The 243,793-nt window shown below is 46.4% G+C and overlaps 5 protein-coding genes, 1 long non-coding RNA gene, 2 other non-coding genes and 1 pseudogene across 13 annotated transcripts; 3 read left to right on the top strand and 6 right to left on the bottom strand.

The window, feature by feature from the left end:
* Positions 1-6,355: 6,355 nt before the first annotated feature.
* Positions 6,356-128,092, bottom strand: DOP1B (DOP1 leucine zipper like protein B). Of its 3 annotated transcripts, XM_064380135.1 has the most exons (37): positions 128,032-128,088; positions 121,943-122,106; positions 92,049-92,230; positions 91,163-91,333; positions 82,374-82,563; positions 79,361-79,459; positions 78,916-79,039; positions 76,242-76,351; positions 75,875-75,989; positions 70,311-70,431; positions 68,446-68,565; positions 65,714-65,816; positions 64,153-64,344; positions 59,056-59,740; positions 57,510-57,781; positions 52,913-53,065; positions 51,620-51,720; positions 50,054-50,244; positions 43,459-45,088; positions 42,416-42,527; positions 41,502-41,690; positions 37,660-37,782; positions 36,117-36,254; positions 29,324-29,379; positions 27,996-28,100; positions 27,832-27,898; positions 22,803-22,947; positions 20,820-20,899; positions 19,859-19,968; positions 19,588-19,734; positions 17,640-17,701; positions 16,682-16,810; positions 11,922-12,058; positions 10,944-10,999; positions 10,548-10,709; positions 8,226-8,355; positions 6,356-7,205 (listed from the first exon to the last, which is right to left on the bottom strand). In XM_064380135.1, the coding sequence occupies exons 2-37, from the start codon at positions 122,078-122,080 to the stop codon at positions 6,954-6,956; spliced, it is 6,897 nt and encodes a 2,298-aa protein (XP_064236205.1). In that variant the 5' UTR covers positions 122,081-122,106; positions 128,032-128,088; the 3' UTR covers positions 6,356-6,953. The 3 variants fall into 3 exon arrangements, 2 of the variants coding, with proteins under 2 accessions (XP_064236205.1, XP_064236206.1); XM_064380136.1 differs by lacking the exon at positions 128,032-128,088 and having other exon boundaries at positions 121,943-122,117; XR_010343932.1 differs by lacking the exons at positions 6,356-7,205; positions 8,226-8,355; positions 10,548-10,709 and having other exon boundaries at positions 11,922-11,988; positions 128,032-128,092.
* Positions 31,256-31,360, top strand: LOC135276434 (small nucleolar RNA U13). Its single transcript, XR_010343976.1, has one exon. It is a non-coding gene; the product is annotated as a small nucleolar RNA U13 (small nucleolar RNA).
* Positions 101,918-109,482, top strand: LOC135276366 (uncharacterized). The gene is made up of 3 exons (XR_010343906.1): positions 101,918-102,187; positions 105,531-105,723; positions 108,885-109,482. It is a non-coding gene; the product is annotated as an uncharacterized LOC135276366 (long non-coding RNA).
* Positions 128,093-137,278: 9,186 nt separating the features above from the next.
* On the bottom strand, positions 137,279-149,298 carry CBR3 (carbonyl reductase 3). The gene is made up of 3 exons (XM_012445782.3): positions 149,010-149,298; positions 146,464-146,571; positions 137,279-137,794 (listed from the first exon to the last, which is right to left on the bottom strand). The coding sequence occupies exons 1-3, from the start codon at positions 149,296-149,298 to the stop codon at positions 137,358-137,360; spliced, it is 834 nt and encodes a 277-aa protein (XP_012301205.1). The 3' UTR covers positions 137,279-137,357.
* Positions 149,299-150,170: 872 nt separating this feature from the next.
* Positions 150,171-150,766, bottom strand: LOC105712636 (small ribosomal subunit protein uS4-like; annotated as a pseudogene).
* A 35,331-nt stretch (positions 150,767-186,097) lies between these two features.
* On the bottom strand, positions 186,098-187,112 carry LOC135276365 (cytochrome c oxidase subunit 7A2, mitochondrial-like). The gene is made up of 2 exons (XM_064379981.1): positions 186,952-187,112; positions 186,098-186,209 (listed from the first exon to the last, which is right to left on the bottom strand). Exons 1-2 carry the CDS (start codon positions 187,110-187,112, stop codon positions 186,098-186,100), a joined length of 273 nt encoding a protein of 90 aa, XP_064236051.1.
* Positions 187,113-197,778: 10,666 nt separating this feature from the next.
* On the bottom strand, positions 197,779-200,907 carry LOC105712625 (carbonyl reductase [NADPH] 1). The gene is made up of 3 exons (XM_012445768.2): positions 200,529-200,907; positions 199,855-199,962; positions 197,779-198,489 (listed from the first exon to the last, which is right to left on the bottom strand). Exons 1-3 carry the CDS (start codon positions 200,815-200,817, stop codon positions 198,053-198,055), a joined length of 834 nt encoding a protein of 277 aa, XP_012301191.2. The 5' UTR covers positions 200,818-200,907; the 3' UTR covers positions 197,779-198,052.
* Positions 200,908-205,310: 4,403 nt separating this feature from the next.
* Positions 205,311-205,415, bottom strand: LOC135276410 (U6 spliceosomal RNA). Its single transcript, XR_010343954.1, has one exon. It is a non-coding gene; the product is annotated as a U6 spliceosomal RNA (small nuclear RNA).
* Positions 205,416-211,744: 6,329 nt separating this feature from the next.
* SETD4 (SET domain containing 4) lies at positions 211,745-235,111 on the top strand. 4 transcript variants are annotated; one of them, XM_064380133.1, is made up of 13 exons: positions 211,745-211,989; positions 213,278-213,435; positions 215,547-215,642; positions 218,731-218,768; positions 222,003-222,091; positions 223,960-224,389; positions 226,016-226,190; positions 228,156-228,237; positions 229,064-229,144; positions 231,784-231,907; positions 233,432-233,598; positions 233,722-234,021; positions 234,816-235,111. In XM_064380133.1, exons 2-11 carry the CDS (start codon positions 213,363-213,365, stop codon positions 233,564-233,566), a joined length of 1,323 nt encoding a protein of 440 aa, XP_064236203.1. In that variant the 5' UTR covers positions 211,745-211,989; positions 213,278-213,362; the 3' UTR covers positions 233,567-233,598; positions 233,722-234,021; positions 234,816-235,111. The 4 variants fall into 4 exon arrangements, with proteins under 4 accessions (XP_064236203.1, XP_064236202.1, XP_064236204.1 ...); XM_064380132.1 differs by having other exon boundaries at positions 211,759-211,924; XM_064380134.1 differs by lacking the exon at positions 233,432-233,598 and having other exon boundaries at positions 211,759-211,924.
* Positions 235,112-243,793: the final 8,682 nt, after the last annotated feature.

The following is a 243,793-nucleotide window of genomic DNA, read 5'->3' as shown; positions in this document are numbered from 1 at the left end:
GAGAAAATCATGCACGTGAAGTCCTGAGCACCGCCCTGGCTGGTGAGATAGGGTTCGTTTCATGCCCACGTACACACAGTCTACACTCCCACCAGGACTCCCTGAAGCTCCATGTGTTCAACTCTCTGCTCTGTTAGAACTCCCAGTCTGGGCTGGGCACTGTGGCTCACACCTGAAATCCCAGCACTTTGGGAGGCTGAAGCGGGTGGATCACCTGAGGTCAGGAGTTCAAGATAAGCCTGGCCAACATGGTGAAACTTCGTGTCTACTAAAAATACAAAAGTCAGCCAGGCGTGGTGGCGCATGCCTGTAATCCCAGCTACTTAGGAAGCTGAGGCGGGAGAATTGCTTGAACCTGGGAAACAGAGGTTGCAGTGAGCCGAGATTGCGCCACGGCACTCCAACCTGGGTGACAGAGCAAGACTCCATCTCAAAAAAAAAGAACTCCCCAGTCTGTTCTCATTGTTTGTCACAGCCACCCATGGCAAGCACCACCCCTTCCAAAACACTGCCTGCCCTCAGTGTAGTGACCCTTTGGTCCTAGGGTCACATATGGCCAACTTCTGGGACAAACTGAGTGTGGGAAGTAAAGAAATTCCTTTTTAAAGTTTCATTTCCTTAAAAAATAAATCGTAAGTGTGCTAATAACTTTGTTAAGCCCTATCCTATGTAGCTGTTAGACATGCCAGGCTTACAGGCACATAGTACATTCTGTGTCTTTGTACTTTAACCAAGATATCTGTGCTGGACGTGCTCACAGGCATACCCCAGCTCTCCATTGCTTTTACCTGTTTAGAAAAGTTCTAAGTTGTTAGCCAATCGGGTTTTAGTTTAGATTGTGAGGTCTGGCTCCAGCCAACGGAGATCAGACATAGCAGTAAGGACAACCCCAAATGCGTAAGGGATAAATTTGTGTGTATTCCTTTGTTCTTTGTACTCTCGTGGCACAATGGCTACTGGGAGTACCCTTCCTGCAGTCCAGGAAGTAAAAATTGCATTGCTAAAAAATTGTCTCGGTGCTAATTTTTCTTTGCAGCACCGAGCATCTATTTCTAACATCTATTTCCAACACTGAGTTAGAGTAGTTGTCTCCAAAGAGGGGTGCAGAAGCTCACTGTTGGGGGCTAAGAAAAAAATATCAGGCCATGTGTGGTAACCTCAACACTTTGGGAAGCGAAGGCAGGAGGATCACTTGAGCCCGGGAGGCTGACCTGGACAACATAGTGAGACCCCTGTGATATGGTTTGGCTGTGTCCCCATCCAAATCTCATACAGAATTGTAATCCACATGTGTCATGGGAGGGACCTGGTGGGAAGTGATTGGATCATGGGGGTGGTCTCCCCCATGCTGTTTTCATGATAGTGAGTTCTCATGAGATCTGGTGGTTTAAAGTGTGAGACAGTTTTCCCCTTCACTCTCTCTCCTGCCACCATGTACGACGCGCCTTACTTCCTCTTTGCTTTCTGCCATAACGGTAAGTTTCCTGTGGCTTCCCCAGCCATGGAGAGCTGTGAGTCATTCAACCTCTTTTCTTCTTTTTTTTTTTTGAGATGGAGTCTTGCTCTTTCACCAGGCTGGAGTGCAGTGGCATGATCTCGGCTCACTGCAACCTCCATCTACCATATTCAAGCAATTCCCCTGCCTCAGCCTCCTGAGTAGCTGGGACTACAGGTGTGCACCACCACACCTGGGTAATTTTTTTGTATTTTAGTAGAAACAGGGTTTCACCATGGCCAGGATGGTCTCGATATCCTGATCTCATGATCCACCTGCCTCAGCCTCCCAAAGTGCTGGGATTACAGGTGTAAGCCACCACACTTGGCCAATCTCTTTATAAATTACCCATGCCCAGGTAGTTAGTGCAAAAGTGAACTAATACATCTCATCTCTACAATCAAAAAGTTGGCTGGGCATGGTAGTGTGTACCTATAGTTTCAGCTACTCAGGAGGCTGAGGCAGGAGGATCGCTTTCAGCCCAGGAGTTTGAGGCTGTAGTGAGCTATGATCATGCCACTGCACTCCAGCCTGGGCGACAGAGCAAGACTCTGTCTCTAAAAAGAATGAACTGTTGGCCGGGCGCGGTGGCTCACGCCTGTAATCCCAGCACTTTGGGAGGCCGAGGCGGGTGGATCACGAGGTCAAGAGATCGAAACCATCCTGGTCAACATGGTGAAACCCCGTCTCTACTAAAAATACAAAAATTAGCTGGGCATGATGGCGCACGCCTGTAGTCCCAGCTACTCGGGAGGCTGAGGCAGGAGAATTGCTTGAACCCAGGAGGCGGAGGTTGCGGTGAGCCGAGATTGAGCCATTGCACTCCAGCCTGGGTAACAAGAGCGAACTCTGTCTCTAAATAAATAAATAAATAAATAAAATAAACTTAAAAAAAAAAAAAAGAATGAACCGTTAAATTTGTTTGTCCGCATTTTTTTTTTGAGACCAAGCCTTGCTCTGTCACCCAGACTGGAGTGCAGTGGGGTGATCACAGCTCACAGCGATGTCTGCCTTCCGGGCTCAATCAATCTGCCTGCCTCAGCTTCCCAAGTGGTTGAGACTACAGGCATGCCCCACCACACCTGGTTATTTTTTTTGGTATTTTTTTGTAGAGACAGGGTTTTGCCCTGTTGCCCATGCTGGTCTCAAACTCTTGGACGCCAGTAATCCTCCCGCCTCGGCCTCCCAAAGCTGGGATTACAGGCATGAGCCACCATGGCTGGCCTGTAATCTGCATACTTTTTAAATCCTGTTTTATAGATTACACATGTTGGAACCCAAGTAAATTAATGTAACATATAGCTTATAGACATTGGGGCTGGAGATATACTTAATTTTTACTGCTGGAAGTATGATCAAAACCTCTTAGAGATCACAGGAGTGGCAGAGCTGGTTAGCTGCTACCACTGTAAGAGGTAGTTACCATTGATATTCCTACCTCGTAGATGAGGAAAGTGAGGCACAAAGCATGCCCAGGCCAGTACATGGGGAAACTGAGTCAAACGCAGGCACACTTACTGCAGAAACTATATCCTTAACAACTGTGCTGTATCCTGTGACAAAAGGAAAGATTTATACATGTTTTATGTAGGTGTAGGACTGTTTTTTTTTTTTTTTGAGACGGAGTTTCGCTCTTGATACCCAGGCTGGAGTGCAATGGCGTGATCTCGGCTCACCGCAACCTCCGCCTCCTGGATTCAGGCAATTCTCCTGCCTCAGCCTCCTGAGTAGCTGGGATTACAGGCACGCGCCACCATGCCCAGCTAATTTTTTGTATTAGTAGAGACGGGGTTTCACCATGTTGACCAGGATGGTCTCGATCTCCTGACCTCGTGATCCACCCGCCTCGGCCTCCCAAAGTGAGGACTTACTGTTTTATCACAAACATAAAGATGTGAGTGCTGTTAAATCCCGATCTTTACAATTTTTCAATTAATAAATAAGGATTAAGTTATATATGGTATCCGCGGAAAACAGTAAGTTGTTTTAGACACTGGAGAGAAAAAATGAAAAGGTAGATCCGTAAATCTATGTACAGATACAAGAACCACCTTTCCTGGCATAATAGCACATCATATATACTGATGATATAAATGAGCATGCACACCTACCTAGATGTTAGCTACTAGTCAGAGGATGATATCTCCTTACAACTTGAACTGCAGGTAACTCATAGATGAGCAGTTGTGATACACAGAATCTATAATTCTATACTTTCTTTCTTGAGATGGGATCCTTTTCTGTCTACCAGGCTGGAAATACAGTGGTGCCATCAAGGGTCACTGCAGCCTCAGCTTCCTGAGCTCAAGTGATCCTTGCAGCTTAGCCTCCCAAGCACCTGGGACTATAGGCACACACCACCATGCCTGGCTACTTTTATAGAGAGTTTATGTTGCCCTGGCTGGTCTCAAACTCCTAGGCTTAAGCGATCCTCCTGCTTTGGCCTCCCAAAGTGCTGGGATTACAGGTGTGAGCCCCCATGCCTGGCCCACTTTGATATTTTAAATTTTAGTAACCAAAACTTGCACATTTTTACTTTAAGGATACTTCCTTGAACACAAAAGATGTAACTTCCATGTAATTTCCAACAAATGTTTGTGTGATTACCCACATATCTAGTGGTGCTTTTGAGATGGAATCTCACTCGTTGCCCAGGCTGGAGTCCAGTGGTGCAATTTTGGCTCACTGCAACCTCCGCCTCCTGATTTAAGTGGTTCTTCCACCTCAGGCTCCCGAGTAGCTGGGATTGCAGGCACCTACCACCATGCCTGGCTAATTTTTGTATTTTTACTGGAGACAGGGTTTCACCATGTTGGTCAGGCTGGTCTCGAACTCCTGACCTCAGGTGATCTGCCCACCTCGGACTCCCTAAGTGCTGGGATTATAGGTGTGAGCCACTGTGTCTGGCCTAGTGGTGCTTTGTAATTCCTACTTTTAGCCCTTATTTAGGAAGTCAGGGATTTCTGTGATATCCAAATGCTGTGTTGGGCCTAATGACACAATTGCTTTTGCACTGCACAAAAACTTCTAAGTAGTAGGATATTAGGAGGAGAAACTTAGCCAAGAATGCTGGTTAAATCTCCAAAGCAGCTATTGTGCTCCGGAGGAGTAATACAAGAGCACTCATTTGGGCAGTTTGCATCATCTGGCCTGGAGGGTGAACTGTGCAGTGCTCTGGTGGCTGAATGGGGGACATGACACGAGACCAGCAGGTCTGGAAGGCACTATGCTCAGCGGCAGAGTTAAAGTGCCCACAGCCAAGAAGATGCTCCAGGCCATGGTGCTAAACAGGGTAGGTGGCTGGCAAGAAAAGATTCTTGAAAAACAGCAGAATGAGATGCTGCCAAGCCAGAGAATTCTGTGCCTAGGAAAGGATCATTTTAATGTACAGTGATGTCTGCAAAGTGGTAAAATCTCTTTACCAAAGGGAACAGAAGGCCAGACAGGGAGAGTTCCTGACAGTTTCAGGCCTTCAAGTTTCTGAAACTATGTTGATTTTTTTTTTTTGAGATGGAGTCTCACTCTGTTGCCAAGGCTGGAGGGTAGTGGTGCGATCCTCTGCCACCCAGGTTCAAGCGATTCTCCTGCCTCAGCCTCCAAGTAGCTGGGATTACAGGCACACGCCCCCATGCCCAGCTAATTTTCTGTGTTTTTAGTAGAGACGCGGTTTCACCATGTTGGCCAGGCTGCCCAGGACTCCTACCTCAAGTGATCCGTCCGCCAAAGTGCTGGGATTACAGGCGTGAGCCATGGAGTCCAGCCTTAATTTTTGTAGTTTTAGTCGAGATGGAGTTTCACCATGTTGGCCAGGCTGGTCTTGATCTCCTGAGCTCAAGTGTTCTGCCTGCCTTGGCCTCCCGAAGTGTTGGGATTACAGGGGTGAGCGACCATGTCTGGCCCCAAGCACTATCTAATATAAATCAACATAGTCAAGGCCAGACATGGTGGCTCACGCCTGTAATCCCAGCACTTTGGGAGGCCAAGGCAGGCGAATCACCTGAGGTCAGGAGTTTGAGACCACCCTGGTCAGCATGGCAAAACCCTGTCTCTACTAATAACACAAAAAAATTAGCTGGGTGTGGTGGTGCACCTGTAATCCCAGCTACTTGGGAGGCTGAGGCAGGAGAATCGCTTGAACCCAGGGGGTGGAGGTTGCAGTGAGCTAAGACGGCGCCACTGCACTCCAGCCTGGGTGACAGAGAGAGACCCTGTAAAAAAAAAAAAAAAGAAAAAGAAAAAAGAAAGTGCGGTCAGAAATTTAAAACCCTGTACTTCTTATGTTATTAAACTGTGCAAATGTGACTTTTTTTTTTGAGACAGAGTTTTGTTCTTGTTGCCCAGGCTAGAGTGCAATGACACGATATCAGCTCACCACAACCTCCACCTCCCGGGTTCAAGCGATTCTCCTGCTTAGCCTCCTAAGTAGCTGGGATTACAGGCATGCGCCACCACGCCTGGCTAATTTTGTATTTTTACTAGAGACAGGGTTTCTCCATGTTGGTCAGGCTGGTCTCAAACTCCCAACTTCAGGTGATCTGCCAGCCTTGGCCTCCCAAAGTGCTGGGATTACAGGCATGAGCCACTGCACCCGGCAAATGTGATTTTTAATGTGCAAGGGTTGAATACATTGAGGTTATCTTTGAATACACTGAGGTTACCTTACCTCTGCTGAATAGGTTAAGGGCAATTGTCGTCCTCAGAAAACAATGTATTTTAGTTTTAAAATGTAGTACCAAAATAAGCACTTTAAAAAACATTTGTGTGAAAGGTTAAAAATAACATTCTTTTAATAAGTTTAAACTTTTAGAGAAATATACTGAGACCCATATATCTGCTTCAACAAAGAAAACAACTTCTTCATTCTCTTCATACTTTACTTCATATTACAAATTTTGTGCTACTCTTAGATGATATATTAATTTTATTTTCATTACATAAATTGAGGAAGAAATGCAGAATCAGATTCAAATATATTACAAGGCATTTAGGGGGTGTGTCCTGCTGCTGAGCAGAAAATTATCTGAAATCTACTTTTTTTTTTTTTTGAAACAGGGTCTCATTCTGTCACCCAGGTTGGAGTGCAGTGGTGTGACCTCAGCTCACTGAGCCTCCGCCTCCTGGGTTCAGGTGATTCTCGTGCCTTAGCCTCCTGAGTAGCTGGGATTACAGGCACCACCACCACGCTCGGCTAATTTTTGTATTTTTAGTAGAGACAGGGTCTCACCATGTTGGCCAGGCTGGTCTCGAACTCCTGATCTCAAGTGATCTGCCTGCCTTGCTTGGCCTCCCAAAGTGCTGGGATTACAGGCATGAGCCACCGTACCCACCCTGAAATCTATTTTCAAAATGGAAATAGCCTTGTTTAAAAATGCTATCTTGTCTTCTTTCTTCTTTAGAATATAACCTGGTTTTCATTAAAGTACCAATACATGGATTAAACACATTCTTTCTCACACAGTTAACATTCTGGATGTTCCAGAAAATCATATTCGATGCATTCTTCCAGTTGTTTTAAGACCTTCGGGCTATCTGTGACAGGAAACTCCAAGAATGGAGCTCCTGGGGTCTCAGCAGGCAGCTGTCTTTGGGTTTTAAATGCACAGTTTAGGGTCCTGAAGAATGGCATCAACTGCCTGATGCTGGAAACAGAATGTTGGCCCAGAAGTGGGAATTCATCCTTCATGGTGATCTCATCAGAGCTGCTGACCTCCTGCAGAAAAAACAAACCCATAACAATGCTATGGCTTCAGTGTTTATTGTTGGCCAGGGTGGTCTCAAACTCTGACCTCAGGTGATCCACCCGCCTCGATCTCCCAAAGTGCAGGCACCCATCACCAGGCCAACTAATTTTTATAGAGATAGGGTTTCACCATGTTGGCCATGCTGGCCATGCCGGTCTCAAACTCCTGACCTCAGGTGATCTGCCTGCCTCGGCCTCCCAAAGTGCTGGGATTACTGGCCTCATGAATATAATTTTTTTTGCCTCCTCCTCCTTCTCCATGAATATAATTTTTAAAAAGAAAAGCAGGCTAGGTGTGGTGGCTGGCCTGCTTTTTGAATCTAGCTTTGAAAAAAGCAGTCAGACATTTATAAAAGACTTCGAAACAGGCTGGGCATGGTGGCTCATGCCTGTAATCCCAGCACTTAGGGAGGCCAAGGTGGGCGGATCACTTGAGGTCAGGAGTTCAAGACCAACGTGGCCCACATGGTGAAACCTTGTCTTTACTAACAATACAAAAATTGGCCGAGCGTGGTGGCACATGCCTATAGTCCCAGCTGCTCGGGAGGCTGAGGCATGAGAATTGCTTGAACCTGGTAGGCGGAGGATGCAGTGAGCCAAGATCCTACCACTGCACTCCAGTCTAGGCAACAGAGTGAGACTCTCTCAAAACAAAAAACAAAAAACCACCAAGAATTTGACAAGAATGGTGGCATGTGCCTGTAATCCCAACACTTTGCGAGGCCAAGGCAGGTGGATCACGAGGTCAGGAGTTTGAGAACAGCCTGGCCAACATGGTGAAACCCCATCTCTACTAAAAATACCAAAAATTAGCCGGGCGTAGTGGCAGGTGCCTGTACTATCAGCTACTTAGGAGGCTGAAGCAGGAGAATCGCTTGAACCCAGGAGGTGGAGGTTGCAGTGAGCCAAGACTGTGCTGCTGCTCTCCAGCCTGGATGACAGAGTGAGACTCCATCTCAAAAAAAAAAAAAAGAAAAGAAAAGCACTTACCCCAAATTTTAATTTTAGAAGTTCTAGAATCCTCACAGTGTGGGGTTTGCATTCTTGGCGATTCTCCTCTACATCCAACAGGAAGGCAGGGCCCTCTGTGTCTACTTCTGGAACAAATGCCCACCTATAACTGCAGGGAACAAACCCAAGGTCAGGCCTGCTGATAAGGGCCCTTCAATGTCGTTAACATTAGTTGTATTAAGATATAATTCACATACTATATCTATTTAGTATGGACAACTCAACGCCTTTTATTATATTCATAGAGTTGCATGTCTATTATCACAATTATTTTTAGAGTATTTCATTACCCCAAAAAGAAATACCATTCCCCTCATCCATCACCACCCCAACCCCTATACCGTTGAGACTTAGGCACCCGCAAATCCACACTGTCTCATCCTGGACATATCCACTGTATGGATATGTAATGTTATCTATCTGTTCATCAGCTGACGGCCATTTGGGTTGTCTCTGCTTTTTGCCTATTATAAGTAATGTTGCTATGCACATTCGCATACATCAGAACCCATTTTTTTTTTTTTTTTTTTTTGTTGAGACGGAGTTTCGCTCGTTACCCAGGCTGGAGTGCAATGGCGCGATCTCGGCTCACCGCAACCTCCGCCTCCTGGGTTCAGGCAATTCTCCTGCCTCAGCCTCCTGAGTAGCTGGGATTACAGGCACGCGCCACCATGCCCAGCTAATTTTTTTGTATTTTTTTTAGTAGAGATGGGGTTTCACCATGTTGACCAGGATGGTCTCGATCTCTTGACCTCGTGATCCACCCGCCTCGGCCTCCCAAAGTGCTGGGATTACAGGCTTGAGCCACCGCGCCCGGCCCATTTTTTTTTTTTTTGAGACAGTTTCGCTCTATCACCGAGGCTGGGGTGCAGTGGTGCGATCTCAGCTCACTGCAACCTCTGCCTCTCAGGTTCAAGTGATTCTCCTGCCTCAGCTTCCTGAGTAGCTGGAATTACAGGTGCCCACCACCACACCTGGCTAATTTTTGTATTTTTAGTAGAGACAGTGTTTTACCATGTTGGCCAGGCTGGCCTTGAACTCCTGACCTCAAGTGATCTGCCCACCTCAGCCTCCCAAAGTGCTGGGATTACAGGCATGAGCCCCCACACATAGCCTAACTTTTGTCTTTTTAGTAGAGACAGGGTTTTGCCATACTGGCCAGGCTGGTCTCGAACTCCCAACCTCAGGTGATCAACCCGCCTCAGCCTCCTGAAGCGCTGGTATTACAGGCCTGAGACATCATGCCCAACCCAAACCCACTTTTTAAAAACTGAAAGACTTTCTTTTGTGGAACAGCTTTAGGTTCACAGCAAAATGGAGCAGAAAGTACCATTCCCCTATACCCCATCCTTACACACGTACAAGCCTGCCCTATTATCGACATCCTGCACCAGAGCAGTACATTTGTTAAAACTGAAGAACCTCTACTGACTCACCGTTATCCCTCCTAAGTCCAGAGTTTACATCAGGGTTCACTCTTGGTGGTGTACATTGTATGGGTTTGGAGAAATGGACAATGACAGGGATCTACCATTACAGTTCCGTATGCAACAATTTCACTGCCCTAAAAATCCTCTGTGCTTCACCCATTCATCCCTCTCTCCCTCTCCCCAACTCCTGGCAACCACTGATCTTTTTACTGTCTCCATAGTTTTGCCTTTTCCAGAATGTCACATGGTTGGAATCATACAGTGTGTAGCCTTTTCAGACTGGCTTCTTTCACTTAGCAATGTGCATTTATGAGAACCCACTTTTTAAAACAAAACATTTCTACATGATTACTCTCTTTGTGGGAGTAGGAGAGAGAGAAATGGCCTCTGGGGCTGGGCATGAAATTAAACAAACGAGCAGCTGTGTGGAGCCTATAGGAAACATGAGCCTAAGGGGCAAAGTGAATTGGAGATGGCAGGCTCCAAAGAAAGGCATTTGCATCTAACTAAACACAGACAAAAAGGTCTACACAGAGGCGGTGGGGACCACCAGTGGGTAAGCCATTTTATAAGCATTCAGTAGCAAAAACCACACACACACACACACACACACACACACACACACAGACACAGACACACACACACTCCCCCCTATAGAAACACATTCATAAACACTCCTGTGAGTCAAATTCACAGAGCCACAGATGTTGCAAGTAATCTGAAACTTGGTATTCTGAGCTGGCTCAGCTGTCACTAGAAACCCAGATGGTGGTTTCCCGTAGACTGTACATGAAAAAAACAAGTGAAAGTGCTTAGAAGGGAAAAAGAAATCTCCTACTTCAAGAAGGACACACGATTGGATCTGACTTACATTTGAAATAATGGCATCTTGTCAGGTGGAAAAGAAAGCGCCGTGTCCAGGAATTTGCAAGCAGATAAATACAAGATGAGTTCACTCTGGGGAATCTCCCCCACTGAGGGTCCATTTCCATCCGGGACTGAAACTTTTGTTCTGTTTACTTTGTTGCTGCCTCTATAAATGTGCGAAGATATGCTTGTTATAAATTCATTCAGCTCTGTGAATAGTCCATTCACCTATGATATATCCCTAAGAAGAATTTTCCTTTTAAGAAATTTTTGGAATAGTTGGTCCTTTCACAAGTCCTTTAAGAAAACAGCATTTAGCGTTAGATAACCCTGCATCTCAAGTGATGTCCTTTAATCTTGACCATCTTTTCCTCCCGTGCACAGATCTTGTACTGCTTACCTCAATGACTCATCTTCATCTTTTAGATCATCTTCAAGCTGTGTGAATGTCTGAATCTGAAAAAAAAAAAAGCATTCAAGTTACTGAGAGAGATTAAACCTATCCAAGTGTTTATATTTTTACTTATTTTAAAAAATCGATTAATTTATGAATGAATGAATAAGATGGAGTCTTACTCTGTTACCCAGGCTGGAACGAAATAGTACAATCATGGCTCACTGCAGCCTCAGCCTCCTGCAGATACATCCTCCCACCACGCCCAGCTAATTTTCGTATTTTTTTTGTAGAAAGAGAGTTTTACCATGTTGCCCAGCCTAGTCTTGAACTCCTGGGCTCAAGTGATCCATCCGCCTTGGCCTCCCAAAGTGCTGGGATTACAGGCATGAGCTACCACCCCTGGCTCAAATTTATATGTATATACAAAGCTAGTAAATATTATCAAATGGTACCATTTGATAATCAAAAAAGTGAGTCAGAATAACTGACAGGTGAGAGATCAAATATGATTATAGGGTAAAATATTCTCTATTTAACCAAGAGTAAACCATGTGCTACCAACCTGATTAAAAATAACTTTTAGGCCAGGTGCGATGGCTCACGCCAGTAATCCTAACACTTTGGGAGGCCAAGACAGGTGGATCACGAGGTCAGGAGATCGAGACCATCCTGGCCAACATGGTGAAACTCCGTCTCTACTAAAAATACAAAAATTAGCTGGGCATGGTGGCGCGTGCCTGTAGTCCCAGCTACTTGGGAGGCTGAGGCAGAACAATTGCTTGAACCTGGGAAGCGGAGGTTGCGGTGAGCCGAGATCGCACCACTGCACTCCAGCCTGGCGACAAAGCTAGACTCTGTCTCAAAAAAAAAAAAAAAAAAACTTTTCGATAAAATGGGATACACATGAAGTAGTATATGTTACTGAAAAAGCATTTTAAAAAGCTCCAACCTTTCTTTCAAACTGACAATACTTGTACTCACCAATTCAGAGACCATTATTGGCCACAATGAAGTCAGATGTTGAGGAGATATTCTTAGCAGCAAAACTCTGAAAAAAAGAAACATCTGAGCAGCAACTATGGATGTCTGTCCAACTCTGAGATTGTCTGTCAGGCGTTCTAAGGAAAGAAGATTTTAAAGATGTCACGCAAATATGCAGTCTGGGGTTTCTTATCAGACAAAGAAAAATAAAACTGACTGTTTTGACATTCTGGTAACACCCCAGGGCAAGGAATGAGTGATACAGGCCAGGCTCGGTGGCTCGCGCCTGGAATCCAGCACTTTGGGAGGCCGAGGTAGGTGGATTGCTTAAGCCCAAGAGTTCGAGACCAGGCCTGACAACATGGTGAGACCTCATTTCTACAAAAAATATATTATTTTTATTTATTTTTATTTTTTATTTTATTTTATTTTTTTTAAGCCTACGGCACCTGGTATTCCCAGACAGTCTCCCATCCAAGTACTAACCAGGCCCAACCCTGCTTTGCTTCCGAGATCTGACGAGATTGGGAAAAAATATTTTTTAAGAAATTAGCCAGGTGTGGTGGCACACGCCTGTAGGGTCATCTACTTGAGAGGATCACTTAAGCCCAGGAGGTAGAGGCTGCAGTGAGCCACAATCACGCCACTGCATTCCAGCCTGGGCAACAGAGCAAGAACCCATCTCAAAAAAAAAAAAAAGGAGATGTTTTTGTGCAACTTGTCTACCCCAGCCCTCTTCTTGTGAAATACAGCAGTTCATAGCTCTTGCCAAACCTCAAAGAAAACGATTCCCATGGGCTGTCCCCCCGCCACAGCTGAGTAGGAAGACACTCAGAAATCCACTGGCTGACCAATGGCCACTTAAATGTTCTTCTAAGAATATGAATTAGGAGGCGCAGAAGCCAAGCAGCCGTGGTGAGGGATGGACTGGCTGGGAGACAACACCATATTTTGGGGGTGGCAGGCAGAAAGCGGAGCAAGTAAACATAACAGCTTTATTCAGTGAGGTTTAAACTTGATGGTCACGACAAAACTTAACTCCTATGGAGGGAAAAGTGCTTCAAGTCACGCTCTCTAGCCCCTCACACTCTTCCCTGCTTCTCCTCAGAAATGGTCGTTTATAGAATGAGACTTTTTTTTTTTCTTATAGCTTAAGGTTTCCTAGGAATGTAACAAATTGCTATAGCAAACAGATGAACCGTAGTCATGCTAGCTAAGACCTGCTGTAGTACGTTAGTATATAAGTAATAAACTTTTTTTTTTTTTTGAGATAGAGTCTCACTCTGTTGCCCGGTCTGGAGTGCAGTGGCACAGTCTCCACTCACTACAACCTCCACCTCCCGGGTTCAAGCGATCTTCCTGCCTCAGCCTCCAGAGTAGTTGGGATTACAGGTGCCCGCCACCACACCCAGCTAATTTTTTGTATTTTTCATAGAGATGGGGTTTTGCCATGTTGGCCAGGCTGGTCTTGAACTCTTGACCTCAGATGATCTACCTGCCTCAGCTTCCCAAAGTGCTGGGATTACAAGAGTGAGCTGTCATGCCCAGTCATTTTTTTTTTTGAGACAGAGTCTTGCTCTGTCACCCAGGCTGGAGTGCAGTGGTGTGATCTCAGCTCTCTGTAGCCTCTGCCTCCTGGATTCAAGGCTGTTCCTTTGTACCTCAAAGGACACAAATGTTTTGTTAATGACCACAGCCAAAGGGCTCAGATTTCAGGCCCCGTTTGCCAGTTAGTGGCAATAAAACTTTAGGCAGGTGCTAATCTCTCCCAATATCAGTATCCTGATGTAAAAATAGAACTAAAACATTCATGGCCGGTGTGGTGGCTCACGCCTGTGATCTCAGCACTTTTGGAGGCCAAGGCCGGCAAATCACGAGGTCAGGAGTTTCAGACCAGCCTGGCCAGCATGGTGAAACTCCATCACTACTAAAAATACAAAAATTAGCCAGGTGTGGTGATGCGTGCCTGTAGTCCCAGCTCCTCGGGAGGCTGAGGCATGAGACTTACTTGAATCTGGGAGGTGGAGGTTGTAGTGAGCTGAGATTGTGCCACTGCACTCCAGTCTGGGCTACAGAGTGAGACTCTGTCTCAAAAAACAAAAAACAAAAAAGTTCATGACAATGAGGAAAACTGGAGATGGGAGATGCTGCGACAGACAGGGACGAGTCAGCTTCATCCCGCTAACCAGAAGGCAGCGTTTCCTCTACATCTTTCTCATCCTCTAGGCAGAAGCCTTTGTGAAGCACAATGCCTGTTCTCATCTCATTTTAGAGAAGTAGCATTTTGCCCTTGTTTTCTTTTTTGAAATAAATACTTGCTTTATGCTTATTATAGTTTATTTTGTGATCATTGTGAAAATTTTAAGCACATTTTATTGTACATATTTAAGGTGTACAATATGATATGTACATATACTTATCTCGCGATTCATATACACAGGGAAGTGATTACTACAGTCAGGCATTCACCATCAAATCATCATCTCATGTAATGACCTTTCTTTTTCTTTCTTTTTTTTTTTTGAGAGGGAATCTTGCTCTGTCACCAGGCTGGAGTCCACTGGTGCGGTCTCAGCTCACTGCAACCTCCGCCTCCCAGGTGCCAGCGATTCTCCTGCCTCATCCCTGCGGGTAGCTGGGATTACAGGCATGCACCACCACACCTGGCTAATTTTTGTATTTTTAATAGGGATGGGATTTCACCATGTTGGCCAGGTTGGTCTTGAACTCCTGACCTCAAGTGATCCACCACCTTGGCCTCCAAAATTCCTAGGATTACAGGCATAAGCCACCGCACCCAGCCTCATGACCTTTCTTTTTTGTGGTCAGAGCACCTAAAATCTATTCTCTTGGCAAATTACCAGTACATATGCAGTATTGTTAACTACAGTCCTCATGTTATACATGCCATCTCTAGACTTACTCATGCTACATAATTGCACTTTCATATTTTCACCTACACCTTTGCAGCCCCCCAAGATGTACGACTGATGTTGCTCTGAGCCAAGACGTACAGAGCTGCTCAGCTCCCCACCTGTGCCCCCATCTCCTTCTCTGCTACTTGATGGTGTGACAGCATCCGGGGAAAAGGACCCCAAATGGTATCCCAGGAGAGAAACATTAGAAATTCTCCACTCCTGCCTCTTTTTTTTTTTTTTTTTTTTGAGATGGAGTCTCACTCACTCCGTCACTCAGGCTGGAGTGCAGCGGCATGATCTTGGCTTATTGCAATCTCTGCCTCCAGGTTCAAGTGATTCTCCTGCCTTAGCCTCCCCAGTAGCTGGGATTACAGGTGCCCGCCACGATGCCTGGCTAATTTTTGTATATTTAATAGAGACGGGGTTTCATCATGTTGTCTTGAACTCCTGACCTAAAGTAATCTGTCCACCTCAGCCTCCCAATGGAGTCTCTCTGTCGCCCAGGCTGAAGTGCAGTGGCGCAATCCAGTGGTTGCTCAATGTAACCTCTGCCTACAGGGTTTAAGTGATTCTCCTGACTCAGCCTCCCCAGTAGCTGGGATTACAGGCATGAGCCACTACACCGGCTAATTTTAGTAAAGATGGAGTTTCACCAATTGGCCAGGCTGATGTCAAACTCCTGACCTCAAGTGATCCACTCGCCTTGGCCTGTGAAAGTGCTGGGATTACAGGCGTGAGCCACTGCACCTAGCTGGCAATAATTATTTTTATACAGTCAAAGAATATAGCAGGGATGAAGAAAAAAAATTGTTAAGGAAAAATCAGGTCTTTCTCCAAAATCTTGCCCCTTCCCTGGTCTCAGCTGAAGGTGCTGATTAAGGGAGTATTGCAAACACCAAGTATCTTGACTGCAGGAGGAATCCAGCAAGAGACAGTGCTGAGGAAGTATTATTCCTATACTGTACTGTCAGACTTTTAAAACTACCTAATAAAAAATTAATAACACTGTAATTGATTGTATTATTTATTTATTTAGAGACAGAGTTTCACTCTTGTTGCCCAGGCTGGAGTGCAGTGGCACAATCTCGATTCACTGCAAACTTGGCCTCCCAGGTTCAATTGATTCTCCTGCCTCGGCCCCCCGAGTAGCAGCAATTACAGGTGTGTGCCACCATGCCTGGCTAATTTTGTATTTTTAGTAGAGACGTGGTTTCACCATGTTAATCAGGCTGGTCTTAAACCCCTGACCTCAAGTTATCCGCCCACTTGGGCCTCCCAAAGTGCAGGGATTAGAGGCATGAGCCCCTGTACCTGGCCTATAATTGATTTCAAAATAAAGTTTCAGATTTACCAATATATTTCTGAAGTTCTATAACTCTTCAGAATACTTGTTTTAGCATGTGACAGTCATGCCAAAGCATGCAGTAGGCCCCTCTGGTAACTAATCATCTCAGCCCCTCATGGGTCTATCTGTGGTGGGGGGTGAGGGCAGGTCAGCTGTTGCTGTGGTTTGAATGTTTGTCCCGTCCAAAATGCATGCTGAAATTTTATTGTCACTATAATGTTACTGGGAAGTGAGGCCTTTAAGAGGTAATTAGGCCACATCATGGATGGGATTGGTACTGTAATAAAAGGGCACATTCAGCCCCCTCTTGCTCTCTTGCCCTTCCGCCTTCTGCCATAGGATGTCGTCGCAAGAAGGCCCTTGCCAGATGCCAGCCCCGGGATATAGGACTTCTCAGCCTCCAGAACTGTGATGCAATCAATTTCTGTTTTCATAAATTCCCCAGTCTCAGGTATTCTGTCATAGCAGCATAAAACAGACTAAGACAGTTGTCTTACCTTGTATCAGTGGAAGGTAAAGGTGGTATTGATCAAGTTCTCCACTGAAGACAGCAAATGCCTGGCGCTTTAACAGCATGGCTTTCTGTTCAAAACTTGAGAATAGTTTCAAAGAACTGCTCTGCATGTCTAGAATAAATAAGCAAATATGTTTCACTTACTGAGAAAACCACAATTGGAGGTAAGTGATAGAAAATTCACACTAGTGTAATTCTATATTCCCTGGTGAAAAATCTGATCTTTATTAAGGGCATCAGATTATTGTTACCATCTATAGTTACAAAATATTTATTTATCTTTTTATTTCTTATTTGAGATAGGATCTTATTCTACCACCCACGCTGGAGTACAGTGGTGGGATCACAGCTCACTGTAGCCTCAACTTCTTGGGTTCAATTGATCCTCCTGCCTCAGTCTCCCAAGTAGCTGGGACTACAGCTGTGTGCCACCATGCCTGGCTAATTTTTTGTACAGATGGGGTTTCGCTATGTTGCCCTGGCTCGTCTTGAACCCCTGGGTTCAAATGATCGGCCCACGTCAGCCACTCAAAGTGCTGGGATTACAGGTGTGAGCCACTGTGCCCAGCCAATATTTATTTCTTTAATGATACTTAGTGCATTAGAAGGGATCTGAGGTGTAGAAAAGTACTCCTAGTAAATTATGGAAAACTTATTATTTTCAGCACAAATCAAATGTCAAGATGTGAAGCTAGATGCTTTCAGCAGTATTTCTTCACTATAAAACTATGAAAAGGGTTGTCAACGTGTTCTTGTCCATAGACTTCAACTGGAAAGACTCGTTCATTTAGTCCTGCCATATTATGCATATCACATTAGTCTTTGTGGCTTAGACAGCATCGTAAAAGTTTGAGTAGGGTTCAGAAATACATGATAAAAGCTGGTTATATTGGCATTGATCCTATAAAGTGTGAGTTATGCACAAGTAACATAGAACTTACTCATTAAATCCTTAAACATTGTTTTCTCATGAGTCAAAAGATGGTCAATAATGGACTTCCAACTGGATATTAAAGAAAGCAAAATCAATTAAATTTGCGATGAATGATAGTTTGATTCAAAGCATTAAGAAAATAACATATCCCCTTAACATCTATTAAAAACTGCTTTCTGGGCCAGGCACGGTGGCTCACACCTGTAATCCTAGCACTTTGGGAGGCCAAGGAGGGTGGATCACCTGAGATCGGGAGTTCGAGACCAGCTGACCAACATGGAGAAACCCCGTCTCTACTAGAAATACAAAATTAGCCAGATGGTGGCGCATCCCTGTAATCCCAGCTACTTGGGAGGCTGAAGCAGAAGAACTGCTTGAACCCAGAAGGCGAAGATTGTGGTGAGACGAGCTCACACCATTGCACTTTAGCCTGGGCAACAAGAGTGAAACTCCGTCTCAAAAAAACAGAAAACAAAAAATTACTTTCTGAAAAGATGTCAGTAATAGAAATAAATGGTTTACGTATAAAAGAAAGCTACACTAAAGCTTTTCATTTATAAACCTAATATAGGGAATGGATAATGACTTTTTCCAGTTCATCATAAAGAAAACAAATTGACAAGGCACTCTGGCTTTTTCAAGGGTTACTCTTAAATATATTCATACAGGATGATATTCACACAGTTGTGTTGATGAAAAAAGTGGGGTAGTGAAGACAAATACCACCCTTAGCTCTTCCTTCCAAATGGGCTACTGCAGCAGAGCAACAAGATTGCATTGGGGGGTGCCACAGGGCCGCCAGCAGCCCTCTGGGGATGGCCACACTTTCATGCTACACGAAAAGCGTTCCCAATCTCTACCCTCTGTCGCTGAGCCTTCCTGTCATTAATAAAGGAGTGGCTTTCTTTCTGGTTATTTTGAGACAGGGCCTAGGGCTTTGTGCTGTCACCCAGGCTGGAGTGCAGTTGCACAATCACATTTCACTGCAGCCTCAACCTCCCGGGCTCCAGCAATCCTCCTGCCTCAGCCTTCCATGTGGTTGGAACCACAGGCTAATTTTTTTGATTTTTTGTAGAGATGGGGTCTTACATTGTTGCCCAGGCTGGTCTCTAACTTCTGGGTTCAAGCAATCCTCCTGCCTAAGCCTCCCAAACTGTTGGATTACAGGCGTGAGCCACTGCACTCAGCCCTGAGTGATTTTCTTGATCTCAGGAAAAGGCCCAGGAGCACATCTTGCATCTGAGTCTCAGTGGATCTCTGCCTCGCTGCTGCAAGATCTCAGTAAGAACTTGTGGAGTATCAGCCGAGAAGTGGGGTAAAGACATCACCAGGATCACCCAGTGGGCTCTGTCATCTTAACGCTGGCCAATTATTTTGTGATTACAAGACAAAGTAGTATTAGAACAAGTATCACTGGAACCCCATGTTACGCTATTTATTTATTTGAGGTGGAGTTTCACTTTGTTGCCTAGGCTGGAGCAGTGGTGGGATCTTGGCTCACTGCAACCTCCATCTCCCGGGTTCAAGCGATTCTCATGCCTCAGCCTCCCAAGTAGCTGGGACTATAGGTGTACACTGCCATAACCAGCTAATTTTTGTATTTTTTAGTAGAGACAGGGTTTCGTTATGTTGGCCAGGCTGGTCTCGAACTCCTAGGCTCAGGTGATCCACCTGCCTCAGCATCCCAAAATGCTGGGATTACAGGTGTGAGCCACCGTGCCCAGACAAGAAATAACATGCTCTCCGAATTAGTGAAATTCCTCCTCATACTTTAAAAGACTTAATCCCTCTCCCATGAACACTCTGTCAACATGCGAGCATGTGACAGGAACGTCCTGTTACTTGGGTTGATGCTATGGCTCTGCTTTCATTTCAGGAATGAGAATTATGTAAACCAAAACACTGTTTCCGCCTTAAGATTCAGAACACACTGTTATCAGGACAGCATCTCTTACTGAACACAAGAAGTATCCATCTGAAAGAAGGCGGGGTCGAGAAACAGTTCCAGGACTTCCTTCCTCCAGGCTCGTTTTGTGTAGGCATAGCCACTTAGGGAGCTCAGCAGCTGAGCGCCAGCCCGGAAGCTGGGAGCATTGTAGGCACTGAGTGGGAGTGGGAAGAGAGAAGGGTCAAGGTCAAGGACTGCCCAAGGAAAACCACTTGCTTCATTTCTCAAAACATATTTTTCTGCAGACGGGTGGGAAGAAATGGCGAAGACGACGTTACCTGTGGTTGCGTAAGTATGGAAAAACATAGTAAAGCAGACGGGAGATTAATGGCACAGCTTTCTCCTTCTCGTCACTTCGATAAACCATGTCCAGGAGGGAAGCCAGAACCTAAAAGAACAAGACCGTGAGAAAACAGAAACTGGCTGGGTGTGATGGCTCAAGACTGTAATCCGAGCACTTTGGGAGGCTGAGGCAGGAGGATCACTTGAGGAGTGATCACTTGGGAGTCTCAGACCAGTTTGGCCAACATGGTGAAACCCCATCTCTACTAAAAATACAAAAATTAGCCAGTGTGGTGGTGCACACCTGTAGTCCCAGCTACTCAGGAAGCTGAGGCAGGAGAACTGCTTGAACCTGGGAGGTAGAGGTTACAGTGAGCTGAGATTGTGCCACTGCACTCCACCCTGGGTGACAGAGCGAGACTCCATCTCAAAAAAAGAAAACAGAAACCCTCGGAAGCAAGTGACAATAAGAAGTGTAGTCATGGCCGGGCGTGGTGGCTCACGCCTGTAATTCCAGCACTTTGGGCAGTGGATCACGAGGTCAGGAGATCGAGACCATCCTGACCAACATGGTGAAACCGTTTCTACTAAAAATACAAAAAATTAGCTGGACGTGACGGTGGGTCCCTGTGGTCCCAGCTACTCAAGAGACTGAGGCAGGGGAATCATTTGAACTCAGGAAGCGGAGGTTGCAGTGAGCCGAGATTGTGCCACTGCACTCCAGCCTGGCAAGAGAGCAAGACTCTGTCTCAAAAAAAAAAAAAAAGTGCAGTCCTCAAAGCAAAACCTAACCCAGAACTCCATAGTGTAGCTTGAGGCCAATGCTGCCTGATGGATGAGCTCACCTGGGAGGATGCGGCCCACACTCACTGGCACCTGAGAATGAACAAATGCCTTTGCAACAATTCGTGATAGCACTCATTTCCATAAAGGATGACAGGTCACATGCGTATTTACCTCTGCCAGGAGAGAGAGGGCTTGCACACTGTACACTGAAGGGGCGGATGAAGACACCATTGCTGAAGCTGCAGCAGCATCTGTGAACGGAAAGAGGCATTTGTGTTTCAACTATGATGGATGGGTCACCATTTACTGTCCCCAAAAGCACTGCATGAATGTCAGCCATCAGTGCCCACCTTTCATACCGATTGTGTACATATGACTCAGGTATCCTTCTCTGTTATCATTCAACTTTTTTTTTCTTTGAGATGGAGTCTCAGTCTGTCATCCAGGCTGAGGGCAATCAGTGGTGTGATCTCGGCTCCCTGCAGCCTCCGACTGCCGAGTTTAAGCAATTCTCCTGCCTTAGCCTCCCGAGTAACTAGGACTACAGGCATGCACCACCACACCTGGCTAATTTTTGTATTTTTAGTAGAAACGGGGTTCTCAAACTCCTGGCCTCAAGTGATCCTCCTGCCTCAGTCTCCCAAAGTGCTGGGATTACAGGTGTGAGCCACTGTGCCTGGCCAACATTCAACTTTTTTATTTTTATTTTTGAGACAGGGTCTCGCTCTGTTACCCAGACTGGAGTGCAGTGGGGTGATCATGGCTCACTGTAGCCTTGAGCTCCTAGGCTCAAGTGATCCTCCTGCCTCAGCTTCCTGAGTAGCTGGGGCCACAGGTGCACACCACCATGTCCAGCTAATTTTAAAATTATTTATACAGACAAGGTCTTGCTCTGTTGTCCAGGCTGGTCTTGAACTCCTGGGGTAAAGTGATTTGCTTGCCTCGGCCTCCCTAAGTGCTTAGTCCTACAGGTGTGAGCCACTGCACCCAGTCAACATTTGGTTTCAACAACTAAGAATCTGGATATTTTGATCAAAGAAATTAGCACTAACTCACTGACTTCCTCTCATTTCCATTCTTGTCATCGTTCTTGAAACTTCACGACCCCCTTGGATGCTCCCTCCCACATCTCAGCCTCCAAGCCCCGGCCCTCTTCTCTTGTAACCACCTTCCACGCTGCTCCAGCTCTGCCACTGTCATACCCTTGACCTCACCAATTTCACAAATCTCCATTCCCAACATCCTCCTCTGACCACGCTGCTGGCATTTTCCTGCATCCTAGGACAGCTTTCCAGTTCCCGAGTCTACCACTCATCCAGGTTATAGGCACATACTGCCATACTTGGCTAATTTTTTTATTTTTAGTAGAGACGGGGTTTCACCATGTTGGCCAGGCTGGTCTTGACCTCCTGACACCTCAGGTGATCCACCAACCTCGACCTCCCAAAGTGTTAGGATTGTAGGTGTGAGCCACCTTGCCTGGCCCTGTTTATTTTTTTGAGATGCAGTCTTGCTCTGTTACCCAGGCTGGAGGACAGCAGTGCCATCTCACCGCAACCTCCACCTCCCCTTTTGTAGAGATAGGGTCTTGCTATGCTGCAAGAACAGCGTTTTTTTTTTTTTTGAGATAGAGTTTGTTTGCTCTGTTGCCCAGGCTGGAGTGCAGAGGCACAATCTTGGCTCACTGCAACCTCTGCCTCCTGGGTTCAAGCAATTCTCCTGCCTCAGCCTCCTGAATAGCTGGGAAAACAGATGCTTGCCACCACACCTAGCTAACTTTTGTATTTTTAGTAGAGATGGGGTTTCATCAAGTTGGCCAGGCCAGTCTCGAACTCCTGACCTCAGGTGACCCACCTGCCTTGGCCTCCCAAAGTGCTGGGATTACAGGTGGGAGCCACTACATCCACGCCCGGTTAATTTTTTTGTATTTTTAGTAGAGACAGGGTTTTACTGTGTTAGGATGGTCTTGATCTCCTGACCTTGTGATCCGCCTGCTCTGGCCTCCCACAGTGCTGGGATTATACGCGTGAGCCAAGTACCCAACCTACCTCATGCGCTTTTTTCCTTTTTGTGGTGAGAATGCTCAAGATCTCTCTTAAGGAAAAGCCAGAAGCACCTTGAGCAGAGGCCCCGTCGCCGGCCATCTCCACCTACCGTACAGATCCTCTTCAGCATCAGATTCTTCCAGAGAGGCCTGAGGCTGGGCCTTCACTTCCAGGTTTCTGCTTAGCCAGCTGGTTTGCTCCAAGGAAGAGCCAGCAATGTTCCCCACAGCTTCTAGGATTTTCTGAGTGATTTCCTGAGAATAATCAGGAGGAGGGGGAAAGGAAGTTAAGGAAAAGAATGTTAAGAATAGCACTGTCCAATAGAAAGAAAATGGAGGCCACGACTATGTGCATATATGTAACATTAAGCTTTCTAGAAGCCACATTAACGGTAAAAATAAACAGTTAAAGTTTAGGCTGGGCACACTGGCTCATGCCTATAATCCCATCACAATGGGAGGTGGAGGCTGAGGCGGGCGGATCACTTGAGGCCAGGAGTTCAAGACCATCCAGGCCAACATGGCAAAACCCCATCTCCACTAAAAAAAAAATTCAAAAATTAGCTGGGCTTGATGGCACATGCTTGTAGTCCCAGCTACTCAGGAGGCTTAGGCAAGAGAATCACTTGATCCCAAGAGGCAGAGCTACAGTGAGCTAAGATCATGCCACTGCACTCCAGTCTGGATGACAGAGCAAGACTCCATTTCAAAAAAGAAAATTAATAATATATTTTATTTAACCCAATATATATAAAATATTATCAACATGTAATCAATATAAAAAACTATTAATAGGCTGGGCGTGGTGACTCGCACCTATAATCCTAGCACTTTGGGAGGCCGAGGTAGGCGGATCACCTGAGGTCAGGAGTTCGAGACCAGCCTGACCAACATAGTAAAACCATGTTTCTACTAAGAATACAAAATTAGGTGGGTGTGGTGGTGCATGCCTGTTATCTCAGCTACTTGGGAGGCTGAGGCAGGAGAATGGCTTGAAACCAGGAGGCAGAGGTGCCACTGCACTCCAGCCTGGGTAACAAGAGTGAAACTTTGTCTCAAAAACAAAAACAAAAACAAAAACTATTAATGAGATTTTGTATTCTCTTTTGTGTGTGCACTAAGTCTGAAATCCAATGTGTATTTTGCAGTTACAGCACATTCAATTCAGACTAACTACCACATTTCTTTTTGAGGGATGGTGGGCAGGACAGGGTCTTGCTGTGTGAACCAGGCTGGAGTGTAGTGGTGCAATCAGACTCACTGCAGCCTCAACCTCCTGGGCTCAAGCCATTCTCAGGCTCCCAGGTAGCTGGGACTACAGGCGCATGCCACCATTCCTGGATAATTTTTAAATTTCTTGTAGAGACGGGGTCTCCCTATGCTGCCCAGACTGCAGACTAGCCACACTTCAAGTGCTCAACAGCCACCTGTGCCTAACGGCTACTATACTGGCCAAGGTAGGTAAAACATACAGATATCGCAAGTCATCACAGCATGCTGATAACAAAGCCATCAATTGTATTCAGTGGAATGGCTTTCTGGTTTCTCCAGGACCACGAGTTCTTCCTAGAAATGCATCTCTCAATAATATAACAAGAAATAAAGGTCAGCAAGTGAAACTGACTCAATGGGGTGAAGTGAGGAGTCATCTACTCTCAGGAGTATGATCAGTAAAGAATCTGGTTAGTAGCTGGAGAGACAGAAACCTGAAGCAGGCTTCTCAGCCAGTGTCATCAAGTGTTGCCAGCTAAGAGTGGCTGTAATCCTTGACATCCGAGAATTTAACAATCCTGACCTCATGTGCCACAAGGTTCCTAGGCTCAGCAGTTGTGCTGAGGCATGAAGCAAGGGCACACCCGCCTGATAGGTGGCGAGGAGGGTGTGCTCGAGGGAATTGGCTAACCGGCTAACTTAGACATGGGTGGGTGTGAAAGGCAGAAGGAAAGTTAGGAAAAGGGAGTGGGGGCTTACAGGAGTTCCCCTAAGGACCGATGAAAGCACTGAGTGGATGGGTGTGATATTGTGGAAATATGTTTTTGGCCTTTCTCCTCATTTCCCAGCTATAACTCCTAAATTCCATGGATTCTCCAAAGTAATAAGTGTCTTTTTGTATGCTACTGAGACGGCTCTGGATGGGGGCCGCTAGGAAGCTTCAGCTCCCCAACCTCCAGGAAGGGGAGAGGGGTTAAAGGTTAAATTGATTTAATCCATCATGCCTATGTAATGAAGCTTCCACAAAAACCCGAAATAACTGGGTTCAGATGAGCCTCTGGATGGCTGAACACCTGCAGGTTCCTAGAGGGTGGTGCCCCTTCCATGTTCCTTGCCTGATCATCTCTTCATCTGTCTCCTTTCTCATCTGCTTTATAATAAAGTGGTCAGCCGGGCACAGTGGCTCACGCCTGTAATCCTAGCATTTTAGGAGGCCAAGGTGGGCAGTTCACGAGGTCAGGAGTTGAGACCAGCCTGGCCAATATGGCGAAACCCCGTCTCTACTAAAAATGCAAAAATTAGCTAGGCGTGGTGGCGGATGCCTGTAATGACAGCTACTTGGGAGGCTGAGGCAGGAGAATCGCTTGAACTTGGGAGGCGGAGGTTGCAGTGAGCCGAGATCATGCCATTGTACTCCAGCCTGGGTGACAGAGTCTCTGTCTCAAAATAAAACAAAACAAAACAAAAATTAGCTGAGCATGGTGGTGGGCGCCTGTAATCCCAGCTACTTGGATTGAGGCAGGAGAATCGCTTGAACCCAGGATGCTGAATTGTGGTGAGCTGAGATTGTGCCATTGAACTCCAGCCTAGGCAACAAGAGCAAGACTCTGTCTCAAAAAAACAAAACAAAACAAAAACCCCCAAAAAACAAAAATCAACCAACCAACCAACCACAAACAACTGGTGACCGTGGTCCCTGAGTTCCATGAGCCACTCTAGCTAATTAACAGAACCCAAGGAGTGGGTAATGGGAACTCTATTTAGAGTTGGTGTGTCAGAAGGACAGATGAAGCCACTTGGGGCTTGTGACTGGCATCTGAGGGGGTGGGGCAGTCTTGTGGGACTGAGCCCTCAACCTGTGGGATCTGAAGCTATCTCTGCATGGAGAATGCCAGAACGCAATGAAATTGGACAACTATCTGGTGTCTACTGTAGAACTACTAGCTCAGTTGCTGGTGGGAAGACATTCCCACACGTTTTGGTTACGAGGTCACAGAAGTAGTCTGTTATGAGAGTCTGGTAGGAAAATCACACTGTTTTTTCTATATCCTCTGTGGGGAAGAAGTGTAGGGTGTGGCTCAAAACAGTAAGAATTAGTGTGGGGAGGCCCAGTGTCATTCACAAGATAGAAAGAAGCAGACGCCACCCAACCTCCCACCTCCCGCAACCAAAAGGAACAGAGGCGGGCCAGCTGCAGCAACAAAGGGAATGCCTGTGGTCACAGCCCTGCCCAGGCCGGTGAAGACACAGGGGCCTGCTACCGGCAACAGGCTGCAAAAGCAGGGAGGGCTTAGGTGAGCATGTGCTATCCTAGCGCCCGGACCTGCAGCATCGGCACTGGAATGATGTTTTCTTCTCTGTCTACAAGTCAAGGCCAAAGCAGGCACTGGAATTGCTGAATTATGCTTTACTGTGCTTTTTTTTTTGAGACCGAGTTTCACTCTTGTCACCCAGGCTGGAGTGCAGTGGCACGATCTTGGCTCACTGCAACCTCTGCCTCCCAGGTTCAAACAATTCTCCTGCCTCAGCCTTCCGAGTAGCTGAGATTATAGGCGTCTGCCACCACGCCTGGCTGATTTTTGTATTTTTAGTAGAGATGAGGTTTCACTATGTTGGCCAGGCTGGTCTTGAACCCCTGACCACAGGTGATCTGCCTACTTAGGCCTTCCAAAGTGCTGGGATTACAGGCGTGAGCCACTGCACTTGGCCTACTGTGCTTTATACAGGACCCTCCTGGTTCAGAACTGCGGACCAAGGCTGTTTCTGGACACCTTTCACAAATGCCAGGGATCATAAAGATTAGCATCAGTATCGCCAAGGCCATAATGACATAGAAAAGTCAACGGAATCAATGTCTACAGTGGTCGCAAAACAGTGATTTTTCCAACTTCATCATAACTTCCATATTTATTAGTTGGCATTTCACTCAGTTTTTCCTTCTCCTATGAATGAGTTTTATTTTTCAGTATTAAACAATTTTTTAATGAGCATATATTACTTTTATAATGGGGGATAAAGGGTTTATGGAAAGAATCCATGTATGGAGGCTGGGTGTTGTGGTTCACACCTGTAATCCAGCACTTTGGGAGACCAAGGCAGGAGGATGGTCAGGAGTTTGAGATCAGACTAGCCAAAATGGAGACATCCTGTCTCTACCAAAAATACAAAAAATTAGCTGGGTGTGGTGGTGCGTGCCTGTAATCTCAGCTACTCGGGAAGTTTAGGCAGGAGAATTGCTTGAACCCAAGAAGAGGTTGCAGTGAGCCAGGACAGTGCCACTGCACTCTAGCCTGGGTGACAGAGTGAGATTCTGTCCCGCCCAACCCCTCCAAATAAAAGGAAAAAAAAGAAATATCCATGTATGGAGATAAATTCCTTTATTTTTTGAGACAGGGTCTCCGTTTGTCGCCCAGGCGGAACAGCGCACTGCAGCCTCAGCCGCCCGAGTAGCTGGGATTATGGTACAGCTACCACACTAGGCTAATTTTTGCATTTTTAGAGATGAGGTCTCACTATATTGCCCAGACTGGGTCTCGAACTCCGAGCTTAAGCAATCTGCCCACCTCAGCCTCCCAGAGTGCTGGGATTACAAGTGTACACCACTGCGTCCGGAGGGAGATAGATTTCTTATTCCATTTATGTTTACAGTGAGATCCACATACATCTGCAGACAGTGCAAAGGGTGAGGGGCACAACTGTAAATCCCACAGTTGATTGCTCAAGCGTTACACGAGACCCTTCATCAGAACCTGGGCCCCGGGTCTGTCGGAATTCTCTAGAGACAGCGATAGCGAAAGTCAGACTTGCGAACAAGTGCAAAGCTAACCTCAGATTCTGCCCAACATCTCTTGCCTATCTGCTATCCCCTGAAGGAGGACAGGACTGCTGGGGTAGTATCATTTGGCTGAACCTCTTTCATATACAAACCTGCAGGTCTTTTTGATCCTTCTTGCTTTCCAGGTTGGGAGTTCTTGTTACAAAGTCATTCAGCATGCTGTTGAGAGACAATCAGCTTCAGATTAAAAACGCTGCAGAAATAAAATATGTGCCAAAAGAAAATATTACACAATGCCAATGTGGTGACATGATACCTGAGAAGCAGGAAATACCCAGGTGGCGCTAGATTCAACTGCACGGACTCCTTCAATACTCCCAACAGAGAGGGAAAGTTCTCTTGCAAGGCTGGTACTGGGAGCCTGTTTATTTTAAAAATAGGAAAAATAACCATGAGCAAGTCAAGATACATTTATTCATAAGCACATTTGAGATCCTGGCAGTTGGAAAGCAAAGGGTAAACAGCATACCTCACTGACCTTTTTCTTTTTTTAAAATTACAATGGGCCAGGCACGGTGGCTCACGCCTGTAATCCCAGCACTTTGGGAGGCCGAGGTGGGCAAATCATGAGGTCAGGAGTTCGAGACCAGCCTGGCCAACATAGTGAAACCTCATCTCTACTAAAAACACAAAAAATTAGCTGGGCGTGGTGGTGGGTGCCTGTAATCCCAGCTACTTGGGAGGCTGAGGCAGGGAAATTGCTTGAACCTGGGAGGTGGAGGTTGCAGTGAGCCGAGATCACGCCACTGCACTCTGGCCTGGGTGACAGTGCAAAACTCCATCTAAAAAAAAAAAATTACAATGTACCAGAAGCTAAACTTTGGTATTCTGGCAAGCACTTGAAGTTTGAGAACCTGAAATCCTGCTGCTCGCAGGTGAGATACTCCTGGTTTCCTTGTCCATAAAATAAAAGCTTTAAACTAGATGATCAACTTTGATCTCTCGGATCTTTCCTTTTTTTTTTTTTTTAAGACAGAGTCTTGCTCTGTTGCCCAGAATAGAGTGCAGTAGTGCAATCTTGGCTCACTGGATCCTCTGCCCCCCGGGTTCAAGTGATTCTTGTTCCTCAGCCTCTTGAGCTGGGACTATAGGCACGGGCCCCCACGCTCAGCTAATTTTTTATATTTTTAGTAGAGACGGGGTTTCACCATGTTGGCCAGGCTGGTCTCTAACTCCTGGCCTCAAGTGACCTGCCTGCCTCAGCTTCCCAAAGTGCTGGGATTGCAGGCATGAGCTACAGCGCCAGGCTCATTTCTCCTTTTTCTAGAAGAGGTTTTTAACACTTCCCCATCTGTGGTTTTTTTCTTTTTCTGTATTAATGCAAATCCAAGTATTTTAAAGTTTAAAAGGCCTCACATAAAGCTTTGTTCACATAAAGTGTTTGAGATACAGTGCACAGATTTTAAGACGTTAAATCTCTGGAGGAAAAGTATAGATCAACCGGGAAGAAATTATGACAACTTTAAAGTATTTTCTGAACTACGGCTCTCTAGTAGTCTAGAAATAAAACCAGAGATACTATGCATGGTCACTGCAATAGCATCTGTATTAAAGAAGTTTTTTGAGGACAGGGAACTGGATTACCTTTGGAGAAAAGCATAGCAAAATTGCAACACAGGAATGTCCACTAGGGGCGATTTCTGAAAATGAAAGTGAAACCAATTACTCCAAGTTGGGAAATAAGGCTAAAGAGAATTCAAATACAAAATGAAACAGATCTATAAACTAACAAAGCAAAGGTTTTTGTCTAAAGAATCTTACAGATGTAACAACAGACACTGTAATGTCCGTCATGTACAATTAAAACAAGTGTGTCCTACGAACCCCCAAATCATTTGTGTTCCCTTAGACTTCTATAGTGATCTCCCATCCTGTTTACCCACTTTACAGTCCAGGCACCAACAAGCATTCAGGAAAATGGGCATTGTCACTGAACTTCCCCTGAAACAGAAAGCTGGGGCCAATGTTGACTCCAATGAATGCATATGATTACCAAGAGACAAGAAAACAATCTAATTCTTCTTTTGCTTTTTTATTTTTATTTTTTAAAGACAGGGTTTCACCATGTTGATCAGGCTGATCTTGAACTCCTGACCTCAGGTGATCCGCCCGCCTCAGCCTCCCAAAGTGCTGAGATTACAGGTGTGATCCACTGCACCCGGCTTGCTTTTTTTTTTTTTTCTTCTTCTTCTTTCTTTGAGACAGAGTCTTGCTCTGTTGCCCAGGCTGGATTGCAGTGGCACAATCTCAGCTCACTGTAACCTCTGCCTCCCGGGTTCAAGAGATTCTCCTGCCTCAGCCTCCCAAGTAGAGCCACCGCACACGGTCAAAAAATTATAATTTAGGAGATTACTTCAAACCCAGCCCAGACAGCTTCCCCAAAAACCCTGTGGCTGGAACTACTTGGAAACAAGTTCCAAAACACGCATTTTCCTCCCTCTGTGCTTGTAAAAAGCTATTTGTAGCTATCAATGAATGAAACTAACCACAAAATGTAGTTTTGTTATTTGAACCACCAAAAATCAGTCAGCCAGATAAGATCCGGTTCCTTTTTAGCCCAGGAAAGACTAGAAATTGCAGGTATTTGTAGAAATTCAAGTAATGCGAAGGAAGCAAAACCTAAAGACACTCACTCTGGCTGTCATGGCCTCTGCAGAGCCGTCTTTGGAAGGACAGCTCCTCGAAGAACCCCGTGGCTCTACAGCAACCGAGCCTGCAGCACACAGACCACCCTGTGGAGCGCCATTCCCACTCCTCACATTTATGGACAAGAGTGAAAGGTGCCGGGCATGATGGCTTACGCATATAATCCTAGTACTTTGGGAAGCCAAGGTGGGTGGACCACCTGAGGTCAGGAGTTCAAGACCAGCCTGGCCAACATGGAGAAACTCCGTCTCTACTAAAAATACAAAAAGTTAGCCAGGCATGGTGGCGGGCAGCTTGTTATCCCAGCTACTCAAGAGACTGAGGCAGGAGAATTGCTTGAACCCGGGAGGCAGAGGTTGTAGTGAACCGAGGTCACGCCACTACACTACAGCCTGGGTGACAGAGTGAGACTCCATCTCCAAAAAAAAAAAAAAAAAGAGTGAAAGGCAACAGACAACCATACGTTCTTGGGAGACTGGGAGACCTGGGCCACATCCCCAAGAAACACTGTGGAAGTCATCGGGTCCTTTTACATTTGATACATTAAGCACTGAGCTAGCCTCATAACCTGGCCTGCAGTGTTGTTATTTTTTAGGATGGCTTCTCTTCTCTTCCCTCTTCCTTGCCAACCTAGAACGTAGGAGGACTGAGGGCAGGAACTGTTTTTTTTCACTATTTAGCCTCCATGACACCACTCAGTGCGCAGAGCACATTGTTGATAAACACTGGAATGAAGGAAGAGACCAGGACTGCAGGATAACTGGCTGGGTGACACCCAATGGCCAGGTCCTCAGGGCCTGGACATTCGTATATGGGGCTGCCCTGTGTCATGTGCGACGCTGAAAAAAATGGCTGAAAAAAAGTCTCCCGATCCTTCTGTAGTTCATGAGTGCAATGATGAGGTATTCACACGCATGTGTGAGATGTGCCACCCTCAAACCTTGTTAGAATGGTCGGCACATTATCCATCTGAAAAAAAAGTCTTTCTTTTGTTTAGAGACAGGGTCTCGCTCTGTACTGGAGTGCAGTGGCGTGATCTTGGCTCAATGCAGCCTCAACTTCCCTGGCTCAAGCAATTCTCCCCCTCAGCCTCCTGAGTAGCTGAGACTACAGGTGCATACCACTGTGCCTGGCTAATTTTTCTTTCTTTCTTTCTTTTTTAATAGAGTCAGGGTTTCACTTTCTTGCCCAGGCTGGTCTTGAACTTCTGGGCTCAAGCAATCCCTCTGCTTCAGCTTCCCAAAGTGTTGTGATTACAGGAGTGAGCCACCTTAACACTCTAAAATCATAGTATCTATCTATCTATCTGCCTACCTACTTACCTAATACCTACCTACCTACCTACCTAATATCAATGTACCCATCTATCTATCCATCTACCTACCTAATATCTATGTATCCATCTACCTACCTACCTACCTACCTATCTAATATCTCTATCTATCCATCCATCCATCATCCATCCATCCATCCTACCTATCTACCTATTTTTCTATGTGTTTTTGTCTGCAGTTCTTGGTTCATAACTCCTGCCCTCCTTTTTCCTGCCCTGAGGCAGGACTCTAATCTGACTATGGTTCATTAGACCCTCATTCTGGAGAGGGTCCTGTCCCGCTCCCTGGAGGAAGGAATGCTGCACAGACAGGCCAATAAGAATCTGAACAGGCAGGCCCTGCTGGGTTTTCCCAGTCACTGTACTAAGTATTAGATCACACTCTTTTTGTTAAATCACATTTCCACACGGTTGTCCATGCTTTAGTCATGCCCATCCAATGAAGTTTCCATAAAAGGCCCAAGAGGACTGGGTTTGATGAGCTTCCAGAGAGCAGAGCACATGAAGGTACTGTGCCCACAGAAGGCATGGAAACTCCACACTTTCCCCCCATACCTTGCCCTATGCACCCATCTGTATCCTTTGTAATAGCCTTTATAATAAGCCAGTAAACATGTTTCTGGAGTTCTTCGAGCTGCTCTAACAAATTCATTGACCCCAAAGTGGGAGTTCGTGGGAATTCCAATTTGAAGCTAGTTAGTTAAAAGTTCCAGAGGCCCAGATGTGTGACTGACTAGTGTCTGAAGTAAAGGGTGGTCTTGGGGACTGAGCTCTCACCCTGTGGGATCTGACACTATCTCCAAGCAGATAGGGTAGGAATTGAACTGGAGGACACCAAACTGGTGTCCACTGTAGAATCAATTGCTTGCTTATTGGTGGGGAGAAATCCCACATATTTGGGGCAAGAGAAGTCTTCTGTGTGGACTGTTATGTTGTTGAGTGAGGATACAGTTGAGTTTTTTTTCCCTCCAGATATAGAACTGTGTTAGTCCTCTTGTGACTGGCTTATTTTATTTCTTTTTTCTTTTTTGAGATGGAGTGTTGCTCTGTCATCAGGCTGGAGTGCAGTGGCACGGTCTCGGCTCACTGCAACCTCTGCCTCCCAGGTTCAAGTGATTCTCCTGCCTCAGACTCCCGAGTAGCTGGGACTACAGGAGCCTGCCACAATCCCTGGCAAATTTTTGTATTTTTAGTAGTGACTGGGTTTCACCATGTTGGCCAGGATGGTCTCGATCTTTTGACCTCATGGCCCGCCCGCCTTGGCTTTCCAAAGTGCTGGAATTACAGGAGTGAGCCACCGTGCCTGGCCAATGACTAGCTTATTTAATTTAACTTAATGTCTTCCAGGTTCATCCATGCTGAGGATCTGACATCCATGTTGTAGCATGTGTCGGAATTTCCTTCCTTTTAAAGCCGAGTACCAATGCACTGCACGCACAGATACATACAAGGACTACTTCTACCTTTTGGCTGTTGTGAATAACGCTGCTATGAACATTGATGCACAAATCTCTGTGCAAGTAAAGCTATATTTTTTAATAATCACTTTTTCCATTGCACTAATTTTTTTTTTTTTTTTTTTTTTGGACAGGGTCTCACTCTGTCACCCAGGCTGGAATGCAGTGGCTCGATCATAGCTCACTACGACCTTGAACTCCTGGGCTCAACTGATCCTCCTGCCTCAGCCTCCCAAATAGCTCGGACTACAGGTGTACACTACCATACCCAGCTAATTTTTTAATTTTTTGTAGGGATGGTTTCTCCCTATGTGGCCCAGGCTGGTCTCAAACTCCTAAAGTGCTAGGATTACAGGCATGAGCCACCATGCCCAGCCCCAATTTTCATTTAGATTATTCTTAAATCTTTGCTAACTGTATGATTTTAAATTATCTGACAGAAAGCAATTATTTCAAAATTGAAATAAATCCCTATTTTTTATTAAATTAATGAACTAAGAGGCAAACAGCTCCATTGCTCTCAATGATAAAGTCTGCTTTGGTAAAAACAAAAACAGAAGCCTAAGGGAATGCAAATATTACACCACACAGCCTGCCCTGTTTTATGTTTGTCTGTTTGTTTGTTCGTTTGAGATAGGGTCTTGCTCTGTCACCAAGGCTGGAGTGCAATGGCCTGATCTCAGCTCATTGCAACCTCCGCCTGCCAGGTTCAAGCAATTCTCCTGCTGCAGCCTCCTGAGTAGCTGGGATTATATGCGTGAGCCAACACAGTTGGCTAATTTTTTAATATTTTAGTAGAGACAGGGTTTTCACCATGTTGGCCAGGCTGGTCTCGAACTCCTGACCTTGTGATCCACTGGCCTCGGCCTCCCAAAGTGCTGGGATTACAGGCATGAGCTACCGAGCCTGGCCACCTGCCCTGTTTTAAATCCACTGTGTATAATTGAAGAAGCTCTCTAGATGACATGGGTCCTCCAGGCTGCTGTGAAGAAATTGAGCAGAAAAACTACAAGGAGCTTCTCGGTTCAATGACATCACCCGGAGGCTTTTGTTTCACAGCAGCCAGATGAAATCTCCTCTTTCTCAGAACGTCTATGAGTTACATTCTCTGACACTTATATTTTACTTTTATAAAAAATTATGCGGCCAGGCATAGTGGCTCTCGCCTGTAATCCCAGCACTTTGGAAGGCCAAGGGGGAGGGATGCTTGAGCCTAGAGGTTCCAGACCAGCCTGGGCAACACGGCAAACCCTGTCACTACAAAAACTATAAAAATTAGCCAGGTGTAGTGGTATGCACCTGTGGTCTCAGCTACTTGGGAAGATCATTTGAGCCAGGAGAGGTCAAGGCCGCAGTGAGCTGTGATTGAGCCACTGCACTACAGCCTGGGTGACAGTGAGATCCTGTCTAAAAAAAAAAAAAGTTAAAAAAAATTATGCAAATTTTGGCCAGGCATGGTGGCTCACGCCTGTAATCCCAGCACTTTGGGAGGCCAAGGCGGGTGGAGTTCGAGACGAGTCTGGCCAACATAGCAAAACCCTGTCTCTAGTAAAAAAAAAAAAACAAAAATTAGCCAGCCCTGGTGGTGCATGCCTGTAATCCCAGCTACTCGGGAAGCTGAGATGCGAGAATCACTTGAACTTGAGGGGTGGGTAGGCTGAGATTGTGCCACTGCACTCCAGCCTGGACGACAAAGTGAGACTCCGTCTCGAAAAACAAAACAAAACAAAAATTAGCCAGGTATGGGGGCATGTACCTGTAGTCCCAGCTACTCGGGAGGCTGAGGCACAAGAATCACTTGAGCCCAGAAGGTGGAGATTGCAGTGAGCTGAGATCGCACCACTGCACTCCAGCCTGGGTGACAGAGTGAGGCTCTGTCTCAAAAAAAAGAAGGAAAGAAAAAATTATGCAAATTTTAATTTGTCCTTGACAAAGCCTCTCTCCTTGAGCTGACTCTAGCTAGACTCCTCTGAGCCCTCTGCTTGACTAATGGTTCTGTCCACCCCAACAACAAAGGACTTGAGCATACAACTTAGCATGGATCCCTAGATGGGGACACCGGTCTTCTTCAAGCACCTGCCCGAGAAACCCCAAAGTTGCCAAAGAATTTAGTGTGTTCCTGCCAACATCTGTAGAGAGGCCCCTGACTCCATTTTTTAGAGCATTTTTAAAAAAGTTTACAATGACAAATACTTCCTCTGTCCCTGTGAGATGTCTATGTGTCTCCTACAACCTAGGAATGTGTTTCTCAAGGACCTGGGAGCCATCCCTTTGAAACAGAATCATTGAGACAGAGCCTGTATCTTGAGGCCTCTGTAGGAGGGTAGGAGTCTCGTTTGGATAAGCCCGTGAGCAAACCCAGGTGGCCTAATCACATCTATGGACTGACCGGCCTCCCTACCTGCTCTTTTGTAATTTTCTACTTCTCCAACTCTCTTTACACCCCTGGTCCTTCCTCCTCTCTCCTCCCTTCCCAGTCACCTCCACACAAATCTAAACAGAACCCAGCACCTTCCCTGACTGCAGTGGTTACCCGATCACATCTGTCTTTACCATCTTTCACTAGAGTCTGGTTTTCTTTATCTCTGACATCTTTAGGGCTACAAGTTCCTTGAGGCAGGTGCCATTTCCTCTTTCTACAGATTTTATTTCACTTAATGCCCAGAAGGCGCTAACCCTCATACCAGGCAGTGTCCCCAGCAGCAGGGTACAAGGATGAGAGCCCATGACCCCAGGAGGTTCCCACCTTAAGAAAGGAGCACCAAAGCTTCATCGGTCTCCCACAAAGCACAGCAAACAGCACCTCCACTTCACTCCTCAAGCATTCCTCCTCATTCTCGTTACCTATCTTTCCCTCCCAAACATGATTTATAAGGAAGTAGTTATGACGACTGCTACCCACCCATCTGCAGAAGCCCAGAGGCTTCCCCAGGCCCCTCACCTCGTCACCCCCTTTGACTTGGGGTGGCCTCTTCACCACCTCCTTCACCAGGTGCAGCAAGGTGTCAGTCTGCAGGGTGCTGAGTGCACAAACCAAGTCGACAAGGGTTAGCTGGGAGGCACTCGCCGCTGGGATAATCTGCCAAGGAAAAAAGAATTCCTTGAAAGCTTATAGAGAGTAAAATAAGGATGATCCACAAAAAGTATTCTATAGTAGTCGTCCTGGAAAAATCAATCTGTTTTAATATCTTTTTCTTTTCTTTTTTGAGACAGAGTCTTGCACGCTAGAGTGCAGTGGCTCGATCTTGGCTCACTGCAATCTCCGCCTCCCTGGTTCAAGCGATTCTCCTGCCTCAGCCTCCCCAGTAGCTGGGACTACAGATGCCCGACACCGCGCCTGGCTAATTTTTGTATTTTTAGTAGAGATAGGGTTTCGCCATGTTGGCCAGGCTGGTTTCAAACTCCTGACCTCAGGTCATCTGCCTGCCTTGGCCTCCCAAAGTCCTGGGATTATAGGCCTGAGCCACCGAGGCTGGCCTGTTTTAATCTCTTAAACAAACATTTCCTATTGAACCGAGTAAAGGACTTCACCCATGGGAACAACATAATTTGATACAAATTAGGAATACAAGGTGCAGTCCATGATGGGGCCGTAATATTGGTATGTTTGAATTTAGTAGGAAGCATTTTTGAAACATATATACTAAATTTGAAAGAAACAGGTTGGCATCAAGAGATGGAATAAAAAATACAAAGACAGGAAGAAAAAACAGATAAACCAGGTTCCCATTTGCCGGCCCTGGAAAGAAAACCTTGGTATGGGAGGTGTATTTTTGATAACAGAAGTCTGCATAGCTTGGTCACGGGCATTTGGAGGAAAAACAACTAGCGCCAGGTTCATCACCAGGGAAGGAGCCCACAGGCACTCAGGAGGGTGGTCTGGGATACCCATCACTGCTCTTCCTCAAGAACAGGCGCCACACCAGCCACAGAGGCTGAGCACTGGGGGAGTGTCCAGGGGGTGCAGCGGCAGACCCTCTGAGCAGGGGATGCGGTGGGGGTAGGAGGGAACAAAGGAAGAGGACTGAGGCTGAAAAACGTAAGCCAGGCTGGGTGTGGTGGCTCACATCTGTAATCCCAGCACTTTGGGAGGCTGAGGTGGGCAAATCGCCTGAGGTCAGGAGTTCAAGACCAGCCTGGCCAACATGGCAAAACCCTGTCGCTACTAAAAAATACAAAAATTAGCTAGGCGTGCTGGTGGGCACCTGTAATTTCAGTTACTTGGGAGGCTGAGGCAGGAGAACTGCTTGAATCCAGGAGGTGGAGGTTGCAGTGAGCCAAGATCCCACCACTGCACTCCAGCATGGGCAACAAGAGAGAGACTCCATCGCGAAATAAATAAATAAATGAGAAAATAAAAAATAAGATAAAATGATGAAATCAACTCAATAGTCTCCCATGCTGGCCTCCAATGTCACCACTGATTCCGCAGTATTTCTTTGTCACAGTAAATTTAACTAACCCTTTCACTTTTTAAACCTTACCTTCGTCTTGCTGTGACGCTGGGCTTTCTTTCTGCTCCACACTGCCGCAACAGCCGCTGTCAACTGAACCCCAAGATGGGCCGTCAAGGGGTTTAAGAAGTCTAAAATTTTTTGTCTTATGGTCTGGAAAACAGAAAAAAAAAGTTACTGCAGAGTAATATTGGGGCTGTGGCATCATATACACTTAACCACCACCCGCTGTCCACACCGAGAGCTCGGATCCTGCCATGTTAGTGCCCAGAGGCACTTCCCTGACGGGTGGATCCTAGCAAAGGGAGGAGTCAGAGACCTTCCCTGAAGGAGCTGGATGTGTGATGGTGGCGTGCCATGCTGGGGGTAAGGTGCAGTGGCCACGGTGGAGAGACGGATGGCCGGCTGGATTGACCAGGAGCCTCTCAGGATCGCTGCTGTGAGCACAGCAGGGTTTTGCAGGACGCCAGGTGAGGCGTTGCAGCACTGCTTCCTTCTGAAAATCCCACAGCCTCAGCTTGTCTCCGTCAGCAGCAGAAGCGCTTATATTCACCAGGAAAGCTGTTGTTCAATTTCCAGAAACAAGCACCATTTAACTCATTTTTTTTTTTTGAGAGAGAGTCTCTCTCTGTTTCCCAGGCTGGAGTGCAGTGGCGTGATCTCAGCTCACTGCAACCTCTGTCCCGGGTTCAAGCGATTCTCCTGCCTCAGTCTCCTGAATAGCTGGGATTACAGGCGCCTGCCACCATGTCCGGCTAATTTTGTATTTTTAGTAGAGATGGGGCTTCACCATGTTGGCCAGGATGGTCTCGAACTCCTGACCTCAGGTGATCCACCCGCCTCAGCCTCCCAAAGTGCTGGGATTACAGGCATGAGGCACCACACCGGCCCATTTAACTCATTTTTACTACTCCTCTCACTTTTTAAACCTTACCTTTGTAAGGTTCATATCAATTTAATTAAACCTATAACATAGTCCTGATGTCACTCATCACCCTCTGTTTTGCACTCATGAATTTCTCTCTGTCCCTGCCACATTCCTCGTTCTGTAAACCCTACTGCTCTCCCAGCCCGAAATGCCCACCCTAGTTAAATCCTCTCCACCTGGGGCCTCAGCTAAGCCACGCTGCCTCAGGACCCCCGGAGCTGGCCAGGGCTCCTGTTCACACACTCTCAGGAAAGCCTACCTTTCTCTGAAGCACTGCTCACATCATTATTACACTACCAATTAATGCCTGTCTCTGCACAGGGCAGGGACTTCATCTCTCTTGTCCACTGGTACCTCAGGAGAACCTGGTGCTTGGCAGCAGGCACAAAACATCTGTCGAACGAATGGATTTACCCAGAGCTTCCTGTGTCCTCAACTGCCCATGTTTATTTCACATTAGATACAACTGAGCCAGCATGGAGCTGTCCCCTTCTTCCCACCATGGTTTCTGCTCTAGAGGGACTAACAAGGGGTGTGTGTGGGGGGAGTGTCCTGCTTCTCGGGGCCCTGGGTGCCTCAGGAGAGCCAGGAGTTAAGTGCCTAATGAGCATCAGCCTTTATCATAATTACTCTTTCCATCAACCTGTGAGGATAGGATGCTAGCCACAACCTGGTTTAACAGACAAGGAAATGAAGGCTCAGAGAGGCTGAGGGCTACAGGAACCTGCTCTAAAAAAGGTTTAGAAAATCTTTTTTTCTGAGTGAGAAAAATGGTTTTCTAAATCTTTTTAAGAGCAGGTTCTTGGCCAGGAGTAGTGGCTCACGTCTATAATCCCAGCACTTTGGAAGGTCAAGGCAGGTGGATCACCTGAGGTCGGGAGTTTGAGACCAGCCTGGTAAACATGGTGAAACCCCATCTCTACTAAAAATACAAAAATTAGCTGGCCGTGGTGACGCATGCCTGTAATCCCAGCTACTCGGGAGGCTGAGGCAGAAGAATTGCTTGAACCCGGAAGGCAGAGATTGCAGTGAGTGGAGATCGCACCATTGCACTCCAGACTGGGTGAAAGAGTGAGATTCCACCTCAAAAAAAAAGAAGAAGCAGGTTCTTGTACAAGCTTGAAATACAGAATTCCCTTCTAGGGCACTCTTGGAATCGACAGAATGTCTGGAGACCACCTGTGCACTGTGGTACCTAAATGCAGGATGGCAAGGCTCATCCCTGAGGCCACAGCTGGCACCTGGGGGCACTCAACTGATGTCAGACATGGCAGATAATTCTGAGATGCCACACACTGTAACGCAGATGGTGAGAGACTGAGTCCTGCACCTACAAGCCTTCCGAGGCTGACCCTGAAAACCGAAGAAGACTAAACGATAATATAAATATTTATGGTTGTGCGTTTCTGGCTTAAGAACTCAAAGGCACCCTGACATTCCACTCTGATAGGCCATGTTTGACAGGCACCACTAAGAGCAGAACAGAGATGAGCTGTCTAGCAGAAATGCTTTAGAGACTCGAGACTTGGGTCTCTAAAGCATTTAGAGGTGATGCCCTAGGTACCCCCGCCTTGAACCTCTAGAGACATTCATTCATTAATTCATTCATCCATTTATTTATTTGAGACAGGGTTTCACTCTGTCACCCAGGCTGCAGTGCACTGGCGCAATCTCAGCTCACTTCAACCTCCACCTCCTGAGCTCATGCAATACTCTGGCAGTGGCCTCCTGAGTAGCTGGGACTACAGGCACCTGGCACCATACCTGGTTAATTTTTGTATTTTTTGTAGAGATGAGGTTTTGCCATGTTGGCCAGGCTGGTCTTGAACTCCTGAGTTTAAGAAATCCACTGATCTTGGCCTCGGAAAGTGCTAGGATTACAAGCATGAGCCACCTTGCCCAGCTATGGAGACTTTATTTTTTTATATATATTTTTTGAGATGGAGTCTTGCTCTGTTGCCCAGGCTGGAGTATAGCGGCTCGATCTTGGCTCACTGCAACCTCTGCCTCCCAGGTTCCAGTGACTCTCCTACCTCAGCCTCCTAAGTAGTTGGGATTACAGGCGTGTGCCACCACGCCCAGCTAATATTTGTATTTTTAGTAGAGATGGGTGTTGGGAAACACTGCAAAGGAGGAAGGAGTTACAGATGCCTACATAAACTGGTTATGAGTAACACGTAAACAAGGAACAACAAACTGTGGAAGGCCGCAGGAGGCCTCTGAAGAGGAAGGCCTCTCCATGCCTCATGGTCCAGTGCAGGGTGACCTCGGCTCTGTTACCATAAACATTGTGCTCAAGGACCTAAAACCCCTTCACAGCACTATGACGTGGCCAGACTTGCAGGCTCCTTGTAAGGCCCGTGTTCCATCAGCTGCACATAGATAATAGGCTAAAGATAACCACATGTTCTTGTTTTGTGAAACTCCCAAACCGCCACTGTTATCAATCCTTAGAATGATACACCAGTTCTGGCTCACTGATTCACTTCCGGCTCACTGATTCACTCTACCATCAGTCCACCCCTACCCTATAGATCAAAGTGATTGTAATCAATAAATAGTGGGGACAATCAGAGCTCAGGGCCTTCACTGTCTCCTCCAGAGTAATAAAGTGATGGCCCCCTGGTCCCACTTTCTCTCTTAATCTTTTTCTCATTCCTTGGTCACCACGGAACTCGGGATACCCACGGGTGATATAGAGCTGGCTCCCTACATTCTGGTGCCCAATGTGGGACTCACGGATCCCTACATTCTGGCGCACGAACGTGTGGAGCTCATGGATTCCCTACAGACGGGGTTTCACATGTTGGCCAAGCTGGTCTTGAACTCCTGACCTCAGTCTTGAGCACATCTGTTTATTATGTACACTTTCCTACACTTAATTATTTTGGGTGGAACGAGACAAGACCAAGTAAATGACAGAACTACAGAGACGTCCTCTTACTTTGGTGGTTTTAAAGTAAACGGAAGAGGATCCTTTTGTGGTCCCTAGGAGATCGACAGGTCTCTTTTGAGTCTCCTCCTTCCTGAGAACGTTCCAGAGAAGGGCCATGGTGTTAACAGTTCGAGGCAGCTCTTCCAAAATGGCATTTCTGGCATTTCTCAAGTTGGTAGGATCACCTACAGCAGTGGTCTAACAATTAAAATGAACACAAAAATTAAAATGGCTGTGTCTGTGGAAAGGTTTTTCTTCCTACGAGGGCAGCAGTGCTGGTGGGATTCAGTCTGGGCTGTTGGGCTGTCTTCTAAGCAACTTGCACAGGTGGTGGTCTGGAAGCAATATGCGTCCCTGTGCGTTTCAACCCATGGCCCTCTGCCACAGAGACAGCTGTGAGTGTGATGTTCCAAACGACAAACTTTTCAAACATTCATGCAAAGTGTTAGATGTGTTCTAAGACTTAATCCCAGACAGGGTAGAATAACCAACAGCTAAAATGCCTGCCAACTCAGATGTCATGAACACCATGAGAGCAAGTAAAAAATACGTGGAAAAAGAGGACTATAAGCCTAAAATCAAATGAGTGGCTTTATGTGTTATCTCATAGGCTACTGATGGATCAATGGGCAAACGGCAAGCACAGGGAGTGTCAGTGCGAAGAAAACCACGTTCGCAAGGCTAACAGACACACGACTTATACACATGCATTTGCGTTAATTATATGCATGCATTTGCAGACACATTTGCACATGCACTGGCATTGCTAACCTTATATAATATTTACATACACATGTGCATCACTTCCACATGCATATTAGGTACATACACTGCATACATACATTACTTATTTGAAACAGTCATAGCTCAAAGACAAAACAATACATGAAAATTGTCTTGAACTCAGGAAAAAAAAAATTTACCTTTTTGTTTTGGTTGGCTTGTTCCAAAAGACAAAAATGACTAATGGTCGTTAGACCTTCTAGAAGGGTTAGTGGATAATCTGGAGAAATGTTTTCCCTCTTAGAGGTTGTGCTGCAGCGAAGAAGAGAGAAACTGGTTTGAGAATATTTAAAGAATGAAGCCATAAAGGCTTCTAATTCTACATATAAACACAGGAACTAGAGAGAGACTCCCATCTCAAATAAGCTGGAGCTCTCATCACGGAATATCATAATAAAGTTAACCATCCTTTGTGTGATTTTACATCCATACAGTCAACTTGGAGAAATGGTTTCAATGTTTTAGAATTTCTGTGAAGATGATTTGCATTTTTATTTCTGTTTTGCAAAAACAGTAGAGTAACTGACATGCCCTGCTAGGCTGAGCTATACTGGGTCCCTGTGTGGCTACTCCGGAGACTGAGGCAGGAGAATTGCTTGAACTAGGACCCGAGATGTGGAGCTTGCAGTGAGCCGAGATCAGGCCACTGCACTCCACCCTGGGCTACGGAGCGAGACTCCTTCTCAAAATAAATAAATAAAAATAAGAAATAAATAAAGGATCAGGGCCGGGCATGGTGACTCATGCCTGTAATCCCAGCACTTTGGGAGGCCGAGATGGGAGGATCACTTAAGGTCAGGAGTTCAAGACCAGCCTGGGCAACATGGTGAAACCCCATCTCTACTAAAATACAAAAAATTAGCCAGGCGTGGTGTGGCGGGTGCCTATAATCCCAGCTACTTGGGAGGCTGAGACAGGAGAATCGCTTGAACCCTGGAGGCAGAGGCTGCAGTGAGCCAAGATCATGCCACTGCACTCCAGCCTGGGTGACAGAGCAAGACTCTGTCTCAAAAAATAAAATAAAGGATCAGAACATTCAGTTGCTTGTTAACCCTCTTGACAATGCTAAATAGGCTTCTCACTGGGATGAAATTATCCTCCAACTGACATCCATGGCAAAACAGCCATTCTTTATAAAAACCATCACTAATGGAACAAAGATGTCACAAGGAGCACAACGCACCTGACAGAGAGCTTCACAGATTCGCTTTCATACTGCTTGACCAGGTCATCCAAGTTTTTGCAAATCTGAACAACAAATGGTGTCACCGTCCAGCCCAGGGACTTTCCAAAGTAGGGCAAGGAATGCGTGACCAAGCTCACCCAGGCCGGATGCATGCCATAGCCGTAGGCGGGCTGCAGACCTCTCACCACCGCGGAGACCAGCAGCCCCTGGGAGGTGAGGGGGTGGGGCTGCACGTACTGCAGGGCGCTGATGGCCTGCTGGAAGTTCAGGGCTCTCTGCCACTCCCGGGACAGGTCGGGCTGGTTTTCCACCTCCTCGTGGGCCCGACCCAGGTGGTGCTCCAAGACAATCAGCACCTGCAGCAGCTTCAGCAGCTCGATCTGCAGCGGGTGCTCACTCCAGATCTGGTCCTGCCCCAAGTTGATGAGATTCTCCTCAAAGAGGCTGTCCCCTGGCGGGGCCCTGCCGTGGTTGGCGGTGGCCAGCCCGTAGCGTTTCTGGCTCGTGTACATGGATGCCGACAGCGAGAGCAGGACAAACTCCTGAACCTTGCACCTCTGCAGCAAGTTGTGGATGAACTCCACATTCTTCCCTTCAGAAGACTTGGCCACAGAGACCAGCTGTGTCATTATCCTGATCAAAACCTCGACACTTTTGACCTGCACATCCCGATTGCCGAGAATGTCTCGGTGTGAGACCTTCAAATAGCAAGGGTAGTAGGAGCGCAGGAAGCTCAGACAGAGGTAGGTGAGCAGCTCCAGGAGCAGAGAGTGGGGACATACGTTGGGGGCCTGGGTCTGGAGCTTTCCATAGAAACTCTGGCCAATGAGGGCCTCCTGGTGGCGAGCGAGGAGGTTGGAGATGAGGTTGAGGTGTGCGGTGGAGCTGGTGTCCATGCTAGTCCTGGAAACGGCCTCGATGAACTCCTTAGGGTTGGTTTTGAGCACGGCCTCCAGCACCGAGAAGGCGTAAAGGACCCGCCGAGAGTCGTAGGGCTGCAGGTAGAGCAGGATGTGCTTGAACAAGGCCTCGACGGCCTCCTGCCTTTCCCGCTGCTGCTTCAGCAGCCTGGAGGTGGTGAGGGCCTGGAGCTCCAAGTCAGCCTCCTCATCGCTGGAGAATGACTCGGAAGCCTGCGTCTTGTCCGAGTCCACCCGTACCAGGCTTAACTTGGCCCCAGCCTTGAAGCTTTCGGACTGGAAGGCCGCCAGCAGGGCTGAGCGCTTGGGGTACCCCCTGCCCCCCACGGGGATGGGCGCACAGCAGTTCTCTTCGTTGCTCAGCTCCTGCGGGTCGTGGGAAGGGGAGGAGAAAGAAGATGTGTTCTCGCTGTCTGTGTGGCCGGAGCTCGTGTCTGCGGATTCAGTGTGCTCGCTGCTATCTGGGGCGCTGGGGGCTGTCCTGTCTGGAAGGTCCACATAGTAGGGCAGCTCGTCCTCACTCAGCTCGCCTCGCAGTGGGGCCTTCTCAGGCTCCTTCTCCACCTCGGCCCAAATGGCTTCACGGTCGACTGTGGTGAACTGGCTCAGAGGCAGGTGCTCTTCAGAGCTGCTCTCCTGAGGCTCGGGCACCGCACATGCCTCCTTGAAAGAGGTTTTCTTCCTGTTAAACCAACGGTGCAAGTCATCTGAAAATTACAAGATGACAAACGACTTTAGAACAGAAGGGTCGGCTATGATACCTTACCTGTAGGGCAATCTTTGTCTTAAAGGCAGACAGAAAGATCAATATTCATAAAACTCTCACATGAAACCCCACCACCGGGTTACATTACAGACAAAAGCAGACAAAGGAAGGTGGACAGGTTTTACCGAATGTTCAAGGATGGAATCATTTAGTTACGTTGTTATAGTATACTTAGGTATCATCACCTTCTGGAGAGAGCAATTTTTTTTTTTTTTTCTGAGATGGAGTCTTGCTTTGTTGCCCAGGTTGGGTACAGTGGAGGGATCTCGGCTCACTGCAACCTCTGCCTCCCAGGTTCTTGGAATTCTCCTGCCTCAGCCTCCCAAGTAGCTGGGACCACAGGCGCACGCCACCATGCCCAGCTATGAGAGAGCAATTTTTAAAAATACATATTATTTTTTCCTAGGAATTCCCTTTCAAGAAATGTATCTGGCTCTGCATGGTGGCTCACACCTGTAATCTCAGCACTTTGGGAAGCCAAGGCAGGTGGATCACCTGAGGTCTGGAGTTCAAGACCAGTCTGGCCAAAATGGTGAAACCCCATCTCTACTAAAAATACAAAAAGTTAGCTGGACATGCTGGTGGGCAGCTGTAATCCCAGCTATGCAGGAAGCTGAGGCAGGAGAATCATTTGAATCCGGGAAGCAGAGGTTGCAATGAACCGAGGTCACACAACTGCACTCCAGCCTGAGCCACAGAGCCAGACTCCATCTCTAAAAAAAAAAAAATCTGTCATTCTAATAAGGTTTTTAAGATGATCAAATGAGATAAAGGTACACAAAAGAGCTTTGAAAAAAACTATGCCATGGACATTAAGCAAGATCAAGAAAGGAAGAAGAATCAGACATCATAGATTGATGAGCTGCCTGAAGTACAGAGTAATATTTTAAAAATGGATTTCTACAGGATTACAGAAGTAGGGTGGTAAGCAGGACACTTCTTATTTTTTACAGAGAAAGAAAACAGCAGTGCTAAGTTGTTCTCTCCTCCTGGGAGGTGGCAGACCATTTCTGTGGTCGGCAGGAAACACAGATTAGAGGAAGCAGCAAGGTAGTGCCAGGGAATCTTTAAAGCCCAAGGAAGGCCGGGCGCAGTGGCTGACGCCTATAATCCCAGCACTTTGGGAGGTTGAGGCGAGTGGAACACTTGAGCCCAGGAGTTCAAGACCAGCTTAGACAACATGGCGAAATCCCGTCTCTACTAAAAATACAAAAATTGAGTCTGGGCCAGGCGCGGTGGCTCACGCCTGTAATCCTAGCACTTTGGGAGGCCGAGGCGGGTGGATCACGAGGTCAAGAGATCGAGACCATCCTGGTCAACATGGTGAAACCCCGTCTCTACTAAAAATACAAAAAATTAGCTGCGCATGGTGGCGCGTGCCTGTAATCCCAGCTACTCAGGAGGCTAAGGCAGGAGAATTGCCTGAATCCAGGAGGCGGAGGTTGCGGTGAGCCGAGATAGCGCCATTGCACTCCAGCCTGGGTAACGAGCGAAACTCCGTCTCAAAAAAAAAAAAAAAAAAATTGAGTCTGGATGCAGTGGCTCACGCCTGTAATCCCAGCATCTTGGGAGTCTGAGGTGGATGGATCACTTGAGGTCAGGAGTTTGAGACCAGCCTGGCCAACATGGTGAAACCCCATCTCTACTAAAAACACAAAAATTAGCGAGGCATGGTGGTGGGTGCCTGTAATCCCAGCTACTCGGGAGGCTGAGGCAGGAGAATCGCTTGAACCCAGGAGGCAGAGGTTGCAGTGACTCTAGGTAGCGCCACTGCACTCCAGCCTGGGTGACAGAGTGAGACTCCTTCTCAAAAAAATAAATTAAATTAAAAAAAAGTAAAATAATAACAAAGCCCAAGAAACTGTGGAGATAGAGCTTTTTTCTTAAAACAGACAAAGAAATACTAAAAAATGTAGCTGCCATAAATAGTAGCCAAACTTTTAGGAAGGTTCTTAGTTTACACTTTTTTCAGTTTTACTTTTTCTTTCTTTTTTTTTTTTTGAGACGAGGTTTTGCTCTTGCTGCCTGCCGAGGCTGGAGTGCAGTGGCACGATCTTGGCTCACTGCAACCTCTGTCTCCCGGGTTCAAGCGATTCTCCTGCTTCAGCCTCCCGAGTAGCTGGGATTACAGGCATGAGCCACCACATCTGGCTAATTTTGTATTTTTAGTAGAGATGTAGTTTCTCTATGTTGGTCAGGCTGGTCTTGAACTCCCAACCTCAGGTGATCCACACACCTCGGCCTCCCAAAGTGCTAGGATTACAGGAATGAGCCACTGTGTCCAGCCCCTCAGTTTTACTTTCTTATAATGTGGAACAATAAAATGTTTCCTATTTGATAGGGTAGTCAGCTTTTCCCCTAAAGGAAAACCGGAGGTTAGAGGTTTAGGCCAGGAGGCTTATAAAGAGAGGAAGCCATTTCATACACCTCTGCTTCCTTAGCTGATGGGCTGCTTTTCTCTGTAAGAGAAGATTGAGATAGGTGGTGTGGTGGCTCATGTCTGTAATCCCAGTACTTTAGGAGGCTGAGGCAGGTGGATCATTTGGGGTCAGGAGTTCGAGACCAGCCTGACCAACATGGTGAAACCCTGTCTCTACTAAAAATACAAAATACAAAAAAAAAAAAGAAAAATCAGTCAGGCATGGTGGTGTATGCCTATAGTCTCAGCTACTCAGTTGGCTGAGGCAGGAGAATCACTTGAACCCGGGAGGTGGAGGTTGCAGTGAGGGAGATCGCACCACTGCACTCCAGCCTGGGTGATAGAGCGAGACTCTGTCTCAAAAAAACAAACAAAAAGAAAATTGAGATAAATACAGGATATTTATAACCCAGCAAGCTAAACAAACTCACTCAAAGCTTGCAAACCATCCCTTAGGAAACTGTAATGTCATTAAATATAGCCATTGTAGGAAGTAATGTTAGTTCATAAAGTGCATTAGGTATTAATCATTGAAGTTTAATTGACTCATCAGGCTTATTTAGTTTTTCTTTTCTTTCTGAATTTCTACCTATATCCTTTTATATTTGTGTTAAAGATGCCTCTGGAAGTTCTTTGAACCAAAAGGTTTATTTATTCTTCATTTCTGATAATCTAATTAACAGGGTTTTATAGTCTAAATCATAGAGTACAGACAGAAAATAAACCACTTACCTTGTAGTTGAAGTTTCACAAATAAAAGTTGTTTTATTTATTCATTTGTTTGAGACAGAGTCTTGCTCTGTCACCCAGGCTGTAGTGCAGTGGCACAATCTCAGCTCACTGCAATCTCCACTGGGTTCCAGCATGAACCTCAAGTGATTGGACCTCAGGTGATCCACCTGCCTTGGCCTCCCAAAGTGCTGGGATTACAGGCGTGAGCCACCATGCCCAGCCAAAAATTCTTTATATAGGTAAAATACAACTGACCAGTTTACATGCATTTTTGACATTTTTGGTCACTCATACTTGGAGGCCACCTCAACTATCCCACCCCAGCTGGAGGCAGATGATCTGGGTAGAAGTGCTGCTAGTCCTGCAAACCCAAACTGAACAGCTGCGCGCCAGACATCCAACCTCAGTTCTTTTCTTTGAAGTGAAGGTGTCAGCTTGGGAAACAGCTACACAGGTGCTCTGTTCTCTCCTTTACCTGAGATGCACTTGAATTATTTTCTCTAGTGACAGAATCAAGAATCAGCTCTTTCTCCTGGAACATAGGTTACTACAATTTTAAAAATTTTAACAAATAATAATTGTATACATTTATGGGATACGATGCAATGTTTCAGTATATATACACTTCATAGAATAATTAGCTCAATCTAATTAACACAGCCCTCATCTCACTTATCATTTTGTTGTGGTCAGAACATTTAAAATCTACTCTCGGGCTGGGCTTGGTGGCTTACGCCTGTAATCCCAGAACTTCAGGAGGCTGAGGCGGGTCCATCACTTGAGGTCAGGGGTTTGAGACCAGCCTGGCCAACATGGTAACACCTGTCTCTACTAAAAATACAAAAAATTAGCTGGACATGGTGGTGGGCACCTGTAATCCCAGGTACTCGGGAGGCTGAGGCAGGAGAATTGCTTGAACCTGGGAGGCGGAGGTTGCAGTGAGCCGAGGTCACGCCATTGTACTACAGTTTGGGAGACAGAGTGAAACTCCATCTCAATCAATCAATGCAATCAATCAATCAATCAATAGAATGGTGGTCAATCAATCAATCAATCAATAGTAGAATGGTGGTCAATCAATCAATCAATAGTAGAATGGTGGTTACCAGAGGTTGGTGGGGAGAGGAGATGTTGGTTAAAGGGTAGAAGGTTCAGTTCCACAGGAGAAATACATGTTAGTGTCTACTGCAGAGCATGGTAACCATCGTGAATCATTTTCCTTTTTTTTCTTCTTTGAGACAGAGTTTTACTCTTCTGCCCAGGCTGGAATACAATGGTGCAGTCTCAGCTCACTGCAATTTCTGCCTCCCAGGTTCAAGCGATTCTCCTGCTTCAACCTTCTGAGTATCTGGGATTATAGGCACCCACCATGACACCCAGCTAATTTTTGTATTTTTAGTAGAGATGGGGTTTCACCATGTTGGCCAGGCTGGTCTCGAACTCCTGACTTCAGGTGATCCACCAGCCTCAGCCTCCCAAAGTCCTGGGATTACAGGCTTGAGCCACCATGCCCGGCGAATTTTCCTTTTTTAATAACAAAATAATCTTTTTTCAGTGAAAACAGCAAACCCACTCCCTAATAGTTCTAAGTGCTAGATCACTGGGTCCTTAAATTGTCGACGTCCTCACAATTTGCAAAGTACCATTTGCATCGAACAAAACACCTAGTGGGCCTCAGTCTCTCAATTATCACTGCTGAGGTCCAGTCCTCCACCTGTTCCTCCCTCACCCCTGGGTCTAGTACAGGCTGCTCACCGGCCGAGTTCTCCTGCTTGAGGCAGTGGATGGAGGTTCTCTGGGTTTTTGGCTGCAGCAGGAGCAGGAGCACGGGTTCAAGGATGCGAGCCACGTCCCCGAGGGAGAGTGCACGCACCAGCCACCCCTGGGCTGCTGCACTGATGGCTCCGTCTGTGCAGGCCAGGCTGTCCAGCACGACGAACAAGGACCTGTGGTGGGAAACATGCTAGTGGGTCTGTGCGCAGCCACCCCTGTGCACCAGCCACCGTGGCAGACACTGGGCACAGGGTGTCACCCAATGCAGCTGCCTAAGAGCTCCACCCAAGTGGGGCTTCCAGACCCAAGTGGATGAGGACAAGGGGGACTCAACTTTGGTTTCACGTTGGAATCACTAGCGGGAGCATTTAAAATCCCGATGCTCAAGCCTCACTCCAAATGGGTTATATCTGACTCTGCGCATGGGCCCCGGCATCAGGATCAGCTGGTGTCTCTAAGGCCAAGAGCCTGGCCTCACACCTAGACTTTCAGAGGTATCTGGGAAAAACAGTGTGGAGTAGAGTGTGCTGCAATCAAGTTTACCTTTTTTTTTTTTTTTTTGAGAGAGTCTTCTTGCTCTGTTGCCAGGCTGGAGTGTAGTGGTGCAATCTCTGATCACTGTAACCTCTGTTCGCCTCCTGGGTTCAAGTGATTCCCCTGCCTCAGCCTCCCAAGTAGCTGGGACTACAGGCATGTGCTACCACACCCGACTAATTTTTGTATTTTTAGTAGAGATGGAGTTTCACGATGTTGGCAAGGATGGTCTCAATCTCCCACCTTGTGATCCACCTGCCTTGGTCTCCCAAGGTGCTGGGATTACAGGCATGAGCCACCGCGCCCGGCCTCAAGATCACCTCTTAAGCATGCAGTCAGCGATGGGACAAGCACACCCACCCAGTGTAGTCATTGCCCCACAGGAGGGCTAGGCCATCTGCCCTCCCTACAAAGTCCCCTCGTCAGGGCATGTTGTAAAAGCTGGACAGGTGACTTCGGGGCACGCCAGGCTTCCTCACATCCCAACCAAATTAAGAAGATTCCTAACATGTATTCACATGTGTCTGGCCTAAGTTCACTTAGGGGCTTAAGGGAACCACTGACTGCTCCAGAGGGGTCATGTGCAGGGGTCAGGTTTTGTTGTTTTTTTTTTTTAAGATGGAGTTTCGCTCTTGTTGCCCAGGCTGGAGTGCAATGGTGCAGTCTTAGCTCACTGCAATCCGCCTCTCAAGTTCAAGCGATTCTCCTCTCTCAGCCTCCCAAGCAGCTGCGATTACAGGCGTGTGCCACCACGCCTGGCTAATTTCTGTAATTTTAGTAGAGAGGGGGTTTCACCATGTTGGTTAGGCTGGTCATGAACTCCTGACCTCAAGTGATCCGCCCACCATGGCCTTCCAAAGTGCTGGGATTACAGGCATGAGCCACCGCACCCAGCCATGGGGGTCATGTTTTCAGCTGCATGCACCTGTCCCTCCCCAGCCCCACACATTGGGCAGGAACCTCTGTGAAGCTTCCTCGTGCGTTAATGGTAGACCATAACGAAGCCCGCCTCACCTGTCAAAGGAGCGACTGTGAGATGTTACTCGACTGCCTTGGATCTCTCTTGTCAGGTGCCAGATCACGGAAAATCTAAACAGAGCTTCCAGCCTTATTCCCTTGATTAGGAAATAAATGGGAGTGAGGAACTTGGTTTTGTAACTGACCGCTGTCTTCAATCACCATAAACCCCATTTAAACAACAGATGTAAGACTTGAGCAGAACTGACAGCGACCACAGCGAAGATGCTGTGTTCTCCTTTGGCTGATTCAGCCAAAAGTAAAAGGAGAACCTGCGTCCAGGCCCTCTGACTGTTTACTTTAATACAGCAGCACATTAAGAACTCAGGCTGGGATTATAGGAACTCAGGGTCTCCCCTGTGGCCTGCAGTCAAAGGAAAACACAAAGGAGCATGACTCCTTGCAAGTGTCAGGGCCAAGTGTCTTAAAGAACGAGGACACACAATAGACTGCAGAGGAGACCCAGGGCAATAAATCCTCAATGAAATATTTTTAAAAATCAGTTATTATTATTATTTATTTTTGAGACAGGAGTTTCGCTCTGTCACCTAGGCTGGAGTGCAGTGGCATGATCTTGGCTCACTGCAACCTCCACCTCCCAGGTTCAAGTGATCCTCCTGCCTCAGCCTCCCCTGTAGCTGAGATTACAGGCATGTGCCACTATGCCCAGTTAATTTTTGTATTTTTAGTAGAGAAGGAGTTTCACCATGTTGGCCAGGCTGATCTTGAACTCCTGACCTCAGGTGATCCACCCGCCTCAGCCTCCCAAAGTGCTGGGATTACAGGCGTGAGCCACTGCACTGGCCTTATTATTTTTTTGGTAGACATGGATCTCACTATGTTGCCCAGGCTGGTCTTGAACTCCTTGCCTCAATTTCTTCCACCTCAGCCTCCCAAAATGCTGGGATTACAGGTGCGAGCTACCATGCCCCGCTTCAGTAAGTTCATAAAGAGATAATCAATTCCCTACAACTGCCTATTTTGCCAGCACCTGGCAGAAGCCCCGCGAGTCCTTCCAGCAAGTCTGGGTGGATTTCCCTGGTGAGCCTTGATACAGTCACAAACCGCACTTCCAGGGCTGGAAAAAGAATGGCTCACGCTTGCAGTGGTCTTCCAGTCCCAAAATCCTGGAATACCTCTGCCTATTTCATTAATCATGATGTTGACTCAGCCCCAGAAAGACTTCCACTGGATGGATGTCAGTCGGTCTTGGGCAGGTACAGCCATGGGCCAGGCCTGCAGTAGGGGGCGTGGCGCTGCAGGATGGAGGTGACGGCCAGAACGGCTCACCTTGTCAGGGTCCAGGAGGGCGTGGCAGATGATGTCCTCACAGATGTTGGCCATCGGGGCCAGGCAGTGCAGCCGGTAGAACAGTTCTACGGAGGTGACATGATGCTCCCTGGTCTCTTTGTTCAGCTGATTCCAAAGCACACGAGCCACCCTCTGGGACAAAGAAAAGGCAGGCGGGGACCATGTCAACACAGGCAGCACCAGCTCACATCCTCCTCACTCCATCAGTCCCAGCCCCAACATACTGGCTCTCACATACATTTTTTTTGGAGAAAATCCTCCATGTCCAGAGACACAGCACCAACAAATAAATCAAAGCAAGAAACCCACCAAAGGCCAGGCACCGTGGTTCATGCCTGTAATCCTAGCCCTTTAGGAGGCTGAGGTGGGTGGATCACAAGGTCAGGAGTTTGAGATCAGCCTTTGGCCAAGATGGTGAAATCCCGTCTCTACTAAAAATACAAAAATTAGCCGGGCGTGGTGGCCGGTGCCTGTAATCCCACCTCCTTGTGAGGGTGAGGCAGGAGAATCACTTGAACACAGGAGGCAGAGGTTGCAGTGAGCGGAGATCCCAAGATCACCCCACTGCACTCCAGCCTGGGCAACAGAGTGAGACGCTGTCTCAAAACAAAAAGAAAAAAAGAAAAAAAACGAAAAGAAACCCACCAACAATGTCATCCAGGCAGCAGGCAACGTTACAGGAGGTCAAATCTGGAGGTTTCTGGCCAGTTAAGAACACTGCAGCTCTTGCCTAGACCTCAACGTTACTTTCTGAAAGGTAATAAACTGGAAGCTGGACCAGAGGGGCTGAGGCATTCTTTCAACAGCCACGCACCAAGCCTCACCCTGAGCAGGTGCTGGGGAATCCACAGAGGCACCCGCTAAGGAGTTTGGTGAATTTGCAGTGGTTGTCAAGACCACCCATTCTGGAGTTCAGCTCCACAGCACTTGGTCACCACTGGGGTTTGCTCAAATTGGTTACGCAGAATGGGTGAAGAGCCAGGCCTGCCAGCTTTAATTCCACTAACTTGACTGTTCCGTTCTCTGTGCGCAACACTGTCACTCACTTTCAGGACTCTAATTGTATCCCAAATCCAGTCCTCCAACTTCCCAGCCCTGAACACAGCTCATTAAACATATGAGGTCTGCAAAGGGCTACAGCCCTCCCCAAGTGGCAGGGAGCAGGAGCCAGTGTGCCTGCCCCAACAAGGGTGAGACCCAGAAGGAGGGCTGGTCCCTACTTCTGCGAGGGGAATTTCTAAAGGCATTCTTATACTTCATAGACTACATTAAGTTTATATCTCATAGACTGGAGTATTTTAGGCATAACTTAGATCAAATAACTGTTTTTTGGCCCATTTCTTTCTCTTCTTTTTTTTTAAATGCACTCTCGCTCTGTCACCCAGGCTGGAGTACAGTGAGTGGCACGATCTCAGCTCACTGCAACTTCCATCCCCTGGGTTCAAGCAATTCTCCTGCCTCAGCCTCTGAGTAGCTGGGATTACAGGCACGCACCACCACGCTTGACTAATTTTTGTATTTTTAGTAGAGACGGGGTTTTACCATGTTGGTCAGGCTAGTCTTGAACTCCTGACCCATGATCCGCCTGCCTCAGCCTCCCAAAGTGCTGGGATTATAGGCGTGAGCCACCGTGCCCGGCATGGCCCATTTATTTCTACTCATCAAAACTGTCTTTCTCTGCACAGATCAAGTTAACCATTGACTGGCTCAAACTCCTAACCATTATTTTGTTAATTTTTCTCTAAGGGAAAGTGATTTCCAATAATCACGTAACAAATGAATTCTGATATAAAATTTTTTGACTAAGTAGACCCCCACTTCCTCACTGTCATTATCAAATATGTGTGCAAGAGACTCCCCTTCTGGAAGGTTTAAAAACACTTTCTTGTAGAGTTTTTGAGTTGATGCTAATCACAAAAACCATAGTTACTCCCTCATATATATTTTTTTGAGACAGGGTCTCACTATGTCCCGCAGTCTGGAGTGCAGTGGCACGATGTCAACTTACTGCAACCTCCACCTCCTGGGCTCCAAGTGATCCTCCCACCTCAGCCTCCCAAGTAGTTGGGTCTACTGGTGTGCATCACCATGCCAGGTTAATTTTTGTATTTTTCTGTAGAGATGGGGTTTTGCCATGTCGGCCAGGCTGGTCTCAGACTCCTGAGCTCAAGCAATCAGCCCTCAGCCTCCTAAAGTGCTGGGATTACAGGTGTGAGCCACTGCACCCGGCCTTCCTTCACATGTTTAAACCTTACTCTACTGCTCTGTTCTGGGTGTTGTCTTAATTACCTGAAATCTGCCATCACTACCTGATAAAGAAGGGTCAGGGCACTCTTGGGCTATCTGACCTTTTCCTGTTGCACTGTGGGAAGCAGGAATTCTGGTATGTAAGCTGTTCCACAGGATTAAAAAAAGGCTGAAGGATCAGAAAACAGCCTTGTCTGGAGTCTGGGAATTGGGGGCACATCCTGGCTATGGGTGAAGTTGCTGTGTCTCTAGTTCCAGCGTCTGCAACAGGGACAGGCACTAGCCAGCACTGTCCACAGCTCTAGAGCGTGTAATACATAAAGTATGCTCCAAGGAATAAATCCTGGCACTCTATCGCACAGTAGCATGACAACTGCTAACAATAATGCATTGTATATTTCAGATTGCTAAAAGAGAGGGTTTTGAATGTTTTCACAACAAAGAAATGATAAATGCCTAAGGTGATGGGCATGCTAATTACCATTATTTGACCATTATACAATGTATAAATGTGTCAGAATATCAAATTGTATCCATAAATATATACAATTACATGTCAATAAAAAAAAGTATGTTCTTGGCCAGGTGAGGTGGCTCACGCCTGTAATCCCAGCACTTTGGGAGGCTGAGGAGGGAGGATCACTTGAGGTCAGGAGTTCGAGAGCAGCCTGGCCAACATGGTGAAACCCTGTCTCTACTAAAAATACAAAAATTAGCTGGGCATAATGGCACACACCTGTAGTCCCAGCTACTTGGGAGGCTAAGGTGGGAGAATCGCTTGAACTCAAGAGGCGGAGGCTGCAGTGGGCCAAGATTATGCCATTGCACCCCAGCCTGGGAAACACAGCAAGACTCCATCTCAAACAAAAAAAAAAGTATGCCAAGCCAAGTGGTAGGTGCTACATGAAAATGAAAATAAAAACCAACACTTCAGAAAGAACTTGGAAAAGTTTCTCTCACTTCCCTAAAATAAAAAAGAAGGTATTTAGTACTGTCACTTTTATTCTATGAGTACCTTTTCCAAAGATTCATGGTCTCAATTCTTTCTTCTTTTTTCTTCCCTGTGCCTATACATAGTGTAAATATGCCAAATTTTCTGATCTCTGATCTCTGTGGGGCCAAGATGACACTTGCCTAATCGCTGCAGCTTATTGTGGTTCCAGTCCTAGCTTTAAGTTCTATCAATTCAAGATTTAATGTGACTCAACTCTAGCAGGAAGGGGAAACGTGGCACAAAAGTCAATGAGCAGCTGGGTGCGCTGGCTCACGCCTGTAATCCCAGCACTGTGGGAGGCCGAGGCAGGCGAATCACCTGACGTCAGGAGTTTGAGACCAGCCTGGCCAATGTGGTGAAACCCCACTCTATTACAACTACAAAAATTAGCCAGGTGTGGTGGCATGCATTTATAGTCCCAGCTACTCAGGAGGCTGAGGCAGGAGAATCGCTTGAACCTAGGAGATGGAGGTTGCAGTGAACCGAGATCACGCCACTGTACTCCAGCCTGGGCAACAGAGTGGGACTCTGTCTCAGAAAAAAAAAAAAAAATCAATGAGCAATTAAATATGGGCTCCCCCCAGGACCTGACACTGTAGATGGGGTCCCACCTCATGGAACCAAAGCTGAGCGGTGTGAGGAGTTCCACAGACAGACCCTCTCCCCAGCAACAAAGCCATAACCGGAGAAAATTATTTTAAAACCAATAACAACCAACCATTGAGAATCTGGTAATCATCCAAAGGGCACTCAGGAAATAAAGAAACATTTATTCTGGAAAATCTACTAAATTTCGGCAAAAGCAGCAAGAGTCGTGGCACTTGGGCCATGACCTGCTCGTCATCTCCTTCCTTCCCCAGCTCAGCTCCATGGAAACGTCACTATTCACGCTGATGAGTGTGGCCGAGAAAAAGGGTGCTCTCTTTTCCCAGCTCCCAGGCAAAGGCTTCTGCACCTTCTGGGAGGGGCAGGCCACCAGCACGTCACCTTCCCACCCTTTGCTGGGTGTGGCAGAATCCAGGAGTCTCCAGTGGAGGAGTCATGGGCTCCCTGCCTCTACCCAGACCCCACTCCCAGGCAGGGGTTCCACTCAGGCACAGCAGGCCCAGAATACTGGGGCCCCAGTTGCTCTCACCAGAGCTTGCCTGGAGGGTGAAAGTTACATGCTGGGAGAGGCAGTCTCAGAAGACCTGAGGCTACTGCCTCTGCCCAGTGCCCTGCAGGAATACCACTCCCAGAGAAGCTGACCACTGCCCCCATCCTGAGCAATACGGTTTGGAGTTTTGCTCACGGGGAGAAGCAGGCCTTAAGAAGAGTGTTTCCAGTGGCAAATACCTGATAGAAGTCTGTTTTCTCTGCGATGACTTTCAATATCCCTGGAGCAATGGGAGGAACCGTTACCATCTGCAGCTTGCCAAAAAAAGGGTTGTGTCCAGAGCTCTTATAGCGTTTCATCTTGTCTTCAATGACAAGCGCTAGGGACTGGGAATGGTTGATCACTTCCAGCAGAGTGGAAATGGCCACGTTCTGGAGGTAGCAGTCAGTCACACAGCAGCAAATGGTCATAAGGGATTTCAGCCAAGATGGAAAACTGAAATCACTGGCTCCTGAAAGAAGCCAGCCACAGAGGCAGAAACAAACAGAACCAGATGAGAATGGGTCCCCAGCCTGCAGATTCTCCAGCACCCTAGATCTGGGAAGTTACTCGAGAAATTCACCTGGACAGCAGTGTGCTAACCTCCTGCTGGTGAGACTTATTTAGAAATAATGTCTTTATAGAGGAGTTAAGATAAGTTCGTTAGGGTGGGCCCTAATCCAACGTAACTGGTGTCCTTATCAGAGGAACATGTCAAGGGAAGACAGGACACACAGAGGATACTGTGTGAAGACAAAGGCAGAGACTGATACAGATGCAAGCTGAGGAGCCCCAAGGGTTGCTGGCCAGCACCAGAGGCTGAAGAGGCTGAAAAGTATCTCACCCGGAGTCTCAGAGGAGCATGGCTCGGATGACACCTTGATCTTGGACTTGTGGCGGAATTTATGGTACTCTGTTAGAGGAGTCCTAGCAAACCAATATGTAAATATTGGCTGGGCACGGTGGGTCATGTCCATAATCCCAGCACTCTGGGAGGTGGAGGTGGGTGGATCACATGAGGCCAGGAGTTTGAGACCAGCCTGGCCAACATGGTGAAACCCTGTCTCTACTAAAAATATAAAAATTAGCTGGGCGTAGTGGCACGTGCCTGTAGTCCCAGCTACTGGGAAAGCTGAGGCAGGAGAATCACTTGAACCCAGGAGGCAGAGGCTGCAGTGAGCTGAGGTGGTGCCACCGTACTCCAGCCTGGGCAACAGAGCAAGACCCTGTCTCAAACAAAAAAATCTTTTTCAACAAGTATCATGAAATAGTCTAGTTACTACCACTGAACACCACTCATGTTCTAGGTCTTCTGATGGGCCATCTTGGACACCCAAGGCTTAAAAATATAGACCGCACCCTTACCACTTTGCCATGTAGTAAGACACAAGCCAAAAATGTACTAATTACAAATGAGGAATGGAACAAATGAGGCCAATAGCGCCTTCTTGGCTGACACAATTTGAGTGAGTCTGTAAATACAGGATGAGAATCTCTAATCTGAAAATCCAAAATCCAATCGGAAACCTGATTATTAAATACTCACTGGAGCATCTCGGATTTCGGATTTCTGGATTAGGAATACTGAACTGCTAAGTGTAAGGCAAATATTCCAAAATCTGAAAAAAGTCCCAAATCCAAAATACTTTTGGTCCCTGGCATTTTGGATAGGGGATATTCAACCCACATCAATCGCCTCAGTCCTATGATTCCCGGAAGAGGGACTTTGGCAGGAATGCCGCTCACCTGGCAGCTGGAAGAGCGTTTCACAGAGCTGCTCGGTCTCTTCCTCGGACAGGTAAACGGGGAAGGTGGCACAGTCCAGCAGCAGGTGGCAGGCAGCGGCAAAGGCCTCCCTGCATTCCTCCCTGGAACCCCCCAGGTCAATGACCACCTGCTCAACATCCCATTCTCCCCTGTTCTTTCTGGCAGGGCTGCTAGGTGAAGATGACGGCGATTCTGAACTTTTTGTCTTGAATGGAGACCCTCGAGCCGTGAACAAGTCTGAAAGCATCTGCTTAAACTGGGGCACGGTGATGGGCCTGGGCTCCCACGAGTTCTTCCTGCTGGAATTGTCAGCTGCCAGGCTCTGTGTCCCACCCCTGTCCCTCTTCCCTGCAGGCTCCTCGGCCTTGCTTTCTTCTCCTGACGCTGTTAGCTGTACTCCAAAAATGTTCTTGCTGGCGAAGTTGGCGATTAACTCTTGGATGCAAAGAAACGTCCTCTGCATGCTCCCGCCCTTCTTCCAAACATCGTCCCTTTCCAGAGAAACTCGAGGAAGCTTCAGGTGCTCAGAGAGCTCCGGTGACGAGGCACTGAGCCCGATCCCACTGTCCTCAGACTTCAGAGGGGGAAACGAGCCATCTTCATAGCCAGGAATCACTGCCTTGGTCTCCAAAATTATTTTGCCATTTTCACCTTTTACTGGACTCTAAAAAATAAAAAGATGTGAATTGTGCATCTCTTAACACCAAGATATTCAAGTATCAGTTGAAATCATGAATGTATTTCAGTTCTGTTTTTCAAAATCATCTCTCTCTAGAGAATCCTTGTGTCAAGTGTATAATAAAATTTAGGAGGCACCCAAAGAGGGAAGGAGAGGGGTGGGGGCAAAGAGGAGGCTGGTGCACCCACATGCTCTTCAGGGAGGCTGGCTTTTGGGCCTATTTTTCTTGTATTTTCGTCTAAATATACAACCCCTTTAAGAGTTCAAAAAAGTTGTTTAAAAATTGTTTCTGCCGGGTGCGGTGGCTCAAGCCTGTAATCCCAGCACTTCAGGAGGCCGAGGCAGGCAGATTACCTGCCACAATTTTCTGGGCAGCAGAGCGAGAACTATATCCAACATATTAACAAATGTGAGTGACGAAACTGAGCTGAGGATAAAATAAAGGTATGGGGAAATAAAATAAGGCCGGGCACAGTGGCTCACGCCTGTAATTCCAGCACTTTGGGAGCACTTCGGAATTTGAGACCAGCTTGGCCAACATGGTGAAATCCCATCTCTACTAAAAATACAAAAGTTAGCTGGGCGTGGTGGTGCACACCTGTAATCCCAGGTACTCAGGAGGCTGAGGCACAAGAATCGCTCGAACGTGGGAGGCAGGGGTTTGCGGTGAGCTGAGATTGCACCACTGCACTCCAGTCTGGGCAACAGATCGAGACTCCATCTCAAAAATAAATAAATAAATAAATAAAAAGAAGAGGAAAAAAGAAAAGAAATAAAATAAGAGGAAAGGCTCATGCCTATAACCTCAGCACTTTGGGAGGCTGAGGCAGGCAGATTACCTGAGGTCAGGAGTCTGAGACCAGCCTGGCCAACATGGTGAAACCCCATCTCTTTTAAAAATTAGCTGGGCGTGGTGGCAGGCACCTGTAATCCCAGCTACTTGGGAGGCTGAGGCAAGAGAATCGCTTGAACCCGGAACGTGGAGGTAGGAGGCAGGGAGCCAAGACTGTGCCAATGCACTCCAGCCTGAGCAACAGGAGTGAGACTCCATCTCAAAAAAAGAGAGGAGAAAGCTAGAATAAAGAGTCTCCTCAAAAAAAGTATGCATACATGTATACACGTGTATTTATATACATGCATGTATACGTACACACACACACGGGTGCGCGCGTGCGCGTGCACACACACACACACACACACACGGCGGCTTTTCCAAAGTGATGGCACTTCAGCCTTCAATCAATCAACCTTTTCTCTTTTCCTATACTGTTAGATAATATTACATTAAGTTTGAAACTCTTTACCATTTAAAACACCACACTCTGTGGGGAAGAATGTGAAGGCAGTATGTGATTTTTAAACATATTCTTATTCATATCTGTAGACTACTCATGCTTAAGCTTTCTTTTCTTTTTGAGACTGGGTCTCCCTTTGTTGCCCAGGTTGGAGTGCGATGGTGTGATCATGGCTCACTGCAGCCTTAACCTCCTGGGCTGAAGCGATCCTCCCACCTTGGCTGCCTGAGTAGCTAGAAGTACAGTTGTACACTAACATGCCTGGTTAATTTTTTATTTTTTTATTTTTTATGCAGATGGGGTTTTGCTGTGTTACCCAGGCTGCTCTTCAACTCCTGGGCCCAAGCAGTCCTCCTGCTTTAGATTCTCAAAGTGTTGGGATTACAGGTGTGAGCCACTGCCTAGCCAAGCTTTATGTCTTAAATTATCATGGCTGGGCACAGTGGCTCACGCCTGTAATCCCAACACTTTGGGAGGCCGAGATGGGCGGATCACCTGAGGTCAGGAGTTCAAGATCAGCCTGGCCAACATGATGAAACCTTGTCTCTACTAAAAGCACACACAAAAAATTAGCCAGGTGTGGTAGTGTGAGCCCATCGTCCTAGCTACTCAGGAGGCTGAGGTGGGAGAATCACTTGAACCCAGGAGGCGGAGGTTGCAGTGAGCCGAGATCATGCCACTGCACTCCAGCCTGGGCGACAGAGCGAGACTCCGTCTCAAAAATGAAATAAAAAAATTATTATTATCAGGATATTTTTTCTCAATAGCTAGAACAGCTAGGGGAAAAAAAAGTAAAACTTCTAAATTGAGATGGCAGTCTGTAATTAGTCTGTAAATTGACATTCAATTCCTATCAGGCAGCTCATTACCTCCAAAACCAACCAATACACACAGGTCTCTCTCAGAATGCCTCCCTTTTTAGTCTGTTCACACACCTGTCTGCCACTTCAATGAAGTGACTTCAAGAGCAAAATTTTCAAATCCTTAGATAACATCAAAATAAAAATAATTCAAGCATGGGCGTCCAACTGTTTCTGGGACCATTATCATTAGTGTTTTTGGAAGACAATCTGGCAACATCTCTCACAGTGTACAAGGACCATGTGTGCTGTGTGGTTGCAACTCATAGCTAAGAATGTATCCATCAGAGACACTAATCCCCAGGGACAAGTTGTATGAGGATGCTGACTGCGGCACTGTTTTTAACAGTGAAAAGCTGGAAATAACCTAAGTAATATCTAGGGAAATCACTGAAGAAATTATAAACCCATATCATAGATCATTATGCAGAAGTGAAAAAGAATAAATGCCTTTATATACTCTGTTATGCAAAGATGTTTCCAAAATATTGTTTGAATGAAAAGTAAAGGGCTGGGCACAGTGGCTCATGCCTGTAATCCCAGCACTTTGGGAGGCCAAGGCAGGTGAATCACCTGAGGTCAGGAGTTCGAGCAGTATGGCTAACATGGTGAACCCCCAACTCTACTAAAAATACAAAAAATTAGCCAGGTGTGGTGGTGTGCACCTGTAATCCCAGCTACTTGGGAGGCTGAAGCAAGAGAATCACTTGAACCTGTGAGGCAGAGGTTGTATTGAGCCGAGATAGCGCCATTGCACTCCGGCCTGGGTGATAGAGACTTTGTCTCAAAAACAAAAACAAAAAAGAAGTAAAGCAAGTCAGAGAACAGTGTATGTTATGGGTTGAACTGTGTCTCCTAAAAAGGTGTTGGAGTCCTAACTCCTCGTACTCGTGAATGTGACCTTAATTTGAAAATAGCATCTTTGCAGATGATCCATTAGGATCATTAGGGTGGGCCCGAATCCAGTACGACTGGTGTCCTTATAAAAAGGGCAGCTCTGGACACAGAGACAGACAGGCACACAGGTTGACGGCCAAGTGAACACAAAGGCAGAGACTGGGTGATGCTTCGACAAGCTGAGGAATGCCAAATATTGCCTGCAAACCACCAGGAGCTAGCGGGAGGTATGAGACACTCTTTTTCCCCGGTGCACTCAGGAGGGGCCAACCTTGCTGATGCCTTCCTGTCAGACTCTGGCCTTCAGAACTATGAGAGAACAAATGTCTGTTGTTGAAGCCACCCAGTCTGTGGTATGTTATTATGGCAGCCCCGGCAAATTACTCCAGTACCTCATCCCGCTTATATTCGAAATAACCAAAGTCACATGCTACAAACGCACACATAACACAGTCTGCAAGGCTAGTTATAACTGGCCCATTAACTGTAGTCATGTAGTTATTAACTGTATTCAACCACTAACTGCATTTACGGAGCAGGCAAGTAGCATGAGAGTGGGTGAAACAAAGGGTGCTAAAACTTAAACATTTTTTTTGTAGAGATCGGGTCTTGCTCTCACTCAGGCTGGAGTGCAGCCGTGAAATCACGGCTCACTGCAGCCTCAACCTCTCAGGCTCAAGTGATCCTCCCATCTCAGTCTCCTGAGAAGATGGAACTACAGGTGCACACCACCATGCCTGGCTTATTTATTTATTTGTTTAGAGACAGAGTCTCGCTCTGTCACCAAGGCTGGAGTATAGTGGCGTGATCACGGCTCACTGCAACCTCTGCCTCCCGGGTTCAAGCGATTCTCCTGCTTCAGCCTCCCAAGTAGCTAGGATTACAGGATGTGCCACCATGACTGGCTAATTTTTTTGTATTTTTAGTAGAGATGGGGTTTTGCCATGATGGCCAGTCTGGTCTTGAACTCCTGACCTCAGGAGATCCACCTGCCTTGGCTTCCCAAAGTGCTGGGATTATAGGCATGAGCCACTGTGCCTGGCCTAATTTTTATTCTGTAGAGAGAGGAGGTCTTGCTGTGTTGACCAGGCTGGTCTTGAACTCCTGGGCTCAAGCAATCCTTCTGCCCCAGCCTCCGAAAGTGTTGGTATTAAGGCATGAACCATTGCACCGGGAAAGGTGCTAAAACCTTTTAAAGTGAGGGTTTTACAAGCACATTTGACATATTGCCTGGTATCTTCTCGTCTTTATTCCCATCCTAACTAACCCTAAAGACTTTCTATTCCCAGGAAGGCACAAGCTGCTTTTAGCCCCCAGAATCATCTCCGCCCCTCAGAGCACACACCGAGGTTCCGCTGGTGGACTCCGTGTCGAGGTAGGAAGGTGGCATCTGGACTTTGCTGAGCACCTTGAAACACGTCTTCAAGGCATGTGTGAGTTCAGGTAAACTTAAGGCCTCCATGTCCTCAGCAAGAGGCTGCACCAGGCAGCCGAGCACCTGAGGGAGATACTGAGTTTGCACCTCAGAGTAAAGTTCCTGAGAAATAAACACACAGGTTAATCCACACATTGTCAGTTTACAATCAGAAAAACAATACATCTCAAAACGGCATCTAATTCAATTTTTTAAGGCACAAATTTCACATTAATTTTCAAATCAGAAAACAAAACAAGGCTTGGTGCAGTGGCTCATGCCTGTAATCCCAGCCAGCATTTTGGGAGGCCGAGGCAAGCAGACTGCTTGAGCTTAGGAGTTTGAGAACAGCCTGGGCAATGCAGTGAGACCCCATCTCTACAAAAAATTCTAAAATTAGCCAGATTTGGTGACACATGCCTGTGGTCTCAGCTACTTGGGAGGCTAAGGTGGGAGGATTACCTGAGCCTGGAAGGATGAGGCTACAGCGAGCTGAGACCATGCCGCTGCACTCCAGCCTGGGCGACAGAGTGAGAGCTTATCTCAAAAAAGAGAAAAGAGGCTGGGCATGGTAGAAAAGAGGCTGGGCATGCTGTAATCCCAGCACTTTAGGAGGCCGAGGCTGGTGGATCACCTGAGGTCAGGAGTTTGAGACCAGCCTGGCCAATATGGCGAAACTCTGTCTCTACTAAAGATATAAAAAATTAGCTGGGTGTGGTGGTGGGCGCCTGTAATCCCAGCTACCCAGGAGGCTCAGGCAGGAGAATCACTTGAACCTGGGAGACAGAGGTTGCAGTGAGCCGAGATTGTGCCATTGCACTGCAGCCTGGGCAACAAGAGCAAAACTCCCTCTCAAAAAAAATAATAAAATAAGAAAAGGAAAAGAAAAAAATCATTTATATTGTTTTTTCTTTGAGACTGGATCATGTTATGCTGTCCAGGCTGGTCTCAAACTCCTAGGCTCAAGCAATCCTCCTGCCTCAGCCTCCGGAGTAGCTGGGACTATGAGCGCAAACCACGGTGCTAGGCTCAATATTTTAATTTGATCTGGACAAATTGAAGATGTTACTTCTCTCCTCACAAGTGGCTTTACGCTTTCTAATAGAAAATAAAATTGGCACATTTCTATATTAAGGAAATTAGTTTCCTTTGAGAAAATTAGCCAATAGCACAATTTTAATTAGAAAATGTATTGACTCTTACCCTAAAATAACTGTAATACAGGGATGATATCCAGTTCATCGGCTGGTTGACTTAACTTCAGCTTAGCCCACTTACAACTGGCTCAAAAGTTATAGCCCCTTTTAAATAAGACACTAAGAATATAAGAGATTATATCCAGCTATATATTTCATGCCAAAACAAACATCAAAACAGTGTTGCTTATTTATGTAAAACATTTTCAGTAAAGTGAGGTTGATGAGGCAGGCCAACACCACAGTGAGAATGTAAACAACAGCAGGTGTTGAGCCGCCTCTTCCCAAGCACTCACCAAGGGAATGACGTCCAGCAGGAAGACCAGGAGGGCACAGAGCTCCGAGATGGTCGGGGCAGGGCTGACGCTGTTCCTCACGCTGTAACGCTGCTTCACTGGTCTATAAATCGCAGCAGAGAAAAATCAATTTTTTTGGCCAGGCACAGTGGTTCACGCCTATAATCCTAGCACTTTGGGAGGCTGAGATGGGCAGGCTGTCTGAGCTTATACCAGCCTGGGGAACATGGTGAAACCTCATCTCTACTAACATACAAAAAATTAGCCAGGTGTGGTGGTGCGTGCCTGTAGTCCTAGCTACTTGGGGGGCTAAGGCATGAGAATTGCTTGAATCCAGGAGTCAGAGGTTGCAGTGAGCCAAGATTGTGCCACTGCACTCCAGCTTGGGTGACAGAGCAAGTCTCAAAAAAAAAAAAAAATCAATTCTTCCTGCCAGAAGTCCAAGCATTTCTTATATTATTCTACTCCAAACATAATGAAAGACAGCTTTTGTAGTTCTGATAACTAAATTTTGTCAACTGAAACTATCTAACATGAGAAATGTTAGTAAGTGTCTTGAATCTGTTGGTGTCCAAAACGGGTTCCCTCTGATTGAACTCTACTGATTCAGATGTGGGTGGTCCCATACCCACGTGGGCACTCCACACCCAGGAGACCTGGAAAGCGTCAACAGATGGAATCCCAGGTCCCCAGTCCAAGCCTAAAGGCCTGTTCCAAGGGAACGAGGCTGGGCTGGAGGACACCACAGTCCACATGGCTGTTCGATCTGCTACAGGAGTGGTCTGAGACAATGTTATCTCCAAGTAACATCAGGAGTTTGTCAGCAATACCCAGGAGTTTATCAGCACCTGAGGTGCCTAGAACACTTCAGCTTCTGAAGAGAAGTGTAACTCCACCAATCAACTGTTGTTAGTTGCTTATCTTATACTGAAATTCAACACTTCTTTTTAAATAAACAGGCTACTAGATAAATAGATAAGTTAAAAAGTATCTATTGCTTCTCATCCCATAATCCTGGGATGAATAAATGAACTGTAATTGCATCCACAGGCAACAGCAAAGCCATGTTATACTGAAGACAGACATTAATCTCAGGACAGTGATTAACTCTGGGATGAAAGGAGGACAAAATGTTGGGAAGGTGGAGAGTCAGCTCTATCCGGGTAGAAACATTCTATTCTTTTTTTTTTTTTTTTTAAATAACCAGGATGACTGGATGCAGCGGCTCATGTCTTTAATCCCAGCACTTTGGGAGGCCAAAGCAGGCAGATCACTTGAGGTCAGCAGTTTGAGACCAGCCTGGCCAACATGGTGAAACCCCATCTCTATTAAAAATACAAACATTAGCTGGGTGTTGTGGCATGCGCCTGTAGTCCCAGCTACTTGAGAGGCTGAGATTGGAGGATTGCTTGAGTAGGGAGGCGGAGGTTGGAGTGAGCTGGGATCATGCCAGTGCACTCCAGCCTGGATGACACAGAGAGACTTCGTCTAAACACACACACACACACACACACACACACAAACACACACACACACAAAATAAAATAAATAAAATAAAAACCAGGCTGACCAAAGCATACACTAACTTCAATATAATATGGCCTTGCTGTTGCCTGTGGATCCAATTGCAATTAACTTATTCATCCCAGGGTTGTGAGCTTATTTGGGCAGAAAAGCGTAGTGGTAGCTGCTGAGAGTTAAGACTGTGAGATAGCCGAGAGCATTACAGTGGAGATGAACAAGAAATAAGTTTTACAGCATGCCTCATAGGACAAAACAGGGTTTGAGACATGACCTTATTCCTCCCGTAAAAAAAATGGCACGGTGGCTCACGCCTGTAATCCCAGCACTTTGGGAGGCCGAGGCGGGTGGATCATGAGGTCAAGAGATCGAGACCATCCTGGTCAACATGGTGAAACCCCATCTCTACTAAAAATACAAAAAATTAGCTGGGCATGGTGGCATGTGCCTGTAATCCCAGCTACTCAGGAGGCAGAGGCAGGAGAATTGCCTGAACCCAGGAGGCGAAGGTTGCGGTGAGCCGAGATCACGCCATTGCACTCCAGCCTGGGTAACAAGAGCGAAACTCCGTCTCAAAAAAAAAAAAAAAAGAAAAGAAATGGGAAAGGGCTCTCCAGGAAAACACGGTGTTCCCAGCACATGCCACTGCACACAATTGAGAGGTGGTGCAATTCACCCAGTTAAAAGAGACGGAAAAGCTGATTATAGTAGCTTAAAACATGAATGCTTTTATCTGACCAGTTATGCATTAAGTTCAGTAAGAATTTAAGAAAATTGAAGGTTTCAAAAGCACTCTATCCAGTCACAGAGCCACAAAACTAAGCTGCTTTCAATAGATCAGGCAGCCAGGAGAGGAAAGCTGATTTGATGAATGTAACCAGAAAATGCACTGAGGATTTTCTAAAGTTAGATTTTTTCAAGCACCTTCAGAATTACATGGCAAAGATTATGTGAACCTTCTTATTGGAGATGTTTTTATTCTGCTAGAATGTTAAGTGAATTCTTTCCAATCCCGTTTTAGTTGAATTTTAAAACTCAGGAAAGACCACCCAGCTTCAGTTACTTATATATAATCTGACCATTCTAAGCAGCTACAAATCGTTAAACCTCTCATCCTTCCTAAATATTCTGTATTTCTGAACCACATACTTACCTAAAGCATTCCTCAAAACACCTCGTCATATAATCCCAGAGAAGAACCACATACTTACCTAAAGCATTCCTCAAAACACCTCGTCATATAATCCCAGAGAAAGTCTGTGCTTAGAGAAGTGATCAGCAAATTTACTGTTTTGACAATCTCAGAGGCATTTCTGTTTTCTTTGATTGCACTGTGAAAGGAGGAGAGGGCAAGAATACATATGTCCATAAAAAAATCCTGAATTATAAAAAGTGTCCGAAAAACTAACTCATTTCACCATCTGCAACTTATTTCTAGAGAAGCTGACACATCCTGATAAAAATGAAAATATTACTGTTCTTATAAAGTGTTTGCATAATGCCATCCTATACAATATTTATATTGATACAGTCTCTCAAAAGTAAATTTCAGAGCCAGGTGTGGTGACAGGGTTTCACCGTGTTGGCCAGGTTTGTCCACCCGCCTCAGCCTCCCAAAGCGCTGTGATTACAACCTGGTAGGTGGGGACTGCAGTGAACTGAGACTGCGCCACTGCACTCCAGCCTGGGTGACAGAGTGAGAGACAGTCTCAAAAAAAAAAAAAAAAAAATTTTTTTTCAGAGCTACTGTAAAAAGAAATTGTACAGAAAAACAGTTTTAGTCCATATTCTACCGGTGGAATAACATGGTACACAGATATGCAGCAGGGAAATTCAGCCAAAATTCTATATGTTTTATCTTTTTTTTTTTTTTTTTTTTTGAGACAGAGTCTCACTCTGTTGCCCAGGCTGGAGTGAAGTGGCATGATCTCGGTTCATTGCAACCTCTGCCTCCCAGGTTCAAGCGATTCTCCTGCCTCATCCTCCTGAGTAGCTGGGATTACAGGTGCCTGCCACTAGGCCTGGCTAATTTTGTATTTTTAGTAGAGATGGGGTTTTGCCACGTTGGCCAGGCTGGTCTAGAACTCCTGACCTCAAGTGATCCACTGGCCTCAGCCTCCCAAAGTGCTGGAATTACACGCGTGAGCCAGAGTGCCCAGCCTTAAATGTTTATCTTCTATGGCTCAGGAAATTTATTCGAGAAATTTATCCTGCTGAAATCCTTGAACAGGTACATAGATATGTGCAGAAGTGTACCACTGAAAGGCCATTAAAAAATACTGAAAAAGGCTGTGTGAGGTAGTTCACACCTGTAATCCCAGCACTTTGGGAGGCCGAGGCAGGCAGATCACATGAGGTCACAAGTTTGAGACCAGGCTGACAAACATGGCAAAACTCTGTCTCTACTAAAAACATAAAAATTAGCCAGATATGGTAATGGGAGTCTGTAATTCCAGCAACTCAGGACGCTGAGGCAGGAGAATCATTTGAGCCCAGGAGGTGGAGGTTGTAGTGTGCCGAGATGGTGCCAGTGTACTCCAGCCTGGGTGACAGAGTGAGACTCTGTCTCAAAAACAAACAGGCTGTGCATGTGGGGGCTTGCACCTGCAATCTCAGTGCTTTGGGAGGCCGAGGTAGGCAGATCATGAGGTCAGGAGTTCGTGACCAGTATGGCCAACATGGTGAAACCCCCGTCTCTACTAAAAATGCAAAAATTAGTTGGGTGTGGTGGTGGGCACCTGTAATCCCAGCTACCTGGGAGGCTGAGGCAGGAGAATTGCTCAGGAGGTGGAGGTTGCAGTGAGCTGAGGTTGTGCCACTGCACCCCAGCCTGGGAACAGAGCGAGACTCCGTCTCTGGGAAAAACAAAGCAAAGCAAAAGCCCTTCACGTTACTCAGTAGGGAACAGTCAGTTCCCAGACTGACTTCAGGGCATTGATCATGTTAACCAATGGTCTCACCTGCTGCGTCTCCACTTTCTCTACCACTTCACAATTTATAGTCAACAAAAAAGGAAAAAAAAATCACAGCACCAGGGAGGGAGAGAGATGCGTGATGTTCGAGGCCAGACCCATACCTTATCAGCGAATTTCCACTCTGGGTGTAGCTCAGTTTAAGATCAGAGCCAAGGGCATCTCTGCAGTAAGCATAAAAGGCCCTGATGACTTCGAGAAACAAATTCCCAACCACTTGAGGCCCTGAAATTAGAAGGAAGATGGTTAGAAACAGATTAACATCCCTTTTAAATCATTAAGTGACATATACATAAGACATATATAGAGTAAATCTGTACATAGACATCTTATGTAGTCTAAAATACACCGAAACTTAACTTCAGTGGTGACAACTTTAGCTGGGGAAACAACATTCATGAAAATAGCCAACATTTTTGTAGAACTTCCTATGTGCTGGACATCCTCCTTTTTTTTTTTTTTTTTTTTGAGATGGAGTCTCGCTTAGCCACCCAGGCTGGAGTGCAGTGGTGCAATCTCAGTTCATTGCAACCATCATCTTCCAGGTTGAAGCAGTTCTCCTGTCTCAGCCTCCCGAGTAGCTGGGACCACAGGCACCTGCCATCATGCCCGGCTAATTTTTGTATTTTAGTAGAGATGGGGTTTCACTGTGTTGGCCAGGCTGGTCTTGAATTCCTGACTTCAGGTGATCTGCCTGCCTCAGCCTCCCAAAGTGCTAGGATTACAGGCATGAGCCACTGGGCCCGACAGAGCTTCCTAGGTGCCCGACACCCTTCTAAGCATTTAACATCTACTAGCTTATTAAACCGTTATAACAGCCATGTAGACAGATACTACACTGCTGATGACACGTAAGGAGATGGAAGCACACAGAGGTTAAGTAACTTGCCCAAGGCAGAGTCTGCTAGATGGAGGCAGAGAGCAGACTATGTGTGTTAGGTGTGCATAAACTGCTGGACGGGGACATGACTCAACAGAAACATCCACAGAGCAGTGCAACTTCTTCAATTCCTTTAGTCACGAGCTGGAGCAACACAAAAGAAATGATGCCCATCCCGAACCGCTGAGAAACATGGCGCAAAAGAACTGGACCAGCTGCACATTAGAGAAGCTTTACTGCCAACTGGGCAGGGGCTGGGCAGGGCATTTCCGCTCTGCACACCGCAACCCTCAGGGAGCTGAGGGCCTGACTTTTCACCCATGTATCCAGAGGGAGAAACACACAATGAATTCAGAGAAAATGAAAGCTCTGTCAACACTGGCAAAAAAGTGGATTAATCCAATCTTTTACATTTTCTTTTCACAAAACCAAAAGATGTGCCTCTGAGGCTGGGCGCAGTGGCTCACACCTGTAATCCCAACACTCTGGGCATGAACAGTGCTGCCAAGGCTGGTGGATCATGAGGTCAGGAGCTTGAGACCAGCTTGACCAACATGGTGAAAGCCCATCTCTACTAAAAATACAAAAATTAGCCAGGTGTGGTGGCATGTGCCTGTAATACCAGCTACTCAGGAGGCTGAGGCAGGAGGATCACTTGAACCCAGGAGGTGGAGGCTGCAGTGAGCTGAGATTGCGTCACTGCACTCCAGCCTGGGCAACAGAGCGAGATTCCGTCTCAGAAAAAAAAAAAAGGATGTGACTCTGAGAGAACTATTCATGCTAATTTTCCTGAGTATTTTTTTAAAGATAGAATTTATTATTTTTTGGAGACAGAGTCTCACTCTATTGCCCAGACTCCCAGGCTGGAATGCAGGGGCATGATTTCAGTTCACTACAACCTTTGCCTCCTGGGTTCAAGCGATTCTCCCGCCGCAGCCACCCAAGTAGCTGGGATTACAGGTGTGTGCCATCACACCCAGCTACATTTTGTATTTTTAGTACAGGCGGGTTTTGCCATGTTGGTCTGGAGCGCCTGACCTCAGTTGATCTGCCTGCCCCAGCCTCCCAAAGTACTGCTAGGATTAAAGGTATGAGCCACCACACCCGCGTTGGCTTCCTGTGTATTTTATCGACAGCATAAGAATGCTAAATGCTTGCTACCAAAATGAAGGCAATTTTGTTGCCTTGATTCATGGAGGAGGAAATGAGGTATGGCTAAAGCCCAGCCGCAAAAAGTACGGACAGGACTGAATGGCCGTCCTGTGCCTCCTAGTTCTAGGTAATCACCTCCTTTGCCTCCTGAGTATGTTTTCCTGCAGACAGCTAAAAAATTAGAAAGAGTAAATTAAACGACTGTTATGACTGGGCAGGATCCTGATACTCATTTGCTTCCAGAAAATATGACCTGGAGCCCAAGTTAGTAGCAACATTTACTTGGGTCACCAAGGTGCACAGCTTTGACATGAAACACAACATCTCCCAAATGCTACGTTCTATTTTCTTCTTTTAATACTTCCCTGAAGTTACACAGCAAGCTCCCAATACATTTACATAACTTTTTCAACTTTTTGGACTAAATCATAACTTTTCAGAGCTGCAGTTACTTCACACTAGTAGGAAAATCTATTTGGTTTGAGGCGGGAGGGGAGAGATAGGAAGAGGAATCTGAACGAAGTGCAGATCCCCTGAGGCAGCACATCAGGGGCAGAGCATAGAAGAACAAACGCTTCATACTTGGACTTTGATTAAGAACGACGAGAGCTGCACAAGTCTTGGAATAAAAGTTCACCCCTCGATGATGGAAGTGAACATCTGGGGTAGGGTTTCTCTGAACGCAGTCAGGTAAGCATCAGGGAGTGCTGAGAAACCGAGCTTAGGCTCCTGAGTGGCCCTGAGCAAATGACCTACCCCTGCCCAACCTCAGTCTTTCCATCTGTCAAATGGACGTAGTGGGAGTACCCACCTCGGTGTTGTTGGAGGGACGGAAGTGTGTGTGCAGATAGATATAAAAGGATGTATGCATATCACATGACACAAAGTAATTGCTTAAAAAAATGTCAGCTGTGGTTATTATTCATGAACAGTGAAAACACTCCAGGAACATGGAGTCTCCCCTTCCCTATAACTTCATGAGAAGCTGCTCACCTTTTGTCCCTCTAGAGCCTGGCACTGTCCCTGCCACATGGCAGATGCTCTGTGCTTTTGAATGGATAAGCGAAGGGCCTCCATCCCAAGGCCAGAGAGAGGCAGCCCCTTCACTAATGCCCTCAGCTCTTTCTCTCTCTTTTCTTTTGAGACAGAGTCTTATTCTGTCACCCAGGCTGGGGTGCAGTGGCATAATCTCAACTTACTGGAACATCTGTCTCCTAGGTTCAAGCGATTCTCCTGACTCAGCCATCTAAGTAGCTGCGTTTATAGCATGTGCCACCAAGCCTGGATCATTTTTGTATTTTTTTTTTTTTTTTTTTTTTTTTTGGGACAGAGTCTCACTCCGTCACCAGGAGCCAGGCTGGAGTGCAGTGGCATGACCTCAGCTCACTGCAACCTCTGCCTCCCGGGTTCAAGCAATTCTCCTGCCTCAGTCTCCCTAGCAGCTGGGACTACAGGCGCGCGCACACGGCCAGCTAATTTTTTTTGTATTTTTAGTACACACGGGGTTTCACCATGTTGGCCAGGATGGTCTCAATCTCTTGACCTCGTGATCCATCCGCCTCGGCCTCCCAAAGTGCTGGGATTACAGGCGTGAGCCACCGCGCCCGGCCCTAATTTTTGTATTTTCAATAGAGATTGGGTTTCACCATATTGGTCAGGATGGTCTCGAACTCCTGACCTCAAGGGAGGTCCACTTCAGCTTTCCAAAGTGCCAGGATTATAGGCGCAAGCCACCACACCTGGCCAGCCCTCAGCTTTCTTGTTCTCTGCAAACAGTTCTGGTAGACACACCTGGAGCACTGAAATGACATTCTCAGGCTTGCAATCCAACAAAAGAGATGAGGATCGTTTCCTTGGTACGGGCCTCACATAAGCAGATGTAGACCTTACAGTGAACTAATATGGCAGCAAATTTCTTTTTTTCTTGAGACGGAGTCTCACTCTGTCACCCAGGCTGGAGTACAATGGCGCAACCTCGGCGCACTGCAACCTCCACCTCCCAGGTTCAAGCAATTCTCCTGCCTCAGCCTCCCAAGTAGCTGGGATTACAGGTGTGCACCACCACACCCTATGTTGGCCAAGCTGGTCTCGAACTTCGACCTCAGGTGATCTACCTACCTCAGCTTCCCAAAGTGCTAGGATTACAGGCGTGAACCACCACACCCGGCCGCAGATTTCTTTCTTTCTTTCTTTCTTTAGAGACAGGGTCTCGCTATGTTGCCCAGGCTGGAGTGCAGTGACTATTAACAAGTGTGATCCTGCTACTGATCAGCATGAGAGTTTTGACCTGCTCTGTTTCCGACCTGGGCTGGTTCACCCCTCCTTAGGCAACCTGGTGGTCCCCTACTCCCGGGAGGTCACCATATTGATGCTGAACTTAGTGCGGACACCCAATCAGCATAGCGCACTACAGCCCAGAACTCCTGGACTCAAGAGATCCTCCAGCCTCAGCCTCCCGAATAGCTGGGACTACAGGCATGCGCCACCGCGCTTGGCCGCAAATTTCTTTTTAAAGTGAGGTAGAGGGCTGGGCGCAGTGGCTCACACCTGTAATTCCAGCAATTTGGGAGGCAAGGCAGGAGAATCACTTGAGGTTAGGAGTTCAAGACCAGCCTGGCCAAGATGACGAAACCCCATCTCTACTAAAAATACAAAAATTAGCTGGGTGTGGTGGCAGGCACCTGTAATCCCAGCTACGGGGGAAGCTGAGGCAGGAGAATTGCTTGAACGTGGGAGACAGAGGTTTCAGTGAGCCCAGATTGTGCCTTTGCACTTCAGGCTGGGCAACGAGTGAAACTGTCTAAAAAAAAAATTATAATAATAATAAAAATAAATAAATAAAAATAAAGCGAGGGAGGGAAGGTCACTTTTCTCAACCTATGCTCAAAGGACTGTAGTATCTAAGAGGGGAGCCTCTGGTGACCAGAGTTCAACCCCCTTCATTTTACAGTGAAAATGTTTTTAATCCACACCGTGAAAAGAAGTGGCTTGCCCAGGATCCCATGGCAAAAAGTTGGAGGGGGTCCCCTACTTACTGAAAATCAGACCAAAGCTCATTTTAAGTATGACACTGAAGAAACAGTCTTAAAAAGGAAATACCACATGTGTTCTGTAGACACGATAGGAGCTCAGAGGTATTTTCCTGACAAAATATTCAAATTATTGTGCAAAACTTTTTTTTTAGACAAGGTCTCACTCTGTCACCCAGGCTGGAGTGCAGTGCTGCAATCACAGCTTGCTGCAGCCTCGACCCCCTAGACTCAGGTGGTCTTCTCACCTCAGCCACTTGGTAGCTGGGACTACACACACACCCTACCAGGCCTGGATTTTTGTTTTTTTTGGTATTTTTTTGTAGACGAGGTTTTCCAACATGGCTTTTCAGTCTGGTCTCAAATCCATGAGCTCCAGTGCTAGGATTACAGGCGTGGTTACAGGTGTGATCCGCCATGCAAAACGTTTAAGTGACCACAGATATGATCACTGAACCACATAACCTAACAATTTCAAAGGTCTGAAATTCCAAAGATTACATTATATTAAAAAAAAACGCTTTGGTTGTATCCCACTGTATTTTATTTCCCTGAAAACAGGTCACCTGTATCTGGCATAGGATGACAGCAGCATTTCCAACATTACCTATTTCTGGCTTGTCAAGCAGACTGATGAGGATGCGGAAAGGCTTCAGGTAAGTGTGATGGCGCTCCTCCACGTCAGCATCTAGGAACTTCTGATGCAGTATCTCAGCCAGACCCTATTTATTTTTAAAAAGCCACATATTAGACTATCGTATAGCATAAAGTGTAACAACATCACTGGCTATTCTAATTGTCCAGTACTCTGGCACAGAGGGAAAACCAGTTACCCACCATGCAACAAATACACTGCAGCTCCCCAAACCAGGGGCCCAGGAACACGCCTAGGGCCTAAATGGAAGTCTCCCAAAGAAGTCCACTGGAGAATCGTGATGAGGAATGCCCTGAACTTTCCAAAAATGTTGCCTTACCTCAACTAAAAGATCCTTGGAGTATTTTTCAAAAAAGTAAGACGACTGGTCTTCATAGGAATTTGAGATTTCAGATTCTGGCACAATGGTATTTCCTTTAATGTCGGAGCCTATAAAAGGACAAGTGCAAAGCTGTAAAGAGAGCTACGCTTTTAAAGGACATCACATTGTGCAAAAGTCTCACGCTCCAATATTTTTAAAAATATCATTCCTCTGACGGAAAACCAAAATCAGATCCAGAAAGACCAAGTCATATTCTTTCCCTCTGACAATGATGTGGCTATCAGACAGGCAGAATTCCATTTCAATGGGCTTCAATTTAGTTTGCTCTAAGAATTCACCCTGTCTTTTACAAGCATGATTATAAGCATCTACTGAAATGCTAATCTTTTTTTTTTTTTTGAGACAGTGTCTCATTCTGTTACCCAGGCTGGAGTGCAGCTGCATGATCAGAGCTTACTGTAGCCTACACCTTCATGCTCAAGCGATACTCTGGCCTCAGCCTCCTGAGTAGCTGAGACTATAGGTGCATGCCACCACACTCTGTTAATTTTTTTTTTTTTTTGAGATAGAGTCTCACCATCACCCAGGCTGAAGCACAGTGGTGTGATCTCAGCTTACTGCAACCTTCACCTCCTGGGTTCAAGCGATTCTCCTGGCTCAGCCTCTCGAGCAGCTGAGACTACAGGCAACCACCACCACACCAGGTTATTTTTAGTAGAGATGGAGTTTCACTATACTGGCCAGGTTGGTCTTAAACTCCTGGTCTCAAGTGATCTGCCTGCCTCAGCCTCCCAAAGTGCTGGGATTACAGGCGTGAGCCACTGCACTGGCCAAATTTTTTTGAGTTTTAGTAGAGACAAGGTTTTGCTAGGTTGCCCAGGATGATCTTGAACTTTTGGGCTCATGTGATCCCCCTGCCCTGGCCTCCCAAAATGCTGAGATTACAGGCATGAATCGCTGCACCTAGCTGAGGATTTTTTTTTTTTTTTTGAGAGAGTCTCACTCTATCGCCCAGGCTGGAGGGCAGTGGCACAATCTTGGCTCACTGCAACCTGCGCCTCCCGAGTTCAAGTGATCTTCCTGCCTCAGCCTCCCAAGTAGCTGGGACTACAGGCACATGCCCCCATGCCTGGCTAATTTTTGTGTTTTTTAGTAGAGACAGGGTTTCACCACGTTGGCCAAGCTGACCTCAGGTGATCCACCTGCCTCAGCCTCCCAAAGTGCTGGGATTATAGGAGTGGGCCACTGTGATAAGGATCATTTTTTAAAACCGGTGTTTATTTGTCCAGTATTATGTGAGATCGAGGTATTCTCATGCACACGCTCCCATCAGTTGGAGCCTTGGATAAGTCTGCGAGGTTCTCAGGGCAAGGAAGTGCATCCTCATAGTGCAGGCAAAGAATATGAGGCTCCTGGGGCTGCAACTAAGTGAGTCAGAGCTGGTGCTGTGGTCGGACCCAGCGTCCTCCACACAGCATATCAAGTCCCATAGAAGCAGAGCTGTGCATTTAACAAAATCATCCTTTACATACAAATCCTTAAAGAGTCTATAAATAGTCTTCTTAAAATCCTTAGTAAGCTTCCATGCAATGACTTAAAAGTTTTATAACTAGGGACAAGGGAAGGAAGGAGGACTGAAGAGGACTTCCTGACTTTGGTAAGATTTTTAGTACAGATCTTTGATAAGAACTAAATGCTAGGCCGAGCATGGTGGCGTGTAATCCCAGCACTGTGGGAGGCGGAGGCGGAGGTGGGCAGATTGCCTGAGGTCAGGAGTCTGAGACCAGCTTGGCCAACATGCTGAAACCCCGTCTCTACTACAAATACAAAAATTAGCCAGGTGTGGTGGGCGCCTGTAAGCCCAGCTACTTGGGAGGCTGAGGAAGGAGAATTGCTCGAACCTGGGAGGTGGAAGTTGCAGTGAGCTGAGATCGCACCACTGCACTCCAGCCTGGGCAACAGAGGGAAACTCCGTCTCAAAAAGAAAAAAAAGATCTAAATGTTGAGAGTTAATCAGAGCTGTGAAGTCTTGTTACAGTTGTTTTGCATACCACCTTTTCTTAGGTGCGTGAATATCGGACTTTAGAAAATTCATGAACATGTTATCTTTTAGGCTGCGATTTCCTAGACTCTGTCTCTGGGAGGACTTCTGACCAACAGTCAAGGGCCTTTGCCAACAAATGTATAGGCAGTCTGCAAAACACACAGAAACACGGCCCAGGGGCTCTCGTGATCTCCAAAGTTATCCAAAAGTCTCCCAAAACATTTCCACTCATACAAAACCTCCTTCTTTATTTACACATCTCCCACAATATTTGTAAGTCTTCTCCACGATATACCCTCATCTTATGAAACTTCTCCATAGCAACAGGTTCTACTTGAATGAGGTTTCACTACCAGTTTTTGGTGATATTTCAAGCTCTTAAAATGGAATTCAGTTGGCATTTAAAAAATCCCACTTATTATTTCCCCTTTTAAAAAAAAAATTCTGCAAAATAACCATGTGTAGGCAGCAGACGTCAACTGACCAGCACCATATTTAGTCATTGTGGTGTCTTTCCACACTTCATGATTCAGAAATACATCACCAAGACCAAATCTTATTCCGGAAGTCAGCTCTAAAAGGTTTCACGTTAAACTTGACTTTATAAGGCTGCATACTGCTCAGTACCTAGTAACCACGCATATAGTCTTCTGTTCAGGGACATGTCCCTTCTCAGTAGGGTCTGGGTGGCGGCTGAGAGAATGTGCACGATGTCAGATCTGAGGAGGGGGATGGCTCGCTCACTGGAATCCTATTGGAAGGACAAAGATTTTACTGCAAGGGAAGGACAGGGTAGATGGCTGGCTTTTTGACATGCAGCCCTTCCTTGTTGGTCTACAAAGCTCTATCTCAAAAAGGGTTGGTTCCTTGCACATTACCAATGGAAGAAGCTATTGAATACGTGAATGAAAACTCTATCCTTGCAAAAATGAACAGGGACTTTTCACTGGCTACCAGCAAATAATGCCCAATGAGTGGCTGAGCTGTCCTCTCATGACAAAAACTGCTTGAGATCTATATCCTACCCCTTGGGACACCCCAGGGACTTACCAGAAGAGTACAAATGACTTACCAGACAGGTGTAAAATGGGAAGAAAAACAGAACAATTTCCAGATTATTTCTTTGCACAAGAACATTTGAGTCCAACAGGGAGGCACACAAAGATTTCACCTGTAAACGATCAAACGGTATTAGCATTTTCAGGCTACTTTTATGGTTATAAAAATGAAAGTAACCTTTCCTAGGAATTTTGAAACTCCTGTGTTATATCACTCAGGAGAGAACCTGCAGCCGCGTCAGGAGAGCGTGGGTTCTAGCTCTCAAGGCCGGCAGGCTGCGTGACGTCGGAGATGTTCAGCTGCAGACCTCACCGCTCCACGTGAGAGCTAGAGGGGTTTGGATGAGATGGCCAGGTTCTAAGATCTCAAATTCTACGATCCCAGAAAGGATCCAACAGGAACCTTAGGTTAAAATAAAGCTCTGAAGACACATGGGAAAATACTTCTTGATCAATTCAGTAGATACTTTGAGTGTCTTTTCTGAATACAGATAGGTAGACTAGAGATACGTAAGAAATTAGAGCCACAGAAAAATGCTCAGAGTTCAGAAGAGGAGAATTCTTTCAACTGCAGAGAACAATGACGCTCCATGGGAAAGCTGGGCTTGAAGGACAGGAAGGAGCTACCCTGAGACTGCGACAAAGGGCAGGAATGAACAGCCAGTGGGACAGAAGGGAATGGCCAGGAGCAAAGGCATGGTGAGACCAGGCCCTGTGGCAGTCACGTGGGAGCGCGGGGCCTGAAGGGAAGAGTGAGGTGCCGTGGCTGGGAGCAGATGGTGAGGATGCTTTTGAGCTTGGACTATAGTTGGTGGCAATGGGAGATTAGATATTTTTATTTTTTATTTTATTTTTTGAGATGGGGTCTTGCTCTGTCACTCAGGCTGGAGTGCAGTGGCGTGATCTCGACTCATTGCAACCTCTGCCTCCTGGGTTCAAGCAATTCTCATGTCTCAAACACCTGAGTAGCTGAGATTACAGGCACCTGCCACCTCGCCCCGCTAACTTTTTTTTTTTTTTGAGATGGAGTCTCACTTTGACGTCTAGGCTGGAGTGCAGTGGTGCAATCTCAGCTCATTGTAACCTCCACCTCCCTGGTTCAAGCGATTCCCTTGCCTCAGCCTCCTGAGTAGCTGGGACTATAGGCACCCACCACCATGCTTGGCTAATTTTTGTATTTTTAGTAGAGACAGGTTTTCACTATGTGGGCCAGGCTGTTCTTGAACTCTTGCCCTTAGGGAATCCACCTGCCTCGGCCTCCCAAAGTGCTGGGATTATAGGCTTGAGCCACTGTGCCCAGCCTAGTTTTTGTATTTTGTAGTAAAGATGGGGTTTCACCATGTTGGCCAGGCTGTTCTTGAACTCTTGCCCTCAGGTAATCCACCTGCCTCGACCTCCCAAAGTGCTGAGATTACAGGCATGAGCCACTGCACCCAGCCGGGAAGTCAGATTATTTTTAAAGCACAGGATATGTATAAGCAAAGCTAGGCTTTGGAGAACCAAATCTCTTAGCAGTAGATAAGGACTGGATGGGGAGAGGGTAGGATGGGGAGAAATCAGTTAGACCCAAGAGTAAAAGGCAAGAAGCCAGAGCAGGGCTGAGACACTGGAGAGAAAGAGACGAGGGGGATACTGACGGGGCAGGAAGGGGACATGTTCATCGGAATCTCCTGTGTTCTGATCACTGTGCGAGGTACCTTTCATCCATTTTTCCACCTTGTCCTCAGAGAGACCCTATGAGGCAGGTCTACAATGCCCATTTTGCAAGGAGAAATGGACTCAGAGGGGTAATTGACACCAGCTGTACAACTTTTCACCTGTGAATTCAATCTGAACAATTTAAGGTCAAAGTGTGGAAACACCACCAGGTGGCGAAAGACAGCAAGACGTAAAAACAAGAGGCAGGTTTGGGGAAGAGACAAAGATCTGGGAGGTTACCATTTTTTTTGAGACGGAGTCTTGCTCTGTCGCCAGGCTGGAGTGCAATGGCGTGATCTTGGCTCACTGCAGCCTCCGCCTCCTGGGTTCAAGCAATTCTCCTGCCTCAGCCTCCCGAGTAGCTGGGACTACAAGCACGTGCCACCAGGCCCAGCTAATTTTTGTATTTTTAGTAGAGACATGGTTTCACCATGTTGGCCAGGATGGTCTCGATCTCTTGACCTCGTGATCCGCCCGCCTCAGCCTCCCAAAGTGCTAGGATTACAGATGTGAGCCACCACACCCGGCCGAGGTTACCATTTTTAAGGGCATGAAAAGGGATGTTCTTGCCTGAGAAGAGATTCCCTTGAAGGGCCTGGAGATGGATACTTGGGGAACCTGATAATTTAGGTTTGAGAGCAGCCAATGGAGACAGGAGAGCAGACGGAGGATGGCCACAGGGAGGAGGCAGTTTCCATGTGTGAGTGGGCAGTGGCCCTGGTGATGCAGGACAGGAGAAGGAAATAAAAACCCGCCAATGCAGCAGAGGCCTTCCAAGCGCCGTGTACAGCTAAGCACATTTCTGCAAAGCCGGTGGCCTCCAGAAGGGACCTCTGAGGGTGTGAACACTTATTTGAATATACAAATCTTAGTGCCACTTTGGGAGGCTGCAGCGAGTGGATTACTTGCCAGGCAGGCAGTTCGAGATCATCCTGGCCAACATAGTGAAACCCTATCTCTACTAAAAACACAAAAATTAGCCGAGCATGGTGGCAAGTGTCTGTAATCCCAGCTACTTGGGAGGCTGAGAGAGGAGAACTGCTTGAACCCAGGAGGCAAAGGTTGCAGGTGCCACTGCACCCTGCCTGGGTGACAGAGCAAGACTCCGTCTCAAAAAAAAATTAATGCATATGTTAAAAATGCCACCACCATCCGCAACTGTACGAGGCCTCCTTCTTGCCTTGCTAAGCGGCTCGTGACCCAGACTCAAGCCTGGTGCACCTCCCTTTTCCGGATGTCCCTTTGCAGCTTCAGTGACAACCTGCCCATGAGGATGCTGTGCCCACGTGTTGCCTCCTCCCCTTGCCCCGGGGGGAGCACAGCACCCACCGTGAGTTGGTGATTGGTCCCCAGCATGTACTTCTGCTCCCGGCCGGGGGCATCCCTGTTGATGTGGCCCACCACGAAGACCGAGGCGGGGAGGCGGATGGACGGGCTAGCCAGGACGCTCCCCCAGAGGGCGGTGTAAAACACCTCTTTGCCAACCACCAGCGACAGTCTCAGGAGCAGAGCGTCTGTTCTGTTGATGAGAGAGGAGAGGGTTCAAGGGCTCGCCCCGTCTTCCTGGGTCCTGCTGCACAGCGCTCTGTGAATGCTGCGTGAAGAATCACAGCGGATTTGCCTGGATGGGGAAGCCCCACCTTCCTCACCGCTGGGAGCTGCCACCATCTCTCACCCTGCTGTGTGTGTCCGTCCACCTGCTGGCTGTCACACTGACCCTGGATTTGCTAAAACGAATGTCACCAGGCAGTGCAGTGTCTTGGCCAGTGAAAAGTATCTAAGTAGTCGTGTGTGGCAGGGCACAGACCTGGCTCCACCTTGGCCAAGCCACGGATGCTGCAGTGCTCACGGAAGGGAGGTTCCACCGTTAAGAGGGATGGGCAGGTCAGCCACTTTATATAAAAGCGGAAGGAGCCATTTATGTATCAAAAACAAGCACGAGCTGATGAGACTGATCAAAGACTTCAGCAATTAAACATCACCAACCTGAGCACAGCCAGAAATGTGCCAAGCAACATCTGCCTTTAGAAATGCTAGGGGCGACATCTATCTGCCCGGGGCCTCCCACTACCCTGTAAATTCCATAAGCCTGGAGTGGAGTTTTCTTTCAATCAGCCCACAGCACCCGCATGTGCTGACTCCCACTCTGAGGGGCTCTCGTGCTGAGGCCGAGCATTTGTTCACCTCTTATCTTTATCTAGGTCTCCCATGACACAAGTCAGCACCTTCTCACGCATCCTTTAGGGGAACAGCATCACTAGTGGATCAGGGCTTGTTTTTCCACTGACGCTGACCTGCGTCTGTTTGGTGGTGTCCCTGCAGCTGACTGCAGCCCCTTTCCTGTCCACAGTGCACACAGCCTGCAGGCTGGGTGACAGCATCTACCAGTAAGACAGCACAGGCACATTCTCCCTAAAGGATTTTGCCCAGTGAAGGATGTGACTCATTCATTACCTGAAACGGTTCAGTTTCTCACATGCTTCCTATCTGCAAAGACCACAGAAAACAAAGACAGCAAGTCCAGCCCAGTGGACTGTGTTGGTTCACCCAGCTTGCCAGAGTCGGCCCCAGTGTCCAGATCCTGGTTGTGATGCCTCCTGGCTGCAGGACCTAGGACAAGTTTAACAGCTGTGCACGCCTGGGCTCAGCTAAAAGACAGGGGGAAAGAGCCTCGACCTTGTGGAGATGTTGTGAGAATGAAGTGAGAGTCCCTTTGGAAAAAAAAAACAGCTCGGCCTGGTGCGGTGGCTCACGCCTGTAATCCGAGTACTTTGGGAGGCTGAGGCAGGTCAATCACTTGAGGTCAGGAGTTTGAGACCAGCCTGGCCAACATGGTGAAACCCTGTCTCTACCAAAAATACAAAAATTAGCCAGGTGTGGTGGCAGGTGCCTGTAATCCCAGCTGCGTGGGAGGCTGAGGCAGGAGAATCGCTTGAACCTGAGAGGTGGAAGTTGCAGTGAGCTGAGATGGCACCACTGCACTCCAGCCTGGGTGACAGAACAAGACGAAAGAAAAGAAAGGAAAGAAACAAAGAAACTCAGCCCAGGAGGGAGAACAGACCTGATGTTTGGGCCATGCTGCCTGCAGTTACTACCAGCTCAGCTCTGTCTACTGTCACAGTCCCGGGGCCTATTTGAGCATCTGTCTCCAGGTTGGCACTCAAAAAAACCCTCAGAGAATTTCTTTTTTTTTGAGACGGAGTTTCACTCTTGTTACCCAGGCTGGAGTGCAATGGCACGATCTCGGCTGACCGCAACCTCCGCCTCCTGGGTTCAAGCAATTCTGCTGCCTCAGCCTCCTGAGTAGCTGGGATTACAGGCATGCGCCACCATGCCCAGCTAATTTTTGTATTTTTTAGTAGAGACGGGGTTTCACCTTGTTGACCAGGATGGTCTCGATCTCTTGACTTTGTGATCCACCCGCCTCGGCCTCCCAAAGTGCTGGGATTATAGGCGTGAGCCACCGCACCCGGCAAAATTTTTTTTTTTTTTTAATGAATGAGAGGTTCTCATATTGCCCAGCTTGGCATTGAACTCATAGCCTCGCCTCCTCAAGCACCAGGACATCTGGCCGGGGCCACCGCGGCTCCCGAGAATTTCTTTTTTGTATCTCCTACAAAAATATCTACCACTGTGTTATATTAAAAATGCATTCTGTTCTCCTTAAAATTAGTCTGAACTTTTTTGGGTCTCGTGTAGGAAATAATGCATGGTCCTGTCTTCTTAGCAAAAATAAAAATGAAGAGCCTTAAATCATGGCTAAGTGTTCAGGAAAAGCACACAGGGTGTGAGTGGCTGAAGTTATTGCTTGGTCGTCTACTAAAGGCTAAGTAAACAAATAGAGCTTGTCTTTGCCCAGCTCTGAGATCATCACAAACACGATGATGGACACACCCTGGTGTCATAGTCCCCCTCTGCTTAGCACTGCATATTCTCAAAGTACGTTCCACACAACACTGGCCACTAGAGGTGTTCCACAGAAGAGGGTTCCACTGTCCAAAAGCCCGGGAAACGCTGCCCATGCTATCTCCTCTCTAATATTCAGAAAACTGGTTCTTAGCTTTCACTATTAAAGAAATGCATCTTTTTTGTATTGAGACAGAGTCTCACTCTGTCGCCCAGGCTAGAGTGCAGTGGTGTGATCACAGCTCACTGTAGCCTTGACCTCCAGGGCTTAAGCAATTTTCCCACCTCAGCCTCTAAGTAGCTGGGACTACAGACCCATGTTGCCATGCTGGACTAATTTCTGTATTTTATGTATAGACAGGGTTTCATCATGTTGCCCAGGCTGGTCTTGAATTTCTGGCCTCAAGTGATCTGCTCCCCGCCATGGCCTCTCAGTGCTGAGACTATAGGCGTGAGCCACTGTTCCCAGCCAGCTTTATTTTTTAAGTCGCATTTTATTCTTAAAAAATGGATGTGTACCAACAAGGGAAATGACATCACAGTAGAGACGACAGCAACTATGGCAGAACTTTGGTTGAGAGAGCAACAGAACCAGGGTTAAAATGAAGTAACTCCCTACTCAGCAGGGGTTACTCGGACCATCTTGGTTGTTAAATTCCAATATGAGTATGCAGTTCAGAGTCCCGAACTCTAAACTCTTCTTTTTTTTTTTTTGAGATGGAGTTTCCTTCTTGTTGCCAGGCTGGAGTGCAATAGCACAATCTTCACTCACTGCAACCTCCACCTCCTGGGTTCAAGTGATTCTCCTGGCTTAGCCTCCTGAGCAGCTGGGATTACAGGTAGCAGCCACCAGGCCTGGCTAATTTTTGTATCTTTTTTGGTAGAGACAGGATTTCACCATATTGGCCAGGCTAGTCTTGAACACCTGACCTCAGGTAATCCACCTGACTTGACCTCCCAAAGTGCTGGGATTACAGGTGTGAGCCACCGTGCCCCCCTGGGAACCCTAAACTTTTAATTCAAAACCAACAAACAGGCCGGGCAAGGTGGCTCACACCTATAATCCCAGCACTTTGCGAGGCCAAAGTGGGTGGATCATTTGAGCTCAGGAGTTCGAGACCAGCCTGGCCAACATGGTGAAACACCATCTCTACCAAAAATACAAAAATTAGCCTGGCATGGTGGTGCAAACCTGTAAACCCAGCTTCTTGGGAAGCTGAGGCAGGAGAACCGCCTGAACCCGGGAGGTGGAGGCTGCAGGGTACCAAGACTGCACCACTGCACTCCAGCCTGGGCAACAGAGTGAGACTCCATCTCAAAAAACAAAACAAAAACAAACAAACAAAAAACCAACAAACATAAAAAAAAAACCCAATCCAAACCCCAAGTATTTCCATCCTTCCTAACTCATCCTGACTTGTGTTCTCTCACGCTTCCTGCAAACATAGCTCCTTCAAATGACACTGACAGCTCCACTCTTTACAACTGAGAGCAGGTGAGTGGCATGGGCCGGGTACTGCAAACCCCAAGTACTCCACAGTGTTGGTTCTGCAGCTGCTTGCCGAAAGGACAACCATGGAAAGCCAAGCTGTCACAAGGCAGCACTGCTTTGGTGCAATCATCTGAAACTGAAGAGGCAGGGCAGTGACAACAGCACCCTGTACTGTAAACTGCTGATCAGAAACGGTGCTAAAGAGGGGGTAACAAAAGCCTTGAACTAGCACAACTCATCATCACAGTGCCTGAAACCAACCAAAAGAAATGTCAGTGTCGGACACCATGGGTCATGCCTATAATTCTAGCATTTTGGGAGGCTGAGGCGGGTGGATTACTTGAGGCCAGGAGATTCAAGACCAGCCTGGCCAACATGGTGAAACCCCGTCTCTACTAAAAATACAAAAATTAGCCGGTTGTCATGGTGTGTGCCTGTAATCCCAGCTACTCAGGAGGCTGAGGCAGGAGGATCACTTATACCACGGAGGCGGAGGTTGTGGTGAGCTGAGATCACATCACGGCACTCCAGCCTGGGCGACAGAGCGAGACTTTGCCTAAAAAAAAAAAAAGAAAAAGAAAAAGAAATGTCAGCCAAGTGAGGTGGCTCATTCCTGTAATCTCAGTGCTCTGGAAGGCTAAGGCTGGAGGGTCATTTGAGCCCTGGAGGTTGAGACTGCAGTGCGCTATAATCCTGTTACTCTGCTCCAGCCTGGGTACAGAGCAAGACCCTGGAATTCAATGTGATCAGGTGTGTAATACATGCTGCAAGTGCCCAGTAAAGGGTCCATTCGTTTCCTCCACGACAGGGGCCCTAAGAGGGCACGTCTTCCCCTCCACACATGGTGACGCTGTGGGGAATTCCAGAATGGGCCAGGAATCATGGGAGCCCTGCACTATGGCCTCCCTTATTAATGAGCTCAAGAAGAAAAGAAATGTCAATAAATATTTTTCAACTCTTTAAGTCAGGGTTTCTGAACTTCCATCCCACTGACACCTGGGGCCGGGTAAGTCTTTGTCATGGGGGCACCCATGTGCACTGTAGTAAATGTTCAGCAGCCCCCTGGACTCTACCCACTAAATACCAGTAGCATCCTCCCCATCTCCAGTTGTGACAACCAAAAACGTCTCTAGATATTGTCAAATGTATCCTGAGAAGCAAAATTACTATTAGATTGAGAACTACTAATTTAAATGGAAATATCTGGGGAGACAGTTGTTGCTTTTTCACAAACTATTTAAAACATTCACTTCTCATCTCCTTAGAAGAGTTGTGTTTTCCCCGCTCTAATCTCGTTTTTTTTTTTTTTTTTTTTGAGATGGAGTCTCACTCTGTTGCCAGGCTGGCTGGAGCGAAGTGGCGTGATCTCGGCTCACTACCACCTCTGCCTCCTGGGTTCAAGCGATTCTCCTGCTTCAGCCTCCCAAGTAACTGGGATCACACGGGCACGCCACCATGCCTATCTAATTTTTGCATTTTAGTAGAGACGGGGTTTCACCATGTTGGCCAGAATGGTCTCGATCTCTTGACCTCGTGATCTGCCTGCCTTGGCCTCCCAACGTGCTGGGATTACAGCATGAGCCACCGCGCCCAGCCTCTAATCTCGTTTTCTTAGTATAGCAAAACACAGCTATGTAGCTATTTCATGGGCACTTAAAAAAAAAAACAAAATGGATACCTGACCAGTAATAGGTTCTCTAAAGGCCCCAAAGGGTTAGAAAGCCAGAGTGGATAAGAAGTCCTAACAGGGGCCAAAAGTTTCATTCCTTATGGTTCACCAGAAAGCAGACACCAGGAACAGCCTCCAGCTACATGAAACCATGAGTCGCTCTGGCCTTCACCAGCTCAGTCTAACTCACCACTCTGCAATTTCTGCCCTCATGTACATGACTCCCCGCTGCACCCTCCCTTTCTGCTCTCTGCACATTTGTTGGGGTGTTTCACTCAATTTCCAAAAACTTTTTTTATTTTTTTGAGAAGAGAGTCTTGCTCTGTTGCCCAGGCTGGATGCAGTGGTGCGATCTCGGCTCACTGCAACCTCCACCTCCTAGGTACAAGCGATTCTTCTGTCTCAGCCTTCCAAGTAGCTGGGATTACAGGCACCCGCCACCACACCTGGCCACCCAAGAGAGCATAACTTTTGGGAACAGTTGCCAAACCATCTCAGACTAAAATGGCAACAACAACAACAAAATCTTGCGCAGTCACTTCAATTACTGTGCCTGTAACACACTCGCTCAGAGATTACTGTATAACCTTTGACCGGCATCCACCTGGGAGAGCTGGTAACTAACCTCTGCTGGGTGCCACGCTGCATTTGGGTTTCTGTCACAGCTAAATCGATTCAATGATTCATGAAGCTTTACTCAGCTCTTGGATTGATGTCAAGAAATCACAATATTTGGAAAAAAAATCAATGTTAAGCAACTTTAGCAACTGTTTAAATGAACCTTCATTTATCAACTAAGAAAACAAAAACACTCCAACTATTTACACAATTCTAGTGTGATTCACACAGATTTAAAAGATCACAGTAAGCTTTAGGAACGAATGTGTTCGTGGGTCCGATGATGGGAAAATCACGTATGCACACATAAACACACACACGCACACGTATACTCACATATCTTTCATCAGAACACAAACAGAGCAGCACTTCTAGAAAGTGCTGCTTTCTAGATTAGGAGTCCATTGGCATGGAGTCTGGTAATGCCCTCCTGCTGCCTCCTGTGTGACTGGGACTGCACATTAACAAAACACACACTTACCGAGTTGCACTGTGTACCAGCCACAGGGCCTGGTGCTGGGCTTAAAACTGCAATGAGACAGATTCTGCCTCCCAAGGTGGAAACTGTAAAGGTGGATTCTCCTCTGAGAAATGGAAAGCCAACACTGGTCTATGTGAACGCTTGAAACGGTTAAAGAGCTATGTTTTTGTTACATCTGTCAAGTCCTGATACAGAGCTCATGAAGTTCACCCTTGGTCACTTCCTAACTAACCCTGCAAACCATTCTGATGACTTAATTTACTGAAGGTTGGGGGAGCCATGCAAGTGGACCTGGGATTGATTCCCGGGTTCCACTCCAGCCTCCTGCACCCTTCAGTCACAGCTAACGCCACAGGCAAGGGGGAGCTGACTAGGGCCTCCCACACAGGGAAATGTGAGCAGTGCATTGTGTAATCACATGGAAACTTTTACAAGAACAAAAGTCACCAGTCACGGGCTCTTAAAACAGGCCCCATTAACAGAGCTGAATCACTGTGGCATCTCTCAGAAAAGTTAACAAGCTGGAAGTGAGTTCTTACTTCATAATTCTCCAGAAACAAAGGTCGCTATGTATACTTAATAGCCTTTTTTTTTTTTTTTCAGATGTAGTCTCACTCTGTCACTCAGGCTGGAGTGCAGTGGCGCAATCTTGGCTCACTGCAACCTCTGCCTCCAGGGTTCAAGCAATTCTCCTGCCTCAACCTCCTGAGTAGAGATTACAGGCACTCACCACCACATCTGGCTAATTTTTGTATTTTTAGTACAGATGGGGTTTCATCATGTTGGCCAGGTTGGTCTTGAACTCCTGACCTCAAGTGATCCATCTTCCTTGGCCTCCCAAAATGCTGCGAATACAGGTGTGAGCCACTGCGCTCAGCCATACTCAATAGTCTGAATGAATACACGCTTTCTCCCATTCCTAAGCAGTGGCCAAAAAAAAAAGTGACATAAACTTTTGTGCGTGAGTGTTATAGATTTCTCCAAGTTGCTGCTAAACTCTGTCAAGATATTCTGCTTCGAATTGCACTCAACTGCCTTTTCAAGTCCTGCCTGGCTTTGCTTTTTTATTTAGAAGCAGCCTCGTTTAATGGAAAGACGAAGGATCTTAGAATCCAATACAGGCTAGGCGCAGTGGCTCACACCTGTAATCTCAGCGCTTTGGGAGGCTGAGGCAGGCGGATCACATGAGGTCAGAAGTCTGAGACCAGCCTGGCCACCATGGGGAAAACCCCATCTCTACTAAAAACACAAAAATTAGGCGGGCATGGTGGCACACGCCTGTAATCCTGGCTACTTGGACGGCTGAGGCAGGAGAATTTCTTGAATCCAGGAGGCAAAAGTTGTAGTGAGCCAAGATCACACTGCACTCCAGCCTGGGTGACAGAATGAGACTCTGTCTCAAAAAAAAAAAGAATCCAATACAGTGGAATAGAATCCCAGCTCTGGTGCTTGCTGACCGTGCAACTGGGAAAAACCTTCTTATCTTCTGACCCTCACCTGTAAATGTAGTAACTCCTGGAGCAGAGGAAGTCATTATGCAATGTGATCATGTGCATAACACACGCTGCAAGTGCCCAGTAAAGGGTCCATGCATTTCCTCCACAATAGGGGCCCTAAGAGGGTATGTGTTCCCCTCCACACATGGTGACACTGTGGGGAACTCCAGAACGGAACAGGACATCATGGCAACCCTGCACTATGGCTTCCCTTATTAATGAGCTACATTTCTTTCCATAAAGGATCTCATCTCCCCAGGCTTGGGACTTCCCCTTTGGCAAAGAAATACAGAGAGATTCCAGGAGGAACAGGGCATTTTGAAATCACAACCACCAAGGAAATGTGAACAAGCAACCTGACCTCCACACCTGCTGCTGCTTCCCGTGTTTCTGTACTTTCCTTCTCCAGGTCTTATAAAGCAGTGGAATAAACACGGCTTGAAGATGCCCACGTACCTGTCGGAGATCTCGGAGCCCTCTTCCAGGCCGGGCAGCAGGCCGACGATGAAGGCCTGCAGGCTGGGCAGGAGCAGCTTCTGCAGCGGGAGGAAATACTTCTCATACAGGGTGAGCAGCACGGGCCTCACCGATACCGCCGCGTGTGCCAGGAGAGGAAATAACCCGCAGCTTTGAGAAAGAACAAGAGGGAGCGGGGCAGAAATAAGATACCCAGTCAGAAGTCCCAGGTGACAAGCCAGCTGACGGAAGTTTTCGTTGTTGTTTTTTTTTCTGAGATGGAGTCTCGCATTGTCGCCTGGGCTGGAGTGCAATGGCGTGATCTCAGTTCACTACAACCTCCACCTCCTGGGTTCAAGTGATTCTCCTGCCTCAGCCTCCTGAATACCTGGGATTATAGGTGCCTGTAATCCCAGCCAGGTTTTATTTTATTTTTTTTGTATTTTTAGTAGAGACAGGTTTTCACTAGATTGGCCAGGCTGGTCTTGAACTCCTGATTTCATGATCCACCCACCTCGGCCTCCCAAAGTGCTGAGATTACAGGCGTGAGCCACTGCTCCTGGCCTGAGGGGAGTTTTTACAAGCAAACAGCTGGCCACTTAAATTGCTGGTCTCGATGTGTGGTTGACATGAGATGGTCACAAAACACTGTTACGTAACGCAGCCAACAAAGCCATCCGCAATTTAGATCCTAAAGTTCACTTACAGAAAAGTCAGGACAGACTCCAGAAGGCGCCCTGTGACGTCTCCTGGTGACGGCTTTATGATTAACTGTTGCACATACAGCCCCACGCTGATTTTGCCTGTTTGTCATTTTCCCATCTTGTGGACCGAAATACAGATTGCCCGGATAATAAAAAGGAACACAGCAGAGAAGCAATTGTACCTGTACAGAAACAAGTCCTTGGCCAGCCATTTGGTCCCCACAATTTTAAAGATAATCTCGTAGGTTTCTAGGGCTTTTAAGTGCACGCCACTGGGCAGGGCAGGATGCAAACACTGAGCTAATCGCTTGCTGATGAGGATCCGTCTTGGCAACAAGGAGTACTTCAGGTTACTCTGAAGAGCCTGGGAAACAAGACGAAAAAACACATGAGGAAGGAGGCAGTGATATTTACAATGGAGAGTGAATCTGCTGAAGCCAAGGAGACTGCAACCACGCCCTGATATGGCTGTAAGAAAGGGACATACACAACAAGGGGACAGAGGGACTGCATGGCGAGAGCCCACGGAAGCTCTGGCAATGCTGCAGATGAGGCAGGCACAGCGACTTTCTCAGTACGTGGCCAGCTTCTGGGTCACACCTTGGAGCCTGTGATGGGTGAGGGCCATGAGCTTCTCTATCTTGGGACACCATGAGTAGGGGCTCACCCAGAAGATACGGATTGGGATTAAAGGGGACCCATCCAGGCTGTGACTCCTGACATTTCTACCAGTTGGAGATGGTGCTGGGAGGGACCCATGTTCCTCAGGAGGAAAATATCACAACCCTACTGGGCTGGAGCAATGGTAGTCCCGAGTGAGGCTTCCGAAAGCAGGACACATGACATGTCCGAAGGAAAGCATCCCGGGGTGCTTGCTGTACCTAAGAGACATGGTCAAGAGTGTGAACAGATAGATGCCGTCCTTTGTGGCATCGAGTAACCATGGGCAAAGCTTTGTGCCTGGGAGGCCCCTCATGGCTTAATCTTATAATACAGAGTTCTGACGTTATGGGGAATGACCCGTATAAGTAGCTCATTTGCTCACACAAATATTTACTAAAAGCCTACAGGGTAAAGTTCACACTTTTTTTTTTTTTTTTTGAAATGGAGTCTCGCCCTGTCACCTATAGTACAATGACATGATCTCAGCTCACTGCAACCTCCACCTCCTGGGTTCAAGCAATTCTCCTTCCTTAGCCTCCCAAGCAGGTGGGATTACAGGCATGTGCTACCATGTCTGGCTAATTTTTTGTATTTTTAGTAGAGATAGGATTCCATCATGTTGGACAGATTGGTCTCGAACTCCTGACCTCAAGTGGTCCACCCGCCTTGGTCTCCCAAAGTGCTGGGATTACAGGCGTGAGTCACACTGCATCCGGCCAAGTTCACGCTTTTATTTTTTATTTTTATGTTTTTTGTGACGGAGTTTTGCTCTTGTCACCCAGGCTGGAGTGCAATGGCGTGATCTCAGCTCACTGCAATTTCCGCCTCCCAGGTTCAAGCAATTTTCCTGCCTTAGCCTCCCAAGTAGCTGGGATCACAGGCATGCGGCATCACAGCCAGCTAATTTTGTATTTTTTAGTAGAGATCATCTTGGTCAGGCTGGTCTTGAATTCCCGACCTCAGGTGATCTGCCTGCCTTGGCCTCCCAAAGTGCTGGGATTGCTGGTGTGAGCCACCATGTCGCACCAAAGTTCACACTTCTTAAAAGGTCATTCAAAGGCCTCCAGAGCACAGCTCCCGCCTGTTCTGCTTGCAGTCTGTGGCTCTGGACTGCCTTTCACTGCCCCCCCTTGCCTAAATACCCTTTCATCCACCTTGCTAACTCTTCCCCACGTGTGATTTACCTCCATCTCAGGGAGGTAGAATAGGCCGCCTCTCTGCAGTGTGAGGGCAGGAACTATCTTACTCATCTCTGCTGTCTCCAGCACCTTGCATAGTGCCTAGAACAAAGCAGGCAGTCTGAAAGAACATCTAAGACATGTGCAATGCCAGCTGCGTTCCATCCACGTCAGAATTGTGGGCCCTGGGCCATATAACCACAGGGCCATGACAACTTTCCTCTTGTAAGCAAAGACTACGGTCCCACCTCTGAAACACACTCAGGTTATGCAGGACATAAAAGGAAGACAAGGAAAACAAGAATATTTTTCATCAGAGGCCTGTGGTCCAAGTAAATTCTCAAATTAAATGAAACAACATCTTAAAAAAAAATCAGATAGAGCTGAGCGCGGTGGTTCATGCCTGTAATCCTAGCACTCTGGGAAGCTAAGGTGGGTGGATCACGAGGTCAGGAGTTTGAGACCAGCCTGCCCAACATAGTGAAACACCACCTCTACTAAAGATACAAATTAGGCGGGTGTGGTGGCATGTGCCTGTAACTCCAGCTACTCAGGAAGCTGAAGCTGGAGAATGGCTTGAACTTGGGAGGTGGAGGTTGCAGTGAGCCAAGATCATGCCATTATACTCTAGTCTGGGCGACAGGGGGAGATTCTGTCTTTAAAAAAAAAAATCAGATATAACTAGTGGTCATCAAAAAAATACCTTAAACTATATTTATTTATTTAGAGACAGGGTTGCACTCTGTCACTCAGGCTGGAGAGCAGTGGTGTGATCATGGCTCAATGCAGCTTCAACCTCCTGGTTCAAGTGATCCTCCCACCTTGGCCTCCTGAGTAGCTGAGAATCGCTTGAACCTGGAGGGTGGAGGTTGCAGTGAGCTGAGATTGTGCCATGTACTCCAGCCTGGGTAACATAATGAGACTCTGTCTCAAAAAAAAAAAAAAAAAAATCAGGAGAGTGTGGTGGTGCACACCTATAGTCCCAGCTACTCAGGAATGGAAGTGGGAGGATCGCTTTGCCCGGGAGGTAGAGGTTGCAGTGAGCTATGATCAACTGCAGATCTAAAGTATAGCGAGAATTTTAACAGATGCTGAAGTCATGGAGGAAACCTGCACGTGAGAGGTGCAGCTGAAGAACCTAAAATTTCCTTTTACGATGATACAAAAAAGATAAATAATAATTAACAGTAATTAATATTTAACATTAAAAGGAAATAAGGTATTATTTCTTAAATGACACAGTGAAATTGTTTTTTTTTTAGATAGAGTCTCGCTCTGTTGCCCAGGCTGGAGTGCAGTGGCGCAATCTTGGCTCACTGCAACCTCTGCCTTCTGGGTTCAAGTGATTCTCCTGCCTGAACCTCCTGAGTAGTTGAGATTACAGTCACTCACCACCACATCTGGCTAATTTTTGTATTTTTAGTAGAGATGGGGTTTCATCATGTTGGCCAGGCTGGTCTTGAACTCCTGACCTCAAGTGATCTGCCCACCTTGGCCTTTCAGAGTGCTAGGACTGCAGGTGTGAGCCACTGTGCGCGGCTGACACAGTGAAAAATTTCTAAAGAAACAATTTGCCTCCAGACACAAGACTGGAGATTAGACTCCCCAGGTGAAAATGCTTTCCATTTAGATTTGAAGCACTTTCGGATGAAGGCTTGTTCACTCTAGTCCCCTAGACAGAACTCTTTGTCCCCCAGTGTAGACTTAATCCATGCAGAAAATAGAGAGGTGAACCCTATTTTAAAATATCCTCTGCATCTATTAGAAGGCTCAAAATCCACAACACTGACACCACCAAATGCTGGTGAGGATGTGGAACAATAGGAACTCTCCTTCATTGCTGGTGGGAATGCCAAATGGTGCAGCTTTGGAAAACAGCAGTTCCTTATAAAACTAAGTGTACTCTTCCTAAATGGTCTAGAAATCATGCTTGCTGGCATTTATCCAAAGAAATGGAAAACTTATGACCACACAAAACACTGCACATGCTGAGGGCATGGTGGCTCACGCCTGTAATCCCACCACTTTGGGAGGCCGAGGCAGGCAGATAACTTGAGGTCAGGAGCTCCAGACCAGCCTGGCCAACGTGGTGAAACTCCATCTCCACTAAAAATACAAAAATGGACAGGCGCGGTGGCTCACACCTATAATCCCGCACTTTGGGAGGCCAAGGTGGGCAGATCACAAGGTCAGGAGTTTGAGACCAGCCTGACCAACATGGTGAAACCCCATCTCTACTAAAAATACAAAAACTAGCCAAGTGTGGTGGTGGGAGCCTGTAATCCCAGATACTCTGGAGGCTGAGGCAGGAAAATTGCTCAGGCTAAGCAAATTGCTCAGAATTGCTCCCAGGAGGTGGAGATTGCAGTGAGTCAAGATTGCGCCACTGCACTCCAGCCTGGACAACAGAACAAGACCCTGTCTTGGTTTTTTTAAAAAAAATTAGCCGGGCCTGGTGGCGCACGCCTGTAATCCCAGCTACTCAGGAGCCTGAGGCAGGAGAATCGCTTGAACCTGGAGCTTGCAGTGAGCCACTGCACTCCAGCCTGAGTGAGACTCGATCTCAAAAAAACTGCACATGCATGTTTATAGCAGGTTTAATCATAATTGCCAAAACCAGGAAACAACCAAGGTGTCCTTCAGGAGGTACATGAATAAACTGTGGTATATCTACACAATGGAATATTATCCAGCACTAAAAAGTAATTAACTGTCAAGCCATGAAAAGACATAAAGGAAACTTAAATGCATATTACTAAGTGAAAGAAGCCTATCTTTAAAAGGCTATACTGGCCAGGTGTGATGGCTCATGCCGGTAATCCCAGCACTTAGGGAGGCTGAGCCAGGGGGATCACCTGAGCTCAGGAGTTTGAGACCAGCCTGGGTAACATAGCAAGACCTTGTCTCTACTAAAATTCAAAACATATTAGTGGCAGTGTGTGTCTGTAGTCCCAGCAACTCTGCACTGAGCTGTGATCACACCACTACATTTCAGCCTGGGTCCAGAGCAAGACTGTCTAAAAGAAAGGGTTGGGGGGCTATACTGTATAATTTCAACTATATGACATTAGGGAAAAGGCAAAACTATGATAAGGTAAAAAGATCAGTGGTGGAATTTTAGGGCAGTGAAACCGTTCTGTACGATGCTGTAAGGTGGATCCATATCACTATACATTTGTCCAAACCCACTGCAAGTACAACACCAAGACTTTGGTATCTCAAAACACGCTTGAAGGAGAGCATGGCCTATCTCTCGACGCCTTTAAGAAAGTGGTGATCTTTTTCCATCACGTGACCCTTTGTGCAGAAGCTCAGGGTATAGCCCAGTGGAGAAGGGCGAGCCAGTTGCCTGGATCAGTGGTAAAGGCCACCCTGGAGGTTCCCTCTCGGGTTCCCCGCAATTCCACCTTAGGAGACTTTTCTATGATGCCCTTCAGTCTGAGGGCTAGCACCAGCCACAAGAGGAACAGCACAGTTTTAGGGCAAACTTCTCTGGTGGATACTGATGGGATGCAGGAAATGCTATCCCAAATACCTGGGAAACAGAATACAGCAGAAGCAGGAAGGCTCCTCTCACCTTCCTCCCTGAGGCAGCTCACAAAGCCTAGGGAGGTCTCTGACCTTCTCCCTCCCTTCTCCCCTGAACACCCGGTGACAGGCATCCTGCCCAGTACCTAGAAGGAAGGAGTGTCACGCAGAGGCAGCAAGAAGAATCTGAACAAGCAGGCCTTGCGCAATTCCCCCTGGGTTATTCCTGTATCACCACACGCCACATCCAGTCATTCTGCGCGACTGTCCACGCTTCATCAGACCCAAGCATGGAAACACAGATTTGAATCCCTGTTTCTTCGAGTCTTCATTTCTGAAGGCTCTCATGCTGTAAAACTTAATTTGTGTGCTTTTCTCTCGTTAATCTCTCTTTTGTTATTGGGGTCTCAGCCATGAACCTCGTAATGGGTGAGGAAAAGATACCCCTTCACTCCTTCCATACTTACAACATCGGTGCCCTCCTCCAAGTGCAGGGCTAGGAAACCTTTTTTTTTTTCTTTTTGAGACAGAGTCTCGCTCTGCCGCCCTGGCTGGAGTACAGTGGCGTGATCTCGGCTCACTGCAACCTCCACCTCCCAAGTTCAAGCGATTCTCCTACCTCAGCCTCCCAAAAAGCTGGGACTACAGGCGCACACCACCACACCTGGCTAATTTTTTGTATTTTTAGTAGAGACAGGGTTTCACCGTGTTGGCCAGGATGAGACGTCTTGATCGCCTGACCTTGTGATCCACCCGCCTTGGCCTCCTAAAATGCGGAGATTATAGGCGTGAGCCACCGCGCCCAGCCGGAAAGCTTCTTTGGTATGAATTTTCTTGTTCTAAAGAAAGTGGCTGGCACAATGGCTTACACCTGTAATCCCAGCACTGTGAGAGTCCAAGAAGGGCATATCACTTGAGCCTAGGAGTTGGAGACCAGCCTGGGCAACACAGCAAAACCTGGTCTCTACCAAAAAAATACAAATAAATTGGCTGGGTGTGGTGGTGCATGCCTATGGTCCCAGCTACCTGGGAGGCTGAGGTAGGAGGATCACCAGAGCCCAGGAGGTCGAGACTGCAGTGAGCTGTGATCCTGCCACTGTACTCCAGCCTGGGGGACAGAGACTCTGTCTCAAAAAGAAAAAAAAAAATGAAAGTTAGCTTTTGGCGTTTTTTTTTTTTTTTTTTTTTTTTTTTTGACAGGGTTTTGCCCTGTCACCCACAGTGGAGTGCAGTGGTACAATCTCGGCTCACTGTAGCCTCGACCTCCAGAGCCCAGGCTATTCTCCCTCATCAGCTTTCTGAGTAGCTGGGACCACAGGCATGTACCACCATGCCTGGCTAGTTTCTGTGTTTTTTGTAGAGATGGGGTTTGGCCATGTTGCCCAGGACAGTCTTGAACTCCTGAGCTTAAGCAATCAACCCACCTCAGCCTCTCAAAGAGCTGGCATTATAGGCATGAGCCACCATGCCCAGACAATAATGAAAGTTATCCCAAGGAGTCTGAGACCAGCCTGGGCAATACTTCAAGACCCCATCCTGAAGTTTCTGTTTGGGAGGATGAAAACGTTCTAGAGATGGAAGGTAGGGTATATAACATGATTGTACTTAACACTACTGAACTGTGCACTTAAAAATAGCTACAATGGTAAACTTTAGGCCATGTGTATTTTACCACAACAGCATAAAAAGAAAAGAAATAATGCTGTTTCATGGCAATAGCTCTTGTGGGCTAAGGCTGCAAGAGTCATGAACTCTTGGGTGATGCTTGCACGCCAGCCCCTCCTGGACTGAACTGACTAGAAAACAATAGGGCTCATTTTACCAAGTCCTCAGGCAGCCCAGGGACTTGGTCCAGCTCTCTTGAGAGACAGCTTGCAATCTTGTTTTTGAGACAGAGTTTCACTCTTGTTGCCCAGTCTGAAGTGTCTCAGCTCACCGCAACCTCTGCCTCCCAGGTTCAAGTGATTCTTCTGCCTCAGCCTCCCAAGTAGCTGGGATTACAGGCATGCACCAGGACACCTGGCTAACTTTGTATTTTTAGTAGAGACGGGGTTTCTCCATGTTGGTTAAGCTAGTCTTGAACTCCTGACCTCAGGTGATCCACCTGCCGAGGCCTCCCAAAGTGCTGGGATTACAGATGTGAGCCACCGCGTCCGGCCAGCTTTTAATCTTTAATTAGCACAATAACCTCTTTCCAGGGCTTGCAAACTCCTGATTTCCTGTTCAGGGTTGTGAGTGTGGGTGTGTGTTTCCCTGCCCAGTGAATCAGTAAATTCAGGCTCTTTCTGTTTTTGTTTTACCTGGCTTGTTTTTTAAAGTTCTAGTGGGGTTTGTCTTATTTTCTGACAGCATCTTCACCCTTCACCCAGCAACATGCTTCAGCTCCTATTTGGCAACGTGGCTGACACTATGACCCACTAGCCACGGTTAGAACTCCAAGATATGAAGTATTTGGGTGCCGAGAAGGAAGCCCTGCTCTCAGATTCCTTCTAACTCTCATCTAGGAGGACAACCATGAGCTCCTGCCCTCACGGCCGGTCTTGGTGACTTTTCCTTCTTTGAGCTATAACTGGGCCACAGGTCACTCCCATCCCTCTCCCAGCAGGCCCAGGGCTGCCATGACTGGAATCATGGCACAAATGGGGTGTGCCACCCTCACACTGCCTTTCTCAACTCCATCCTCCATCCAGGCTTTGGTAAGAAACTTCTCCAGCAAGAAAAGCTCAGCAAACACTTCCAGGGCAGTTTCACTGTCCAGAAACCCAAATTGGCTGGCCAGTAAGCTGAGTATATGTATCTCATGAGAAATGTTCTTCTGCATCTATAGAATAAATATCACAGAGAAACAGATGAACTGAGGTTGGACGCAGTGGCTCACACCTGTAATCCCAGCACTCTGGGAGGCTGAGGCAGGCAGATCATTTGAGGTCAGGCATTTGAGACCAGCCTAGGCAACACGGCAAAACCCCATCCCTACTAAAAATATAAAAATTAGCCAGGCGTAGTAGCACATGCCTATAATCCAAGCTACTCGGAAGACTGAGGTGGGAGGATCACTTGAACCCGGGAGGCAGAGGTTGTAGTGAGCTGAGATTGTGCCACTGCATTCCAGCCTGGGTGACAGAGGGAGACTCCGTCTCAGGAAACAAACAAACAAACAAACAAAAACCCCAGATGAACTGGCCAGGAAAAATAGTTATGTTTTCAAAATCACTTTTTAATGCATTTATTTATTATTTAGAGACAAAGCATCGCTCTGTTGCTGAGGGCTGGAGTGCAGTGGCGCAATCTTGGCTCACTGCAACCTCTGCCTCCTGGGTTCAAGCGTTTCTCCTGCCTCAGCCTCCCGAGTAGCCAGGATTACAGGTGCGTGCCATCACACCCAGCTAATTTTCTTTTTGTATTTTTAATAGAGATGGGGTTTCACCATGTTGGCCAGGCTGGTCTCGAACTCCTGACCTCAGGCAATTTGCCTGCCTTGGCCTCCCAAAGTGCTGAGGTTACAGTGTGAGCCACTGCACCCAACCCAAAATTACTTTTTAAAGTGCTAAAAAGAAAAAAAAAAAAAAAGGAGAAACTGATTAAACAGGAAATTAAACTTTCTTATTTATTTCACTCAGGAACTATACTGTTCTAAAAGCATTCCTTGAGCTATAATTAGGACATAATTATAATATTTTTGACCTCATTATATTCACAGGCTCACCAAGTTGACCTTATAAGAAAATACTAAACTGTAAGTATAAAGTATGTTTGAAAAAAACAGACTCAAATTACATCCAAACTTAATAGAAATCAGGAAGTATTGCCGTTGCTCCACCCAAGAAAATATCTTTGTTTTCCTTTGACTTTACACAACCTGACAGTATGATAGTCCCCAGGACTTGGCATGATTTAGAAGTGTTCTGGTAGGAAACACGATGAAAAGTTCCAAAAGGCAACACCATGATCACAACAGTTAACATGCTTAAAAATGGTTAAGATGGTAAATTTTATATGTATTTTACCACAATTTAAAATGTTTATATGTATTTTACCATAATTTAAAATGTTTTTAAAAATAATTAACAATATGGGTGGGGAGGTGAGCCAGTTGTGTTTCATTTTTAAAATGCTTTATTCAGCCTGTAAAATAAAAATGTTAAATGTTTCCTTTAAAAGTTCCTAGAAGAGACAGTCGCCCTACTCTTGCACAGAGTGTAATGCTGACTTCAGAACACCAGATGTCTTTGTCTAGAAAGAAATGTAAGTCAGCCAATTTAAAAGCACATCTTCCATCAAGCAAACGAGGAGTTGAAATTTTCACGGCGGAACACTGGCATGTCTTCCTTCTGCAAGTCAAGCATCTTTATAAGTGTGTTCTTTTCATGCCACACAAAGGAAGCTGCCATGGTGAGTCAGGGAGGCCAGGTGGCACAAGCTCGAATGCTCAGTGAAGCATTTGCCAGGGGGCACTGTTAGTGCCCTTTAGACAGGACGAACACAGAACAGACGCAGAGCTGTAACAGACCAGCGTGTGGCCAGGACTTCCCAAGTGCTGATAGTGCAGTGTCCCACCTTGTCTGAAATGGCATGACCCGGTCGCTCTGCCAGCTTGAGGGTGTGGCAGTGGCAAGAGATAAGCTGGAGAAACAGGCACAGGGCAAGGCTGCTGAGAGCCATCTCAGGGAGTCAGGGTTCCACAGATAACCAGTGAGGCCAGGTTTTGTTGAACTGGGAGAGCAAAGCTGCCGTAACTCCTATGTAAACAAGGAGCTTCCTTCTCCAAAAGGTCACAGCTGAAACATCATTTGTGTTGTATTTACATAAGTCAGCTGAACCCTAACAGGGCCATGCACCCGATGAATCAGCTCCCAACATGAGTTACGACATCCACATCCCCAAATCCCAGCTTCCAATAAAGCAGCTAGCAAGGAATGGGTCGCTCAGGCTAACTCCATCTTCTGCATCAGGTAAGGAGGCACATTAGAAGATGTATTTTTTTTCCTTTTAATATTTTCTTAAAATTACTATGCTGCTTGAGTAGGAGTAGAAGTGAAGGCTGAGCATATCATCTACTAGAGATTTTAAAAGCATGCTCAGAAAAAAAAGGGGCAGGCCAGACGTGGTGGCTCAGACCTGTAATCCCAGCACTTTGGGAGGCCGAGGCAGGTGAATTGTTTCAGCCCAGGACTTCAAGACCAGCAGCATGGCAAAACCCTTTCTCTACAAAAAACACAAAAATTAGCTGGGCATGGTGATGTGCACCTGTAGTCCCAGCTACTCAGGAGGCTGAGGCAGGAGGGTCACTTAAGTCTAGAAGATCAAGGCTGCAATGAGCTACGACTGCAGCCTGCACTCCAGCCTAGGCAACAGAGTGAGACCCTGTCTCAAAAATTAAAAAACTAAAAAAAAAATAGGCTGGGCTTGGTCGCTTATGACTATAATATCAGCACTTTGAGAGGCGGAGGCAGGCAGATCACCTGAGGTTGGGGGTTCAAGACCAGCCTGGCCAACATGATGAAACCCCATCTCTAGTAAAAAATATAAAAATTAGCCAGGTGTGGTAGTGGGCTTCTGTAATCCCAGCTACTTGGGAGGCTGAGGCAGGAGAACTACATGAACCCGGGAGGCAGAAGTTGCCACGAGCCAAGATGGTGCCACTGAACTCCAGCCTGGACAACAGAGTGAAGCTCCATCAGGAGGGGAAGGAGGGGAAGGAGGGGGAGGGAGGGGGGAGTGGAAGGGGAGGAGAGGAAGGGAGGAAGGGAAGAAGAGAGGAAGGAGCAGCCAGCTCACCCAGGCCAGGCCTTGGGGGCAGAGCACAGCGGGTGCTTGACTGTGGCCGGCACCTACTCACCATCTATGGGGGGAATGACATTGCTGAAGGCTAAGCCTGAGCCTTGGCAGCTTGGCAGGTTCAGAAACTCAAAATATCAGTTCACCCAGAGGTGGCTCTGCTGTGGAGGGAATGTTTTGCTGGCCACTGGTTGAGCTCCTAAGACGAGCTCTGAAAGTCATTGCAAGGAAAACTGTTGACAGGCCAGGCTCTGAGTGGCTGGCCTGGGTTTGAGTCTGGGCACCAGCTTTCATCTGAGCAAGCCTCCAAGTCACCTGATAGCTCTGAGGCTCCGCTTTCTCACTCATTATTTCTGAAACCTAGAATCCTCCAAAGTCAGCACCATTCAGCCCCTTTTACTGATGAACAAGCTGGAGCTCAGAGGTTTGCCTGCAGCTTTCCAGATGTGCAGAGTATTTCAGGTCCGCCAGCGCCCTGCAAAGCCCGCACTCCTGGGGTGGGGGTGGAACATGCAGACATGTCAGGGGAGGCTGAGGAAGTGCTACACATGCCCAGAAATGTGTCATCACTTACTCATAAGCTGGTCGTGCAGGCTAAACTCAAAAAGAAGCTGAAACATACAGGATATTCATTCTATTTCCACTTCCCCAGTGTGTAAGGGTCAACACTGGATATGCATGCACATGTCCACACACGCATGCACACAAATACATACATACATCTCATACGCATGTGCACACACACCCTCTACACATGCATACACATACACACATGCACATATGCACTGCACACATACAGACTGCATACACACACGTCCCACACATGTACATATACACAAGTCATGAGCAACAGGGTCCGTCAACCACAGTCTGCTCCCAATCTCTTAGTTAAGATGACTCGGGAATCTAGATACTAGATCAGAAAATTACTTCTCTCTTTTTTTTTTTGATCTGGAGTCTCACTGTTGTCCAGTGGTATGATCTTGGCTCATTGCAACCTTCACCTCCCAGGTTCAAGCAATTCTCGTGCCTCAGCCTCCGGAGTAACTGGGAGGTAACCACCACCATGCCCAGCTGATTTTTGCATTTTGAACAGAGATGGGGTTTTACCATGTTGGCCAGGCTGGTCTCGAACTCCTGACCTCAAATGATCCACCTGCCTCGGCCGCTCAAAGTGCTGGGATTATAGGTGTGAGCCACCGCGCCTGGCCCAGAAAACTACTTCTTAAAACACAAGGCAACTAAGCTGCAGCACACATGTGCAAATGTTGCCCCTTATTTTTCCCGTCAGAGTTTATTATGACACTTAGACTCAAAGCCACTCAATCTTGCCACTAACGCCTATTTTCCCTGTCTTCCCACATAGGAAATTTAGGTAGCTATGATGCTGGACAATGCCTTCCGCATTTCTAGACTTACATTTTATTCTTTTTTTTTTTTTTTTTCAGACAGAGTCTCACTCTGTCTCCCAGGCTGGAGTGCAGTGGCGTGATTTTGGCTCATTGCAACCTCCACCTCCCGGGTTCAAATGATTCTCCTGCCTCAGCCTCCCAAGTAGCTGGGACTACAGGCGCATGTCACCATGTCCAGCTAACTTTTTTGCATTTTTAGTAGAGACGGGGTTTCACTGTGTTAGCCAGGATGGTGTCGATCTCCTGACCTTGTGATCCGCCCTCCTCAGCCTCCCAAAGTGCTGGGATTACAGGCGTGAGCCACCATGCCTGGCCTACATTTTATTCCTTTGCAATAGCACAGCACCTCCTCAGCCTTCCCTGACATTGTTACACGTTCTCCTCAACCCTGGAGCATGGGTTTGGCAGGGCGCTGGCTGGCCTGAAATATTTGCTGTATACCTGGGAAACGGCAAGCAAACCTTTGAACTCCAGTTTCTTCATCAGTAGAAGAGGCTGAATGGCACTGAATTTGGAGGATTCTAAGTTTGAAAAACAGTGGTGGCACGCATATAATATGGGTTCACAAAGGAAATTGTTCTATTGGGGCGGGGGTGTCTAAGAGCTAATAGTCTCAGAAGGGATGAAAAATGGCAGGAGGAGGTGAAGGCAGCTGAGCTCTGTAATAAGCCACAGGAAAAGAAGGTAAGGATGGGGGGCCAACTCGCCCTTCAGCACAGTCTATACCTTGAAATGTACATGATGTAGAGAACACTGATGTCCTTATGAATTTATCATCACAAACCAGAAAATCAAACAACAGTAACCATACCGTTAAAAATATAAAATGACGTGGCATTGGGAAATGTTATTTTCTAATTTGTAACCATACTTTAATCCACATGGATGTGATCTGTTTAACACACAGCAAAGCTTATAGGGAAACCCGCTTGTTAAAGTCAGAGACAGCAGCAAAGAAAGAACACCTTGGCGGCAGGGTCTTATTACGAATCCTCAACAGGTTTCAGTCCTCAAAGTTCTACTGGTAGAACTCAATATTCTTCAAAAATCACACCCAGAAAAGAACTGGCATGCTCTAATGAAACTGTTATCTCCTCCTCCCCAGTGCCTTCTCCTAGAGGTCTCCCAGAGGCCTCCTGGCCTCAGCGCTACAGCAGAGCAGGTGCAGAGTGGCTGCTCAGAGCTCTAGGCTCAACCTCCCACAGTGATCCGGGTCCCAGCAGCCTGCAGAGCCTCCCACACCTGAAGCGCATGTGGGCTGCCGGCTGGGTCAGCACTGGCTGCACACGCCGGGCAGCGTGAGTACCAAGGAGGGGAATGCAGAGCCTCAGGCCGGAGGCGAAGCACACAGCTCTCCATGATAGCCTGTTCTGAATCCCATCTGTGGTCTTCCTCCTCGACCTTTTTCCCCCTGATTCCCTGTCCCTGAAATAAGCTACCTGCATGGAAGCAGGAGACCTGTGAAAGAACCAGCTCTCGGTGGCTGGGTGGGAACGGGCCATTAATAGTGTACACAGGAGCTGGGTGTGGTGGCTCACACCTGTGATCCCAGCACTTTGGGAGGCCGAGGTGGGTGGATCACTCGAGATCAGGAGTTCGAGGCCAGCCTGGGCAACATAGCAAAACCCCGTCTCTACTAAAAATCTAAAAATTAGCCCAGCATGGTGGTGCACATCTGTAATCCCAGCTACTCGGGAGGCTGAGGCAGGAGAATCACTTGAACCCTGGAGATGAAGGTTGAAGTGAGCCAAAATCACACCACTGCACTCTAAGGTGGGCGACAGAGTATGACTCCATCTCAAAACAACAACAAAAAAAGCAAAAACCAAAAATTATCTGGGCATGGTGGTGCATGCCTGTAGCCCCAGCTACTTGGGAGGCTGATGCAGGAGAATTGCTTGAACCTGGGAGGCAGAGGTTGCAGTGAGTTGAGATTGTGCCACTGCACTCCAGCCTGGGCAACAGAGCAAGGCCCTGTAAAAAACAAAACAAAACAAAACAAAAATCCGGGCCGGGTGCGGTGGCTCACGCCTGTAATCCCAGCACTTTGGGAGGCCGAGGCGGGTAGATCACGAGGTCAAGAGATCGAGACCATCCTGGTCAACATGGTGAAACTCCGTCTCTACTAAAAATACAAAAAATTAGCTGGGCATGGTGGCACGTGCCTGTAATCCCAGCTACTCAGGAGGCTGAGGCAGGAGAATTGCCTGAACCCAGGAGGCGGAGGTTGCGGTGAGCCGAGATCGCGCCATTGCACTCCAGCCTGGGTAACAAGAGCGAAACTCCGTCTCAAAAAAGAAAAAAAAAAAGAAAAAGAAAAGAAATCCACGTATACAGGAAATGTGAAGACGGCATGAGAGCTGGGCTATCTCCAGGTAAATTCAAGCCCAAAGCTGACTTCTCTCTCCAAAAGGCCAGCAGCTATATAACTCTGTCCTGGGTACTCAGAACAAAGAGGCAGAACGCTGTGGCTGGCAGAGAGGCAGCAGGCGCTGGAAGCACATGACCTCCTCCAAAACACAGCAAAGGTTCCATACTCGAATTGGTGGCTCCGCCGTGCGGAGACAGAAATTCCCCTACATCTGCTCTGTGGGAGTCCCGCTCCCAGCCAGTAGCTGCTCCAAGGACTGCAAGACCCTGCGTCTTTTAAGGACTCACAGAAAACCTTTACTGTCAACAGACAAGTACATCCGCGTCGGCCTGCGGAAGGAACAGGCTCCAGCTCTGGGGTTAAGGATGTTCCAGGGTTGTGAGCTCAGCTGGGGCATGTGTGGCTATGAGAACATACAGGTTTAAATGAAGCAAATGTACTGCCTCACAAAACCAAAAGTCCATCGCAGCGGTTCTCAACTAGGGAGATTTTGCCTCAAGGGGACATTTGGCAATGTGTAGAAACATTTCTGGCTGTTACAACTTTGGGTGGAGGAGGGGGTGATCCTGGCATCTCCTGGACAGAAGTCAGGGAGGCCAGGATGGGGATAAACATCCTACAGACAGGTGGGCATGGTGGCAGGCCTGTGATCCCAGCTACTCGGGAGGCGGAGGCGAGAGGACTGTGTGAGGCTGTAGTGAGCTGTAACTGCCTCTGTGAACAATCACTGCACTCTGGCCTGGGCAACACAGTGAGACCCTGTCTCTTAAACCAAACATCCTACAGTGCACAGACCACCACCCACCCATACCCAGAACGTCTGTCATGCCTCAGCCTGCTAAGGCTGCAAACCAGGGCTAAAGGAGTTCATTTCTGCATTTGGTTCATCTGAGGGCTCAGTGACATCGTCAAAAGATCCAAGCACTCTGGTCCCTTACATGGTCCTAGGCTCAAGCAATTCTCCTGCCTAACCTCCCAACTAGCTGGGCCCACAGGTACACACACTGCCTCATTTTAACACATCTGGCTAATTTTAACTTTCTTTGTAGAGATGAGATCTGGCTATGTGGCTCAGGCTGGTCTCAGACTCCTGGCCTCAAGCCATCCTCCCACCTCAGCCTCCCAAAGTGCTGGGATTATAGATGTGAGCCAGCACGGCCTGCTGGTGGGGTGACTCTTAACCTATCTTCCCCTGTCATGGCAGTGTGTGTTCCTTTTTGTCTCTTTGTGCGAGAAGAAAATCTTTCCAGAAGCCACCCTGCAGCCTTCCTGCCATGTCTCATTGGGCTAAAGGAGGTTATATGCCCACCTCTAAATTAATCCCTGCCAAAGAAAACAGAATTTCTAGGATTAAGTTCTAGAACAATAACATTTAATGCTGGGGCCCCGACCCTGGAGCACATCATTGCCTGATCCCCAAATATAACTGGGGTTCTCTATTGGCAAGAAGGCAGAGGGGAGAATGGTTATCAGGTGGGTAACCAGCGTGTCTGCCCCAATCTCAGAGGTAAGTGGTGAGTCTGAACATGAACTCAGGTGCTCCGATTCCAGGCTCCCTCCTGAATTCCACAAATCTGAATTAGATTATCTTCCAACATATTTGCTTCCCAGGCATATCTTAGGCATTGGGAAAATCTAGCCTAAGTACAAGAATCACCCCCAAACACAAGAGTAATATGTAAGGCAGAACTGTGATGTTTGGCAGAAAGCAATTCAATACTCTACACATTGATCAGGTAATGAAATGACATGATTTTCTTGCCATATAAAGATAAATAGTTATTAAATGTTAGTAACCAAGGAATAAACTGATCCTTCATGAGACAAGAAACAGGGAGGTCACAGGGTAGAGATGACGGTGAAACACTACAGAACCTTCCACTAAAATCAGTGTGTGCCAGGTGGGTGCAGTTGCTGGGCCCAGCCCACCCAGATCATGGCTCCCTTCTTTTTCAGTTAGAGTGCAGCTGGGCCACGGCTGCTCAGTTTCCCTGGGAGGGGTGGGTGGATGTAACACATGCCATCAGGACCTGGCTTGTTAAAACCTATGTGTGCTTCTCTGTGCCCTTCTTTCTTCCTGTGGGACAGAATGGCAATGAACAGAGAAACTTTGAAAGCCATGTGTTCAAGAAGGCAGAGTCCTGGCTTGAGTTTCTGGAACGACCATGTAAAAGAGAGCTGCACACCCATCTGAACACCATGCTTAACTGATACATGAGAATAAACTTCAATCATATCGAGGGCACTGATTTTGGACTTCTTTGTTATAGCAGCCAACATTACTGTGGTTAATACAGTAATAGTAACATTGCTCTTCAACACTGTTTTAGGAAATGCTAGCAAAACATTAGAAAAAAATACAAATCAGTATTGGTTGATGGTATACACCTGTCTACCCAAGGAAAAAGATCCCATTAACAACAGCAAAAACACCTGTATAAAATATTTAACATACTTGAGAAACAGCAAGGTCTTATGTAAGAAGAGCTCTTAAGGACATTAAGTAAATACTTTTTTTTTTTTTTTGAGACATAATCTCACTCTGTCACCCAGGCTGGAGTGCAGTGACGTGATCTCAGCTCACGCCTTCTGGGTTCAATTGATTCTTGTGCCTCAGCCTCACAAGTAGTTGGAATTACAGGCGTGAGCCACCACGCTCAGGTAATTTTTGTATTTTTAGTAGAGACAGGATTTTGTCATGTTGGCCAGGCTGGTCTTGAACTCCTGACCTCAGGTGATCTGCCTGCCTCGGCCTCCCAGTGTGCTGGGATTACAGGCATGAGCCAGCGTGGCCAGCCTCATTTTTTTTTTTTTTTTTGAGATGCAGTTTTGTTCTATTGCCCAGGCTGGAGTGCAGTCTATTGCCCAGGCCCAATCTCGGCTCACTGCAACCTCTGCCTCCCGGGTTCAAGCGATTCTCCTGCCTCAGCCTCCTAAGTAGCTGGGACTAACAGGTATGTGCCACCATGCCCGGCTATTTTTTTGTATTTTTGGTAGAGACAGGGTTTCACCATGTTGGCCAGGCTGGTCTCAAACTCCTGACCTCAGGTGATCTGCCTGCTTTGGCCTCCCAAAGCGCTGGGATTACAGGCGTGAGCCACCGTGCCCAGCAAAGTGAATACATTTTAATGAATGATGGGAACTACCACATTTCTATATGGAAGGGCCCAACTGTGTAAGATGCCACTTTTTCCCAGAATAATCTAAATTTTTATTATCTATAATGGTTAATATCAATAACCCCCTCCATTTTTTTTTAACTTTATAAATTATCCTAATGCTCCCAACATGGGAACAGTGGAGAAATTGTGGAATCAGAAGAGTTACAAGATTGGGGTGGAGAATGTATCCTGCTAGATAAACAGATGACAAAGTACAGCCGGTGACAGGCTGTGGCTCTGGCATTGTGCGGCAGAGGAGTAGGGCAAATAAAGTCCAGCACATGCCCATGTTTCCAGAAGCTCAATTGCATGTCCACTGACCCCTACTCCACCTCTGGCAATTCATCTTGACAAAAATAGCCACGTGCATAAAGATGTTCATTGCAGCTTTGTTCAGAATTGTGAAAAACTGGAAATATGCTAGTCCAACAACAAGGGGCTTTAAGATCTTGTCCACTCCTATACAACACCCCCTCCTTCTCTCTCTCACACACACAAGATTGAGTGGGCTCTATGTAAACTGTTCCACCTCTCCATTTTTGCCCCCTTATTTATAATAAGCATTTTTCATGTTAGTAACTACAAGTCTACCTGGTTCCAATGGCCGTGTGTGCCATTGTATTGTTCTTCCATGACTCACTTCACAATTACTTCCCTGCCAATTGTGGTCACTCCCAGGTTTTTGCTATTACATACAAAATAGTGACGATTCTTACAGTGATCTTTACGTTGTGTGTCTATGGGATTAAAACAAAGTTACAATGACCACTTACTTTCTTTTCTTTTTTCTTTTTGAGACAGAGTTTAGCTCTTGTTGCCCAGGCTGGAATGCAATGGTGCAATCTCGGCTCACTGCAACCTCCATCTCCTGGGTTCAAGCAATTCTCCTGCCTCAGCCTCCTGAGTAGCCGGGATTACAGGTGCATGCCACCACATCTAGCTAATTTTCTTTTTGTATTTTTCGTAGAAATGGGGTTTCTCCATGTTGGTCAGGCTGGTCTCGAACTCCCAACCTCAGGTGATCCACCTGCCTCGGCCTCCCAAAGTGCTGGAATTACAGGTGTGATTACACTGTGCCCGGTCCACTTACTGACTTTCTAATCATCTGTCATGTGGGAAATGCAAAAGCCACAATAAGATAGTATTACACTCTCATTAGAATGACCAAAATGAAAAGGACTGACCACACCAAGTGCCGAAGAGGCTGGGGGAGAACTGGAACTTTCTTACGCTGCAGGTGGGGATGTAAAATGATACAACCACTTTGGAAAACAGTTTGGCAGCTTCCTAAAAAATTAAACATATACCTACTGGAAGCAACCTAAATGTCCACTAATGGGAAATGGATAAAGAAATAGTATATATCCATGGACTCTTACGCAGCAGTTAAAAAGGAATGAACCTTTGATATACACAACAGCCTGAATGACTCTCAAAATAGCTTTGCTGAGTGAAAGAAGCCAGACCAGAAGAGGAGAGAGAGGGCACAGACTGTGGGATTCCATTTATATAATCTTTCAGAAAATACAAACAAATCTATGGTGACAGAGAGCAGTTGTCTGGGGACAAGAGAGGGAGGGAGAGGACACAAGGGCAGGAGGAAACTTCTGGGGGTGACAGATCCATGCTCACTGCCTTGATTGTGGTAATGGATTCACTGGGATAAAAGTTATGTCAAAACTCTGTAAATTATACACTTCTAAATGCTTGCAGTTTATTGTATGTAAATAAAGTTGGAAAAAATTTAAAAGGAAAAGACTATTTTAAATTGATAAGTCAATGGGAATGCCTGTATGTGACACAAATACGAGCCTGAATGTTGTTATTCCTGTTCACACATTTGTCTTTTCTGAAAAATACAAGCGTCACTTAGTTCCTTCTGTAATAGTTGGCCCAGGCTGCCATAACAAAATACCACAGAGTGGGCACTTAACAACAGAAATGTACATCTCCCAGTCCAGCAGGTTGGGAGGCCACAATCAAGGTGCCCACAGTTTCGGCTCTCTTCCTGGCTTGCAGGCAGCCATCCTCTCACTGTGGCCTCACATGGTGAGTTGTGGGAGGATGTCTGTCTCTTCCTCTTTTTTTTTTTTTAAGAGACTCCTGGGCTCAAGCAAACCTCCCACCTCAGCCTCCCAAGTAGCTGAGACTACAGGTGCGTGCCACCTGGTTAATTTTGGTATTTTTTTGTAGAGATGGAGTTACCTCATGTTGTCCAGACTGGTCTCAAACTCCTAGGCTCAAGTGATCCTCCCGCCTTAGCCTCCCAAAGTCCTGAGACTACAGTGTGAGCCACTGTGCCCGGCCTCTTCCTATTCTTATAAGGCCACAGTCCTATTAAATTAGGGTCTCATCCTCATGACCTCATTTAACCTAAATCATCTGCCAAAGATCCCACCTTGATATACAGCCACACTGGGGGTGAAGACTTCAGTATATGAGTTTGAGGGGAGGAGGAGAAACACCATTCAGTCCACAGCACCTTCCATACCAAGGCCTGACATGGGGTTTTAGGCTCATAACTTTCTTGGCAGAATTTACACAATGTAAGTGGGTCACAAACCGTTTTCCTTATCCATAAACTCAATTCTGTTAGATTACTGAATGTTTCAGTCTATTTTCTGTTCTTATAACAGAATACCTGAAACTGGATCATTTATAAAGAAAATAAATTACTTTTTACAGTTACAGAGGCTGAGCTCAAGGGGCTGCATCTGGCGACGGCCTTCTTGCTGGTAGAGACTCTCTGTAGAGTCCCAAAGTGGTGCAGGATACCACATGGCAGGAGGCAGGGCATGCTAATGCTAGCTCAGGCCTCTCTTCCTCTTGTTATTAAGCCACCAGTTCCCCACCCAGGATGACCCAACAATCCATTAATCCATAAATCAAGTAACCCATTTATGAGAGCCCTCAGGCCCCTCATGATCCAGTCACCTTCTAAAGGCCCCCCGCAAACCAGTATTCTCATATTGAGGGTTAAGTTTCAGCATGAACTTTGGGAGGGCCATTTAAATCACAGTCCTGGAGGAATACAGATGAGGCCCTACCAGTGAGACGCTGAGATGAAAACAGACACCCTGTAGGCTGAGAGGTGCAGCTCATACACTCTAAATCTGGACTACCTCCATCCCCACAGCAGACCTGAAAGGAAGAATGGCAAAAATATTCCTTCACTCAAACACAAAATAAATAGACTATTCTGGCTACAAATTATTGAAAAGCATGTCAGACTCTTTTCAGCAGACAGGAAGGCTCTTTTCAAAAGGACCATCTCAGCCTTAGCGCGTGAGTAGTCCTCACTGAGCCTGCTGTCAAGCCTGGGGTAGCGGTGCTCTTGCATATTCTCAGCTCCTTCAGATGACCTGGGGTAAGGGGCGAAGCTGTAACATCATCAGAGCCCCAACATGGCAACAACAGAACAACAGCAAAGGATTCAGCAGCCTTTGCCACATCTTAGAAACAAGAGTTAGGGCTGGACGCAGTGGCTCACGCCTGTAATCTCAGCACTTTGGGAGGCTGAGGCGGGTGGATAACCTGAGGTTGGGAATTCAAGACTAGTCTGGCCAATGGCGAAACCCCATCTCTAATTAAAACAAAAAAAAAATAGCCAGGTGTGGTGGCGCATGCCTGTGATCCCAGCTACTCAGGAGCCTGAGGTGGGAGAATCGCTTGAACCCAGGAGGTGGAGGTTGCAGTGAGCCAGGATTGGGCCACTGCATTCTAGCCTAGGAGACAGAGTGAGACTCTGTCTCAAAAAAGGGGAGGGGAGAGGAGGGGAGGGGAAGAGAAGGGAGAGGTGAGGAGGGGAAGAAAAGGGAGAGGTGAGGAGGGGAGGGGAGGGGAGGGGAGGGGAAGGGAGGGAAGAGGAGTTGGACCTGCATCTTCTAAATCCTGGTCTCAAGATCAGGACACTACCAGAAACAAATGGGAGCGGGGCTGGCCCCTCTACTGCAGGAACAGGATCTACTTTAACGTGATAAGAATCCCCACCATCAGCATCCTTTCCATTTGTTCTCTTCTCAGAAGGCAATGCAGGGTCTTACCATTCCACGATGACCCTGGCCCTGCACTTACCTGACCACCTCCACCTTCACGGTCACAGCCACAGAGGTCATTAGAACAAACGTTGCTGGGAAATGTAGGTGCCATGGTCTAACAGATGAGGCCCTACGAGTGAGATGCTGAGATGAAACCAGACACCATTCAGGCTGAGCGGCGCAGCGCTTACAGGAGGCGGCTGGCAGGGCTCTTGACCTTGTTCCAGGCCACTGAGCACCAGGGTCTTGCCAGCAGGGATGAGGAGTATGGAGTTAACTGTGGCAGCAGCACCAAGGCTCCAGTGGGGGAGGAAGGCTGAAAGGACCATCCCCAGCAGACATGTAGGACACTCCCACAATGCAGTGCCTCATGAATAAGCTAGTGCAGAGCTCTTGGCATGCGGTGGGGAGAGGGCACAAATCACCTGGAAGGCTTTCCTGACTCAGCAGTTCTGGGTGCATCACCGAGTCACCCCCCGCCACACACACACACACACACACACACACGCTCTTCACCAGCCTCCCGGGCCGTGAACAAGACTAAAGAAATCACACTTCCTCTGTTCCTCCACAAGGTGTGTGATACAAGACCATCTGGGCTTCCTTCAGAGATCAGCTTTGTAAACAGGTGACAGGTGGAGAGACAGCCTGCACCTCCTCATCACACTCTGTCACCGGCTGAACTGTATCCCTCTCAAACTCCTATGGCAAAGCCCTTCCTGACCTCCACCTGAGACTGGGACTGTACCTGGAGAGAGGTTTTTTTCCTTAGAAAATAAAGAAATGCCTATAGTCCCAGCTACTTGGGAGGCTGAGGCAGGAGGATGGCCTGAGCCCAGGAGGCAGAGGTTGCAGTGAACTGAGATCATGCCATTGCACTCTAGCCTCAAAAAAAAAGAGTCAAGATTCTGTTGGACTCACCAAGTATGATGTATGCATGTATGTATGTATGTATTTGTCAACCAGGCTGGAGTGCTGGAGTTCACTGGTGTAATTTTGGCTCACTGCAACCTCTGCTGCCCAGGTTCAAGCAATCCTCCTGCCTCAGTCTCCCAAGCACCTGGGATTACAGGCACCCGCCATCACACCTGGTTAATTTTGTATTTTTAGTAATTTTGTATTTTTAGGTTTTGCTATGTTGGCTAGGCTGGTCTCAAACTCCTGACCTCAAGTGATCTGCCCACCTCAGACTCCCAAAGTACTGGGATTACAGGCATGAGCCAGCATGCCTGGCCTCTCACCAGGCTTTTAGGTAAAGAGGTGTTGGAGCTGAACTGTAAAGGGCTAGGGTAGTTGACTAGGTCTCCAATCTCCAGCCCACGTTCTTCCCATCACACTGCAGCACTAATTCTGAAACACCACAATCACGAGGCTCTGCTTTCAACATGAGGTGCTCGTAGCTAAGTGATGAAGACTCTGGAAGCTGAGCTGTATGACACCACAGACCTCAGGCTGCCCTTGCTGTTCATGGCTGTTCTGTACAACCGTAGGGTGTCATCAGATAAAAGCAGCAAAAAAAGCTGGTTCATTTAGGACCATTATGACATTTTTTTTTTAAAAAAAAGCTTTAATAAGATTTTAAGATCTAGAGTTAATTTATTTCTATTAGCCTTCATTTCCAAAATGAAAGCTTGGTAGAGCACTTGGGTTCAGGGCTTAAAAGGTACTTGGTTAAAATTTTTTTCTTGGGTTGGGCAAGGTGGCTTATGCCTATGATCCCAGAACTTTGGGAGGCTGAGGTAGGTGGATCACTTGAGCTCAGGTTCAAGACCTGCCTGGGCAATATAGCACAATCCTGCTTCTACAAAAATTACAAAAATTAGCTGGGCCCAGTGGCACACACACGCCTGTAGTCTCAGCTACTCAGGAAGCTGAGGTAGGAGGATCACTTGAGCCCCGAAGGTTGAGACTGCAGTGAGCCATGATTGCGTTACTACACTCCAGCCTGGGCGACAGAGCCAGACCCTGTCTCAGAAAAACAAAAAAAAATTTATTTAATTGACAAGTAAAATTTTTACACATTTATCACATGCAATATATGAAACATGTACTAATTGAGAAATGTCTGAGTCAAACTAATTAACACATGCATTACCTCACATATTTATCATTTTTGTGGTTAGAACACTTAAAATCTATTCTCTTAGCAATTTTTTTTTTTTTGAGACAGACTTTCACTCTTGTTGCCCAAGCTGGAATGCGGTGGTGCGGTCTCAGCTCACTGCAACCTCCGCCTCCTGAGTTCAAGCGATTCTCCTACCTCAGCCTTCCGAGTAGCTGGGATTACAAGTACCCATCAGCACACCCAGCTAATTTTTGTATTTTTAGTAGAGACAGGATTTCATCATGTTGGCCAGGCTGGTCTCGAACTCCTGACCTCAGATGATCTGCCTGCCTCCGCCTCCCAAAGTGCTGGGATTATAGGTGTGAGCCACGGTGCCCAGGCTCTCTTAGCAATTTTCATATATAATAATTGTTATTAACTACAGATGCCATGTTGTACAACAGTATTAACTTTCTGTGCCTGGCTTACTTCACTTCACATACTATTCTCCAGGTTCATCCATGTTGTCACAAATGACAGAATTTCCTTCTTTAATAAAAGCTGAATAGCATTCCAGTGCATATATTTTGGTGATTAATATTTACTTAAAAATAATCAGGGAAAGATGATGGCTTGAAGTCTCAGCCAAACCATTAAGCAAAAGTTACCCTATTCGTGCACACCTAAAAACTATAAAAGATAAACTATTCTCTAACACAGAAAAATTCTAAAAATGATACTGAAACATTTAGCAAGTTTGAAAATGATACCATTAGAATCTGTCTACAGTTGGACACACCAAGACCCTCTGGGACCCAGTTTTCTTAGCTGTAAAAAGGGTTGAGCTGGATGAGTATTCTCCAAATCTAAGGTTTATGCATTTAGTCACCTACCTTAAAAAAAAGGATGTTGACCTTAAGCTTTTGTGTCCTATATTATTATTTAAACTGTATTATAAAGAATTTTACTAATTCAACTCTCAACTCTTTTTTTTTTTGAGACAGACTCTTGCTCTGTCTCCCAGGCTGGAGTGCAGTGGCACAATCTTGGCTCACTGCAACCTCTGCCTCCCAGGTTCAAAGGATTCTCTTGCCTCAGCCTCCTGAGTAGCTGGGACTAAAGGCACTTGCCACCATGACTGGTTAACTTTTGTATTTTTAATAGAGATGGGGTTTCACCATGTTGGCCAGGCTGGTCTCAAACTCCTGACCTCAGGTGATCCATCTGCCTCCACCTCCCAAAGTGCTGGGATTACAGGCGTGAGCCACTGCGCCTGGCCCAACTCTCAACTCTAACTCACTGAATTTCTGTGTGTAAGTCCACAAAATTTGACAATCACCAAAGCTTTAAACAAATTCCTTTTTTTTGAGCCAGGGGCTCAGTCTGTCACCCAGGCTGGAGTACAGTGGCATGATAGCTCCAGGCTGAGGCTCTAGGGATCCTCCTACCTCAGCCTTCTGAGTAGCTGGACTATAAGTGTGCACCACCATGCCCAGATAATTTTTATATTTTTGGAGAGATGAGGTTTCACCCTGTTGCCCAGGTTGGTCTGAAATTCCTGGGCTCAAGTGATCCTTCTGCCCTCAGCCTCCCAAAGTGCTGGGATTACAGGCATGTGCCACTGCATGCAGTGAAGAAAATTCTTTATTCATTATCAACTCCTATCAGGGACTCTTGAATGTAGAAGTTGCAAGTTTCACAGAAGCAAGTATTCCTGCTGCTGATCAAGATGTGCTCCCTCCAGCACCATCCAAACCCTCCACATCCAGTAATAGCAGGAACTGATTTCAGGGCTAAAGGTGTGCATATCCATGCTGGCTCTTGAGCTTGGTGACAGCCCAGGGGATTCTTGCAATGGGTAAGGCAGAAGTTCCCTTGCTCACAGCCTCCCTGGGAGGAAGCTCAATGGCTCCCCTCCCTGCCAGAGCAAAATCCCATTGGTGGCCTGACTCTGCTGCATCTCTGGTCACTCTGTCCTCTGGCTACTCCTGGCCCCTTCCCATGCCTTGGACACAGGCCCATGCCCCAGATGGCCCTTCCCACCAGCTTGCTTGCTTCACCCCGGCCTCTGCTTTAATGTCACGCTGTCAGAGCCCTCTCTGTCTAAAATAGCACTCCCTCCACCTTCCTCCATACCCGACTTTCCCAGTGTATTTTTCTTCTTAGCATTCAGCATCTGACATCACACAGTCATCTGTTGTCGTTCTCTCGCCAAGAAAGCGTAACTTCTTTCCATGAGAGCAGGGGCTTAGTGTTCAATGCCTTATACCCAGCACTGAGGTGTTCTTTTGTTTTTTGTTTTGAGACGGAGTTTCACTCATGTTGCCCAGGCTGGAGTGCAATGGCATAATCTCAGCTCACTGCAACCTCCACTTTCCGGGTTCAAGCAATTCTCCTGCCTCAGCCTTCCAAGTAGCTGGGATTACAGGCATCTGCCACCATGCTGGGCTAATTTTTGTATTTTTGTAGAGACGGGTTTCATCACGTTGGTCAGGCTGGTCTCAAACTCCTGACCTCAGGTGATCCACCTGCCTCAGCCTCCCAAAGTGCTGGGATTACAGGCATGAGGGACGGTGCCCGGCAATACTGAAGTGTTAATAGCTCATGTCCTCCTCCTGCCACTGTAGTAGTGTTCTAGGGCTGCTATAACGAAGTGCCACACACCAGATGGCTTAAACGACAGAAATGTATTCTCAGCTGGACACGGTGGCTCACGCCTGTAATCTCAGCACTTTGGGAGGCCGAGGTGGGCATATCACCTGAAGTCAGGAGTTCGAGATCAGCCTGGCCAACATGGTGAAACCCTATCTCCACTAAAAATACAAAAAACTAGCCACTGCTAATAAGTATGCGTTTCCTTTTGGAGTGATGAAAATGTGTGGAACTAGAGCGTAGGAATGGTTGTACAACGTAGTAAATGCACTAAAGGCCACTTAAGTGTGCACTTAAATGGGTAAATGGTTAATTTTGTGTTATGTGAATTTTATCTCAATAAAGAAAAAAGGGCCAGGCATGGTGGCTCACGCCTGTAATCCCAGCACTTTGGGAGGGCCAAGGTGGGTAGATCACGAGGTCAGGAGTTCAAGACTAGACTGGCCAACATGGTGAAACCCCATTTCTACTAAAAAATACAAAAATTAGCTGGGCATGGTGGCTTGTGCCTGTAATCCCAGCTATGTGAGAGGCTCAGGTGGGAGAATTGCTTGAACCAGGACCAGGGAGGCGGAGGTTGCAGTGAGCTGAGATCACGCCACTGCACTCCAGCCTGGGCTACAGAGTGAGACTCCATCTCAAAAAAAAAAAAGAAAAGAAAAGAAAAGAAAAAAGAAAAGCATGGTGGCTCATGCCAGTAATCCCAGCACTTTGGGAGTCCAAAGCGGATGGATCACAAGGTCAAGAGATTGAGACCGTCCTGGTCAAACATGGTGAAACCCTGTCTCTACTAAAAATACAAAAATTAGCTGGGCATGGTGGCGCACACCTGTAGTCCCAGCTACATAAGAAGCTGAGGCAGGAGAATCGCTTGAACCCAGGAGATGGAGGTTGCAGTGAGCTTAGATCGCACCACTGCACTCCAGCCTGGCAATATATAGAGAATCCGTCTCAAAAAAATAACAAACACTGTCCCCTCCCCAACAATAAGCATGCTGTTCGGCTGGGCATGGTGGCTCATGTCAGTAATCCCTGCACTCTGGGAGGCTGAGGTGGCCAGATCACTTGAGGTCAGGAGTTCGAGACCAGCCTGACCAACATGGTGAAACCCCATCTCTACTACAAATAAAAAAAATTAGTCAGGCATGGTGGTGGGCACCTGTAAGCCCAGCTCCTTGGGAGGCTAAGGCAGGAGAGTCACTTGAACCTGGGAGGCGGAGGTTGCCATGAGCCGATATCCACCACCACACTCCAGCCTGTGTGACAGAGCAAGGCTCTGTCTCAAAAAAAGAAAAAAAAAAAAAAGTAGGCTGTTTTTAGACTCCAGGAGAGCTGAGTACTGAAACATCAAAACATCCAGAAAAATGTGGACTCAACACCATTCTACTGCTTCTCCCTTTCCCCTAAAAGAGCAATCTACCTTCATGCAAGTCTGCGAATGCTATCTTCACTCACCTAGAGAATTCCTGAGATAGAGCTGTACAATCAAAGAATGTGCAAGCTCTTATTTCCTGTTTCAAAGACCTTAGAAACATTTAGCCACTCCAGCCAGCACCGACCCGTGACATTTACATGTTGTAAATATGCCTTGCAAAAGACCAGCAGCTTACCAGCCACGAGCTGTAAGAACTGCCTATCTCCATCTGTCAGGGCTGTGGAGTCAGGCTGCTGAAATTCTTCACTCACCCAAAATTCCCTGTGTGTTTGGTCTGGGGAGCTGAGATCTGCAGAGTAGAGCTGGACATCTCCTAACTCCCACCTAGCACTTGGGTTCCAAACTCAGGTCCTGTCTGAACAGCAACAGAACTAGGGACAGTTCTCAAAGCCCAGATATCATCTACCTACACATTGCAGTGGTCATCTGAGTGCTTAAGGGTCCCTGTGTCACTTTCTTTCTGGGCAGGATGGAAAAATACAATGCTCCCATCTATAGGTCACTGATATAGAGGTGTGGTCCCCAACCTTTTTGGCACCAGGGACCATTTTCATGGAAGACAATTTCTCCATGGAGGGGTTGGCGGAGGGGCGGGAGGGTGGATGGCTGATTTCAGGCCATCCTTACTGTTCCACCTCAGATCATAAGGCATTAGTAAGATTCTCATAAAGAGTAGCAGGGCGCAGTGGCTCATGCCTGTAATCCCAGCACTTTGAGAGGCCAAGGTGGGAGGATCACTTGAGGTCACAAGTTTGAGACCAGCCTGGCCAACATGGCGAAACCCCATCTCTATGGAAAATACAAAAATTAGCCAAGTGTGGTGGTGTGTGCCTATAATCCCAGCTACTTGGGTGGCTGAGGCAGGAGAATCGCTTGAACCTGGGAGGCAGAGGTTGCAGCGAGCTGAGATTGTGCCACTGCACTCCAGCCTGGGTAACAGAGTGAGACTGTCTCAAAGAAAAAAAAAAAAGATTCTCATAAAGAGCATGCAACCTAGATTCCTCACACGTGCAGTTCACAATAGGGTTCATGCTTCTATGAGAATCCAATGCCACCACTAATCTGGCAGGAGGCAGAGCCCAAGCAATAATGCTCAGGCGCACTGCTCACCTCCTGCTGTGCGTCCCTGTTCGTAACAGGTCACGAACTGGTACTGGTCAGCGGCCTGGGGGTTGGAGACCCGTGATGTAGAGTACAAGGTCTAGCCCACATTTGATCAGTTGTGGTTTTACTAGATCTGACCCCATACACAAAGACACATATATACATACACACACACAGATATGCTCACACATACAAAGTTTTGGGCAGATTTCAATATTTATTTCAACTTTGATGCTTCTAGGAGTTACCAGACAGCAGTAAAAGGCTCAAAAAAGTAGATCAAAGAAGAAAAATAAATAAAAATCCTAAGGAATATACAAAGAACAGTCTTTGAATACCTAATTTGACAAATTTAAATTTTATCTTGTCTAGACATAAATATTGTAAGAAAAAGGCTGTTCGACTATATAAATATCACTATCTATAATTTTATGCTCAGAAAAAGCTGGAAGGAAGTATGTACATTGATAGGTCAACACTGGGTAACACTGAGGACAGAATTATGAGTGGTTTTTTCCTTTTCTGTATTTTCGAATTGTTGTAATCATCATTGTATATACAATGGTATTTCCTTGAAATAAAGATTATACTGTATAATATGTAATATAAAGGTTATAAAATACAAATAATATCACCATGTAATTTCTTGTAATAATAAAAAGACAATTACGTCCCCACCTCCACTCAGTCCAAATAGGATACACCCTACATACCTTGTTGAGTTTGCCAAGTGAAGATATGAGATCCGCCCATTCACTCGAGGACTCAAAATTTCTCAAAGCCTTTTCAATCACTGAAGAGTAGCTTCTGTATCTGTAATCATTTAAGAGCTCCTGCTCTTCTGGATCCATCTTACATTCTCACAGCAGAAAAGTATCTAAAAGCAAATAAAAAAATAACCAAATGAGAGGGCCATTTGGGGACACAAATCATTCCCAACTCAGAGCTATGGAAGACACGTGTGCACAAACACTACTGTGCACAAACTCACTGGGCAATCCAGTTCAAATATTTAGCAAGGCTTCTGGGTCAGGCGCCGTGGGAGATGAAAGATAAACAGTTCCCGCCCTCGTGGATTCTGGGGGAGACCAGTATACAGAAGCAGAAAGCACAAGAGTGCTAGGGTTCCAAGTAATTGACAAAACGAATTCCAGGATCAAAGCTTCAAAGCTGCTAGACTACATATTGCTGCCAGCTGGTAATTCTGAATGAGCATGGCCCTTCCCATCACAGGGCATTTTAAAATTTTTTAATTTTTTGGGAGGTAGGGTCTCACTCTGCCACCGAGGCTGGAGTGCAGTGGCACGATCATGGCTCACTGCAGCCTCAACCTCTTAAGCTCAAGTGATCCTTCCTTCCACCTCAGCCTCCCAAGTAGCTGGGACTATTGGAATGCATCACCATGCCTGGCTGTTTTATTTAAAGTGTGGCAGACATCTACCCAACATGCTTTGTTCTCCTTTTCTGTACTAAGAGAGCACTGGTTTTGTTCGGGGTAACACTAAAATTCCCAGACTCCCCTGCATCTCGGTGGCCATGTGAGAACTCTTGACAATGAGATGCCAGGAGAAGCTGTGAGTCAAAAAGGCTGTTGGCAAGGAGGTAGACTTCCCAGCATAAGCCTTTTGCCCCCTACTCTTCTTCTTTCTGCCTGGAACAAAGGCATGATGTTGGAGTGAAGTCACATCTTGCAACTGTCATGCAACATGCACAAAAGCCACAAAGTAAGGATGACTGAGTGGAACGACAGAGCCCCCTGCGACCCCAGATGGCGTGATGAAGGCTCTACACACCAACCCTGGATGCTGTAACATCTGGCATATGTTTTCTGCACATAACAGCTAATTTGTTTAAGCTGCCGTTCAATCAGGTTTTCTGTTACAGCCAACCACAATCCTAATTGATATGAGGACAAACAGTATTTCACCAGTACTGCTCAGTCTGAAAGGAAAGACAAATATGGAGCAATGCCATATAATTAAACATGCATGAACGCAGTTAGCTGGGCACTGTGCTGAACAAGTTGGATGTAGTCAATCAATAAAAAGGCAAATATGGTAGATAGAAGAAACTGAACTGAAGACATGTTCTGTAGGCTTAAGTCTTTCATTTACAGGACAGGACAGTTATAAAAATTTCATGAAATCTTGTACATCAATTTCTGACCACTCCAGGCCCAATGCAGTCTTTCACCAGGCCACCACTACTTTCAAGTCACCAACGGCAGGGGTCCTTTCTGTTTCCTCACTTTACCTCTCAGTAGTACCCTGCGGCAGACCACTTGCTTCTCTAAGCAGCCTAGTAGCCTGTGCTTGGTCCACACACTCCTCTGGCCCCTCTAGTCACAGAACTTCTCTTCTCCTCCTCTGCCAACTGCCAAATGCATTCCCTGGCAGCTGGGCATGGTGGCTCATGCCTCTAATCCTAGCACTTTGGGAGGCCAAGGCAAGTGGATCACTTGAGGTCAGGAGTTTCAGACCAGCCTAGCCAATATGGTGAAACCCCATCTCTGCCAAAAAATAAAAAAAATTAGCTGGGCATGGTGGCGCGCACCTGTAATCCCAGCTACTTGGGAGGTTGAGGCATGAGCATTGCTTGAACCTGGGAGGTGGAGGTTGCAGTGAGCCGAGATTGCGCCACTGTACCCCAGCCTGAGTGACAGAGCAAGACTCTGTCTCAAAATAAATAAATAAATAAATAAATAAAGTGAAGACTTTGAGAGGTGATTATATCATAGGATTAGTCTTTTTGAGTAAGGGAAATGTGCTAAAATTGAACTATGGTGATGCTTGCACAACTCTGTAAATTTATGAAAAGTCACTGAAATTAGCTGGGCACAGTGGCTCATTCCTGTAATCCCAGCTATTCCAGTGGTTGAGGTGGGAGGATTGCTTCAGCCCTGGAGCTTGTGACCAGCCTGGGTAACGTACTAAGATCCTGTCTCAAAAACAACAATGCTGAATTATATAGTTGAATGAATTTTATGAGCTTGAAAGTATAGCTCAATAAAGTTGTTTAAAAAATAAAACTAGGCCAGGTGTGGTGGCTCATGCCTGTAATCCCAGCACTTTGGGAGGCTGAGGTGGGTGGATCATGAGGTCAGGAGTTCGAGATCAGCCTGGCCAACATGGTGAAACCCCATCTCTACTAAAAATACAAAAATTAGATGGGCATGGTGGTTGGTGCCTGTAATTCCAGCTACTCAGGAAGCTGAGGCAGGAGAATCACTTGAACCCGGGAGGTGGAGGTTGCAGTGAGCTGAGATCATGCCATTGCACTCCAGCCTAGGCAACATAGTGAGACTTTGTCCCAAAAAATAATAAAAAACAAACAAACAAAAAACTAAACTCTTAATTCCATCTGCTCAGCATGCTCCTTCTCCAGTCTCTCCCTTCTCAGAAGTAGCCCCTGCATCTGCGGAATCATTCTAGACTCTTCCTTCTCTTCACCTGCCACGCTCAACCCCAGTCCCATTGCCTTTTCTTCCTAAACACCTGTTGACTCAATTGCTCTCCGTCTCCACTGCACCGCTGTGCAGGCTGCCTGTTCCCTTCAAGTCTGCAGAAGCTTTCCAATGATTCTCCCACACTTGCCCCTTTCCAGAGCCTTTACACACAGTGCTCCAAGTTAAAACATAATGCATACAACTGCCATGTTTAAAATTGTTTCCATAAAGCTTAAAATAAGGCCAGGCGCAGTGGCTCACGCCTGTAATCCCAGCACTTTGGGAGGCCGAGGCGGGCAGATCACCTGAGTTCAGGAGTTTGTGATCAGCCTGGCCAACATGGTGAAACCCTGTCTCGGCTAAAAGTACAAAAATTAGCTAGGAGTGGTAGCGCATGCCTGTGATCCCAGCCACTTGGGAGGCTGAGGCACGAGAATCCCTTGAATCTGGGAGGTGGAAGATGCAGTGAGCTGAGATCATGCCACTGCACTCCACCCTGGGCAACAAGGCAAGACTCTGTCTTGGAAAAAAAAAAAAAGCTTCAAATAAAACCAAACAAACCCTTTTCCAGCTTACAAGATTCTACCCACTTCTCACTGCACCCTACAAGTCCCAGGCCAGACCCATCCTGCCACAGAGCCTCTGCATATGCGTGCCCCTCTGCAAAAATATACTGCACCTTGCACACCCACCCACATAATAAGACTGCCTACTCATTCCTGGGAAGGCCTTTCCCTTTTTCTGAAATAAGTGCCTTCACACGTTTTGAAAATATTAAGGAAAAGATGGTAAGAAATTGGTATATCCAAACAGTCCATACTTTTTTTTTCCCAAAAAATTCACAGTTCTGAAATCCAGCATCTCTAAACCACCACGATACTCCATTACTCCAGTAGTGCAGTCTGTTCACTCTACTAAGTGTCTAAACACGGGGGAAAGAAACATAAATGAGACAAGATCCCTACGCGCATGGTTCATAGCCTGATAAAAGTGGAAATACCTAAACACATCCCTTCAGTTTAATGTGGCATACATGAGTGGCAGAGGGTGGACAAAGTGACAGAGTCTGATGGTAGCAAGAGAAAACTCAGCCACTGGCAGAGGAGTCCTCAAAGTCCAGAGGTGTGGTCGGCTAGAGTTATGGGAGGAGAACGGTCATAAGGTGTGTATTGATGATAAGGTGTGTATTTAGGAGGTGGGGTAGCAAGGGACACCACTGCTCATGGCAAGGAGGGCATCAGCCAGGTAAGAGCAGGTAACCGGAGCAGTTCAATGTTATGGTTGGCCATATGAAGACAGTGTTATCTGGTATAACTGCCAGCACAGGTGAGAAGTCTGGAAACAGTCATTCATGCAAGCTCCTTTATTTCAAAATATAGGGCATGTGGTATGTTACCAAGCAAGTCTTCTGGTGAGCTTGGTAAATTCACCATTTATGCATGTATTTCTTTTTCTTTCTTATTTTTATTTATTTATTTGTTTTGAGATGGAGTCTTGCTCTTGTTGCCCAGGCTGGAGTGCAATGGCATGATTTTGGCTCACTGCAACCTATGCCTCCCGGGTTCAAGCGATTCTCCTGCCTTAGTCTCCCAAGTAGCTGGGATTACAGGTGCCTACCACACACCTGGCTATTTTTTTTTTTTTTTTTTTTTTTTTTTTTGTATTTTTGGTAGAGAAGGGGTTTCACCACATTGGCCAGGCTGGTCTCGAACTCCTGACCTCAGGTGATCCGCCGACCTCAGCCTCCCAAAGTGCTGGGATTACAGGCTTTAGTAAATGCGCCTGACCTTACGCATGCATTTTTTTTCATGCAACACAAGAGTCCTGTGAGATGGGTATTAGCCCCAAGATGAGGATACTGGAAGTCAGGTCATTCGGAAAATTGCTCAGGTCACACACCCAGCAGCTAGCAGAATCAGATTCGAGCTCAGGTCAGTGAGACAGTACAGGGTCTCCATTACATTCTAGTGAGAAAATTATTGGTTCAGTCCTTAAATAGCTCTTTTGCCACTGATCTTGCAATCTATCCTGAACATCTTTCTTGTGAGAGATTGAAGAGTTTGGTAAAACCGACGGAGTTATATAGCCTATAAATAACTAGACGCACAAAGAAGTAATCACATAAGAAATGTATCTGAGCAGAGACACACACCTTACAATCGCAACTGTCAGCAAGAAATCTCTTACTTTACCCATTTTTAACTTCATACGAAACCACATTCAGGGTTGAGAGCTGCGGCTAATGCCTGTAGTCCCAGCACTTTAAGAGGTTGAGGTGGAAGGATTGCTTGAGCCCAGGAGTTGAGACCAGACTGGGCAACATAGTGAGACCTCCGTCTCTACAAAATAATAATAATAATAATAAAAAGAAACAAACAATTTCGAGTGCAAAACCAACAGCCAGATCCCAAAAAAGTTCACTGTAAATATGTTTACATGAAGGAATATTTGAGTTCGATGAAAATGAGGACACAGTGACCCTACACAAAAGCAAAAACATTTAGCAACAAATAATAGATATGTACCATTAGTAATAAAATTGATAACGACCCTTAGTTTACAGCACAGAAACACTCATCACCAACAGGCTTAATCAACTCTGGGACACACTGATTTGAATTTGGTCTTTCACAGTGGTAATTAAATTGTACTGGAAAAAATTTAAGCCACCTAATGGTAGTAGGCCTGGGGGGCGGAGGGGACAGTATTCCATCACTCAAACCAAAAAACCTAGCAACATCTTCCCAAATGCAGGGCTGCGGTCGCGAGTGTAAGGCAACACCTGCGGGTAACAGTCCCCGCCAGCAGCCGGGAACCCTGCACAGCGCAGGGGCCAGGGCGGCGGAGCGCCCGGATCCCTTCTCCTGCGGACGGGCTGGAAGACTAGGGTCTTCCCCGACCAGGAAAGCCCTCAGTCAGGTCCGCGTCCCCGGCCTCCTCCCCAGCCAGGACCGCACAAGCAAACAAAGGCTGCGCGTCTCGCTGTGGGCCCGCCCCAGGAGGCCGCGGGGGCCGCGACCCACCTGACCTGCACCTGCCGCCCCGCTCGGCGAGGGCGTGGCTGGCCGCACATCCTCAGGGTGAGGATCGGATAAGTCGAGGGTACCCCACCCAGCCTCCCCGCTGCCCTCCGGGTCTCCAGCCCCGAGCTCCCCGCCCCCGCACTGCAGCAGCGCGCGCCGCGGGCCCGGGCCGCGCGCCGGGAAGCCACCTGCACCGCGGGCCGCCCTACGGCGCCGCCCGAGCCCTCTGGACCCCGGGAAAGGCTCGCGGGCTGCGGGGAGGCTACGCCCGGCTCCTCCGGCTTCGCCCAGCGGCTGAGGGGTGGACGCCGGGCAGGGCGCGGGCACGACTTACCCGCAGAAGCGGCCCTGTTGGCGGGCGCGCCCACGTGCGGCGCGGAGGAGCCCGCCCGGCTGCGGAAGAGACTGGGCAGGGGCTGCGGCGCGGCCAGGAGCCAGAACCGCCGAGGAAGCGCCGCGCCCGAGAACCAGCGGCGGCGGCTCTTCCCCACCGCGGCGTCGGGGCGGAGCTTGGAGGCGGGGCCTCTACGCTCGGGGAGTGACTTGAAGGCGGGGCAGGACGCCTGGAGGCGGGCCCAGAGGGCTGGACCTGCAGGTGGGCCATAGGCGCGCGGGGGCGGGGTTTCCGCGGGCGGGGCGGAACTGGAAAACGGGGCCTGACGCTTGGAGGCAGGGTCAAGGGCGGGGCCTGGGGGGGGTGGGACATAGGTACAGGGGCGGGGCCTTGGCGGGCCGGACAGGGTTGGAAGGCGGGGCCTGACGCATGGAGGCGGGATCAAGGGCGGGGCCTGGAGTGGGCCATCGGTGCGGGGGCGGGGCCTCGGCGGGCGGGGCGGGGCTGAAAGGCGAGGCCTGATGCATGGAGGCGGGTTCAAGGGCGGGGCCTGAAGGTGGACGATAGGCTTGGGGCAGGGCCTCGGGCGGGGCTTGGGCTTAGGAGCAGGGCTTAGGGAGGGACTCGGCGAGCCGGGGCGGTTCAGTCGCCGCAGCCGCGGAGTGAGGGAGCCGGAGTCTTCTTTAGCTTCCCGCCGTAGGCGTTGCTTTGCAGCCGGGCTGCTCCCGGGAAGCCCTTGTACAGGTGGGCGGGGCGGCGTCCGCGTCTCACCTGGGGACCCCTGACACGACCTAATGGGAGGAGACATTGGTCAGTGCCCGTCCAAGGTCGTCCGTGCGTGCATCGGCCCTCGGAGGTGCTTTGGAGTCACTCACACAAACGGAGAAGCAGGGGCCCCTCGAAGGGTGCGCGGCACCTGGTTCACCCCAACTTTTCCCTCTCGACTACGCCCAAGTCCTCCACACAAGCTCGGGGCTCAGGGGGCGCGGCGGGCTTGGGACCCCCGCTAAGTTGCCTCAGCCCGCGCGGGCCTGAGGTTTCCAACCCTGGGCGACCAGGGAGACGGGATCATTTCTACCTGGACAGAGCTCGTCACGTGGGCTCTGGCTCAGGAAGGAGAGCTTGACGCCAACCTTAGAAAGCATTCCTATCTCCAGACAAACCCCAGCCCCTGCCTGCTATCCTTTCGAGCGCTGGGACCTGGAAGGTCCAGTCCGACCGCTTCAGAGTAGGACGCACCTGGAGGGTGCGCGGTAGGCCGCGCTCACCTAAGCACAGGCCCTGACCCACCCAGCTGCGGATCCCAATCCGGACTGGGCCACCTGTGGATGAAGGCTGTCATTTCTGCAGAGGCCTCGCTCCTTTTAACCCCCAAGCATCCTTTAGAAATGTTCAGACCAGGGAGACAGAGTGAGACTCCATCTAAAAAAAAAAAAAAAAAAAAAAAATTGAGTATTCTGACAAGAAATCTGTTTTCTTGGATCAAGTTGTCTTGTCATACTTAAAAGTCTGCTTAGCTGCGTTCATCAGTTTAAGACATGCAGAAAGAGCCAGGTCCTTGGATATTAATACTCAAACCAAGTAAGGTGTTTCAAATTTAATTTAAACCCGAACGTTAATCCTTACCCCTCTTGACAATAAAGAAGGCATTATAAATCAGAACCCACTACATTATCTGGCTCAGGCTGTGGCACCCAGACTGACCTCAAGTGATCCACCCACCTTGGCCTCCCAAAGTGCTAGGATTACAGGCGTGAGCCACCGTGCCCGGCCTAAGCCAGTGCCTTTTATAAACTAAGTTCTACTCCACCCATCTTGATAGTAACCACTGGTTCTCTGTTGGCTTCTGCCTCCTTCCCTAAAATATCCATTCCCTTTGCTCCCGAGAAGTCCTGTGCAGTTCTGTATTTGATACTTCGTCCACTTTGCAATTGACCTTTGTTATTGACACCTGTTGCATCTCCACACTGCATCCTTGTTCAGATTCTTGGTCTGTCACAATCCTTGTTGCAGTTCAGTAGGTGAAGGAAAAAAAGGGTGGAGTCTAAAGCTGATATTGTATGTGGGTGTACCACACATGAAACAGTCTAGAAAAATGTATCACAGAAAAGCTGATGTGGAAGGAACCACTGGCTCCTTCTGGTGCCTAAAAAACACATTGTATTAGCCAGGCGTGATGGCATGCACCTGTACTCCCAGCTACTTGAGAGGCTGAGGCAGGAGGATCACTTGAACCCGGGAGGTGAAGGTTGCAGTGAGTTGAAATCGTGTCACTACACTCCAGCCTGGGCAGCAGAGTAAGACTCTGTCTCAGAAAAAAAACCAAAACCAAAACAAACCAAAAACACATTGCGTGAGATAACCCATTTAAAATATGCTGCATTTAAACCATATTTCATTTCTCTATGGAAAAGTTCATATAGGGGCTAACTTGGGGATTTGTTAATAATAACCATATGGCTTACACTTTAAGTGTAATCTAATTTATGCTTAAGTTAAATGTATCATCTCTCTTAGTTTTTACACCAAGAGAGTTACTACCTGGTCTCTAGACTCATCAGTGAAGCTGGACTTGCCAAGCACTAGAGACAAAAGGACTTTGTAGTCAGTCCTGGATATGATCCTGGCTTTAACTCTGAGATCTTGACCTCTTCAAGCCTTTATTTCTTCATTTGAAAAATGACATTGATTCCTTAGGATGCTTAAAGGATGCAGTGGTTTGAATGTGTCCCCTAAAGTCGTGTATTAGAAACATAATCCCCAAGGCAACAGTGTTGCAAAGTGGGACCTTTAAGATCATGAGTGAAGATTCTGCCATCATGAATGGATTAATACTTTTATCAGGGGAGTGGATTCATGATAGAAGGATGAGTTTAGCTTACGCCTTGTGAGCATTCTCTTGCCCTTCTGCCTTCTGCCATGGTATGGACACACAAATAGGCCTTTGCCAGATGCTAGTGCCATGCTTTTGGACTTCCCAGACTCCAGAATTGTGATAAATAAACTTATCTTTTTTTTTTTTTTTTAAAGACAGGTGACAGAGTCTCATTCTGTTGCTCAGGCTGGAGTGAAGTGGCATGATCATAGCTCACTGCAGCCATAAACTCCTGGGGACAAGTGATACTCACACCTCAACTTCTCAGGTAGGTAGTACTAAAGGTTGGCATGATCATACCTAGTCAATTTTTATTTTTTGTAGAGATGGGGTCTCTCTATGTTGTTCAGGCTGGCCTTGAACTCCTGGCCTTACATGATCCTCCCAGTTTGGCCTCCCAAAGTTATGGGATTATTGGCAAGAGCTACTGTGTCCAGGCAAATTTACTTTCCTTATACATTACCTAGCCTGTGATATTCCATTATAGTGACACAAAATAAAGGGAAAGGACTACAGTAAGAATAACCTAAAACCATGTTGGGAAATTATTAAGCAGAACGTATAGTCTATCTCGTTTGCCATAGGTTCTCAATTCATGATTTTTTTCTCCTTTTGATTCCAAGCCTAATTGTTTTTTTTCCCTACAGCATACTGTGAACCCCCAAAATCTGAGACAGGTCTCAGTTAATTTAGAAAGTTTATTTTGCCAAGGTTGAGGATGGGCAACCATGACTCAGCCAGGAGGTTCTGACAACATATGCCCAAGACAGTAGGGGCACAGCTTGGTTTTATACATTGCAGGGAGACATGAGACAATGATCAATATGTGTAAGATGTACATTGGTTCAGTCCAGAAAGGTGGGACAACTTGAGGCAAAGGTGGGACAGCTGGAAGCATGGAGGGGACTTCCAGGTCATAGGCAGATAAGAGATAAATGGTGTCATTCATTTGAGTTTCTGATTAGCCTTTCCAAATGAGGCAAGCAGATATGCATTTATCTCAGTGAGCAGAGAGGTGAACTTGAATAGAATGGAAGGCAGGTTTGCCCTAAGCAGTTCCCAGTTTGACTTTTCCCTTTAGCTTAGTGAGTTTGGGGCCCCAACATTTATTTTCCTTTCACAATACTGTAAAACATGTTAATGCAAGGTGGCTCACGCTAGTAATCCCAGTACTTTGGAGGCTGAGGCAGGTGGACACCTGAGGTTGGGAGTTCGAGACCAGCCTGACCAACATGGAGAAACCCTGTCTCTACTAAAAATACAAAAAAAAAAAGAAAAAAAAAAATTATCTGGGCATGATGGTGCATGCCTGTAATCCCAGCTACTTGGGAGGCTGAGGCAAGAGAATCACTTTAACCTGAGAGGCAGAGGTTGCAGTGGGCTGAGATCTTGCCATTACACTCCAGCCTGAGCAACAAGAGTGAAACTCCATCTCAGAAACAAACACACATACACACACACACACACACACACACACACACACGTTAATGCACTTCTATTAGTTAGGTTCCTTTTAATTGCAAGCAACAACTACCCAATTCAATGTAGCTTAAGAAAAAGGAAAATATATTTTAAGGCTACAGGGGTATCTTGGAGCATCTCTGAGAACTCAGGATTTCAGGAATGATCTTAAGGGCATTCTTTTTTTTTTTTTCTTTTTCTTTTTCTGAGACAGCGTCTTGCTTTGTCACCCAGACTGGAGTGCAGTGATGCAAACATGGCTGGCTCACTGTAGCTTCCACCTCCCAGGCTCAAGCAGTCCTCCTGCCCCAGCTCCCCAAGGAACTGGGACTACAGCCAAATTAGTATTTTTGTATTAGTCTAATACAAAATTAGACTAATCCCGGCTAATTTTTGTATTTATTTTGTAGAGACAAGGTATCACCATGTTACTCAGGCTGTACTCGAACTCTTGAGCACAAGCCATCCACCTGCCTTGACCTCCCAAAGTGCTGGGATTGGATCGATGAGCCACCGCACCTGTACTAAATGCTCCTCTTCATAGTTGGCCTCCTTCTCTGGCTATGGCTGGCTCCCTTTGCTTCTCAGGCACGTGGGGTGGGACGCACAGTAACAGCTCTGATCCAATCCCACTGGTTCTTTTTAGAGGAAGGACCTATAGCTGGAGCAGTCAACAGAGGCAAGGTCACCTTGTGGCTGCTGCAGCTGCAAACATGGGAAGGAAGTCCGGGGGAGGGCGGGAGATCATATTTTGGAGGAGGGTGCTAGGCAGACCATCCAATAAGGGCCAATGGCAGCCCTTCTCATAAGAATGAGAAATGTCATTCTGACCAGCCGCTGACAAATAAGGGTCATCTAAGTGGGCTACATGCTTATCCGAAAAGGAGTGGCTAGAGACAAAAGAGGAAGTGGGTTACACAGTTATTCAAAAAGGATTGGTTAGATACAAAACAGGAAGAAGAAATAAAAGGGCTTGGCTCATTTCCTTATGCACTTCCGTCTGTGACTTTGTCAGGCAGAGCCTGAAGTGCTCTGTGGTTCCTGGGCAATTGCCGTCATTAGGAGGACGGGAGTTTGGCCGCAGAGGGAGGCCAGAGTATAAAAGATACTCAGGAAACTTACTGAAAGCCATTAACATGTTTTTAGAGCCAGAAAAGAAGCCATTAAAATGTCTCAGGAGCTGTGGCCTGAGATGAATAAGAGCATGTTGGATTTAATCAGTGACATATAAATATGCTGAAGGAAGTTTTTGTTAAGTTTTTTTTTGAGACAGGGTCTCATCCTGTCACTCAGGCTGGAGTGCAGTGGTACAATCACGGCTCACTGCAGCCTTGACCTCCCGGGTTCAAGTAATCCTCCCAACCTCAGCCTCTGAGTAGCTGGGACTACAGGTGCGCACCACCACACCCATCTAATATTTTTTGAATTTTTGTAGACAAGGGTCTTGCTATGTTGCCCAGGCTGGTCTCGAACTTCTGGGCTCAAGCAACCTGCCTGCCTTGGCCTCCCAAAGTGCTGGGATTCCAGGCATGATCCACTCCATCTGGCCTGAGGAAGGTAAATGCAGTCTAGGTGGGATTCAGACTCCCCCTACCCCAAGTAGATGAAAAAGTGGGTGAAAGCTGTGAGAGTTAAACTGACACTTTGAGGAGCTGTCATTGTAAACCAGAAAGTCAAGAAAAACAAATAGCTACACACTGTGATGAACTGGAAATAACTAGGCCATCTTGTTTAGTTCTGTTCCCCCAAATAAAAGAAACTTGAGGCTGGGAGCAGTGGCTTACGCCTATAATCCCAGCACTTTGGGAGGCTGAGGCAGGCGGATCATGAGGTCAGGAGTTCGAGACCAGGCTGGCCAACATGGTGAAACGCCATCTCTACTAAAAATACAAAAATTAGCCAGGGGTGGTGGCACATGCCTGTAGTCCTGGCTATTCAGGAGGCTGAGGCAGGAGAATCGCTTGCACCCGGGAGGTGGAGGTTGCAGTGAGCTGAGACAGTGCCACTGCACTCCAGCCTGGGTGACAGAGCGAGACTGTCTCAAAAAAAAAAAAAAAAAAAGAAACTTGAGCATTCCCATGCTTTACTGATTCCCTAAGGAAAAACAGCATTACCGCTTATGACTGCAATGCCTATTTATGTCAGGAGATATTGAGGGACTTCTCTTTCCAGGTCCAAGAGGGGCATGGTTTCAAGGGCAGGAGTTTCCCAACTCCACGCCTCATCCGGAAACCAGAGGGGTTTCAACTGTAAAGTTCTTTGTCTGGATTTTCGGCATGCAGGCTAGGTAGAGAAAGCCAGGTGAGGCTCCTTTGTCCAAAAAAACTCGCCAAAAGCTCTGAGAGGAAGGGGCTCTGTAACTCGGAGTTGTGGACCAAGCCAGCCAATTTGGCGTCAGAGTCAAAGATCACTCCAGAGGAAGTTTGAAAGAACTTCTCTCATTGGACACGAACATGAATGGGGAGGGGATAACTCGAGTGTTATTCCCAGCTGCTCCTACCTGTACGAATTCCGTCTCTGGGTCCCTTCCCACGACAGTGTGGGAACTGTCTTTCTTTCTCTCTCTCTCTCTGTCTAGTTGCTTTTCTGCACACTCTTTGGGTCCATGATATTTATTCAAACGGCAAACTCACCGTGCTTCTGGGGCCCCTTTCCCCATTCTTCAGGGTTAGCGAGGCTGCAGTAAGCCATGATTGTGCCACTGTGCTCCAGCCTGGACAACAAAGCAAGACCCTGTCTCAAATGTAAAAAAAAAAAAAAAAAAAAAGGCTCAGGGAGTCACTGAAGAATCACCCTGGGCTGTAGTTCACAGCGGGGTGTGCATAGGTTAAGGAAAGACTTCTGCATGTGTTGCAGTAAAGAGGTAAAGTTGAGGCCGGGCGTGGTGACTCACACCTGTTTTCCCAGCACTTTGGGAGGCTGAGGTGGACGGATCACCTGAGGTTGGAAGTTTGAGACCAGCCTGGCCAACATGGAGAAACCCTGTCTCTACTAAAAATACAAAATTAGCTGGGTGTGGTGGCACACACCTGTAATCCCAGCTACTCAGGAGGCTGAGGCAGGAGAATTGCTTGGACCTGGGAGGTGGAGGGTTCGGTGAGCTGAGATCGCACCATTGCACTCCACCCTGGGCAACAAGAGCAAACTCTGTCTCAAAAAAAAAAAATAAAATAAAGTTGAGGTGACTGGGCAACCTTGCAAACATTCTGGGAAGGAATGCAGAACGCAGCACCCGGCGGAAAAATCTGGTTTGAAAGAAATTATGTCCCAATGAAAGAAGATATTCCCCCTGAGTCCTTCAAGCTCTACTGCTTCATAAGAACCAGCCAGGTGCGGTGGCTCATGCTTGTAATCCCAGCACTTTGGGAGGCTGGGGTTGGCAGATCACCTGAGGCCAGGAGTTTGAGACCAGCGTGGCCAACATGGTGAAACCCCATCTCTACTAAAAATACAAAAAATTAGCTGTGTGTGGTGGCAGGCGCTTGTAGTCCCAGCTACTTGGGAGGCTGAGGCAGAAGAATCGTTTGAACCCAGGAGGTGGTGGTTGTAGGTGCACTTCAGCCTGGGCGACAGAGTGAGACTCTGTCTCAAAAAAAAAAAAAAGTATAAGAACCAGTAAAAATACACTCAAATATAATAAAACAGAGTGAGGTGCAAAGAAAGCCTGCAGAGCTAAGGAAGTAGAGGATGAAGCATCATCCTTACAGAATTAAAAAACTGGAAATAGCACGGTGGCTCACACCTCTAATCCCAGCACTTTGGGAGGCCGAGGCGGGTGGGTCACGAGGTCAAGAGATTGAGACCATCCCAGTCAACATGGTGAAACCCAGTCTCTACCAAAAATAAAGCTGGGCATGGTGGCATGTGCCTGTAGTCCCAGCTACTCAGGAGGCTGAGGTGGGAGAATTGCTTGAACCCAGGAGGCAGAGGTTGTGGTGAGCAGAGATCACGCCATTGCACTCCAGCCTGGGTAACAAGAGCAAAACTCCGTCTCAAAAAACAAAACAAAACAAAACTGGAAATAGCAAGGAACAGCTGGAAAATGGTGGAGCTCTGACTCCACTGTTCTAAAAGCACTCGCTATGCCAGTGGTTCTCAAAGTGCAGTCCCGGGACCAGCAACATCAGCATCACCTGGGAACTTGTTAGAAATGAAGTGAATTGGTGTGGGGAGGGGAATCAACAACCCGTTTCCATCAGCCCTCCAGGTGGTCCCAATGCCCACGAAAATGTTCTTCTCCCTCTCAGCCTAAAGAGTTGGGCATAGCAATGTTGTCGAGCTCCAGATTCCAGAACTAGAAACACCTTTCTCCCAGGGAGATTCTAATGGACATTCGTTTTCAAGAACAGAAAGAGAATCAGGTTGGACGCGGTGGCTCACACCTGTAATCCCAATGCTTTGGGAGGCCGAGGCAGGTGGATCACCTGAGGTCAGGAGTTTGAGATCACCCTGGCCAAGATGGTGAAACCCCGTCTCTACTAAAAATACAAAAATTAGCTGGGCATGGTAGTGGGAACCTGTAATCCCACTACTCACTCAGGAGGCTGAGACAGAGAATTGCTTGAACCTGTGAGGTGGAGGTAGCAGTGAGCCAAGAATACACCACTGCACTCCATCCTGGTGGACAGAGTGAGACTCATCTCAATAAAAAAAAAAATCTGGGTGTGGTGGCTTACGCCTGTAATCCCAGCACTTTGGGAGGCCAAAGCGGGCCAATCACAAGGTCAAGAGATCAAGACGATCCTGTCAAACATGGCGAAACCCTGTCTTTACTAAAAAACAAAAAATTAGCCAGGTGTGGTGGCATGCGCCTGTAGTCCCAGCTACTGGGGAGGCTGAAGCAGGGGAATCACTTGAACTCGGGAGGTGGAGGTTGCAGTGAGCCAAGATAGTGCCACTGCACTCCAGCCTGGCGACAATCAAACCACAACATCATTTAGTTCATTAATTCCACCAACATTTATTAAGCATCAAACTCTGAGGCAGATGTTTACCAGTTTTGCACAACTTTGTCACGGAGCAGCTGGCCTTGTGGCTCAGTGGCATCCGGAGGCAGGAGCGCCAAGTAGACAGGGGTCTCAGCCTCCTCCTCCACAGTCCTGATGCCGAATTCCTTAGTCATGTCTGTCTTCACTCGTCCTGGGCAGCACGCATTCACGAGAATCCTATCAGCTTTCCTCTTCTCATCCAGATGCCTGGCCAGGATCCTTGATAAGACTGTGACCCCCAACTTGGACACCCCATAAGGTAAGTTGGGCCAGCCTTCCCTCTCATGCACCTCATTTTTTGTGTCCTCGACAAACTTTTTCATGAGATCCACCAGGTCTGCCTCTGTGAGTGTCTCACTGCGGAACTTTTCCTGCAAATCTTCACTGCAGTTTTCAAAAGCCCTTAAACACTGTAAACTACTGATATTCACCACTCTCCCTAAAACAGAGTGAGAGAAATATGAAAGCATATCACAGAGATACAACCATTGGTTGAATATACCAAACATACAATTGAGTCATGGTGCAGGTGTTTGTTTTCTTTTTGAGACAGAGTCTCGCCCTGTTGCCCAGGCTGGAGTACAGTGGTGTGGTGTCATCTCTGTCCACTGCAACTTCCGGCTCCCAGATTCAAGCAATTCTCCTGCCTCAGCCTCACAAGTAGCTGGGATTACAGGTATGCACCACCACACATGGCTAATTTGTATTTTTAGTAGAGACAAAGTTTTGCCATGTTGCCCAGGCTGGTCTTGAACTCCTGACCTCAAGTGATCCACATGCCTCGGTCTCCCAAAGTGCTGGGATTACAGGCATGAGCCACCGTGCCTGGCCTTGTGCAGATTTAATTGCTGATTAAAAATGAAAATGTGGCTGGACACTGTGACTCATGCCTGTAATCCCAGAACTTTGGGAGGTCGAGGGAGCGGATTACTTGAGCTCAGGAGTTCAAGACCAGCCTGGGCAACATGGCAAAACTTTGTCTTTACTAAAAACACAAAAGTTAGCTGAGTGTGGTGGCTTGTGCCTGTGGTCTCAGCTACTCAGGAAGCTGAGGTAGGAGGATCACCTGAGCCCAGGAAGTAGCAATTGCAGTGAGATGTGATCACACTACCACACTCCACTACACTCCAGCCTGGGTGACATGAATGAGACTCTTTCTCAAAAAGTAATAATAAAATTAAAAATATGACTATAGAAGGCATAATATGCACCCGTGGGTTTTAATATTTTTTTGGTCCCTATTCTCCCAAAGGAAGAACACACCTCCATCAGTAAGAAGGGCTCCCTTTCACAGGATTCTCTGAGAGATAGCTGAGGTAGTAAATTTGTAGATTTCCCCAGGAAGTTTCATTTTTATTTTTTACTTTGTTTTTTTTTTTTTTTTTTTTTGAGATGGAGTCTTGCTCTGTCATCCAGGCTGGAGTGCAGTGGCATGATCTCGGCTCACTGCAACCTCCCCCTCTCGGGTTCAAGTGATTCTCCTGTCTCAGCCTCCCAAGTAGCTGGGATTACAGGTGCCTGCTACTATGCCCTGCTAATTTTTTGTGTTTTTAGTAGAGACAGGGTTTCACTGTGTTAGCCAGGATGATCTCAATCTCCTGACCTTGTGATCCACTTGTCTTGGCCTCCCAAAGTGCTGGGATTACAGGCATGAGGCACCGTGCCCAGCACCCTAATTTTTTTTTAAGACACAGTCTTGCTCTACCACCCAGGCTGGAGTGCAGTGGTGCAATCTCTGCTCATTGCAACCTCTGCCTCCCGGGTACAAGCAATTCTCCTGCATCATCCTCCCTAGTAGCTGGGATTACAGGTGCCCACCACCATGCCTGACTAATTTTTGTACTTTTAGTAGAGATGGGTTTTGCCATGTTGGCCAGGCTGATATCGAACTCCTGACCTCAAGGGATCTGCCTGCCTCAGCCTCCCAAAGTACTGGGGTTACAAGTGTGAGCCACTGCACCCAGCCTAAGATTTTTTTATTTTGTTCTGTGAGACAGGGTCTTGTTCTGTCACCCAGGCTGGAGTGCAGTGGCATGATCTCGGCTTACTGCAACCTCCGCCTCCCAGGTTCAAGAGAGTCTCCTGCCTCAGCCTCCAAAGTAGCTGAGACTACATGTGTGTGCCACCACACCTGGTTAATTTTTGTATTTTTTTTTAAGTAGAGATGAGGTTTCGTGTTGACCATACTGGTCTTGAACTCTGACCTCAAGTGATCTGCCCACCTTGGCCTCCCAAAGTGCTGGGGTTACAGGAGTGAGCCACCATGTGCCCGACCCCCTGGCAGTTTTATAAAACTGTTCCTCCCCAGCATACACACTCCGAGTGCTTGTAAACTTGCTTTCCAAGGGACAGTGCTCTCACCCTAAGGACTAATGCTCTCAATTTCCTAGGCACACCCAATTTTCTAGGGCCTCAATTCCTTAGTGCCACAACCAGCAACAAGCAATCCCTGGGGATGACTCTGTCTGTCTTTCATTATAGATATTTCACATGTGGAATGGGCTGTTTCTCCATCCTGGTTTTTGTTTCATTGCTTTTTTTTTTTGACACAGAGTCTTACTCTGCCACCCAGGCTGGAGTTCAGTGGCACGATCTCGGCTCACGATAGCCTCCACCTCCTGGGGTCAAGTGATCCTTCTGCCTCAGCCCCATAAGTAGCTGGGACCACAGGCACATGCCACCATGCCTGACTGATTTTTGTATTTTTTGTAGAAACAGGGTTTCTCCATGTTGGCCAGGCTGGTCTTAAAGTCCTAACTCAGGAGATCTGCCTGCCTTGGCCTCCCAAAGTGCTAGGATTACAGGTGTGAGCCACTGCACCTGGCCTGATATCATTATTTTTTAGTCCATATTTAATAATACTCATATTCATTAAATTACAAATTATTTATGTTGATCATAATTCACAGCTACTAAATTGTGCTCATAGAAACAAATATATAGTCCAAGAACTATACAACAATTTGAAGTGCTGGTGGAGATCCAAAAGCCAGCAAACGTGTTAACTTACACAGTTCATCAGTATCAAACCCTACTAATTTTGGCAGGTTCTTTTCTTATATATTATTCTGAATGGATGGTCTCTGCTTCCAATAGGATCTCTAGATTTTTTTTTTTTTGAGATGGAGTCTCACTCTGTTGCTCAGGCTAGAGTGCAGTGGCACGATCTCGGCTCACTGCAACCTCCATCTCCTGGGTTTAAGCGATTCTCCTGCCTCAGCCTCCTGAGTAGCTGGGATTACAGGTGTGCACCACCAACCCCCAGCTAATTTTTGTATTTTTAGCAGAGATGGGGTTTCACCATGTTGGCCAGGCTGGTCTCGAACTCCTGACCTCAGGTGATCCTCCTGCCTTGGCCTCTCAAAGTGCTGGGGCTGCAGGTGTAAGCCACTGTGCCTGTTCTAGATTTTATTTCATTTTCTGAATGGTGTTCCCCACAGGTGCACATTGCAGGGAAGCTGCACATTCTTGGGGACCCCAATCCCACAGGAGATACCCTCATTCTGTCCTTGAAAACTAGCACCTCACTCATCCTCCCAGGTGCTTAGTACTATTCAGTATTTCTTTCCTTCTTTCTCTCTTTCACCTTCAAAGGTGAAGTGTATGTATGTATTTCTTTCCTGTTACAGAGAAGTTGCAAGAATGGTTCGATAAGCATCCTATACCCTTCACCTAAGTTCACTAAGTTAACATTCTGCTGTTTGCTTTTTCCCTTTCTGTCCCTTTTTCTCTCCAAGTTGGTGATACCATAAACCTTCATCTTAAACACTTTAGTATTATATATGGTAGCAAGGGCATTCCCCTACATTACTACAGTCGTGACCACATGCAAGGCATTTATCATTATATAACACTGTTATCTAAAATATAGCCCATATTCAAATGTCTCTGATTGTTCCAATAATGTTCTTTGTTTTTTTTTTTGTTTTTTTTTTTGAGATGGAGTCTTGCTCTGTCGCCCAGGCTGCAGTGCAGTGGCACGATCTCGGCTCATCGCAAGCTCCACCTCCTGAGTTCAAGTGATTCTCCTGTCTCAGCCTCCCAAGTAGCTGGGATTACAGGCATGAACCATGATGCCCAGCTAATTTTGTATTTTTAGTAGAGATGGGTTTTCTCCATGTTGGTCAGGCTGGTCTTGAACTCCTGACCTCAGGTGATCCACCCGCCTTGGCCTCTCAAAATGCTGGGATTACAGGTGTGAGCCACCGCACCTGGCCCCAGTAATGTTCTTTTACAGTTTTTGTTTGTTTTAATCCAGGGTCCGAAATGGGATCATGGATTGCATTTAATTGTCACATCTCTTCATGTATTTTAATGTAGGGTAGTTGACAATGACCTTTTTTTTTTTTTTTTGAAGATTCTAGACCATTATTTTATAGTATTTCACTCAAAGTGGATTGCTCTGATTTTCTTATGATTAGAGTCACATCAATATTTTGTCCAGGAATACTACACTAGTGGTGTTGTGTTCTTCACTGCTTTCTAAACAGCTTTGTTCTCAAAAACTTGGCGGCTACAAGGAATTAAATGTAAAAGGGAAAGGAAGAAAGAAAAACACAGATCACAGAAGCTGTGCCTTCAAGGAAATAAATCCTCTTAAGGGGAGGAGTTGTCCCCTTTGATCTGAGGGCACACCTCTGGGAGAGAGGCCAGGGGCTGACAGTCAGCCTCGTCAGCCAGATGGTTCATCAACCCTGAGAAGGGCTGCACCCACACCGCCCTCCGCTGAGGTCCAGGTGGCCCCATCAGTCCCGAAACACCTGCTGCCTTACTCTAGAAAGAGTAGACAAGTTGCTCCCTCTAGTGGCTTAGTAGTTGCTTGGCCTGTTTACTCAGAATCTTGAACAAATAAGCAAGTCAAATACAGATGGTCCCTGCCTTATGATGGTTCCACTTAGGACTTACTGGCTTCAATGATTGCATTTCACTTTCAGTACAGATTCAGCAAACTACATAAGATACTCAACACTTGATGATAAAATAGGCTTTGTGTTATATGATTTTGCCGGACCATAGGCTAATGTAAGCATTCGAAGCACCTTGAAGCTACGCGAGGCTGACCTATGGTGATTGGTTGGTCAGATGTGTTAAATGCATTTTTTTTTTTTTGAGACAAGGTGTTCCTCTGTTGCCCAGGCTGGAGTACAGTGGTGCAATCACAGCTCACTGTAGCCTCAACCTCCTGGCTCCAAGCACTCCTCCCACCTCAGTCTCTCAAGTAGCTGGAGCGTGCCACTATGCCCAGCTAATTTTTTATTTTATTTTTTATGTAGAGATGGGGTCTCCCTATGTTGCCCAGTATTAAGTGCATTCTTATAATATTTTCTTTTTTATTTTTTTCTGAGACAGGGTCTCACTTTGTCACCTAGGCCGGAGTGCTGTGGTCCAATCTTGGTTTACTGCAACCTCTACTTCCTGGGCTCAAGGGATCCTCCCTGCTCAGCTTCCCAAGTACCTGGGACTACAGGCGTGTGCCACCATGCCTGGCTAATTTGTGTATTTTTCTTGTAGAAATGGGGTTTCACCATGTTGCTCAGGCTGGTCTTGACCTCCTAGGCTCAAGTGATCCACCCACCTTGGCTTCCCAAAGTGTTGGGTGTACAAGCATGAGCCACTGCACCCCGCCAACCTATGATATTTTCAACTCATGATGGCTTTATCAGGACTTAGCCCCATTGTCAGTTGAGGAGCATCTGTTAACTTTCTTTAAATTGATTTTTAAATGCTAAATAAAAAAATGGCTTTTAAATCAGTCTTATAGGTGAAGAAAGTGATTCCCTACAAGTCAAGGGGCAATGATGCCCAGTGTTTTGCCACCTGGTAAACATGAAGTTTATTAACAAGTCACATTGGTTTTTTTTTTTTTTTTTGAGACGGAGTTTCGCTCTTGTTACCCAGGCTGGAGTGCAATGGCGCGATCTCGGCTCACCGCAACCTCCGCCTCCTGGGTTCAAGCAATTCTCCTGCCTCAGCCTCCTGAGTAGCTGGGATTACAGGCACGCGCCACCATGCCCAGCTAATTTTTTGTATTTTTAGTAGAGACAGGGTTTCACCATGTTGACCAGGATGGTCTCGATCTCTTGACCTTGTGATCCACCCGCCTCGGCCTCCCAAAGTTCTAGGATTACAGGTGTGAGCCACCGTGCCCGGCCTCACATTGTTTTTTTTTTTGAGAGAGAGTCTTGCTTTGTCACCCAGGCAAGCTGGAGTGCAGTGGTGGGATCTCGACTCATTGCAGCCTCCGTCTCATGGGTTCAAGCGATCCTCCTGCCTCAGCCTCCCAAGTAGCTGGGATTACAAGAGCGGGCCACCTCATCTGGCTAATTTTTGTATTTTTAGTAGAGACAGGGTTTCACCATGTTTGCCAGGCTGCGGCCAAAGTGGTCGTGAACTGCTGACCTCAAGTGATCCCCTCCCCTACCTCAGCCTCCCAAAGTGCTGGAATTACAGGTGTGAGCCATCAAGCCCGGCTGACAAGTCACATATATTCTCAATGTGTTGTAAACCAGTGATTCCCACTTCAGAAAGTAATGTTACTTAGAAATGATTACAGACAGTGATTCACCTGCTCTGGGCTAATCCCTGAGCCCCACCCTCCCCAGAGGTTTCCATTAGCTTTCAGACTGGCTTGATTTACTTTCTTTCTTTCTTTTTTTTTTTTTGAGACAGAGTCTCACCCTTTGCCCAGGCTGAAGTGCAGTGGCATGATCATAGCTCACTGCAGCCTTGACCTTCTAGGCTCAAGTGATTCTCCCACTTCAGCCTCTGAAATAACTGCGATCACAGACATGAGCCACCATATCTGTCTAATTTTTAAAAATCTTTTGTAGAGATGGGGTTTTGTTATATTGCCCAGGCTGGTCTCAAACTCCTAGACTCAAGTGATTCTTCTGCCTCAGCCTCCCAAAGTGCTGGCATTACAGGTGTGCACTATGGTGCCCAGCTGGTTTACAATCATCTGGTGCTGTAATTCTTCACCAGAATGAATTATCCTAATCTGATAGAGTGGAGAAGCCAAGAAACCTGATACAACTTCCTGTTCTATTACTACCTGTCTGTGTTTGCTTCTTTGGGCCTCAGCTTCCCTCTCTGCAAAGTGGAGGTGTAGGAATACCTCTACTTGGGAGGCTGCAGCAGGAGGATTGCTTGAGCCCGAGAGTTTAAGACCAGCCTGGGAAACATGGCAAAAATTCCATTCCTTTAAAAAACAAACAAACAAACAAAAAGATTTATCACTGGATGCAGAAACTTCGTAACCTAAACAGGTGAATGGTGAGAGCTGCATTTGTACTCTTACACTCGATCAGTTTCTTAGTGGGATGGGGGCGTAGAAAGCCTGTAGGAAGAACTGCAGGTGCCCTGAAAGGGGATTGAGTTTTAAAGGTGTCTTTAATACCTTGCAGCTCTCAAGTTCCCATTCCAAAATTTATCAGGAGAAAACTTCCCAACATGGGGTAAAAGACATCCCTACCATGGCTGCATTCCTAGCAGCCATAAAAAAGATAAAATCTTTCTGTTCAAATCTGGAGAGAGCCCCAGACGTATTTAGTAAAAAAAAAAAAGCTGGGCATAGTGGCATGTGCCTGTAGTCCAGCTACTCAGGAGGTGAAGGCAGGAGAATCCCTTGAACCCAGAAGACATGGGTTGCAGTGAGCCAAGATCCCACCACTACCCTCCAGCTTGGGTGACAGAGTGAGACTGTCTCAAACAAAACAAAACAAAACAAAAATAACCACCACATTTCTAATAAGAACCACAGTTCTAAGAATCCACAGTTAGACACAGTTAACTTCTTGGGGAAGAAAATCCTCAAGGAAGCCAGCTTCCCTATCTCCCAGCAGAGCTGTCATTTTATATTTCAGATTCTTTGCTAATGGCTGTCTCCACAACTAGACTCTCAGCTCCACAAATGAGATAATCCGTGTCTACAATGTTCACCACTGCAAGCCCAGAACCCAGCATAATGCCTGGAATACGGCAGGCACTGCAATATTTGTGGTAAAAGTATAATGGTAACATTTACTGAATACCTGCAGGCATAGGCAAGACATTTCCTAATAAAGAAAATTTCTAGGCCAGGCGCAGTGGCTCACACCTGTAATCCCAGCACTTTGGGAGGCAGAGGCAGGTGGATCACTTGAGGTCAGGATTTGAGACCAGCCTGGCCAACATGGCGAAAACCCATCCCTACTAAAAATACGAAAATGAGCCAGGCGTGGTGGTGCACACCGGTAATCCCAGCTACTTGGGAGGTGGAAGCAGGAGAATTGCTTGAACCCAGGAGGCGGGGACTGCAGTGAGCTGAGATCATGCCACTGCACTCAAGCCTGGATGAAAGAGACTCCATCTCAAAAAAAAAAAAAAAAAAAGAAAAAGAAAAATTTTTTGGATTTTCTGAATCAACTTCAGAAAGTTTGGTACAAGAAGAAAGGAATACAGGGAAAGTCATGATGCTAGAACAGATACCAAGGTCCAGAGAGGAGCTAGATGTGGGCTCATCACCTTGGAGGGCTGGAGGACTCCTGAAATTGACCAGAGGCAAGAGGCCTTTGGGGACTTGGAGCATTCTGCGTTGTGACATGTCATACATATATTTGAAAGTTAAAGCTAAGGCTGGGCACAGTGGCTCATGCCTGTAATCCCAGCGCTTTGAGATGCCGAGGTGGGTGGATCACCTGAAGATCAGGAGTTCCAGACAAGCCTAGCCAACATGGTGAAACCATGTCTCTACTAAAAATATAAAAAATTAACTGGGTGTGGTGGCAGGTGCCTATAATCCCAGCTACTCAGGAGGCTGAGACAGAATCAATTGGACCCAGGAGGCAGAGGTTGCAGTGAACCGAGATCGCGCCATTGTACGCTCTTGCCTGGGCAACAAGAGCAAAATTTCTTCCCACCCTGCCCTCCCGCCCCCTGAGAAAAACCCCCCAAAACTTAAAATATTGGAGTGAGAAGCCAAACACTATGGGAAAATGAAGCAATTTTCTATTTTTCCCCTTCAGAGAAATAGCACCCCTGAGTGATTTCTGCAGGGCAGCCTGCTCCTGGGAACCTGTGGCCCGCTTCTCACTGACAGATACAACCCGACTGTCCACACACTGGACTTACCATGAGGTTTCATTATCGGCAGTAACTCGTTGCATATGTTTCTAGTGGCAAAAAAATTTGTCTTCAGTGTCAACTCAGCTTTAACATCAAAGGGCGTTGGATCATTATCTTTCAAACAGAGAAACAAAAAGAAAGTTGTATTTTCCCATCTGAAACTCACATGACAAAGTGGATCCTAACTCCTAATGACTAAAGGAAAAACAAGTTAACTTTAAAACCATTTTTTAAAACGAGGTCGGTGATTCTCAAACTTTAGTGTGCATCCGAATCACTTGCAGAGCCTGTTAAAACAGTTTCCTGGGCCTCCTTATAAAGGGCTGCGGTGAGGGCTCCAGAATCTGCTGTTCTTTTCTTTTCTTTTTCTTTTTCTTTTGTTTTGAGATGGAGTCTCACTCCAGCCCAGGCTGGAGTGCAGTGACTTGATCTTGGCTCACTGCAACCTCCACCTCCCGGGTTCAAGTGATTCTCCTGCCTCAGCCTCCCAAGTAGCTGAGATTACAGGTACATGACACCATGCCTGACTAATTTTTGTAATTTTTGCAGAGACGGTATTTTGCCATGTTGGCCAGGCTGCTCTTGAATTCCTGACCTCAAGTGATCCACCCACCTCGGCCTTCCAAAGTACTGGGATTACAGGCATGAGCCACCACACCTGGCCTGAGTTTGCATTTCTAAGTTCCCAGGTGATGTGACAGCTACTAGTTTCCAGCCACACCTTGAGAATACTTGGCTTTGACTACTACTTCTTAAAGGAGGGAACTGAGGCTTCTGTTGAAATGCAGGTTTTTTTTTTTTTTTTTTTTTTTGAGACAGAGTCTTGCTCTGTTGCCCAGCCTGGAGTGCAGGGGTGTGATCTCTGCTTACTGCAATTTCTGCCTTCTGTGTTCAAGGGATTCTGGTGCCTCAGCCTCCTGCGTAGCTGGCATTACAGGGGAGAGCCACCACGTCCAGCTAATTTTTGTATTTTTAGTAGAGACGGGGTTTCACCATGTTTCCCAAGGTGGGAGGTTCTGCCTTGCCATGAGTGCACAGGTTAGCAGTTGCTGTTGGTCCATTCCCCACACCTTGAGAGGCAAGGGGAAGTCCCTCCACCTGTTGTCCAGGAAGCCAGGTATTTAGCCACCAATCTCTCAGCCCATGGCTGAGGGCTGCTTTAGGTAGTGTTAACCCCCAGTCCTGCACCCCAGCTCCCAGAAAGCCGGCAGGCTGCATTGCAGGCGCGAGTAAAAGACAGTCTCAGGTCCTCATGCACAGCCACGCAGAGTGCCCAGGGCCAAAGGGATAGACGGAGACTTCTGCTCCCCCATCCTTCCTTTTACTCCGTCTCTTAGGCTTTTGTTCCCCACTAGGTTGGAAGGGAAGCTGGCTTGTTTATCTCTCTGTAGCAACTTTTTTTTTTTTTTTTGAGACAGTCTAGCTCTGTCACCCAGGCTGGAGTGCAGTGGTGCAATCTCGGCTCACTGCAACCTCCGCCTCCCAGGTTCAAGCTGTTTTCCTGCCTCGGCTTCCCAAAGTGCCGGGATTACAGGCGTGAGCCACCACGCCTGGCTGGTAACTTTCCTGAGTAGTATTTAGAGTAAGTAATCTCCGGATCCCCGCTCCTCTCCTTAAGGAAGATGCTCTTTTTTTTTTTTTTTTTTTTTTTGAGACGGAGTTTTGCTGTTGTTACCCAGACTGGAGTGCAATGGCGCGATCTCGGCTCACCGCAACCTCCGTCTCCTGGGTTCAAGCGATTCTCCCACCTCAGCCTCCCGAGTAGCTGGGACTACAGGCGCGTGCCACCATCCCCAGCTAATGTTTGTATTTTTAGTAGAGACAGGGTTTCACCTTGTTGACCAGGATGGTCTCGATCTCTTGACCTCGTGATCCACCCGCCTCGGCCTCCCAAAGTGCTGGGATTATAGGCGTGAGCCACCGCGCCCGGCCTAGGAAGATACTCTTAAGACCACACGCACATATTTTGTAACAAACAAACTCCCCGGAGGAGGGAATGAAGGCTCGCTTCCTTTTTGCCAGTCTACCAAAGCTCTGCATTAAGCAAACTGTGAAGTCCACCAAGTGCAAGTCCGCACTAATCTTGTCTTAGCGATCCATTTCCTTTCTCCAGCAAATGCCTCCAGGCATCTATGAATGCGCCCTTTGAAGGAAAGCGAAAGCCCAAAGCGAGCGGAGACCCTTTATTTAAAGAGAAAATGTTTCTTGCGTTGGGAGGAAAGCTGATGAACTCTAGCAGGGCGTTGCCTGCTCCCAGGAGGCCAGTTTTCCTGCACAGAGCAGCGGCTGACAGTTCGGGGAAGGCCCGGGGCCGCGCACAGGCTTGCACAGGCCGGCGGGCGGGGCGCGCTGTGCCGGTCGCCCGGGCCCGCCTGGGGTTCAGCGGATTATGGAAAGCGAAAACCGCCTCGCGGGAGGCGAGGGCTGACCGCATCCCGAGGGGCAGGCGCGCCCTCCTTGGTCACTCAAGTGGATGGGTGGGGAGTCTGCGGCTGGCCGCCCCGCACCCTCGGAGCGCTCCAGGGCTCCCCGCACCCAAGCCCTGCACCTACCCCAGAAGACGATGCCCGCGTTGTTGACCAGCACATTGAGCCCTCCGTACTCCTTACGCAGGAAGTCGCGCAGGGCGCGGATGCTCTGCAGGTCGTCGATGTCCAGCTGGTGGAAGCGCGGGCTCAGGCCCTCTGCCTGCAGCTGCTGCACGGCCGCCTGGCCCCGCGCCACGTCCCGCGCCGTGAGCACCACGTCCCCCGAGAACTGCCGGCACAGTTCGCGCGCGATGGCCAAGCCAATGCCCTTGTTGGCCCCGGTCACCACCGCCACCCGGCTGCAGGACGACATGGCTGAGCAGGGCGCGCGGGACACCTGCTTGGAGGGCGGACCGGCCTTCGGACCACCTGGGGCGCGCCCCGTGGAGCCCGGCCAGTGTCAAAGCCGCCGCGCAGACTAAGTTCTGCGATCCAGTGCTGCGAGTCTTAAAGAACAAGGCCCTCGGTCTGGGTCCCTCCCCTCCGAGGAGGGGCAGTCTGTGCCGAAGATTTCGTAATGTTTCAACTCCCGGGCCCGCCCAGTGCCCACGCTGCGCCCTTCTGGATCTGGGCAATGAGCCGCCGGGTGATCTGCGAGGTGTGCTTTCCCCGAAGCCAAATCCGACCGTGATGGGTCAGTCGGAGGCTCCAGATTCATGGCAACTGGACTGAAGAAACTATTTTGGGAAAATCCCAAAGTGAGAAAAACAAGTGCTGAGTAATTTTCTTGGGTGCGCGCCCATCATGCTCTGCAAGATGCGAATGTTTGCTTTTTCCTAAGATGCAGTGACTTCGCTTAGACATAGTAACTGCTTCTCTGGACAGAGGTCCCCTTGCTTGCTTAAAAGGAACTCAGGAGAGGAAATTAGATGCCCTGTGAACACATTAGCAGTCGTGGGCAGGTGACATCGCTCTGGGATTCCCAGTGGATGTGCCCCCAAGTGGGAGGGAATGTTTTTATTTAATCCTGACCTAACTCCTATGGGTGCTGAAAGTGTCTGCATTTAGGTTTGTCCAAGGAGGACATAGATCTATAGAGATCTGGATTGATCATGTTTTCTCACAGTGAGATCTGTGTACCGGCAAAGAAAGTTAAACTGAAACAAAATTCCCAAAGGCGTGTCAAGCCATGGGCACAAAATTAGAGCCCCATCCATCATCTTCAGTGTAAATTGAGTTGTTTGATCAGTGACTTTGGGATTTGGGGAGAGCTATGCCATCATCATGACTCCTCAGCCTTTTCCATGCAGAGCTGGCATTCTTCCTTTTCATGACGCCCAGGTGGCCACTCCCATAGGGAGAGCTGAGGGAGAAGTCGATGTGCTTCTGGGAATCCAGGTGGACAATGAAGGACCAGATGTTCACCACCTGCTCGTGGACCCTGCTATGGCGCTGGCAGATCAGCACGCGAGCATGGTGGATGGACTTGGCCAAGCCCAGCTTGAAGACCTGGGTCTGCGGGCATCTAAGAAATCATCGATCTTCTGGCCCAAAATGTAATCCAGTCTCATCTTGCCCTCATCCAGCACCCCAGCGCGAACCAGCTGCTGCAGCAGGGCGTTGCCTTCGAACAGACGCTGTGGGTCCTTCTCGTCAGAGTCAGCAGCTCCCGGGCAGCCTTGTGGATCTTGACCAGGGTAAATTTGACCCTCCAGACCTCACGTTTGCTCTGGAGCCCATACTCGCCAATCAGCTTCAGCTCTTGGTAGAGACGAGATTTCTTGAAGGGTCTCTGTGGGGTCATGAGTTTTGCGACAAACCCAGCTCCGGGCCACCGACATGCTGGCTCCACTTGCCCCATCTGCGCCTAAGCGCAGGTCCCAGTCACTGAGAAAGAGCTCAACATTTTAATATATTTCATCTAAGGTGTTCGTTCTATCAACACAAAGTTGTTCATAATATGCCCTTATTTTTTTAATATTGGTAATGATGCTACCTGTCATTTCTGAGACTGGTTTGTGTCTTTCGTATATTTTTTGATCTGTCTGGCTAGAGGTTAGAACTGTTTTGATTTTCCTCAAACTTTTGTTTACACTGATTCTCTCCCTTTTCCTGAATATATTAATTTCTGTTCTGATCTTTATTTCCTTTCTTCTGCTTACTGGATTTTATTTGCTCTTTTTCTCGTTTTTTATTGTACAGGCTGAGGTCATTGACTTGCATTGATTTGAGATGTCTAATGTAAGCAGTAAGTGGTGTAAATTCCTTCTTAGTACGACTTTAGTGGCATCTCACATTGATATATTTTCAATTTAATTCAGTTTATTTTTATTCTTATCTTCATTTTTTGAGACAGAGTCTTGCTCTGTCACTGAGGCTGGAGTGCAGTGGTGTGATCTAGGTCACTGCAGCCTCCACCTGCTGGGTTCAAGCGATTCTTGTGCCTCAGCCTCTTTGAGTAACTGGGATGCGCCCACTGCCATGCCCAGTTAATTTTTGTATTTTTAGTAAAGGTGGGGTTTCACCATGTTGGCCAGGCTGGTCTCGAACTTTCACTGCAGTCTCCGCCTCCCGGGTTCAAGCAATTCTCCTGCCTCAGCCTCCTTGGTAGCTGGAATTACAGGCATGCGCCACTATGCCCAGCTAATTTTGTATTTTTAGTAGAGACGGGGTTTCTCCATGTTGGTCAGGCTGGTCTTGAGCTCCTGACCTCAGATGATCTGCTTGCCTCAGTTTCCCAAAGTGCTGGGATTACAGATGTGGGACACAGCGCCCAGCCTAAAATACTTTCTAATTCACCTTTTGATCTCTTCTTTTTTTTTTTTTTTTGAGATGAAGTTTTGTTCTTGTTGCCCAGGCTAGAGTGCAATGGCGCGATATCAGCTCACCGCAACCCCCGCCTCTGGGTTCAAGCGATTTTCCTGCATCAGCCTCCCGAGTAGCTGGGATTATAGGCATGCGCGACCACGCCTGGCCTTTTTTTTTTTTTTTTTTTGAGACGGAGTTTGGCTCTTGTTACCCAGGCTGCAGTGCAATGGCGCGATCTCGGCTTACCGCAACCTCCGCCTCCTGGGTTCAGGCAATTCTCCTGCCTCAGTCTCCCGAGTAGCTGGGACTACAGGCATGCGCCACCATGCCCAGCTAATTTTTCTATTTTTAGTAGAGATGGGGTTTCACCTTGTTGACAGGGTGGTCTCTATCTCTTAACCTCATGATCCACCCGCCTCAGCCTCCCAAAGTGCTGAGATTATAGGCGTGAGCCACCGTGCCCGGCCCCCCCCTTTTTTTTTTTTTAAGAGAAAATGTCACTCTGTCACCCAGGCTGGAGTGCAGTGGCACGATCTTGGCTCACTGTAGCTTTTACTGCCAGGCTCAAGCAATCCTCCCATCACAACCTCCCTCTAGCTGGGGATACAGTTATGCCACCACATCTAGCTATGATCTCTCCTTTGACCAAAGGTGTTTAGAAGTGTTTTTATTTTATTTTTTTTGAGACAGAGTTTCGCTCTCTTGCCTAGGCTGGAATGCAATGGCGTGATTTTGATCTTGGCTCACTGCAACCTCTGCCTCCCAGGTTCAAGCGATTCTCCTGCCTCAGCCTCCCAAATAGCGGGGACTACAGCCTCGAGACACCATGCCTGGCTAATTTTTGTATTTTTGTATTTTTTTTTTTTGAGACGGAGTTTCGCTCTTGTTACCCAGGCTGGAGTGCAATGGCGCGATCTCGGCTCACCGCAACCTCTGCCTCCTGGGTTCAGGCAATTCTCCTGCCTCAGCCTCCTGAGTAGCTGGAATTACAGGCACGCGCCACCATGCCCAGCTAATTTTTTGTGTTTTTAGTAGAGATGGGGTATCACCATGTTGGCCAGGCTGGTCTTGAAGTTCTGACCTCAAGCAATCTGCCCACCTCAGCCTCCCAAAGTACTGAGATTACAGGCGTGAGTGAGTCACTGCACCTGGCTAGAAGTGTAGTTTTTAGTTTCTGACTTATTTGGAGATTTTCCAGCTATCTTGTGATTACTTTCTGACTTAACCATTGTGGTCAATGAACTTACATTGCACAACTTAACTCCTTGTTAAAGAGTTTCAAAAGTTGAGAGAGATATTAAAGCATGTTTCTATGTAATAATAATATTCTCAGAAAGAGAACAGTTGAAGAATGAAAGAAGTGCAAGAACAAAATGCGTGGAAAGATCAAGCAGGGATGGCTCCGGGAATCGGTTGGGGTGTGGAGGGAAGCAGCACACCTCTTCTCTTGCAATAGAAGGGAAGGCAGAGTGTGTGGGTTTAGACCCAAGCATGTTGGGGAAACTAAGGCCTTCCTTGAGGGCATCTGTTATCTTTTTGGAGGTCAAGAGATTTGAGGTCATCACTGAAAGGGATTAGTTTGGGAGAATTGAGGACAGTAGCCATTTTGCAGATTAGAAAGTGATTTTTTTTTTCCTGTGCTTTAAAAAAAACTGTAGGGGCTGGGCACCATGGCTCACACTTGTAATCCCAGTGCTTTGGGAGGCCAAGGCAGGCAGATCACTTGAAGCCAGGAGTTCGAGACCAGCCTGGCCAACATGGCAAAACCCCATCTCTACTAAAAATACAAAAATTAGCCAGATGTGATGGCATCCATCTGTAGTCTCAGCTACTCGGGAGGCTGAGGCAGGAGGATCACTTGAACCCAGGAGGTTGAGGCTACAGTGAGCTGAGATTGCACCACTGCACTCCCGCCTAAATGACGGAGTGAGACTCTCTTTCAAAAAAAAAAAAAAAAGAATTTATTAGGAAACAAGGCAGCACTAACTAGCTAAATTGGGGATGCATTTGGGATCCATGGTCATAAATGTCAAGAGAGCTGGGCCTCTTCTGGTTGCCCCCGGCAGCTAGTGCAGGCTGGGGTGTGGTGTTTAGCTCTGAGAGTTGGTGTTTTTTGAGGCTCGTACAACAGCGTGAAGGGTGTTTGCAAAGAAAGGAGTATAGTGTAGGACTATGGCCAGCAGAGACAGAAGAAAGGACATGACAGGGCTGGAGCTTTGTAAAGTAGGACAATAGGTCTGATGGCATGGTGGCCTTCTGGGGCAGGGGAACCTGGAGGGGAAGCAGTGGAGGCTGGAGCCAAGCCATGCCCTGGGGTCAACTTTGAGATGATGTGCCTGTCCTGCTCATGCCCATCAGTGAAGGGTTCATTTGGGGAATATTGCTAATCATAGCAGTGGTTGTGCATGTTGGAAATTGTGCATGTCGGAACTCCTGGAGTGCTAATCCCTGACTCTCACCCCCAGACATTGTGATTTGATTGGTCTGGGATGTGATCCAAGCCCTGGGAGTTTGCAAAGCTCTCCAGGTAATCCCAATGAACGGCAAAGCTTGAGAACATCGGGTTCTAGTCACAAGGTTAATTTGATAAAAATGACATGCCCTTCTAAAGAGCTTCAAAAGCTGAGAGAGATATTAAAGCATGTTTCTATGTAATGATAATATTTGGGAGTTTGGCTGGGTACAGCGGCTCATGCCTGTAATCCCAGCAGTTTGGGTGGATTAATTGAGGTCAGGAGTTTTAAACTACGTGGCCAATATGGTGAAACCTGCCTCTACTAAAAATACGAAATTAGCTGGTGTGATGGTGGGCACCTGTAATCCCAGCTACTCCAGAGGCTGAGACAGGAGAATCGCTTGAACCTGGTGGGTGGAGGTTGCAGTGAGCTGAGATTGCAGCACTGCACTCCAGCCTTGGTGACACAGCAAGACTCTGTCTCAAAGAATAAACAAGCAAGCAAGCAAACAAACAAAAAACCCACAAAAGAGTTGGGGTTCTTAAAAGAGAAAAGAAGGGAAAGGTTTAGAAATGGCTCTGGTGGCCAGGCACAGTAGCTCACGCCTGTAATCCCAGCACAGGGAGGCTGAGGCATGCGGATCACGAGGTCAAGAGATCACGAGGTCAAGAGACCCTCCTGGCCAACATGGTGAAACCCCATCTCTACTAAAAATACAAAAAATAGCTGGGCATGTGGCATGAACCTGGAGTCCCAGCTACTTGGGAGGCTGAGACAGGAGAATTGCCTGAACCCAGGAGGTGGAGGTTGCAGTGAACCAAGATCGTGCCACTGCACTCCAGCCTGGGCAACAGAGTAAGACTCCACCTAAGAGAAAAAAAAAAGGTAAAAGAAATAGCTCTGGCTATTGCCATCGACAGAATAATGCCTCTTTCCCAAGAGGTCCACATTTGAATCCCCATAGACTGTGTATGTTGCTTTCCTTGACAAGAGGGACTTTGCAGAAGTGATTGCAGATCTTGATGTGGGGAGATTAGCCTGGGTTATTCAGGTGGATCCAGTATAGACACAGGGGTCTTTATGAGAGGGAGACAGAGGGGTCCAAGATGAAGATGTGATAAAAGCAGAGGTAAGGAGAGATTTGGGGATGGAGGAAGGGCCACGTGCCAAGGAACACAGACGGCCTCCTGAGCTGGCAGGACAGCAGAGGGCCTCCTCCCTCAGGGACTTGGGAAGGAGCATGGCTCTGGTACTTTGACTTTACGACTTCCGACCTCCAGAACGGAAAGATAGTAAATTTATGTTGTCTCATGCCACTCAGTTTATGATAATCTGTTATAGTGGCCATAGAAAAGGATTACAGTTGGATGAAAATTCCTACCTTCTGTCCTAGCTGAGAGGAAACACTTTTCTCTTATACTTAGTACAGCATTGTGCAAAGAATTGGAATTGTGAGCAAATCTTTTAAGAAAAAGACTAACGGCCAGGTGCGGTGGCTCATGCCTGTGATTCCGGCACTTTGGGAGGCTGGGGTGGGTGGATAGCTTGAGTCCAGCCTGGGCAACATAGTGAAACCCTATCTTTTCAAAAACTAGAAAAATTAGCTGGGTGTGGTGATGTGTGCCGGTAGTCCCAGCTGGGAGGATCCGGTGAGCCTGGGAGGCAGAGTTTGCAGCAAGCTGAGATCACGCCACTACACTCCAGCCTGGGCAACAGAATGAGAACATCTCTGAAAAAAAAAAAGAGACTGGTTTTGAGAAAAATATTTTTGATAGATTCCTAGAGTTAAGGAAGAATGAATTCAAGGGGAAAAGCCACCTGACGCCAGCTGTCCCATGAAAAATCTGAGCTGGCTGGATCCGTGTCAACCAAAAGCGGAAGTCATGGAGAACCTCCAGTGCCTGATTCCGTTCCCACCACTGAGAACCTCCAGTGCCTGATTCCGTTCCCACCACCGAAACTGTCATGTGTATGTTTGCAAAAGAGTTGTGGGTTCTGGTGGTTTTTTTTTTTTTTTTTTTTTTTTTTTTTTTTTACTGCTGTGATTCTGTTTAGATTGGCTTTGCTATCACTGAATGCTGTTGTTCTTTTGTGTTTATGAAATCGTTAGGGTAAGAACCCAAACTTTTGCCAGTAACATGGCATTCTTCCACGGTTCTTCTCTTTCCAAAGTCCTCTTGTGGTTTGAGGGACTGAATGTCCACAGCTGATCCCTCATCTGCATCCGTGACTATCTGAGCACCTGTTAGGTATCAGTCATGCTCAGGAGTGAATGGAGGCCTGGGGAGAGCAGGAGTGGAGCTCCCTGCCCTTGTGGTTCCTTATTGTAGCTCCTACTTACTCACTGTGTGATCTTGGGCAAGGTTCCCAATCTCTCAGTGTCTCAGTTTGTTCATCTGTACAATGGGAATAGTCTTAGTGCCTCACACTTATGATTGCTGTAAGGGGTACAGTATGAATGTTTAATATTATAAAAGTGCGTACAGCATTACTGACAAATGGTAACACAGAAATGTTTGCTGTTCTTAAATTCTTCAGCAAAGTCAGGCAGACACCATCTAAAACCATACATTGATGTCTTCACAGCCATTTATTTTCTCCTGGGTAACAGGCACAGTCATGACTACCATTATTTGCTAGAGGCAGATAATGTGGGAAGAGGTGGAACCTGTGAGGGGAACCTGTCTACAGCCTCATCTTTTTTTTTTTTTTTTTTTTTTTTGAGATGGAGTTTTGCTCTTGTTACCCAGGCTGGAGTGCAATGGTGCGATCTCGGCTCACCACAACCTCCGCCTCCTGGGTTCAGGCAATTCTCCTGCCTCAGCCTCCTGAGTAGCTGGGATTACAGGCATGCGCCACTATGCCCACCTAATTTTTTGTATTTTTAGTAGAGACGGGGTTTCACCATGTTGACCAGGACGGTCTCGATCTCTTGACCTCGTGATCCACCCGCCTTGGCCTCCCAAAGTGCTGGGATTACAGGCGTGAGCCACCGCGACCGGCTTGCAGCCTCATCTTAAAGGAAGCACTCTTGACTCCCATCATGTTCTAAGAAAGTCTGGGTTGCAGAAGGCAAGCTCGGGCAGGAATGGAGCCCATTGTTTTTCTGGAAGCAAGATTAAGGTCAGGTTCTGAGTCAAACAAAGAGGTCAACAAACAGCATGTTAACTCCCCACCTCCTCTTCTCTATCTCTAGTTCTTCACTGCCTGCCTTCCCAGGGGTGGGTCACAAAGTGGTTGGATCAGGACAGTAGGGATGGGCGTGCCATGGGAGGTGTTAGGGAGAAGGCAATTCCTACGATGGCACCTCATTAGCTGAAACCTTGCCTTCCTCTCCTAAGTGTACTGTGCCTGAGTGCTGAGGACAGGGTTATGCATGGTCCCAACAGGGCTTGACCAGGCAGGACAAGCAGGTATGTGACTTGTATGCTTGAGGTCACCATGGTGTCTGTCCCTTTGGTACACTGGAATTAGTTTCTGATCTCTATATTCAGAGTGACTCAAGGAAAAGGGTACTGGTTATTGTGAACACTGCTGACTTGGAGGAAGAGGTTCTCCTTGTAAATGTGGTATGAACCAGTTTAAGTGTGATGTCTGGAAGGCTGGGCTCTGTGCCTGAAAGGAAATCTACCATGCCCTTGCTAAACTGGATGAAGACAGGCTGGTGAAGCACCTGTGCTGGGAAATGTGGGCCTGAGGGCCCCAGTCCTCTCCTTGGGAACTGCATCAGTGTTTGTTTTAAAGCCTGTTCTTACTTCTTACTGGGGTCTGACCTGCAGACCCAGGGTTGTGTGATGGATGAACGATGTACATTGACACAGATATCTTGCCTTTCAGTGCGACTAAGGGGCGCTGTTGCCTTAAGCTGCAACATTGCCTCAATCAGCCAGCAAAGTTCGCATTTATTTAGTACAGATTAAATGACAAAGGTTGTGAGAAAGTAATTAACATTGCCGACTCCTTGAGTAGAGAGCAGTCATGTACTTGTGGAAGGTTAAAGGTTAGTCTTAGGACCACATAAGTAAACAAGCTATTTAGATAAACTCTTTTACAGTCCCTTGTTCTTTGCTTTTCTGCTATTAACTCAAGGTAAAAGAGGATTAGGCGGCCTTCAGCCAGACTTTTTTTTTTTGGAGACGGAGTTTCGCTCTTGTTACCCAGGCTGGAGTGCAATGGCACGATCTCGGCTCACCACAACCTCTGCCTCCTGGGTTCAGGCAATTCTCCTGCCTCAGCCTCCTGAGTAGCTGGGATTACAGGCACGCACCACCATGCCCAGCTAATTTTTTGTATTTTTAGTAGAGACGGGGTTTTACCATGTTGACCAGGATGGTCTCGATCTCTTGACCTCGTGATCCACCCACCTTGGCCTCCCAAAGTGCTGGGATTACAGGCGTGAGCCACCGTGCCCAGCCCCCAGCCAGACTTTTTACTGAAACTATGTAAACCCCATGGCATTCCAAGAAGGTTTGTGACTATTTCCTATAACTATCTTTATAATTTCTCTTACAACTCTTCCCACCACCCTGACTGAACCCCCACAACCTCTTAGCTTGGCAAAGTATTGCCAAAGCTGGGGAAAAACAGCCATTTATGTAAATTTCTGGTGAGTGTAATGTACCTCCTCCCTGGAGGGCAATTAGACTGTTGTCTGTTGAAATTAAAAATATGAATCTCTTTCTGGAAAGGGAATTGTTGGAGGAATTTATCCTTCAGATAAATTCTGAAGTGTGTATAATGATAGCAGGACCAGGATGTTCTTTAAAAGCAGTTCCCAGCCAGTTTGTTACAAAAGTCACAAATTATTCAGCAAGATGATAATGGTTTTATGTTTTTTAAAATTATAAATTGTGGCCTGTTAATCATTGTTAAAAATATTGAATGCTATTTGCATGGCTTTCTCTGTGAACTCCAGTAATTATTTTGGACCGTTTATGTTTGTAGAACTTACTGCCAGACAGTGCTTCCATGTGGTTGAGTGGCTGCACTACATGGCATATGTATCAGTTTCCTGGGGCCACCATGACCAAACACCAAATACAGGTGGCTAAAAGCAGCAGAGTTCAATCACTCATAGTTCTGGAAGCCAGAGGACCAAGATTGAAATGCTGTCAAGACCATGCTCTCTCTTAAAGCGCTCGCAAAGAATCCTTTCCCTGACTCTTCCACTTGTTGGTGGTTGCCAGCAATCTTTGGCAATCTTTGGTTTGGGGCAGATCCATACCAATGTCTGCCTTGTCTTCATATGGCTGCTGTCTCTGTTGGGCATCTGTATATGTCTTCCCCTCTCCTTTCCTCTTCCTTTTTTTTTTTTTTTTTTTTTCTGAGACAGAGTCTCACTCTGTTGCCCAGGCTGGAATGCAGTTGCATGATCTTGGCTCCCTGCAACCTCTGTCTCCTAGGTTCAAGCGATTCTCATGCCTCAGCATCCCGAGTAGCCAGGATTACAGGTGCCCACCAGTATGCCTGGCTAATTTGTGTATTTGTAATTGAGATGGGGTTTCACCATATTGGCCAGGCTGGTCTCAAACTCCTGACCTCGAGTAATCCACCCACCTTGGCCTCCCAAAGTGCTGAGATGACAGGTGTGAGCCCGACCCTTCTCCTCTTCTTATAAGGACATTAGTCTTCCAGAATAATCTTATCTTAACTAATTACATCTGTAAAGACCCTATTGCCAAAAGGTCACATTCTGAGGTGGCAGGTGGACATGAATTTTGAGGAGACACTACAGAATTAACCCACTATAGAATCTTTCTTTAATATTTCTATTGATCCTTTTCATTAATCTAATATGTTACTTAACCTGAATTTTTTTTTCTTTTTTGAGAGAGTGTCTTGCTCTGTTGCCCAGGCTGGAATGCAGTGGTATGATAATGGCTCACTGCAGCCTTGATTTTTCAGGCTCAAGTGATCTTTCCACCTCAGCCTCTTGAGTAGCTGAGACTATAGGTGTGTTTCCCTATGTCTGGATAATTTATTTATAGATATATATTTTAAGAGGCAGTGTCTTGCTTTGTTGCCCAAGCTGGTCTTGAACCCCTGGGCTCAAGCAATCCTCCTACCTTGGCCTGTTAAAGTGCTGGAATTACAGGCATGAGCCATTGCATCTGAACAGCCTGAATTGTTTATCTCATATATATATATATATATTATATAATATATATATTATATAATATATTATATATATTTTATATATATATATATTATATATATATATATATATTTTTTTTTGAGATAGAGTCTTGCTCTGTCACCCAAGCTGGAGTCCTGTGGTGTGATTTTAGTTCACTGCTGCAACCTCTGCTTCCTGGGTTCAGGCTTCCTGTCTCAGCCTCCCCAGTAGCTGGGATTACAGATGTGCGCCCTCACAGCTGGCTAATTTTTGTATACATATATATGTATTTTTAGTGGAGACAGGGTTTCACCATGTTGGCCAGACTGGTCTCAAACTCCTACCCTCAGGTGATCTGCCTGCTTTGGCCTCTGAAAGTGCTGGGATTACAGGCATGAGCCACCGCTCTCGGCCTATCATAAATTCTTGTCTGCATGTCTTAGGTCATTTGTGCTGCTATAACAACATACATGAGACTGGGTAATTTATAAACAACAGAAATTTATTTCTTGTGGTTCTGGAGTCTAGAAAGTCCAAGGTCAAGGTTCTAGGATGTCTGGTGAGGGCCTGGCCTATGCTTCCAAGATGACGCCTGTGGTTTTGCCCTCCTAGAGGGGATGGATACTTTGTCTTCACATGGTGCAAGGGCAAAAAGGAGGGAGGCAGCTCCTTTACATATGTTTTATAAGGTCATTAATCCCATTTGTGAGGACAGAGCCCTCATGACCCAATCACCTCCCCAAAAGCTCCACCTTCTAATACCATCACCTTGGTGACTAGGTTTCAATGTATAAATTTTGGAAGGACACATAATTCAAGCTATAGCAGCATATATAAAATTTAATTTTTTGGGGGTACAGTTTGCTCTTATGTTTATTTTTCTATCATCATAGAAGTTTGCTATGGTTTGAATATTTCTCCCCTCTGAAACTCATGTTGAAACTTAATCCCAAATGTAACAATATTTACAGGTGGAGGCTGTATGAGGTGATTGGGTCATTAGTACACTGCCCTCACCAATGGATTAATATATCATGGATTAATGGGTTACCATGGGAATGGGTCAGTTATGATAAAAACGAGTCTGTTAGAAAAGCCAGTTTGTGTTCTCTTGTGTACTCCTTGCCATGTGACCCTGCACCACCTTGGAACTCTGCAGAGAGTCTCCATTAGCAAGAAGGTCCTTACCAGATGCAGCTCCTTGACCTTGGACTTCCCAGCCTCCAGACTGTAAGAAATGAATTTATTTTCTTTACAAATTACCCAGTCGCAGGCATTCAGTTATAGCAACAGATAAGGGACTAAGACAGCCATGTTTACTGTTATCTGGTATTGTGTGTCTCTAAAGAGAATATAACTAAATTGTTAACTATTTCCTACCCTCCTTTCTTAGTGGCTTTATATATATATATATTTTATTCTTTATTTTTTTGAGACAGGCTCCCTCTGTTGCCCAGGCTGGAATGCAGTGGCATGATCTCAGCTCACTGCAGCTTCAACCTTTTGGGTTCAAGCTTCCTGAGCAGTTGGGTCTACAGGTGTGCATCACCAAGCCTGGCTCAATTTTTGGTAGAGATGGGTTCTCTCTGTGTTGCTCAGGCTGGTCTCAAACTCCTGGGCTCAAGCAATCCTATCCACTACAGCCTCTCAAAGTGCTGAAATTACAGGCACTGGACTTTTAGTGGCTTTTCTTAAATTTTGAGATGGAGTCTCGCTCTTGTCTCCCAGACTGGAGTGCAGTAGCACCATCTCCGCTCACTGCAACCTCTGCCTCCTGAGTTCAAGCAATTCTCCTGCCTCAGCCTCCTGAGTAGCTGGGACTACAGGCATGTGCCACCATGCCCGGCTAATTTTTTGAATTTTTAGTAGAGGCGGGGTTTCACCATGTTGTCCAGGATGGTCTTGATCTCCTGACCTCATGATCCACCCGCGTTGGCTTCCCAAAGTGCTGAGATTACAGGCGTGAGCCACTGTGCCCGGCCTTTTAGTGGCTTTTTAAAAACAGAAAGCTAATATTCATGGAGCTCTTGCTTAGAGTCAGGTGCTGCTCTCAGTACTTTACACTGACCTATGTGTTCCACTGTAACAAGAGACTCACCTCCATATCATGAGCCAAGCAATGGGGGGACCCCCTTGAAAGCAGACACTAAAATGTCTTGGAGCTACAGTAATTTTCTTTTTCCTTCATAGTTGCCTTGTTGCTTTCAGTCCTGTATCATTGCCTTCAGTACACCCCATTATCCAGGTTCAAGAGAAGATCCTGTCACACTCATTTTCCAGGGACATTACACTTTCTGGGAAAGAATCTTTGTGCTACTGTCAAACAACAGTCATTCTCTGTTGTTCACCAACCCTTGTTCTTTGAACACTTTCTTCTTTAAAAAATAGTTTTATTGAGGTATAATGTGAATTAAATCCCATTTAAAGTATACAGTTCAATGGTTCATAGTATGTTTGCAGAATTGTGCAACTATTACCGCTATTTTGGGACATTTTTATCATCCCTAAAATAAGCTCCATAGCCATTAGCAGTCAATCCCCATTTCCTTCCATGCCCTCATCCCTAGGCAGCCACTAACCTGCTTTCCATCTGTATAGACTTACCCATTCTGGACATTTCAGATAAATAAAATAGTAAGATGTGGCCCTTTGTGACTGACTTTCACATAGTGGTTTTTTTTTTTCTTTTTTAGAGACTGGGTCTTGCTCTGTTGCCCAGGCTGGAGAACAGTGGTATGATCATAGCTCACTGCAGTCTTGACTTCCCTGGGCTCAAGTGATCTTCCTACCTCAGTGTCCTGAGTAGGTGGGACTACAGGTGTGCACCAGCATGCCTTGCTCATTTTTTGTATTTTTTTGTAGAGATGAGGTTGCACCATGTTGGCCAGGCTGGTCTCGAACTCCTGGGCTCAGTTGGTTTGCCCACTACAGCCTCCCAAAGTCCTGGGATTACAGATATGAGCTACTACACCCAGCCTCTCTTAGTATGTTTCAGGGTTCGTGTATGTTAAAGTTAACATTTAGTAAGTTTGATTCTTGATGAGATTTATAATGAATTTCTAGTTCATAAAAATATTCCTAAAAATATTAATTGAACATAAAGTTGATACAATAAAGGATAGACTTTGTGGCTTTAGGAATCAGTTTTTTTCACAATTGATTCTACATGAATATAATATTTTGTCACTTTTTCAGAATTTTAAGTAAAACTAATATTTCAATATTGTATTTTGCTCATCTATGCTTAATCTAAAAAAGTTGAGTTGGTTTAAAACATTCCTAAGAAGCGGCTGATGTAAGATTGATTAATTGATTAATCGAGGCAAGGTCTCACCCTGTCGCCCAGGCTGGAGTGCAGTGGCAAGATCATGGCTCACTGTAGTCTCAACCTCCTGGCCCCTTCCAACTCTCTGGGACTACAGGCATGCACCACAACACTCGGTTGGTGTTTTGTATTTTTTGTAGAGATGGGGTTTTGCCATGTTGCCCAGGCTGGTTTCGAGCTCCTGACCTCAAGTGATCTGCCAACCTCAGCCTCCCAAAGTGCTGGGATTACAGGCGTGAGCCACTGTGCCTGGCCAAGATTTATTTTTTGAAATACCAAATTTACAATGCTGTGAAGTCTTTAGTCTACTAAATTCCTCATACCTAAGTGTAACTTTTTTTTTTTTTAGATGGAGTCTCACTCTGTCACCCAGGCTGGAGTGAAGTGGCATCATCTCCGCTCACTGCAACCTCTACCTTCTGGATTCAAGTGATTCTTGTGCCTCAGCCTCTGGACTAGTTGGGACTATAGGCACCTGCCACCACACCAGGCTAATTTTTGTATTTTTAGTAGAAATGGGGTTTCCCATTTTGGCCAGGTTGGTTTCAAACCCCTGACCTCAGGTGATCCGCCAGCCTCAGCCTCCCAAAGTGCTGGGATTACAGGTGTGAGCTGCCATGCCCTGCTAAATATAACTTTTAAAGTTAAGTCTGGGTGTTAGTAACTTATTGCTACATAACTTTAATTAACTCTTTTAACTTACTAACTTTAACTTTTAAAGTTATTAATTAACTTTAAAATATAACTTTTAAAGTTAAGTATGTGTGTTAGTAACTTATTGCTACATAACAAGTTACTTCAGTGGCTTAAAACATTTATTTTTGCTGGGCGGTGGCTTACACCTGTAATCCCAGCACTTTGGTAGGCTGAGGCAGGTGGATCACGAGGTCAAGAGATCCAGACCATCCTGGCCAACATGGTGAAACCCCGTCTCTACTAAAAATACAAAAATTAGCTGGGCATTTGGCACATGCCTGTAGTCCCAGCTACTTGGGACGCTGAGGTGGAAGAATTGCTTGAACCTGGGAGGCTGAGGTTGCAGTGCATCACTGTGCTCCAGCCTGGCGACAGAGCAAGACTCTGTATCAAAAAAAAACAAAAACAAAAACAAAAAACAAAAAAACCATTTATTTTCTCAGTTTCTGTAAACCAGGAATGAGAGTAGCTTAGCTGGGTAGTTCCGCCTTGGGGCCTCTCATGAGCCATCTTGCTGTCAGCTGGGGCTGTGGTCATCTGCGGGCAGAAAGCCGGTGGCTGGAGGCGTCAGCTCTTAGCCAAGAGGGCCTCTCTTTGGGTGGTCTCAAGACATTGCAGCTGGCTTCTTCCAGAGTGAGTGACCCAAGAGAGTGAGAAAGATGAAAGCCAGAGTGTCTTTTATGACCTAATTACTTCTCCATGTCTGCTGGTCACATAGACCAAGTCTGATCCAGTGTGGGAAGGACCCATACGGGGTTTGAAGAACAGAAGGCAGGGATCATGGGACTTCTTGGAGGCTGGTCACCACAAGCTGGACAGTCATCTGACTCCCTAGACGGGCAGTCAAAAAATCACTTACTTTGCCCAGTGGGTAATACAGTAAAGATTAGGGAGGTGGAGTGCGGTGGCTCACTCCTGTAATCCCAGCACTTTGTGAGGCTGAGGCAGGAGGATGACTTGAGGCCAAGAGTTTGAGACCACCCTGGGCATCATAGCGAGACCCCATCTTCACAAAACATTTAAAAAATTAGCCAGGTGTGGTGGTGTGCACCTGTAGTCCTAGCTACTCAGGAGGCTGAGGCAGGAGAATCCCTTGAGCCTAGGAGTCTGAGGCTGCAAGTGAGCTATCATCACACTACTGTGATTTATCCTGGGTGACAGAGTGAGAGTCTGTCTTTAAAAACTTTTTTTTAATTAAAAAAAATATTTCCAAGCGTGGTGGCTCATGTCTGTAATCCCAACACTTTGGGAGGCTGAGGCAGGCAGACTGAGGTAGGACGATCACTTGAGCCTGGTAGTGGGGGCTGCAGTGAGCTAAGATCATGTCATGCCACTGCACTCTAGCCTGGGCTACGGGAGTTAGATCCTGTCTCCAAAAACAGAGACAAAAACAAAATACAAGAAAGAAAATAAAAGAAAGAGGGAAAGAGAAAATAATGCTTCATGGATCATGTGAAAATATCTGATATGTATGTACAGATACAAATGTGTATGAAAAAGTGTGCTTCCAAAGCAAAACTTCAACTTTGGAAAAGTGAGTTTAGGAATTGTAGCTACTGACTAGTAGCTACTAGTCAGTATTATTAATATAAATTGAATTCTAAAAAAAATGTAGTTACTAGAATAATATCGACATGTACTTGAGGAATGGCTTAAGTGTTATTTTTATTTATTTATTTATTTATTTTGAGACGGAGTTTTGCTCTTTCACCCAGGCTGGAGTGCAATGGTGCAATCTCGGCTCACTGCAACCTCTGCTTCCCAAGTTTAAGTGATTCTCCTGCCTCCTTCTCCTGAGTAGCTGGGATTATAGGTGCCTGTCACCACGCCTGGCTAATTTTTGTATTTTTAGTAGAGACGGGGTTTCACCATGTTGGCCAGGCTAGTCTCAAACTCCCGATCTCAGGTGATCCATCCGCCTCAGCCTCCCAAAGTGCTAGGATTACAGGTGTGAGCCATTGTGCCTGGCCCGAGTGTTATTTTTGAGCTAAAACTGTGCTGTTCAACAAAGTAGTCACGTTGTGGCTGTTGAGCACTTAAAGTTACTGTTACCAGCCTGAATGAGATGTTGCCATCAACATAAACGTTCAAAGACTTAGTACAGAGTATTTTAAGTACCTCACTAATATTTTTCATACTTGTCATGCTGCAAAATACATCATTTTCCAATGATATTTTGTGTTGGGTGAAATAAAATGTTAAAACGTTAGTTTCATATGTTTCTTTTTTACTTTCATGTGCTGCTACAAAATTTGAAATGACATGTGATTGGATTTGTATCTGAAATTCTGTTTCTTTTGGTTAGTGATTAGTTCAAATGGAAAAGTCTGACTGGACTCAGAATTCATTTACAATATCACAAGACGATGTCAATTTGTGAATGAAAAAAGCTATTAGATTTAAAGACTAGACTATTCCTTTGAACAATGAATTAAACAGATTATCTGAAATCTGGTCAATGGCAAGAACAGAAAATGTTTAAAAAATAGGGATAAACAATCTCCTGTTTGTTCCCATCTGCTTCAGCAAACACATTTTCTAATCAATGGTAACTCTAAAAAAAAAAATTGAAGTGATCGTCTTTAAAAAGTTACCTTGATCAAGAATTGCATCTAGAGAGTCTTCATTATTCATGAACTCTATTTTGTGACTTTGACTACTCACTAAAATTTACTTGTAACTCCAAAATTAGTGCTCATGGCACATTTGCAGTTGTTTGCAGAGATTCACAGAGTGGCAAAAATTTTTATCACCTAACATGCACGTTCTCAGCTGAAGTCAAACAAGGATGCCCTGCCCTCTTGTTTTGCTCTCATATTGTAAATCAGTGTCTTTTGTGGTTTTAGTGACACATTTCCACATTTTTGTGCTTTTTGGTGTTGCCTTTTTTTTTGTTTTCAAGATGGAGTCTTGCTCTGTCACCCAGGCTGGACGGCTCACTGCAACCTCTGCACCCTGGGATTCAAGCAATTTTCCTGCCTGACCTTCCCTAGTAGCTGGGATTACAGGCACATACCACCACACCCAGTTAATTTTTGTAGTTTTAGTAGAGAAGGGGTTTCACCATCTTGGCCAGCCTGGTCTTGAACTCTTGACCTCAAGTGATCTGCCTGCCTCGGCCTCCCAAAGTGCTGGAATTACGAGCGTGAGCCACTGTGCCTGTTCAAAATGGTTCCATGCAGAGTGCTGAAGTGCTGTCCAGCATTCCTTGGCACAGGAAGGCTGGGACAGGCCTTCGATAGGCTTTGTTCCAGGCATGAGTTGCAGTGCTGTGGGCTACAAGCTCAGTGTGAATGAGGTAACAATACAGTCCATCCAGAAAAAGGAAGAGGAAGAATGCCAATCTGTGATGAAGCTATGGAGAAGTGGCTATATTTGTGGATTCCTGAGATGGCGACCCGCTTAACCAATTAACCATAGCAGACAGCACAGTGAAGCTGAAAGCCCAAGAAACTTTCAGTCACGCAATACAAGATCAGAACATTGTTAAACCCTTCTCAGCTAGTGCTGGTCAGCAAGTGTGTTTCAGAAGATGACATGGAGTAAAAACCATCAAGTTGCAGGTGAGACACGTTCTGCAGATCAGGACACTAGAAGAGTTTTTAAAATACCTGCTGAGTGTTATACAGGAAAAGAGTCCTGTGGAAGAATAGGTTTTCAATGCTAATGAAACTGGTTTGTTTTGCATGGAAGTTGGCAAATGAACCTATATTGCAAGTGGCATTTCAGATTACAAAAATGTGGCCAGAGGTTCATAGGAACTTAACCCTGTATTTCCACTAGGAACGATAATTTAGTATTAACAAATTCAGTGTTTTCAGTGACTTTATAGAACATAACTGTGGTGAATAATGAGAATCAACTATTTCAGGCATAAAGCTTCATATTTAAAATATTAAATCTTATAAAGTCTGATATTATTTGAAAAATGAAAAAAATCAACTTTTTCAAAAAAATTAGACTTAGAAATAGGGCAGATATGGTAGCTCATGCCTGTAATCCCAACACTTTGGGAGGTTGAAGCAGGAGGATTGCTTGAAACCAGGAGTTTGAGACCAGCCTGGGCAATAGAGATTCTGACTCTAAAAAAGTAAAATAAAATTAGATGGGTGTGGTGGTACACACCTGTAGTCCTGGCTACTTGAGAGGCTGAGGTGAGAGGATCCCTTGAGCCCTAGAGGTTGAGGTTGCAATGAGCTAGGATCATGCCACTGTACTCCAGCCTGGGTGACAGAGTGGGACCCTGTCTCAGTTAAAAAAAAAGTCTCATATAAATTCAATATCAATATCTTCTGTGTGTATGTGTTTGTGTGTTGAATAACTATATGTTGGATGTGGTGGCTTACACCTGTAATCCTAGCAATTTGGGAGGTCAAGGCAGGTGGACTGCTTGAGTTTAGGAGTTCGAGACCAGCCCTGGGTAACATGGTGAAATCCTGTCTCTACAAAAAGAATACAAAAATTAGCCAAGTGTGGTAGTGCATGCCTGTGGTCCCAGCTACTTGGGAGGCTGAGGTGGGAGGATAGCTTGAGCCCAGGAGGTGGAGGTTGCAGGGAGCTAAGATCATGTCGCTGTACTCCAGTCTGGGTGACAGAGAGAAGCCTGTCTCAGAAAACTAAGAAAACTATATCATATAAAGAATATAGGCCAGGCATGGTGGCTCATGCTTGTAATCCCAGCACTTTAGAAGAGTGTAATCCCACACTTCCCAACGAGGTAGGAGGATTACTTGAGCCCAAGAGTTCCAGACCAGCCTGGGTAACATATAATAACTTATCTCTACTAAAAATAAATAATTAGCCAGGTGTGGCGGTGCACACCTGTGGTCCCAGCTACTTGGAAGGCTGAAGCTGCAGAGACATGATCATGCCACTGCATTCCAGCCTGGGGAATAGAATGAGACCCTGTCTCATAAAAAAATAAAAAATAAAAAAAAGAAAAGAAAGAAAGAAAGAAAAAAAGAAAATATATTATTAGTAACTTTTTCCATGAAGGGCAAATGACCTCAGTCCCGTCAATTCACTTCGCTGTCTTATATAAATATTAACATATTTGTGTGTGCTATGAGATGAGAATAATTGGGAAGTATGACATTACAGACTTATTTGTAACTTATTTATATAGGTCTCAAATAGCCCCGTGACCATCCTTAATAGAATGATTAAATACTCACACGATGAGACGCTACACAGCAAGTAAAAAGAATGAGGCAGCTCTAAATATTGTAAAAGGGAAGAGGCTTCAAAATGTATTAAGTGAGGAAAGGAGGTGGGGTACAGTGGCTCATGCCTCTAATTTTAGAACTTTGGGAGCCTGAGGTGAGAGGATTGCTTAAGGCCAGGAGTTCAAGACCAGCCTTGGCAACACAGACCCCATCGCTACAGAAAAAATTTAAAAATTAGCTCAGTGTGGTGGTGCGCATCTGTGGTCTCAGCTACTCCCAGGGCTGAGGCAGGAGGGTTGCTTGAACCCAGAAGTTTGAGGCTGCTCTAAGCCATGATTGTACTACTGCACTCAGTCTGGGCAACAAAGCAAGACCTTATCTGAAAAAAAAAAAAAAAAAAAAAAAAAGGTGCTGGGTGCAGTGGTTCACACCTGTAATCCCAGCACTTTGGGAGGCTGAGGTGGGTGGATCACTTCAAGTCAGGAGTTGAAGACCAGCCTGGCCAATGTGGTAAAACCTCGTCTCTACTAAAAATACCAAAAAACAGCCAGGTGTAGATGCAGCTGTAATCCCAGCTACTTGGGAGGCTGAGGCAGGAGAATCGCTTGAACTTGGGAGGTGGAGGTTGCAGTGAGCCAAGATCGTGTCACTGCACTCCAACTTGGGTGACAGAGCAAGTCTCCATTTCAAGAAAAAGAAAAAAAAAAAAAGAAAGAAAAGGGTACTAGTGTGTTTCTTAGTTTTCTATTTTGCTGTAGCGAATGATCACAAGTTTAGGGGCTTAAGACACAAACTTACTACCTTCTGATTCTGGGGTAGGAAGTCTGACCAGGCCTCACCTGCCTAAGATGGAGGGGCCGGCGGGGCTGCATGCCTTTCCAGGGGGCCAAGGGGAGAGTCAGTGTCCTTGCCACCTGTGTTACTTGGCTTCCTCCATCTTCAGTACCAGCAACTTTGCGATTCTCTAACCTCAAAGTCGCATCTTCTGACTACAGTCTGGGAAGGTTTTCAGCTGTAAGGATTTGTGTGATTACATCAGGCCCACGTGGATAATCTGGGCTAATCTGCCATCTCAGGGCCTTTAACTTTAATCAGCTGTCCAATTTAATATGCTCTATTGCCATATCACATATTTACCGATCCCAGGGATCAGGACACAGACATCTTGGTGAGGAGGCTTTATTCTGCCTACCATCGTGTGCTGTTATTTGTATCAAAATATTTGCTTATTTAGACTGTCTCTGGACCGGGACATAGGAAACGGGTAACAACAGTTGCTTCTGGGGAGGACTGGGTAGCTGGAGCATATGGAGGCTGACTTCCCACTGTATATAGCTTTCATTCATTTGGGTTTTTAATCAGTGTGTGTATATTTACTTGAAAAAGTAAAGAATTGGTTGGGCACAGTGGTTCACACTTGTAATCCTAGCTCTTTGGGAGGCTGAGGCCGGTGGGTCACTTGAGGCTGGGAGTTCAAGATCAGCCTGGTCAACATGGCAAAACTCTGTCTCTACAAAAAGTTGGCCAGGTGTGGTGGTGCATGCCTGTAATTCCTGCTACTTGGGAGGCTGAGGCAGGAGAATTGCTTGAACCCGGGAGGCGGCGGTTGCAGCGAGCCAAGTTGGCGCCATTGCACTCCAGTCTGAAGGGAGACTCCATCTCAACAAAAAAAGAAAAAGAAAAAGTGAAGAAAGTTTAGAGGTCTTGAGCTACATGGTGGTTCACTGGTGGGGTATGTTTGCTTTCTTGTTAGTAATGGAAGTTGTCAGATCCCCGCAGCGAATCTTTCTGCAGCAGCCTCAACTCTTGCTTCCTCAGAAGAAAAACTTAGACTGAGGGGGAAAAGGCAGGAAAAGAGACCGCAAGTTTTAGAGCAGAGTGGAAGTTGCTTAAAAAGATTCAGAGCAGGAACGAAAGAAAGGAAAGTACACTTGGAAGAGGCCCCGGGGGCACCGTGGAGGTCAAGTGCTCTGTTTGACTTGGACCTAGGATTTTACATGCTGGCCGTGGCTTCTGGCAGCGTGCACCCCTTTCCCTTCATCCTTCCCTTAGTGAGCCAGCCGCATGCGCAGACCTGCGTGAGCTTGGGAGGCCAGCATGTTTACCGCATTACATGTGTTTACTGGAGTTGCAGGCATGCTCACCTGAGGGGTTCTTCCCATTTCCGGTAGCATGGCCCCCAGAAGATTACCGTCCGCCATTGCCTCTGTGGCTTTTTTTTTTTTTTTTTTTGAGTTGGAGTTTTGCTGTTAGTTGCTCAGGCTGGAGTGCGGTGGCGCGATCTCGGCTCACTGCAACCTCAGCCTCCCGGGTTCAAGCGATTCTCCTGCCTCAGCCTCCCGAGTAGCTGGGATTACAGGCATGTGCCACTATGCCCCACTCATTTTTGTATTTTTAGCAGAGACGGGGTTTCACCATGTTGCCCAGGCTGGTCTGGAACTCCTGACCTCAGGTGATCTGCCTGCCTCGGCCTCCCAAAGTGCTGGGATTATAGGTGTGAGCCACCACGCCCGGCTGCCAGTGAGTTTTTAAGGTGCTTAGTACTGTACTCAAGATACCCAAGAATGTTACAATAGGTAGCTAGTCGGGCTTGAGCAGGGCAGAAGACAGCTCCCCCCACCCACCAGAAATGTCAGGCGACCACCAAGTGACAGTCTGGCAGTTGTCACGCTGCCTGTCTAAAATGATAATTGGTAGCAGTTGGCACCGGGGAGTGGAAGTTTCCCAATAGAAACAACTAAAATTGGTCATCAGCAGTTGCACTCCAGCCTGGGCAACAAGAGCAAAACTCTGACACACACACACCACAAAACAAAACACAAAACAAAACAAAAACAAAAACCCCACTGGCTTCCAGCCTCTACTGCTAACCACCATGACAGTCACTAGATGGCGCCCTTTCGCTCTTTCTGGTGCGGCTGGTCACAGGGCTTTCTCCTTGCCTATGCCATTCATGTTGACCCCAGCAAGGATGGGTGATAGGCAGGCTTCGCTGATTTCTGTAACATGTGAGGCTTTTTCCTCCTCTGTAAAATGAGAGTTATAATAGTACTGCCTTAGTCTCCCAAGTAGCTGGGATTACAGGTGCACAATTATTGTAACTAAACAAAAGTGTACATAAACATCTCTAAAAAGTGCATACCTAGTTAAGTAACCACTGTAATGTTAACTATGGACATTAATGCCTACCTCCCTGGTTAGAAAGTTTCCACAGGCCTCTCTTGTTCCTATTAAAGGGCAACTCGACCCAACCTAAGAGAACACTTTCCTAACACTATCTTAATATTATCTTAACCTATCGGTTCTTAGATGCCACAAACATTTGTTTCAGGTAAGAAAGAACTGCATTTTGTCATTTAACTTTGTAGGCAATATTTAAATTCCAGATCTAGATTCTAATTTTTTCAAATAGGGTCAACTCCAAAAAAACCAAGTTTGTACCAAATGAAGTTAAGTTACGTGATAAATCTATGGCTCTTGTAAACAGATCTCAAAGCGATTGTCTTAGAATTATGATGGGATTAGTAAACTCATTTTTTTTTTTTGAGATAGAGTTTCACTCTTGTTGCCCAGGCTGGAGTGCAATGGCACAATCTCAGCTCACTGTAGCCTCTGCTTCACCGGTTCAGGCGATTCTCCTGCTTCAGCCTCCTGAGTAGCTGGGATTACAGGAGCCCACCACCACGCTTAGCTAATTTTTTTTGTATTTTTAGTAGAGATGGGTTGTCACCATGTTGGCCAGGTTGGTCTCAAACTCCTGACCTCAAGTGATTCACCCACCTCGGCCTCCCAAAGTGCTGGGATTATAGGTGTGAGCCACTGCACCCAGTCAGTAAATCCATTTTTGATGGAATGCAGGCTAGCATCACATTAGAAATGCTACCTCGCTCTGTCCTATGGGACATTTGTCATTTTGGAGCTTTGGTCCTCATTGATCCTTATACAAGGATGTCTCTTCTGTTCTCTTCTCCTTTCTTTCTTCTTCTTTCTCTCTCTCTCTTTTTCCCTCCCTCCCTCCCTCCATCCCTCCCTTCCTTCTCCCTCCCTTCCCTTCCCTTCCCTTCCTCTTTCTCTTTCTCTCTCTTTCTTCAGCTCATTCAGAGCTGAATGATTCAAAGCAATACCCCTCTTTCATCATCCAGTTTACCATTACCGGCAGTGAATCCCTACAGATCTGCAGCAACCTCAATTCTTGTCTGCTTAGAAGAATTTGACTAGCAGCATAAGGCAGAAGAGGCCAAGGCAAGTATCAAAGCAGGAGTGAAAGATTATTAAAAAGCTTTAGAATAGGAATGAAAGAAAGGAAAGTACACTTGGAAGAGGCCCAAGTGGGCAGCCTGAAGGACAAGTGCCTCGTTTGACCTTGACTTAAGGTTTTATACGCTGGCATGCTTCCAGCATCTTGTGCATCTTTTCCTTCATTCTTCCCTTAGGGTGAGCCGCGTGCATGCGCGGTGGCCGGCTAGGTTTGGGCGTGAGCATCCGCAGTGTGTTTACCGGCATTGTACGCATGCTCACCCGAGGTAGGTGCTCTTCCCTTTTCTTGTGGAATGCAGCTGGAAGGTCATATGCCTGTTAAACTCTGCTATTTTGCTTGAGTCCACTCACCCAGTTCCTGAGATCTTATCGGGAAGCTGCCAATCACGAGTTTCAGGTGTTTTTAATCTATTGGGAAACTGTCTTTCCCTGGTGCTGGCAGCGTGACAACTTCTGGACCATCACTTGACACTCCTGGTGGGTGTGGGGGCCTTCTCCTGCCTTGTTCACATCTGACTATTACCCCTGTAACAGCACCTGGTACAGATTCCAGCTAAATATGAGGTCTAGTAAAAAGGCTATGCCCTTGTGAAGAAAAAAAAAGGCACTTTTTCTTCAGAGTTTCAGGGTTGAAGGAGTCCCAGTGCTTTAAAATGCACTCCAGGAGAGTGCATGTTACTGCCTTGTGAAGAGGGTGCCTGCTTCTGCTTCACCTTCAGCCTGATTGTACGTTTCCTGAGGCCTCCCCAGCCATGCAGAACTGTGAGTCCATTAAACTTCCTTTCTTTATAAATCTCTCAGTGTTGGTTATTTATTTATGGCAGCATGAGAATTGACTCATACAGCCTGTAACTACTCCACAAAGGGCTATGAGGTGGAGAATTCGTCCCTCTCAGCACTCCAGCTTCTACCATACACACCCTGTGGACTCAGGCAGTCTTACTGTGTCTCATGTAGTGTGTCTAATTAACATTGCTGGAAGGACACATTTCATGCCTTTTGCTTTTTTTTTTTTTTTTTTTTGAGATGGAGTTTTGCTCTTGTTGTCCAGGCTGGAGTGCAGTGGCGTGATCTCAGCTCACTGCAACCTCTGCCCACCAGGTTCAAGTGATTCTCCTGCCTCAGCCTCCTGAGTAGCTGGGATTACAGGCATGCGCCACCACGCCTGGCTAATTTTGTATTTTTAGTAGAGACAGAGTTTCTGCATGTTGGTCAGACTGGTCTCAAACTCCCGACCTCAGGTGATCTGCCCGCGTTGGGCTCCCAAAGTGCTGGGATTACAGGCATGAGCCACCGTGCCTGGCCGCCTTCTGCTTTATGATGCTAGGTAGGGGAAAGATCCCCAGTCAGATACAATAACTATTTTAAAAGTCATTTAGGTAAAGGTGATATAGCTACTTTACATTGTAAACCAAAAAGTATCTGAGACAGGTCTCAAGCAATTTAGAGATTTATTTTGTCAAGGTTGAGGTCATGCCCAGGAAAAAGGAACACAAAACCACGAGAGCATCTGTGATCTGTGATTTTTCCAAAAAAGGTTTGAAACCTTCAATATTTGAAGGGGAGGTCAGGAGCAGCAGCTCATGCCTGTTGTCCCAGCACTTTGGGAGGCTGAGGTAGGCGATCACTTGAAGTCAGGAGTTGGAGACCAGCCTGGCCAACATGGCGAAACCCTGTCTCTACTAAAAATACAAAAATTAGTTAGGCATGGTGGTGCATGCCTATAATCCTAGCTACTTGGGAGGCCAAGGCACAAGAATTGCTTGAACCTGGGAGACGGAGGTTGCAGTGAGCCAAGATTGCACTACTGCACTTCAGCCTGGGTGACAGAACGAGAGACTCCACTTCAAAAAAAGAAAAAACAAAGGGGAAAGAGCAAGCAGGCAGTAGGGGAAAGACAAGGAAAAAAGTGAGGGGGGTGTGAAAAAGGCTAGTGGTTACATTCCTTTGCGGCTTGAATCAACATTCTTTGAATCCACGTTACATGTTGGTAGATAAACAGTCAATTACGCATTCAGCTCACTGCTCAGTGAATCTGCATTAATATGCGTTTGTCTCAGGTAGGTGGAGGGATGACTTCTGGTCCCGTCTTTGTCCCCTACTTGCAAAGATAAGCCGTTAACTTACATTGTCAGGGAGAAATTCAACAGAACTGCTTTAGGGTAAAGATCTTAGGACCTGTAAGGAATTTCCTTGTGGGCAAATTGTGACAGAGCACCCCTGGGGAGGGATGTGGGCTTTTATCTTTGTAGGAACAAAAATAGGAGGCAGTTTCGTGCGACTCGGGTCCCAAGCTTGACATTTTTCTTTGGCTTAGTGAGTTTGGGGTCCCAAGATTTTATTTTCCTTTCATAAACATTATACCTGTTGAAACATTCCAACCTTCATAATTCTATTACCCCTTGCATTTTCATGTTCCGGTCTCAGGCACCTTTTCTTGTCCTGCTGCAGATCATTTTACCCTCCCTGGTGAAAAAGGCTTTGAGTCCCCAGCAGGGGGCGCTGAACCAAGGAACCCTGGTTCCTTTCATCAATCTTCTCTTGATGAGCACGGTCCCAGACAACTGTTGTTCAGCTTTCTCATTGTAATCTCTGCCCTCATATTTTTTTCTCATAAATTTCTCCAATCTAGGGTAAATACAGCAGACTGATTTGGGGCCCTTGGAGGACAAATGTTAGAGGACCTGCTGGGACTTCCTTTGCTTCCCCAACTTCTTCTTTTTTTTCTTAAAACCCTCATATAAACACCCAGCTTTCAAGGCGTTGTATTAAGACCTTTATTTTAGCACCAATTTCCATTTTATTCATTTCTTCTTTTTTTTTTTTTTAAATTTGTATTATTTTGAGGTGGAGTTTTGCTTTGTCACCCAGGCTGGAGTGCTGTGTGATCTTGGCTCACTGCAACCTCCACCTCCCAGGTTCAAGCAATTCTCCTGCCTCAGCCTCCTGAGTAGCTGAGATTACAGGTGCTGCCACCACGCCCAGCTATTTTTTGTATTTTTAGTAGAGACAGGGTTTTACCATGTTGGTCAGGCTGGTCTCGAACTCCTGACCTCAGGTGTTCCACCTGCCTTGGCCTCCCAAAGTGTTGGGATTACCGGGGTGAGCCACTGCGCCCAGACTTCATTTCATTTCTTAATAACCATCTAAAGATTTCCACCCTGCTGTGATAGGTTCCATGATTCTCCCTTTCTTTTTTCTCTTAGTTTCACCCCATCGATTATTTTTAAGTTTTGCCTTACTTTGTAAAAAAACATTTGAAAGTTCCCACCTTTTTGGGATGATTCCTTTGACTCCCCCTTCTGCCCTCACAATTTTTTTTTTTTTGAGACAGAGTCTCACTCTGTTGCCCAGGCTGGAGTGCAGTGGTGCAATCTTGGCTTGCTGCAACCTTTATATTCGGAGCTCAAGCAATTCTCATGCCTCAGCCTCCCGAGTAGCTGGGATTACAGGTGTGCACTACTGTACCCAGCTAATTTTTTGGATTTTTGGTAGACATAGGGTTTCACTATGTTGGCCAGGCTGGTCTCAAACTCCTAACCACAAGCAATCTGCCTGCCTTGGCCTCCCAAAGTGCTGGGATCACAGGTGTGAGCCATCACGCTCCTGGAAGCCTTCACCATTTTCTTGTTAATTAACCTAATGCGTTTACTAGCATCTGTAAGATCCATCGGGAGAAGTTGAGACAGCAGATTTGATGAGACCTCCTGAACTGTCTTTTGGTTTTGCAGTGGTGTTACTGGAAAGGGTCCCGATCCAGACCCCAAGAGGTGATTCTTGGATCCCATGCAAGAAAGAATTCGGGGTGAGTCTATAAAGTGAAAGCATGTTTATTAAGAAAGTGTGGGACTGTGTTAGAGGGACTCCCGGGGTTAGCTGGGGGCGTTGTTTAGAGTGCAGGAATTTTCCAATTTTCCGCTGCCGGCTTGGGCCCTTTGTTTAGTTTCCTGAGCCAGGTGGGGCCTTTTGTTTTTGATTTTCCCACCACTGGCTTTTGGAGGTGGGGGCTTTGTAACTCAGGGTAATAAAACAAGTAGCCAATGCGGTAACGGGAGAACATGAATGGGGAGGGAATAACTCAAGGGTAAAAACTCCAACTGTCCTTGCCTGGACAGTATCCTCTTTCCGATCCCCTTCCAAGAAAGCTTGGGAGCTGTCGTTTCACTCTGCCTAATAAACTGCACTTTCGCATGCTCTGGGTTCACAAGTTTTATTTCAGCTGTAAAATTCACTGAGCCTCTGGGACCCCTTTCCCCATTCTTTGGGGTTAGAAAGGCCAAAAACCTAAGTGCTGGCTGCAGTGGTAGTTTCTGGTGGCCTACTGGTTAGGATTCCTGGTTTTCATCCAGTCAGCCGAGGTTCAACTTCAGAATCTGGCAGTATCATAAAGGGAAGGAATAAAGTATGGCTCTGTAGCAGCCCTGAGGGCTGCTGGTTACCCATTTTTATGGTTATTTTTTGATTATATGCTAAACAAGGGGTGGGTTATTCATGCCTCCCTTTTTTTAGACCATATAGGTAACTTCCTGAAGTTGATTGGAATAAGCTATCTCCAAAACTTTTTTATTTTCAATGATTTACTTAGTTCTAATAGTGACTTAATCCAAAGCCCCTTTCGAGCCTACGTAGGGGGAATTTTCCAGGTTTTTACCAAGCAAGCAAGAGATGTTCTAGAGAGGGTGTAGAGGAGGCGTCTTCATGATCCCTCAAAATTCATTCTTAGAAATAGACTTAAGATTGCAAAAGATGACAAAAGCCCTGTGGGGATGCGACCTTTTAAGACAAAACTCCCATAACAGCGTGATATTTTCAGAATAAAAATATTAGAGGAAAAGGGATCCAATGATGTGACTATTCATAACACAAAATACCAGAGTTACAGCAGAGTCACCACAAGGCAAGACTAGTCACACAAATCCTTTTTTCCCATAATCAAAACTTTGCAGATGAGGTTGGGCATGGTGGTTCCTACCTGTAATCTCAACACTTTGGGAGGCTGAGGCAGGAGAATCACTTGAGCCCAGAAGCTTGAGATCAGCCTTGGTAACACGGCAAAACTCTACCAAAATTACTAAAAATGTTAGCTGGGCATGGTGGTGCATGCCTGTAGCCCCAGCTACTTGGGGTGGGGGCTAAGGTGGAAGGATCACTTGACCCTTGGAGGTCGGGGCTGCAGTGAGCTGTTTGTGCCACTGCACTCCAGCCTGGGTGATGAAGTGAGATCCTATCTAAAACTAAAACAAAAACAAAACAAAAAAAGAACCTTGGAAATGAGACAGTGATTTTTACCATCCACCCAGCTGGAGTCCACAGAGAGCCTGGCTGGTGAGAAATTCTTAGTTCTTGGCTGGCAGATCAGGTTCCTGGGTTCTCTTCGCTGTGGTTTCCAGAAGAGAAGAATGGTTTTGTCCACCCTGCTTGCTGTGCCACACTGTGGGAGTCATAGGCCCTTGGCCCCCTAAAGGTTCACTGAAAAAATCACTGGTGTGAAGCAGGTTATTAGTAGGAAAGGCATGCACATTTATTTAACATGTGTACAAGGGAGCCTTCAGAATGAAGACCTTAGCTAAACTTTCCTAGATCTAGACTAGAGAAAGTCTGGCAGGGCTACTTTAAAATATATCAAAGATATATATTTTGGCCAGCCTGGGCAACATAGTGAAACCCCATTTCTACCACAAATACAAAAAATTAGCCAGGCATGGTGGCACACACCTGTAGTCCAAACTACTGGGAGGCTGATGTGGAAGAACCACCTGAGCCTGAGAAGTCGAGGCTGCAGTGAGCTGAGGTTGCGCCACTGCACTCTAGCCTGGGAGAATATGTATACATTGTGGGGGTGGGGTGGGGGGCTGAAATACTGATTTTTCTTAACCAGCCAGTGTTCTAGGGTTGAAACTTGATTTTCTTCAGCTGCAGGGGTTTTAGTCAACATGGTGATGGGGGCGGGGGGCAAGAATTGGTCAAATCTAACAGAAGATGGACTGAGACCAAAAAAACAAAACAAAAAACAGAAAAAGCAGCAGCAAAAGTTACATATTGCTGGGATCTCTGAGGATAAAGAAGTTATAGTCAGCTGTCAATAAACCTTGACCTTCAGCTACCAAATCCCCAAGTGAAATCCCAAACCGCCTCCTACCTGGAGATGCAGCCCGAGCCGAAGACTGCTCTTTGTTGGCATGGAAGCAGCAAACTCCACTTTCTTATCTGAGGTAAGCAAACTCCTTTCCTAGAGGAGTTCTCTAGCAAAATAAACCTTGAATCTCAAACCAAAAATTTCGGGAGATCAGGGAACCTCAGTAGAGAGAGCAGGCTTTTGAACCTTTTGCAGTTTGGACAGTCAGAGAGAATCTCTTGCTGGCAGGAGAATTGCTGCAGGTCCCAGGAGCTAATCTTTTCTCCGTGATCCCTTTGTGGTTACCAAAATTACAACCAAAATGAGTGACGGAGGCACTAGGTCTCAAACCACCAAGGTTTATTGAACCAGCTTGAGGGTGCACGGGGGAAAAACACAAGTCATAGAAGAATGTGTGGCTGGTTTTCCCAAAGAGATTCTTAAAAGATTCAGCATTTATTACATTTTCCTTAAGAAAGGGGTGGGGGCAGCAGTGAGGCAAATGATTACATACTTGTAAGACTTTAGTGCTCAGAAGATCTACATTTTACATAAGACAAGGCGAAGAGTTGGAGAAAAAGGGAATAGAAAAGGCAGAGTCTCGGGGAGGGGTGAAGGAATGATTAGTCTCATCTTATCCGTGTTCTGTGCCTGGGAAGATGTGCTAGTAGTCTTTTGCAAAGACTGGTTTGTTTAGCCTTTATGGGAGAAAACCTAAGGACTGTTAGTGAGGGAGTCAGTATAATGAGGCATGTTCCATCTCCGATCTTATCATGGCTGTGAACTCAGCTTTCAAGGTTTCTCTGGAGTTCCCTTGGCCAAGGTGGGGGATCCATTTAGTCCGTTAAGAGGCTTGGAATTTTTTTTTTTGAGATGGAATCTCACTCTGTTACCCAGGCTGTAGTGCAATGGCATGATCTTTGCTCACTGTAACCTCCGCCTCCCGGATTCAAACTATTCTCCTGCCTCAGCCTCCCGAGTAGCTGAGATTATAGGCCTCTGCCACCACGCCTGGCTAATTTTCGTGTACTTTTAGTAAAGATGGAGTTTGACTGTGTTGGCCAGGCTGGTCTCAAACTCGACCCCTCAAGTGATCCACCACCTCAGCCTCTCATAGTGCTGGGATTACAGGTGTGAGGCACCACCCCAGCCGAATTTTTCTATTTCTCATTGGGAAGCACTTTCATTGTGTCTTGTTTCTCAGGTCCATCCCCATGTTCTCCTCAAATACTCATGGTGAAATGTCTACTGGTCTTATTGGGAGGTGTGTGTGTGTTAATCTGTAAAATATAACTCTTGTTAAAAGTGTAGCTACACCACCATTATCTCATGTTTTTTTAAATTAACTCTTAATTAAATATCTAGGTAGTATTTAAATTTCCACAATTGTCTCATTTTTAAAAGATACTTTATTTGAATTAAGATCTGAATAAGGTACATACAGTGTTCTATGTTCCCTACCATTCTTTTTCCTTTTGTAGCAGTTTATTTCTTCAAAATTTCTTCTTTGGTCTTGAAAAGCAAGTTTAAAGCTTTAAGAAGCATACAATTTTTGTAATTAGAAAAGATTTTAGACTGAACACAGTGGCGTATGCCTGTAATCCCAAGCACTCTGAGAGACCAATGCAGGCAGATTGCTTGAGGCCGGGAGTTCAAGACAAGCCTGGGCAATGTAGCAACACCCCCTCTCTACAAAAAAATAGAAAAATTAGCCAGACATGGTGGTGCATGCCTTGTGGTCCCAGCTACTTGGGAGGCTCAGGTGGGAAGATCACCTAAGCCTGGGACGTTGAGGCTACAGTGAGCTGAGCTCATGTCACTGCACTTGAGCCTGGGCAAGAGTGAAACCCTGTCTCAAACAAACCAACAAAAAACAGGAAAAAGTTTCAGAGGAAAAATACACTATAAAGGAAATAAAATTCACCTATAATTTTACAAGTTTCTTAAACATTATTTTAAATATTGGCAAAATACTTCACCGTGTGACATGCCACAATTTAATGATTGCTGTATTTTTGGACTCTTTAGTTGTGTCCAGTTTTCTCTTCTGGTTAATCGTGTCTTATTGTGTCTGTAAAGCATGATGCACATCTGATTATTTCTGTGGAAGGATAAACTCCTAGAAACAGAATTAACAGTCACAGTGTATAAAGACTTTTATTTGGGCCAGGCAGAGTGGCTTACTTGTAATCCCAGTGCTTAAAGAAGGCCAAGGCAGGAGGATTGCTTGAGGTCAAGAGTTTCAGACCAGTGTAGACAATATAGTAAGACTTCCATTGCTACAAAAAGTTTAAAAAAAAAAAAAATTAGGCTAGTGTGGTGGTGTGTGCCTGTAGTTCCAGCTACTCTGGGTGCTGAGGTAGGAGGATCCCTTGAGCCCAGGAGTTTGAGGCTGCAGTGAGCTGTGATTGCGTCCACCGTACTCCAGGCCTGGGTTACAGAGTGAGACCCTGTTTCAAAACAAAACAAAACAAACAAAACAAAACAAACAAAAAAACCCAGACATATTCATAGTAAGGTATCTTAATCCATTTTCCATTGCTTATAACAGAGTATCTACAACTGGGTAATTTATAAAGAACCAATTTATTTCTTACAATTCTGGAGGCTGGGAAGTACAAGGTCGAAGGGGTGTATCTGGCCTTCTTGCTGGTGGGGACTCTCTGTAGAGTCCTGAGAGGGCTGAGCATGCTAGCTCGGGTCTCTTTTCCTCTTGTAAAGCCTCCAGTCCTACTCTTGTGATATCCCACTAGTCCATTAGTCCATGAACGGATGAATCCACTCATGGGGCAGGGCCATGAGCCAATCACCTTTTAAAGGCCCCTGTCTCAATAATGCCACATTGGGGGTTAAGGTTTTTTTCTTTGTTTTTTTCTGAGATGGAGTCTTGCTCTGTCACTCAGGCTGGAGTGCAGTGGCACGATCTTGACTAATTGCAACCTCTGCTGTCTGGGTTCAAGTGATTCTCCTTTCTCAAGCTCCTGAGCAGCTGGGGTTACAGGCACCTGACACCATGCCCAGTTAATTTTTGTATTTTTAGTAGAGACGACGTTTCACCCTGTTGGCCAGGTTGGTCTCAAACTCCTGACCTAAAATGATCCAACCGCCTCGGTTTAACATATGTTTTAGAGGGAACAAAAATTCAAACCATAGCATCAGGAGTGTAAGAAAATACCACCTCTACTACAGTCTTGCAAATACCAGGTATTAAAAGCAAAAACACAAACTTCCCAAGTTGACACATTCTATTTGTTTAAGTTCATTCTTTATTATTCATAATGAATTTGGGATATAATTTCTCCATATTCTCAGTAGTCTATATTTCTTCTATTGTGAATTATCTGTTTACGATATTTGCCCATTTCCTATTAAGAGTTATATTGGTCAGGGGTTCTAGCTGTCTGTTACTAGGTAACAAATTACCCCAAAATGTATTGGCTTAAAATGACAACTATTCTTATGCTTCTGTGAGCCAGGGAATTCGGGCAGGACATAGATGGTCAGTTCTTTTGCTTCATGTGGTGTTCACTGGAATTCCTTGGTGATATTTATTGGTGGCTGGGGTGGTCTGCAGGGTTCAAGATGGCCTCAGTCACAGGCCTGGGCCCTGTGTGGGGACGGCCAGGCCCAGCCAGGTTGCCTCTCCATCCCTAAGCAGTTTTAGGACCTTTCCTTATGGAGAAGAGCTGCTGCTTCTCTCCACGGCTAGGTGGCTTAGTGTTGTGGGTTTTATGGTCATGAAAAATATACACTGGGATTAGTCTGCAAATAAACCTTACTAAAGTAACCTTTATCTTCCATTACTTTCCCCCATATATTTACCTTCCCACAACTTACTGCCCCACAGGAGCTCAAAACCCTTTTCCTTTGTCATGTCCTGTTTCCACAACTTATCGTTCTTTGATAAAATGGTATATTCTCGGTCTGATTGCTTCTTTGGGTCTTCACTTTTCTATTTATTTATTTATGAGACAGAGTCTTGCTCTGTCGCCCAGGCTGGAGTACAGTAGTGCGATCTTGGCTCACTGCAACCTCCACTTCCAGGTTCAAGTGATTCTTGTGCCTCAGTCTCCAAGTAGCTGAGATTACAGGCGTGCACCACAATACCCGGATAATTTTTGCATTGTTAGTAGAGACAGGGTTTTACCATGTTGGCCAGGCTGGTCTCAAACTCCTGACCTCAGGGGATCTGCCTGCCTTGGCCTCCCAAAGTGCTGGGATTACAGGCATGAGTCATGGTGCCTGGCCCTGGGTCTTCACGTTTCTATGAAGACCTCCATATGCATATGTAATGATAAACCTTTTCTCCTGTTAATTTAATTTGTCACTCTAATTTGCAGGGACCTAGCCATTGAACCTAAGTGGGTAGAGGAAAGAGTTTGTTTTCTCTCTCCTCTACAATGACTTGCTTTACTGAGTGGCATATTGGTAGATGTGATACAAACATAGTTTTCAAAAGTATGTGTGTGTGTTGAGGCTTGCTTTTTTTAAAAAAAATTATTATTATTATTAAGACAGAGTCTCGCTCTGTCACCCAGGCTGGAGTGCAGTGGTGAAGTCTCAGCTCACTGCAACCTCCCTGGTTCAAGTGCTTCTCCTGCTTCAGCCTCCTGAATAGCTGGGATTACAGGCATGTGCCACCATGCCTGGCTAATTTTTGTATTTTTAGTAGAGACAGCGTTTCACTATGTTGGCCAGGCTGGTCTCAAACTCCTAACCTCAAGTGATCTGCCTGCCTCGGCCTCCCAAAGTGCTGAGTTTATAGGCGTGAGCCACCACTCCCAGCTGAAGCTTGCTATTTTTTTTTTTTTTTAACTAAAGGACATTTATTAATTTTTACCAAGACTTTATCTTGAGGACATGGTTAAACTGTGTTTCCACCCACCACTCCATCTTGAAGAAGGGTTAGTACAGTGAATGTTATAAAGTAGATATGAACAGTTGAAGGACTGGAATCAACACTAACTGATGAACAACTTCCATCTAAATCATCATAAAAATGTTTAAGTAAAAAAAAAAGAAAGAAAAGATAAAAAGAGGGGGCAATGGGGGCTTCCGATTGAACAAGATCCTCACATTTCATCTAATACAGTCAGTCTTGGCTAGAGTATAACAAAGTGGAAACAGGATTAGTATGATACAAAACTTCCACTACCGCACGCTGTACACGCCTATGTTCCAGGCCCACCTCCAGGCCCCCAGTGCTTCCAACACAATTACTTCCCAGCCTGTTGGGCCTGCTGGCAAAGGAGCTGCCACGGTCCCCCTTTGCTTACTGATTTGTCAAAGCTCTTTATATTATCAAGGATATTAAGTCCTATTCATGAGGCTATAAATGTTCTCTATATTTGTTTATATTTTCTTTTGTTTACGCAGCTTCTTTGGTGTATAGAAGTCATCAGTATAAGTGCACCAAATCAATCGTTGGCCTGGTAGTTTCTTGTCCACACGTCTCATTTTTGCCGTTCTGCTATGCAGATATCCTCTTGCCATCTGATAATATTCTTTCTAAAAGTATGCCTAAACATCTTAAGAATTCATCCCCCAAATAATCTTTTTTTTAAACCTAGAGTCTCAGATTCTTCAAAGTCAGATGACTTCCCAAACAGCAGGCTTGGATTCAGCTTTCTTGAAGTCGAGGCTCTAGGCAGTGACCTGGGAGACTGCTTTCCTGAGACTTGCGCATCAGATCTTTTGCAACTGGGCAGAAGGGACAGTTGGACTCTCCTTGCCTTCCTCCCTCATATCTATAGAAAATGAAAGGCCATATTTTTGACTTTTACCCTCTTATCATATTTTGACTGAAGTCAAGAACTGGTCTAATTACTGTTGACTCAACTGTTTCACTGAGATAAGTTTAATAATTATAGCCAAATTATCTAACTAGTGCAAAGTTCTCTGATGAATGGCTCATTTTTAGCAATGTCATTATGGAAATCTGAGAATAATCTATTCATTATGCTTTTAGATAAGGAACCCCATCAACCCCCCATCATCCTGGTTTAGCAATGAACACATTGACAGTCCTGTTTCATAAATATCTCCCTTCACTCCCACATTCGTCACCCCACAGATTTATTCTAAAATCAAAGACGTCTCCCATGCCCTATGGTAAAAACTGCTTTATTGGTGGCAGTTAGTATGAGTCGATAAATATTGATACCCAAAGAAGAGCTCAATTGGTCCGTATAGAGCTCAATGAAATTGAACCAAGTGATTGCTGGGATAACTGAAGTCAGTCTTGCTTCTTGGGAAAGGAAGCCATGGCCAGCAGATATATGGCATATGTCGTCCCACCAACTCTAAGAACCATGGCGACTCTATATAGAGGAGTGAGGAAATGTGTTCTCTTTCTGAGTCCACAAGGGGGCGTAGTTTTAAGGGCAAGAACTTCTGAGCACCATGCCCCCCTCCCATCTCTCTCCATCTGGGAGATTTAACTCTTTATGTTTAAATTTTGTGGGCACGGGAAGAAACTAAGAGTCAATCACTCCAGTGGAAGTTCTAAGGAACTCCTTTCATTGGCTCGAGGTCTTGGAGAAGGTGGGGGTTCCTCCCAGGTTAAAAGTCCCCTTCTTCCACACCCCTTCGGACTCCATGTTTGGGTCCCCTTCCACGAACACTCCCTTCGTGGAAGCCATCTTTCTCTCTCCTGGATTTCCCCTCTGGAGTCCCCTTCCACACCCCCTCGTGGAAGCCTGTCTTCCCCTCCTAAACTCCATCTCTCACTATTCCCTTCCACTCAGTGTGGAAGCTGCTTTCCTCCCTGGATTCCATCTTTCTGGATTCTCTCACTCAGTGTGAGAGCAGCTTTCCTGCTCTGGTTTTCCCCTTCTGGGAACCCTTCTCACTCAGTGTGAGAGCGGCTTTTCTTTCTCTCACTCCGTGTGAGAGTTAGCTGTTTCTCTCTCCTTCTCCTTTTTCTCTCTCTAAATAAATTACTTTCTACAAACACTTTTGAGTCCGGCATTTACTGGGCACTGTGCCGTGGTCCCCTCTCTCATTCTTGAGAGGGCAGGAGACCAAGAACCTGGAGAAACGTTCTCTCGGGAGCTGAGGGCCGCCTGAACCCCTGAACCCCAATATTACAAGAGGGCATCAGCTACCCCATCCTTTAGCTGTACTGGATTTCCATCATCCTCCTGAAACAGCTTTTGGTTTTCTGGAACTTTATTTTCAAAATACCTATGAAAAGCAGTGCTTATGGTCCTCTGGGCCATCTCACAAAAAGCCAGTAGGCTCCACAGCATCTTGGCTCAGTTGCTGCCCACCAACTACGTCAGTGGAACACTGGGAACCCAAAGACATCTTATTTTCTCCACAAATATTCACTATGGGCCAGGTGCAGTGGCTCATACCCGTAATCCCAGCATTTTGGGAGGCTGAGGTGGGCGGATCACTTGAGGCCAGAAGTTTGAGACTAGCCTGGCCAACCCAGGGAAACCCCATCTCTACTAAAAATACAAAAATTAGCCAGGCATGGTGACACAGGCCTGTAATCCCAGCTGCTCAAGAGGCTGGGGCACAAGAATCACTTGAAACCGGGAGGCAGAGGTTGCAGTGAGCCAAGATTGTGACACTGCATTCCAGCCTGGGCAAGAGAGTGAGACTCTGTCTCAAAAAAAAAAAAAAAATTCATTATGTTCCCCTAAGAGATAAGGACTCTAAAAATAAATGACCAGGCTAGGTGTGGTCACTCTGTCACCCAGGCTGTAGTGCAGTGGCACAGTCACAGCTCACTGCAGCCCCAACCTCCTGGGCTCAAGTGATTCTCCTGTCTCAGCTCCCCCAGTAGCTGGGACTATAGGTTGACATAAGATTTCTCTTGGCAGTCACTTTGCAAGCCAGGGATCTCTAGCCAGCGATTTCCCAATGCTGGTGTGCCCCAGCTTGCCTGTGTTACAGCATGTACCTGAGTTCAGTGGATCCTGAGCTGTTATGCTGCATCCTAGAAGAATGAGGATATGTGGGACATTGAAGGATGAGGAGTGCAGAGAATTTTATTGAGTGATGAAAACGGTTTTCAGCAGAGAGGGGCCTCGGGGTTGGTTCCCCTATTTGAAGGTAGGAGAGTTGCCCCCCACTCCCAGGTGGCTGGATCTGGGGCCTTTTATGGACTCAGAATGGGGAGTGTGTGCTGATTGGTTTGTGAGTATGCGAAAAAGGTTCAAGTGAAGACACCACTCAAAGGTGGGCACGGCAGTGTAGGAAACAATTAGGAGAGGGCAGGTGTGTGTAAAATAGGTGAGAAGGGTGGGGATTAATCAGAGGAAAGTGCGCCAAACAGGAAGACAAGTTCTTAATCCGGTCCATGGATTTAACTTACAGCTGGGCTTTCAGGTTTTAAACTTCAAATCACTTTCTCCTGTTAGTCTGCAAAAACTCCGTCTGCCTCTTTTCCCCTTCTGAGGATGCCTGTGATTCTGGTTAGGGCTGACCCAGATGATCCGGGATTAAGCTCTGCCTTCAAAATCCTTCACTCAATCCCATGTTGCCACGTAAGGTAATATTTAACTCTTTTACCACGTACATAATGTTCACAGCTCCTGGGGATAAGAAACAGAAGTTTTTGGCATTTCTTTTAGTCTACCACAGAGGTTTATTAGATTAACCAAGTAGAAATCTCATTTTTACATGCTGCCTCCAGCATTAGAAAATAAACTCGAGGGCCGGGCATGGTGGCTCACACCTGTAATACCAGCACTTTGGGAGGCTGAGGTGGGTGGATCATTTGAGGTCAGGAGTTCGAGACCAGCCTGGCCAACATGGTGAAACTCCATCTCTACTAAAATGCAAAAATTAGCTGGGCGTGGTGGCACGCACCTGTAATCCCAGCTACTCAGGAGGCTGAGGCAGTAAAATCACTTGAGTCTGGGAGGTGGAGTTTGCGGTGAGCTGAGATCATGCCACTGTATTCCAGTCTGGGTGACAGAGTAAGACCCTGTCTCAGGAAAAAAAAAAAAAAAAAAAAAAAAAAAAAAAAGAAAAGAAAAATAAACTTAAGGCCAGGCACAGTGGCTCACACCTCTCATCCCAGCATGTTAGGAGGCCAAGACAAGATGATCGCTTGAGCTCAGGAGTTTGAGACTAGCCTGGGCAACACGGCGAAACCCTGTCTCTACAAAAACTGCAAAAATTAGCCAGGCATGGTGGCCCACACCTGTAGTCCAGCTAATCAAGAGGCTGAGGCAGGAGGATTGCTTGAGCCTGGGAGGTTGAGGCTGCAGTCAGCCATGATCATGCTACCACACTCCAGCCTAGGCAACAGAGTGACACCTTGTCTCTAAATAAATAAATAGAAAAGGAAAAGAAAAGAAATCCAAGCGCTTAGCCCCAAAGAATTGGGGTTTCTTATTTTATCTTCGTGAGTCCAACTGGATCTTCCAAAAGCCAGCATCCCTTTAGAGCGAACACTGGCAGGCCCCAGATCCTCCTGAGGGCAGTTGGCAGAGGGCCACGAGCTCCCTGGGCAATGTCCAGTCACCCACTAACTCTTCAGCATCCAGGAACAGAGGAGCCATGCTCTGAAGGTTGCAGAGATTGTGAATGACAGACTGGAGGAGAGGGAAACTTCCAGTCTCTTCTTCCCTTAAGCTTCTCCCTCTCCCACTTCCTGATAAATCCCTTCCTTGGTGGGAAACACGAGCTCTCACTTGCCCTCCCTCCTCTGTGTGAAAGGGCAGGCAGCTGAGATATGGTGGCAGCTGGGGCTGCCTGCGTGTTTGGCAGCCTGGTGCTGAATGGCAATGAGGCCTTTCCACACTGGCTGGCAGTAGGATGGAGGCTTGGATAGGCTGGTACTTGGCATTATTCAAAAAGAGCAACAGATAATACCGGCTTTGTTCGCTGGCAGACCATGACGTAATCTCGACACAGAAAATGACCCAGACCACGGATACACCCTGGGGACAACTCCAATGTCTCTGTGTGATGCCGGTGAAGACTAGGGGCCTCTTGGGCATCCGCTGCACCACTGCAGGCTGGCTCAGGCCAAGCCCAACACGTGCCTTAGTAACTTCAGAAAGGATGGCCATGGATCACATCAGAGGCAGAGAATCTGACTCAAAGAAAGACAAAAACCTTAAAGCTACTACATATAAAAATAAGCTAATGAGCACTACTGAATTATGAGTCTACCAAAGTAGATGGAACACAGACGAGTGAAAGCTGAGAGAACTCACCAGCGCTAGACCTGTGGCATTTAGAAATGCTGAAGGGAGTTCTTCAGTCTGAAAGAAAAAACACTAATGTGAAAAAAGAAAGCAATTAAAGGTATAAAACCCACAGGTAAAGTTAAGTACATGGACAAACCCAGAACATTTTAATGCTATAATTATGGTGTGCAGTTCACTCATCACTCTCCTATGAAGCCCAAAAGACAAATCTATCAAAAAATAATAATAGCTATAGCAACCAGTTAAGAGGTAATATCTGATATATAAAATGAGACAATTAAAAGTCAAAATGTGTGGGGGGGAGGATGGAGTTAAAGTGTAAACTTTTTTTGTTTCTTTGTGATCTAAGCTATCATTTCTTTAACTTGTCATCTCTCTAAAAAAAAATTTTTTTTTAGATGGAGTCTCACACTGTCACCTGGGCTGGCGTGCAGTGGCACGATCTTGGCTCACTGCAACCTCCACCTCCTGGGTTCAAGTGATTCTCCTGCCTCAGCCTCCCAAGTAGCTGGGATTACAGGTGCCTGCCACCATGCTCAGTTCAGTTTTTGTATTTTTAGTAGAGACTGTGTTTCACCATCTTGGCCAGGCTGGTGCCAAACTCCTGACCGTGTGATCCACCTGCCTCGTCCTCCCAAAGTGCTGGGATTACAGTCATGAGGCCCTTTGCCTGGCCTAAGATGTTTTTGTAAGCTTCATGGTAACCACAACACAAAAACATATAATAAATTCACCAACAATAAAAAGCAATGAATTAAAACATATTTCCAGAGGAAATCACTTAACCACAAAGGAAGACAGTGAGAAAAGAAGAGACGAGTTACAGAACAACCAGAAAACAAGCAACATAATGGCAGTAGTATGTTCTTACTTGTCAGTAATGAAACAACATAAATGGACTCAGTTCTCCAGTTAAGACATAGAGTGGCTGAATGGATAAAGAAACAAGACCCATATATGCTGCCGGCAAGAAACCTGCTTTGTAGGATTAGGGACCCTGACAATGAGGAAGCAGGGAAGCCTGAGGAATCCTTGGGAGAGGCTGGCATAGCTGGGACCTGGGTTGTATCTCTAGGTTTTATCCCTCGTCTCTCGTTGGCCCTGGAGAACCTAATCTCTAGGGTTTAAAACTTGAGCCTGGTTGGCGTGGAGACCTGGGCTGAGGGAACCCTTGGCGCCTCTGGTATGTGGAAAGTAGCTGTTAGAAGTGGAACCCATGAATGTCAGAATGGTTATTCTTGGACTCTGCTTGGTCTCTGCTTCTTTTTTTTTTTTTTTTTTCCTTTGAGACAGGGCCTCACTCTGTTGCCCAGGCTAAGTACAGTGGTGTATTCATGGCTCACTGCAGTCTCGACCTCTTGGCCTCAAGTGATCCTCCTTCCTTGGCCTCCTGAGTATCTGGGACTACAGGCACGCACCACCATGCACAGCTAATTTTTGTAGCTGGGACTACAGGTGCATGCTACCGTGTCTGGCTAATTTTTTTTGTTTGTTTTTTTTTGTTTTTTTAGAGACGGGGTCTTGCTGTGTTGCCCAGGCTAGTCTTGAACTCCTGGGTTCAAGCAATCCTTCTGCCTTGGCCTCCCAATAGTGCTAGGATTATAGGTGTGAGCCACAGAACACCTAGCCTGGCCTGTGCATCTTGACGGGGTAGCATCAGATCTGTGCACAGCAAGTCGGTAGTGAAGTATTACCTGCTGGGACACTGAAGACTTCTTGCTCAAGCTGAAGCCAGCAGCTGATGAGCTCTGCGTGTGAGTGCCTAATGTCTTCCATCTGGACAGGGAGCGCTCTGCTCTTAGCATGAAGTTTCTTGTGAGGGACGATTGCATGGGAGACTACGATCTTCCAAAAGCTGGTCTTGATAGCACTGATCTCAAGTGACCCTAAGTATTCAAATCACCTACACAAATTCTGCTATCGAGTAAGTCTGAAGCCCTTTCATCCAGCTACTCCTGATTCTGAGGATAGTTACTCCATCCCAACTGCAATGCTACAACCATGGTGTGTTTTGGATTAAAATGGCAACAGGCTGCATGGAGACTTTTTTGGGGGGCCTAGAACTTTGTTCTAAAGCTTCAGTTCATTTTGGCCAAAGAGGATTAGGAGTTCTATAATTTTCTTTGTCAGATTTTCCACACCTTGTCGTGGATGGTGGGGATTTCATAAGCTGGGTTCAGAAAGATGTTCTCCAAAATCGGCAACCCGAATTTTGCAGGATATGCATTTTTGTAGGCTTGTAGAGCGCGTCCCAAATTTGTGCCTTCTGTTTGAATCTTCAGATCTTCCCCTCGTACAGAATAGCGTCCCCTCGCTTGGCTTCCTCCTTCATCTTGAAAACCGACGTTAATGCATTTGTTCTAAGAACTCAAGAATTCTTACTGCTTTGTGGGAGTCCTAGAAACTGTTTTTTTTTTTTTTTTTTTTTTTTGAGACGAGTCTCACTCCTTCACCCAAGTTGGAGTGCAGTGGTGCAATCTCGGCTCACTGCAACCTCCCCTTTCCAGGTTAAAATGATTCTCCTGCCTCAGCCTCTCGAGTAGCTGGGATTACAGGCACACGCCACCATGACTGACTGATTTTTTTATTTTGTTTTATTGAGACTGAGTCTCACTCTGTCACCCAGGCTGGAGTGCAGTGGTGCTATCCTGGCTCACTGCAACCTCCACCTCCTGGGTTCAAGCAGTTCTCCTGCCTCAGCCTCCCAAGTTGCTGGGATTACAGGTGTGTACCACTGTGCCCAGCTAATTTTGTGTTTTTAGTAGAAATTCGGTTTCTCCATGTTGGCCAGGCTGGTCTCGAGCTCCAACCTCAGATGATCCACCTGCTTCAGCTTCCTAAAGTGCTGGGATTACAGGCATGAGCCACCAGGCCTAATTTTTGTATTTTTAGCAAATAATGGTTCCAGGATGGTCTTGAACTCCTGATCTCAAGTGATTCACCTACCTTGGCCTCCCAAAGTACTGGAATTACAGGCATGAGCCACTGCGCCCGGCCCTAGAAGCTGTTTTCTTCTGTGTCTTTCACAATTGTCCAAAGACCAGCCCTGCCAGGGGCCTGTTTGTGTTTCCAGTGGTTGCAGTCCTTTACGGCCTCTGGCATGAAGTGGATACACAGGAGGGGTGGCAGGGCTCTAGTGCTCCTGAGCTTGGACATGGGGTGAGGACCAGCACCAGCAGCACTAATGATGTCAGCAGCGATGGCACTTCCAGGCCCCACACCTGTGATCTTGCTACCTCTGGTGCTTCTCCCTGATGTGCCCTTCCTTGTAACCATCCCCATCAAGTCCTCACCCACTCAGAAAGAAGGTGATATCACATGGCAGAGAGAGATGGGAGTAGTTTATTAGAATGTTTTATCTAATTGTTACATAACCCCCGTTTGCTAAAAGTGTCTGCATTTTGTTTTGTCCAAAGTGACAGTTGATATGTAAAATATACAGCATCTCCCATGAAATGTGTACCCAGAAAACAAAGGAATTGCCAAAGGTGTGACAAGGTCAAGGACGGGCAATTGGATCCCTTCATTCATCTTCTTCAGTGTAACCCACCTGTGTTTGACCTGAGTGTGTTTGATTAGTGACTCTGAGATTAGCAGAGACCTACCATCTCATCATGACTCAGCTTTACTCAAGCAGGTGTGGTCAAACTGTGCCCTGCCACCCTGAGTCCACTTTCTCTATCAAAGTCGAGTCAATAGCTGGGCACCTGCAGTGTGTGGTTCCTTTTATGCCCCAACCACTATTTCTTTCTTTCCATTTTTTCCAAAGAGTATTTGAAACTTCATTTTACAGATACAGAACTATTCAGGTTTTCCATGTTTTCAGTGAGCTTAGTGTTTTTTTTTTTAAAATTAATAAATGTGTACATTTTATGTAAGCTGCTAATTCCATTGATATGAAGTTGTTGGTAATATGCTCTTATTATCTTTTTTTTTTTTTTTTTTTGTCAGACAGATTCTTACTCTGTCACTCAGGCTGAGTGCAGTGGTGCGATTTTGGCTTGCTGCAACCTCTGCCTCCCAGGTTCAAGCGATTCTCCTGCCTTAGCCTCCGGAGTGGCTGGAATTACAAGTGCCCACCACCATGCCTGGCTAATATTTGTATTTTTAGTAGAGACAAGGTTTTACCATGTTGGCCAGGCTGGTCTTGAACCCCTGACCTCAGGTGATCCACCCGCCTCAGCCTCCCAAAGTGCTGGAATTACCGATGTGAGCCACGGTGCCCGACCCCTTATTATCTTTTTATTAATGATAATAATACTACTTTTCATTCCTGACACTGGAAATCTGTGCCTTTCATTTTTGTTTTTTCTGATCTGTCTGGCTAGAGGTTTAGCACTTGTTTTTTTTTTTTCCCTTAAGGAACTGGCTTTTAGCTTCAATGATTTTTTTACCTTTATTGCTTTCTTCTGATTACATTGGTTTCTGTCCTGATCTTTATTTCCTTTCATCTGCTCATTTGGGATTTCATTTGCTCTTATTCTAGTTTCTTGCCATGGAAGCTGAGGTCATTGATTTGAGACAGGTTCTTCGTTTCTAGTGTAGGATTACGTGGTATAAATTTTCCTCTAAGTACTGCTTTAGTGCCATCTCACAAACATTGATATGTTGTGTTTTCAGTTTCATTCAGTTCAAAATACTTTTGAATTTATGATGTCTTAAAATGTTTTTTAAAATTTTTTTATTGTCTCTTCTTAACTTTTGTTATCTTTTTGACCAATGGTGTTTGAAAGTGGTTTTTTTTGTTTTTTGTTTTTTTTGGTTTCCAACTATTTGGGGATTTTCTGGCTATTTTGCTATTGCTTTCTAACTTAATTCCAGTATGGTCAGAGAACATACTTTGTGTGACTCACTCCTCAGTTTTAAAAGCTGGGAGAGAGATATTAAAGCATGTTTTATGCAATGGCAATCTCAGAGAGGTGAACTTTGGTGAAGGAAAGGGAATAATTACAAGAACAAAATGTTTGGGAGGATGATAGTGGATGAACCAGGACTCAGGTTGGGGTGCTGCCTGGGAAGCAGTGCGCCTCTTCTTGTAATGGAAGGGGAGGCAGGTGTGTTGTCTGGTTGCAGGTGTGTCAAGTGACTCTCCTCAGGGGCATCTATTTTCTTTTTTAGAGAACAGATTGGAGGACATCATCTAGCACAATTAGTCTGGGAGATGCAGAAAGAATAATCATCTTACAGAGTAGGAGAGTGAATTTATTAGGGGAAAAGACAGCATTGGCTAGGAGAACTGCCTGTCCGTTTGGTATTGCGGTGGGAACATAAAAACGAGCAGTCCGCTTCCTGTTTCCTTTCTCCCCAGCGTCATCATCTGTTAGGAGCTGCTGGAGCAGGCTGGCGTGGTTATTAAGCATGGGACGGGTGTTTTGCCAGACTCAGACAAAGGGTGTTTGCATGGCAAGAGCTGTAGCATCGAGCTGTGGCCCTGTTCATTCTTTGCGACATTTTGCATCTCATTCTAAATTGTAGGTAATAGAGGTGTAAATGCTGTCCTGTCTGGTGGTGACTTAGTTGACCTCCTCCTCCCTGTGGAAACACCAACTTTGTCTTCATTTGCAATTCAGCTCAACACTTGTTGATTCCATATAACCTGTGCCCTTTTAGCTTTACCTTTGAACCAGTTATAACATTTTCCTGGTTCCCTCATATGAGTAAAATATATTTTTGAATATTATTTTTACATCTGTATGACTGTCATGATTTTACCTTTTTCTGAAATTTTTATTTTTTTGAGAGGGAGTCTCACTTGCTCTGTTGCTCAGGGTGGAGTGCAGTGGCGCGATCACGGCTCACTGCAACCTCCGCCTCCCGGGTTCAAGCAATTCTGTCTCAGCCTCTTGAGTAGCTGGGATTATAGGCACCTGCCACCACACCAGGCTAATTTTTTTTTGTTTTTTAGTAGAGATGGGGCTTCACCATCTTAGCCAGCTGGTCTTGAACTCCTGATCTCATGATCCACTCACCTTGGCCTCCCAAAGTGCTGGGATTACAGGAAAATTTTAGCCTCATATGCCTGTCACCTCGCATGAGAAAGAAATCCTTGGCAATAGAGACGAAACCATGTGTGTGCCAAAGAAATCCTTGTCAATACAGACAAAACCTCCCCGACCCCCAGAGGTAAACAGGTACTTAAATTTGGAACAATGCTTTCTCTAAATCTCTTGAAGAAGCTAGGTGTTATTTTTAAGGTATTAAGGGAAAAATATCTTTGCAATTCAGGTATACATTTCTAAACTAGCACTTGAGAATACCAAAGTCTTGCTTTAGACATGGTTGTTTTCTGGTGTCTGTTTACAAAAACTAGGAAGAAATGAACAGCCCTATTGAAAGGTGGAACTTGTTAGGGTAAACCTCACTTTTAATATAAGGGACCAGACCAGGTGCAGTGGCTCAGACCTGTAATCCCAGTACTTTGAGAGACTGAGCCAGGCAGATCACTTGAGGCCAGGAGTTCGAGACCAGCGTGGCCAACATGGCAAAACCCTGTCTCTACTAAAAATAGAAAAATTAGCCAGGTGTAGTGGTGGGCGCCTGTAATCCCAGCTACTCGGGAGGCTGAGGCAGAAGAATCGCTTGAACCCGGGAGGCAGAGGTTACAGTGAGCCAAGATTGACACTTTGTCTCAAAAAAATAATAAATAAAATAAGGGACTCTTCTGAAGCAGTTTGGAGATTAAAAAAAAGATAAAATAAGGGCCCTCTCCTTTTCATGGGCGATCGCTTTTTGTTTCTTTAAGCCTCAATTCTCATTGGTGAAGCATGAGAGGTCAGGACAGTGTGATTCTGTGGAAGAAAGAATGGTGTGGGCGTTTACCAGGTATTAGACAGTGAACATCTTTACCAGTAGGGAGTGTCAGGCCCATTTACAGAAACTAATGACAGCAGGGGCTGTTCTCAACACTATTTTTTTTGGAGATGAAGTCTCACTCTGTCACGCAGGCTGGAGTGCAGGGTGCAATTTTGGCTCATTGCAACCTCCACCCCCTGGGTTCAAGGGATTCTCCTGCCTCAGCCTCCCGAGTAGCTGGGATTACAGGTGTCTGCCATCGCCCGGCTAATTTGTTCTCAGCACTTTATCTCAATACATATAATCCTATGACTGTCATCCCAATTTAACAGTTGAGGAAACTGAGACAAAGCACTCCCAACCCCAGGTTTTGAAAGCTTTCAACAAACAGAAAAGTTGAAAGAATAGAGTAACAGATACCCATACACTCACCACAGTTCAACCTTGTGCACATTTTGTTACATTTGCCTTATCTGTCCATCAGCCAGTATATACTTTGCTGAAACACATTAATGTTGTAGACCTCCCTCCATAAATAACACATTCCTATGGAGATGTGATAGGTCCCTCATCAGCTCGGTGTTTCACACAAGCGCACACTCACGTTTCACACATTGCAACTGGTTGTTTTCCCCCAACGACTCTGGCTTTTTAAAGAGACAAGTCAGCTGCCTTTGCCTTTGTGGTACTGTCCATGTTTTCCTAGAGGCTGGAAAGGGCCAGAGCCAGCTCTGCTCACTGGCTCACATGCTGTCAGCTTTTGTTACACAATGCGGATTTGGAGAGTTCCAATGCACCGTTTGACCTACAACATTGAAAATGCTGAGTAACTGGCTCTTTACTTTCTGGGTTTGCTCACCCCCGAGTTGTACTGCCCCTTCCCTTGACCTTTTAGGTTGATTGTACTTGAGACAAAACTTATTTAGCATCTAGACAATCTGTACAAATGGACGCTTATAAAGAACCATTTATTCATCTGTTGATTTTCATTTATTATTTTCATTAATTACAATCTCTCCCTGCATCAGAGGAAATTACAAGATTCACAGATTTAGGTAGTCAACTGAGTGCGCAGGCTGCTCACTTAGTAGTGCATTAATGAGTACTAGACAGAGATATGGATTTTTTCTTATATAAGGGTATTTATAACATTGTAAATGCCCTTTGGGTCAACTCAGGACAGCGTACAAAATGGGGCCCATGGATGGAGCTGTGAACCCAGCTCACCACTGTTCAACTTTCTTCTCTGAAACAAACTGTCCATGGGGCCCCTCAGCATCCGGGGGCAAAAGGGCCAAGTACACAGGGGTCTCTGCTCCTTCTTCCGGGCTCTTGGTGGCATTGGGTCCCGCCATGTCGGTTCTCACCCACCCTGGGCAGCAGGCATTCAGGAGGATCTTGTCCCCTTTCCTCTGCTCACTCAGTTTCCTGGCGAGGATCCTGGACAGCACGGTGACGCCGATCTTCGTCACTCCGTATGCGGTGTTGGGCCAGCCCGCTTTCTGGTGCACTCCCTTCTTTGTATCCTCCACGAACTTGTTCATGAGCCCCACCAGCTCCTCCTCAGTGATGGTCTCACTGCGGAACTTCTGCTGCAGCTCAGGGCTGCAGCTTTTAAGGGCCCTGAGACTCACGGTGCTAGATACATTCACCACTCTCCCTAAAATACACCACAAAGCATTATGTAGAAAGGTGTGCACTCGTCCCGTAGAAAGGTGAATGCCAAATTTGTTAGGATTTTGGAGCAGCAAATGTTCATATGAGAGATAGTTACTGGCATGAGTTCTAAGAGGAATGAGCATAGGTGTGATAGTTGCATAAAGAACTTCATTCCTGCCTTCAAATTGAGGCTGAGTAAAGTCAGGTGAGATTTGGAAGAGTTGCCCTTTGAGGTCCTGGTGAACCAAAGCCTTAGAAGCAGCATAACTTAACAGGATGACAGGACGGGAAACAGGATAAAAGCTGAGAGTAAGCTGCACATGCAAGTACCCAATTCGAAGCCACACATTTAAATTTTTCTAAAAGTGGCTGCTTAATTGCTGTGTTATTTAATGGGTGGGTTCATCTCTTGTCCCATTACTTAGGGTAACTATCATAGCAGTTTACAACCAAAGAAATGTGACAGTCACGTCCAGTACCTTGAGCACACTGGAAGGGGAGTTGAAATGAGCCTGGAGTTAAGCAGGGGCAGATTATGGACATCTCTGTGAACCATGCTGAAGGCATGGACTTTCCTCCTGAAGGATTTTTGGGAGGCATGACTAGGCAGACAGTATGCAGGTTGCTGGGAAAGGAAAAGACTCAAGACCAGAGGTGCCTTGTGAGGGTTTGCAGTTGTCCAGAGGGACAGCTGACGGCCTGCTGTAGAGACGGGATGAGATGGATTCAGGAGAAACTCAGTGGGCACAACTCCTAGGAGCTGTTAAGTGATGATGAAGGGTGGGGCATGGTGACCTGCAGGATCCTGGTGGGTGGATGGTGGGGTCAGTGTCCAGATGACTTAGGGAAAAGGATAGGGATTCTCTGGAAATATCTTAGACTGTGGGGAAAGGCATCAGGAAGAGATGGAAAGGCAGGTAGACAACTATGTGGTCGGGAGCTTCAGGAGAGTCCCAGGCAGGTGACAGATATGAATTGGTGGTAGTAAAGGCTCCACCAGCCTGAATAAGATCACTCTGAAAGAGCAGAGAAAGGATACAGGATGGACTCCCATGCTGACAGACACAGAGCAAATAAAGAGCATCTCTTAGAGGAGACATTTGAGCTAAGACCTGAAGGATAACAGAGAGTCAGCCAGGTGTGCAAAGACCAGTGGGACAGGGAGGACCAATGGCTAAGGGAGTGGGAGAAGTGAGGACAAAGTCCTGAGGCAAAATGTCACCTAGCTGCTGGCAGGACAAACAGCCCAAAGGTCTGTGCTTCTGCAGCATGGAGAAGCAGCAGCGGCCTGCAGGAGAGATCCCAGGCAGACAGGGGCCAGATCAAGCCCCAAGCAGAAGGTGCGGCTGTTTCCCATCAGACTCACCGTGGGGTTTTATTAGAGGGAGTAACTCTGTGCAGACATCTCGAGTACCAAAGAAGTTTGTTTTCATCGTCACTTCAGCTTGAATATGAAAGGGTGTGGGATCAGCAACTTTTAGGAGAGAAAGAAAACATAGTTAATAAATTGTACCCATGGAGTAAAACTCTATAGAATGATACTGAAAAGAAAATTAGTGCCTTCTGCCTAAAGTCTGTGTCTGGTTACAGTGTTAAGCCAATGTCAACCTCCTGGTTTGATAACGTTCTAATATTTTTCTAAGATGGTAACATTGGGGGAAGGAGGATGAGGGGTGCACACACCGGATCTTGGAGTATTTTTTTTTGTTGCAATCTATCGTTTATTTTAAAATTAGTTCAACATTCATCCAATTGCCCTAAAGCTCAATTCAGAAAAACTGCAGAAAAACTGAAAAAGTTACAGAAAACCCCAAGAGTCTGAGCCAGGGAAACAAAGTTCCCGTTGGCTGGAAAACTCTCTTTCTCCATGGATTCTGCACTCCTTGCATCTCCTAGCTCCTCCTTGTCCTCCCTAGGGTGCCGTTCTGGACCTCGCAGCCGACGGGGGCCTCAGTGCAGCGCTTCTTCGACAGGTGCAGCCCACCCTGGCAGAAGGCTGTCGGGGAGGCCAAGTCCCCTCGGAGGACCCCAACCCCTTACCCTTGAAGGCGATGCCCGCGTTGTTGACCAGCACGTCCAGGCCTCCGTACTCCTTACGCAGGAAGTCGCGCAGGGCGCGGATGCTCTGCAGGTCGTCGATGTCCAGCTGGTGGAAGCGCGGGCTCAGGCCCTCCGCCTGCAGCTGCTGCACGGCCGCCTGGCCCCGCGCCACGTCCCGCGCCGTGAGCACCACGTCCCCCGAGAACTGCCGGCACAGTTCGCGCACGATGGCCAAGCCGATGCCTTTATTGCCCCCAGTCACCAGCGCTACTTGGATGCAGGACGACATGGCTGAACGGGGCGCACGGGACACCTGCGTGGAGAGCTGACCAGGCTCAGACTCTGGAGCCGCGAGGTGCGTCCGAGAGGCTGCGCGGGTGTGGCGGGCAGGGGGCGCGCACTCATAGGTTATACGCCCGGCCGCTGAGCGCGCAAGCGCAGGCTCAGGCTCCGCCCCTGGATGGGCGGGGCGGAACCGCCCCTACCCCTTCCCAACGGAACTTCCCCGGAGCAGGCGGAGAGCGACCCGGCCTGAAGTTGCGAAACTCGCTGGCTGAAGACCAAGGCCGTCTCTAGCTGCTGGCTGCTGGCTGCCCACAAGGCAGTGAAGAACCATTCCTACTGGCCACGTCCCTAGATCTGAACTCACTGCATGTCTTTGGTTCTCTGAGGGGTTTTCTTCCTATTTCTTCAGATGTTCAACCATTTCTAGTTGTGTTTGAAGAAACAGGACATTTGTAAGTTTTTTTTTTTTTTTTCTGGTGTTCTGAAAAAAATACTGCAGGAACTGCAGTGTCTGGAGCTAGAGTTGCAGAAGCAGCTAGAAGAAAATGACAGGCCAGGGCATCAAGTTTTTGTTGATTTCTCCCCTAAATATATGAAAGCAAAGCTACTGACATATCCGTAGCCAGATTTTCCAATAATGGTGGGAAACATTTACTAACTCTTTACAAGGTTACTTCTCTAGGCACTTGCAGGGCCATCAGTTTACCTGTGCACAGGTGTAAGGAGGTTTCACAGCCCTATTTTACACTGAAAATAACACTCCGGGATGCACCTTTTAATCCCCATCTTAAATTGAAGAAGCAGGAATCCATCCTCAGAGTTTATAACTTAGTTCAGTGGTGGGAAATTGTTAGACAAAGGCCAGGGGTTTGGTCTAGATCCGGTAGTTCGCAACACAGAAAGCCAGTCGCTGAGACCCCATTATTGCCGGGGAAGAAGGCATTATTCGGGTGCTACAGCCTGGGGAGGGGATCAGTCTCAAATCCATCTTCTCAACTGATTAAAATTAGGATATAGTGGGGAAGAAATGTAACCGCATGTGGGAAAACAGGACTTAAGGAGAGATAATGAGGAGGAGTGGGTCAACAGGCATCAGTTAGGCAGTTGTGGCAAGTGAGGGGTCTGGTGTCTGATTGTGCAGTTGTGGGGATCTGTTAAGTTTCACTTACTTGATGCTATCTGGGAGGCCTGATGGCTAGTTTCCTAAGGAACTCAGATAAGACAAATGTAAATTCCTCAAGTTTTTAGACAGAAAGGGTCAATTTGTTTATCCAAAAGAGACCATAAACATCTGTTTTGTGGGACAATTGCGTGGTTTCCAAATGAGTGTTCTTCCTTCCTGCTTACAAGGGAATAGGGAATAAGGTCAAGTTTCATTTCTATGCTGTCCCCATAGTGCCACTATCACAGATGGCCATTTAAACATAAATTCAAATTAAGCAAAATTAATGCAATTTGTAATTCAGCTTTTTAGTTGCACTAGCCACATCTCAGGTGCTCAATGTGCACATGTGTTAGTGGTCACTGTATTGGGCAGTACAGACTTAGGATATTTTCATCTGTGCAGAAGGGTCTGTTGAGCAGCACTGCTTTAAATAGATTGCAGTTACACTGCAATTTCAGGGTAGGTTTCCAATTAGTCATTTTCAAGCAAGTTAATAATCAAGGAAAGACCCTTGCTTTTTTCAACTGAAATTTTTGTTGAGATAATTATAGATTCACATGCAGCTGTAAGAAGTAATACAAAGACTCCTTACCCTTTCCTCCGTTTCACTTGATAGTAACATATTGCAGAAGTGTAGTACAACATCACAATGAAGATATTGACAACAAAACAATCCACCAGTCATACTCAGATTTCCCCAGCTTGATGTGTACTTTTGAAGATGGAAATTAAATAATAGCAATAATAGTAAAAACAAAACCTTATAATTTGTAGTTGCTGTATAATAAATTTTGCTGTGTTGTATGCTGTTTAATATAAAACCTAACACCCAGCTCTGCTTAAAACTAACCAACTCGCTGTAAAACCTACCTTACCTATTCTCCTAACATTCTCAGCAAAGTTTCCAGACATCTCAAGACTCCTGTTTTTCTTGCTAACCAGCTGCAAGGTCACAGGGCAAGATAACACCCAAAAAATGTACAGTGCTATTTTTCAAATGTAACGTACATCACAATATATGTGGCAAATTAATTAACTGTTCTTTTTGTTCTGACTTCTGTAAACTTGTTAGCTGCTACGTCATCCTGAATGTATAAAAGTACCCCATTTTCTTTCTCCGGGGCTCAGACCCTGGATGAGATAGGATGGCATGCTAATCCTCTGAGCCAGTGGCCACATTAATAACATTCTCCTGTTTCACCCATTGGTTTCTCCGGTCTCCTGGATATTCTGTAACACTTTGTGTGTGTGTTTAGTCCTATATACTTTTATCAAATGTTGGTTTGTGTATCCAACAGGACAGTTAAAAGAATGTTTCCATTAGCACAAAGAGCCCTCCTGTTGCTCTTTATGACCAAACATACCTCGCTATTACTCCCCAAATCAACTCTATTTCATGGCAACCACTAATCTGTTCACCATTTCTACAAGTTTGTTGTTTCAAAAATGTTAGATAGCGTTTTGTTTAAAAAAATACAGCCGGGTGCGGTGGCTCATGCCTGTAATCCCAGCACTTTGGGAGGCTGAGGTGGGCGGATCACCTGAGGTCAGGAGTTCGAGACCAGCCTGACCAATATGGTGAATCCCCATCTTAAAAAAGAAAAAGAAATTTAATATTAAAAAAAAAAACAATACAGTAAGTAGTGTTTTGGTTTTTTTTCCACTCATGATAATTCAGAGCTCTGTTTTGGATTTTCTTTCCTAGTCCAGTGTGTGTGTGTGTGTGTGTGTGTGTGTGTGTGTGTGTGTGTGTGGTCTGTCATTGGCTGGCTTCTCTCCACTTCATTAGCCCCTGTCTTCTGTAGCAGAGGTGAGTCAGTGTTACAGTGGGATGGGTTAAATTTGTTTATTAAGAGGGCCAGTCAGCAGTAGCACATGGTGTACGGAGAACTTTGGACAGGGTGAGGGTCCTGCTGTTTCAAAAGGCAAATCCTATGAGGGCCATGAATCAGGAGTTTGAGTCTGATTTATTTACTTTTTTTAGGACTGGTACCAACATAAGAATTAACAGGTACATTGGGCAAGATGCTCTGGAAAATATATAAAATATGTATTAATAAGAATGTACTATATGATAAAGGTGGCCTTAATAATTAGTGAGAGAAAGAATTATTCCAAAATTGACACTGGGGAAAGGGCATAATGATTGGAAACAAAAAAGATCCCATCAGGGCATGGTGGCTCGTGCCTGTAATCTCAGCATTTTGGGAGGCTGAGGTGGGTGGATCAACTGAGGTCAGGAGTTCGAAACCAACCTGGCCAACATAGTGACACCCTGTCTTTACTAAAAATACAAAAAGTTAGCTGGGTGTGATGGTGGGTGCCTGTAATCCCAGCTACTAGGTAGGCTGAGGCAGAAGAATTGCCTCAACCTGGGAGGCGGAGGTTGCAGTAAGCTGAGATAGCGCCATTGGACACCAGCCCAGGCAACAAGAATGAAACTCTCTCTCAAAAAAAAAAAAAAGAAAAAGAAAAATGATCCCTTAAAACATATACTAAATAATTTCTGAAGAGAAACAGTGATTTATAAATGAATCTGTAAAACAACTAAAATAAAATAAAAGTAACATATTTTCAATAGGGGAAAATGCTTTATTTTATAAGCATAAAGACAGGGGAAGAATCATAAATGTCTGATGGGTTTGACTATGGGAAACTTTTTGAAAATTTGTTTTTGAAAAGCATAAAGCCTGTGAATTAAGCTCTACTTGGATGATTTTGTATTGTTTTCTCTGTTACATCTGGGTCTTGATTCTGGTGGTATGTGTGAGGAGGCTCCCACATGTAGCACCTTGTCTGGACTCTGAACAATTTAAGAAATAAAACAGAAATTTAAAGATGGAGTTTCCGGATCTCTGCTATTACTGCTATTGGCTAAATTGGAAGACACACCTTAGTTGTGAGAATCAAAAGTCTGAGACTATATTGGCTCTATATAGCTAAAGAATTTTATCACGTCAATTAATCTGTGGAATACATTCGTCATATCTTTACTACCCACTGTTTTTTTGTTTTGTTCTTTTTTTTTTTTTTTTTGAGAAGGAGTCTCGATCTGTTGCCCAGACTGGAGTACAGTGGCGTGATCTCGGCTCACCACAACCTCCACCTCCTGGGTTCAAGCGAGTCTCCTGCCTCAGCCTCCTAAGTAGCTAGGATTACAGGTGTGTGCCACCATGCCTGGCTCATTTTTGTATTTTTAGTAAAGAGAGGGTTTCACCATGTTGGTCAGGCTGGTCTTGAACTCCTGACCTTGTGATCCACCTGCCTCAGCCTCCCAAAGAGCTGGGATTACAGGCTTGAGCCACTGCACCTGGCCCCACTGTTTTTTTTTTTTTTTAATTAAATGCTTCATGAATTTGCATGTCATCCTCATGCAGGCACCATGCTAAATCTTGTCTGTATTGTTCCAATTTTAGCATATGTGCTCAAACCAGCACTACTACCCACTAGTTTAAAGCAGTCAAACAACACAGTTCCCACAAAAAAAGAATGGAGTCATTTCCTTTGCAGCAACATGGATGCAGCTGGAGGCTATTGTGCTAGGTGAATTAACGAAGAAACAGAAAACCAAATAACACCTGTTCTCACTTATAAAGATTTGAGTACACAGTGACACAAAGATGGGAACAGTAAACACTGGGGATTCCAAAAGGGAGAGGGGTGGGCAAGGGTTGAAAAATGACCTATTGGGTACTATGTTTTCTACTTGGGATCATTAGGCACCTAAACCTCAGCATCAGGTAATCACTGATGGAACAAACCTGCACATGTACCACCTAAATCTACAACAAAAACAAAAACCCAAAACACAGTTCCACGGTGTATATTAAAAGAAAAGATGACGTTAAATTATGAACAATGAGGCTCTCTGGGTCGTTTGCCATGCTTATTTGCCCCCACGGAATTCTATGTGACACTGGCTGTGTTCCTCTTTCATTTTATGCTTGTTTACGATGTTCAATAAGCCTTCCTAGAGGGGTAGACCATGGACTTTGAGACCTGGAATCAATCTGTGGCTTAGGTGCGTAGTAGTTATGTAACTCAAGCAATTTACTGAATTCTGTAAAGGATAAAGCCAGACACTAAGGTGGTAAGGACAGATTTTAATCGGTAATGAACTACTGTAATGAGAAAGAGCGTCCAGTGTGAACAACCTTTCATTTGTACAGAGGCGACCGTGCCTTTTAAAGGGAAAATGAAGGATCAGGAATTGGAAGCAGGGTTGCTCACTGGAAATGTTGGTTAGGCCAGCTGTGTCTGATAGCTGGCAATTAGCAAAGTTAGGATTCTATTTTCCCACTCTGAAGACTGAAAGACAGAGGTCTCAGCATTTCTGATGATTACGTTTCAGAGGAATGGCTTTCAGGGTCTTGAGAAAAATACTCTTCTTTTTTTTTTGAGATGGATTTTCTCTCTTATCTCCCAGGCTAGAGTGCAATGGCGCAATCTCGGCTCACTGCAACCTCTGACTCCTAGGTTCAAGCAATTCTCCTGCCTCAGCCTCCTGAGTAGCTGGAACTACAAGTGCACACCACCACGCTGGGCTTTTTGTATTTTTAGTAGAGACAGTGTTTCACCATGTTGGCCAGGCTGGTCTTGAACTCCAGACCTCAGGTGATCTGCCTGCCTCGGCCTTCCAAAGTGTTGGGATTACAGGTGTGAGCCACCTCGCCCGGCAGAGAAACACTCCTGACTCACTGGAGATACATCTCAAAGGGACAGAGGAAGAATTCAGAACTGTAAGCCCTTTTCAGTAAATGCTTTAAGAAAGGGCAGTTAGGGGCCTATTGTCAGAAGTTGGTTAGTACAAACACCAAATTTTTGGCAGCCTAAACATTCTCTGGAAGGGGCTAGAGTCATCCTTGCGGTGCTAGGGTCATTGTAGCCATGCAGCTTTGAGCTATGTTAAGCCAAGCCCCCCCCACCCATGTATAAATTTAGAAAAGGAGATGGAGACTGTTTCTTCTAAAGGGTTACAACCTGCAAGGTCATTCTGGAGGCTGGGGAGCTGCCTCCAGCAGAAACTCAGAGACCGGCACTTTGAGGTAGGAGCTTCATGCGGAACAGGTTGGCTAAACTTATACATTCAACAGGTTACAGGAGGAGCTGTGAATATTCATGAAGGTGGTCCTGCTACAAGTGTATTGAAGAAACATGCATGTAACATACAACTCACGTATATTCACTTTGGGATGGTGACTTAACATTTAAATGTATTATGATTAGGCCCTATATGTCTAAAGGTCTTTCAGGACATAAAGACACGCAAGTGCACAGGCTCTGTAAACCAGAACCAGTTCATTTCGTAGTCAGTGATCTTCTAATCAGGAGAAAGTTACTGAAATCAGTCTCTTGTCTAATCAAAGTTGTAGTTATGGCTTGTGGGTAAGAGTTAAAGAGGATTGGGTGCAGTGGCTCATGCCTATAATCCCAGCACTTTGGGAGGCTGAGGCGGGCGGATCACTAGGTCAGGAGTTTGAGGCCAGCCTGACTAACATGGTGAAACCCCATCTCTACTAAAAATATCTAAATTAGCTGGGTATGGTGGTGTGCGCCTGTAATCCTAACTAGTTAGGAGGCTGAGGCAGGAGAATTGCTTGAACCCGGAGGCGGAGGTTGCAGTGAGCTGAGATCCCACCACTGCACTCCAGTCTGGGACTCAAAAAAAAAAAAAAAGTTAAAGAAAGAGGAAAGAAACACAAAATGCGCTGGCAGTTGCAGACAGGTTTACTTTAGATGAAACCTGAGAGGAGCTCTTGGCCCCCTTTGGTCAGGAGTGCTTTCTCTTACAGACTAAGAGTATATTATTGGTTTTAGGGTGAGGGGGCTTATCGCAAGCTTGGAATGTTTATGTGTGTGGAGACATTTATGGTGGGTTGTTCTCTCTCTGGGAGGCGGGGAGGCATCTTGGGGCAGACATCTTTCCAGCCCAGAGGGGTGTTATCTCGGGGCTAGAATCTTCCCAGCTGGAGGGGGGTTTATCTCGGGGTTAGCAGGTCTCTGATTGGGGAGGAGTTTGGGATGTTTCTGGTTGGAGATGTTATTTGTGGTTTATGGTCATGCTGGCCTTAGTCATTAGGCTGATGCCCTTTGGATTTAGGTTTTTTTTTTTTTTATTAAGGTGAACTTTAGAATGAGGGGCTTTTCCAAGACGGCAATGCTCCTGCTCTGTCATTGTGGAAGAGCGGGTTGGTTAGATGGCTTCTGGTGGTGCACGGGTGGTAACTGCTTTACTATTGCTTATGTGGAGGTCAGTGCTTGTTTGGCTGCTAAGGAAAAAGAAAAGCCTTGTAACCATTAGAACAGAACTTATTCTTGGACTGACTTAACTCTTGCCTGGCATGGCCTTAGGTCTTGTTTATAATTTTTGTATCTTATTGCCACAAAGAGTCTGTTCTGTCAGTCTCCTGGTCTCTGTTTTAACATCAATGCTGGCCAGTTGTGTTTAAACTGTAAGAGAGGGTATAGGCCAGGTGCAGTGGTTCACAACAGTACTATGGGAGGCCAAGGTAGACAGATCACGAGGTCAGGAGATCGAGACTATCCTGGCCAACATGGTGAAACCCTATCTTTACTAAAAATACAAAAAATTAGCTGGGTGTGGTGGCACGTGCCTGTAGTTCCAGCTACTCAGGAGGCTGAGGCAGGAGAATCGCTTGAACCTGGGAGGCGGAGGATGTAGTGAACCGAGATTGCACCACTACACTCCAGCCTGGGCGACAGAGCAAGACTCTGTGTCAAAAAAAAAAAAAAAAAAAAGAGAGAGTTTAATGGTATAATGAGGCATGTCTGACCTCCCATCAGAAGAGAACTTAGCTGGGAACTAAGTTTTTAAGTTTTTTCTTGAGCCCTCTTGACCAGGAGGGGCTAAGGATTTCTTTAGTTTACAGCTGTGAAACTATGTTAGCGTTTAAATCTTTTAATGCTGGGGGACATGGGTGGATAAAATCATTTGTGTTGAGAATCTGTAGTTTAAATAGGATTTGTGCTCAGAGGAATGTGTCTGGAGTTCACTGGTCAAGGAGAGAATCTTTGTTAACTGCCATGTAAAAAATGGGAGTATGCATTATTTTCCTCCCTCATAAAAGGAAAGTCTCCATTTCAGCTGTCCGTTTTCTACCTGTCTCGAATGCGGTTGTATGAGAGTGTGATGCCTGGAGCTGCAGCATCTACCTTGAGACCACGAGGAAACAAACAGAAATGTGAATAGCCAACTTCTTAAGGATGATAATGTGGAAAGTTAGAAAGTGTTGATCTTTGATGACATCATGGAAACATGGATCTGTTAAAATAATTAAATAGGGGGCCATTAGACTGAGGTAGCTCTAATACCATGGGTTCCTACATAAGCAAGCCAAAACCTAACTCGGAATTTAAAAGAAAATGAAACTTAAGCTCAGCTAATCACAGGTGGTCAATGGGGCATTAGTTATATTGTGTTGAACTTCACATAGGAATAATTCAAATAAGGTACGTGATCAAACTTTGATCAAATAATTTCCTTGCTCTATGTGCACATCAACTCTATAAAAGCCTTCCTCTGGTGCCACTTTTAAAAAATTCTTCTTTTCTGCTTTTAACAAGGTCCATTGCTTCAACAACTGGCACCACTTTAGAGAAGACCTAAGCCCTTTGGTTTGGAGCTGCCCGATTCATGAATTTCTGATTGCTCAAACAAACTATTTTTTTTATTTTTTTGAGACAGAGTTTCATTCCTGTTGCCCAGGGTGGAGTGCAACGGCATGATCTCGACTTACCGTGACCTCCACTTCCTGGGTTCAAGCAATTCTCCTGCCTCAGCCTCCCGAGTAGCTGGGATTACAGGCATGTGCCACCATGCCCAGCTAATTTTGTATTTTTAGTAGAGATGAGGTTTCTCCATGTTGGTCAGGCTTGTCTTGAACTCCCCACCTAAGGTGATCTGCCCGCCTTAGCCTCCCAAAGTGTTGGGATTACAGGCGTGAGCCACTGCACCTGGCCACTCTTTAACATTTTAATGTACCAAAGTTTATCTTTTAACAATTCCAAATCTGGATACATCTATTTCTAGCCCCCTGCCCCTTTTTAAAAAATAAACTTTAAATTTCAGAATAGCTTGATTTACTGAAAAGTTGCAAATGTAGTACAGAGAATTCCTGTATATCTCTTACCCAGTTTCTCCCCAAATCAACATCTTACTACTATGGTACATTTGTCACAACTGGAAACCATGATTGTAACAGTACTAGTAACTAAGCTCCATGCTTTATTTGGATTTCACTACCTTTCCTCCTAATGTCCCCTTCTATTCCAGGATCCTCTTCAGTGTCCCACATTGCATTTAGTTGTCACATCTCTCTAGTTTCCTCTGGTTTGTGACAGCTTGTCAGAGTTTACAGCTGGCCCTCTGTATCCTCAGGTTCTATATCTGGGGATTCAACCAATGAAGGAGGGAAAATTAAAAACTGAAATAAAATAATTAACAATATAAAAGCAAAAAATACAAATAATACATATAACAAGTATTTACATAGCATTTACGTTGTATTAGGTATTACAAGGAATCGAGATGATTTAAAGTATATGGGAGGATGTGCATACCTTACATGCAACTATTACTCCATTGTGAAAGTTGTCAGAATCAAAATGGAGTCACTTGTGTCAAAACCCTGATAAACGGAGCTGGGGAAGGCCTTGAAGGAAGGGTTCTCACGCACTATGCCTCATAACAAAAGACTCTGCAAAAACCATAACCTTGCATAACGGCCCAATCTTACACAGAAAATACTTCTGCAGACATCTGTCCAGCAACTTTGGACTGATGCTACCCTTGTTATTGATCCTTGTAGCCAAGGCCAATTGATTTAAAGCAATTCATGTAATCTTAATTTTCCTTTTAAAAATATCTTTTTGCCTCAACCTCCTCCCAAATGCACATAGTTTACTATGGCAGCATATTCCCGTTGCAATGCTCTCCCAGACAAACATCATTTTCTTTTAGGGAGCCTCTATTGTTACTTAGGTTGACACCATCACTGTATATAAGGGACTTGGGCATTCTAATTCTGGTATCCGCAGGGTCCTGGAACCATTCCCCCACGGCCACCAAGGGACGACTGTACTTGTTTTTCATGACAGAAACATGTTTTAGGAGTACTATTTTTTTTTTTTTTTAATGGAACAAGTAGGGTTATGGATTTGGGACAGGAACATACAATCCGTATGACTTCTTCCTGATGGCGTTATCCTTGACCACCGGGCAAGGTACTGTTTGCCTGGTTTCTCCACTGTACTCCCAAACACCTTTCCACACTGTACTCTGGAAACAAGTCACTAGGCGTAGTCCATAATCAAAGTGCGGGTGGGTGGGGCAGAAAGAGCTCCTGCTCTTGGAAGAAGCGGGTATTTAGATGTATTATTTAGAATTTTCCTGTGAGGCGGATCCAAGGACGGGACTGAAACGATGGAACGGGGGCGGGGACTGGTAACCGAAGGGACTGGACCCAGCAAAGCCAGCCTAGTGGGAAAGACCGAGGGCGGGTCGGAAAGAGCCGCGCGCCCTAGGTAGTTTAACTTGGTAAGGGAAGACTCCGCAGGCCGGCTCTTCACTGCTCAGCTTGCCAGGCCGCGGGTCACTGAGCTTTCCGACCTCTGACTAGACGTAGGGGTTATGGGGCTTTCCGGGCGCGGACCTCGAACCCGCCGGGATTGGCCGTCGGCGGCGAGTCCGCGGAAACTGCGCATGCGCGAGCCGGAAGCAGCAGCCCGCAGCGGAAGGGGCGGTCCCGGGAGACTGACAACTTGGATTGCTTAAGGACGCGAGGCGGTTGCGACGGCCTTCAGCCTCTCTCTCTGCGGCTCTGGCCAGTACCTTTAACTTGCGTTCATTTGGGGCTGTTTGGTGTTTCCACGTGCTTTGGGCCGGCTCACTGCAGCCGCCATCTTGGAGGCGGTCGCAGGCGCCTAGGTGAGCTGGTAGGACTTCAGGGTCGGGCCTCTAGTTGCCGGGGTAACTGGAGCAGAGTCACCCTGGTGCGTTCCTTGGTCTTTCATTCATTAGCGTAAAAAGAACTGACTTCAGGTCGCAGGTCCCTTCCATGGCTAGCATTACCGTGTGCGCTGCAGTAACCTCTCATCGTGTGGAATCGTTCGCTTAGCGCCTATCGCTCCAAGGCGCTGCAGAACTCTAAGGAGCCTGAGGCCCGGGGGTCCGATGCCCGCCTGGCTGGCCTGTGGCGGCAGGAGCGGTGTGTGTAGGACTGTAGGGCGGCCTTGAGGCTAGAGTTTGACTATGGGGGCGAGGACGGTGCCTGTGTCTGTGGCGGTCACAGGTCTCCGCGTGGTTCTCAGCAGGGTGCTGGTGGACAGCTCGCGCGAGGGCCCAGGAGTCTTGGGGGAACTTCCCGGCGCCGTCTGTGGACTGAGCGCTGGGCCCTGGACCGCACTAGGCACGGACTCGCCGACTTTCAATAAGTCAAATAATGAACCTTGCTTAAACTGCTGAAGCGCGGTTTTAATACTGCCTGGAGTTCTTGTCTCTTACTCATTTCCTCTTATGTTTTAGTAGTAGATTTATTTCATGTTTATTTTTCATTTTTATTTATTTATTTTTGAGACATAGTCTCCCTCTGTCGCCCAGGCTGGAGTACAGTGGCGCGATCTTGGCTCACTGCAACCTCTGCCTCCTGGGTTCAAATGATTCTCCTGCCTCAGCCTCCAGAGTAGCTGGGATTACAGGTGCGCGCCGCCATGCCCAGCTAATTTTTGTATTTTTAGTAGAGTCAGGGTTTCACCATTTTGGCCAGGCTGGTCTCCAATTCTTGACCTCAGGTGATCCGCTCTCCTTGGCCTCCCAAAGTGCTGAGATTACAGGTGTGAGCCACCGCGACCGGCCCTTATTTTATTTTTATTTTTACTTATGTAATTATTTGTTGAGACGGAGTCTCGCTCTGTCACCCAGGCTGGAGTGCAGTGGTGTGATCTCAGCTCACTGCAACCTTCACCTCCCAGGTTCAAGCGATTCTCCTGCCTCGACCTCCTGAGTAACTGGGATTACAGGAGCGCGCCAACACGCCCAGCTAATTTTTTGTATTTTTAGTAGGTTAAACTGTAGTTACTAGGGCCGAAGATTAAACTGTTTTAGAGGGACTGATATAATGGGAATTCTATTACTGTAGGGATCATGATTTAGCTCACAGTATAAACCTTTTATGTAGAACACTTGAGAGAATCAGTATACCAAAGTACACATTTGTTTACTTAAAGGTACAAAGAACAGTGATAATCATATAACTGGAAAAACAAAGGTTTTTTATTTCAGATTGAGCATCTCCACAGAAGTTCCAGTTTTATCCTTTTTTAAGAAATAGAACTGTGTTTCTGAAAGAAGAAACTACAGTTTTAGCATGAAGAAAGGAAAAGGGAGAGCAAGCCGCATCAGAAGACGAAAACTCTGCAGGAGTTCTGAATCAAGAGGAGGTACAGTTTTTTTTTAGTGCCAGTGATAAAAAAAGAAATCCTTCTGTGATTGCTTGTTTGTTAATACACATAGCTTTTTGCTTTTTTTTTTTTTTTTTTGGGACTGAGTCTTGCTCTGTCGCCCAGGCTGAAGTGCAGTGGCGCCATCTCTGCTCGCTGCAACCTCCACTTCTCCGGTTCAAGTGATTCTCCTGCCTCAGCCTCCGAAGTAGCTGGGACTATGGGTATGTGCCACCACGCCCAGCTAATTTTTGTTAGGATTAAAATTTGTTAATCCTAACAAAAATTCAAAAATTTCAAATTTCAAAAATTTGATTTGAATCCTAGAGAAAGGATTTCACCATGTTGGCCAGTCTGGTCTTGAACTCCTGACCTCAGGTGATCTTCCTGCCTTGGCCTCCCAAAGTACTGGGATTACAGGCATGAGCCACTGTGCCCAGCCTAACACATAGCTTTTCTTAAAGGCACACAGTGTTCAAAGAGAATCTTTCTTGGAGTGCAGTGATGTGATCATGGCTCTCTACAGCCTTGAACTCCCAGGCTCAAGTGATCCTCCTGGCTTAGCCTCCCTCCTGCCTCAGCCTCCCAAGTACCTGGGATTACAGGTACAAGCCACTGCACCTGGCTACTGTTTTCTAAAATTTTTTTTAGCCACAGGGTCTCACTATGTTGCCTAGGCTGGTCTTGAACTCCTGGGCTCAAGTGGTCCTCCTGCCTTGGCCTTCCAAAGCATTGATTACAGGTGTGAGCCACTGTGCCCAGCCCAAAGACAATATTTCTTAAATAACAATCTTTTTTTTTTTTTGAGATGGAGTTTCGCTATTGTTACCCAGACTGGAGTGCAATGGCACGATCTCGGCTCACCGCAACCTCCACCTCCTGGGTTCAAGCAATTCTCCTGCCTCAGCCTCCCGAGTAGCTGGGACTACAGGCGCGCACCACCATGCCCAGCTAATTTTTGTATTTTTAGTAGAGACAGGGTTTCACCTTGTTGACCAGGATGGTCTCGATCTCTTGACCTCGTGATCCACCCACCTCGGCCTCCCAAAGTGCTGGGATTATAGGCGTGAGCCACCACACCTGGCCTAATAACAATCTTTTGAATGGTGCCCTTGTATTTTTTTAGATCCTGGTGGGAATGTGAAGATATCTAACTCATTGTTTTCAACTGTCTTCTCTGGGAATGACTCCCAAGTTTCTTTTTCTGGTCTTGACTTTCAGCTACCTATAGGATAGCAATGTTTGGATATAAATTTATCATTTCAAATTCAAGGTAACCCTATCTGAAGAAAATATTGTATCTTGTTCAATACAAAAGTGCCTAGCCATCTGGAAAGTCCTATGTAAATGCAACTGGATATGGTACAGGATATGGATAAGTTCCCTCGCCTTTTTTTTTTTTTTTTTTTTGCTTATGGAGATCAATAGTTGTTTGATCATCATTTATTAAAGAGACTGCCTTTTTCCACTGAATTGCCTTTGTACCTTGTCAAAAATCAGTTGTCATTTATGTGTGGGTCTCTTCCTATTTTCTGTTCTGTTCCACTGACCTATTTGTCCGTGTTGACAATATCACACTAATTTGATTCCTCTAGCTTTATAGTAAGTTTTAAAATCAGTCTTTCAAAGACATTGTGGCTATTCTAGGCTTTTTGTATTTCCATATGATTTTTGGGATCAGCTTGTTAATTCCTATACAAAAGCCTGCTTGACTTTTGATTAGGATTACGCTGAATGAATATAGTCATATGTTGCATAAGGATGTTTTGGTTGATGGATCACATATACAGTGGTGGTCCTATCAGTTATAATACTCTATTTTTCTTTTTTCTTTTTTTAGAGATGGGGTCTTTCTGTGTTGGCCAGGCTGATCTAAAACTCCTGGCCTCAAGCAATCCTCCTGCCTTGGCCTCCCAAATGCTGGGAATACAGATGTGAGCCACTGCACCTGGCCAATACTGTATTTGTATTGTACCTTTTCTATGGTTAGATACGGCAGTGCTTACCATTGTGTAAGTCTGTCTATGCAGTTCATCAGACATGTTCTGTTAAAATGGTGATCCAATTATATAGTGGTTTCAATCACCGTTTGTTCTCTCCTTGCCTGATAGTGAATGAGAGCTACAAGTCTGAATTTATAGAGCTAAGGAAGTGGCTGAAAGATAGGAAGTTTCAAGATTCGAACTTAGCGCCTGCTCGTTTTCCAGGTAAGATCCATCCTTCAGCCGTCCTGCCCTTTCCTACATGAGAGCCAGGTAGACAGCAGGGGCCACTCTTGTAGGTGGCATCAGCAGATACTGCCCCTCAGCTGGTTTACAGCTGTGCTCCCCTTGGGTTGGAGGAGGAGCGCCCCATGTGTGGCCAGTTAATTGCAGAGCAGTGGGCTTCAGCACCGAGCTGAGGTAGACTGACATTCTCTTCTGGAACTTGCACTTATTATGGAGGTTAGGTTAACGTTTTACCAGGTGCAGTGGCTCACGTCTGTAATCCAGCACTTTGGGAGGCTAAGTCAGGCGAATCACTTGAGCTCAGGAGTTTGAGACCAGCCTGGCCAACATGACGAAATCCTGTCCCTACTAAAAATACAAAAATTAACCAGGCTTGCTGGTATGCCCCTGTAGTCCCAGCTACTCTAGAGGCTGAGCTGGGATGATTGCTTGAGCCTGGGAAGTTGAGGCTGCAGAGAGCCATGATGACGCCCCTGCACTCCAGCTTGGGCGATAGAGTGAGATCTCGTCTCAAAAACGAACAAAATCAAACAAAAAGCATTTTCTTCTGGAACATTCTCTCACAGAAGTTGGACAGCTTGCAGTGGGTGTGCGTCTGCATAGATGACCACTCCACTCTTCCCACAGGTGGGCAGGAGATAGCCACAGGGAGGACCAAGATGCTCTTTAAAAGGATTTGGAGTCTGCTGTAGCACAGAGATAATGGTGCAATTAGGGCCCCAAAGTTCTACATCACAGGGCAGGCTGTTGACAGTTCACCTTAAAGAAAAGTTAAAGCATGCCACAGAATGCTCCCCTTGGCCATTAGAATTATTACTCAGGTACCCATTAGGTAATTGAACTTTGAGCAAATTAACTTCCTCATATACCCCCGCTCAGGCAAATGATTTCCCATGTGTGCCCCTTGCTGAGTGAGGTGATGTGTGTAAAGTTGTTCTCCATGAGTCAGTTACACATGATGACTTTGAACTAAAATGCTCGATTTGAGCCATTTTCTAAAGGGCCCCTTGATGGTCATGAACCATATTGTCATCCTCTAGCATAATGCTTGACTTAACTATTTTTGTGTTTCATCAGTAAAAGCCACACTCTTAGATGTTACTAAATGGAATTCTTCCCTACATGATCATGAGTCAGTAGTGTCAACAGTAGACTTGCCATGTCTAAGGCCTGCCCACTTCTCAGGTGTCATTTGCCCTAAGAAGGATGGGTTTACAATAATCAAGCAGGAATCAGCAAAAGGTTTAGATGGAATACCTGAGAATAGGTCCATCTGTCTATGATTTGGAGCAGTAAAGAGTTCCCATTTTTAAAAGTGAGAACGACTTGCCCTGGCCCCAACCCCAGATCCAGGGCCACGCAGGTGCTAAAGCGCAGTGATTTGGCAGTGATCCGAGCCAGTGCTTACGGTTCTGGGGTCAAGGAACCTTCTGTATATGGAACCTTCATATATTTTTTAGCTCTTAATCAGTGTATGATAGGAGGTAACATTTTTGGGCTTCTGTCAAAATGTACAAAATTCTGGGCACTTAATCTTAGTTTGTGGAGGGGCACAGGAAATCTCCTATGCAGGATTCCATCTGTAGACTCTCTCTTCTTTTCTGCCTTGGGAACTGGCAGCGTTTCCTTTCACCACCAAAAGCGCTAGCCAGGTCTGGGCCTCCCATGTAGATTTATGACAGTGGAAATTTTGAGGCTTTAGGACATTTGTAAATAAGCTTTACTCTTATGAGCTCCTAATGGCTACTTCTACTTTGCCTAGTATATCCAATATAAAAATGAAAGTTAATGTAGATTACTATATGTTTTTTGATATTAAACACTATTTTTCATAGAAACATAGGCAAAGGATCTTCTAGATGTATTCCAGAGGCCAGGTTTTGTTCATATATATGTTTAGAGAGAAATTTTCACTTATTAGCGCATAAGTTTTTGGAAGGATAACCATGTAGAAGAAAATTCTCCTGTTAGTAATTGATTCTAGGAGGAGTTCTGGCCCACAGGGATGATTAACTCCAGGATGGGGTGCACAAAATCAGTAAACCTGGGGTGCACAAAATCAGTAAAATAAGTTCTTAACACTAGAACCAGCTGTATGAGCAGACAGTGTCCTTCTGGGAGGGGAGATAAATTGAGACTCATCAAATCCAACTTGCTGGGAAACTGATGGGAGACTTGAGGCAGGAATTCCCACCTTGAGCCGGGAGCTCCCAGTAGTCCTGCATTGACTTGGCTGAATTATTTTTCCTCCCAGCTAAGAGAGGAAAGGTGAAGAATGATGAATTGGAGACATGACTACTCCAGGCCTCATATGGTCATATAATCCCTATGCCTGCCAGAAAGCTGTCATCTGAGCATCCTTTCAATGTCCATCTGCCTGTTCCAGGAACAGAAGCTTAGGCATGGAGGGAGAAACTTCTGGAAGTTGGTGGGACATTAATCCAGCTGCTGAGGTTACTGTGGTGACTGTGCTCCAGCGAGAACCTTGGCTCACAGGGAACAGCTGGATCTGACCTACTCAGCTGAGCTCAACAGGTCCTGCAGAGCCTATCTCATGGGTTACCTGATCAGAGAGGGGAGGATGTCTGCAGGCTTTGTGGGGACTTGAGTGGGGTTTAGTGGCTAGCCGGTCAATCAGAGGGGTCTCAAGGTCTTTACTCAGAGAGCTGAGTCTGGCAGTGGGGATAAGAGTCTGGGGCTCTAGCTTCAGAGATTGGCTGGGCATTGGGAGTAGCCCCTCATTAGCTGGTAGGCCCCAGGGGAGAAAGTTCAGCTCAAAGCTTCCTACAAGAGGCCCAGCAGTAGATCTGTATAAAGTCCATGGTGGTCTTTAGGTCTCACCTCTGAAGCTGACTTTGCCCTTCAAAGATTATACCTCACTGGAGGTCAGGGCGTTTTCTGGAATAGCTTCCTGACTCCCTGTTTGCCCTGGGAATCAAAGGCTGAGAGACATCCAGCTTCAGCCTTGTGTAATTTTGAGGTTTACTTTTTTTTTTTCCGTAATGGTATCTCTAGGACCTTGAAGGGATAGTGGGATTTATTCTTTTTTCTGTCTTTGCTTTCCTAGGTACAGGAAGAGGGCTGATGAGCCAAACATCCCTGAAGGTGAGAACTTTTCTTTTATCCTTGAAACCCAATGTAGATTTTGCTGCTTTGTTTTTGTGGTTCAAACAAAGTGGATTAAAAATATTTCGGACATACAGTCATTTCTTACTTACCTAATAGATATGTTTGAATATGGTTCTATCAACCAGGGTTAAGTTTGTTGCAATAAAAGACAAGCCCAAAGCTGAGGTACGTAAGCAGTATGGAAATTTATTCTGTTCTCACCCAGAGAAACAAGCTTGGGGTAGGCTGACCCGGGCTGGTGGGACAGTCCTCTGGCCGGCAAAGGCCCCAGCTGCTTCCAGCTCTCTCACGTCCTTAAGGGAACTGCACCCGCAGGTCAGGGTGTGGGTCTCAGAACCTGAGCAGCAGGAGAGAGCGAGGGGGTGAGGAAGGGCAGGCTTCCTCCCTTTAAGGAAACTCCCTTCCCTATGTCCTTGGATATCAATTAGGTACACAGCCCTAGCCAGCTGCAAGGGAGGAGAGACGTGCTGGCCTTTTCCCAGCTGTGCGCCCTCTAAGTAGGATTCTGTTAGTGAGGAGGGGGAGAGAAGGCATGTTGGGATAGGCAGCTAGCAGTCTCTGCCACAACACATGTTACATGTCAGATCATGTTTTCAGTGTGCTAAGGGAGCTGCTGCTGTCTGTGAGGCAGCCATGGTGCGGCAGGTAGAAGCCAGAGCTGGGAGGGCGAGGCCTCAGGCTTGGGCCCCAGTTGCCTTCAGCTGCCTGCCTTCAGCTGCCTGGAGGCCCTAGCGTGAGACCTCTTATCCTCTTGACTTCCGTTTCCTCACCTACAAAATGAGGAAGTAAATGAGGATCTCCAAGGTTTCTTTTCATTCTTCCAATGCTATTTTAAAGGATCTGTAATGCACAATTTTATGTAAAGCTAGAAATTAATTTCTTCTTTTATTTAAAAATTATCTTATTTTTAATTCTTTAATTTATTTAAAACGTTCACTCAGATGTGTACATATGTTTAGCCTAAGGAATGGTGTTTTTTTTTTTAAGTAGATAAAAAGTAATTTTTTTTTTTTTTTGACACATAGAGTTTTGCTGTGTCACCCAGGCTGGAATGCAGTGGCGTGATCTCGGCTCCCTACAACTTCCGTCTCTCGGGTTTAAGTGATTCTCTTGAGTCAGCTTCCTGAGTAGCTGAGATTACAGGCATGCACCACCACGCCCAGCTAATTTTTTTGTATTTTTAGTAGAGACAGGGTGTCACTGCCTTGGCTAGGCTGGTTTTGAACTCCTGACCTCATGTGATCTGCTCACCTCGGGATTACAAGCATGAGCCACTGTGCCTGGCCCAAAAATAATTTTAATTGTTGAAAATGTTGTGTTAAAAATATAAGTTTTTAAAATATTAAAAGAAAGTATAATTTTTTTAAAATACAAGCACAGTCAGCAAGGGAATTTGGGTTATGTTTCCTAAACAGGTGAAAATCACAAACACAAGAAGTCCGATGTCTAAAGAATGGTATCTTTTAATGTTGTGATTCTGTTACGGTGTGTTAATGTTTTCATCATGTAAACATTTTAATTGTGGTAAAATATATGTAACATAAAACTTACTATCGTAACCATTTTGAAGTTCAGTAGTAGTAAGTACATTCATATTGTTGAGCAATATTTTTATTTTTGGAGGAAGGTGTAATTGACTATTCTGTAGCAGAGTTTGGGGATGAGAAATGTCATGTAGCAGTAACTTTAGGTAGTTTTTGTTTAGATCATGAAACAATTGTTTCACATGTACATTCAAATGCAGTTGTTTTGTCAAAACTTTTTGAAAATTGAGACATATTTTACATATAGTGAAATGCACAGTGAAATGTGCAGTTTGCATTTTGATGATAGAGATTTACCTGAGTATTTTCAAACCAGAAGATCATAGGATGTTGGAATGGGAAGTAACTATAGCGATCATCCAGCTTAATCTTGCTTTACAGATGAGGAAACCAGAAATTGATCCCAGAAGATTTTTTGACTGAGATTTTTTTGTTTTGAGACTGAGGCTTGCTCTGTTGCCCAGGCTAGAGTGCAGTGGCGCGATCTCGGCTCACTGCAGCCTCTGCCTCCTGGCTTCAAGCGATTCTCCTGCCTCAGCCTCCTGAGTAGCTGGGATTACAGGCGCCCACTGCCACACCCAGCTAATTTTTGTAGTGTTAGTAGAGACAGGGTTTCACCATATTGGCCAGGCTGGTCTTGAACTCCTGACCTCAGATGATCCACCCGCCTTGGCCTCCCAAAGTGCTGGGATTACAGGCATGAGCCACTGTGCCTGGCCTTGGCTGAGATTTTTTTTTTTTTTTGAGACGGAGTTTTGCTCTTGTTACCCAGGCTGGAGTGCAATGGCGTGATCTCGGCTCACCGCAACCTCCGCCTCCTGGGTTCAGGCAATTCTCCTGCCTCAGCCTCCCGAGTAGCTGGGATTACAGGCATGTGCCACCATGCCCAGCTAATTTTTTGTATTTTTGGTAGAGATGGGGTTTCACCATGTTGACCAGGATGGTCTCGATCTCTTGACATCATGATCCACCCGCCTCAGCCTCCTAAAGTGCTGGGATTACAGGCGTGAGCCACCGCGCCCGGCCCGAGATTTTTAACCAACTTAGATGCCAGTTAAAATTAAAGGAGAATCTTCTATCTAGCTTCTTAGTGCTATGTTTTATTTAAACTGTTTTCTATTACTTTACATCTAATTGTTCTTTCTATGGTTCTATCTCAGGAGACACTGAAAATGATAATTTTGCAAGTGGTAGAATTCGATCCTTATTGTGTTGGACAGGCCGATAGGCGTGGGTTATGTAGAGAGTAGATCATCACCTGGCCACTTGAATTTCACTGGATACAATTTTTTGGGGGTAGTTTCTGTCTGTTTCCTGTTGGTAGCACTATTTCCTGGCATAAGAAAGTGAAGAAACAGTATAATTTGAATTGTTAAAGTGTTTCCACCACTCTGTTTGGTGAGGGGTTGACTGCTTGTGGGCGTCAGTCACATAATGAACCTTTAATGTTTGTTGGGGTTGTGGGACCTGGCATTGGAGCAGCCTCGTGTGCGTCTGCTGACTTTCGGAGTTGGGCACTGTTCCATTGGTGGGCTCATTGGTGGCTTTTGGTTGAGTTAGAGTGGGTTCTTGGCAGGTGATGTGGGATCAAAGACTTGTTAAGACTTATGCTCATGGGTCCTTCCCAAAGCACAGGCATTCTCAACTTTACTTTCCTTTTGACCAGGAGGGACAGATGATTATTTCATTGCCGGAGAGTTGCCTGCTCACCACTGACACAGTGATTCGAAGCTACTTAGGGGCGTACATTACTAAGTAAGTGACCACATGCATGCTTATCTGCTGTGAGTACTTCTTAAAGTCTGTCACTGGCAAATATGTCATTTGAAACGGAATTCATTAGGACCCAGCCCCTTGTAGAGCTGACAAATACCTGAAATGATTTGAAGAGTTTACGCTGTTCTAGAGAGTTTCTTCTTAATTCACTGTAAACCATATTTTTAAGGTTTTCAACAGGCTTCCTGGGGTGTGGGTATGAATCCTGATCCATCACTTACTAAGAAATAAAGATTAAATGGGATAACATATGTAAGTCACAGCTGAGTGCCTCGGCTCTCAGTAGCCTGTTTTCTTCCATCATAGTAGCTCTTGACAAATTTAAGTTACTCTCTCTTATTTCTACCCTTATTTTACTTCAGTTTTTCTTTAACTCTGAAGAGCTGTTGACACGATGAAAGAATTAGTTTTATTTAGGTATGGAAGAGAGGAGGCTGATGTGGGAGTTGTCTTCATCAGAGGGTTGAAAGAGGATACTGTTTCTTTCTTTCTTTTTCTGTCTTTTTTTTTTTTTGAGGCGGGGTCTCACCCTATCACCCAGACTGGAGTGTCACCCAGACTGGAGTGCAGTGGCGTGATCTTGGCTCCCTGCAACTTCCACCTCCCAGGTTCAAGTAATTCTCATGCCTCAGCCTCCTGAGTAGCTGTGATTACAGGCATGCTCCACCAAACCTAATTTTTGCATTTTTAGTAGAGACAGGGTTTCACCCTGTTGACCAGGCTGGTCTCAAACTCCTGGCCCCAAGTGATCTGCCCGCCTTAGCCTCACAAAGTGCTGAGATATAGACGAAGAGCCACTGTGCCTGGCCTCTACTGTTTCTTAACCCTTAGGTAAGTTCTTTTCTGCCTGGCATGTTTTTGCCAGAAGATGAATAGGTCTTTAGGCCTGTGTCAGGCAAGGATGATGTCATTATTAACAGTTTCTGAATCATTCTGAAATTTTGAATAGAATGTATGGCAGTATAGGAATCTGGACATTGAAGGATTGATGAAAATGTTTTCTAAATACATTTAGGCAACATGAGATCTTTTTATTGGCATTTTGCAAAACAAAAATCCTGTGATATATAACTTGTAATAGAGCAGATAAACTTAGGAATAAAAGCTTTAGAACTGCAGCGAGTGTATATGAGCACATTCAGGTTTGGTCTAAACTTAGGAATAAAAGCTTTAGAACTGCAGCGAGGGTATATGAGCACATTCAGGTTTGGTCTAAACTTAGGAATAAAAGCTTTAGAACTGCAGCGAGGGTATATGAGCACATTCAGGTTTGGTCTAGGTTAGTGCCATCCAATAGAACTTTCAGCAGTGACAGAGATGTTTTTTCTGCATTGTCCAATATGGTAGCCACTAGCTCCGAATGGCTGTTGCACACTTAAAACATGGCTTATCTCACTGAGGGACTGAATTTTAAATATTATTTAATTCTAAAGAATTTAAATTAGCTCTGTGTACAGAGGTGCAGGTCTCAGTTCTTCCCGTCATTTTGTATCTTTATTCAGGTGAGACCAGTGGACTTAGGTCAGAAGCTTTACAACTGGAGAACCAAGTTGGAAGCAAAGAGGTTTTTTGCAAAGGGGAATTTCTTGCAACAAACCTGGAACTTGGCTTAGTGAGTCAGTTTTTCTGACGGGTAAATATGGCTCTTTCAGAGTGCTAGCATTGGGGCTGTGCTCCCCCAGAGAGGAAGAGCCTTAAGGAAGGAAGGAACTCTTTTGAGTCTGTTAAGTAAAACTGAGCGTGTTGACAGTTTGAACACATTCCCTTTGGCAGCAAAACCAACAGCTTAGCTTATTTCGTATTTTGAATCAAAGTAACTCCTTTAAACCGGCTTTTAATTTTCAAAGGTGGAAGCCTCCTCCATCTCCTCTGCTGGCTCTGTGCACCTTTTTAGTTTCAGAAAAGCATGCTGGGGACCGATCTCTTTGGAAGCCTTACCTGGAGATTTTACCCAAGGCCTATACCTGCCCTGTTTGTTTGGAGCCGGAAGTGGTGAACCTTCTTCCCAAATCTTTAAAAGCAAAGGCTGAAGAGCAGAGAGCCCATGTGCAGGAGTTCTTTGCTTCCTCCAGAGACTTTTTCTCTTCTCTGCAGCCTCTGTTTGCGGAGGCTGTTGAAAGCATCTTCAACTACAGTGCCCTGCTGTGGGCTTGGTGCACTGTCAACACCAGAGCTGTGTACCTGAGGCCCAGGCAGTGGGAATGCCTTTCTGCAGAGCCGGACACCTGTGCACTCGCTCCGTACCTGGACCTGCTGAATCACAGCCCACATGTCCAGGTGAGAAGCTTACAAGGGAGCAGCTGTTCTATTTGGATAGGAAGGCTTCCACCGCATAGAACCTGTCACTGCAGTTGATGGGTGACACCACAGGAAGAGGTGGCGGCAGCTTCAGGTGACTGGGCTGGGTTGGCCTGCCATCAGGAGTGCTCCAGTTGTTCTTCCAGACCCCACTGTCCCTCCTACAGTGCTTTCCCTGCCTATTTCTCCACTCTGCTCTTCAAGCCTCCAGAGCCTCGGGCTGCGCCCCTGTCCCGTCTTTCCCAGCAGCCTGTGGGAAATTCCTTCTTCGTTCTCCCTGGTTCCTCCTTCCAGACTGAGACTGAAGCCCAGCTTGCTTTCCTGCCCCGTCCCTTTTAAACTTGGTGGCATAGCTGTCACAGCATTTATCTTTGATTTGATCGCTGACTGACTTGTTCTTTTTCCCACTGAGCTCTGAAATCTTTGAGAATGGGGTCTTTGTCTTATTTCTCTTTGTTACCCCAGTGCTCATGGCAGGGCCTCACACATAGCAGGTGTTGAGTAAATGTTTATTGAATGGATGGGTATTTGTGGGGAAAGGGTTCTGGGAAATAATGAAAGAAACCCGATTAGGGAGGTGGTCACCGATCACTTCCTCCCCCGCCTTTTTCCTGGGTGGCTCTTTTAGGAAATGAGTGTATTTGCAGGGCATGCGGGGGTAGGGGCCTGGCTTGGAGAGCAGAGGAGAGTCCATCAGTCAGCTCACCTGTAACCCATTTGGGGTGTGCTGTGGAGGGGCATGTCTGGGATCTGTGTCCTGGCTGTTGCCTTCATGTGACATTCCACTGTGAGAAGAGCAGCGATGGCCTTGTGAGCCCAGGTGCCAGCTCACGTGCTCTCCACGTGAGAGCAGAGCTTAGGGAGGTTCCTGCTCTGCTTTCTTAGCCCAGGAACAAGCCCTGGGCCTGTCTGCTTGTTACTTTTGTAGAAAGAAGTGTCTCTAACAATCGGAGCAAAGGAGGCTGGGATTAGATGAGTGTTTCTGTGGTTGATGTTGATGAAATAATATCAGGGCGTGTAGAGCAATAGGATGCTAGACATGGGGAGTCCTTAGTCCCCAGTGCAGTGACTTTATTTTTAATGGGGCTTTTGTACATTTATGTGCCAAACCAATGATTTGATAGTCTACTGTAATAAGAGCACACCACAGACTACAGCCTGTGGACATGTGGCCCCAGAACCCTGAGCCAAGAATGGTTTTTACAGTTTTAAAGGATGTAAAAATACAACAACTTCGACAGAGACTACTAGGGCTGGCAAAGCCGAACCTATTTACTCTCTAGCTTTTCGCAGATCACGTTTATTGGCACCACCATGTCCTCTTTCCCTGGGTCTGAGTGGATGTGGCCAGTAAACTGCTGGCAGTCTCATCTGTGCTGTGTCGGGCGTTGGGTGTGGCCATCCTCAGGTGGGACTCCCTCCCTCACCAGTGGGGTGAAGTCGGGGTTGGTGAAACTGAACTGGCATCTTCCCTAGGCGGAGTTACATTTATTGATGAGTGTTTGAAAACTGCACCTGACTCACATTAATATTATAGAATAACTTAATCTGCTTTGTAGTTTCACGCCTTACTTTAGAAAAACCTTTAACAATTTTTCTCTGTAGGTAAAAGCAGCATTTAATGAAGAAACTCACTGTTACGAAATTAGAACGACTTCACGTTGGAGAAAACATGAAGAAGTGTTCATCTGTTACGGCCCTCACGATAATCAACGGCTGTTCCTGGAATATGGATTTGTTTCCGTACATAATCCTCATGCTTGCGTTTATGTCTCAAGAGGTTGGAATCAACTTCGTTTTTGACATTAACACTATATATTTTTCCCCCCATTTGGAGATGTGTTTATTTTCAGTTTTCTTAAAAATATCGAAACCTTAAGACTGACATAGACATCACTAATTTTCCTCTAGGTAGGCCTAGCCTCACTCTTACTGACTGTAGTTTCAGTGTTGATGTAAAAACAACAAAGCTTTGATTGATATTTAGGATAAGAAGAGTTGAGAAGTTTTCATTGCATTGGGTCAGAAGATAGAATGGAAGAAAAGGAAAACTGCTAAGGAACGAAATACAATATTAAAGGATGGAAATGTTGTACTGAAACATTGTCACTGTCACTAAAGACAGAACAGGATTAGGGAGCAATAAATAAAAAATATTTATTAAGCACCTACTGTGGGTAAGACACTGTGTTAATCACAGAGGTAACTCTATTACATAGTCCTTGTTTCTGGAGGTTGATGCCGTGATGAGATTTGATTTCATGTATGTTCTTTTGTAATCTCTTAACTAGTCACCATCATTGGTTTTATTATTTTTGAGTCAGAGCCTCACTCTGTTGCCCAGGCTGGAGTGCAGTGGCATGATCTTGGCTCACCGCAACCTCCGCCTCCCAGGTTCAGGCGATTCTTTTGCCTTAGCCTCCTGAGTAGCTGGGATTACAGGCACACACCACCATGCCCCGCTAATTTTTGAATTTTTAGTAGAGATGGGGTTTCGCCATGTTGGCCAGGCTAGTCTTGAACTCCTGGCCTCAAGTGATCTACCTGCCTCAGTCTCCCAAAGTGCTAGGATTATATGAGTGAGCCACTGCGCCTAGCCTGGTTTTATTATTATTATTTTTAATTTTTGTTTTTTCATATGATAGAGACAGTGTCTTGTTATGTTGCCCAAGCTGGTCTTGAACTCCTGGGCTCAAGAAATCCTCCTGCTTTGGCCTCCCAAAGTGTTGGTATTACAGGCGGGAGCCACAGTGGTTGGCCTGGTTTTATTATTTTAAAATAGTAAGTTAACCATTAAACTTGTGGTGTGAAAATTCCAAATACAGTGTTAAAAAAGTACCTAGAAGACTAATTTTTTTTCCCCTTTCTGAAACAGTAACGAAGCAGTTTTCTAGGCCATGAAAAAACAGCAAGGGATTTATTATATATATAATTTGAAGCATTTTTAATATAGGTTTGATTGGAAATAGAAATTTGGTCAAGCTGATACCACTCCATCTCATAGGCAGAATAATAATGTGATTTCTTAAAAAAAAAATAGATAAACAAAAATGGGGTCTTGCTGCTAGAAAACCAGCTTTGAGATTGGCCTCATGTTTTCAAAGTCCTGATAAATTTAATATTGATGTCCATGGAATATTCATTTGTTGAATAAATTAATTTGAGCAAAAATTATATTTTAGTTATTTTTACATTTTTAAAAATAAAATAGAAAAATCTCTCAGTGCCCTGTTTCTCCAAATAGCTTAATTTGTACATATTTACTTTAAGCTTTTTGTAGTTGCAGTCACTAACGTCCAGACTGCTGTGATTCTGGTTTTGAAAAAGCTTGATATTGTAAAGCTTTCCTCATGTTTTGCAGGGCCTCTACTTTTGCTGGTTGTAATTTTCCAACAGTCATGCTGATGTCATATGACCTGATTGTTTTCGGTGGATTTACTTAGCGGGAGCGTGAGCTGCGGTTATGTGTGCTTAGTCCTCCAGCCTCGAAATTCTTACAGCTTTTCAGGGACTCAGTGCTGATAGGACTGAATTGGACTTGAAGAGTAGACTTCTTTTGTGTGAATTAGGTTGAACTGTTTATGCATGTCTGGATTGTGAATTGGGTAAAACTGTTTATGTATGTCTGGATTGCTAAGGGGAAAGGAAGTGAATTAAAGTGAAGGGAAGTGAAAGGAAGGGAGACATACTTTTGTCCAAATTTACGCCCTGATTCTCAGTCTGTTTTTTTCTTTTTTAAATTTAGAAATACTTGTTAAATATCTTCCATCAACAGATAAACAGATGGACAAAAAGATTTCCATCTTAAAGGATCATGGCTATATAGAGTAAGTGTTTCTCTTTCCCTCTCAAAATTATTCCTTTAGGAAATTTTTATGGAAAATCTGGGGTTAAGGTTTCCATGGGGTGAGACACCTCCTGACCCTGTATCAGCTGATGAGTAGGTATTGAGCACTTACTATGTGTAGTAAAACTGTGCTTGATGTTGTAGAGGACATAAGGAGTGTAAGACACTTGAAAGAAACTTATTTAGGGACATAAGGTACAAGCTGGAAATGTTAAATTATGGTACCAAAAGAGAACTTGGATGTGTTGATGGGCGGCCCATGGTGAGTCTGTCTATGCTTGGTCATGTGGGAAGGCCAGGCTGGCCCTCAGGAGAGCCCAAGCACCTAGCAACATGATGCAGGCTCTTGGGGTAGGTGGGTAGCTGGGTGATTCCATGCCAAGTGGGTTAAACAGGGTTTAAGGCTCTCCCTTTTGGATTTTCTTTTCTGAATGAAATTAAGTTTTAAAAGACCCAGCCATGGTATGAGAGCAGCCTGGCGGTGGCGGCTGCCATCTGTGTGATGGCCAGAGTACTTCCAGTTCTTCAGCGTTTCTCTCATTGGGAACTCCTGTGCATGTGCCCTGCCTGAGGCCCCTCATCCGCGTTCAAGCTTCTTGCTATAATTATCTTACTATAATATAATCTGTTACTTAAGCTTTCTTCTTAAGTGTTTGCAGACTGATTTTCTCTTGTCCTTTGACCAAGATTGCAGGTTACATGACATTTAGCAACCCCTTTAAAAAAGGTGTTTGGCTCTTCAGCCAGTTGCTGTGAGGTTATGAAATACTGAAATGACAGATTTGTCATTTGTTTTTCTACTTCAGAAATTTGACATTCGGATGGGATGGACCGTCTTGGAGGTTACTCACAGCCCTTAAGTTGTTAAGTCTGGAAGCTGAAAAATTGTAAGTTTCACATGTGTCGGTCTTAAACTGTAGCACCAGTCTAGATATAACTTTGGAGGGTTGGTTTGTTTTTGGCGTGCATTCAGATAGCCAGGGAGGAAAAAGGAATGCCATGCATTGGAGTGGCTTTTTCGTTATGTAACTTGCCCATGTAGTGAGTGTTTCATTTCTAAGTTTTGACTATTTTGGAATTCTGGTTTAGAATCAATCAGAGTACATGGTTCTGAGAATTTTTCCGTTTTTTCTCATATTTTCCTCCTGGTAACCTGAAATCCTTTAAAAAGTGTGGGCTTTGGCACTGTTCAGAGGAAAGTCTCAGAGTAGGTAGGAGCAAGAGCTCCTAACGACAGTCCGGCCCTGGGGCAGATCCCAAAGCCCTGCTAAAGGAGAGGCCTGGACTTTTCCATGGGGGAGGTGGGTCAGGGAGCCCCCAATGTCGGCATGCATCCTGGCCAGGGTCCCTCATGTTCCTGCCCGGCTGTCAGTCCTGCTCCCCGCAGCCACCTATTGGCACATCCAGCTGTGCGGGACCCAGGGCAGGGGCAGCTTCAACCAGAGTCCCTGGAAGGGAGAGCCGCTTGCAGCCTTCTGCTGCTAGATATACAGGGAGAACTTCTTGAAGATGGTGCAGCCTATCCTTGAGCGGTTGGGAGGACTGGCTGAGATGAGGCCCAGAAGCAGCCCTTAGCACAGTGCCTGGAGCAGTTGGTGCCCCTGCAGTGATGCCTGCTCTTCTTCTGGATGAGATGATGTTGCTTCCTTCTTTTTCTCTAGGAACTTTTGGAGGAAAATTTCTCCCTCATCTCAACACCATAGTTTTTGTTTTTATTCTTAGCAAATGGAGTGTTTTTATCTTACAGATCCTACGATTTCTTTAACTGATGTTTCCTTCTCTTTATTGTTCACTGGAACTGAGAAGCAAATCTGAAGTCCATCCAAACGTACCGAATGTGAAGGCGTGTGTGGTTTCTCACTGACCCGTTCCTGCTGAGTCTTGGCTTTTCTCCTCTCATCTTCCTTTGTCTTGTTTTCTGCCATTATTCATCTTACCTTTTATTTTGTGTGTACTCACGTAAGCTTCTTTTTTTTTTTTTTTTTTTTGAGATGGAGTTTCGCTCGTTACCCAGGCTGGAGTGCAATGGCGCGATCTCGGCTCACCGCAACCTCCGCCTCCTGGGTTCAGGCAATTCTCCTGCCTCAGCCTCCTGAGTAGCTGGGATTACAGGCACGCGCCACCATGCCCAGCTAGTTTTTTTTTTGTATTAGTAGAGACGGGGTTTCACCATGTTGACCAGGATGGTCTCGATCTCTTGACCTCGTGATCCACCCGCCTCGGCCTCCCAAAGTGCTGGGATTACAGGCTTGAGCCACTGCGCCCGGCCATGTAAGCTTCTTTAAATACTTCTGGCAACAAGGTATGAGTCCTTTTCAGACACTTCAGCCTAAAATTGAATACAACAACTGGTTGTTTCCCAGAGGTTTTCCTTAGGCCTCCTTTCTTCCGTTTATTTGAGTTACTGCTTACTGAGTGGGGTGGCAGGAAAAGCATGTTTGGGGCTCTGCCTGATACATACATGTTTGCCGTTTTTTTCTGTCTCTCATTGGCTCTGTCGCTTAGGGTGAGTTCTCCAACTTTCCTGATTCTATTTCTTTGAGTCTAATGTGGGGCTAATTTTGCTTTCTTTGCTAGGTAATTGTGGAGAGTAAATTAGATAATGGTTATTCACGAACACTGTGCCTGACATTCAGTAATTTCCTTTTTTCTTTCCTGAGAACTCATCGATTTCCTGAGCTTTTCACCTGTCATCTCTAAAACTGAAGACTTCTGAGTCCCGTGCTGTGTCTTGCCAGCTGTTCTGAATTCTAACGGGCTCCTGTTTACTTCCACAGCAGCCATTGTTCCTTCCTGTTGAAGCCACTTCCACTTCCAGATTCTCAGTGTTCAGAATCCGGCCCTCCATCCTCTTTCTCCCAATAGTTCTTATTCCTAGTGTCTAGATCTGGTGCTGCCATCTCTGCTCCGTATCCTGCTGTGGCTCCCTTGCACTTGCCATAACAGACCCACTAGAGTGGGTCCTGCCTGCCAGCTGAGCCCTATTTCCTGGAGCCTTTGTAGTAGAGCATTGGAATGACCTGCATGTAGAGAGGGCTTGGCCGTCGATTCCTCCTTCCAGACGCAGAGCATTTGGCTTTTTGAAATGTGTCGTTTGCTACTGTTTTGGACAGACTGTCACTTGAAGAGAAGGAAAACTCCCACCTTTGCTCCTTAGTCCTCTGCCTGTTGGCTGTGGACTCCCTTCCTGTTCTGTCTTTTGCTTCGGTCTCATAGCCAGGGACAGGACTTCATTCACTCATGTGTCAGACACTGGTTTGTGATGATGATAACATTCAGTTCTTGCCTGCAGAAAGTACCCACCCCCCGTGCTTTTTATTCTCAGCTCCTCCTCCTCCTGTCTTGCTACCTGGTTGGCTTCCACACAGGGACTGCAAGTGACATGGGTCCTTGTGGAATCTGCTTATGGAATGAGTTGTATTTATGCTTCTGGAGAAATAGAAGGAGTTTATTTGTTGCATTGAAATGTAAAAGTCTGTTTTTCGAGAGCCTGCTAAAATTGTGTCATGGAACATTTTGGTTCTAGCACATGCTGGAGAAAAGTACTTCTTGGGGAAGTAATTTCAGATACGAATGAGAAGACAAGTTTGGATGTAGCCCAGAAAATATGCTATTATTTCATGGAAGAAACTACTACTATGCTTCAAAAGGTATGTTTCTAGAATATTACATCCTTTAAGAAATGTCTTGATTAAGCAGTTCCTTGTTTTGTACATGTTACTAGGGATAGTGCATTTGATAAGAGCATTGTTCAGTGCCTTCAATAAACAAATGTTGATGTAATCTCTGTTTTTGACTGTTAACATTGTATGTATGCTTTTTCTCTCAATTTTTTTTTCTTTCTTTCTTTATTTTTCCTTTTTCTTTGAGACAGAGTCTTGTTCTGTCTCCCAGGCTGGAGTGTAATGGTGTGATCTCGACTCACTGCAACCTCTGCCTCCTGGGTTCAAGTGATTCTCCTGCCTCAGCCTCATGAGTAGCTGGGATTACAGGTGCCTGCCACCACACCTGGGTCATTTTTACATTTTTGGTAGAGACGGGGTTTCACCATGTTGGCCAGGCTAGTCTCAAACTCCTGACCTCAGGTGATTTGCCCGCCTCAGCCTCCCAAAGTGTTGGGATTACAGGCATGAGCCACAGCACCCGGCCTCTTTATTTTTAATTGGTCAGTAAAAATTGTATATATTTGTATACATTGTGGATGGCTAAATCAAACGATTTAATATATCATGATCACATATACTTTTTTTTGTGGTGAGAACACTTAAAATCTATTCTTAGCCATTTTCAGGTACATAATATATTGTTTCTAACCATAGTTACCATGACGTACAATAGATCTCTTGAATTTATTCCTCTGGTCCAGCTGAAATTTTGTGTTTTTTGATCAACATCCCCCAATTTCCCCTCCAACTCCTCAGCCTTGGCGACCGCAATTTTGCCCTCTGCTTCTATGAGTTTGACAATTTTAGATTCCACATATAGTGAGGTCATGGAGTATTTGTCTTTCTGTGCTGGTTTATTGCCATGTGACAACATGTCCTCCAGGTTCATCCATGTTGTCACAAATGACAAAATTTCTTGCTTTTATAAGGCTGAATGTACTTCACTGGGTACATGTGCCGTGTTTTCTTTCTTTCTTCATCTGTTGATGAATACTTAGGTTGATTCCATATCTTTGCCTATACCTTTTATTCAAAGGTAGAAAGTAAAAAAGTTAAAAAATAAAAAGGACTGCATGACTTCAAGCATTTTTTTCTCATTGATGTTTTATTTAGTAAATGTTTTAGTTAAATGAGAAATCAGCTCATTCGTATGAAAACATGACTGGGATTTAAAGCGTGATTTTAATGAACCTTGAAAACATTGTGCTAAATGAAATAAGCCAGACACAAAAGGACCAATGCTGTATGATTCCACTTACCTGAGGTTCCTAGAACAGGCAAGTTCATAGAGACAGTTCAAGTTCAAAGAGCGGAATAGGTTTATTGATGATGGTTGTAGAGTTTCTGTTTGGGGTGATAGAAAAAGTTCTGGAGCTGGAGAGTGGCGATGATTCTGTAACAATGCAAATGTACTTCCTGCTGCTGAGCTGTACACTTGAAATCAGTTAAAAGGTATATTCTATGATATATCCATGTTTTACCTCAATAAAAATAATAAATAACTTTCAGGTGTCTCGTATGAAGGATGAAAAAGAGGCTCTGATAAACCAACTAACTTTGGTGGAATCCCTATGGACGGAAGAGCTAAAGATTCTCAGGGCATCTGCCGAGACCCTGCATAGTTTGCAAACAGCTTTTACCTGACTTCACTGAAGCGTGTTTGGTCACCTCCTCTGGTGGGTGTGACTTACACATTTTAGACTAAGGTTTGATGGACGAAATTTCCATAGTTTAGAGTCGATGAGTGGCTTCTACTCAACAGTTAGGAACTTAGTCCTTTTCCTTTTGCCTTTCCACAGAAACAGAAGTTAATTTGAAGACGGCCATCATGGGCTGGGGTGGTGGCCACCCCCAGGACATGCAGGAGTCTGCAGGGCTGTGAGTGAAGGTGGACCAGTTGTCTGCATGGCACTTGTAATGCTCTTCAGAAGAAAGTGCTGAGCTGTGAGGAGAGGCGGACTGCGAGGGAGCCAGGAGCCAGCTGCACTCCGTGTGTGTGGTCCGTCACCTCGGGGCCTGCTTCTTATCTGACACAGCAGCCATCAGAGTCAAGCGATCATGCTTTTAAGATGCTCTGATACCATCGGGTTAAGGGGCAGGTTGGTGGGGGTTGGCTTTGGGCTGTGTGGATGGGGCAGTGGGGAGGCAGTTCTGGGTCCCTGACAAGGTGGCCCAGCCGCCAGCCCTTCCCTCTGTGGACACACTGGTAGGTGTTGAAGAGCCCTCCAAGGGGACACAGGGATTCCAGGAGGAGGGAGTTTCCCCCAAACATGCTCCTGGCCTTTCAAATGCCCAAGGCGGGGCTTGTCTAATTATTAACTTGGGAAGAATGGCCGGCTCAGCCCGCGGCTCTTTCTGCTTTGTTCTGCCGTCTTTCCTGGGCAGGCCTTTCCACCAGGGGAGCTGGCCCGCCCTCACAGCTGGGCCTTGGTGGGTCTGTCTGCTCGATTCTGGGCTTCAGTGTACATCAGTTGATGGCAGACCATGGTGGTGGTTTGGCCTCTGTTCTTATTCTTTGAGTTTTGATCCCGCTCAGATCCAGGGTGGGGAGGAGGGGACGCTTCCTGCACAGCTCTCAGAGGACTTCTGAGGGTGCCACCCCTGTAACCCAGGGGCTGCTTGTTCTGTTCAGGCCTGTGCCAGGGTCGCTGCTTAGACACTGTGGCCCAGAGTCCTGTTTGCCCTCCCAGGGGTCCGTTCTTCCCAAGAACTCAAATTCCTTTCTCACTGGAGCCCAGCAAAACCAAGTGAACGGGGCCTGCTGGCCTCAGAAGGCAGGCAGAGTTTAAGATAAGACATTCTCATGATTTCTTGAACATCTTTCCCTGTTTGTATATACAGTTTATTTTATTTAGTAGTTGCAGTACATTCCTTTCTTTTCTTCCCTATTCAGTATCATGCGGTGTATTTCACAATGTGCTGTATGGAGAGTGGGCAGACTCTTCTGTAGAGGGCCACACAGTGGCCGTTTGAAGCTTCCTGGACCGTGGTCTTGGTCCCAGCGATTCTGCAGAGCAGCTGTCAGCAGCACAGCAACCACTGTGAGGCTGGCTCTGGGAAGCTCTCCAGCGACAGGTGCGGGCCGGAGTTTCTTTCTCCTGTTCCCTGTTAGTGGACCTAAATATGTTCATTCCTTTACCGCTTTCAAGATGGACACCCCCTTGAACATTAAAAACCTTGCAGACCCTACGTGGTCATGGTGCTTTTGTTGTCCGGGGATTAGAACAAATGCGCAATGGGTGGGTGCAGTGCGAAAATGGCTTTCTCACTGAAGCACCTGGCACGCCCCTCTAGGGCCCTCGGCGTCTAGCAGAGGCTGTGGATTCTGGCTCCTCCTTGGTGATGCCTGCTGTGTCCCTTATGATAGGTAAATGCTTAAATCCTGGGCGGCAGGTTTTGTCCTGAGGGGCAACGTGTAACAGAACCCATGTTGACTTGTGGGCTGATGTGTGAACAGAGCCTTGTCAGGAACGCTACCTGTGGGATCCCTTGGAAAACTGCTTTCTCCCACAGTCCAGAAAGTCACATGGGAATTAAAGGGAACACAATGGAGGAAGGAAGGAGCAGGTGGAATGTGCCTCTCCAGCCTGGCCAGTGTATCCACACATCAGTGCCCCCCACAATAGGACAGTGACCCCCACACACCAGTGCCCCCCTCAAAACACCAGTGCCCCCCACACATGCCAGGGTCCCTACATAACACGCCATCCCCACACAACATGCCAGTGTCCCCACACACATGGCAGCGTCCCCACACAACATGCCAGTGTCCCCACACACAACATGCCAATGTTCCCACACAACATGCCAGTGTCCCCACACATGGCAGCATCCCCACACACAACATGCCAGTGTCCCCACACATATGCCATTGTCCCCCCCACACCAGTGTCCCCACACACCATATCAGTGTCCCATGGCAGCACCATTGTCCCCACGCAACATGCCATTGTCCCCCCACACACATGCTGGTGTCCCCACACACACCAGTGTCCACACACAACATGCCATTGTCCCCCCACACACATGCTGGTGTCCCCACACCAGTGTCCACACACAACATGCCATTGTCCCCCCACACACATGCTGGTGTCCCCACACACACCAGTGTCCACACACAACATGCCATTGTCCCCCCACACATGCCAGTGTCCCCACACACACCAGTGTCCCCACAAAACATGCCAGTGTCCCCCCACATGCCATTGTCTCCCACACACAACATGCACAGTGTCCCCACACACAACATGCCATTGTCCCCCCAAACACTGTCCCCACACACACCAGTGTCCCCACACACACCAGTGTCCCCACACAACATGCTAGTGTCCCCCCACATGCCAGTGTCTCTCCACACACATGCCAGTATCCCCACACACAACATGCCATTGTCCCCCCCACATGCCAGTGTCCCCACACACACGTGTCCCCACACAACATGCCAGTGTCCCCTCACATACCACTGTCTCCCTACACACATGCCAGTATCCCCACACACAACATGCCATTGTCCCCACACACACATGCCAGTGTCCCCACACACACCAGTGTCCCCACACACGCTAGTTCCCTCGAATATGCCAGTGGCCCCCAGACATGCTAGAGTCCCTCCGACAACATGCCAGTGCCCACCCCCACCAACAGCCATTCCTGTCCCATGCTCAGCCCTCTCACCTTTCAGAGGGCATTCTTACATCTTTATTGTCCTGTTGTAACCTTTCACTTTTTTCTTGTTTTAATATCCTTTTATTCCATGTAGTTTTAACATTAGGCTATTAAAAAATTAAAAAACAACTCCCCAGTTGGGCGTGGTGGCTCACTCCTGTAATCCCAGCACTTTGAGAGGCCAAGGCAGGCAAATCACAAGGTCAGGAGTTTGAGACCAGCCTGGCCAACATGGTGAAACCCTGTTGGTGCCTGCCACCACGTCCAGCTTATTTTTATATAGAAAAATAAACTGGGCGTGGTGGCAGGTGCCTGTAATCCCAGCTACTTGGGAGGCTGAGGCAGGAGAATTGCTTGAATTGGGAGGCAGAGGTTGCAGTGAGCTGGCCACTGCACTTCATTCTGAGTGACAGAGTGAGACTCCGTCTCAACCAAACCAAACAGAACTTGGGTGATAGAGTGAGACTCTGCCTCAAACAACCAAACCAACCAACCAAAAACCTCCCTAAAATATAACTTACTTAATAAAAATGTAAGGTTGCCACTCCACACCTTGATAGCTGTAATCAACAAGGCAGATAGTAGCAGGTGCTGTTACTATCCAAGGTGGGAGGATCACTTGAGGCCTGAAGTTTGAGACCAGCCTGGGCAACACAGTGAGACCCTGTCTCTACAAAAATAAAAATAAATAAAAAAAAAATAGCCGGGCATGGTGCTGCATGCCTGTAGTCCTAGCTACTCTGGAGGCTGAGGCAGGAGGATCAAATGAGTTCAGGAGTTCAAGGCTGCGGTGAGCTATGATCACACAGCTGTACTCCAGCCTGGATGACAAATCTGTAGACTCCTAATTAAGGCAAAGGAGTCAGGCTGGTGGGACTGAGGGAGATACAGAGATCAAGCGGATAAGTTATCGGCTTGCCTTTCTTCATGGTCCAGGGCACGTAGCCCTTCTGCATACATTACCCACAATCCTGCACCCAATTTCACATCAAACACTTCAGTTTATCATCAGACGCCTTGGCTGAGAGAAACATGCAAGCTAGCTCCTTGCAGCCCTATCAGTATTGCGCGTAGCCCTCTGCAGCCGAAACCATCCTATAAAATCTCCAGGAGCCTCTGTCTCTGGCAGTCCGCTCCTCTTCTGCTGATCTGCCCGTTGCCTCCTCAAAACCTCTTTTCATTCTTCCTCGCATATATCTGCCTTTTTTTTTTTTTTAACCTACGGCTGTCTTGGTAAATTCTTCACCCCCGTGTGCCACCGGCCCAAATGGTTGTTGCCCACCCGTGACAAAAGTGAGACCCTTTCTATAAAAAAAGAGGGGAGTGGGACTCACAGCCACAGTGCCCTCCTGGTGCCCGGCGCGATGTCCCTCCTTCTCATTTAATTGTCACAGTAGCTCTATGAGGTGGGTATTCCATCTTTTCTTATAGTTGAAGACACAGGGACATGGGTCAAATGACTTCTCCCACATCACCTAGTGGGGATCAGAACCCAGGAGTGTCTGGTGTCTGGATCCCTGTCTCTGATGTGCTACCTGCTCCTGCCTCCTCAGGCAGTCTAGGGTCCGGGATGGGACCCACGACCTTCAAGCAGTTTGTTTTGTCTGGGTTTTGTTTTCTGGAAGGCCACGTGACCACCTCACCTTGCAGACTGTTCTGGAGGAATCGGGCAGCCCTACTCCCTGGCCCAGCGGCAGGGGCCAGTGCCTCTCGCTGCAGCCTCGCCTCGAATGGCCCCATTTCAGTTTTACAGCCCCCTTCTTGTCATACTGACAACTCGTATCTCATAAAGGGCATACCTGTTATTAGAAGGCCGAGAACGGGGAGTGAGCCCGAAGCAGGCCTTTCCCTGTTTCTGTGGAATTCGTCCCGGGGGTGAGGCTCTCCCGTTACAGTTGAAAACATTCTCTTGGTGCCACAGAAACTGCTCAGAACCCTGAATACTCTTCCTAATGCCCAGATTCAGAAGACAGGGCCAAGACGAGGACCACAGAGAGCCCACTCAGCAGTGATTTGGACAGTCAACAGTTCCAGTTTTCACTGTGATAATCACAAAGGGAGACTAAACTGTAGACAGATGAAAGGAGTTCAGGATGTCACAGAGGAGGCAGGTCAGGGCTAAGGGGAGTGTGTCCGGGCCAGGCAGCACAGACCTCTGCTTCTCGTGTAGTGTCTGAGACCTGTGTCACCGGACGTCTTTGCTTTCCAAGCCTCTGCTGGTAAAGCCTATAGCAGTGGTTCATGGCTTTGCTGTTCACTGGAATCACATACAGAGCTTTAAAAAATTCTAAGTCTGGGTTCCCACTGTGGGGATCTGAATTAGTTGGCCTGGAGTGTGCCAGGGCATTGGAGATTTATTTTTTTTTTAGCTGGAGATTTTTTTAAAATTGCATTTTAGGTTTTGGGGTACCTGTGAAGAACATGCAAGATTGTTGCATAGGTACACACATGGCAGAGTGATGTGCTGCCTTCCTCCCCATCACCTATATCTGGCATTTCTCCCCATGCTATCTCTCCCCAACTCCGCACCCGCCGCTGTCCCTCCCCTCTTTCCCCCCACAGACCCCAGTGTGTGATGCTCCCTGTGTCCATGTGTTCTCCCACATGACTGATGTTCACCAGAGTTCCCTTTCTGAACCTTTGGGATATGGGAGCAAGCTGCTTTACCTTGTCCCAGCTGGAATTTCCTGGTTTTCAGAGGTTTGGGAGGCAAGCTGGAGAGTGTCAATTCTTTTTTTTTTTTTGAGACAGAGTCTCGCTCTGCTGCCCAGGCTGGAGTGCAGTGGCATGATCTCGGCTCACTGCAACCTCTGCCTCCCGGGTTCAAGCGATTCTCCTGCCTCAGCCTCCCAAGTAGCTGGGACTACAGGTGCATGCTGCCACACCTGGCTAATTTTTTGTATTTTAGTAGAGATGGGGTTTCACCATGTTGCCCAGGCTGGCCTCGAACTCCTGAGCTCAGGCAATCTGCTGGCCTCGGCCTCCCAAAGTGCCGGAATTACAGGCGTGAGCCACTGCACCTGGCCAAGAGTGTTACTTCTTTTTTGTCTTTCTTATTTTTCTTTTTTTTTTTGAGATGGAGTTTTGCTCTTCTTGACCAGGCTGGAGTGCAATGGCATGACCTTGGTTCACCTCAACCTCCGCCTCCCGGGTTCAAGCAATTCTCCTGCTTCAGCCTCCCTCCCGAGTAGCTGGGATTATAGGCATGTGCCACCACACCCGGCTAATTTTGTATTTTTAGTAGAGCCAAAGTTTCTCCATGTTGGTCAGGCTGGTCTTGAACTCCTGACCTCAGGTGATCTGCCCGCCTCGGCCTCCCAAAGTGCTGGGATTACAGGCGTAAGCCACTGCGCCCTGCCGAGAGTGTCACTTCTTATACTACACCAGTTTATGCTGCATAAATGAACTTTTAACTAGTACCACTCATATTGAGTACAGATGAATCCAGAGATCAACTCTTTATCATTTGGCTCAGTAAATACAGTTCGAGTGCCCACCCGGTCCACAAGTGATTAGCAAATGTTAATTCCACGTGTCTCCTTTAAAAGGCGCCACACCTCTCCGTGTCCAGAGTGTTTGGGTTGATGCTTGTTAAGTACCAGGTGGATCTTGGAATCCTTATGGGACTTTGTAATGCGCTTGAGCCACTTCCACCTTTTGTACGCTAGATGGCGCGAGAGGAACGTCAAGCTGACGTGGGTACTGAGGCTCGGTCAAGTAAGGAAGCAGAGAGGATTTTCCCAAATACTAGTAGCATTCAAACGAGGCAAAAGCTGCTCTCTGCATTTCTTCTGGAAGAAAATGCCAACGTTTACATTCTCCTTTGGGTGGATAAACACTACTTCAATGTGACAGCTGCTCTGGAAGGGACCTGGCCAGGTGCGGCATGGACTGGAGAGGGCAGCGGCGGCTCAGGGGTCATGGCGAGAGAAGGAGGTGGGTGAGACCATGCAGGAACCATCCTGGCTCTGCCTACAGAGGAACCACAAATAAAGGCATATATTTAATCTTTCCTTTTGAAAAGGAAATAACTTTTCACACTGGGTAGCAGGTGTCAATTTCTATCCTAATTAATTGCAGGTAGACTCAGGCTGTTTCAGGCAGGCCAAGAGAAGAAGGATGGCTTTTAAGGAGTTGAAACTGACCACCCACACAGACACAGGGACGACTCCTGTGGCTTCAAGCGTCTCATCTGCCAGGTGTTTCTGGAATACGAACATGAAGCATTTTGAGGTGAGCTAGAAAGAATCCATTTCTAGGCCGGGCATGGTGGGTCATGCCTGTAATCCCAGCACTTTGGGAGGCCGAGGTGGGAGGATCACCTGAGGTCAGGAGTTCGAGACCAGACTGACCAACATGGAGAAACCCCATATCTACTAAAAATACAAAATTAGCCGGGCGTGGTGGCGCATGCCTGTAACCCCAGCTACTCGGGAGGCTGAGGCAGGAGAATTGCTTGAACCTGGGAGGTTGAGGTTGCGGTGAGCTGTGATTGCACCATTGCACTCCAGCCTTGGCAACAAGAGTGAAACTCTGTCTCAAAAAAAAAAAAAAAAAAGAGAGAATCAATTTCTGCTGACTGAGGGGAGGCCTGGCCCGTCTGTTGTTAGAGGTGCATGACTGATCTGAGGATGGGGCCTCCATGTAGAGTGAAAAAGACCATCAGGGCGCCCTTGGGATTCTCTGTTCACAGGTGACTGAGAGACTGTAGATCCTCAAATGGCTGGTGACATGGACTGACTCAGTAAAACATCACACGATGACTTTATGCTGATGGCCTCACTTGAAATGATTTCTTTGGTCAGCTGGACTTTCTCAGTGGCTCCGTCATCTGCTCTTATGTGTAGACAAATCCACCTTGTGAACTGGGAAGCTGCTGTAATGTTTCTCCCCCTCCTGAGAACTTCCCCGACCCCGTGTTATTTATACACGTTCTGGCTTTGTCTTGAGTGGAAGTTTGTTTTCTCTTTGGCGTGTTGATCTAGAGAGTGCTACAAAGACCTGGATGAGGCTGATATTCACTATCACAGTATTGACGGTTTTTTTTGTTTTTTTTTAATTGGAGGAGTAGAGAAAGGTATACATTACTGCTTATCTGATTGGAGTTGCCTCACTGGTGATGGTGGTTATGTATATGGAATTCATATATTGTTTAAGAGTATTCAGGTTGGGGCTCATGCCTGTAATTCCAGCACTTTGGGAGGCTGAGGTGGGTGATCACTTGAGGTCAGGAGTTCCAGACCAGCCTGGTCAACACAGCAAAACCTCATTTCTACTAAAAAAATACAACAATTAGCCAGGCATGGTGGCTTGTGCCTGTAATCCCAGCTACTCAGGAGGCCGAGGCATGAGAATCACTTGAACCTGGGAGGCCCAGGTTGCAGTGAGCTGAGATCATGCCACTGTACTCCAGACTGGGTGACAGAGCAAGACCCTCTCTCAAAAAAAAAAACAAACAAGAAAAACTATTCAGGTTGGAATAACAAGAGTTTTTTTTTTTTTTTTTGAGATGCTCTGTCGCTCAGGCTGGAGTGCAGTGGCACAATCTAAGCTTACTACAACCTCTGCCTCCTGGGTTCAAGTGATTCTCCTGCCTCAGCCTCCCAAGTAGCTGGGACTACAGGCATGCACCACGACACCACTCCCAGCTAATTTTTTGTATTTTTTTTTTTTTTTTTTTTAGTATTGATGGATTTCCCCATGTTGGCTAGGCTGGTCTTGAACTACTGACCTCAGGTGATCTACCTGCCTCGGCCTCCTAAAGTGCTGGGATTACAGGCATGAGCCACCGCACTCAGCCACAAGTATTTTTGATTGTTGAGGTTCAATGTTGAGAGTAGGTAGCCACCACGTAGTCTAGGCTGGGAGCCTTGACTCACAGCCATAGCAGAAATCATGCGAGAGAGGAAATATTCTGTCTCTGTATTCCGAAGGCAGTGTCTCTGATACAGCAAGAGAGAAGTGTTGGCAGTAGGCAACTACTAGAATCTATCTTCTTTCTTTTATAGATTACCAGGGCAGAAATCTATAAAGGAAGCCACCGTCACCAAAAAATGTCCCCCAGGAAGCCAAAGAAGTGCTTTCAGTCTTGTTGATTGGGGCTGTTTGCCTTAGAACCCTGCTCCTCACAGGGTGGTCTGCATAGCACAGCATCAACAGCACCTGGTAGCCAATTAGAAACTCAGGATCTCGGCCAGTGACAGTGGCTCATGCCTGTAATCCCAGCACTCTGGGAGACTGAGGCGGGAGGATCAACTGAGGTCAGGAGTTCAAGCCTGGCCAACATGGTGAAACCCCATCTCTACTAAAAACACAAACATTAGCCGGGTGTGGTGGCAGGTGCCTATAATCCCAGCTACTCGGGGAGGTTGAGACAGGAGAATTGCTTGAACCTGGGAGGCGGAGGTGGCAGTGAGCAGAGATCGCGCCACTGCATTCCAGCCTGGGAGACAGAGCGAGGCTCCTCTCAAATGACAACAACAACAAAAAAGAAATTTAAGATCTCAGGCCCTGCCCTGGACCCGCTGAATCAGAATGTGCATTGAAACAAGATTCCTATGTACGTGAAAGTTAGGAAGGCATTGTCTTAGAGGTGTGACTGACTCCGGGGACCGAGTCAGCTGGGCGGTTTATGACCCGTCTTCTGGGCTGTCCATCAGCAGTCCCTTTAGCCCTGTTGGGGTTCACCCATCCTTGACAAGAGGTGCCAGTGGAGATGGCTCATTTACAGAAAGTAAGGCAGGACTGGGGTTCTGCTCAGAGGACCCCCAAGGCTGGATGATCAGCACAGTGACTGGTAACAACCACCTCCTGTGGTCTTGCCCTTTTACTTTGGGGCATGGCAGTTCCCAAAACCTCTTGAGGTGGGAGGCAGCTGGACAGAAAGCCCCCAGCCCCTTACTCATACCACATGCTGGGAAGCCTCTGCGCCGTCAGGCTGCGGACCCCAGCCTAAATCACACGCATTTGGGAGTTTCCCAGTGCAGCAGTGTGGTTATGAAATCACCGAGCCCTACAGGTGCATTAGGACTGGTGAACCCTGATTGGAGGGTCCCAGGATATTCAGACGGGGCTGTGGCATTGACTCAGCATTTCCAGGTGCCAGCACAGCACCACAGGCTGCCAGCCCTCAGTCAGTTTTTCCTCAGTGGCTACACTAGTGTACTCCCACCAGATGGGGAAAGTCCAGCTCAGTCAGTCAGACCA

Source organism: Aotus nancymaae, unplaced genomic scaffold, assembly GCF_030222135.1.
Source record: "Aotus nancymaae isolate 86718 unplaced genomic scaffold, 86718_ANA_hifiasm-v0.15.2.pri h1tg000022l_1, whole genome shotgun sequence".
Classification (NCBI taxonomy): domain Eukaryota; kingdom Metazoa; phylum Chordata; class Mammalia; order Primates; family Aotidae; genus Aotus; species Aotus nancymaae.
This window is presented reverse-complemented; position numbering and strand designations above follow the sequence as displayed.

Coding starts and splice junctions, on each gene's coding strand:
- DOP1B (XM_064380135.1), bottom strand. CDS start 122,080: ATGGATCCAGAAGAGCAGGAGCTCTTAAATGATTACAGATACAGAAGC. Junction 76,352..78,915: donor ACTATATGCGTGGTTACTAG/GTACTGAGCAGT, acceptor GTCCTTTTATAG/GCTCCGACATTAAAGGAAAT. Junction 8,356..10,547: donor AAGATGCCATTATTTCAAAT/GTAAGTCAGATC, acceptor TGTTCCCTGCAG/TTATAGGTGGGCATTTGTTC.
- LOC135276365 (XM_064379981.1), bottom strand. CDS start 187,112: ATGCTGTGGAGCCTACTGGCTTTTTGTGAGATGGCCCAGAGGACCATA. Junction 186,210..186,951: donor GGGGTAGCTGATGCCCTCTT/GTAATATTGGGG, acceptor ACTCAGAAAGAG/AACACATTTCCTCACTCCTC.
- LOC105712625 (XM_012445768.2), bottom strand. CDS start 200,817: ATGTCGTCCTGCATCCAAGTAGCGCTGGTGACTGGGGGCAATAAAGGC. Junction 199,963..200,528: donor CGCGGGCATCGCCTTCAAGG/GTAAGGGGTTGG, acceptor CTCTCCTAAAAG/TTGCTGATCCCACACCCTTT. Junction 198,490..199,854: donor CCCTCTAATAAAACCCCACG/GTGAGTCTGATG, acceptor GGTGTATTTTAG/GGAGAGTGGTGAATGTATCT.
- CBR3 (XM_012445782.3), bottom strand. CDS start 149,298: ATGTCGTCCTGCAGCCGGGTGGCGGTGGTGACCGGGGCCAACAAGGGC. Junction 146,572..149,009: donor CGCGGGCATCGTCTTCTGGG/GTAGGTGCAGGG, acceptor TCTGTTTGAAAG/ATAATGATCCAACGCCCTTT. Junction 137,795..146,463: donor GCCGATAATGAAACCTCATG/GTAAGTCCAGTG, acceptor ACTCTGTTTTAG/GGAGAGTGGTGAATATCAGT.
- SETD4 (XM_064380133.1), top strand. CDS start 213,363: ATGAAGAAAGGAAAAGGGAGAGCAAGCCGCATCAGAAGACGAAAACTC. Junction 226,191..228,155: donor TTGCGTTTATGTCTCAAGAG/GTTGGAATCAAC, acceptor TTTTAAATTTAG/AAATACTTGTTAAATATCTT. Junction 228,238..229,063: donor AAGGATCATGGCTATATAGA/GTAAGTGTTTCT, acceptor TTTCTACTTCAG/AAATTTGACATTCGGATGGG.